At 38.3% G+C, this 277,198-nt stretch overlaps 2 protein-coding genes, 1 long non-coding RNA gene and 1 other non-coding gene across 11 annotated transcripts; 2 read left to right on the top strand and 2 right to left on the bottom strand.

The window, feature by feature from the left end:
- Nucleotides 1–61,733: 61,733 nt before the first annotated feature.
- LOC136401127 (uncharacterized) lies at nucleotides 61,734–149,296 on the bottom strand. 3 transcript variants are annotated; one of them, XR_010750474.1, is made up of 4 exons: nucleotides 149,254–149,296; nucleotides 88,205–88,371; nucleotides 65,450–65,694; nucleotides 61,734–61,961 (listed from the first exon to the last, which is right to left on the bottom strand). It is a non-coding gene; the product is annotated as an uncharacterized lncRNA (long non-coding RNA). The 3 variants fall into 3 exon arrangements; XR_010750475.1 differs by lacking the exon at nucleotides 88,205–88,371 and having other exon boundaries at nucleotides 149,254–149,289; XR_010750476.1 differs by lacking the exons at nucleotides 88,205–88,371; nucleotides 149,254–149,296 and adding an exon at nucleotides 67,109–67,236.
- On the top strand, nucleotides 118,741–118,848 carry LOC136401890 (U6 spliceosomal RNA). Its single transcript, XR_010750815.1, has one exon. It is a non-coding gene; the product is annotated as a U6 spliceosomal RNA (small nuclear RNA).
- Nucleotides 148,238–188,619, top strand: IL7 (interleukin 7). Of its 5 annotated transcripts, XR_010750473.1 has the most exons (7): nucleotides 149,032–149,600; nucleotides 152,888–153,011; nucleotides 179,634–179,714; nucleotides 180,783–180,914; nucleotides 185,030–185,083; nucleotides 187,574–187,969; nucleotides 188,089–188,619. XR_010750473.1 is itself a non-coding variant. In XM_066378843.1 (6 exons), the coding sequence occupies exons 1-6, from the start codon at nucleotides 148,829–148,831 to the stop codon at nucleotides 187,691–187,693; spliced, it is 531 nt and encodes a 176-aa protein (XP_066234940.1). In that variant the 5' UTR covers nucleotides 148,701–148,828; the 3' UTR covers nucleotides 187,694–188,619. The 5 variants fall into 5 exon arrangements, 4 of the variants coding, with proteins under 4 accessions (XP_066234939.1, XP_066234940.1, XP_066234938.1 ...); XM_066378843.1 differs by lacking the exon at nucleotides 149,032–149,600 and adding an exon at nucleotides 148,701–148,838 and having other exon boundaries at nucleotides 152,878–153,011; nucleotides 187,574–188,619; XM_066378841.1 differs by having other exon boundaries at nucleotides 187,574–188,619.
- Nucleotides 188,620–190,460: 1,841 nt separating this feature from the next.
- Nucleotides 190,461–233,335, bottom strand: ZC2HC1A (zinc finger C2HC-type containing 1A). 2 transcript variants are annotated; one of them, XR_010750472.1, is made up of 11 exons: nucleotides 233,209–233,335; nucleotides 226,431–226,504; nucleotides 223,880–223,996; nucleotides 216,642–216,783; nucleotides 214,438–214,586; nucleotides 210,300–210,399; nucleotides 209,598–209,688; nucleotides 198,086–198,193; nucleotides 195,329–195,649; nucleotides 191,923–192,026; nucleotides 190,461–190,799 (listed from the first exon to the last, which is right to left on the bottom strand). XR_010750472.1 is itself a non-coding variant. In XM_066378840.1 (9 exons), the coding sequence occupies exons 1-9, from the start codon at nucleotides 233,318–233,320 to the stop codon at nucleotides 195,484–195,486; spliced, it is 1,059 nt and encodes a 352-aa protein (XP_066234937.1). In that variant the 5' UTR covers nucleotides 233,321–233,335; the 3' UTR covers nucleotides 192,827–195,483. The 2 variants fall into 2 exon arrangements, 1 of the variants encoding a protein (XP_066234937.1); XM_066378840.1 differs by lacking the exons at nucleotides 190,461–190,799; nucleotides 191,923–192,026 and having other exon boundaries at nucleotides 192,827–195,649.
- Nucleotides 233,336–277,198: the final 43,863 nt, after the last annotated feature.

A 277,198-nucleotide genomic window follows, 5' to 3' on the forward strand; every position in this document is an offset into this window, starting at 1 on the left:
TAGATCTATACATGTATATACTACATTACTTTTGCAAAAAATGAATTACACCATACCCATTAACTTGAACTTTGCTTTAAAATTTTTACTTAAGGCTATATTATAGATGTCTCTCCAGTTTAGTATATCTGGGTATATTTAATTTTTTAGACCAATTTCATGTTAAATTAGTATTATTTTACCTATCAAAACTATGAAATCATAATATCTAAAGCTTGAAAAACATAATTGTTAGAATAGAAATACTTTTGCTTTATATTATTTATTAGAAATCTAAAATAATAATTCATTTACCAATATTTGATGTTCTTAACTAATTACTTGCAATATTTAACTGTACTTACTATTTAAAACATGTAAATGTCTACCAAATAATAAATTTTATTTCCTTTCATTGTTATTACAGAAAACACTAACAAAGTAAATGTTTGGATAAATCAAAGCCCATCTCTTGCAAATTTTATTTCTAAATTCTCAGTCATTTTTTAGCCCATCTCCCCTGTTGCTCATGTTTTAAGGAGTCTGCTGTGAGCTAAATAACACCGAAAGAAGAAAATGAATGAAAGACAGTGGCTGAATTATTTCACAGCACTAACCATAATAAGTCCTAGAAAATTTGCCATCTCCCCCTCAAATATTTTGGCCAATTATGCCATTTCTTTAGAGTTTTCCATTTAATAGCACTCCTGGAGAAATTACAAGGATAGAGTCTGAAAAATGGAAGTATCCTTTTATCTTTTCTGTCCTAGTTTCATAGCAGATGTTTTGAGCAAGCTTTGTTTTCTTCCCCAACAATTCATGAGGGAATAAAACCTCTTTTTCTCCCTCTCCCTGCAGACACAGTATTTGAAATGCTGTTTATCTCTTCAGCAAACCTTACATAAGCCCACGTGAGAAAGACATCTTCCCGGAACTGGCTGTTAACGTTCTTATGACCAGGGGTAGAGGAGAAGTGAAGCTTCCAGACAGTACTTCTATGGGGTAGAAATCTGCTTCATCTGTGCTCTAGCTGAGGAGAATGGTGCTTTAACCTTGGTTCATTCTTGTATTTTGTCTCCATGTGGAACAACATCCTTTGGATAAAGGTTCTGCTGAAGAAACTGGCCAACAGCTCGAGTCCAACTCATTCAGTGTTGATATCCCAATAGTGCACATTGATTATACTATATGTTGAAACGGGAGTATCTTTAAAAGAAAATCCAAATCCACCTCCACTGCATTTCACCTAGTGACAGATACATTTAAAATATGAAAGCCACTCTCAGCGGTAAGCATCTTTGTAATGTTGATTCTATAAATAATGTTGTTCACAAAATGATATACATCCTCCACTCACCTAGAAAGTGAAAACAGACCATTTTAGTGTAAAACTATTGAGTCGTACTCTGAAAAAAGATTCACATAACCTGTCAAAAGGCACAATCTATAAATTTCTTGCTCAACTTTAGACAATTATGAAAAGCAAATTTTCAGAAAGAAAATCTTCTACTCCAATCTGACTTCTCCACAAGAATCAGTATCTATTTGTGTATCAGAAAAAACTAAGTTATATAGCAGTGACTATCTCTCGAATCTCAGGGAATTAAAATAAAGGCTAATTTCTCACTTATATTACACTTTGGCAATGAATCAAGGTGGTTCTTAGATCTGAATTATCCTTATGCTAGCCTGCAGGGCCTGCTCTATGGAATATTGCTGGTACCGGGGCTGGACAGGTAAAGAGCTTGGAGCATCACATGTTAGCGATTAAGTGTGCCATCCAGGAACTTTCATGCATTATTTCTCCCTCACAGTTCATGGGCCAGAACTAATTACATGGCTCCATTGCACCATAGACCCTGGATTTCCAATGTTGGCAAGTTATTGAGTGCCTAGAAGGAAGATAGAAATATTTTTGCAAAATAGCGTTATGAATACTACTGTCCAATATGCTGTCCAAATACTTATTGCCTTCAGGAAAGAGATACCCTTTCCCCAGGAACTCAAATTCAGGCTCAGTATCAAGCCAAAACACTGCATCTTAGGGTGTGGCTTATTAGCCTCGTAGCTGGAGGGTGATGCACAGCAGTTTCTATATTGTCCGTTGAGTTCCTTCCCATCTGTAGACCAGTGGACTCAGGAGTTCTCTGCACTTCTCACCCCCCATATTCAGTGATGGTACAGGGGCAGAATAACTACAATCATTCTCAGAATTGCAGTCCAAGCTTATGGTTTATTGGGCAATACAACTCTCTATAAGACTTTGTAAACCTCTTACCTGTTTAAGTCAGCTGCATATGCAGTTACTTTCTAGTCACACTTTTCTGGATATATTGTTTTTCTTTGTTATTTCATCACCCCTCCCATTTTTCCTCCTTCCCCCATTTCCAGTCAGGTAAACTTCTCTGTTCATTTGTCCTCTGTGGCTGTCATAAGCACACCGCCATCCTGACCACTTGTCCCTTCAGGTCTGGGGATTACAGTGTGCTCCTGTTGCTAGACCTACACTTCCTCTTTGTTATTTATTGGTTTCTGTAAACCCTGCCACCACATAACAATCATCTTTTTATTTCACTTTTCTCAGTTATTCTGTTTACCTGTGTCATTTTTTTTCTTTTGAGATTCTGACTGATAGACTGCTCAGCTAATAGGGAGCTAGGATGTACAATCCCACCAATTACCCAGAAATTGGAGAGCTAGAAATATCTAAGGCAGGGGTTGGGAACCAATGGCTGGCGAGCCAGATGTGGCTCTTTTGATGGCTACATCTGGCTCGCAGACAAATCTTTAATTAAAAAAAAATAATAACATTAAAAATATAAAACATTCTCATGTATTACAATCTATTCATTTCCTACCGCTCATGTTCATGGTTTCAGGTGGCTGGAGCCAATCACAGCTGTCCTCCGGGACAATACCAAATTTTTATTGGATAATGTATAACATACACGGGTCATTGTATGGCTTTCATGGAATTATATTTTAAAATATGTGGCTCTCTCAGCCAAAAAGTTTTCTGAAGCCTGATCTAAGGACACTAACAGCCACTGGAATGTTCTCTTCATCAAAGCTTCAGTTATATTCAGGATGATTCTGTCAGTTTAAGGATATGTCTCTGCAATAGTGAGATTTATCAGACCATGCATAAGAATGAGTTCAGGACAGTTCTCCAATTCAATTGCCGGATAGATAGGGGAGCTCACATTTATGTCGGCAGCACCAGCAATCATCCTATCATCTCAGTGTTTGAAGTTTTGTAACTGAACCACGTCTTTAAAGCTCTATCCTTAATCACATCTACATAAATTCAACTGTATTAGAGCCCTGTTTCCTCTTTGACTTTGCTTGACTGCATTTCCAATTTATGTCTTTTAACTTGTCCTTCGGCAACCTAAAAATTCTCTCCTTATACATCCAACTTAAATTTCCAAGTGGAAGAATTTAATAATGAGTCACCATCGTTATTATTTCAACAGATTTTCCTGCAATATGTTCTCATTAGCTGCTTTTTGAAATATAGCCTGTTGTCTATGAGCTTTCTGACCTGCCCTGGTCCAATCAACTATGGCTCAGCGGGACATATGAAATCCAACATAGTCCTCTGTGGTTATAGAAGCACCTAAGACAGATGAGGATCTCTTTACAAGGGTCTATTGGCAGGTCATCCATACTGAGGCTTGTCCTAATGTAATAACTAAATCTCAGTTATAAACAGACACAAAGAAACAATACTGAGAGTCAGTTTCAGCTGGTATATTATATGGAATGAAATAAAATATAAGAACCAAACAACTAAAACACAGAGTTCTTTAAAGATTTTAAATGAAAATTAAAAAAGATAACAGAATGTGAAAACCAGAGGGCTATAATAGAGATTGTATTACTTAGACTAGTGGTTCCTTAAATTTGGCCCTGGAATCAGACATCATCATTCACTTCTAGAGAACCTGTTAGAAGTGCAAATTCTTGGTCCCCACGCTAAACTAATTGGATCAGAAACTCTAGGAATGTGGACCAGTGATCTGTGCTTAAATTCACCTTGTAGCTGTTTTCAAAGCACACTAAAATTGAGAACCTCTGCCCTAGTCCAGTGCTCCTTGAACTGTAATAAGCATGTGATCACATGGGCATCTTGCTGAATGCAGGCTCTGAGTCCACAGGTCTCGGATGGGACCCCAGTCACACTCTGTTTGTGTAACAAGCTCTGAGGCAATGCTAGTGCTGCTGACCCATGGGCCACACTTTGAATGTCAAGGCTCAATGGCCGGCTCTGTCAGAAGAGAACCCATTTTCTCCTCGTAGCCCTTGTTCAGAGTTAGTTAGTTCCTGGTATAATAGGGAACACCTGTGTGCAGAGGTATTCGCAGCAGAGAAAGGATTTGAAATACCTTCTCAAAGGAGCTTTTAGATCCAACCCAAAATGGTGTTCTGACTGAATTTGGCTAATCCAACAACCTCTCCAGATTCTCCAGAACCTCTTCACCAAGAAGCTCGCCTTGCTTACCGGTAAGCTGTCATCTCTTCCATAGAACCCCTACCTCTGAATCCCCTGGCATTCTCTGGCATTTGAATGCTCCTAACAGGTGAATACAGATTAGTGGGAGTAATATAGATTTCAACCAAAACCAAATAAAATCAGGACAAGCCAAGTATTTTCTTACTAAAACAGGAAAGTAGCTTGTACCCAAATGGCCAACTTAAGGAAGCTTTTGGATGGCCTCTTAACAATTCAACTAAAATGAAAGAAAAATGTGTACATCTGGAATATCTGTCAAGAAACAAAAATCAAGACTATCAGACAGGATAATTAATACTTCTGTATGTTTAAAATTTTTATTTTAAAATGATAACTTTTAAGCATTTAATACTTATGGTATTATTTCTATTTTTAATGATTTTATATATTAATTCATGTTAATTTTTCCATATTTTAATGGTTTCTGTTTCCAAGGCTATATCAGGTATAGACATTTTTGCATGTTATTGAAATATATAATCTTGGCACAATATATTGGTGAATAATAATAAATAACTATGCATTTATCATTATAACATTTTTTACACAAACCCCCTAAAATTTTTAGAAAAATCTCATCACAGAAAAATGATACATTATGTATTATTATGGTTTTTCATTATTATTTAAAAGCACACACATAAAATGTTACAAAAATACAGAATAATTTGTAATTATGAGAAATGCAGTTTCTCATTCTTAAATCCCATAGCTTGGCAATTTGAAAACAAGAGGGGTACAGGATTGTGCATCTTTTACAAGCATCCTGGTCATGCTGACATGTATGTTCCAAGTGAGCAACTCCGCAGACATGGCCTGAACCTGTGGAGCCAGTTGGAGTCTCAGGCATGTTACGGGTGGAGCTGGAAGGACAGGTTAGGGGTAGTGGGACTCTGGGGAGGACGGCTTCTTGGTTCCTGCTGACATCCCTAAATAACACCACGGAGATTGCAACTGAGTCAGATTGCTCCCATATGACATGAGGATACTGTTAGCTTTATCTATGGCTTATTCTGATAATTAATGTAATTGATATAGCAAAGCATCTTCTCAGAATCACACCCAGCAATTGGCAGACGACAACACCCTTGCTCCTTTCCCCATCCTGTCTACCTTATCCTTCCAGGAACCACACATTCTACAGAGTTCCACAGATATTTATAAACCACAGATGCAGGACATTAACATTTCTCAGTAAATCACCCTGGGCCTCTGAGACATCAACATAAGCCCGAGTGCTTACAGCAGGAATGGGGATGGGGGGTTAGCAGTGGTGTTCCCACTGGCTGCCATGAGGTCTGTGTCCAATAGAACGAGATCAAGATCGCCTGGGTTGCTTTGCATCTGCTAGAATTCAGCTCACACCTTTGCTGTCAGCAGAGATACTGCATTCTTTACACCAGATGCCAGAATGACCCCAGATTCCTGAAGTGATGGCTCTACAAGCCTGTGCTTTGAGAATTACAATCATAAACACAGAACAGCGCTCTCGTAAATACTAGTTTGGGACTCATGTTTGCTTTAAACTCTACATTAATTGACTTAACCAAGTGATCTATGTTTATGTAAAGTATAATTTCAATAGGACATTAAAAATGTTCCAAGGGGATGGATTAAATAACTAACTTTGCATGAAACATAGCACATCACAGAACATTTTCATCTCAAGGTCCTAGGTTTGTAAGTCAGTGTGTGAATTTTTCTCTATATAAATTATAGTAATGTAGGCAATGTAATGAAACTGTCAGTCAAATTGTATTAATTACTATATAAGAGAGGCAGTTAAAAGAAATAGATGATCTTATGAAAAGGACTAATGTATATTTCCACATCTAATCAGTTTGTTGGCCTGGCTCTTAGGACATTTCTTATCCCACAGGCCTGAGTCACCCTACATCATTACCTCCTGAAACCATACCTACTGAAAAGTACTCACCATATTTTATTCTGTGCATATATTTTATACTTAGCTCTGGTGATAGCTCTTTTTCCTGGAATAGGCTCCTACCTAAATTCTTTTAGGCAGTTTTGGGGAAGGTCAGAGGTTCTTCTTGAGTCTGTTGTGTCTTAGAAATGAAATGACCCTCATGCCAGAGAAACAGACTCATGGTGACACATTTTGCTTCTCCATGTGGGTCAGCTCATCCTCATATCTGAAGAGGGACTTTCAGGCCTTCCTTCACTAGTCCATGTTTTCTACACCAGGTGCCCCTGGGTCAGTGCAGTGTCCCTTAGCAAGTGTTAATGTCATCATCTCTGAGAAACTATAATTAAAATAAAGGCAAAATGGAAGGAGTTCCACGATGTGTCCCAAGTTAACGACGGCATTGAGTATTTTGACTTCTTCTGGACGCTCTGAACTGCCTGTACGACTATTCTGTTTTCAGAGTCCCTCCTGGCATCCAATCTGTGAGTTTCTCCTCAGATTTCACCGTGAACTTTAGTCATCATATTGCCTCCAGATCCGCCTTTTAGTGGACAAATAATCTGGTTCCAAGTCCTCTGCCTGTGGACTCCCCAAAAGACTCACCCTGTTGATCCTTTTCATGTTCTGATTCATCACTTTCCTTGTCAATTGTGGAGAAATGTAGTTATAACTAAAAATAGAACTAAGGTTATATTTGGTTAAAGACCAGTAGTACTCCCTACTATCTGGTTTGGGATCTTAAGGCAAACTTTAAAAAAAAAAAAAACATGCTCCCACATGGTAACTGGGATTTACATAAACACCTAGACCACCCAGAATTTTGTATCTTGTGATGACAGGACTGTGGAGCAATTTTCTTAAGAACAAATAGAGCCGCGAAGACCCAGGCTCACAGCCTCAGCTCTGTTCTCAAGCTGTTGTGTGTCTCTGGGCAATTGTTCCCCTTCTCTGGTCCTCAGTTCCCTCTCCTGCACAATGAGAGAATGGGTTCACTCTTTCCGTAAGACTTCTTCTTGCTCTCAAAGGCCTATTATTCTTCTGTTTAGAATTTATCAAGCAATTCTTATGTACTTGAGAAAGGCCTGTGGTAGTCAAGGAATGTCTTTTAACCTTCTCTTATATACTCATTTTGCAACATTCTATTTGGCTTTAAAATATGATAGCCATTTGGGATGTGGAGCAATCTTGATGAGAAAAGCCAATCAATGAGGTTTCAGCACCTGCCTTGTGTCCACATACCTTCTTATAATTACATTTGACCAGTTTTATGTGTATATATATATAATTAAGTGCTTTGTTATAGAAAAAGAAAGTTATAATATATTAAAGTTCTCAATTTGTTGAAGCACAGGTTCTAGTAAAAAATATATATTTATTGAAGTTCCTCTTTTTCCACTTATTTCTCTGAAGATATCAAATATTTTCCTTTCTATAAATCATTGGTTTTAATTTTCCAGAGACTCCTTGTTCCATTGAAAGCAACTAAAAATGATGGCTAAGATTTTTATTTTATTTTATAATTGAATTTGTTGGGGGTGACACTGGCCATAATCATTATATAGATTTCAGGTGCCCAATTCTACAGCTCCTCATGATGGCTAAGATTTTTAAAAACACAGATACATACGTAGGCTGACTAGAAGGTTACGGAGACTAGGAAGTCATGAAGCTGTAAGGGATGTGCATGTGTCCCAGCAGCCAGCATTCCCACTCCTACCAAACACACTCTCCTCAGGAGACATGGACGAGAGTGATTAGAGAACCACCACTTTCTTAATAGCAAGAAACCAGAAAAATATTTGTTGTATAGTTTTCCTTGACACCTGCACATAATATATGAACTAATTTTAAATATATTTAGGACTAAATAGAAACTAAACACAAAAGGAAAAGACATCTATATCTCTGGTTCACAACTCACTCCTCAACAAGCCTTTTGTGAGAATGTCTATAAAAGACTACATGAAACAAATGGCTTCTGAAACCAGGTACCCCATGTATGGCTTCCTGTGTGTTTATAAATCTCACATTTTGGCTAGAACGAAAATAATAGAAACAATTAACTTTCTCTTGCTACTCTGTTACGATTGAGTAGTGACTGATACAGTGTTCTTCTTTATGAGGAAAGCAGAGAGATGCTTTGCTTTACGCCTCACAAGTTGTCAGTAGGTTTTATTTTAATTAGAGGATTCTTGGGATAATAAAGGAATCAAAAGAGTATGGTGGACTATAATTAATATCTTGGCTTCTCTGAAGTTTGTTGCTATTTCTATTGTGCTTTGACAATTATTTTTTTCTATTTCTGCTTTTTATAAGATGTGTTCATTTCACCATTCTGCAAGAAAAATAGGGATAAAATTATATATAGTATATAGAAGAAAGGAAGGGGGAAAATCACCCAGCTGTGTGACCTTAGGCAAAATCACTATTTATGAAGGTTTCAATTCTTTACTGGTAAAATCAGAATGGTGAACATCAATTCTAAGATTTTTTGTCTGCGAGGATCATCTGTGGAGAGGGAAAAGGAGATCTCGTGCAGACACACACCATGCTCTACAATTAGGAATGTGCAGCCTGTGTTCTGTCAAAAGCGACTGAGAGCAGCAAATTGGTTTCAGCAGTGCCCAACGCCTTGCTGCTGTCTGAAGTGAACAACAGGAAACATTCTTCCAGATACTACGAGGAACGTGGAGGAGCTCTGCGGGTACGGATTCCTCTGGAAATAGAACCTCAATTAAAATTCTGTGCTCGTCTCTCTGAACCGTGCACAAGGTCCCAAAAATCAAAAAGGATGCTGAGAAACCTGCCACACTTTGGAATAGTCTGTGTGCTCCTCCTGCGTCAGTTTAGTTCGGCTCCTCTTGTCAGAGACACAGGTCACAGTCGCTTCTGGAGCATCTTCAGATGAGGAGCCCCCAGCCCCCGCCCTGGGGTGATGCTGAGTCACAGTCTCCCAGGGTGTGGCCCCGGCACAAGGATTGTTTTGGATGATTCCTGGGTGGAAACACATAAATAGAACTCATATTCCAGAAGTGGTGTGGACATAAAAAGGAGAAGCTATGATCACATCATTTTTAAATAAAAATTTTAAGACTTTATTTATTGATTTTAGAGAGGAGAGAGAGAGAGAGAGAGAGAGAGAGAGAGAGAGAGAGAGAGCAGGAAGCATCAACTCCCAATGTACCTTGACCCGGCAAGCCCAGGGTTTCAATCCAGTGACCTCAGTGTTCCAGGTTAATGCTTTATCCACTGCACCACCATAGGTCGGAACAACTATGCCATTTTTTTAAACAGTTTAAAGACTAGTACTCCCAAGGAGGAGCCCACAATTCATTATTGTCATTTGTTGGAAAGTTTTCATACTCACTATACAAAATAACACAGACTTCGTGATGTGGGGTGGGATTCCCAGTTGGTGCAAAGAGCAATGTGCCCCACCATTTAATACCTGTAATGAGCATCAGGCCTCAACACAGTCAACCCAAGCCTTTTTTTTATTTAAGGAAAATAAATAAATAAACCATTGGTGAAATGCAAACTCAAAGAATGCTTATATTATCTGGACATTAATAAGAATTCAGTTCTCTTGATCTGTTAATCTGTCTACCCAAGTCCAGGCACTGTGCTTGAAAGGTCTAATGTATTTGTTCTAGTCATCACGGCAAGTTAATTCCCCACTAAAAGCTGAAGAAATGGAAACTAACAGAGGTTAAAATACTTCCACAAGTTTTGAGACTAATAATTAGAAAAGCCAATTACTTACAACTGGGTCTGCTAGTGGTAAATGTTGCTGGATAGGGTGCCAATCCCGTCATTCCTGTTCCCTGGAATTAGGACAGTGGGAAGACATGTTCTCCTGATGCCACACTCTTCTGTCGATGCAGACAAGGAGGCTGTCACAGAGAGTATCTGGAAGAAAGGCTGTGTTCTGCGGTGGAGGTAGAACAGCTGTGGTTAGGCTTGCTTGCTTGTTTCCAGCAGCAAGCACGTTGCATGATTAGTGTGTGAGCACACGGCAGAAAGCCACCTGTGTGTATAGCCTATATCAGGCTACGGGTACTTGCCTTCTGGGTGCAGTTTTCCTGCCATTGTTGTGAGAATCCAATAACTGGGAATGGCCCAACACTTTTCGGCTCTGCAGTTCTTCTGTGGTCTGCCTGAATCCAGTGGAACCTGCCTAGCCTTGACTACTGGCATTACGGGTAGCCACCCCAAGAAGAAGAAGGTTCTGATAAACAAAGTATACAGAGAGACTTTCTACTTGCCCTATGCTGCGTGGGGAGGTGGAGTGGACTCCAAGTCAGTCTGTCTTTCCTGAAGGTGCTATTTGAATGTCGGCGCAGGTGGGACATGCCCACAGATATGAGCAGGTAGCAGCATGAGAACTGGGTACCAGGCTGTGGGTGAAAGGCAGGGCAGGGAGGCTCGGGAGCCCCTGGAGAGGCATAGCTGGTGGGATGTCTGTTAAAGGATCAGTCGAGAAGAGCCTGAGTCTGGGAGAGAGGTGTGACCATACTGGAGCCCATTTGGACAGAAGGGAAGAATAAATTTTCATTTATACATTCTTTTATACCTGTATTCAAGACCGTAAGTCACCAGCATTCATTGGTTTGTTTGCTAGTTTGTTTTTCTGCCAGAGTTTACCTTCTGCGACAGCATGGCTGGACCTGGAGAGCATTATGCTAAGTGTAATAAGACAGTCAGAGAAAGACAAGTACCATATGATCTCACTTTTATATGGAATCTAATGAACAAAGTCAACTGGCAAATAAAATAGAGACAGAGACATGGACACATGGAACAGACTGACAGCTGTCAGAGGGGGGGGGGGTGGAGGATTGGATGCAAGAAGATGAAAGGATTAAACAAAAATATATATTATATAGATATGTATTTATAGACACAAAATACACATAAATACCAACAACAGTGTGGCAATAGCCAGAGGGAAAGGGGGGTGGGGAGGTGGAGGTGGGCAGAGTAGAGGAGATACAGATGGAAAGAGACTTGACTTTGGGCGGTAGGTGCAGATGACGTTTTGTTGAGCTGTACACTTCAAATCCATGCGGTTTTGTGAACCAATATCATCCCAATAAACTCAATTTAAAAACTTAAAACAGAAAAAGATATTGGGATAGAGTTATTTCTGTCCTTTTAACAAACTACGGATCGGCTGACTGACTCAGTGTCATTGTTCCCGGAATCACTTTGAGGATCCTCATACGTGAGGGTGGATCTGTGGTGATCAGGGGCATTTAGCAGTGAAAGGGATTGGGTATAAACACCCTCAACTCACAAAGGAGGAAGCTCAGAACAGAGTGCATGATTTCCTGATGGTCCCACTAGGTTCTGGTAGCAGAGCTGTGCTTACAAGGCTGATGACTTTGACTCCAGGGGTCTTTCTACTTTCTTAGGGGGTTTCAACACATATTCCTCGAGCTTAGAAACAAGCAATGCAGGAACAAAATCCTTCCCGGGTTTGTTATGTTGCTGCCTCTGCTGAGGGTTGATTTTGTTGCCAGCAGCCAAGAGTTCCAGGTTCCCAAGGTGACACGCGCCTTCCTCAGTGGACTTGTCAGCCGCTGCTGGAAAGCTGGTGACGTCACATGCTTTTAGATGAGGACTGGAAAGCCACTGTCCTTTCTGGCATGAACCCTTCAGCTGATCGGAGCTTGGAAAGGATCCTTTCTTTGTAAGCCACGCAGTAAACTTTATACACCCAGACTTAACAGCACACTTGATGCATCTCAATGTCACCACCCACAAATGTCCCACTGAAAGACGTAGAGCAACAGAAGGTGTCAGTGCGATTCCCTGATCTGTTCCAACACCCTCACCCTCGGAAGGCTGCAACATTGACGGTCAACATTCTTCAGAGCTGGTGCTTTTTTGCAGAATAAAGTATCTACTATTAGAATCTATCATATGTTCATAATCACACTTAATGACGTTAAAGGTTTCATCTCTCTGAGACATTGGTCTCTTAAGACTGTTACATTTTGTTTTTTTTATTTTTTATTGTGGTAAGATATACATAACCTAAAATTCAGAATTTTAACTTGTTTAAGTATACAGTCCATTGACAGTAATACATTTTACATTGTGCAAATATCACCCCCATCCATTTCCAGAATTTTCTTGTCTTTCCTAAGTGAAACTCCATGTCCATTAAACATCAACTTTCCATTTTCCCCTCTCCTCAGCTTTTTTCAACCACAATTCCACTTTCTGTTTCTATAAATCTGATTATTCTAGGTCCTTCACCTAAGTAGAATCATACAAGATTTGTTCATGTTTTCAAGGTTAATCCATATTGCCACACACATCAGAATTTCCTTTTTAAGACTAAAAAATATTTTGTAGTATGTATATACCATAAATTGTTTACCCATTCATCTGTCAATAGACACATGGGTCATTTCTACCTTTTGATTATCTGAAATAATGTTGCTATAAACATGGGTATACAAATATCATAAGAGTAATTTTTATAGATCATCCATTTTGTGATTTAATGATATTTAACTTTAATCTCAAATGAATAAAGCCCTATACTAGTTTGTTATTACATAAACTTGGGCTAGTTAAACAGATTTGTAAAATTTCTTTGCCTTAATGTTAGCAAGTTCTCTTTTTTTAATAAAAAATTTTTAATTTAATTCTCTCTTCCTTTCATCTGGAAAGCCTCAGTTGGTTTGGGTTGGCTGTCTGTTACTGCTGTACATAACAGTCTTGAATGGAAGAGTCACACACTGACAAATATATTAAATATATTACACTCTTTACAATGTCCAAATGACTCATCCCATCAATATAAAATGACTAAGTTTTGCATTTCTAAGATGCAGTAGAAATATACCTACTCTAAATGTTCATAGTTCCACTTCAGGTAAAATCAAATTTACCACAAGATTATATGTAGAAACATTCTATTAGTTTTCTAATTTGCAAGGTTTCTTTACTCTTCCATTTTATTATGTCTCTTGGCTGCTCTCTACCCACCAAAGAAAGTAGAGTTGAAACTGTACTTCAAGGGCTGATGAATGCTACAGTTAGGAAAACTTAGTGCTGGACATGGCTTTAATAATACTTAGACCTATAAAAGAAAACAAGAGAGGTGTCCAGGAGCTGAAAAATTCTGTCCAGAGAGGCTTTCCCTGAAACTAAAAGTGACAACCAGAATTTTCAGAGTTACAGATAACATTTTGGCTACAGTGATGATATTCTAATATTAATGTAAAAATTTCAATATAACAAATCCATGCATTCAAACAAAATATTTTGTTAATGGTCGAACTGACCACTTATACAAATTGTTGGATGCCAACATCTCTAAATGCTTCCTCCTGACATGGCTGGTATGGCAGGGAATTTACTCATTGCTGAATGAATGTCCATGTGTTTTCCCACATTTCCCAGCCCTTGCAGGTAGGCAAGGTCACATGACTGGTTCCATCCAATGGGTTGTGAGTAGAAAAATGTGTCAATTTCAGGCCATTTCACATAAGAACTGGAAGGTGAAAATCATGCTTCGGGGTGACTGTATTTACTTAACGAAGCTGAAACTATGGTTTGAAGAATTCCCTTCCTGTATGAATGAGTCTGCATTAGAGTTGTTTCGAAGAGAGATCCACACAAGGTTTGAAACCAGAGGTCAAGTTGCCATCGGAAGGTCTTTGCTGTTAGATAGTGAAAGACTGATGGAGAAGGGCCAGTAGCTTCCAGCTTGTCCTTGCTCTCCAACCTCCATCTGTCCTTCCTGCCTGTTGAGAACAACGGCAAACTCAGGTCTGCACTCAGGTGCAGAGACAGCAGCTTTCTGCACACTTCTCCACCAGCAACTCTCCACAGCCCTACACTGGCAACTTCATACCCCTGGCTTGCCAAGTGCCCTGGCAAGCTCCAACTCGTCCACGAATGTCAATGCTCAAAGGAAAATCATTGGTGACTTTTCTCTGATTTTCCTAGCAATGGCATCACCCATAAACTGGGTTTTCTAGAAGATTGGGCAAAAAACAAGCCACCTGCGGGATGAGACGACAGACCATTCAGCTTCACATCTGAAGCACCCAGCAGCTTACACAGTGGGCACTGTGTGCAGAGTGATCAGTGAAATAAGTGAAAATATGGGCAATGGGCCCAGAGCCAAGACATATAGTTAATATAATGCCCTCAAAGCTGAGCAAGAGAGGAGCATTTTAAGACAATCACTCATAGAAATGGGGGCACCCCAACATTTGGAGAGCCGGTGTGTGCTCACACGAGCGTGGCCGTTGAGCAGAGCTGAGCATGAGGAGAGAGTTCTTTAGGAGTTTTCCCTGTCTCCTGTGGCTTGGGGGCATTCTTCTTGCTTGAAGATGGTTGAAGTCAGCAGCCAGTAAAAGTAGATTGGTAATGAACATGGTATAGTAAAGAAAATGAGTGCTGTACCTCAGTATGCCGAGGGCTCAGAAGAGGTCCTCAGAGATCCCCCTGGCACTGTATAATGAAAGAAAGGGGGTAGGACATAGTATCATCAAGGTGATCTCTAAACAAAGAAGTGGACCCCTGGAAGAGGAGGCTGAGGGTCTAAACTCCTGGGGAGGAGATGGAACTCTTCCTCCCTGAGACTGAGGGAAGAGGCAATATGTAATTGAGTCAGATATTAGATTGAAGTTTTAAATTGCACTGGCTAACCATTTAATAAGTGCATCTAATCGGGCATTTTTATATCAGATCTGAATGTTGTTAAGGAGCAGAAAAAAATACCAACAGAGTTTGATTAAAAATAATATTGGGCCTGACCAGGCAGTGGTGCAGTGAATAGAGCATCAAACTGGGACACAGAGGACCCAGGTTTGATACCCTGAGGTCACAAGCTTGAGCTCCAGTTCATCCAGCTTGATCACAGGCTCACCAGCTTGAGCGTGGGGTAGATGGCGTGAGCATGGGATAATAGACATGACCCCATGATTGCTGGCTTGAGCCCAAAGGTCACTGGCTTGAACCCAAGGTCTATGGCTTGAACAAGGGGTCACTTGCTCTGCTGTAGCCCCCAGTCAAGGCACATATGAGAAAGCAATCAATGAACAACTAAAGAACCGCAATGAAGAACTGATGCTTCTCAGCTCTCTCCCTTCCTGTCTGTCTGTACCTATCAGTCCCTCTCTCTGTCTTTGTCACAGAAAAATAAAATAAAATAATAATAATAATATTGGGGAAAGACATTTCATGTTAATGCTCTCCTGCTCAGTAAACTGGTTATCTTCCTCAGGACTGTCCAGAATTTCATACAGAGTCCTCATGCAACACTGTTACTATAGTTCAGAAGAGGAGGAGGCACTGCACAGCTCTGAAGCCGCATGGGGAAGCCCCAGGATCCGTCAGGAAGCAGATGGCCAGGGGGAAATCTGCGCAGAGCTTTTATTGTGATTTCTGCGAAAGATGAGGTGAGCTAGGCAGGCCTGGAATTGCCTCATCTGAATAATTTCAGCAGGCTCTGGGGTGGAGGGGGTATCTTTAGTTCTCTGGGAAATCCACACAGATTTGTAAATTAAACACCATGCTTTTAAATAGATGAGTCACAGAAGAAATTCTGGGAAATCCACACAGATTTGTAAATTAAACACCATGCTTTTAAATAAATGAGTCACAGAAGAAATTAGAAAATATTTTAAACTGAAGAAAAGTAAGAGTACAACATACCAAAATTTATGAGATGCAACTAAAGCAATTTTTAGAGGGAAATTTATAGGAATAAATACTTGCTTTAGAAGAGCTACAGTAAATAATTTAAATTCCTACTTTAATAAACTAGAAAAAGAAGAGCAAAATAAATTCAAAGCCAGCAAAAGGAATAATAAAGATTAAAACAATCATAAATAAAATTAAAAACACAAAAGGGATAAAAGAAAATGCACTTAAAAGCTATTTGTTGAAAAGGGCAATATAATGGACAAGTTGATTTAACAAACAAAAAAAAAGAAAATAATGCATATTTGTTATACCTCAGGAAGAGATTTATGCAAAATAAAAATGAGAGTAACAATATTTTGTGTTCTTTTGAACAATAATGTTGTAGTTGTAGGAAGTATAAATCTTATGTAATCAAATTTAACCAAATTTATAATTTGCCTTGGGCAAATAATTTAATAATCCTAATAAAATGCAATAATTTGACTAGTTTCCATGTAAACTCCTTTCCATTATAAATATTAATAATTTAACATCTCACTTGTAAAAACATATATTTAATATATTTTTAGTAGGCAGCTTTCTCAGTTTTTAAAATTTCACTAGCAAGGATTATGAGGCAAAGACATGATTTAGTTTTTCATTAAAAGGTCTTTTTAACTGTTTGAAACATACTTTCTAATTTTCACATTTTTTTTATTTAACTTGGACTATTTGCTTCTTTTTAATCCTGCACATTTTTCATGCTTGCATTGTGAAACTCCATTCACCAATTCTTAAGGGATAACATTTGTTTTTTATAAACAGTACACATGATTCTGGAGGGCTTTAGAAATATCCTGTTGTCCTTGGCTCTGGAGGTCGATGGTGACCAAGGTAATAAATCTTCTGCTTAGGTATCTGCCTCTCCAGAGAGGAAGGGGGATTAGGAAGAAGTAAATAATAAAGAATATTTGTGGAGTATTTTCTGAACTACTTCAAATCTAGCACAAGAAATTCCATAGATATTTGAACAGGTGTCATCCTTTGATGCTTAAGGGTTTATGAGAATAGACAGGGTCATACTGAGTGTGGTGAATAGCTCGGCGTGACTCTTCCTATTTACTGAGGTCTGTATTGTCATGGTGCCCCTAGTCATCCACTATGAGGAGAATGTATGAAGGTGATACGGTATGAGAATGAACCTGGGCTTCAAAGTCAAGGCCGCTTGAAGTTTGAATTAAGCTCAGCTACCTGCACAAAATGACCACTCTGCAGAGACAGATGCCTCACGAGAGATAGAAATACACACACAATTCCTTAAATGCATTTAAATTAAATATAATTTACATACAAAGTGCCTAACGCACACCAGACTCCCAAGAGATACTCGATAAACACTAATTCATTTCTTCTGCTCCTTCCCTGAAATAAGCAGATCGGGGTTCTAGATGAAATATTGGTTAACACTGATAATTTTCTAACTTGTTTTGAAATATAAATAGAGATAAGTTCATTGAAATAGATGTCATCCACCAGGGATATTTTAAATTTTCAAGGAAAAACTGAGAATATATAGTGCGAAAGGGTATGACCATGATCAACATCCCACATTACAAGATGCGGAAGGAAGAACCAATGAGATGGCAAATCCATCAGTCTTAGGTCTCACATCTATCTCTTGGAGAGTATTAGACAAGCACTTTTTAAAAGTATAGGCATTAGAGTCTCAAGTATGTTAAATCTCTCACACACATATAAACATGCACAGATTCATGTAAAAGTTCTGGAAAGACGTACATGAAAATATCAATTAGTGGAATATTAAGGTATTTTTTTTTATAAATTAACCACATTTAACAAAGTTTTTACACAGATAACTTTAATAATCAGAAAATATATGAAGATATCTTAGAAGTAGGTTTCCAATTTAAGGCTGCCCTTGATAGCTTTGATTCTTGGTAGCCTGTTATGATGAGGACTGAAAAATTGACCTAGGAAGAGAATGGGAAAGAGAAGACTACTATTCACAAAGTGACAGACAGCAATCCTACTTCTGGGAGCTTATCCTAAAAATCCCAAATATTAATTTGAAAGAACAGATAAACCTCTATGTCCATTGCAGTGTTATTTACAATAACCGAGATCTGGAAACAACAGCCCAAGGGCCCGTCAGTAGATGAGTGGATATAAAAGCCATGGTACATTTATACAATGCAATACTATGCACTCATAAAGAAGATGTGACAGCGTGGATGGACCTGGAGATTATTATGCTAAGTGAAATAAGCCAGTCAGAGAAAGACAAGTACCACATGATTTCACTCATACATGGAATCTAATGAACAAAATAGGAACAGACTCATACATAGAGGGCAGACTCACAGCTGTCAGGGAGGGGGTTGTTTGATGAAGGAGGTAGAGGAATAGAGCAAAAGAGACCAAAAAAAAGGAGAAAACTCATGGACACAGATAACAGTGTGGTGATTGCCAGGGCTGAGGGGTTGGGGAGGTAGAAGAGAGTATGGGGGATAAATGGTGATAGACAAAGACTTGGTTTGGTGGGGTAAACACACAATATGGTGTACAGAGATGTGTCGTAGAATTGTTCACCTGAAACCTATATAATTTTATTAACTAATATCACTGCAATAAATTCAATTAAAAATAATAGTGAAAAAGAAAGTGCAAGGATACATGAGAAGCCAGAGTTGGAGGTACAGTCGGGCTTAGTGTTGCAAACACCAAGTGGCAAACTCAGAAAGGCAGGGAGGTCCATCAAATTAGAGCATGAGACTGACTGTGGCCATTCAGCTCCTTAACCCTGAGTCCCACATGCCTCGAGAATAGGAAGTCCTGATACTTGAAAGTATAGCTGTGAAGGCAGAGTCACAGCGAAGCACAAGGGACAACGAAAGCTTGGGTTTGGGCTAAGCAACAGGGAATGTTTTGGAAGCCAAGAGGAGACTATTCAACAGTAGGATTCACAGAAGTCATGACAGCAATAATATTATGAAGGAAGTATTTATAAATTATCTATAGACTCAATATTTACATTTACAAATAATTGCAAAGGAAAAATTTAATCCATTTCTACACTTCAAAATAACTGATTTCTCCTTTTACTCTTTTGTGTGTGTGTATATATGTGTGCCAGAGTGCTTTCTATTTTTCCTTTTTTTTTTCCCCTCATTGCCAAAGATTTTAAACCTCAGTAATGAAATGTGAGGGCATCTGGTTTGTTTTCCATTCAGAATTGTTGGCTGATTTCTTGGGGTGATGTTTGCACAAGGAGGCGGTCACTATAGTTTCCTTAGTGTTTGGGGTTGTTGTTGGCCAGAGGCAGGAAGGGGCTGCTCTCCCAGAGACTGTGCTCCAGGTTGGATTTTTAAAGGTGGCTTTGCATCTCACAGGTGGGATCCTGGATGGGCTGCTCCTTTTATAATTACATCTAAGTATTGAGCTCACAGTAACTCCCTGCAGCCCAGGAGACTGCCGGCAGCTCTCAGTGTGAACCTGCACAATCCTGGCATGGGCATTGGAGGAGCTCGGTCCTTCTACTGACCAAACCAGGGACGTCTGGCTAAACCACATGGCTGAACCTACTTATAAAGTGGGTTCAGGAAGAAGAAATTGAATTAGAGGAAATAAAAGCTCATGCAAACCCCCAGTGCTATGATTTTATGTGGATCTCTGGGTATACACACAAGTAAGATGTATACATATATACTTTGCATGTTACCTTTACATCAGGAATCACTATTAACCTGCTGAGTTCAATGACCATGGAATTCAATGACCATGGAGAAATAGGCAATCAGGTACCAGTTTGTACTAACTCCAACACAATGATAACGATAAAAATATAATAGAATACCAATATAATTAGGCTTGGATTCTGTGAATCAATTTTTTTTAATTAAGCGATATAATAACAATAAACCACAAAGGTAGTCTGATGACATACTGTTAAAGAATACAATCCACCTAAGAGTGTATATAATCTAGCAGAAAATTTATAGAGTATTATAGGACTAATTTAGTCCTTGAAATAAAAATAGACAAGGTACTTACTTGTCTATAGAAAATTAACTTGGACTTTATAAATTGCATTGCACTTAAGACGAATCAGTAACTCTTTATTGATGTATAATTGATATAAAACATTACATTAGTTTTAGTTGTATAGCACAGTGAGAATTGCTTGGCATAGTTTTAATTTATAATTTCTTAGTGTTCTTGACAATTTGTAACAATGTTTAAACTTTTATTTTCAATCAAAGTAACTTGGGGTGCACCAGACAATCAGTGGAGCTTCATAAGTGCAGTTGGGTAAGTTACAGTCTTGATAACGATTAGAAACTTTTTGTTGATATTCTCTGGTGGAATCAAGGAGTACCAGGGTCTTTGAATTTATGAAATGTCCTGACATATTGTGAAAATAATATATGTATATTGAAAAAATATATATAAGAAAGACTTTAACATATAAAATGTCTTCTTGATTCCCAGTTCTAATCCCCAAAGATTTCATAAATTATGATATAAACATATTCATATATTTCCTTTATTTTTCATGCTCTTATTCTTGCTATCCTTGTATAACTTGCCTTGCTATTTTTATCTAACACCATTTTTTAAATTTTTTAACATTGGCCTACACTTTTTAGGGTCAACCATATTTATTGACTAATCACCAGAAACTGCAACTCTTTTAGAATTGTTTTTAGATAATGTTTTACTTAATTAATATTTAATTTGTGCTTGAAACTTAGGACAGCTTGTCACTAACTCCTCTTAATTTAGAACTCAAGACTAGATGCCCTTCAAATGAGCCAGCAACCAGGCAAGTACATTACTATTACTTTTTTAAGGAAAGTAATTCATAATATAAAATTACATTTTTATGTGATATTGACTGCCTTTTCCCTAGTCTTTAATAACACTTTCTTTTATAACACTGTCCTTCAGACCTGCACCCATGAGCTCCATGTGGCCCACCACCTAGTCACACAACCAGTGCATACGTCATTAGATTTTTTTGACAAATTTTTTTTATTATTCTAACCGCTATATTGTACACCTGAAACTAATATAAAATAACGTGGAGTGTCAACTGTAATTGAAATAAAAATTTAAAAACCTCCAAAAAACTGGGCAATCAGATTCAAGAAAATAGTTTTGACCAAAGTAGAATAACCAAGTTAAACCTATTTACCAAGGTTTTCATCATATAGAATATTTCTTTATAAAAAAATACAAAAATTAACCAAACCATTATGTCTTTTTTTTTTATTCTCTATAATTATCCTGGACTTCACTTTTTCTTTTAGGAGAAGGAATGTCAATGGTGTATTTTATTTATAATTTAGTTGGACTGTTTGCTAAATGTTTGCTATTACAGCAAAATATGAGTAATAGACCAAAAAATGCTGCCAACACTGTTTTGATATTTTTCCACTGCTGCTTATTGATATTAAAACAAAAAGGCTACAATGAGCATCCTTTTGTATCTAGGTGTCCCCCAGCCACATGTATGAGTATTTATGTAAGCTGCAATTTCTGGGTCAGTAGATGTTGTATATGTGTTTTCTTTTGGTAGATAATGCTAAACCCCTCCCCCCCCAAAAGATGAATTATTTTACATTTTACTCAATATTGGCAGTTGTTTTCCTATACAGTTGACAGAGACTAAGAAGGGGAAACCATCTAAGTTTAAACACTCTGAATGACATGGGGAAAGTGACCACAGACTCCTTTACCAAACTCTTGAATAATTAAATGAGATTTAGCTTTAATATTGGGCCCTGACATGTTGGCTTACTGGTAGAGCATCAGCCAGGTGTGTGGATGTCCTGGGTTTGATTCCCAGTCAGGGTACACAGAAGAAGTGCCCATCTGTTTCTTCACCCCTCCCCCTCTCACTTCTCTCTCTCTCTCTTTTTCTCTTCCCCTCCTACAGCCAAGGCTTGATTGTAGCCAGCTGGTCCTAGGCACTGAGGATGGCTCAATGGCCTCCACCTCAGGTGCTAAGAAGAGCTCAGTTGCAGAGCAACAGAGCAATACCCCAGATGGGCAGAGCATCACCCCTAGGGTCTTGCCAGGAAGATATCCATAGGGGCACATGTGGGAGTCCGTCTCTCTACCTCCCCTCCTCTCACTGAATAAAAAAAAAAGAAATCATAAAGACAAAGAAATTTGACCCAATGAAAGCACATTCCTCTTCATAGAGTGTATGGCAAATTTTGGGGAGCTTATTATGTTCAAAGGGTAGAATTGGCAGGCACTATAAATTAATTCAAAATAGAGTTGAGAAAAAAATAGGAATGATCTTAAATGGTTTCTGCAAGAAACTGGGTTCTACTTAATCTTTGAGGATGGATTCTGGGAAGATGATTTTGATATTTCTTAGTGTATCCTTCTACAGGTCTGTGTAGAAAACAGACTACTGGCCTGCACGCCTGACATTATTTTTAGATCTTTGTTTTTTTGAATGGTTAATTACACAATCCATCAGGACCACTGGAAAAACTTAAGTGATTTCACATTTGTCAAAGTCAATAACGTAAGATAAAAATATGACATTAAAATTCAAACTGTTGACACGGCTGGCCAATGAAAAACATCTTTAAAACTAATCCTTTACTGACTTGTTTATGGCCCAAATCCCTCACTAGTTGGTTTTTCCAAAACAAGTATGATGATTTTGAGACCAAGGAATTCCATTCTGCAAGCTGATGACACAGCTGTGAGTCCATGGAGGTCACTGTCTTCTGCTGTCTTCCCTTACACACAAGCCCCTTTCGCTTCAGCATGTGAGTTTCTTTCCATGTTCTGGGGGCCAGTTCAGCTAAGCTGTTATAACAATAGGTATCTGCTAAGCCCCAGCTCCTCAGCCCTCTTTCCTGTAGGATGGTGTATGGCCAGGGACCTCAGCCGCCGCCGCCATGGTGGCCATTCACATGCAGATTATCACTGAATTCTGGCAGACAGTAAAGAAACAGCGGAGTTGGAGGGTGGTGGGCCGTTCTCTTTATTGGTGTCTCACCAAGACAGGCAAGCCACAAGAAAAGTCAAGGGAAAAGCAGAAAACCTGCTTTTCCCATGGAGGACAAAGGATCAGGGAAGAGAGAAAGAAGAAATCCTCCTGCCCCTCTCGGTGGTGGGGGCAGAATCTCCCTTCCAGTAAACATTAGCAAGACAATGGTCGCTCCCAAGCAGGAAGGCAACCTGCAACCTCACAGACCACTATATCACTATATCTGGTGTGCCCAGCCCCCAATGCAAACTATAAGCAAGCAAACATATACATCATATTTACAAACTTATTTGACCAACAGATGGAAAGCTTGGGTCTTCAAAGACATATTCAAGAATAACATTATAGCCCTATTACTCTTTTCTCCTAGGATTTAGAACCTGATAGTGCTAATCAGCCAGTGGCAATCTCCAGAGTGTATACTCCTAATGCCAAAGAGGAGGATGAAAAAAAAAAAAAAAAAAAAGAAGGCACTTGCATTGACCTGAAAATGAAGACTGCTTTTTAAAGAGCATGTAGAAAACATGTTGGTTTTCTCCAGGGTAGCAGCCATCAACAAATTGTGGAGCATGATAAGTTTTCCATTCCAAACAAGAAAAGGCAGGGAGCCAATATGAGATGAAGAAAAGAGCAGATTCTTTTTTGTCTTACCTAGTAGGTCATATTACTCCTGATAACTTTTGGTGGATGGGAAAAAAAACTTGCACATTTCTGTGTGTCTTGTGCCACATAAAAATCTATAAAACTGAAATCCCAGAAACTTACATGCTGAAAAGACAACAGAATGGGTCTGAGAGCTAATGGAAGAATAACACCTTAGAAAAGATATATTCCCCTGGCCAGTTGGCTTAGCCGTAGAGCGTAGGCCCAACATGTGGAAATCCCAGGTTCGATTCCCGGCCAGGGCACACAGGAGAAGCGACCATCTGCTTCTCCACTCCTCCCCCTCTTCCTTCTATCTCTCTCTCTCTCTTCTTCTCCCACAGTCATGGCTCGAATGGTTCAAGCAAGTTGGCCCAGGCACTGAGGATCGCTCCGTGGCGTCCTCTCAGGCACTAAATACCTCGGTTGCTGAGCAACAGAGCAATGAATGCCCCAGTCGGGTAGAACATGCCCTGTAGGGTGCTTGTCCAGTAGATCCTGGTCAGGGCGCACGTGGGCGTGTGTCTCTCTGCCTTCCTGCTTCTCACTTAAAAATAAATAAACAAATGAAAGAAAGAAAGAAAGAAAGAAAGAAAGAAAGAAAGAAAGAAAGAAAGAAAGAAAGAAAGAAAGAAAGAAAGAAAAGATATATTCAAGGCTGAGCCACAATCAATCTTCCCTCCAAAAAAAGTGGCTACACATTGATTGCTTCTGGATTAAATCCAAGCCAAATATTTGTTGATGGTGTTGAATTTTGCTTCTGCTGTTTTTGTTGCTTTTTAGTGACATATTATAAGATGGTTGAACTCAAATGTGTTTATATTGAAAATATATTTTTAATGTCTTTGTCCCTCGCCACTTCAGACATTTGGTTTGTAAATCTTTCTCTAAAGTATATCGGCTTCTGTTGCTGATCCCACAGGTGTCATCCCATGGTCACGAGGTTCCGCAGCGATGCTAAGGAACCTGAGCCTTTGTTTATACCTGGCCTTTACATGTATCCTCCTGTGAACCTGAAACCATGAGTGTAGGCTTGAGAATGACACTGAAAACAGTGCTCTCAGCGACAAACAACCCCTGGCAATCATTCTTGAGCCTTTCCAGTATGCTTCCTCAAGTCCTCTGACTGTTTCTTTTTTTTCTAAATCATTTTTTAACAATTACAGTTGACATATATTATTATATTAGTTTCAGGCATACACCTCAGTGATTAGACATTACATAACTTACTAAGAGATCATCCCGATTAATCTTGTGCCCATCTGACACCATACATAGTTATTACAATATTATTGACACTGTTCCCTGTGCTGTACTTCATGTACATCCCCGGGACTATTCTGTTACTACCAACTTGTGCTTCTTAATCCCTTTTACCTTTTTCACCCATTCCCCCAAAGCCTCTCTTTTCTTGCCCTTGAATCATTCTATCCCCAATGGTTACTTCCCTTCTGCCTACAAGAAATTACATCTTTCCTGGTCCTTAAAACCGGAAAATTCTTCCTCAACCATATAACCTTCACTTCATTCCTTTCTTTTTAAGCCAGTACCTCATTCCATCTCTCCCTTTTCCTGAACAATTTGAAAGAATGGTTTTCCCCCCAACTCTCACTCATGACTATTTCTCAGAACTTTACTTATTGGAAGCTCACGTCACTGGAGCCATTCTCCTGAAACTGCTTTCCCAATGATCAGCAAGGATTACAAAATCCAGGGGACTTTCTTAGAAAAGAACTGCTTCTTTGCCACTTTGAAACTACTTATGGCTGCTTTTTATTCAAATCTTCCTTCCGTTCTGTGACACTGTTATGTCCAGATTTATTCTATGCTCTGGTCATTTCTGGCTCATCGTTGGACTCCCTAATTATAAGTGTTTCCAAAGTTTTATTTTTGGCTCTTTCCTTCTCTTTTTCTACCTCCTGCCTTTAATAATCTCATTCCAACCACTGTAAATTTTGAAATTGCCTAATATGAGCTGTGGTGAACACATGATGCAAGAATATAGAGTATAGTAGATAAGGTCTGGAAGAAGAGAGGCAACATTTTCCTTATGTGGAGATCATGTGATTGTGCCCATGGAAGGTCCAAGTGACTTTGCAGATAAACTATTAGACTAAGAGGGTCCAGGAACATTGCTGAACCCACAGCCAATACATAGAAGTCAATATGGTTTTAATACCCTCAGAAAATAGTTAAAAGTATACTAAATACAGTAATAAAGTAACTACAGTAATAAAGCAATAACAACAGCAGAATATAATATTCCTAAGGAAATTCAACAGAAACATGAAAGATCCTTAAAGACATTTTTAAAAAAACAATAAATGGAGTGATAATATTGTCTTAATGAATGAGAACTGTATTACCAGAACATAGCACAGTTGTTCACAATTTATTTTCTAAGAAAATTCAATTTAAATAAAAATGCAACACAGTTTATCAGGAAACTTAAGCTGATTCTTAAGTCTAGGAGGGACTATTAAAGGCCAAGAACAGACAAGATTATATCAAAGAAAGGAGGAATGAAGAATGAAGGAACACTTGCCCCAGAATTAATGTAACACTACAGCAATTTAAAGAGTATAATATTGTTACAAGAGTAGACTACTTGACTAACAGGAGGAAGCAGAGATACTGAAACAGATGTATACATATACAGAAATTTGGCATGTGGCAGCAATATATTGTACTGGCAGAATTAAATATTTGTATTAAAAGTACATCTGTTAAGCATTATATATAAATATAAATAAGCTATACCTATACACCATTTTTATTTTTTAAGGTGAAGACCTGAGACAAATATGGTAAGAATTAACAAAATTTTCAACCCATGTAATAGATATGTAACTATCTATTATATACTGTTTACAACTTTACATGTTTAAAATATTCACAATCAAAAAACATCATAATAATGTATTTTAACCTCTTAGTTATTGGGGTATTTTTTTTACTGAGTGAGAGGTAGGGAAGCAGAGATAGACTCCCACATGTGCCCTGACCCGGATCCACCAGGCAAACACCCTACTGGGTGATGCTCTGACCATATGGGGCCGCTGTTTCATTGCTTGGCAACTGGGCTATTTTAGCACCCGAGGCGAGGCCATAGAGTCATCCTCAGTGCCCAGGGCCAACTTGCTCAAACTTAGCCAAGGCTGTGGGGGGGGGGGGGGGAGAGAGAGAGAGAGAGAAAGAGAGAGAGAGAGAGAGAAGGGGGAGTGGTAGAGAAGGAGATGGTTACTTCTCCTGTGTGCCCTGACTCGGAATTGAACCTGGGACTTCCACATGCCAGGCCGATGCTCTAAGGCTGAGCCAACTGGCCAGGGCTTTTTGGGTATTTTTTTAAATGGTGATAGGACAAAGTGTGGAATCATTAAAGGTTAATACTTTTTAAAAAAAAAAACACAGAGTTACTTAATAAAATAGAAGAAAATTATCCAGACATTTTCTTACAAATATGTTCCTATAAAATTATTTTAAAACACACTATTTTTTAAGCACTGAGGAATCTTGAGTAAAAATTATACATTCAGTATGGTATTAACAGTGAAGGTCAGAACTTAGTCACTAATTTGAGTAATATACTTTACTTAAGAACCAGAACTCTAGATCTTTCCCATGTCTTGGTTGATTGACTTCCTTCATCCTCTGATATTTGTTATTTGACACATGGATTTATGCTTGTACATGACATTTGTTTTGTATTTGTAATTAAACCAATGCACTTAGTTGTTCAAGAAAATTTTATAAGCCAAAAATCTAGTAGTTTTATGTTCCTTTTTCAGCAGCATATTCAAAAGAATACAAATCATCAATAGCTATTTTTTTCTTCAAATTTAATAACTTAATAACTTAGTTATTAACTATTCTCACTCTTAACAGAGAAAAACAAGAAGCATTAAAGATATTCCTACGTCCAGTTCTAAATTCTCCTCTGAAGTCCACACTACAGTGGTTATCAAATGGGTGTTTGTATGGCCAGGGGCTGCCGCCATCGTAACCAACACATGCAGGTTCACATTAGATTCAGGCAGATGGTAAAGAAACAGCAGAGCCAAAAAGTGGTGGGCCATTGCTTTATTCTAGCCTCGCACTGGCAGGCGAGTAAAACACACACAGAGGAAAAACACTTCCCTTTCACTCAGAGCTCACAAAGTTACTGACACATCCAGTTTTTCCTAGAATCAAAGGCCCCCACCAGTCTCAGTCACCTCTGGTTCCCCATCTGCACACTTCCCTTCTCCTCTCTGCACAAACTGGCTTCTCCTTCAGCACACTGCCATCTTGGCTTTCTTCTTCCTTCACCTTCTTCCTTCTCACCTTTTAAATCTTTATTGTCGTGAAGACCTCTCCACCAGCCAAAATTAGCATAACAATATCCCTTCCCAAGCAGGAAGGTAATCTACAAATTGCAATCAACTGCCCTGCTCTGAGGGCAAGCACACATGTAGCTGCCCAGTGAGATTTTTAACAATAAAAGTGAGCAAACTCAAAAAACACAAATTTTATAAACTCATTTGTCCAACAATGTCTTAACCTCAAAAAAGCCCAAACTTTTCACAGTTGCCCCCCACTGCACCAGACCTATTCTTTCCTGAATTTTCTATATCTCCATAAATCATGTCTTTACCCATCCAAGAGTCCACCCATAGCAATTGTCTTTAATTTTTCTTTTTCTCTTACCCCAGTAACAAAACAATCAGTACATTGTGACAGCTCTACCATTCAATTATATCCTGACTGCATCCACTTTTTTTTCCATGTCCATTGCTGGCTTGTTTGCTCCAAGCACTGTCATCTTTGACAAGGACATCCCAACAGGATGACAAATGACCTCCCTCTCACCCTTCTTTATTCGTTTCTCATACAAGAGACAGAGTGATTTTTTTTCTTAAATGTGAACTACATCAAATAAATGGATTTGCATTCTAAATGAAATGTAAAAACCTTTTCTTGGCCAAACTTTCCACCCTCTCTACTTTGTACCCCTTTCCCTTACCTATTCACTAAATGACAAAAAGTGTTTTCGGAAAGGGTGAAGAACAGAAAGAATTCTGCTGGAAGCATGACTCAGGGAGCATTGTGCTCCAGGAGGTGGCTCCATCTCTGGACCCAGACAATGTACCTTTTACATACATACCTATAGAGCCTTTCTTTTAGGTAATTTGGGGGTTGAAGTTCAGAAAACATGGGCTGGCCTGGGGGTTCCAGGCTTCTTGTGGAGACAAAGAAAAACTAGAAAAAAGAACCTCCTGAGATCACCACAGATGGTCCCAAATCAGCTCATGAGAATGAGGCTGTGAATGTTGCAAGAGGGAGGATGGGGAGGCCTCCCCAGGAACACGTATGCACCTGACTGCTATTGATCATGTTCGGTCCACTTGAGTTGGTGAACATGTTTTTTGATGCTTGCAGTTGAGTGGTCTTATTCCAAGTAGAATTCTTTCATTTAGAGAAATGTTTAAGTATATATCCTAATATTTTGATATGACACATAAAATTTCATAAGGCTGACTTTTATTAATACTCTCTTGCCTACTGATAGAACTATACCTATGTTCAACAACTCTGTTCTTTGACACACTTTTCTACTTTGTATAACATATCTCCCTAATTCAAGTTTTCTGCTTGCCTACACAGAACTTGGTTCCCAGTTGATTATAGCAAAGACTATTTTTATGCTCTAGTCGAGAGTATTCTGACCTACATAAATATATCCTAGATCCCCGAGTTGATGCAGGAAATGAGGTGGCTTAGTTAATTTAGTAAAATTGATGTCAGATGACAGGACAAAGAAAACATTGTTGGCCCCACTGGGAACCACGTGATGCCAAACCCGATGACAGAACCAGCAACAGTGGTGATCAAGGGCTATTCAGGAAGACAAGACTGTAATTATCTCATTGTCACTGAAAATCATGTTGTTTATCACTGCTCCATACAACTGCCAATGATGAGTGAATAATACCATCTTACATACATATGCATGGAGCCTCTCTTCTACGAATCTTAACTAGGGGACACATTATTTTTATCGCTCATCAAAACAGATTTTAAAAAAGAAAACTACAGCCCTGGCTGGTTGGTTCAGCAGTAGAGCATCAGCCTGGCTTGTGGAAGTCCCAGGTTCGATTCCCGGCCGGGGCACAACAGGAGAAGTGCCCATCTGCTTCTCTAACCCTCACCCTCTCCTTTCTTTCTGTCTCTCTCTTCCCCTCCTGCAGCCAAAGCTCCATGGAAGCAAAGTTGGCCCAGGTGCTGAGGATGGCTCCATAGCCTCCACTACAGGTGCTAGAATGGCTCCAGTTGCAGCAGAGCAATGCCCCAGATGGGCTGAGCATCGCCCCCTGGTGGGCATGCTGGGTGTATACCAGTCGGGCGCATGAAGGAGTCTGTCTGCTGCCCCCCACTTCTCACTTCGGAAAAATACAAAAGAAAAACAACCTACAATAAAAGGAGCAAAACAATGAATGGCAGATATGCTGAGAATGAGGTGTAGCACTGAGATGGCAGACAAGGGTGATTTCGGGAAATGTGGAGATTCGAAACAGCCTTGTCATCTCCACCACAGCCTTGCCATCCTGTCTCTGGGAACCCTAGGCCTTCCCCAGCAGTGCCTTCTTCATGCCTTGAGACCTAACACATGGAGTATCCCATTGCTCCTTGTTTTGTTTTTTGTTTTTTATAGAGACAGAGAGTCAGAGAGAGGGATAGACAGGGACAGACAGACAGGAACAGAGAGATAAGAAGCATCAATCACTAGTTTTTCATTGCGCGTTGCAACACCTTAGTTGTTCATTGATTGCTTTCTCATTATGTGCCTTGACCGCGGGCCTTCAGCAGACAGAATAACCCTTGCTCAAGCCAGCAACCTTGGGCTCAAGCTGGTGAGCTTTTGCTCAAACCAGATGAGCCCACGTTCAAGCTGCCGACCTCGGGGTCTTGAACCTGGGTCTTCCGCATCCCAGTCCGATGCTCTATCCACTGTGCCACCATCTGGTCTGGACCCATTGCTCCTGTAATAGCAATCTTCATAACCAGGTCCTAACATCAGTTCTCAGCTTATTTCCTTCCTTGGAAGACAAGGAATTTACTCAAAGGTACCAGCAGGATGTATCACTTTCCACTTATACGCTGAGCTAGAATCTCACTGCCTATAGTTCCTCTTTGTCTTGTGTTAGCTCCATAGGGCACTTATAAAAAGCCAAATACATACACAAATTGAATAATTATTGTTGTTTCTCTAACGCCTAAACTACTCAGTCATTTGATCTTTCTTTGACTTATCAGCCATCCCTATTATTTCCAGCTGCCACCAGTGATAATCTGATCATTTGCGAGGACAGTTCATGGCATAGATTAGCACCCCCACCTTCCAGCAAGAAGGTTCTCCATACACCTGAGATACATGATCAACACCAATCCAGCCTCTAACTTTGAGGGTCGGCTTCCTAGAGCCACACCTGCCACCAATTACTTTATCACAGGTCCCAAAAGATATGGCTCTGTTGGAAACCTGAGTATCATTTTATAAATTATCTTGTGGACAGAATTATGGGCAGGATTGAGTCAATATACCAAGGATGTGTGCAGAACCTCAGGGCCAATAAAAAGAGAGGCGTGTTTTCACCAAATTGCCTGGTAGGAACTAGGAAAAAAGCCAGGGTGAAAATACCCATATCGCTTTCCTTATACCTTTCTCATCTCCTGTTAGCAACTCTCACTGGCCCGTATATGAGGAGGCTCGTTGATGTATCCATGTTGGGCAGCCTTCCACAGTTCACAGCAGTCTGGGCTACACGTAATACAACAAGCCATTCAATAATTCATAACACTTGCATCTCAGTGTTCAGAAATGTGTGAAGTTGGTGGTATTTCAGATCAATAACTCCTGATGACAAAAAATATTGTCACTTGAACCAAATTCATTTTTGTATGTGCCACAGGCAAAATCTGAAAAAAAAAAATTAGATAAGCTAAATATGTATGAAAAACAGAATATTATAATCCAAGATTTTAAGCATAACTAAATACAGGATGGCTAGGACATAAGGATGGAAAGCTAGAAAATATGTTTCAAATTGCTAACATTAGTGTTTTCTAAAACTAATATTATTTCCTCTTCTTGTCTTAGTTCCTTTTTACCTGGGAAATGGCAGATGAACAGAAGCTTGAGCTCCGATCAGTCTGGCATTCATTGCCAGAGAGATGGCTTGGAAAGCCCTCTGTCCAGCACTGAAAGAACTTGGAGTCAAGGGGAAATCAAAACCTTTTCTCCTACTTTGTGGAACGTTTAGTTCAGGCACAACCTCTCCCGCCAGGAGAAGGAAGGCCCTTCCCCAGGCTCACATGTCAGGATAGCTCAGATGACATTGCTTCCAGATGCCTCTCTGATCATGGGAGGACGTTTGCTATAAAATCTTTTTCGTAATCCGGGCTCCTTCCTCGATGCAAAATTCTTTCAAATTATTAGTCATACAAGATGGACTCGATTTAATATGTCCAATAATCAAAGGGATCTGATGAAACAGATTTTAATTGATCCTCTGAGTGAAAACTAATACAGTTTCTTTAATAAATTGGCAATGTCACACAGCTGAGTGACACAGCAGGGAGCAAAACCCAGGTTCAAACTGCAGCCGCAGACCCCCTGTGCCACCTCTCCTGCAAGAAGGATGGCTGCGCATTGGTCAGTGTCAAGAACAAGCCAGCATCCTTCTTTTCAATCCCTGCAGCAAACCAGGTCGACGTACTTAGTTTGGGAAGGTTTGATCTCATTCAGAAGAGTTGATGTCGACCTTCCCAGCTATCACCTCCAAGTGAAACTCTTGCTAAAATGTACATCATTTCACTGTGACAAAACAAGTAGTTCAACTTGTATTTTAGTCCTGTTGCAAACAAATAATTAACAGACAAAAGGAATTTATCTTTTCAACTGATTTGTTATGAGGCCACGCTGACAGAGTGAAAAATAAAAGGGATAAATGCAGTTAAAAAGCAGAAGGCTGTCAGTTCTGATTTACGGATAAATCAAGAGCGACTAGAATCAACATAGAACACAATGCTCACTCATTTACCAAGATATGTTTATCGTATCTCATGTGTCATTGGAAGAGCTGAAAGAAAGCTCTTAACACATCACTGCTGATTAATTGGTGATGTACATGAACTGAAACATTCCCAAGGTAAAGAAATGACTTAGTGATGTTGTCACCGGTAAGACAATAATAAAGGAATATTCTATTAAACACTAAATCTCTCTTTGTTTCCTGCATAGCTGTGCTGGCAACCTATAGAAATATTGGCAGGGATGCATTCGGGGTGACCCTAGAATCTATGTAAACACAATTAATTAAATATAAAAAAAGAAATATTGGCAGGGAGTATGCAATGTTTAGAGACGTAAGTGCAGCCCTGCTGAGAAGTATCCTGATTTCATTACTTGGGTTTCTTTCAGAACAAAATGATGCTGTCAGGTAATAGAGAAAGATCTAATTTCTTGGGCCTCAGAAAGCATGGAGGCAGTGTGTGTGAGTGTGTGTACAGGGGGAGATGGTTCAAAGCCAGGGATTGACTTGTGCTCCTGAGTGTAATAATGGAAAGGTGTTAATGGAATTGATGTTTAAAAAACATTGATTCTCATAGAGCAAATAATCCTTTTTATTTTCCAAAGGCAGCAGTGCAGAGAGGAGAAAACTGGCCTGTGGTGACGCAGCGGTCAGAGGCTATATTGTGACTCCTCTGTGGGTGCCACAGAATACATCAGAGGTAAATTGCTGGGAGGTATACTTACTGATGGCCCTGCTGAGCTGCAAATACATCACGTGGCTGGGACTGCAGCTGCGGCCTCTAAGGCAGCATCTGTTCAGCGTGGGATGGAGAACCAAGGTCCAGTAAGTGGAGGCTTCCCCTCTCGATGGAAGGCAGCAATGCCGCAGTGAGCAAGGAGAACACATCATTCTCACGCTTCTGTAAAAAAAAAAAAAAAAAGTATTTGCCTATAAAGGTCAATCATGGCTAAAGTATATTGATTTCTAAATTTCTAGCAGGTATTCAATAGGGTCTAACCTTTTTACCTCACTCATTCCTATACCACACACACATACGCCTCCTTTTTAGGTTCATGATTGTCACCTGTTGCCATCTATGCCAACCTCTATGCCAGACATAGGTGTTTTAATTATATACAAAAGCAATAAATGTAATGGGTGATGGTTAACCTCCCAAAGACCTATTAGTCTACTCAGTTGTAACAGCTGGGAGGAAATTTAAAGAGTTCCAATAAATCACCCAAAGGGAAATAGCAACTGCTAATAGAAGGAGAATTTCAGATAAAAAAAGAAAGAATATTTGATGGAAAACATTTTTAGCATTATAAGTATCCAGCTATAATTTCCTTAAACCTTACCCTAGCTCCTACCCCTCTCTAGTCATCTCCATACAGTAGTATTTTTCTAAACTGCAAGCTTGAATTGGCTTTTCCTAAATTTGAGTTTTATTCTGTAGGGTTTTCATAATGTCTTCTTGACTCAGTCTTGACCTTAAGGTAATATTTATTAATAAGATCCAATGCTTAGTATCACGTTTTCACGTGGGCTGTTCTATGCAAGTTTGTGCACACACTTGCCACACACGTGTAACCTGAGAGTACACAACAAGGCAGAACTGTAGCATGGATTTCAGATATTCACAGGCTTAGCATCCTAGGGTTTCATTCACAAATACAAACTTCAGAGGACTATGAGACTTTGTGATTTTTACTGTAATTGAGACTATTATATATATATATTATATATATATATTATATATATATACATACATACATTTTTTAAGCTGTTTGGCAAGAGACTGTAGGTCATGAGTCAGCTCACTTAATCGTCAAATATCCTGTTAATATTGTGTGTACTTCAGATTAGAAATATGAAGTTACATTGAGGTTAAATGACTTATTCAGGGACAACAAACAATGAATGAATGTGCTCGTTGGTCTCGTGACCATGCCTAGCAAATTACTGAAATTATAAATGTTCTTCCATAATCAGTTTAAAGGTCAAGTCCTTCTTCTTAAGAATTTTCCAGACTTGTCCTGCACACCAGGAAACAAAAGTTTCACTTGTTGAGGGTTTAATTGCTTAATGCAGAGGAAAATGATACTTTTACATGTTTCACAAATTTTGAAATCTGTACAACTTGGAGCTATCACCAATTTTTATAGTTAAATGTTTCTAGTGAACACTGCAAGTTATCTGTTTTGCAGATAGAATCCGTGTCTTGAAACATTTCCTTAACTGGCTTCTTTTCTCTCATTCTCTCTCTGAAATTCCACAGTATGGCGCTGGCAAAGTGCCTGAGGGCCCCCAGCGATGTTTCTGACGACTCCCTGCCTGTGGGTCTCTGAGTGGCACCAACCAGGACCGTGTGGAGCTGGACGAGAGATTATGTGCTGGTGGGTAGGAAAGCCCCTGGTCTGGTGCCCCAGAGGCACAGGTAGACCCTCCCCGTGGTCAGCAGAGAGGAGACCATGCATATTGCTCGCAGTCAGCCACACAAAAAAAACAGCCCCATTTTCCTACCTATAAAGAAGGCACTGGGAGTGTGGTGGTTGGGGGGAGGGGGGAGGGAAGGCAGAAGAGGGGGAGGGGAGGGGGAGGGGCACAAAGAAAACTAGATAGAAGATGACGGAGGACAATCTGACTTTGGGTGATGGGTATGCAACATAATTGAATGACAAGATTACCTGGACATGTTTTCTTTGAATATATGTGCCCTGATTTATTGATGTCACCCCATTAAAATTAATAATTATTTATTAAAAAAAAAAAAAGAAGCCACCACCCTGACCCATGACTGTAAGGGAACAGACATCTATAATAAACAACAAAATAAAGTTTCTTTAAGGTACTCCTTTATTTAAACAGGAAAATCAAGCTGGAAAAACAAGAGCTGTTAGTTTCCATTGAAGCAGAACTAACAGAAGAAATGGGCACAGTCTCCAGGCAGGAAGTAACGAGGGGCCCAAGGAGAGAGAATGGGAGCTGCGGTCAGACTTCCCGGAATGAATGAATATGCTTTCTGCTTTTGAAAAAGTTAAATTTTAAAAATGAAAAAGAAAGATGTGTGCTAATTAGCTTTTTTAGGGCTCTTGAGGAGTGAGAGAAAGAGACATGTCACAACAAAAAGTTCCACGGAACTGGAATTTATGAGTGAGAGGACATGAGGCAGCATGCAGACAGACCCAGGACAGCCAGCACGCACAGCATGTAGGGGCCCCAAAGGGCGGCGGAGTGCTAGGGAAGGAATATTAGACAGAAATTTAGGGGAAAAAAGAAAGCTACCCTGAACTGTAGCATCTTCAGATCAAAAGCATTCACCACGCCATGGGCAGTATTAGTGAACACACACATGTCTACATACAAATACACACCTAGACATATCATGACAACATTTCTTTTTTTTTTTAATTTTTATTTTATTTATTCATTTTAGAGAGGAGAGAGGGAGACAGAGAGAGGGGGGGAGAGAGACAGGGGGGAGGAGCTGGAAGCATCAACTCCCATATGTGCCCTGACCAGGCAAGCCCAGGGTTTTGAACCGGCGACCTCAGCATTTCCAGGTCGATGCTTTATCCACTGCGCCACCACAGGCCAGGCATGACAACATTTCTGAATGCAAGAAGAGAAAATTTTCGCAATTTTCAAAGAGAAAATTCTGGAAGAAACATGGAAGATACACTTTACAACCACTTTTCAATAAAATTAAGTCTAAATTAATAATGGTAGAATGGGGTTTTGGAAAACATATTTTTTTAATTATTGAAACAGAAAGATATAATTTAACAGAGAGTCTCATAATGGCACAAAATGAAATATTCCGAGTTGTTTTAACTGAGGATTTGGAAGGAAGTAGGAAACATATATTTTCTGAAGGTGTCATCTGTGTGTGTGGAGTAAAGATGAGAGAGCAAGTAAACACGTTGGGAAAAGAGTTCAGGTATACTTAACATTACTGCTGTATTAGAAAAATATGTTTAATTTGATTGTTAAAGACTGGAAGATAATAAATCAGAATCAAATCCTACAATTAATCAGGGTAAAAGGGAAGAAAGAGAAACTAGCCCAAAACAGTAAGAATAAAGTAAGATTAAAAGAGGAAAACAGTAACATAAAAATGTTAAATTAAAATCAAATTTAAAGAATAAAATCAATATTTTGTTACCAAAATAAACATGCAAATGCATGGAAAGTAAATGAACAGTTTAACCTAAGACTATGAAAATAAAAAAAGTAAAATGGAACTAACGATAATAAATACTGAAGTATTAAAAAACAAAGTAGAAACAAATGAAATATTGAAAGACTAATATGAGCAAAATTTAGTTCTTTAAAGACTGAGGAAATAGATAATCTGAAGGAAATAAGAAATCTTAAGAAAGAAATATTAAGGAATAGATCTGTAGACAAGGCAGTGATTAAAAAAATTTACAAGACAATTTGACACACAACATAATAGGAACATATTCAAACAGGGCTTCCTGATGCCACCTTTGGCAATGACAGACACGCTGTCTTTGCACTGTTCCATATCATAGTTACTAGTCTTATGTGGCTGTGAAACATTTGAAATGTGCTTTTTGTAAGATCAAGGAACTAATTTTTCTTCATTTTTAATTACCTTACATTTAAATACTCACAAATAGTCAGTGACTTATGGAGTATGGGGGAGCACAGAAGAAATGATGATTAACCCCAAATATAACACACACAAAAATCTGAGTAGACCAACATTCTCACAGAAGATCAAACGATTGAGCGTCTGCTGATTTAAAAGGCAACAAGCCTTAACACCAGACTTCTTTCTACCTGACCTTTAAAGATCAGATAATTCCTGTTATTGCAACCATTTCAGGGGTTTTTAAATAAATAGTATTAATAATTTCTCTAAGTCATTGGTTATAATTGGGAAAATTTTGAAACCACAGTTTGACAAAGATAATTTGAAAAACAAAACTGTAGGCCAGTTTTGCTAATACGGTGGTTTTCAACATCTGGTCCATGACCGGTGCCGATCTGCAAAGACTTAACCACCCTGATGTTGGATGAAGATTAGGGAACCACTGCACTAATACATACTAATGCAAAACTCTAAATATTAGTAAATCAAGTTCAGTAGTATATTAAATAATTCATAACTAAGTTTTCTACTAAAATTACTGGTGTGGTTCAACAGCAGAAAATCTGTCAGCAAGATTCACTGCACCATTAAAGAGTATAAAATATGTGATTATAGCAATAGATACTGAGAAAGCATATGACATATGCAAACTCTTTCCTAATAAAAAAACTCTAATTTAAAAAAGAAAATTACTTAGACCTGTTAAAGCTTAGCCAAAGTCAATAGCAAATAACACAAATGGTGAAATATTGTAACCATTTCCATTAGATCATGAAAAGGAAAAAAATTATTCTTCAGGACTGTTAATTCAAAACTGTTACTCTTTCTAGACAAAGCTTCAACACAATGAACTTAAATAATACTACAGATCTACCAAAGAAAGCTGAATAATTCTTATTTGCAAATGAATGAACAACCTACATATTTTTTTAAACTAAAATGTTACAATACAATCTAGGAAAATTTTTATGTAAATTTAGCATGCAAGAAATATCAAGAGGGCAAGGACTCCACAATCCTCAAAATAATCAAAGAACAAATCTACCCTCCAAAATTAAAATATTTCACTTGTCAGAAAATGACATAAAATTATATACCAATGATTTAGAAAAAAATTACAGCCTGACCTGTGATGGCTCAGTGGATAAAGCGTCGACCTGGAAACGCTGAGGTTACCAGTTCAAAACCCTGGGCTTGCCTGGTCAAGGCACATATGGGAGTTGATGCTTTCTGTCTCTCTCTCTCCCCCCTCTCTATAATGAATAAATAAAATCTTTAAAAAAATTTTGTGTAGAAAAAAATTACAACTATGAGGATATGTATTATACTTTACAAATCTTAGAAAAGAAAAAGATAAGCAATCCAATAGAATAAGAATTTAACAAACTATTTACAAGACGGGGATTAAAATGAAAAATGTCTCTTCTGGGTATCTACATGAAAAACCCAAAAACATTTATTTGTAAAGACATATGTACTCTTATGTTCATTGCAGCATTATTCATGGTGGTCAAGACATGGAAACAACCAAAGTGTACCTAGATAGACAATTGTATAAAGAAGATGTGGTACATATATACTGGAATACTACTCAGACATAAGGAAAGATGGAATACTGCCATTTGCGACTACATGAATAGACTTTGAGACCCTCATGCTAAGTGAAATAAGTCAGACAGAAAAAGCTAAGAACCATATAATCTTACTCATATGTGGGATAAAAAACTGAAACTCATAGACACAGAAAACAGCATGGTGGTTACCAGAGGAGGGGGAGATGAGGGGTTAGTAAAGGGTAAAGGAAGCTACATAGATGGTGACAGAAGATGATTTGACTTTGGGTGGTGGGCATGCAAAGCAATATACAGATGATATGTTGTAGAATTGTACACTTGAAGCCTATATAATCTTATTAACCAATGTCACCCCAATACACTTAATAAAAAATTTAAAAAATAAATTAAAAAGTGAAATAAATAATAGCACAAAAAGTGGAAAGTGAGCAAATAAAAGGATGTTTGATTACACAAGTGGTCAGAAATATGCAAATTATAACTACAGAGGGATACCATTTTTTTAAAAACACTAAACAGGCTTATAGTTTTTAAAATATCAAATAGTAACATTCAATTTTGGTAGAATGCTAATTGCTACAGTTTTAGAGAATTAATATGGCAAAATTTATTAAAACAAAAATACTATGACTTATGCTCCTGGAAGGCTGCTTTGAGAAAGAATTACCCCACAGAAATAAAATGTATATACTCAGCATTGGCTTTAGTGGTATAAACCTATGGGATACAGGAATTTTCCTGTATTGATGAGAACACTATGAAATGTGATGTGACTGTTTAAAAGAATGTGTTTGTACTATGCCCGTTGTTCTGATTGGATGTATGTGTGTATTGTTCAATGGAAAAATCAAATTGTAAATTTAAGTTTATAATATAATTCAGTTTTTTATCAGAAATAAATCCTACATGTGTTCATATGTTTCTGGGAACATAAATAAAGGTGGAGTAAGGCATAACTTTTAGGCTGTGTGTTTGTTGCTGTTGGATATTTTCCCCATTTAAAACTTTCCTTTATATATATATATATATATATTAATTTTTAAAAGGAAAAAATCATATTGGGCAAACTAGCATTACAGAGATATACTGTACAAAGATAAAGCTGACTGTTGCCCCCACCCCATTTCTCTGCTCCTTCCCTCTAACGTCACATTGTTATGGTAACAAACGCTAACAGCCTAGTGTGTGTCCTTCTGCCTCCGTGTCCTCAAGTAGTAGACAAATATGAATATATATAAGCATATCACAGACATAATTGCTTGCTTATTCCTACTGCAATAGAATCCTGCTGCACATACTACTTGTGACTTGCCTTTTTCAACTAAGCAATCTATTAGGGATATTCCCGATATGCAAACTATATACAAATGATATCTAAGAGTGAGCATTTGTGTGTGTGTGTGTGTGTGTGTGTGTGTATTTCTTCTCCACTCCCCTGTAGTCACTCTCACCCACACAGTTTTACTTGAGTGGATATATCACAACTGTGGGATGATTTTTTGTGGATGTTGATTTGGACTGATTTTGTGTTTGTGTTTTAAATTTTGTATTTCTACCTTTCACTCTTCCTTTTTCTCATAGGCCAGGCTATTAATAGTAGATACCTCAGATGAGTAGAAATTAAAGAATAGAAAAAGATTGTTATTTTAAAATACATATAGTGATTATTTCCTTGAAAGGAGCAGTTATCAGTTTTATAATTTCTGTGAGTGGTTTTCAAACTTTTGACACTTGGGAACCTGTGAAAATAGAATTATTTTGAGGACCACTAAGGCAGAAGTTACCCTGAGCAAAAGCAAATTCTAAGATCATTGTATCTCTATTCTTCATGCAACATCAGGGTGCTCAGTAACTCTTCTGCGGACTGGCATGAAACTCCTGGCAGAGCAGTCCACTGGCAGACTGGCAGCTGAAAATCACTGATTTGGATAATCTACTAGGAAAAAAAAGAAACTTAAGGGAAAATTAATTTATTTATTCTGTATACTAATATGTTATTCCAAGTTTTATTCCTATCATATTTCTGTTATGATACTCTATAAATATGAAGAATAATTGAATATTTAGAATGTGGGGGAAATCCATCCTTACCTGGACAGCAGGTGTAGGGATAGCATTTAACTCAAGGTAATGGGGAGCATTCAATAACCTAATATACTGAAGCACTTAGAACAGTACCCGGCACCTACTTAGTTCCATAGATGCATGTGCATTATTTGTTGTCGTTGTTTTGAACACAGGGTTGGCTGACATGCATTGGGCCAGTACCCTGACTCAGTAGCACCCTCTCCAGGACAGCCCTCACCAGCTCATGTCAGGAAATTCCTACACTGAACTCTCCTGGCTCAAGCGTCAGCCTAAGGCCAAGGTGAATGGTAGAAGATTCTGAGAAAGGCAACAGCGGATATTAACATGTGGAATCACATGAAACTTTGAAAATTTGAAGGCTACAATATTTAGAAAGTTGGACAGTCAGCTGTGACTCTTACAGCTGCCAGCTGGAAATCATGTCTGCCTCTGGAAATCATCCCACACCTTGTTCCTCATCCTAATTCCCTGTTTCTCATCTACCATGTATTAATATTTTAAGTTAAAATAGTTTCTAAAATAAAAGTTAATAACATCTTAGCCAGAAGCAAAAAAAAGCCTAATATGGGTAGAATATAGGAACTTAATTTGATATCTCATTGGCATATCTATTTTGGAGCTACTCAACTATTGGCCATTTGATTTCTTTTTCTTTCTATTTTTCTATTTCCTTTTTTCTTCTTTTCTTTTTTCTTTTTTCTTCTTTTTTTTTTAAAAGTAAGAGACAGGAACATCAAGCTGCTCCTGTATGTGCCCTAACCAGGGAATCAAACAAGCAACTTCTGTGCTCTGGGTGATGCTCCGAACAACCGAGCAATCTAGCCAGAGCTTAATTTTTTTTAATTTATTAATTGGTTTGTAGAGAGACAAGCAGAGAAAGTGAGAGAAAAGGGAGGGAGAAAGGAAGCATTCATTTGTTGTTCCACTCAGTTATGAATTCATTGGTTGCCTCCCGTGTGTGCCCTGACCTGGGATCAAACCTGCAATCTTGTTTCAGTATGACGCTCTTAACCAACTGAGCTCACCGGCCAGGGCATGTGATTTCCATTTGTTGATTTATTATTGTGGTTTATTTGGGGAGGGTCGAATTACATTTCAGATAGTTGCAGAATTGTATAGATCTCCTTGTAAGTGAAATATAGGATTAGGACAATTTTTTTTTTTTCTGCCAACCAACACCCTCTTCCAACTTGAAATTGAAATGATCTTTTCTCTTCCACACATTTTAGTCTCAATGTTTTAATTTTCTCTCTTATTGTCTGCTCCATTCTATCACCAACCCTCACTTTTTGCTGATGTACCTCATAGGACATTTACAATCAGAGCTTCCTATCTCAATTTCCTGACTCCTCACCAATCCATCCTGTATCAACATGAACAAGGTGCTTCCTTCCCTCAACGTGATTTGTCTTCTCTCTTAAATTCTGGAATCTCCAAGGGTTGGGGCCATGTTACATTCATATCAGTGTTTCTAGTTTTTAACCGTGTGCCCAATACACAGCAATTGTGCGGAGGGGGGCAGGATGGTATTGAATTTAAATTTGACTTTTAGGCTAAGACATTAAGTGCTGTCATTCAGCTAAATGTTTTTATTTTACAAAGATGAAATTCCAAGCTCTTGGGGGTATTATGAGCTTGTTTAGGAATCAGAGGCTTCCTTTGTTTTTGTCTGTTCAACCTTCTCAAATGTCTACAACAGGTGCCAGGAGGAAAAATCTAAATCTCTGTATGCTCATGTGTGAGTGCTTGAAAACCTGTTTCCCCAACTGTTAAGAGACAAAAGAATTCCCTGAAGAAGAAAGCATCATAAATATAATCTGATCTTAATTTTGGAAATAACAATTTTGATGAGTAATTTAGGTGAAAAGGCACAGTGTTACAAGTGAGTCATTTCTTCGGTAGGACAACAGGTGGCAGCAAAGGGGGATGATGATCTTGGCATCCCCACTTTTCACAGTAATTTTTAAACTAATTGCTTTTTTGCAAACCATTCTGAATCTTGTCTAAAAATTATCAGAATCTCTAAAACTTGGTATACAGTTTTGTTTAGTAATTATATTATAAGGCATTTAGCTTTTGAAATAGTGTGCCATGGACAAGTAGGCAGAGATGTGAATCTTTAAGAGCTCCTTAGAATGCTCCCTTAAAAAAAGAGTTGCTCTTTGGTAGATCTAAAAAGAAGAGAAATAAATCAATCGAACAGATGCTTGGCTTCCAAAAAGATGCTTGCAGAACCTCTTTCTTCCATTAGCCAAAATTTCTCTTCCTAATACGCAACCCGTCTATCACAGCGACATTTCAAAGTTTTTAAATCACCAACGTTATTGCATAGCTTTCTGTATACCTTTTTTGAAATTTAGAACTAAATTTTTTTTGCAAGAAATATTACATTTGAATAAAGAGCTTTTAAGCTTTGAAATAGCTACCAGAATTTATCTATTCTTGGAAAATGAAAAGAACTGTGACCATTATCCTAATCATTTCAAAGGTTAAGGTGTACCCTGACATGAATTACCTGGATAATTGACTCAATTTTAAATTTTACTGTTGTAATTGTAGCAGTGATGACAGCTCCTTCTTTTAGAGGAGTCATCTTCTCACTTGTCATCTTATTTGCACAGGGGACTAGAGGCAGAGAGAGAAAATAATGAACAATCAGCTCAAGGCGTGAAGAACTCCAGATGTTCCCAAACTGAGTACTGTTAACACACTACACATCTAGAGGTTAGAGTCAGGTTTGATATTGGTATGATTTTGAAAGTGTTTAAGATATTTAGGCCACTTGCAAGTGTAATTTTTTTATTCCTTTTTTTTTTTTTTTGTATTTTTCTGAAGCTGGAAACGGGGAGAGATAGTCAGACAGACTCCCACATGCACCCAACCGGGATCCACCTGGCACGCCCACCAGGGGGCGATGCTCTGCCCCTCCTGGGTGTTGCTCTGCCGCGACCAGAGCCACTCTAACACCTGGGGCAGAGGCCAAGGAGCCATCCCCAGCGCCCGGGCCATCTTGGCTGCGGGAGGGGAAAAGAGAGACAGAGAGGAAGGAGGGGGTGGGGGTGGAGAAGCAAATGGGCACTTCTCCTATGTGCCCTGGCCGGGAATCGAACCCAGGTCCCCCGCATGCCAGGCCGACACTCTACCGCTGAGCCAACCGGCCAGGGCGTAATTTTTTTATTCTTTAAAAGAGCTATTCTGTGCTTTTAGGAACATAACTTGCTGGTGACCTACAGATATTTTTCTTTTTTTTAACTAGAAGTGTGGAGGGGTAAAGTTTGCTGATAACAGAGGTAATTTCAAGAGGCGTTTAGATTCACCTGGCGTCTTAGATAAGCAACAGGAATTTTCGCCTCTCATGCCTAGTAATGACGTCTCCCCCTAGGCCCTCGTGTTCTCCTGTGTTTCCTTCCTTCTACTGTTCTACCTTACGCTCAGATCCCACATTCATACCAACTATGAACAACATAACAGGTCCAAAGCCTTCGGTTAAAGTTGTACTGAGTAAAGAGTCTGGTTCCTAACTGTCGAGTAGAGGGGGGCTTACAAGACATGGAGTGGGGGCAGAGTTGAGGGCAACGGACTCCAATCAGTCCCTGCACTTGCTTCTTCCTTTGTCTCCAGTACAAGTAGCTGAAGCCATTGCACCTCTGCCCATGGCCATGACATTGGTGTCTGAGGCGAGTAGCCTCTAGAGGACACCTGTGGCCAATACAATCAGGAATCAAAACAAGCAAACAAGCAAAAGCCAAGCTCACCAATACAGAGAATGGGTGGTGGGCAGTTAGACAGACATGAGCAGCACAAGGACAATCGGCCAGACACAGAAGGTCAGCAGGTAGAAAGCCCCAGGTGCCTAGCAACAGGCAAAACTAGGAAGACAAGGATCTCACCCCTAGGGTGACCTTTCCTCCACTAGCATATTGCTGGTCATAGAGGTTAGATTTCCTGATTTCATATCCCTGGTCACGTGGTTTGGACCCTCCCCTGGCCTTTCTCCCCCTGGCAGGTTGCTAGTCATGCAGGTTAGGCCCTCTTAGCAGGGGAGTGAATAAGGGGGCCAGAGAATAGCCCTTAAGCATTAACCTCTATGGATAACATCTAGGCCTCTGTTGTGTTTCAGCTCCAGGCCCTAAAAGCAGCAAAACCAGATAAGCAATACTATGGCTAACTTCAGGACCAGCTGCATTGACTAATGACCCTGCCCTGGCACTGACCAGTCAGTGGAGACCATGACCCTAAAAGGATACACCTGGAGAGCTGATGAATATTCTATTGAGATCCCTCCTGGTACCTCTCCTAAGACCTCCACCCTTAAATCACTTAGGATGGGGGACCCAGTGCACTCTCCCTCCTGGGTGCATGCTAACACCCTTCCCTTTCCCCTTCCCCCCTTCTTTCCCCACAGGCATGCATCCCCTAAACTCTAAGGGACCCAACTAGACTTGCTACGAGCAGAGCAGTGGGCAGTGGCAGCTCATCCCAGGGTAACCTTCTGAACCTGTGTCCTAGGCCCCCTTTTCTCTGACTTCCCAGGGAGCCAATGCAGCCCTGCCCAGACTGTTGCTTCTCCTGTCCTAGGCCCTTCCTTGTTTCACTGCCCCCGGCTTTAGTACACTTACTCTCAAAATCACCAGGACTTGGGTTGTGAGATTTTTACAACCCAAGTCAAGAACCCACACATTACTACTTGCTGGCCCTAGGCAGACATGAGGGCCAGGTCCCCTGTTCAGTGACAGTTAGCTGCATGGTGGTTGCCAGCAGTGGGGGATGGGAGTGGGTGAAATGGCTGATGGGGTTTAAAAAGCACAAACTTCCAGTTATAAAATAAACAAGGCATGGGATGGCGTACAGCATGGTGGCACTAGCTAATAATACTGTATTGTGTATTTGAAAGTTGTTAAGAGAGTAAGTCTTAAAACTTCTCATTATATGAACAACTAATTTTTGTAATTATGCATAAGGTGAAAGGTGGTAACTAGACTTATTTTGGAGATAATTTTGTAATACATACAAATATCAAGTCATTATGATGTACACCCAAAACTAATATAATATTACATGTCAACTATACCTCAATAAAATGTGTTTATAATTCTTTTGTAATGGTCTGAAGAGCAGAGGTTTCCATATGGAAATTGGAGCTTCTCCAATTAAGTAATCTTTTTTTTTTTTTTTTTTTGGTATTTTTTCTGAAGCTGGAAACGGGGAGGCAGTCAGACAGACTCCCGCATGCGCCCGACCAGGATCCACCTGGCATGCCCACCAGGGGGCGATGCTCTACCCATCCAGGGCGTCACTCTGTCGCGGCCAGAGCCACTCTAGCGCCTGGGGCAGAGGCCAAGGAGCCATCCCCAGCGCCCGGGCCATCTTTGCTCCAATGGAGCCTTGCTGCAGGAGGGGAAGAGAGAGACAGAGAGGAAGGAGAGGGGGAGGGGTGGAGAAGCAGATGGGCGCCTTTCCTGTGTGCCCTGGCCAGGAATTGAACCCGGGACTCCCACACACCAGGCCGATGCTCTACCACTAAGCCAACCAGCCAGGGCATTTTTTTTTTTAAGTAATCTTAAGAAACAAGGTCAGTGCCAACACTTAAGCCTTTGAAGACTTCCTGTCACAAAGAAAATACCTGGGCTGGTTTCAGAGCATTTATTTCCAGCACACAGCAATGGTTTACTCCCAAATGGAGGAAGCCCTAAAGTCAAAATGTGACTTAATAACAAGAGCAAGATAACAACATCAGTCGAAATAGTGGAAAGGCAATGGACACAAAGGTAAAAAGAAAGGAGAGTCATAATAAAGGAATTTTGTTTTTTGGAGCAGGAAGACTCACACACCAGGGCTGCCATGTTTAGTCAAAAACATGTGGAAACTATGTTCCTGGTCAGCTCACTCTTGGCAACTGAACAATATCTGTGAGTGTTGTGTTGATATCGGGTCCTCCTGACCACTGGGGCGTCCAAACAGGAAGAAAAGGAAGCATCTGAGTCAGGTTCCCAAAACGGGGCAGCGATGTGTATGTCCTCACTGTATTTGGTTATCTCTCAATAAAAATAAATCCGGTGCCACCTGGATCGCCACCAGGGCAGGTGATGACCTAGAGGTGGATTCATTCCACGCTCTGCTCCCTGTTAACTCTTGTGGGAAAGAAGAGCTGTGAGCGCACAATTATATCACTTAAAAAACAAGAGCAGAGAAAGCACGACGACATCCATTTTACCTCACAGAGTTAGGATGTGTCAGAGCACATTGAAATCTGTGAGTAAAGCACAGTGTGTGAGATAGAAATTAAATCATAGTATTGGGACATCTTTCAGTTTAGCTCAGTGCAATAAATTGGTCACATCCTCACACAGATCCAATCAATAACATGAAAACATAAATGCAAGGGTACAAGCCAATGTCTCCCCAATTGGCCACATAATAAAGGTATACATAATTGTGGACAGGGGTCCTCACTGGAAATATATATAATTCTTGATTTGGGGTACCAGATCACCTCCAACCTGCCCAAGTAGTTGAGATCTCCTAGAATTTCGGGATATGAAGAGGAAAATTTGTTTGACTCAAGGAGATGTAACTGTGATAATAATTTTAAAATATTATTGGATGTATATAAGATGACAGGTACTGGGTTAAGTTTTTCACGTGAATTATATAATTCTCACAAAACCCAGTGGGTAGACACCAAAGATCCACAGTTATAGACCAAAACCCTTGGGGAAAATTGAGTTTTGGAATTTCAAATGTTTTGGAGTCTAGGAAGGCAATATAATATATTATATAAACCATATATTTGGTAACTCACTAGACGGGTTTGGAGTAGGACACTGAAATCAGACAATATTTACAAATTAAAACATAAAAATATTTACACTAGCATAGAATAAAAGAAGACAAAAACAGGCACTGTTTTTGCCACAGAATATAATTATTTTATATCTTAAAAACACTTTTTTAGACATTTTTGGATTTTAAATTTGTGTATGAAGATTTTGGACCCAGAGTTTTCTCATTATTTATAGCTAACATTAGTATGGTATATTTGTCACAAATACTGAACAAATGTTGATATATAATTATTAACTAAAGTTCAAACTTCATTTATATTTTCTTAGTTTTAACGTAATACTTTTTCCTTTCCCCGGATATCACATTACATTTAGTTGTCATGTCTTCTTCGGCCCTATTGGGTATAGCAGTTCCTCATACTTTCCTTGAATTGATGACCTTGAGTTTTGAGGACTATTGCTCAGGTACCTTCTAGCACATTCCTCAGTTGGGATTCATCTGATGTATTTCTCAGTTAGACTGGGGTAACACAGATGTAAACAATTGTCATCATCACATCATGTATTGGGTATATACTATCAATAGAACCCATCACTGGTGAGTCTAACCTTGATTATCTGGCTGAAGGAGTGTTTGTTATGCTTCCCACCTTTCCCCCTTTCACCACTGTACTGTTTGGAAAGAAATCACGATAACAAAACCACATTTAAGGAGTAGGGAATTGTGTCCCACGTTACTGAAGAGTAGAGTAATATGAAAATTATTTGGAATGCTTCTGCCCAGGAGATTTCTCTCTTCTCTTCTACAGTGTGTCTGTAAAGTCATGGTGCACTTTTGACCGGTCACAGAAAATCAACAAAAGACAATAGAAATGTGAAATCTGCACCAAATAAAAGGAAAACCCTCCCAGTTTCTGTAGGATGATGTGGCAGCATGTGCACATGTGTAGATGATGACGTAACATCGTGTATACAGCGGAGCAGCCCATAGCCATGCCAGTCAAGATGTGGACGGTACAGAGGAAAGTTTAGTGTGTTCTGTGGCTCATTAAATTCAAATCTGTGACCAAAGTGCAATGTGAATATCGGTGCATTTATAACAAAGCGCCACCACATAGGAATAACATTATTTGGTGGGATAAGCAGTTGAAGGAAACCGGCAGTTTGGTGGAGAAACCCCGTTCTGGTAGGCCATTCGTCAGTGACGAGTCTGTAGAGGCCATACGGGATAGCTACCTAAGGAGCCCTAAAAAATCTGTGCATGAGCCCACATCAAACTGCACTGAATAGGTATGAAACTGGGAGAGTTTTCCTTTTATTTGGTGCAGATTTCACATTTTTATCCTCTTTTGTTGCTTTTCTGTGACCGGTCAAAAGTGCACCATAACTTTACGGACACACCGTATTTATTATTCTTGTACATGTATGGACTCATGGAAATTTTATACTTCAGGTTATAACTCAATATCTTTTTGCTTATTTTTGTTCAAATAATTTCAACTTTGAATATTGCGTTCTATCAGTACATTCATCTTATTCCTTGTTCCAGCCTTAGAATCAGCCATGCCTCAATAAATTCTGTTTCCTTTTATTGAAGAATGATATTAGGAACCAAGATCCGGGTGTTTGGTAAGCTCATTGCTACCAGAGGATTTTTGAGGGCCCTTATTTAATCTTTATCTTCGGGAAGAAAGAAGAAGTATCTAATTCTTAAGCCAGTGTTTCTCAGATGTTTTAAAGAAGAGAAATATCAAACCTACATGGAAAGCTGGTGACTCATCCCTAGGATTCTGCACATGATCCACATGCAATGCTGGTGTGGTCTCTTCTTCATACCTTGTTTTCCTTTGCAAAGTAAATATAAATATTAATGCAGTTATTTCATATCCTCTCAGGAGAGAGACAGAATTATGTATCTGGTAAGAAGTCGCTATTAAGAAACAAGGCAAGAGAAGCCTCTAATGACAGGACTAAAACAACACAAAGTAAGATATCGTAGGAGACCTAAAATACAACTTTTTGTGTGTGAGATTAAATAGTGTAGATTTAATGGTGGGATGCGGGGAGGAGGACTGAAGGGGCTTGAGGAGAGCATGCTGTTTCCTTTTCTGGCGAATTGAGTAGGAAATAGTTCCAGTGACTTAGCGTGTGACAAGCTCTTAGCTATTACCCAAATTAAAGTGAGTTTCTGGAGCATGGCATGTCTGTAAGCCTGACATTTGTAGAAATGACAGTCTGTCTGAGAAAAAGCTTTTAGCACATTCTCAGCGGTAGCTAAATGTGAAATGCACGACCTCACCCTGCTCTCCTGAATAATTTTTTATGGAGATCTGAGGGATAATTATATTATTTTTGAAGGTGAAGGAGAATTTTAGCTTGTCCTTAGCTTATTTTCATCAATGTTCCTTGTATTCTTATTCTACAAAGGAACTAGATTTAAAATTCACAGAAACGCACAACAATTAGGATACTACACAAAATCAGGATGTCATAGAGTACCAAAACAATACAATTCTGGTGTCATAGAGAGAAAATAACATTTAGGCAAAAGCAGATTTAAAGTATGGTATCTTTGTCATGATGTGGACAAAGTAGCTGACTTAATCTGTTAAAATCTTGTCCCTGGCCAGCAGTATGGTCCCAAGTTCCTTGCTCATGCTCAAACTAAATGTCCTCAAGATCTGGCCTGTCACAGAAGAGTGCACCACACCATTGAAATGCTAGGCCTTGGACTTGAGGCACTGAATTCTAATTTCTGTACTCTCAAGTAAGGGTAAGCCCCTTGACATATTCCAAGAGCCAGCACCAAAAAGCCCATCCGACTCAATGCTATTGAGATAAACAGTGGTATTATGCCCAGGTTGGGATCTTCTTACAGGTGTAAAAGAGTGAATCATAGACTGCCCAAATGGGAATGCATAGGATACACCAATCCTTCCAAGTGTACACTGAAAGATTAGTGGCATTGCATAGAATATAAATAACTCTGCTTACCAACCTGCTTTGCTGGAAGTTTTCAAAAACAACTCTTCTTTGCTCTCAAGTGACAGCACTGTTGATTTCAATCTAAGACTATTTGCTACATACTTTCTGAGTCACTATTAGAGACCTGGCTAAGTGCCCTTCACTCTGGAGATGTGGATTAAATATGGGATGATGCTGATGGCAGGTACTAAGTGGAGGCTCTTTCATTGCTCTGACTGCTACAAATTGGAGGGGAAAGTGATTTGAATACTATCAAAATTAATGGAATGCTATTTTCCTGTCAGCAGATCCAATTCCAGGGGTTTTTTTTTATAACAGTTCCAAGCCCATCTGCCTTGAGAGCTGTGTTATTACAGGTTGAGTCTGAATGGTGTGTTATTCGAGGCCAAGGCTCGTTTCATATCCATTTCTGCATGTCCATTGCCTTTCACGGTGTCTTGCTTGTACAGTTGTCTCACTTAACAATACTCAAACAAACCTGACTAGTTAAAAGCAAACACCAAGATCTGGATTGTCGTAATGGTGTGGTTTCCTAAGACAAGCACACTTTTAAGTGCTTTGCATTCTAATTTATTGAACTTCACAACAACCCTATGAGGTTCTACTAGCACCTTAATAGACATGGGTAAACTGAGGCATGGGGACATTAGGTAAACTGCTCAAAATACTACAGCCATCGAGTGAACAAGCCATGACTTGAAGTAGTGCAGCGCTGGATCTGAGCTGTGTTCTTAACCACCCCCACTATGCTACTGAAGGTGCAGATGAGCTTAAAGAAGAATGCAAACCTGCCCCCTCAAAATGTCTGGCGTTCTCAGCATCCAAGCAGTTGTTATCTCCTGATTGCTACAGCTTTTCACCAAGACGCACTGTATTGGTAATCAACTGAGATTTCCATAGGCTGTTATAAATTTTAAAGAAATCTTTCTTATAACAAATACTCAACTCTGAAAACTTTAAATGCCTCTAATAATGTGAGATAGACTTTACCTTTTAAAGATACTACTTTTAAGCAATGTTTCCACCTGTCTACTTGGAAATCCTAGTATTTGAGGAACATAAGTGAGTTAAATATTCAGAGATGTAATTAAATGCCTTTTTATGTCTTTATCTTATATCTCTAACATGCAACTCAATGTAATGGAAAGAACAATGCGTATTTCCATGATAAATCCAACCCTTGCCCAACACACAGCTTGCAGTCAGCTGTTCCTAGGAAGCCCTGCCCTAGGGGATGGCAGAAATTTGACATCCTACTCACCCTTCTCATTTTGAATTTCTACAGGAATTAATTAAATTCACTTGAAAATCTTTGCAGCATTTAAATCTCATTTCTGACTGAAGTGGTGTCTTTTGTTGTTATTAGTGTAATCTTTGCTTTGTGTAACAATCCAGCCAGTTAGAGCACTATTGCATTAATGTTTAAAAAGCATTGACCATGGTCTTGGTAGACATGCTTTCAATGACAACGTGTGGTATGTGTGACAGATGAATGGCTGAACTTCACTTGTGTCAGGTCCCTCCTTGATCCTGTGGGGATTCCCCCTATTCTTTCTGGAGCTGTTTGTTCATTGATGAATTGATTCCATGGGTCAACAGAGAGCCCCCCAGCAGATGCAGGTGGCAAGCACTGCTCCAGACACCGAGGAGCCCACACAAAAGGGACCACGCCTCCTCCTCCTCCTGGAAATCTCATGGATTAAATAAGAAAATGTAGGTAAAGCACCCCATGCCTGGTGCATACTAAACTCTGAAAATGCACTAGCTACTTTAATAACAGAGCATGTGCTCTTTGCTCACACAGGTTTGAAAGGATGAGTGAGCTTATTTTCAGCCCTCTGGCCCTGATCATCTCTAGGGAACCAGAGACTAACAACTACAGAAAAACAGGGAATGAAAGCCCAGCTTTGGGGATTGATTTTGCTTAGAGCTGTATGGCAAGCTTCATACAGGAAGGTATTTGATATTTCACATTTGAACAGAAGGTGAGGAAGCAGAAACTGAAAACTAGACACGAAAAGGAAGGGTGATCTGGGATCTGCGCCGAGGGTGAGTGGCAGGTTACAGGAAACCCACAGAGACACATGCCGTGCTCTGTGAGGTTCTCATGAAGCTTGGGGTGCACCCTGAGACACCTTTTCCCCCAACCTCAAACAGGGTGAGGGGCCGTGGTCGGCAGCTTCTACGCTGACCCCCATCAAGTGCATGTCGGTTTCCTTTCTCCTCCATAATTCTCAGCGACCCTTCTTTTATCTCAGCCACATACATACACACACTGGGCCCTGGGGGCTGAACATTCATTTGTTTTCTGCTGGTTCGTGCTGATTGTCCTAAGTAAATAATGTACAACCTTGTTTTCCGTCATTGGGGGGAAAGGGGTGTCACAGGAAAATTAAGCAATACGTGCTGTTTGGTGTCTCAAGTTTTAATCTACGATAAATCCATTCTTCACGTACCATCTGCCATAAGAAGAAAAACAAACGCAGAACGAGTACTCTGTGTTGACTTGAACACGCCTCCCGGCAGCCAGGTACACCAAAGGTCCTTGTGCCGCGCTTCCTGTGCCGGGGCTTCCCCTGACCTCTGCCCCCTCCTTTTCCTTCCCTGGCTTCCCACTTGTTCCACGTTTCCTTCTTTTACACTTTCCCCTTTAGTTTTGCAATTCTCCTTTCTGAGACAATTGCTGCGGAGGGTGGAAAGCAGTGTTCGCTGTGGTTTAAGCTGCTACTTCACTGTACGCTTGTTTCCCTGGTGGTCACAGAGCATGGCCAGGGTGAGGACCCAAGGAGAAGTCTGCTGCTCCTCCAGGCTGCTGGAGGTCAGCAGCTGTGCGGGGGAGACAGGGCTGCTTCATGCACCATGCACAACTGTCACCTGTAAGAAAGAGTAAAAGACATAAAATATTGAATTATCAGCTGGAGAACATGAACACTTGCTAATAAAATCATTTTTTTTCACAGTGTACACATCCCACATTCATAAATAGAATGATTATGCATGTTTTCGGAGCGAGAAGCAGTATTGCAAGCACTAATATTAAAATCTGGTAGATATATAGTTTTTAATGGTTTTTTAAAATAAAGCCTGATTCAAACTAGCCCTTTATCATCAAGTCTTGATTTTGGCTTTTGTATCTCCTGCCTATAATAACACTGTCCTACCATGTCCCCTACACAACCACCCCAGGGCACTTCATACAGTGTAACGAACAGGTGTGTCCTTTTGTTCTTTCTGCTTTATAATGTTAACCCCTGTGCCTGGCAGGCTTCCCAAGTCAGCCTTCCCTCTCAAAGCCATTTCCTCTTCCCACCCCTGAACACATACCAACACCTGCACGTACATACAGTTGCATGCAGGGCGCTACCAAGTGCTTAGTGATATTTACTGAGTAAATGAGTGAGTTAACAAAACAAGTGTATTAGGGATATATTGCTAAGTTGCTATCTGATGGAGCTGAGTTACAACTAACAGACACTGAGATTGACCATCCCAAATCTGTGGGCTAATCTGTTCCCTGGTAAGAATGGTAGCAGCAGGGGCCTGTTCTGTTCCCTCACACCAGGGCCCCCTCTCCCAAAATAACCTAGTTCCCCTGAGGCTCTGGCATTAACAGACGAGAGCTTTCTTTGTATAACTACTTTCTTCAATGAGAAATTATCCATCCCAAGTGTTCGGGAAAGCTATGTAGAACTGAAAATAGGTGGCTGAATCTAGCAGTTGGAGGTTATTGTTGGTTTCTGTGATAACAACTTTTGTTGTCATGAAGATAGTCACATTGTAAAAGGTTGAGAACAAAAGGTCATGCGCAGAGTGATTGATGATTTCTGTTTGAAGAAGTTGTGTTATAGACCAAAGAAAGCGACAGTCGGTTAACCGCCAGATAATTGAACAATTGTTCACCTTTTTCACTCTCTTTATCTAGAAACTCTATTCTGATGTCTAAATCCCACTCTTACTTGTCTAATAATCCTGATCTTTCATTCCTCAGCTTGTCCTTTGTACAATCTCTGTGTGTTAGGGATCCCAGATCAGACCCTTCTAATTTTGGGCCAAATAGTATCTCTTGGACATACACTTACATTCCTTTACTTATATGCAAATTGTAATTATGTCTTTGATTTTCATCTATTTTCTAGCCTCTAACTCCAAACTTCTAACTGTCTCCTATAAAAATAAACTTTGATATTGCACCACTCCAAATTAACACCCAGAACAAAATTTAAAATTGAATTTATTGAGGTGACACTGGTTAACATAATTATACAGGTTTCTGGTGCCCAATTCTACAACACATCTCTGTACAGTGTACTGTGTGTTCACCTCCAAAACAAGTCCATCACCATTTATCCCCCCTTCCCTTCTCCGTCTCTGCCCGCCCTGCAGTCACCACACTGCTGGCTGTGTCCATGAGTTTTTTTCTTTCCCTTTTTTGTCCTATTTTTTCTCATTTTCCCCACCCTCCTCATGCAGCACCCGCTGCCTCGACAATTGTCAGCCTGCTTTCTATGTATGAATGAGTCTGTCCTCATTTTGCTTGTTAGGTCATTTCGCAGAACAAAATTCTTAACACACCTGCCTCCACACACAGAACACCCTGCAGATACCTCTGTCGGAGAGGAAGTGAGTCCAGCATCAATAGCAAGGACTCCGGAGCCACACCCCTTTTGCAATGTGGCTATCTTCACTACAAGTTCTGTGACTTTGAACATTCTTCTGTTCTCAAATTGCAGTTTCAGATGACGATTACTAAGCATAAATGCCATGTTGGGGAGGACACTGAATTATTTCCCAACATAGGGACTTTTAAAAATGGCAAAACAAAAATAAGTCATGCTGAGGTTATTCTTTGTACTGGAATATGTGCCTAACTCCACACCCTTTACAATGCCTTTCTGTCCTTTACATAATTTTGTCTTTCATAATTAACACAGTTAGCTCTCTTTCATGGAAAAGGGGAGAAACACCTGCCTTCTCTGAGAAGCTAATTATCTGAATTAAGCCCATTGTTACTTTCCCCCCCAAAAAGAGGCATTATAGCTACATTCTCTCTTTAACAATTATAGACTGAGAAGACTCAATGTTTCCAGCTATCACCCTAACCCACTCCTTTCTCATTCCTTGGGAGAACCCAGGATTAGAATGAGGACCTATGGGGTCACAGTCCTGTGACTTTGGTTGTAGATTTAGTCCTCAAGATCATGATCTGCAAAAACCTTGCAGTTGAACCAAATAACTGGCTGAGTCTAAAATCCAATAGATATGCTGGTTCTTATTTTTAGACTTTATGGCGCTAAATGAAATAAATGAGCGTAATATTAGTTACATCTTTGGTGCCGTTTTGTGAAGCTTCACTAATAAGAATCACAATAACAATAAAATTTTATGGCTCCTTTTCTCAAAGGAAGTTGAAACGCTTTACCAACATTATTGTCTCATTAATCTCACATCTTTGAGAAATAGCGCAGCCTTGTGAGGATATAAGGGAATGAATCAGACAGACCGGTTCGGCAATGAGCAAATGAGGTCATGTGCATCAAGTGTGTGCCTGCGTGGTGAGCGTTCAACCCGTAGTTCTCTCTCTCCTTTCTGCACATCCACCAGCCATTTCTCCCCAGTGTTCGCTCCCTCCCCAGCTCCAGCAACACCTACCTCCTCCCTCCCTTCTTTTATAATAGTGAGAACTCAGACAGGTTTTTGGCGCTTTTATGTGTGTTTATTTTTTTCTTGTTGTTGTTAATCGGCCCCAAAGTATCCTGACCCTCTCAGAGAAGACATCATAAAAGCTTATCACCTTTAACAATCATGCCTGGGCCACGGAGTCCAGATCCACTTCATTCAAGTCTGGGAAGGGCAGGCTGAGTGATGGTTCTCTACCAGACTCATTCTTCTTCAGTTCAGAAGAGCCTTTCCAGTTCGAGGCATCATCCTGCCTACACTTTGGACACGTGGGTGAAACAGAAAATCGCTAAGTGGGGATGTTAGCGAACCCAAGCAGGTGTGCTTGAAGAAACGTGAGTCTGGAGTAAAGAAATGTTGATGGATCGGTAAGTGACTAACCCAGAAGACAGGCGACTTCATGGTGCCTCAAATCCATCTCGCTCACTGCACTAAGTTAGGAGGTTATCAGGATTTAGGGGGGCAGGTATGAGGAAGTGCTGCTGGGCAAGCGTTCCTTAGAGCACCTTGGAACTTGGCCATTTATGGTAAAGGGATCTTCCTGGACAGCGGACCCTTCACTTCTGATGAGGTTCCAGTGTTCAAGTTCCGGTTATGTCTGGTCCTTTGGTTTCGTGGGGGCGGGGCGAGACTGGTTCAGGTGCAGCTGGAGGTCACGTTTCTTTTGTGCATGCCCGGGCTGCATGACTTGCAGTTTTGGCCTGTGGTCTCTGAAAATCCACTCAGTAACTCATTAAATGGAACAGGACCCCTTGGAGCTGGTTCTGCGGTTACAGAGATAAGTCAAAAATTAACATGGGGTGCGACCTACAATTCAGGGAATTCAAGTTATAATTTACACGCTAGATGCTCTGTATGGATGTCCCTAAGGTTGCCCCAAACCTTTGACTACAGTCTTGTTGAAACACTGTAGCCTTATCCTGGGGCATTTTGGGAAGAACTGCACATCCCTGCTGGGCTCGGGATGTTAAGCCCTGAGCAGTACAACCCCTGAGGCCAACCTGGTGGTACCAGTGGTGAAAGAAGCAGAAATAATGACAAGATCCTCTCCATCTTCCAGGGCGGAATGAAATCAGATCTTTAAGAGTCAATTGACCTTTTGCCCACCCCTGACATCTTGGGTGAAGATCATCTTTCCCTTTCCAAAGGAGGAGACGTGAGGGTTTCATAACTGCAAAATGTGCAGTTTTGTCTTATAGAGGATAGTATAGCTCATAACATTTTTAAAATACCTGAAGATGAAGTAATTTATTCAAGATTCAGTCACATAGCAATCCTCAGGTTATGCCCAGAGCAACAGTTATTTAATGACGATGTTTATTCAGGTATGTATTTGGGCAGCCTGATAACCCAAGAAGGCTTGTGGCATACTAAACTTCATGACGGCTTAAAGAAATATAAACTATGGCTTTAGGAGGTGGCAGCAAATTTTTCTGAATCTTGGTAGAGATCCAGTCACTGGCTTGAACACCATCTTCATTTTCTCTAAGAATTGAGCAAAACTCTTTAACTCTATGAACACACACATACACACACACACACACACACACACACACACACACACAATGAAATTATAAGAAACAGTCTCAGAATCAGAATGAATGGGAGTGCAGTGAATAACCTTTTAGAAAAACAATGGATTTAGCAATGGGGACTAATTGGTAAGGCAGTCCTTTAAGAGGAAATTTGCATAGCTTGTCTCAAATAACCACAGGAAATATAGTAATAATGTACTATTACAAGGTTGTAGGTTATAAAGATGGAGGGGTAACAGAAAGCATGGTCGCATTTTTTTTAAAGGCTAGAGCCAAGCAGAACAATGTGAAATCAGGCAAAAGAAAAGCTGACGGCTTCTAACGCCATTTTCTCAACGGAAAGCTTATTACTGGAGAGTAGCATCTCCCCAGGGTTGCTAGAAGTGCCTCACGGCTCATGTCAGTTCACACCAAATACATAAAGCTGCCATAGGTGATGGACAGGGTGACCTGATGGGTCTCCTGTCTCTAATTTCTGTGATTTAAAGGTTCTGTGCTATTACCCAGCAAGAAGCACTGCTTTTTAGTGATCCCATTTTAGTGACACTACAGGTGTTTTCTCTGAGCTTCTGTGTTGGCGGGACTTTTTCTTTCTCCCTTCACCTGTGCAGACTCAAGATGAAAGCACTCAGCATGTCAGGAGTGGGCAGGGTGTGGAGGGGGGTTAAACAGGAGAAAGTGGTTGCTTACTTGGAAAAAAATTTAAGAGCAAGAGAAGCAGCAGGAGAGGTGAGAGATCATTACACACTAGCGATCTCAGCCTCTAAATGGAATACTGATTTATACACCACATCCTTGTAAGAAAAGCTGCATTGAATATAGAAAAACTGCACAGTCGTCTTCCTTTTGACAAGAGTAAAGCAAAAAAAAAAAAATGTACTAATTTACCCCCAGTTTATCGAAGTCCTCAGATTATAATTTTATTCTTGAAGAAATCACAGGGCAGTGACAATCTTTGGATGACACTCTGACATGTTCGAAGCATCTTGGGCATGTTCAAAGCCTTTTAATGACAATTCCTTTTGATGACAATACATGTGTGTCATGTATGTGATTGGTGTAAAGCTTTATCTTTTGGTCCATATGGTCTTAGATTCACAAGATGACGAACCTTCAGAAAGCAACCCTTGCTGGTTTTCAATAAAGGACAAGGTTTAGCCTGAATCTCTCCACCACCACCCCATTTTGTGTGCAATTGTGAATGTGACACATTGTCAACACAGAGCATATTATAAGAGCATATCACTGATGCAATACACTTCATCAGAATACAAAGCTGGCTGTTGGCAGTCAAACTGAAATAATGTTAAAGTAGATTTAATGTTTTTGGCTAGGGAAGAATAGCAAGGAGACATCACCAGTTACTAAGCAGGACACACTGTCCCTGAAGCATTGAGGCTCTGGGCTAATGAAAGCAGTTAGGAACACAGGGAGAAAGGAAAGAACAGTGCAGTATCTCCTCCTTTCAATTACCCCCCAATCCTGTTTTCTTTTCTTTCTTCTAATGCTCCCACACACTGTCTCAAGAGTATCGACCAACTTAGAAACCTGAATGTAGCAAAGCAACCACAGTTCCCAAGGAGCAGAAAGAGACAAAGCAATAGTGGTTGGACTGAGACTTGCAGAAGCCTTTGTTTTCCTCAGAACCTGCATGGAACATGAATGCTCCACTAAAGAACATGAGCTCCCTTGTCCCAGCTGCCCAAGCCTGTGTCCGCCTGTGCCGTTGCTGTAGTGCACGGCAGCTCTCAGCCGTGGACCTACCCACAGTCACATCCTTGTTTTCCTTATGTTTTATCTGTGAATGAATTTTTTGACACTGCTTTCCTGGCAGTTTTTATGTAACACCTTGTAGCACATACTATGAAATTCTGTAACTCATTAATATATGAACATCCAGAAAAAAAGAAAAAGAGAAAGAGATAGAGCAGAAGATCTTATATATAAATAGTAAAACTATAAATAAATAGAAAAATCAGCAAACATATTTATTTCTGACTCAGAATATGAAAACTGAAAGAAAGGGGCAAGGTCTAAATTGCTTTATATTATGTGCTCCCAAAGTTTAGCCCAGAGTCAGTGATTTACAAAAAATATGTTTGTTGAGTAAGAAAAATAAATGAATGAACTTGGTAAGAAACTTATCCCTGTTACTGTTACTGAGAGATCAAGCAAATATCTAAAGCTCTGAGTATAACCCAGGGTTCTATTTTTGAGACAATATCAAATTATTGTTGTCGCAATATACTTACCAATAGGCTGGAAGGCAATTACTTGGAAACTTCTTCCAATGAAAATCACAAGGTCTCACTTAATAGCCCATTTCTCCTATGTCCAGCTGTTAAATGTTTGATATATAAAAAGGGCTCATATATGTCCCTTAGAAATGTCCACACACATTGAGATTAGTTCTAGTACATGAGTCTAGTCAGAAAAAAATTAATTACTGTTAAAATTAGAAACAAGACAATGATATTATCTCTGCTATTATTTGACACCATATAAGAAATCTTAACCAATGCAATAAAAGAAGTAAAAGAAATGAGTGAATAAATAATTAAAAGGCGATACAAAATTGTCCTTAAAACATGCCAGTATTTTTTAAAAATTCCAGGCAAATTACTAGCATGCTACTCGAGCTAGTAAGGGAATTTAATAAGGCTGCTTGTGAAATAAAATAAATCACTTGTATCAGTATAAATCAATAATAAACACATTAAAAAATGCAGTTGACCAGAGGTTCCATTTACAATAGCTGTAAATCATTAACAGAGGCATAGCAGCCACTTTGCTTTGCCTGCAAAATAGACATCATCTCCTGTCTTCTGTGTTGATAAAGCTTTGATGATGCCAGACTCTCTCAAAGAAGGGGGGCACCATTCCCAGCTTAAGAGTAAATTCTAAAAGGACAAAGTCAATTGTTGATGTTTATCATTCTCTTCATTTATAATTGGTTTACAAAAACCAGTGACATTTGGACACTGATAGCTGCTCCTCAGAAAGATTTGCTGGGTCTTCAGATTTACACCAGCAATTTTATCAGTAGTTCTTTCCACTGTCTGGGTGGATGCCTGTGTGGCAGTGTGCAAGGACAAGGAGGGAAACAGGCCAGAGGACGAGAAAGAAGCATTAAGCACGACAGAGATGAGAGCTGAGTGGAATCTGGGTCTAGTAATTATGGAAACCACTGCATCGACAAATCCTTAAGAAAACTACTTTGGAAATCATGCAGCAACAGAAGATAACTTTTCTTTATTGTATAAGCTATTTAACCAATAAGAGAAGCAAAATACTCAGGCATACTTATCACAGTACGCCTAACCATTCAAGAATAAACGTCCAGAAGAAAAGAAAAAGAGAGAGACAGAGCAGGAGGTCTTACACATTAATAGTAAAACTATAAATAAACAAATAGAAAAACCAACAAAAGATACAAACAGAGAACTTATGGAAAAAGACAATAGAATATTCATGAACATACAAAAGCATACCCAACTCAGCAGAAATCAGGGTACTGCAGAATGAATGATGAGTATAATTTTCAACTCATCAGGCTGGCAAAGAAAACGGTCTGACAAAATTAAAGTCCCATTGATGATGGTGTGGATAATTCCAGTGTACGCTACTGGGAGCTGAGATATTGCTTAATTGTTCTGTTGCACTTCTTCTTCTTTTTTTTTTTTTTTTAATTCAGTGAGAGGAGGGGAAGAAGAAAGACTCCAGCATGCACCCTGACTGAGATCCACCTGGCAAGCCCACTAGAGGGTGATGCTCTGTCCATCTGGGCCATTGTTCCATTGCTCAGCAACTGAGCTCTTCTTAGTACCTGAGGTGGAGGCCACAGAGCCATCCTCAACACCTAGGACCAATTTACTCCAATCAAGGCATGGCTGCAAGAAGGGAAGAGAGAGAGAGGAGTGAGAAGGGGAATGGTGCTTCTCCTTTGTGCCCTGACAAGGAATCAAACCCAGGACATCCACATATTGGGTCAGTGCACTACCACTGAATCAACAAGCTAGGGTCTCTGTTGCTCTTCTTGTAACTAGCACAGTACCTGGCACACACTGGAAACTCAAGGAAAAAAAGATTGAATGTCTGAAAAGATTGAATTTACTGAATATCTATTTATCTATCTATCTATCTACACACATATATATTTAAATCTATTTTTTTCTTTTTCTATTTAGACAATTAAATTTAACAGTGTGACATTGGTCAACCAGAATACATAGATTTAGAGAAAACAAATATTGCAGAATTTCAGATTTGATAAATTTGTGTGTGACAATTATAGAATTTTGCTGTTTTATAATTTTAAAAAATATAAAGGCCTCATTATTCAAGAAAAGACTTGCTCTAAAAAATAAGTTGAGTCATAGAAAGGACCAGATAGCATAAGAATTGGTGAGAAAAGGTCAGATAAATACAGATATTTTTCTTAATTTCATTGGACAGAATAATCATTAGTTCTTTACTAAGAAGTGATTGAAAATTAATACCAGAACTTGATAGTAATTCTGGTCATTGTGAACAATCTGATCATATATGTGTTTGCATAAAAAAATAACAGTATAATATAAAATAAAATTATTCCAAAATTATGAATTTAATCATCCTCAATTAATTCTTTTCTGAATTAATACTGAAATTAATTTATAAGGTAAATAAAATTTTATTCCAAAATTATGGACTTAATCATCCTCAATTAATTTTTTTTCTGTTTTTATAGCACAACAGGTTAAAAAACTATCTAGATTACATTGATATTTACTAACAATTGAGTCAAGCTGAGTAACTATCTTTTTATAGAAAACTCTTTGAAACTTTCTGTACGCCTAATATATGCACATGGTCTCAATTTGACAACATGGATTTTCCATTTTTCCTCTTCTTATTCAACACAATGTACTAAGTCCTTGCTATTTAGTAGATACTCTAGGAAAACAACAAAAATTAATAATAATAATATTATCAATATTTTATTACATTATATAATAATTGATAGTATATATTTATTTTAACAAAAGTTAACATTTATATAGTACTTCTTATGTACAAAAACTGTGCTGAGAGTTTTACATACATTATTTTATTTCATTGTCACAACAACCCTATGAGGAAATAGAATAGATATGAGTAGAAAGGTACAGACAGGCTAAACAGCCTGCCCAAGATCACTCAGGGTCAGCTTCATGAGCATGTGACCTGTGCAGTTGCTTTGAAAGACCCCATATAGAGAGGATTTAATGTTCTACTCTTACTGCCTTAAAATTTTTAGTTGATTTTGAAGAAAGTTCTTTGCATTTTAATTTTTTATTGGGCCCTGCAAATATTGTAGCTGATCCTACTTGGATTTGAAAGTGTTGATATCTGGGGAATTTATCATTAGTCACTACTCCCTACTACTCTTTTGAGACAGACAGGAGATTATTCTTATATATATGTTAACCCATATCAACTGCGTATTATGTAGCAGGCACTGTTCTAAACATTGAGGATATAATGATAAGTAAGGTCAACAATGTCCTTGTAATCATGAGCCTTAATTTAGATATTAAAAAAATGAGTAACCTAAAAATGTAAGATTGTGATACCTGATCTCTAACGAGAATTAAACTGGAGTCATATGATTAAAAGTAACGGACTAAGGAAAGATGGCATTTAAAATAAGATCTAGGAAGACACTACTCATAAGACGGTCTGAAGGAAGCATGTTTCACTTAGTTTTATATTTGTTCTTTATTGTTCACCTTCAGGGGAAAAAAAGAGAAAATATTTCCTAGTCTAGAAAAGGGATTTTTGGTAAAGGATTGACCTCCTTATTTGACGTGCTTTTTAAAATTTTTGGTTCCTGCTTAATTTGTTTTTCAAAATGTAAATGGTATCCAAAGATCCATTGAAAAAAGCTTTGTGTCTTAGATTGAAATGTCAAAGAAATTTATCAGTGATGTATGTGTCTGTAAATTAAACTCAGTATGCCTAGTAAAGTCTGGCTATGATACTAATTAATTGCAATGAGAACAAGATAGAATTGATTAAAATATTGACTCCTCATATCAGGGCTGCTTTGTACTCTGCATAATGAGTGCCCCCTGGAATTGTACAACGTGGCATCACTGTCCTGAAGTTGACTTACAACCTCTGCTTTCTACAGTCAGTAGGAATATAAAATATTATAGTTTAGACCTTTTATTTTAATAACAAGGAGTCTAAGGACCAGTAAATATATTTAGATGGTCAAAGGCAATTTAGCCCTTCTGATTCTTGCCTGGTGATTTTTTTTTTTTAATTCCAGAAAGAAGAACCAATTAAAGATGAATCTTCAGGACACATTCTTGTTGAAAAGCAGGACCCTGGAGCAAGTCAAGATCATATGCAAGATGGTGAGATCTCCCAAAATTTAGCTCACATTCCACCAGACATATCCACTCTGCACTACATCCAGAAGCTAATCCCACCTCCACACACAGTCTCACAGGTACATTTCATTCAGGAAGAGCAGCCTTTAATACTACTATTTGAAATTTTAAAATTAGAACAGGACCCAATAATGAGATCATTGTATTCTTCATTATATCCCTAGAACATACTAAGTGTTTTTGAGTGCAATTGGCATTAAATTGCTCTTCACAAACATAAGAGAAAGATACTAATAATTATTAACATATCTTGCTGAAGTAATAACTGCATTAATGTATTTTTTTTTTTAAAAAAACTGCTCCTCTTTTATAATAGTGGTCAATTACTTGTAATTAGAATCTACTTTCTTCGCCTTACTGAAAATTATAAATAGCCTTGGAAATGTGAATAAACAAAAGGTGCAGTCAGAAATGTGAACACCCTTGTCTCTTAAGGACTTTGGGGGAAATTTTGCTCTTGGATTTCTAAGCACATTGCACTTCAAATTGTGTTCTCATTGATTTGAAAACTTACTGATGAGATTCTAAGATGGCGATGGAGTAGGCAGATGTTCCAACTGCCACCTCCCAGGACCAAACTGGATTACAACTTCAGAACAATCATCTTGAAAAATCAACTTTGGACTAAATGAAAAGGAGTCTATAACAAAGGTACACAGAAGAAGCCACACAGAAACTGGTAGGAAGGGCAGAGTCACGGAGGGGACTGGCATGTTCCCAGGAGCAAGGTGCATCTGAGGGTCTGGAAAGATTCTCACAGTGGGGAGGGTTGCCTGGAGAGTTATGGGTACTAAGGCCCAGGCTAGAGCCCCAGAGCCCCAGAGCCTAGAAGAGGCATCCACAAAGCATTTGGAGGTGAAAAGAGCTGGATTTCTGTCTGTAAGAAAGTGACAGAACTCTCCGAGACTCAGGCTTCATCTTAAAGGGCCCGCACAGTAAATCTCGTTCCAGTCACTTACCCAGGGCTCTGGTAGAGGGAGAGCTGAGAAGACTGGAGTCATGTGAGGAGAGTGTAAAGTTGGAGGTCCAGGAAGAGACACTGCTGGGGGACAGCCACTGGAACCCCTGTGCTGAGTCATTCTACAATACTGAAGTAGCCATCTTTCTTGGGTGGATCAATCTCTTCTGAGTGGCATTAGCCTGGAAAAAGCATCTGCTCCATCCTCTGGAGTCTCTCCTGCTCCAGTTAGGGTGACGGGTCAATCTGAGAGGCCAGAAAGCAAGGAGCGCATCAGTGACTCAGTTTTCTGGTGTTGAGACTGGAGCTACCCCTGCCCCCCGCCCAGACTCCTGAATCTAAGACTGGTGCTTCCAGCTCATGAGAGACTCAGTTGAAATTGTCCAGAACAGGGGTCTTCAAACTTTTTACACAGGGGGCCAGTTCACTGTCCCTCAGACTGTTGGAGGGCCGGACTATAAAAAAAACTATGAACAAATCCCTATGCACACTGCACATATCTTATTTTAAAGTAAAAAACCAAAACGGGAACAAATACAATATTTAAAATAAAGAACAAGTAAATTTAAATCAACAAACTGACCAGTATTTCAATGGGAACTATGGACCTGCTTTTGGCTAATGAGATGATCAATGTCCGGTTCTATATTTGTCACTGTTAGCCATAACAAGTGATACGACGCACTTCCAGAGCCGTGACACATACATCCCGCATTACCGGAAGTAGTACTGTATGTGAGCGACGCTGCACTTTGCCACATACAGTACTCCTGTGCTCCTCTCTCTGACCACCAATGAAAGAGGTGCCCCTTCCAGAAGTGTGGTGGGGGCCAGATAAATGACCTCAGGGGGCTGCATGTGGCCCACAGGCCGTAGTTTGGGGACCCCTGGTCCAGAGGGCAGACAGACCACACCTCTGAGTATCAGAAGCCACACCCACCAGACTCCTGAGGCCACACCTTGCTGAGGTCTGTGAAAAAAGTCTGGAGAGACTGACACCTGGGACTGAGGGGCAGAGCCACTCCCACCACCCTTCTTAATCACTGAATTGCCTCAGGCTCTAAACTCTAGCAGAGGTCTTTACAGCAGCTGAGCCCAACAAGCAGCCGTCAGACAGAGGCTGCAGGAGGGAGGACTCAGGGAACCTTGGCCTTTTAAGTGGACTTTCCCCTGGCCCAGAATGGGTAAAAGCCAGCCTAGGTATGCAACTCATATTTCCATGTGCACCTGGGCCCAGTAGAAGCAGACACAAACTCTGGATTGCTTGTAGCTCCAAGAAGGTTGCTGAGGGCCAGACACAGGCAATGTCTCCCACTGGTCTGCACTGGGTTCCTGCAAGAGAGGCTTAGGGCTGGCATATCTAGTGGCCAACTGTGGACAGCATCAATTTAGGACCTAACAACCCTTGCTAGAGTGGTATCCTAAGGAAGGGCTCCTCACACCTGGCCCAACAGAGGTGAGTTCTGCTCTCTGTGATCACCAGTACAGTGGCTCATGTGCATTGGATAGGGTGGAGCTTCACAGTCAGCTGGCCTGGGTGCTGGATATCCTGCCCTGCTGGGCTAGTCTACAAAGGGAGAAGGTAGATAGGCTTGGAGAATGAACATTCAACGTATGACTCAATATAAACCTATTGTTGGATATGGTCAAAGGGCTTAACCTCTTTCTTGGGAGACACACTCAGCCCCAGGAGAGGACTCTCTCAGTCTTCCTTCCTAAGACCAGGGTCTCATCAGCTGTAAGAACTGTGCAAAGAAGACTGTTGGCCCCACTCGAACTGAAACTGCTGTTCACCTTGTTGGGGAGAAACAAAATTTGAGTATCTAGCAATGGCTGAGGGATTAGGTCCTAGAGTAGGGGCCACAATCCCTGTACTGAGCTACTTCCCAAGAGACCCTTGAAGTAAGGGGTCCCACTAACATTGTATTCCTAACCTCAACTGCCCTAAACCAACAAGCGTGCAACCTGTAGAGGGGTTGGTTGGGTGAGACCAGTCTGAGCTCACATTACATTCTTTCTACAGAAGACTGTGGGAAGACCAGGCAGCTGCAAGAGGAGATGGAGCCATTGAAAAGTAGAGAAAAATCTTATGGAGCTTGTGGCTTTTGCAGAGCTGCTGTCAACTCTAAGCAGGAGGAAGCTGATTCTTATACACAGGTAGGCCCTTCCCATACTACCCAGGCTTAGAAAACGCAAACACAAACAGGAAGAAGAGCAGTAGGTACAGGCAAGGAGCCCACAGTGGGTTACAAACAATAGCTGATGCCAACTCAAGAAGAGTTATAACCAACACAACTGGTAGTGGGTGGCAGATAGCACCAACCCTAGACTCAGCTGGCTACATGAGCAGCATGCCCAAAGGAGGAGTCTATACACAGACAAAATGGGTAGACAAAGAAATGTGACCCAAATGAATCAACAAGAGAAATCCCCAGAAAAAGAACTAAATAAAATAGAAGTAACCAAACTACTTTGAGCAATAATGGATGTACATAATGAGCACCTAAATAAAAAAATAGCAAGCATCAAAAAGGACATTAAAATCATAAAAAAGAACCAGTCAGAAATGATAAATACAATATCAGAAATGAAGACTGGACTAGAAAGAATCAACAGCAAGATGGATGAAAGAGAGGATGGATCGAATCAGTGATTTAGAGGACAAGGTAAATGAAAGCACAGAAGTAGAGAGGCAAAATGAAAGGTGGCTCAAAAAGACTAAGGAAACTCTAAGAGACCTCTGTGACAAGAAGAGAAACAACATTCACAACATAGGGGTTCCTAAGGAGAAGAAAATGAATAAAGGATAGAGAACTTGTTTGAAGAAATTATAGCTGAGATTTTCCTTAAATTGATAAATCATAAGTCACACAAGTTCAAGAAGCACAGAGAGTTCCATTAAAGAAGAACTCCAAAAGGCCTATACCAAGACACATCATAATTAAAGTGCCAAAGTTAAGAGACAAAGAAAGAATACTAAAAGCTGCAAGAAAAAAGCAGTTAATTACCTACAGAAGAGCCCACATAAGAATGACATCTGACTTCTCAACAGAAACCCCTGAGACCAGAAGAGATTGTCAAGAAATATTTAAAGTGCTGCAAAACAAGAACCTAAAAACAAGACTACTTTATTCAGCAAGATTATCATTTAAAATTGAAAGAGAAATAAAAAGTTTCCCAGACAAAAAAAAGATTCAAGGAATTACTACCAAAACAGTACTGCAAAAAATGTTAAGGGGCCTGCTATATAAAGAGCAAAGAAAAACAAAAAGAAATCAAGAAAAATAGGAATGTAGATTTAAAGAATAAAATGGCAATAAATTAGTCATATGAATAATAAACTTAAATGTAAATAGATTAAATGTTCCAATCAAAAGAAGTTGGGTAGCTGTTCAAATAAGAAAACAGGACCCATACATATGCTGTCTGCAAGAAACTCACCTCAGAAATAAAGAAACACATAGACTGGAAGTGATGGGATAGAAATAAATATTTCATGCAAATTGAATTGAATAAAAAAGTTGGGGTAGCAGCACATATCTAAAAAACTAGACTTTAAAACAAAGACTATATAATAAGGGATAAAGAAGTTCACTACATAATGATAAATGGAGCAATCCAACAGGAGGATATAACCATTGTAAATATTTATGTGCCTAATATAGAAGTACCTAAATATATAAAGCAGATATTGATGGATATAAAGGATGAGATCAACAGCAATACTATAATAGTAGGGGATTTTAATATCCCACTAACATCAATGGATAGATCCTCCAGACACAAAATTAATCAAGAAAGAACAACCTTAAATGACATACTAGATCAACTGGATTTAATTGACATCTTCAGAACCTTTTAGCCCAAAGCAGCAGATTATACATTTTTTTCAAGTGCTTATGGTACATTCTCTAGGATAGACCACATGTTAGGACACAAAACAAGTCTCAAAAATTTAAGAAGATTGAAATCATATCAAATATCTTCTCTGAACTCAATGGCATGAAACTAGAAATCAACTACAATAAAAAAACTGGAAAACATTCAAACACTTGGAGACTAAAGAGCATGTTACTAAATAATGAATGAGTTAACAACGAGATCAAGGAAGAAATAAAAAAAAATTTTTGAAACAAATAAAATGAACATACAACTCAAAAATTATAGGACACAGCAAAAGCAGTCCTGAGAGGGAAGTTCATAGCATTATAGTCATACTTTAAGAAGCAAGAAAATGTTCAAATAAACAACTTAACCTTGCATCTAAAACAACTAGAAAAAAACAAGTAACGCCCAGAGGAAGTTGAAGGAAGGAAATAATAAAGATCAGAATGGAAATAAATAACACAAAGGCTAAAAAAAATACAAAAGATCAATGAAACCAAGAGCTGGTTCTTTCAAAAGGTAAACAAGATTGATAAACCTTTAACCAGATTCATCGAGAAAAGAAGAGAGAGGACTGAAATAAATAAAATTAGAAATAAGAGTGGGGAAGTAACAACTGACACTGCAGAAATACAAAGAATTATAAAAAAATACTATGAAGATTTATATGCCCCCAAATTGGACAACCTAGATAATATACATAAATTCCTAGAAGCATACAATCTTCCAAAACTGAATCTGAAAGAACCAGAAAAGCAAAAAAGACTGATTACAACAAATGAAATTTAAAAAGTTATGACAAAACTCCCAGCAAACAAAAGTCCTGGACTGGATGGCTTCACAAGGGAATTTTACCAAACATTCAAAATAGAACTAACACTTATCTTTCTCAAGCCATTTCAAAATATGCAAGAGGAAGGAAGACTTCCAAGTTCCTTTTATGAGGCAAGCATTATCCTCAATTAAAAATTAGGTAAAGACAATACAAAGAAAGAAAACTATAGACCAATATTGCTGTTGAACTTAGATGCTAAAATTCTCAACAAAATATTAGCAAACCATATCCAGCAATACATTAAAAAATTCATATATCATAATCAAGTGGGATTGATTTCAGGAAGGCAAGGTTGGTACAATATACACAAATCAATGTGATTCACCACATAAAAAAAAGAAAAGATAAAAGTCACATGCTTATATCAATAGATGCAGAAAAGCATTTGATAATATCCAGCACCCATTTATGATCAAAACTCTCTGCAAAGTAGGAATAAAAGAAACAGAAATTAACATAAAGAAGGCCATCTATGACAAACCTACAGCCAACATTATACTCAATGAGCAAAAGTTAAAAATAATCCCCTTAAGATCAGAAACCAGGCAGGGGTGCCCCTTTCACCACTTTTATTCAACATAGTTCTGGAAGTTGCAGCTACAGCAATCAGACAAGAAGAAGAAATAAAAGGCATCCAAAATAAAAAAGAAAAAGTAAAACTATCATTATTTATTGTTGACATAATACTGTACATATAAAGTCTCAGTCAAAAAAACTACTAGACTTGATCAATGAATTCAGCAAGGAGGCAAGATATAAAATTAATATTCAGAAATCAGGGGCATTATTATGCACCAACAATAAACTGTCTGAAAGAGAAATTAAGGAAACAATCCCCTTCACAATTGCAATAAAAAAAATAAAGTACCTAGAAGTAAATTCAGCCAAGGAGGTAAAAGACTTATTACTCAGAAAATTATTAAACATTGATAAAAGAAATCAAGCAAAATACAAACAAGTGGAAGCATATACCATGTTCATGGGTAGGAAGAATAAACATCATTAAAATGTCTATATTACCCAAAGCAATTTATAAATTCAATGCAATTCTTATCAAAATACCAATGGCATGTTTCAAAGATATAAAACAAATATTTCATAAATTTATATGGAACCAAAAAAGAACACAAATAGCCTCAGCAATCTTGAAAACGAAGAATAAAGTGGGAGGTATCACACTTCCTGATATCAAGTTTTACTACAAGGCCATTGTAATCAAAACAGCTTGGTACTGGCATAAGAACAGGCATATAGATCAATGGAACATAACAGAGAACCCAGAAATAAACTCACACCTTTCTGGTCAATTGATATTTGACAAGGATGTAAGGGTATACAATGGAGTAAAGATAGTCTCTTTAATAAATAATGTTGAGAAAATTGGACAAGTACATGCAAAAAAAAATGAAACTAGACCACCAAATTACACCATTCACAAAAATAAACTCAAAATGGATAAAAGACTTAAATGTAAGTTGTGAAACCATAAACATGCTGGAAGAAAACATAAGCAGTAAACTCTTTGAAAACTCCCATAGCAATATTTTTGCCAATGTATTTCCACAGCAAGTGAAATAAAGGACAAAATAATCAAATGAGACTATATCAGACTAAAAAGTTTTTGCACAGCAAAAGACAACATGAACAAAATAAAAAGACAACCCACACAATGGGAGAACATATTTTCCAGTAAGTCTGATAAGGGGTTAATAACCAAAATTTATAAAGGACTTCTAAAACTGAATGCCAAGAAGGTAAACAATCCAATTTAAAAATGGGGTAAAGAACTGAATAGACACTTCTCCGAAGAGGACATACAAATGACCAATAGGCATATGAAAAAATGTTCAACATCACTAATCATCAGAGAAATGCAAATTAAAACCACAATGAGATACCACCTCACACCTGTCAGAATGGTGCTCATTAACAAATCAACACACAATAAGTGCTGGCGAGGTTGTGAAGAGAAGGGAACCCTTCTGCACTGCTGGTGGGAATGCAGACTTGTGCAGCCACTGTGGAGAACAATATGGAGTCTCCTCAAAAAATTTAAAATGGGGTTGGAGAGAAGATGGCAGCGGAGTAGGCGGATGCACAGACGCCCAACTCTCAACACCAAACTGGAATATAAATCAATTTAGAAAAAATCAGCATGAAAAACCAACACTGAACTGCAAGAACAGCTCTCAAAAACCAAGGAGCAAAGAGGAAGCCACAATAATCCTGGTAAGGAGTGCCTGAATCTCCTCTGCTTACAGGAACGGAAGGAGGGGGGTGAGGCTGAGAGCCCAGAGAGGATTTCACAGAGAAAAAAGAGCAGAATCTACTGCTCACAGCCACTTACCTGGCGACCAGGGAGCAAGGTGGGTTGAAAAGACCAGCTTATCTCCCAAGTGGAAAAGACAGGGAGAGGGACAGACTGTGAGGGGCTAAGGTATGCAAGAAACGAAATAAAAAAGCTGACTCATTCGTGCTGGAGGCGGCCATAGCTGGGGGAGGGACTGAACCTTTCACAAAACAGAGCTGAAGTGCTTCCGGATCAGAGATCTCTGGTCATCTATCCAGCTCCAATCAGCACAACAAGACACAGCAGAAAACAAGAAGTGGGGAGGAGGGGCAGTAACTCAGGTCTCCATGGAGATCTGAGATACACCTCCCCCTACTGAAGCTGAGAAAAAACCCTGCCCCCAGTGAGATTAGTTGGTGGAAGAGACCTTCAGCGTCTCAGGTTACACCCACAGCATTCCTGGATACAGTTTCAAGGAAGCCCCCTGCTGAGATCAGTTAACAAGACTATCACCTGTTAAGAAAACAAACAAATCAAGACTTCAAAGCTGCCCAAATCCGAAAGTGGATTACAAATAATAGCTGATACCAACCCATGAAGACCTAAAAATAACACAACTGAAAACTGGAGGCAGACAACACCAAGCCTAGCCTCAACCAACTCTACAAATAAAAAAAAAAAAAAAGAAGAAGATGAGAAGACAAAGGAGTGCAATCCAAATGAAACCACAAGAGACACCTTCGAGAGATGAACTGAGTGATATGGAAATAATCAAACTTCCAGATGCGGAGTTCAAAATAATGATTGTAAGGATGCTTAGGGATCTTAGAACAACAATGGAGGGACAGTTTGAAAACCTAAATAAAGAAATAGCAAGTATAAAAAAGAATCAGTTGGAGACGACAAATACAATATCAGAAATAAAGACCACAATGGAAGGAATTAAAAACAGGATAGATAGAGCAGAGGATCGAATCAGCAAGTTAGAAGACAACTGGAATGAAGGCATGAAAGCAGAGAAGAAAAGAGAAAAAAGACTCAAAAAGTCAGAGGAAACTCTTAGAGAGCTCTGTGACAACATGAAGAGAAATAACATCCGCATCATAGGGGTTCCTGAAGAAGAAAAAGAACAAGGGATAGAGACTTTGTTCAATCATATCATAGCTGAAAACTTCCCTAAATTAATGCAAGAGAAACTCTCACAAATCCAAGAAGCACAGAGGACTCCATTAAAGAGAAACCCAAAGAAACCTACACAAAGACACATCATAATTAAAATACCAAAGCTAAGCGATAAAGAGAAAATATTAAAAGCTGCAAGAGAAAAAAAAGTTATCACCTACAAAGGAGCCCCCATAAGGATGACATCTGACTTCTCAACAGAAACACTTGAGGCCAGAAGGGAATGGCAAGAAATATTCAAAGTAATGCAGAACAAGAACCTACAACCAAGACTACTTTATCCAGCAAGGCTATCGTTTAAAATTGAAGGAGAAATAAAAAGCTTCCCAGACAAAAAACAACTCAAGGAATTCATTACAACCAAACCAATGCTGCAGGAAATATTAAGGGGCCTGGTGTAAACAGATAAAGTGGGAAAAGAATACAGAAAAAAAAAAAAAGAAAAGGAATACACCTTTAAAGAAGAAAATGGCAATAAACAACTACATATCAATAATAACCTTAAATGTAAATGGATTAAATGATCCAATCAAAAGACATAGGGTAGCTGCATGGATAAGAAAACAGGACCCATACATATGTTGTCTACAAGAGACACACCTTAGAACAAAAGACACACACAGATTGAAGGTGAAAGGATGGAAAAAAACGTTTCATGCAAACGGAAATGAAAAAAAAGCTGGGGTAGCAATACTTATATCAGACAAATTGGACTTTAAAACAAAGGATATAGTAAGAGATAAAGAAGGCCACTACATAATGATAAAGGGAGTAATCCAACAGGAAGATATAACTATTATAAATATCTATGCACCTAATATAGGAGCACCCAAATATATAAAACAGACTTTGATGGATTTAAAGGGCGAGATCAACAGCAATACTATAATAGTAGGGGATTTCAATACCCCACTAACATCACTAGATAGATCCTCAAGAAAGAAAATTAACAAAGAAACAGCAGATTTATTGGAAACACTAGATCAACTCGATTTAATAGATATCTTCAGAACCTTTCACCCTAAAGCAGCAGAATATACATTCTTTTCAAGTGCTCATGGTACATTCTCTAGGATAGACCACATGTTAGGGCACAAAAGGGCTCTCAACAAATTTAAGAAGACTGAAATCATATCAAGCACTTTCTCCGATCACAACGGCATAAAACTAGAAATGAATCACAGCAGAAAAGCTCAAAAATTCTCAAACACATGGAAACTAAATAGCAGGGTGTTAAATAATGAATGGATTAAGAATGAGATCAAAGAAGAAATAAAGAAATTCCTAGAAACGAATGACAATGAGCATTCAACAACTCAAAATTTATGGGACACAATGAAAGCAGTGCTGAGAGGGAAGTTCATAGCACTACAGGCACACTTTCAGAAGCTAGAAAAAGCTCAAATAAACAACTTAACCCTGCATCTAAAAGAATTAGAAAAAGAACAGCAAGTAAAGCCCAAATGTAGTAGAAGGAAGGAAATAATAAAGATCAGAGCAGAAATAAATGACATAGAGGCTAAAGAAACAATACAGAGGATCAATGAAACTAGGAGCTGGTTCTTTGAAAAGGTAAACAAGATTGATGAACCTTTAAGTAGACTCACCAAGAAAAAGAGAGAGAGGACTCAAATAAATAAAATTAGAAATAAGAGAGGAGAAATAACAACTGACACAACAGAAATACAAAATATTGTAAGAAAATACTATGAAGAACTGTATGCCAAAAAACTAGACAACCTAGATGAAATGGACAAATTCCTTGAAACATACAATCTTCCAAAAATCAATCTGGAAGAATCAGAAAACTTAAACAGACCGATTACACCAAAGGAGATCGAAACAGTTATCAAAAAACTCCCAACAAAGAAAAGTCCGGGGCCCGATGGCTTCACAATGGAATTCTACCAAATATTCAAAGAAGAACTAACTCCTATCCTTCTCAAACTATTTCAAAAAATACAAGAGGAAGGAAGACTTCCAAACTCCTTTTATGAGGCGAGCATAATTCTGATTCCAAAACCAGGCAAAGACAACACAAAGAAAGAAAATTATAGGCCAATATCTCTGATGAATATAGATGCTAAAATCCTCAACAAAATATTAGCAAACCGGATCCAACAATATATGGAAAAAATCATACACCATGATCAAGTGGGATTTATTCTGGGGAGGCAAGGCTGGTACAATATTCGTAAATCAATCAATGTGATTCATCACATAAACAAAAAGAAGGAGAAAAACCATATGATAATTTCAATAGATGCAGAAAAAGCATTTGATAAAATCCAGCACCCATTCATGATCAAAACTCTCAGCAAAGTGGGAATACAGGGAACATACCTCAACATGATAAAAGCCATCTATGAGAAACCCACAGCCAACATCATACTCAATGGGAAAAAATTAAAAGCAATACCCTTAAGATCAGGAACAAGGCAGGGGTGCCCCCTTTCACCACTCTTATTTAACATAGTCCTGGAAGTCCTAGCCACAGCAATCAGACAAGAAGAAGAAATAAAAGGCATTCAAGTTGGAAAAGAAGAAGTAAAACTATCATTATTTGCAGATGATATGATATTGTATATAGAACACCCTAAAGTCTCAGTCAAAAAACTACTGGACCTGATAAATAAATTCAGAAAAGTGGCAGGATATAAAATCAATACTCAGAAATCAGAAGCATTTTTATACACCAACAATGAACAGTCAGAAAGAGAAATTAAGGAAACAATCCCCTTCACAATTACAACCAAAAAAATAAAGTACCTAGGAGTAAACTTAACCAAGGAGACTAAAGACTTGTACTCGGAAAATTACAAAGCATTGATAAAAGAAATCAAGGAAGATACAAACAAGTGGAAACATATACCGTGCTCATGGTTAGGAAGAATAAACATCATTAAAATGTCTATATTACCCAAAGCAATTTATAAATTCAATGCAATACCAATTAAAATACCAATGACATACTTCAAAGATATAGAACACATATTCCAAAAATTTATATGGAACCAAAAAAGGACACGAATAGCCTCAGCAATCTTAAAAAAGAAGAATAAAGTGGGAGGTATCACACTTCCTGATATCAAGTTATACTACAAGGCCATTGTACTCAAAACAGCCTGGTACTGGCATAAGAACAGGCATATAGATCAATGGAACAGAACAGAGAATCCAGAAATAAACCCACAGTTCTATGGACAACTGATATTTGACAAAGGAGGTAAGGAAATACAATGGAGTAAAGACAGCCTCTTTAACAAATGGTGTTGGGAAAATTGGACAGCTACCTGCAAAAAAATGAAACTAGATCACCAGCTTATACCACTCACAAAAATAAACTCAAAATGGATAAAAGACTTGAATGTAGGCCGTGAAACCATAAGCATCTTAGAAGAAAACATAGGCAGTAAGCTCTCCGACATCTCTCGGAGCAATATATTTGCTGATTTATATCCACGGGGAAGTGAAATAAAAGACAGGATAAACAAATGGGACTATATCAAACTAAAAAGCTTTTGCACAGCTAAAGACAACAAGAACAGAATAAAAAGACAAACTACACAATGGGAGAACATATTTGACAATACGTCTGATAAGGGGTTAATAACCAAAATTTATAAAGAACTTGTAAAACTCAACACCAGGAAGACAAACAACCCAATCCAAAAATGGGCAAAAGAGATGAATAGACACTTCTCCAAAGAGGACATACAGATGGCCAATAGGCATATGAAAAAATGCTCAACATCACTAATCATTAGAGAAATGCAAATTAAAACCACAATGAGATATCACCTTACACCAGTCAGAATGGCGCTTATCAACAAAACAACACAGAATAAGTGCTGGCGAGGATGTGGAGAAAAGGGAACCCTCCTGCACTGCTGGTGGGAATGCAGACTGGTGCAGCCACTGTGGAAAACAGTATGGAGATTCCTCAAAAAACTGAAAATCGAACTGCCTTTTGACCCAGCTATCCCACTTTTAGGAATATACCCCAAGGACACCATAGAACGGCTCGAAAAGGAGAAATGCACCCACATGTTTGTGGCAGCATTGTTCACAATAGCGAAGATCTGGAAACAGCCCAAGTGTCCGTCAGAGGACGAGTGGATTAAAAAGCTTTGGTACATATATACTATGGAATACTACTCAGCCATAAGAAATGATGACATCGGATCATTTACAATAACATGGATGGACCTTGATAACATTATACGGAGTGAAATAAGTAAATCAGAAAAAAACTGAGATGAATCCATACATAGAAGGGACATAAAAATGAGACTCAGAGACATGAACAAGAATGTGATGGCAACAGGGCCGGGGGTTTGGGGGAGGGGGGATGGGGTGAAGAAGGAGAGAGGGGCTAGGGGAGGGGAGGGGCACAAAGAAAACCAGATAGAAGGTGACAGAAGACAATTTAACTTTGCGGGAGGGGTATACAGCACAATCAAATGTCAAAATAATCTAGAGATATTTTCTCTCAACATATGTACCCTGATTTATCAATGTCACTGCATTAAATTTAATAAAAATAAATAAATAAAGAAATAAAGTCTGATCTTCATCAGAAAAAAAAAAAAATTTAAAATGGAACTGCCTTTTGACCCAACTATCCCACCATTAGGAATATATTCTAAGAATATCAAATCACTGATTCAAAAGAAGAAATGCACCCCCATGTTAATTGCAGCATTGTTTACAATAGCCAAGACCTGGAAACAGCCCATGTGTCCATCAGTGGACAAGTGGATTCAAAAGCTGTGTTACATATACACAATGGAATACTATGTGGCTGTGAAAAAAAAAGGAAATCTTACCTTTTGCGAAGACATGGATGGACCTGGAGATCAGGACCTAGAGATTATTATGCTAAGTGAAATAAGCCAGGTAGAGAAAGACAAATATCATATGATCTCATTTATATGTGGAATCTAATGAACAAAGTGAATTGAGGAACAGAATAGAGGCAGAGGCAGGGTCACAGGGACCAGAGGGACAGCAGTCAGAGGGAAAGGGGATGAGGGGATGGGATCAGAGAAGGTGAAGGGATGAGTGAAATTATATATAGTAACACATAGATGTAGAAAACAGGACAACAAATCCCAGAGGAAAGGGAGGAGGTAGTTAGGGGTAGGAGGTAAAAGTGGTGTAAATAGGGACACAGTTATGAGGGGTGAGGGTGTTATATTTAGTGGGATACTTGAATCCATGTTAACACAAGAAATTAGAATTAATTTAAAACAAATCAAAAATAATTACATAATAAAAAAAGAAAACTTATTGGTTTTCCTTAGTGCTTTTTTTAGATATAGAAAATAATTTTCTTAAACTCAGTTAATTTTAAATGAAATCAATAAAATTTTTGTTTACAGAATGAGACATACCAAAAATAAAAAATAAAATAAGGACCCTTAGGAATGAGGAGAAGCAGAGCTGTCATAGTTTTCAGACCATAGTTTATGAAGAACCAGCCAGGGTTCCAGAGAGATCGGTCAAGAGCTGAATGGTTGTGAGGTGGTAATAGGAGTTAAGAAAAAATTGGAGGGTGGGGACAACCAGCCCCTCCTTCTATGAGAGTGCACTCTGCTTATTTGTTCTATTAGGATTCAAAGAGAAGTGTTTCTTATAAACAAAGTTTGATAACTAGAAATCCATTGAGCCGTACCTCTCTTAACTAAGTTTTTTTGTTGTCAGGAAGAGAAATAAACTTTAAACATTTTTAAGAACACACACAAACACACAAATAACAACAGAGAGGTGGAGTGGGGTGAGAGAAAGAAAAAGAAAGAATTTATTGAAAGTAGAGTATGTTCTCATAGAACCGTAAGGAGACCACTACAACCATGGATTGGGGTCAAAAAAGACCAGATACAGAAGAGCTGCCCAGAGCTCCCAAAGTCATGTGCCTCCAGTTCAATAATCCAGCCTATTCAGAGCAGCTGCTCTTGGCCCACCAATTGGAAATTCGCAGGAGAATATGCTTACCTTAGCTGAGTCACGTACCTGTTCTGAACAATGAACCAAGGGGGACTGTTCACTAGTCACCAGTGACTGCTAAGGGTTGACCTCCATAGCAGAGCAGGTCTCTTCTACGAAAGGTGGGTTTGCAGATACTCGACTTTTAATCCCCCACTATCTTACTAGTAATTGGGAGACCAGCATGCATGTGCATGGATATGCGGTCAAGTTCGTCATTACAGATTGCCCTGTGTTCCACCAACATTTTTATGTTGTAGTCCAGTACTTAAGAATGTGATCTTATGTGGATATAGGGTTTTTACATAAGTCATCAAGTTAAAATGAAGTCATTAAAAGAATAAATTTGGGCACAGATATGTACAGAAGGAAGAAGATGTGGAAGTGCAGAGAATGCCAGGTGAACATGAACACAGCTGCCTACAAGCCAAGGAGAGAGTCCTGGAACAGATCCTTCCTTCACAGAGTTCAGAAGAACCGAGCTGGTAACACCTTGATTTTGAATTCTTGGCAATTGATTTTTGTTGTTTAAGCCACCCAGTTTGTGGTACTTTAGCAGCCTTAACAAACAAATATAGTAATTTTAAGAGATAGTCTGTTTCTGCGGATTACAAAAATTCATCCCTCCTCCCAAGAAAAAGAGTTGAAGAGTCAGACCACTGAGATTACTGTGTGATTTCAGTAAGGCCACTGAACTTTTCTGGGTGCCTGTTCCTTCATCTTCAGAGAGGCCATGATGCCTCAACTACCTACAATTTAGTCATGAGGTGTTCAGGATAAATGAACACATTGTATTAGAGAGTTCTCTAAAGAATGTCAAGCAATCTGAGTGGAATACCTTTTTCTGCTATGAAAAAAAATAAACAAAATTGTATCTATTTTATTTCTAGCAGCTAATATGATTATATTAACCAGCTAATGGGAAAGCTTATAATAGAGTCATTTTAGGCATTATTACTATGACAACTGTACAATAAAAAGGTGAAAGAAAATAAGACATTCCCTTTAACGTTTCATCATTTTCTGCAGCTGTTATGATTGCTTTTCCCCTTATTTTTAAAAATCTTTCCATTTTACCTATGAGGAGTTGAGTAATATGGTGATTAATAAGAATCTTCATACTGTTTAAAGAACTTAGAAGGCTCTTGTTACACTGCTTTGTATCAAAATATAGCAAAAACACTTTCAATGTAGAAATGTCGCTTTACATTAACTCTAGCTTGAAGCCTCTTATGATGGCATTGCGAACGCCGCAGATTGGATTTCAGCCTCGGAAACCTGGTGGGTGTGCACACACATACACGTGCCCTTGCGGGTCCTGTTCTTGATTGATTTAACTGCTTGTCCTGACCTGCGACATGCTTTTACTGGTGTAATACTAGATCAGACGCCGTCTCATCTCCATGATGGATACAGATGTAATCACAGAGTCTGCTACCTTTAACGTTACAGAGCTTGGCTAAGAGATTTCTGTTGCTTTGTGGCAACTCCCTTAAAATCCACAGCAAGACTTCTTGAAAGCTGGCTTTCTACTATGTGCTTGCAAAGCTTCAGGTAAATTAAATGCAGTTTCACTGTCCATGCTTTGAGCTTAGCCAGATCCCAAGTAATGGACACATATGGCCTGGGCTGAGGAGATTTTTATTATAAACAAACCCACTGTGCTTTTTAAGTTGAAGCAGTAAAATACTTTAATTTAAAAACAAATTACAGGTCCAACATACATCCTTAGAATGATCTAATATTTTCTGGTTCTTTGCAAATAATAGATCTATTTAGTCAGGGGTCCCCAAACTACAGCCCTGAGGCCATTTATCCAGCCTCCGCCACACTTCCGGAAGGGGCATCTCTTTCACTGATGGTCAACGGATGCATCCTGTGTTCCAGGAGTACTGTATGTGGCGGCGCCGCAAAGTGTGGCGTTGCTCATGTATAGTACTACTTTCGGTGACGCCGGAGACAAGCTTCATGGCTCCGGAAGCGCATCATATCACTTGTTACCACTAGCAGTGACAAATATGGAACCGGACATTGACCATCTCATTAGCCAAAAGCAGGCCCATAGTTCCCATTGAAATAGTGGTCAGTTTGTTGACTTAAATTTACTTGTTCTTTATTTTAAATATTGTATTTGTTCTCATTTTGTTTTGTTTTTTACTTTAAAATAAGATTTGTGCAGTGTGCATAGGGATTTGTTCATAGTTGTTGTTGTTTTTTATAGTCCAGTCCTCCAACGGTCTGAGGGAAAGTGAACTGGCCCCCTGTATAAAAAGTTTGGGGACCCCTGCATTTAGTATTGAGTTCACTAGTGCCGTTTGAAAAATAATTTGTGCCCAGAATGACAAAAATAGCTCTTCATGTGTTTTCTCATTCTTCTTCTCTGTTAGATGATTGAACCAAATATCTCACAGCGACCCTGACAGACTTGAGGAAGCAGTGCTAGTCCTAATTCTGCTCAGACCCACAGCTGCTTGGGCCACAGTGCTAGAACATGTGCTAAAAACTTAACCCTTCATGTTACCTTATGTAAACAGGTGTATTGACATTCCCCATATCTATGCTTGCATTTACCAATTTTTTAAATATAAAACTAAAGCATAGATTAATTTCTGTTTTATATATCACATAGCATACCTAGATTACCTGATTCTCTATGGATCATTTCTAAACAGTATTTAACCAATCTTTGTACATCACAGCTCCATGCTCAAATGCTAGACTACTTTTTAAATTAGGACCCATTTGCCCTTGGTCTTTTTATATTAGGAAGCACAGAGTCATTTTATTTAGTTTTCCTTTCTTCAGAACTTCTTTATTCAAATCAATGTATAATTCCTTTTTATTTGACTTAAAAAAAACCCCAAAAACAACAACTGTTGATCCTTTCTGTTCTCAGTGTCTCCCGCACCATAACGAAGTCACCTTGTTTATTCCTCACCTGGATCAGCACGGGAGCAGCCTCACAGGCGCCCGCACTTCTGGACTTGTCTTCTCATGCATCTCTCCAATCAGTTCCGATCTCACCTCTCAATACCTACCAGGGTTGTTTTCTAAAATGAAAATATGGTCCTGGCTTTCTCTTCTCAAAGTGTTGTGGATTCACCAATGCCAAAGGAATACATTCCAGGCTCCTTGGCATGGTAGCCAATGCCTTTAAAATTCTGGCTCTTATCTTTTATCCTTATGCCCTTCGTTCAAACATACTACATTCCTGCTCTATCAGACACTTCACTGTGTCCTGGACATGTTCTTTCAAGCCTCCAAACTTTTGCTGATGCCATGTTATATATGCAATGCACAGTACGCTCACACACACACACTTGTTTTTTATATATTCCTCTGCAAATTGTTGCTTGCATAACACTGTTTTGGAGTTTTGTCTTTGTTAATACTCTGTTCATATTCAGTCTTGTATAGTCTTTCTTTTAATGACTATGACAATCTATTATCCCATTTCTCTGCTGGTAGACATTTGAGTTAGTCTAATATTACAAACAATGCTGCAAATAACAGTGGCATACATGCCTATATTTGCACGTTTGCATAATTTGGGAGGTTAGCAACCTAGTAGTAAAATATTGGAAAGGAGAATTCATACATTATTAATTTGACTCATACTGCCAAAAACATCATTGTAAAGATGGTTTCTATTTATATCATGTGCAATAATATCTATTTAGCATCATACTTATCTCCAGAAGGTATTATCAATCTTTATAACTTTTCCAATCTTAGGGTGGAAATGTCTTAATTTCTTGTTTTTTATCTTGATGTTTAATGAGTTTGACCTTTTTATATGTCTTTATTGGTCTATTATGTTTCTTTCTGTATAATTTACCTATTTATGTATCCTGCTGTCCCTGCTTGGCTTAAATGTCATAAACATCTTTCAAGGTCAAGCAAAATCTCTAGTTGTAATCAATTGTTTTTAACAACAAAATAAGATTTTAAAATGTGTGTTTCATAGCTTATTCAATTCTTGCCATGTTAACGGATATTCAGAATGGGTCTAGTATTCTGCTATCACTGCTTAGGTTGCAATAGACATCCTTGTATACAGATCCTTGCCAGGAGATGTTTATAGTGCTTCAGTAGAATTTTCTAAATGTGACGTTACTGGGTCAAAACACTGACACATTTGTATACGTTTTTCATTTTAATCAATACCAATAATTAACATTTCTCTAAAAATAGGTTGGCACATACACCCACCGGCAGTGTGAAAGTCTGCCAGGCAGCATCCTCGCCAGCCTTCCTATTACCAGTTCTGACCTAAGCACGCACGCCCTGGGGTCCGTATGCCTCAGTTCAAAGCTCACCCCCACCATTTATCAGCTCTGGGCTTCAGTTTTCTGCTGTGAAATGTTGATGATAGTACCAGTAGGTATTCCATGGGATTTGTGTCAAAATTATATAAAATATTTGGAAATATTTAAAACCACTCCTCATGTATAGAAACCCCTCCTAATTTTTAGTCGTTATTAATGTATGCCAATTGTACTGCTTAAGACATGGTACAGAATAGTGTGTTTCAATTTGCATTTTATTTTCTCTGGGGGCAGCTGAGTTAAAAGCATTCACAGGTTAAGTTTCTCCTTACAGAGTACTCATTTCAGTTTGCAATGATATATTTATTTCCATAATTCTTTTGATCAATGTTAAATTCACACACTAGATTCACACACTCCATGAGCAGTGGTATTGTGTCTTTTTTCTCTCCAGTGTATTCTTTGTGCTGAGAAAACTGTCCATAGCAGAGAGCAGCACAGTGGCATGGTGTTCTTATCTTCAGTTTTACAAACTTTCTACATATCATAGCTATTCAACCTTTGGGATTTTGTTTATGTTACAAATATTATTACTCTTCCTATGGCTCTTTATGGAATCAAATATCAGTCTGCCCATCATCGTTACTGCATTTCTTATCTTGTCCTTTGGCACAAGGTTATAAAAATATTATCCTGAATAGTTTTCTAACAACTTTTATAAAATTTTAACAAGTATGTCAAGAACATTTAGCAGCCCTGGCCGGTTGGCTCAGCGGTAGAGCGTCGGCCTAGCGTGCGGAGGACCCGGGTTCGATTCCCGGCCAGGGCACACAGGAGAAGCGCCCATTTGCTTCTCCACCCCTCTGCCGCGCTTTCCTCTCTGTCTCTCTCTTCCCCTCCCGCAGCCGAGGCTCCATTGGAGCAAAGATGGCCCGGGCGCTGGGGATGGCTCTGTGGCCTCTGCCCCAGGCACTAGAGTGGCTCTGGTCGCAACATGGTGACACCCAGGATGGGCAGAGCATCGCCCCCTGGTGGGCAGAGCATCGCCCCTGGTGGGCGTGCCGGGTGGATCCCGGTCGGGCGCATGCGGGAGTCTGTCTGACTGTCTCTCCCTGTTTCCAGCTTCAGAAAAATGCAAAAAAAAAAAAAAAAAAAAAAAAAAAAAAAAGAACATTTAGCAAATAAATCAATATTTCCCTACTAAATCATCTGTCATAAATGAAGTTTCCCACATACATTTGAGTTTAAATTTGGTCTTTACACTGAACCATTTATCTACCTGCCTACTCTCATGTCAATTTAAAATCCTGTTGAATTGCAATATATTGCTGTTACTAAATGTATGCACTGTTGTATGTACTGTGTAATGTAATAAATGGCATTTAGCATGTGTCCTTTGTATATTGTATGATCACTTGATTGTCTTCCTCACTAGATTGTGAGACCAGTAAGAACAAGGCATGTCTTCTTCTGCTAGCCCTGAAGCTCCACTGCTCAGTACTCTGCCTGGCACAGTATTGATACTTTAAATATATTTGATGAAAAATAATAATTAGATGAACATACAAAATTCTATCTAGATTCTACATGTCATACTGAATGTTAAAATCTTCACATTATTCCTTTACATGGAAAAAAATTAGCAACATAATTTCATGAAGCCATTTTGTGGTGTTACACATTGAGTGCTTGTTTGTTGTTGCTAATAGAAGCCCCCTATGCATGTGACTGATGCAAGCAGCAGCAACGTCATAATATACAGAGAAAACATAGCTCTGTGTCTAGGAAATTCTTCTTTTCAAAGATTCAAAATTCAGAGATACTAACATCCCCTTACTTTTGCTCCCAAATATTCTCCATCTCTTAAAGACTGCTTTTGTCTACAGATCCTATGACAACCTCTTCCTGGGAAAAGAGAAATTTGCTCTTTTTAGACAACCAATGCCCAAGTGCATTTTTTCTTTGATAATAAGAAGAATGCAAAGTGTACTTTAAAAAGAGGACCTTGGATAGAAGTATTTTGCATATTAGAAGCCTTTTCCCTAAGGAGATATGTTTATAGCATTTGTCTAGTCTAAAAACCTGAGGAGTTCCACTTTTTAGGAGAGAATACGTTACCTATGTGTGTTTTTTTTGTCATATTATCTCTGATCTTTTCTTTTTTTAATAACTGTCTTATATTGTGTAGGGATTCTGTGCATCAGACATTAGGAAAGGGCTCAGCGGAGATTCCTGTCTCTGTTTCATGATGTCTGGAACCTCCGCTGGGAAGACTTGAAGCCGGAGGGTGACTCGGTGGCTGCAGGCTGGAATCTTTTGAGGGCTTGTCCACTCATATGTCTGGGGGCTGATGCTGGCTGTCAGCTGATACCTCAGCTGGGGCTCTGTGATATATGAGGTCACTCCAAGTAACTATTTTTGCTCCTTTACAGGATGGTGACTGGGTTGCAAGAGCAAGTATCCTCAAAGCACAGGCAGAAACGCATGACACTTTCATGATGTAACCTCAGAGGCCAAACTGAGTCTCTTCTACTGTACTTTCTTATTTGAGAGAGTCACTGAAGTCCACCTGGATCCATGAGAGAAATAACAAGGTCACATTGTAAGAAGAACATGTGGGATGGGAGGTATTATTGTGGTCATTGCTGAAATACACAATATGTCATGCTATCACTACTTTGGTTTTGATATTTAAGATTTCACAAATTTTAAGTGTTTTACTATCTGTACATGAAAAAAATGAAATTATAATGCTATTTTGTGCATTTTATGTACACATTTTGAGCTATCTTTTTTCCCTCTAATGTTTTGGAGATCGATCCAGATGGATGCATGCACTATAGTTCTTTCATTTGAACTTCATAAAATATCCTTTTGTGTTTAAGAATGCCACAATTTATTTCTACTCCTGCTTCTCTGCTCTTTTAAAGTCCCCGCAAAAGTGCATTTTCAGCACTCTGCAGGGATGGCGTCAGCCTCAATGTGTGAGTTATAATTTGGTGGAATATGTTAACAGAAACAAAGAAATTAAAATAAAAATGGAATCAAGTTTAAGCTCAAAAGTCCAGGCAAAAGTTTAACATATATTTAATCCAGATGTGTATTTTTTTGCATTTTAATATGCAATCATTGTAATGGATAAAATAACAGTATGCTGAATGAATGAACAAATAGATGAATCAATCAATTATGTGATAATTAATCCAGCAGTCAGTGAATTCAAGCCCTCCCTTATCTGGAGTCAAAGTTTACAGCCTGGAGTATCACACTTCTTCCTGTGAGGACATAGGTGCCTGTCGTTGGGCTGCCTTCTGTCCCAGTTTCTGTCGGTGACAAACCTCTCCACCTTTCAACCTGCATCTGAAAGTCAGTCTGGCAAAGCACCAAAGGTTTAGGCCCCAGATTCAGACAACTAGTATTAAACACCTGCTCAGCTGCTTTCAAACTTCATGAGCCTGAGCAAGTTCTCTAAACTGGTGGTGACCTGATAGGTTTATTCTAGTAATGAAGTGACACTGTACACAAAGGGCTATCACATGATAGGTTTTTGATAGATAGGAGTTTGGATAGTTTTTGGATGGCATTTCCTTCATGACCTCCTCTTTACCATGCCCCTTCCCAGTAACAAAGGGAGATATTTCCCCAACGTGTTTGTACCTCATGTACATCATCTGGAGAATCTTTAAAAATCCAAGCCCCAGCACACATCCCAGAACAATTAATCAAATCACAGCCACGGGGTGGGGCAGAAGAATTTGTAATTTTCTAAGTTCCTTCAGTGATGACAATGTTCAGGCAGGAGTAGTATCCTCCTAATTTATCTGATAGTAAGAACCACCTGGAATATTTACTAAATAATTAAAAGAGCCTCTGCACCAGACCTAAGAATTTGAATCTTCAAGGCAGAGACACAGAGATCTTTATTGTTAATGTGTCAGAGGTAAACCTCATTCTTAGGAAAGACTGGAAACAAACTATTGGTGTATTGGATGGTCTGCTATAGTAGATTGTTTTGGTAACTTACAGGTTCTTCAATGAGGGATCATGTCTTTTTCAACTTTGTATTTCTTAACATAGTATTTAATATATTGAGTATGCAATGCATGTTCTGAGTTGAGCTGAATTAAAGAACATAAAAGTAGAATAATCCTGGCCCTGGATGGTGCTCAGTGGATAGACCATTGCCCCAGTGTATGAACATCCTGCGTTCAATTCCTGGTCAGGGCACACAGGAGAAGTGACAATCCACTTCTCACCCCTCCCTCTCCTCCTTCTCTCCCTCTTCCCCTCCTGTAGCCAGTGGCTTACTTGTTCAAGCGTGGCCCTGGGTGCTGAGGATAGCTCGGTTGGTCTGAACTGTCAGCCTCAGGTGTCAAAATAGCTCAGTACTGGAGCATTGGCCCCAGATGGTGTTGCCGGGTAGATCTTGGTCCAGGTGCAAGTGGGAGTCTGACTCACTATCTCCCTCCTCTTACCTGAAAATAAAGATTAAAAAAAAAGGTAAAGTAATTCTTATAAATTCATCTTCTAATTGAAGCATTTCTAATTTGTATTTAAAGGTGAACGCTAGGATCCAGAGTACAACCACAGCCTTGACATCTGCACAGTGTTGGCCATTAGCCTCCGCTTTGTCACCATCTAGTTTCAGGACCTTGGAAAGCCCCTTAGCCTGTCTGGGCCTCAGTTTTCTTGATTGTGTGAAATGTCTATTTGCACATGGATTAGATAAACTTCCACAGTTTGTTCTTATTGAATGCAAGCCGAGTCCAAATTTGATTAAGTATGAATGAAGAGGAACTGATGCTCTATTTCCAACTTTATATTGCTTCTCTTAATTATTCTCTCTGGAAATAATTCCATCACTCTTCAGTAGCCAGATATTCTTTCTCATTTTATGTTGCTCTTTTGTATCCACCGATGTCAGATGCTCAGAGCCTGGCTGCCCACCCTTCCCACAGAGGCGATACCCTCCATGCCTGCTCTTCCCCATCCGCACGGGCATCTATGCTTATTTTTAATTCTGCAGCTTCTCTCTTGCTGTCTGGTTTGTGAATTTCGTGTCTGTGTTATGTTTCCTGCCAGAATGTTCGCTTCTCGCCAGCCAGTCATTTTTCATCAATAGAGATACACAGTCATCACATTCCTCGGTAATCCTTCCACTGTAACAAGTGAAAATGTATTTTTTCTTTCTCTGTGGCTAATCCATCTCTTCTCATTTATCAGGGAATCTGGCCTTACGATTACGATGACCACATTAATAGATCAATGTTTCCAATGTTTCTCTCTCTCTCCCCCCCTTCCTCTCTCTAAAATTCATCAATAAAAAGAGAGAGAGAAAAAACAAATATAGACCTGTAAGACCTTGAACATGTATTTTAACCCATCAATGCAGAGATTTCCTTCTCTCTGGTTTTCCTACTCACCGATTATAACAGAATAATCTTCAGGAAAAATAGGATAATTAGCTTTTAGCTGAAAATTTATTTTTCTTGAATTACATGGAAGAAAAAACACAAATTGATATTGGAAAAAACTCGATCTCAAACACCTTAAATGATTGTAATTCCACACACATAAGGAGAAATCATAAGTGCTAATGAGTACAGTTTTTATAGTTAATTGATAACTAAAAGTATTCATGTTATCATTACCATTATTTTCAAAAAGAATGCATTAGTTTCTTAATGCATTAAAGAGAATTGAATATTTAACATTTAGGACAAAATGGATAATAATGAAAGTAATAATGACCAAAATGGCTAATATAAAAATATTTTTTAAAGAAAAATAATGTAGAACTAGAATAATGTTGTATATGTCATGAATATACTTTTGGTCAGAGCTGTCTTTAGGAAAATGGGATTGAAAAGGTTATCCAAAAAGAAGCTAAAATTTTATACCTACTATAAATCTAACATGGCCTTGGGGCCAACATCTGTTTCATCTCATCAACTGAGGGTCTAACTGGTAGGTACAGGTCAGAGGTCCATGATCATTTGGCAGCATTCAACTACCAGCAGTCACAATGAGTCACACAGCCTAGACATTTTCCCTATGCTCTAATAAATCAACAAATCTCTATTCAGTGCCAGTGGACACTGTAGAAGATAAGGTAGCAGTGAAGAAGAGAGAAGAATTACTGTCATTTCCATTTTTAAAAAGAATACTGAGAACTGATTATACAGAAATGGCTGTTGAAGATAGAGATAACTGGTCCATGATGCTGAGATAGGTATTTTTAATAAACCCAAGAACTTTAATACAGTTGAATCTTGTTCCCCCATCGATTGAGGGATGTTTTTTAGGGTCATCACTTTGAGCAGAATCACAATAGCCTCCATAATTGCTGTTGCTGAAAAACAATTTAGGAACACATTTTTTTTTTTGGTCAGAGAAATGCATCTTTCATATGGCAGGATTACTTGTTTGTGATGGGATCCAATTTATTTTATTGTCTTTGGTAATATATTGTTAGCATTTATGCATACACAGCAAAAAAGAAATTAAGAAAATTGAGTCTGGATCAAAAATGCCTCGGTTTAAATATAAACTCTACCAATTCTTCCCTGTAAGACCTTGAACATGCTACTTAACCCATCTGTGCAGAGATGTCCTTTTCTGTAACTTTGTACATCATTCACAGAGAGGTTGTGAGGAGTAAATAACAGGTGTGCAAATAGGTGTGTGTGCTATGGATGTGGTTATATTATATGCTAAGTGTTTGTAGTTATTAATATTAATAATAATTAGTGAATATTCTTCTCAATTAGTTTTTGGTAAGGAGTTTCCTCCACACTTATTTACTTTTCCCTTTGTAGATAATGCTTTTAACCATGCCAAGTATAGTCTCAAAATATTGTAAAATTAACAGAAAAATTTCAATAAAACTTTCGACATCATATTCTCAATATGATGACTAGTAATTAGTACACATTAATTCTTCCATATGCTTTTAGAATAAGTTTGGAATAGCTTTAAGTTTTTATATAAATTTAAGAGAAAATATTTATATGATATTTAATTTTCTTACATAAGTAGATAGATAGCCTGGGAAGATTCCAAGGTGGCGATGGGATAGATGGACATTCCACCTGCCACCTTCCAGGACCAAATTGGATTAAAAATTAATTTAAGAACAATCATCTTGAAAAATCAACTTTGGACTAAACGAAGCGGAGTCTATAACCAAGGATCACAGAAGAGGCCACACTGAGACTGGTAGGAAGGGCGGAGACATGGAAAGTGCTGCCCGCTCCTAAGAGCAAGCAGCAGCTGAGGGTCTGGAGGGACTCTCACTGCACGGAGGGTCACTCTGAAAGGGGTGGGTGCTCAGCCCCAGGCCAGGAGACTAGCCTAGAGCGCCAGAGCCTAGAAGAGGTGCCAACACAGCATTTGGCAGTGAAAAGAGCCAGGTTTCTTTCTGCAAGAAAGAGATGGAGCTTTCAGAGTTGCAGGCTTTGTCTTAAAGGGCCCACATAGAAAATCTCATTCAAAGTCACTTAGCTGGAACTCCGGTGGAGGGGGAGCTGAGAGGACTACATGGATGAGGAGAGTGTAAGTAGGAGGCCCAGGGAGAGACACTGTGAAGGACGGCCACCAGAACTGCTATGCTGAGTCATTCTCCAATACTGCAGTTGCCACCTTTCTTAGGCGAAGTGTCCCCTCTCAATGGCATCAGTCTGGGGAAAAGCAACTGCTCCACCCTCGGGAATCTCTCCTACCCTAGTCATGATGAAGGGTCATTCTAAGAGGCCAGAAAACAGAGGGCGTGTGTCAGTGACTCAGTTATCAGGTGCTGAGGCCGCAGCTTTCCCCCACATGTTCCCGACACTAAGACTGGTGCTTCCACATCACAGAAGACTCAGTAGAAACTATCCACACAGTGGGCAGACCAGCAGGCAGACAGGAAATTTAACCATTGTAAATATCTATGCACCTAATATAGGAGCACCTAAATATATAAAACAGATTCTGATGGACATAAAGGGTGAGATCAACAGCAATACTATAAATATAATAGTAGGGGATTTTAATACGCCACTAACATCAATGCATACATCCTCTAGACCAAGGGTCGGGAAACTTTTTGGCTGAGAGAGCAATGAACGCCACATATTTTAAAATGTAATTCCGTGAGAGTCATACAATGACCTGTGTACCTTACGCATTATCCAATAGAAATTTGGTGTTGTCCCGGAGGACAGCTGTGATTGGCTCCAGCAACCCGCAACCATGAACATGAGCAGTAGGAAATGAATGGGTTGTAATACATGAGAATGTTTTATATTTTTAATGTTATTTTTTTATTAAAGATTTGTCTGCAAGCCAGATGCAGCATCAAAAGAGCCACATCTGGCTCACGAGCCATAAGTTCCCAACCCTTGCTCTAGATAGAAAATTAACAAAGAAACAGAGGCTTAAATAACACACTAGATCAACTGGATTTAATATATCTCTTCAGAACTTTGCACACCAAAGCAGCAGAATATACATTCTTTTCAAGTGTTCATGGTACATTCCCTAGGATAGACCACATGTTAGGACACAAAACAAGTCTCAATAAATTTAAGAAGATTGAAATCATAACAAGTATCTTCTCTGATCACAATGGCATGAAACTAGAAATCAACTACAATAGAAAAACTGAAAAATATTCAAACACTTGGAGGCTAAATAGCATGTTATTAAATTACAAATGGGTTAACAATGAGGTCAAGGAAAAAATAAAAAATTTCTTTGAAACAAATGAAAATGAACATACAACAACTCAAAATTTCTGGTACATAGCAAAAGCAGTCCTGAGAGGAAACTTCATAGCATTACAGGCATACCTTAAGAAGCAAGAAAAAGCTCAAACAAACAACTTAACCTTGCATCTAAAAGAACTAGAAAAAGAACAACAAATGAAGCTCAGAGGAAGTAGAAGGAAAAAAATAATAAAGATCAGAGTGGAAATAATAAAAAAAAAATACAAAAGATCAATGAAACCAAAGGCTGGTTCTTTGAAAAGGTAAACAAGATTGACAAACCTTTAATGAGACTCATCAAGAAAAAAAGAGAGAAGACTGAAATAAATAAAATTAGAAGTGAAAGTGGGGAAGTAAAAACTGGCACCACAGAAATACAAGGATTGTAAGAAAATATTATGAAGATCTATTATGACAGAAAATTAGACAACCTAGATGAAATGGATAAATTCCTAGAAACACAATCTTCCAAAACTCAATCTGGAAAAATTAGAAAGCTTAAACAACCATTACAACAAATGAAATTGAAACAGTTATCAAAAAACTCCCAACAAACAAAAGTCCTGGACAGAATGGCTTCACAGGGGAATTATACCAAATGTTCAAAAAAGAACTAACACCTGTCCTTCTCAAGCTATTTCAAAAAATTCAAGAGGAGAGAAGACTTCTGAGCTCCTTTTATGAGGCAAGCATTATCCTCATTCAAAAACCAGAAAAAGAGACTACAAAGAAAGAAAACTATAGACCAGTAGTAAGTCAACCTGGTCCTTACCTCCCACTAGTGGGCATTCCAGCTTTCATGGTGGGTGGTAGCGGAGCAACCAAAGTATAAATAAAAAGATAGATTTAACTATAGTAAGTTGTTTTATAAAGATTTATTCTGCCAAACTTAGCAAAAATCCAACATAAAGTATTTGGTAAGTAATTATTATTATATGCTTTAACTTGCTGTAACTCTGCTTTATAAATTTTATAAAGTAAAGTTACTTCCCTACTTTATAAATCACCATTTCTGTGGAACCACTGGGTGGTTAGAAAATTTTACTACTAACAGAGATACAAAGTGGGTGGTAGGTATTAAAAGGTTGTCTACCCTGCTATAGACCAGTATCACTGATGAACTCAAATACTAAAATTCTCAACAAAATATTAACAAACTGGATCCAGCTATACATTTAAAAAGTCCTATATCATGATCAAGTGGGATTGATTTGAGGAAGGCAAGTCTGGTACAATATATGCAAATCAATCAATGTGATTCATCATATAAACAAAAGGAAAAATAAAAGTCACATGATTATATCAATAAATGCAGAAAAAGCATTTGATAAAATCCAGCACCAATTTATGATCAAAACTCTCTGCAAAGTGGGAATAAAAGGAACATTATTTAACATAATAAAGGCCTTCTATGACAAACCAACAACCAACATACTCAATTGGGAAAAATTAAAAATAATCTTCTTAAGATCAGGAAAAAGGAAGGGGTGCCCCCTTTCACCACTCTCATTCAACACAGTTCTGGAAGTCCCAGCTACAGCAATCAGACAAGAAGAAGAAATAAAAGGCATCCAAAATGAAAAATAAAACTATTATTGTTTACTGATGACATGATACTGTACATAGAAAACCCTAAAGTCTCAGTCAAAAAACTACTAGACTTGATCAGTGAATTCAGCAAGGAGGCAGGATATAAAATCAATATTCAGATACCAATGGCATTTTTTACACCAACAATAAACTGTCTGAAGGAGAAATTAAGGAAACAATCTTCTTCACTATTGCAACAAAAAAAATAAAGTACCTAGGAGTAAATTTAGCCGAGGAAGTAAAAGACTTGTACTTGGAAAATTATAAAATATTAATAAAAGAAATCAAGGAAGATACAAACAAATGGAAGCATATACCGTGTTCATGGATATGAAGAATAAACATTAAAATGTCTATATTTCCCAAAGCAATCTATAAATTTAATGCAATTTCTGTCAAAATACCAATGGCATATTTCAAAGATATAGAATAAATATTTCAAAAATTTATATGGAACCATAAAAGAACACGAATAGCCTAAGCAATCTTGAAAAATGAAGACTAAAAAGGGAGGTATCACACTTTCTGATATCAAGTTACACCACCAGGCCATTGTAATCAAAACAGCTAGGTACTGGCATAAGAACAGGCATACTGATCAATGGAACAGAACAGAGAACCCAGAAATAAACCCATGCCTTTTTGGGCAATTGATATTTGACAAAGGATGTAAGGGTATACAATGGAGTAAAGACAGTCTCTTTAATAAATGATGTTGAGAAAATTGGACAGGTATATGCAAAAAAATGAAACTAGACCACCAACTGACACCATTCACAAAAATAAACTCAAAATGAATAAAAGACTTAAATGTAAGTCGCGAAACCATAAACATTCTGGAGGAAAACGCAGGCAGTAAACTCTTTGATAACTCCCATAGCAATATTTTTGCTGATATATCTCCACAGGTAAGTGAAATAAAGGACAAAATAATCAAATGAGACTATATCATACTAAAAAGCTTTGCACACAAAAGACACCATGAACAAAATTAAAAAGACAACTCACACAATGGGAGAACATATTTTCCAATATGTCTGATAAGGGGTTAATAACCAAAATTTATAAAGGACTTCTAAAACTGAATGCCAAGAAGGTAAATAATCCAATTTTATTATAAAATGGGGTAAAGAAATGAATAGACACTTCTCTGAAGAGGACATACAAATGATCAATAGGAATATGAAAAAATGTTCAACATCACTAATCATCAGAGAAATGCAAATTAAAACCACAATGAGATACCACCTCACACCTGTCAGAATGGTGCTCATTAACAAATCAACACACAATAAGTGCTGGCTGGCGAGGGTGTGGAGAAAAGGGAACCCTCCTGCACTGCTGGTGGGAATGCAGACTTGTGCAGCCACTGTGGAGAACAGTATGGAGTCTCCTCAAAAAAATTAAAAATGGAACTGCCTTTTGACCCAACTATCCCACCATTAGGGATATATTCTAAGAATACCAAATCACTGATTCAAAAGAAGACATGCACCCCCATGTTTATTGCAGCTTTGTGTATAATAGCCAAGATCTGGATACAGCCCAAGTGTCCATCAGTGGACGAGTGGATTCAAAAGCTGTGTTACATATACACAATGGAATACTTCACAGCTGTGAAAAAGAAGGAAATCTTACCTTTTGTGATGGCATGGATGGACCTGGAGACTATTATGCTAAGTGAAATACACCAGGCAGAGAAAGACAAATATCATATGATCTCACTTATATGTGGAATCTAGTGAACAAAGTGAACTGAGGAACAGAATAGAGGTAGAGGCAGGGTCACAGGGACCAGAGGGAAAGCTGTCAGAGGGAAGGGGAATGAGGGGATGGAATCATAGAAGGTGAAGGGATTAGTGAAATTATATATACATAACACATAGATACAGATAACAGGACAGCAAATCCCAGAGGGAAGGGAGGAGGTAGTTAGGAGGTAAAAGTGGTGTAAATAGGGACACAGTTGTAAGGGGTGAGGGTGTTATATTTAGTGGGACACTTGAATCCATGTTAACACCATAAATTAGAAGTAATAGAAATTAGGCCATGGCTGGTTGGCTTATCGGTAGGGCCTCCACTCAGCATGTGGAAGTCCCAGGTTATTACCAGCAAGGGCACACAGGAGAAGCAACCATCTGCTTCTCTACCTTTCCCTCTCCTTTTTCTCTGTCTCTCTCTTCCCCTCTAGTAGCTGAGGCTCCATTGGAGCAAAGTTGGCCCTGGGTGCTGTGAATGGTTCCATGGCCTCCGTCTCAGGCACTAGAATGGCTCCAATTGCAGCGGATCAACGTCCCAGATCAGCTGAGCATCGACCCTGGTGTGTATGCTGGGTGGGTCTCTGTCGGGCACATGCGGGAGTCTGTCCTTCTCTTCCCCACCCTTCTTACTTCAGAAAAATACAAAAAATAATAATAATAAATAATAATTAAATTAAAAAGTAGATATACTTCTCTACATTTTTAAGCCACCTTTTAATGTTGCTCAGTAACATTTCATAGTTTAATTCTTATTGTTATTTATTGGTATTTTCTATTTTTCTATGATTTATTATGACTTGAATTATTTTTAAATCACATTTTTGAACAGGTTATTCTTGGTGTCTTAAGTTGGTTCTTTCAAAAGCAGATGCTGAGGTAAGAATTCCCATGCAAGTGATCTACCAGGAATGTGGAAGGAAAACTAGCAAGGGAGTGAGGGTAAGGAGGACAGAGAAGAAATAAGCCAGCAAGGATGCATCTCAGACTAAATCCTGCATAAGGAACCTTCAACTTGATTCCATGGGGAACTGTGATATGTTAGCTAAGATTCATGGCAAGGAAGCTGGGGTATTCATTTTCCACACAAGACAGTCAATGTTAAATGGACACGCCCAAGGAGTGTATATTTCCAGATACTTCTGAGTATTTGTTCAGGTAAAGAAGGAACCAATAGCCTAAAAGCAGCACTTTATGATACTGGGTGTATTGTCTTTCTTGGGCTTTTTAGTTAGCTAATAATGAATACATTAGATACCAAGGGGTTTTAGTTAGAACTTTACATAGCCTGCATTTTAATTTTTTGGTTCTTTGCTGTTTCTATTAACTTACAGCATTATTTTAATAAATGTTATAGTACCAACCTAAAATCATACCAATAGACCAAAGAAAAGTGCACAAATGCTGGCTTTTGGAAGCAAAAGCAGACTAAAGCCATGGCATGTAAAATTAATATATAAAGGACCTGAGAGGATGTTGACCTACTGACCAAAAATGTCCACTTTAGTCCTAGTCTGCCATTACGCATTAAGTTCACTCTATCCTGTAACACAGTCTTCAAAATGAGGGCTTGTCTAACCCAGTTGTCCATCTATAGAAGAGTGGATAAAAACATAGTGGTGCATATATACAATGGAATATTAGCCATAAAAATGAATAAAATCTTACCATTTGCAACAGCACGGATGGACCTAAAGGTGTGAAAGAAGTCAAACAGATAAAGACAAATACCGTATAATTTCAATTATATGTGAAATCTAAAGAACAAAATAAATGAACAAATAAAATAGGAACAGACTCACAGATTCTGAGAACAGACTGATGGTTGCTGAGGAGAGGGGTGTTTTAGGACTGGGTGAAAAAGGTGAAGGGATTAAGAAGTACACATTGAAAGTTACAAAGCAGTCATGGGGATGTAAAGTACAGCACAGGGAATATAGTCAATAATATTGTGATAACTATGTACGGTGCCAGGTGCGGACTGGAAATATCAGGAACACTTTGTAAAGAATGTGATTGTCTAACACTATGCTGTACATGTGAAATGAATACAAAATAATATTGAGTGTAAACTGTAACTGAAAAAGAATTAATGATGACTTCTCACAACTTCTCAAGGGAAAAAAAATAGAAAAGGATCCATATTTAGAACAGAAGCTGCAATTGGAGTGACCGCCGAATGAACTTTAAAATAGTGCAGTCATTTGCAAAAACTCACTGCATTTTCTGCAGGCCCACAGGACAAGGTAAATAGGAGAGTGAACAGCGTCGCCACCCTGCCTCTTCCGGTCTTCCATGGTGGCACTCACTTCTGCACTTCCCAGCAAGGAGGCAGTGCTGCTTCTAGCTTCATATCCTGGCAGGGAGGGGAAACTCAGTAGCTTCCACTTAGGTGCCCTACTCTATTAACTTTCTGAATTGCAGGGCCACTAGGGATTCTGCCCAATGACAAGTATGGCCATTCTGATTCCACATCTGGGAACTGGAGAAATAACCACAGATAGGTCCACAACCCTGTTAGACACTTGGTGATTCAAGGTTGGGACAAAACTTGATTTACTATTTGATTATTATAAATCCTGTGTTGATATTTTGGGTCTCCAAGAATTAGCATCAGTCCCACAAAGTTTAGATATTTCATTTTCTCCATTGTAGAATGTCCTAGTAGTTGGCCTCAGATCTCTTTTGACAAGGTTGGAGGAAGATAAATGGTAGATGCTTGTGGCAATGTTGAAGGACACCCAAAACTGTCCTTCACTTGAGACTCCTCTGTTTTCAAGCCATAGTACAAAGGTATAGTAATCAAAACAGTATGGTATTGGCAAATAAACAAACAAATAGATCAATGAAACAGAATAAGGTCTCGAATTAGGAAGAGAATATCACTCTTCATTGTAGTGACACAAAGCATGAATTTGGCCTACCACCTCAATGTTTTTCTTTTTCTTTTTTTTTTTTTTTTTTTTTGTATTTTTCCAAAGTGAGATGCAACGGGGGAGGCAGGCAGACAGACTTCTACATGCGCCCAACTATGATGCACCCAGCATGCCCACCAGGGGGTGATGCTCTGCCCATCTGGGGCATTGCTGTGCCACCACCGGAGCCATTCTAGCACCTGAGGCTGAGGCCATGGAGCCATCCTCAGCGCCCGGGCCAACTTTGTTCCCATGGAGCCTTGGCTGCAGGAGAGGAAGAGAGAGAGAGAGAGAAAGGAGAGGGGAAAGGGTAGAGAAGCAGATGGGTGCTTCTCCTGTATGCCCCAGCTGGGAATTGAACCTGGCCGTGTCAACACTCTGTCGCTGAGCCAACCGGTCAGGGCTAAATGTTTTTCTTGTTCTAAATCAAGTAATGTTTCACTAGGCTGCTCTTTTACTTTATTTTTAGGTACATGAGATCAATTACCCTGTGTTAAAGATCTTTGTAGATCAAAATTTTAATTTTAATGTAAAATACACTAACTCACTCTCTTAGTGTCTGGCTGTTAAATATTACATTACCATCAAGAGGAGCCCTACTCAGTGATGGTGTCTCCCAACATTATACCTGGTCTATAGAGGACATTTTCATATTTTAAGATTGTAAATGTTCTTCTCACCTGTGAAATTTCTCAATGACTTAGTGAAGGGTGTGCCCCTCTGCACCCTCTCAGAAAAAGTAGTGTAGGAAGGACTGGTTACACATGTCAAATTCCTTCCAACTTATTTATTTCCCTAACCACTTGGATTTTCCTCTTTACATAACACCAAGATGTTCTGGTATCTAACCATCACTGAGTTACCACTGAGTCAAGGTTTTACTCACACAAGCAGCTAAAATGTTAGGGCCCCTCCCACCTGCTATAATACATCACATTAAGGCTTGCTGGTAGTTGCATCCATATTTATGAATTTGGTAAAATTCATTCATCACATCTTGCAGTCTACTTTGGCATACAGCTACTCCCTCCCAGGTCACTGTGTGTATGAATCCTGGAGCCTGCTGTGAATTGACACTATTAGAAGATGCTCGAGGTGAATAGAGAGTGAGAAAGGCACCTCCCTTTAAGGCAACTCCATCAGTCAAGGTTATCATGGAACCTTGAATAAGAGAAGGCTAATTTTCCTCAAACACAGGAGGGAGGGCTGTTTCCACCAGCACAGATAGTTCAGAGTGTCCATAGGTCTAACGTTTCTAACACACCCAATTCTTTCCCAATATCCAATCCCAAATCTCAGAGTCCCTTCCTTGCCAGTCAATGCCCTGACTTTCACATAAGAGATTTGCTGAGGCTGTGAATTCATTTTCAGTGACCCATCCATTCAAAACATTTTTTTTTCTGATTTTTCAGAGGGGTTATCATGAAACTCATGAAAGGATAGATGATGTTTAGATTCACCATAGAAGTTTTCTGGTTCTCCAAATGTGATTTGACTGAGTCCCTGCATGGGAGTTTAAAGACCGTTTTCTTACTGCAAATCTTCCCTGCCCTGAGGAGCAGTCCAGCATGCCAGGGTCTGCTGTCTTCGCTGGAGCCAGGACAGGGAAACAGAGCAGCCACTCCAGCCTTCCAAACACTGGCTTCACTGGGTACTTCATCACCATCAACTGGAGATGATGAGGCTGTTAATCACGATGTCACCGAATGCCATGACTAATTTGGATCCCATTATTCTAGATTCGTTTTGGCCAGGGTCCCTGCACTGCATTCAAGGTTAGTTCAAAGAGAAAACTGAACCAACCCCTAAAAACAATTTAAATGTTTGAAAAGACAAACATGCTAGGACAATACATATGCAACACATTGAACTCTAAATGATTAATATCTAGACTATAGTTTTATTTATTTGATGATGAATATGAGAAAAAATAATTACAGAAGGAAAAGTTGGCAAAGGCATGTGAACAGTGAGCTGCCCTCAGGGAAATGGTCAATGGCACATGGTAACCTGTTGGGTACTTAATTCTCAAGAGTGGTTCTTTTATGTAATTCAACTTTTTTGTCTTAAAATGTAATTTGCTGATATTAATATAGTAATAGTAGTATTTTTGGTTAATAGCTTCCAAATAGCTTTTCCTTTTGTTATGTTTCTCTGTCCTCAAGTTGTTGGTTCTAAATTGCATATAGCTGATTTTATATATATATATATATATATATATATATATATATATATATATATATATATATATATATATATAATCTATTTATTTTCACTGGTGAGAACAATTCATTTATGTTTACTATGATTATTACCATATTTGGAACTCTTTCTATTATCTTAGTTTCTGCTTGCTGCTTTTTCTATTTTTATGATCTCTCTTTTTTTCCTTTTTGCTTCTTTCTTCTTATTTTTTAAATTTATTTGAATTCTCTCCTTTATTCTTTGAGAATTTATACCCTCTATTTTGTCCAATGGTTATTTAAAATTTTTTTAATACTGAACTTAAAAGTTAAAATTTTCTCTATGTAGTCTTTTCTTTTTCTTTCTTTTTTTATAAATAAATTTTTATTTTAATGGGGTGACATTAATAAATCAGGATACATATATTCAAAGAAAACATGTCCAGGTTATCTTGTCATTCAATTCTGTTGCATACCCATCACCCAAAGTCAGATTGTCCTCTGTCACCTTCTATCTAGTTTTCTTTGTACCCCTCCCCCAACCCTCCCCCTCTCCCTCCTTCCCTCTCCCCACCCCCCGTAACCACCACACTCTTGTCCATGTCTCTTAGTCTCATTTTTATGTCCTACCAATGTATAGAATCCTGCAGTTCTTGTTTTTTTTCTGATTTACTTACTTCACTCCGTATAATGTTATCAAGATCCCACCATTTTGTTGTAAGTGATCCGTTGTCATCATTTCTTACGGCTGAATAGTGTACCATGGTGTATATGTGCCACATCTTCTTTATCCACTCTTCTATTTTTTTTTTACAGTGATTAAAGCCTTTGAGCAAACTCTTGGCCAATACAGCAAGAATCCATAAAAGAGTAGTGTCCTTAACATGTTCACCAAGTCCGAGTTGGCCCCAACACCATGCCAAATCCCTGAAAGATGCAACCCAACCCTAGTTCAGTCTGTTATGAGCTGTCACAAGGAGCAGGAGTCCAGGAAAAGTTCACATCCAGGAAAAGTCCGCATGGCACTGGAATTGTCACAATTCTATACTTTGCAGCTCATGTCCAAGTCCCAATGACCACTGCTTCTAGCTGGTAATGATTCAGGTAGACTGGAAAAGCCATCTGCAGCATGTGTGGAGATGGAGCTTCTGTTCTCCTCTGCCTGGAGAGGTGAGACCAGGTTGCTTTTCCCTGGAGCTCTGCGACTGTGGCTTGGTAAAGAGAACCTTGGGATACACTAAGCTGGGTGGCAAAGGTAGATTCATAATAGAAGTTGGCAAAAGGGGGAAAGAGAACTCTAAATTAGGAGTAGGTCCCAGCCTGAAATATGAGTGGGGCATTGAGGTAGGAGGAATAAAGGAAACACTGTATATTAAACAAAGCAGCAGAAAATAGGACTATCAACACCCACAACAGAGATCTTTGAGGGAAGAATAAAAAACCTGACTATTCAGGCAAGACATAGTTAAGTAGCCCTTGTGCAAATGAGATCAGTTTACCCGCTTCTTGGAAGAAATACCCTAGGATCGTCCACAGTGTCGTAGATGGGGCCAACGGCCCTGGGCACCTTCAGCCTTCAGTGGCAAACCCCAGCATTCTGGGCAAGGTTAGGTCATAGGTGGCTGGAGCAGGGCTGGAAGAGACTGAACCCTCCTTTAGAGGAGCGAGGGGAAAGCCTACCTTCCTGTGTCCCTGTTTCCTCACAGCAGAGGCATGTAAGTCTGGCAGGCTTTAGCTCAATGACCTTCCTTTCCACTATTGAAGCAGGACCCAGATGGCATCCTATGAGACCCCTTTGGCGCATTGGAGCCTTTAAGGGCGTATCCTAAAAGCTGGTAGTTCCCCTGATCTCTATTGGGCTTTTTCTGCCTCTTGGTATCTTAAAGGCCATGCTCAGAAGATCTCGCTGAGGGGTTTGAGGATCCCCATCCGACTATATAAATCTTTTCCATATATCTGGAGCTATTTGGAAAAAGACAAAAAAGTGTTATTAGCTGGAACAAATAAGGAAGGTAGTAGTTTGCAGGAGAAAAAGATTTGGCATCTCCTGTTCATCAGCATTCAAAAGAAATTTAAAAAATTTTTAAGTAAAAAGCATGATATGGTAGAACCATAGGAGTTCCAGGATATGACTCCTCCCTTTTAAATTTTTTTAAATTGACCTTAAAATATTTGCTGGGTGCACTTTAATAATACCTTGACTTTAAAGATTATAAGAATGACAAAATACAGTAAATGCTTTTGCTCCATATGCAGGAGCATTTTTAGTTTAACCACTTTAGGAAATCCAAAAATAGAACAGTGCATACAGACAATGAGCTATAACATGCTTAGCAGCCTCTCCTGTTCTGACAGAGGTTACTATAAATCCAGAATATGTATCCACTGTAACGTGGACATAGGACTGTTTGCCAAATGAAGGTATATGAGTAACATCCATTTTCCAAAGTTGTCCTGGTAGGGGTCCTTGAGGGATAACTCCAAATGAAGGGGCAGATTGTAGGATAGGACCCCTTGGACAGGATTTCCCAATCTGCCGTGCTGCTCTCCGAGAAAGTTGAAACTGTTTACACAGGGCTGCAGCATTCTGGTGATGAATAGTATGAGACTGAATTGCTTGATCTGTCATGGTTGCTCTAAATAATTTTCTTTTGGGTAGTTTGATCAACAAGGGCATTCCTAGGCCCTGGCCGATTGGCTCAGCGGTAGAGCATTGGCCTGGTGTGCAGGAGTCCCAGGTTCGTTTCCCGGCCAGGGCACACAGGAGAAGCACCCATCTGCTTCTCCATCCCTCCCCCTCTCCTTCCTCTCTGTCTCTCTCCTCCCTTCCCGCAGCCAAGGCTCCATTGGAGCAAAGTTGGCCAGAGTGCTAAGGATGGCCCTGCGGCCTCTGCCTCAGGCGCTAGAATGGCTCTGGTTGCAACAGAGCAACACCCCAGATGGGCAGAGCATCGCCCCCTTGTGGGCATGCTGGGTGGATCCCAGTTGGGTGCATGCGGGGAGTCTGTCTGACTGCCTCCCCATTTCCAACTTCACAAAAATACAAAAAAAAAAAAAAAAAAAAAAAAAAAAAAGAAAGAAAAGAAAGAAAAGAAAAGAAAAGAAAAGAAAAAAAGAGAGGAAAAAAAAAGGGGCATTCCCTTGTGCTAAAGCTCCAGGGAGCATGGAGTGAGCTCAAGTATGTCCTATAAAACATGGAGCTCTATGTTGACATACAAATCTTTGAAGAAGGATGAACTGCTGAAATAGTTCATCAGCATTTGTCCCTAAGACAGCAATCTTTATAGTGGAAACACCATAAGTAAATATTTGCTGTCTGTATATAGATTAAAGGAGGAATATGGCAAATGCTGAAAAGCCATGATCATGGCATATAATTCTAGACTTTGAGCTGATTTTAAGTTGACAGTTTCAGTATAAGGTTGTCCATTGATTTGCAAGAGCGATTTGCCATTTAGTGGAAGTTTCCCAGAGCCATTGTTGTTGATCCTTTGAAAAAAGGAACAACAATAATTTTGAGGCTCAAAACCTATAAGCTGTAAGGGTCGCCTATGTCCCTTGATAATCCAGGAGGCAACAAGATCAAAATATGGAAATGTATTCCATGGGCTATTAGATGGTTCAATGTGCCCAAGCTGTAGCTGCTCTTGTACCAATTGAGCAGCTGCCCTAAGTTTCTCCTGAGAAAGGGGCCATTGTTCTACCCATACAGGATTATCTGATTTCCAAGTACCTGGGTCTGCACAATGCATGAAAACTAGAACTTTGTTGAGGGGATTTACTCTGCCCTATACCTTGTAATTCTGTGGCTGCTGCATGAGTGGGCCAGGAAGGAGGCCAATGTAGCTTAGCAATAACAGATACATCAGCTCCAGTATCTAAAAGTCCTTTAAATTTATGCTCATGTATTGTTAGTTCCATTTCAGGGCGTTCCTGACCTATTTTTTTTAAATCCAATTGGCAAAATCAAAGGAGCCAAATCACCAATTTGCTTGGGGCCCCTTTTGCAGGATGTGGCCTGAGAAGCAGAATTAGCATCCTTATACTATTCTTCTAACTGCCTGAATTAGCCGTGAGACACATTCTTTTTTTTTTGATTAATTTTGATGGGGTGACATTGATAAAATTGTCTTCCATCACCTTCTAACTGGTTTTCTTTGTGCCCCTCCCCTCCTCTAACCCCCTCCCTCTCCCCCCCCCCCCACCCTGTAACCCCAACACTGTTGTCCATGTCTCTGAGTCTCATTTTTATGTCCCACCTATGTATGGAATCATATAGTTCTTAGTTTTTTCTGATTTACTTATTTCACTCAGTATAATGTTATCAAGGTCCATCCATGTTGTTGTAAAAGATCCTATGTCATCATTTCTTATGGCTGAGTAGTATTCCATAGTATATATGTACCAAAGCTTTTTAATCCATTCTTTTTCAAACAACAAAAGGTGTTAGAACATTGAGTCTGACCAACTCCACCCTGTTTTTTCTGCTACCATTGTGCTGTGTTTTATTTGGTGTATTTATTTGAAAATATAAGCATTGCTTTTTGTACATTTAATGTTTTTTATGAATTGACCAAAATATCTAGCATGTGAATATCTTTTCTCTCATTTAATGTCACATTTCACCCTCTCTCTAGGACCTCTTTCTGAAGTTCCTATTAGTATTTGTTGGAGATGAACTCAGTTTTTATTTGTCCTAAGTTTTTTCACTCATGTTCCAGAAAGAGAACATAAATGACAGATTATTTTTACTCAGTCTTTTGAAAAAACCCTTCTACTCTCCTGGTTTCCATTGTTAAGAAATCATCTGTCTGTTTTATACAGGCGTACATTTATTTTTCTGTGGCTTTTTAAAGATCTCTACTTTGGTCATCTAAGAAACCATGATGCATTTATGTATTGATCTTATCTTCTTTTTATCCAGTCAACACTCATTTGTGCTTCTTGAATACAAGTATTCATGTCTTTAATCAATTATGAAAAATCTTAGGCTTTATCTCTCTAAGCAGATTCTCTCCTCCATATTCACAATTCTCTTCTAAAAAAGAGTCTTACCAGTTTGATTAATTTTTTCATGATAAAAGTATCGGTTTATATTTTTCATTACAAGTTTTTCTTGTAAAATGTTCTGTTTATCATGTATGCTTCTTTCTCATATTTTCTGTTATAGTCATTCTCATTTAGTGTGGCTAATTTCTTAGTGTGCCTCCATTTAAATTGTGAATTTATAGTCAGTGGGCTCTTTCTGTGGCATTTGCACCTGGCCTTGAATGAGGGTGCACCCCTCTTCAGGGGACATGTGCTTTTCTTACTCATGCTGTTCATTTGTCCTTTTTGTGTCATTATATCAATACTTGTCTCTTGCTATGCATGTTATATTTTGTTTTCTTGTGGATCAACTCCGGTTTATCTCTCAGTTGTGGTTCCCTAAACCACACGAGTTGGATAGATTTGAACTCCAGACCAATGTGGTTACACGCTCCGGGGGGAAAAGTCTTGTCTTTTGTTTGCTCGTCCACTGAAAGTACCCGCCCAAACAATAGTTTCTTTGTTTTCTACCTTGGTTCACAAGAAACTTTTCTTGGTTGTTGGGGTTTTTATTGTTTATTTTCTTTTATAGTTTATATCTACTCTTACCAATATTGAAGCCCTTCTGAGTCTCGGCTTTGTTCAAGAGCTTCCCTTTCACCGCCTTCTGCCCGGGTCTAGGGCCTGGTCTCCTGGGAAGGATCCCTGGTTTTCTGGAAATTATTCTGCAGGGGATTTATAGATTTCAGCACTGTTTCTCAATCAATTTTCTCTCTCTCTCTCTTTTTTTTTTTTCTTTTTTACCTCTAGGGATTCCCTTACATTATAGTGAATACATTAAAAGTTTTGTTATATTTTATCCACATGGAAATGTAATTGTAATGAAGCTTTTCCAGGTATGCATTATTACCAGAAATACAAGCCTTAAAACTTTCATTTTTAACTTCATCTTTGATTCAAGAGCTCCTTAGAGGGTTATTTTTAATTTCCAAATACTTGTGAGTATTGTTTAATTTTGAGATTTATGGCAGGGTTATTCTAGAATCTGACCTCTAAGTTTCCCCAACAGAGGAATTTATTGGAATGTCTAATGTGGTCCAGTGTATCATCAACTTGATAAATGTTGTAAGGCAAACAAAAAGAATCAAATATTTTTAAAAGAAGAAACATCAGTATCATTCTAATCATTAAATCTATTAATTCACATCTTCTATGTCCTTATTTATTTTATATCTAATCACTTGTCAAAAATTGAAAGCGGAAATAACATGTCCTCAACTACTGCACAGTTTTTACTTCCCTTTTTTTCTAGCTGTTGCTGCTCTGTATATGACAATACAATTCTATTGGATATCTAGATTTGGGTTCTATTATATGATATATTCAGCATGAATAATAAATTTTATCTTTCTTCCATTTACTGGTTTCAGTTTGGAATTATCTTTCAATGGATATTCGTGGTCCCACTCTTTTATTTAGTTGTTGTTTGTTCATCCTTCCATCTATCATTTATTTTTGCTTTATTATTTTGGGTTATCTTTTGTGAGTGATGCTCATTTAGAGATTTGTGGAGTGGCCAGATTTTCGTTTTTGCAAAAGAACAGTGAGTGAGTATAATCTTTACCAATATGGGTTGTCTATGGAATAGTTCGTCACATGCTCTGTTTATTTCGTGCTTTCTGTTTCCTTTTACTTTTCTTTCTCTAAATAGACTTGTTGTTGTTTTTTTGCTTAGTTTCTGCAGTGATTAAAAAGTTTCTCTGTTTTTATGTTTCTCCTATTTACTTAAAAATTAACATTTTTTTAAAAGAACATACTGTCATATGTGCATTTAACCTGTTCTACCTCAGTGCCGAAGGGCTACCACTGACTTCCTCCTGTGAAGGATGAGAGAGCAGCTCTCTTCACTTCCTCTTCTCCCGCCAGACCCACCCCACTGCCTCGTTCTAACCAAAGATAATTCAGATTCTTAGGCTACATTTGGTGTGAATACATGCTGTTGATCTATTTAAAAAATTATTTTATATTTATATATATTTTTACCGTTGTCAATTGAATTAATGTTCAAATACTTTCAGTGCTTACTGGCTGTCGTTTTATATCATAACTTCTTCATTTCTGTGATCTCTATTTTAATCTCTCATTCAACTGGGGAAAAAAAATTTTTTTTCAGAAGTGAGTACGGACAGTATATATTTTCTAAGAGTTTGCATATGAGAAAAGAACTTTCTGTTTTTGCCAAAGCACATGACCGACAATCTGGCTGAGTCTAGGCTTTTTCAGTGGCAACATTTTCCCTCAAAAAATTATTTCTGGGCCCTGGCCGGTTGGCTCAGCGGTAGAGCGTCGGCCTAGCGTGCGGAGGACCCGGGTTCGATTCCCGGCCAGGGCACACAGGAGAAGCGCCCATTTGCTTCTCCACCCCTCCGCCGCGCTTTCCTCTCTGTCTCTCTCTTCCCCTCCCGCAGCCAAGGCTCCATTGGAGCAAGGATGGCCCGGGCGCTGGGGATGGCTCCTTGGCCTCTGCCCCAGGCGCTAGAGTGGCTCTGGTCGCAGCATGGTGATGCCCAGGATGGGCAGAGCATCGCCCCCTGGTGGGCAGAGCATCGCCCCTCGTGGGCGTGCCGGGTGGATCCCGGTCGGGCGCATGCGGGAGTCTGTCTGACTGTCTCTCCCTGTTTCCAGCTTCAGAAAAATGAAAAGAAAAAAAAAAAAAAATTATTTCTACATTTCTACCTCTAGGCATTAAACAACAAAAGGAAAATTTTTGTCCTGATGGCTTTTGATATTGATCATTTAAGAAGATGTACGAGGTCCTTGGGGAAACAGTGGGGCTATGGGAACACTGCATAATTCAAGTAGGATCTTTGCTTCTCTGCCAGCTCTTCCCTATTGTCCTACAGGACATGGCGTGCCATCTACCACCCGCCACACTAGGGGAGGCATGACAACACTGCGGTCACCTATGTCAGGAGCCGTCCTCCATGCTGCCAACCCTGTGTCTGAACTGTGCATATCAGGATCAAACCCTGTGTCCTCTACTGATACTGGGGGAGCCCGAAACCATGTGTTCAGAAAAAAGAAGAGCAATTCACGTGGAATGGCCCTCATAGGCTACCAGGTTATTTTGTCACCATCTATCACTTCCTGATATACGTAACAAAAATGATTTAAGTTCCTCTTCCCATCCTTCCAAATGCCTCTGAACTTCAAATGTGGTGTTTGCTCTCTTGAAAAGAGATGTGTGACCCAGCCTCTGAAGGCCTGGTTCCACCAGCATGAAACGAAAGCTCTTTGGCATAAGCACAGATCATAGTACCTGTGGAATGATAATGGACCTGCTGTGCCTCTTCCCCGATGGCAATCTGGTTTCCATGCCATTTGCCTTTGTGAAGGGTGCTAAAGGAAATCAGCCTGTGACCACATAAATGTAGTCCCTGTGAGGTACTGGTAAGACAATCTTTGTTACATTATCCAGTAAGGCTGTCACCCATAGGTCCAACCTTAACCTAGGTTTTAAAACCTGCTTTCTCTGTAAGCAGAAACATTTTTAATCTCATTCTCAGGCTATATCCTAATTTCTAAAACCAGGCTTTTGTCTTGGTAACTGAGTTGTGCCCAAAGGATGTATCTTTTCAAGCAGGTCTCTGCTCTGCCTAATCCCAGGCCTCCCAGGGTTGACAGTGCTGTCCCTGAACTCCAGTCCTGTGATACAGTGCTGTGTTCTACCTGGCGCTAGATGACGGTCCTGACATAAGCTCTACCTACCAGTCGTCCCCAGCCCACTGCTCCCCAAGCATCTCTTAGTTATGGCTCTACATCTCAACAGAGCCTGCGCATTCCCTTCCAACCACCCACTTCCGGGACTCTTCACATTACTCAGCTGTGCCTGAGGCTCACTGAATGGGACAAAATGTAGGAGGGGAGTGCTTAGGGTACGTTCCAGGTTGTCTGGTACAAATTAAGATGGTGCCTACTCCACACCACATAATTTTCCTCTCGCACATTAATAAGTCACCTGTACTCTAACGTGTTTTTCATTTTTCCTCTGATTGTCCTCACAAAGGAAACCATAAATTGTCATTTCTCACAAAACAGAGAGAAATACACAAGAGTCACTGTTTGTTTTGCCAACATCTAGGTCAAACTGCATAGCCTTCTTACTTTCCCAATAACCCAAAATTTGTTATTAATATACCAGCAATGCTTCTCCTATTTAAGTCAAGAAACAGCTGTAAAACCCAGAGGGGAGGAAATTTTTTAGCACTTCTCTCTGATAATCCTTTTAAAGGTCAAATAAACTTCTAACACAGGCCTTCTGGGATGGACAAGGAAAAAGAGAACCGGTCATTAATTGGAAAATGTTGACCAGAACATTATAGTGCCATGAAAAAGTTATATGTGTGTTTATTTTATTTAAATAAATACCACTGTCAAGCACAGGTTTCTTTTCAATATATACTCATAAATTTACAAATGATAATCCATTTAGTCTTTGTAACAACATGATAAGTACTATTGTTAACCCCATTGCACAGATGAGAAAACTGAGGCACAGAGAAGCGGTGGTAGTCAACCTGGTCCCTACTGCCCACTAGTGGGTTTTCCAGCTTTCATGGTGGACGGTAGTGGAGCAACCAAAGTATAAATAAAAAGATAGATTTAACTATAGTAAGTTGTTTTATAAGTTTATTCTGCCAAACTTAGCGAAAAATCCGACATAAAGTATTTGGTAAGTAATTATTATTATATGCTTTAACTTGCTGTAACTCTGCTTTATAAATTTTATAAAGTAAAGTTGCCTCCTTACTATAAATCACCATTACTGTGGAAACGGTGGGCAGTTAGAAAATTTTACTACTAACAGAGATACAAAAGTGGGTGGTAGGTATAAAAAGGTTGGCTACCCCTGGAACGTGTCCAAGGTAACTCAGTAAGTGGTGAAGCAAATGTCAGAACTTGGCCGGCAGGCTCCGGTGTCCATGCTCATCCCCACCATGCCACCAATCAGGTTAGGACAGTGCAGGCAAGTCTACACAGAGCGGTCACTGGAGGAGACGGCCTTGCACAGAGCCTCCGGCAGATTTGAATTTTGCGTGGAGCTCCCCTCATTGAGAGTAACAGTGCTTTAGGCGCCTTTGCGCAGGTTTTTAGAAAGTACAGTAAAGAATGAAAACCAATGGCTGGCAAGGGAAAGAAAAATTAATATTCATGGGCCTCCCCCTCTGGGAAGGAAATTTTCCAAAACATATTATTCCCTTGGGGGATTGTAACATTTGAACGAAACACAGTCATAGAATTACAAAATTTGAAATTAAAGAGTAAAAAGAAGAACACTATCAAGAAGTATTTTTCTGCAGGACATTTTACATCCCCCGAGCTTTAAATCTTCATCTCATCCATCTCCCATGGTAATGAAGAGTTGTTTCTTTTTCAGTAAGTGAAATAAACTCTTTCTTATGGGGCATGTTATTAAAGGTAGCACCAAAAAACACGATTTAAAATTTATTCTTTTTTTTTTTTTTTTTTAATTTTCACACCTCCCTGCTTGTCTTTGGTGGTTTGTTTCTTTGAACACTTTCTCACTGGGCGTCTTGCCCGTGGTGGACTGAGGGGACAGCCACTGTATACACGTCTTAGAGCAAGTCACAGAAGGCATGTAAGGCGGACCCTGCTCTGGGCACAGAATCAGCTGGCTTTTTAAGGAGATAGGGCAGAGCCAGTGGAGCACTGGGGACGGGAAAGGGCACCCAGCATGGCCCATGCTCGCAGGGGCTAAACTATTGCAGGGCCTGATTGTAACATGTTTTCTGCTCACCTGGGCCAGCAGCTGTGAGCACACTGGCCCAGGAAATGACAGAGATGCCCAGGGCCTGTTGCTTCCTGTTGTCTGGGAGCCCAGAACATGGCTCCAACCTCTCAAGTCTGAGAGAAGGGGTCTTGGTAAACTTCTAGAAGACCACTATCAATCCATCTGTTAAATACCTGTTTGTTAGAGAATGACCACCATGCTTTGTGAAAAAAAATGTCAAATGGAGACTTTCTGTATTTAATATTTTACTTCATGGACAAATACATTTCAAATTGTCCACAGAGAGATATAGACCTACTTAAAATGCAGTTTTGCTAGCATCAAATAGAACAGTTTTGGTACAAAATGCTAACGCAGGCAGTGTGTTTGTTAGAAAGTGCTGGCATACTGAGGACACCTGCAGCAGCCTGGGACCGGACCAGGCGGGGTGAGGAGGGAGAGTGTGTCAGTGTGCAGATGCCACCCCAGCTCAGAGCCTATGCTATCCTTTTCCCTGGAGCCAACATTCTGATTATGGTGGCAAAACACCATTGACTTCCACCCAGAAGTGGGAATAAAAATACCTGATTTGGAGTCTGTGTTTTGGGAGAAGCAGGCCAGCTCGCAGCCTTGCGAAGCAAGGGCGAGTCCTGGCGGCACGCCCAGGTCTCACTCATTGGGCCCGCGGCCTCAGGTGATTTGCATAACCTCTGCGAGCAACAATTCCCACAGCCACAGAACAGGGCTGGCTGTGTGACCGTGACTTTGGGGGAAAACTGAGGGCTTTAAAGTCGGGCGTGGAGGCAATAGAGAAAAGCCGAGAGCTCCCAAGAACTGCCTTCCTCCTCCTCCCAAGAATTACCCTCGTAGAAGACACCTAGCAAGCCACAGACAAGTGTGATTCAGAGACTTGCTTATAACGTGCTTGGCGTTTGAAAGGGTGGCTTTCTGGGCGATCCAGGACTCCTCGTTACTGGAAAGAACCAGCGTGGAGGGGCTAGCTCTGCCTCTGGGGAAGGCTGGGTAATTTCCTTTCCCGTGCCACACCCACACCATGTTTATAGAAAAAATATTTGGAACACTAATTTGTCCCATGTGGAAAAAAACCCCATGGTTTATTATTAATAACTATTAATTAAGATGATGTGGCACCTGTAGTAGGACAAGGTTTTAGGCACTTTATGTACAAAGGACCCGATATGTAAACCCACGTACCATGACACACAGCTGAATGAGTTTTTGATTTTCAAACATAAAACATACAAGTCTGAGGCTTATTTATTTTATTCTTGCTGGGGTTTAGAATCCATAGATTAGGGGACTCCCTCTGGTGGCTGAATAAAATATTATTTTTATGTTAGTAATGCTAAACAAAAGAATAAAAGCTATATATAGATAGAATAACTTTCTGGAGAATATGAGAGTATTTTTTTATTTTTAAGATATGACATCCACCAGGGTATTGGTGACAATGATGGAGGAAGGGGAGGAGGAGGACGAGGACGAGGACGAGGAGAAAGACTCTACTCAACTCTGGCTTGCATTGATTACTACAATCACAGATGAAAACCATCATCAAAAACAAACAGAGAAGGCAAAGTAACCTACACGTTTCTTTAAAAAGCAGAAATTCAAACATGAACAAGATTCTAGAAAGCATTATAAAAATTGAAAAACACATACATTCTGGATTTCACAATCAGTACCCCGAATCCTAAAGTGCTTGAATATCAAGACATGCAGCATCTGCAACAATAAAGATGCTAATAGCATGTCCTTTGTTATTACCAATATGCTGTCTCAACAACTCTATTACTTTGTCCATTTTTTTTATGTGTATTCACCCGGAGCAGAACTGCAGTTGCCTTACTAGTAAAGTCATCATTTGAAAGTCTGTGGGATAGAAAGATTTAGTTCTTCCTCCTTCTTTCCTAGTTCTCTTAGGAGAACAGGACTTATTGTTCAGCCCTTCCTCCACCCCTCTCTTCTTTCCCCTGACTAATGATGGAGTATTTATCAGTTTCCTTCCAAAAGTGAAGACCCTCATTGTTTGGATCATGATGAAGCTAAAAATTCCCTGTGCTGAAGTTATAAGGAGCATCAGACGTTTCTGTGGTTGTACTTGTCAGTTGCATGTTCTCGGCTGATGACATAAATAGCACTACGCATGGTGCATGAGGGTTCTCTGGGAGTAGAGAGGAAGTCTTATGGTGATTCTTATTTCTGGAAAATCTTCCGAGAATGGAAAGGCCACCCAATCATTGCAGCCTTCACCAAAGTCTTTGTGCTTCTTTTTCCAAATGCTGTCCCAAGGGGCACCATAAAGAAAATAAGTCACATTCATCTCCTCAGGACCTGACTGAAACAAATTTTTACTATCAGTACTTTAAAAACAAATATATGTATATATATATATTTAGAGGGAAATGGTTTCAAATATAGAAAAATAAAACCATTTCTTCAGGTTGTTAAGACGTGCTTGAAGACTTTGAACATGATCAGAAATCATGTCACTCAAGGACCACCTGTTTGCTGCCCACTTCTGAGACCATATATACTTATGTAAGTGTATCTGTTTACATGTTCATCCTCAGGTGGCTCAGGTGGTTTCTAGGACAATCACAGCAATAGGGGAAAAAAGAACACTGCCTCCCCAGGTCCCATTACCTCAATTCCTCTTCCCCCAACGAGCCCCACTGGGTTATTAATAGGACAACGTCAGATAACTCTTAAGAGCAATTCATACGTTTAAGGACAGAGACCTGGAACCACCCCAGGAACAGAAATTTGGCAGACTGTAAAGCAGAGCCACAGCAGCAAGGATGCACACTCTAAATGGTGATTTTCATTCCTTCTCAGTTCCCTCCTGCAGTGTCATCGCCGCAAACATGTTGCCACAGACCACAGACACTTGTAGAGCAATGTTCCCGGGGCAGGGAAGGTCTATCCTGAGATCAGCTGGGTTCTGGGGATGCTTTGTACTATTACTGGGAATGAAGAAGGAGAAAAGGATGTTTATATTATATTATTGGAAATGAAGAAAGAGGAAGAGAAAGAGAAGGAAATGAAGAGGAAAGGAGGGGGGAGGAATCTTCAGTAATTCATATTTTATGTACAATTTTTTTTAACTGAATCTAAAAGACAGAGAAAGAAAGGGAGAAAGAGAAGTGAGGTTTGGAGCTGGGAGAATTCCAGAACATTCCAGGGCACACTTTGGGGAAAACTTCACAGTAGAATTTGTGTAAATGTAGAAACAAAGTGGACAATTAATAAGACAATTTCTACACACACACTATCCACATTCTTGCTCATGGTTTCCAATTCTTACATGACTTGCTAATGGCCTCTTGGTAGAAGTCACTAGACCTTAACCCTGGCTGCATATTATAATGACCTGAGGAGCTTTAAAATGAAAAACAATACCTGGGTCTCACACTCAGCAAGCTTGATAAGACTGTCCTGAGATGCCCAAAGGCTGATGTATGTAAAAGAATCCAGGTTGTCAAGTTGCCAACTCAAGATAGTCAAAGGACGCCTACTTCTCTCTGGGTTAAGGCTCCTTGGTTTACTTCCTAGCCTCCATCTCCTTTGCCCAGTGCCATGGCAGACATGCTACCATTTCCCTCCCTCGCTAAGAGCTGAATAAACAACAGTGCTGGCAAGAGAAATAAAGTTGAAGACAGGCAGGAAGGACCAGCTGCTCTTCTGCATTCATCACCTCAGACCACCATGGTCCGAGCCCTCAGGTGAACTTGCCTGTCATTTCCACATGCAACATCAGTTTTTTGGTCAGCCTTGAGTGTAAACAGAGTAAGCGGTATATTTCTTCACTCTGAAATCTTCTGGGGAGAGGCTACACTTATACAGTCCCCACCCTTCAACTGGACCAGGTCTCACCTTCAGGACACTTTGGAGGGCCCCACCATGACAGCTGGACTCAGTGCCTGCATGCTCAGTGAGGCCAGGGGCATGTGCCAGGGCCCCTCCTGGCGAGAGACCTGTCTCCTAAAGTTCTGACCCCACTCCTAGTCTGCCCTGTTCCTCTGCCATGTTTTTTTTTGGTGGCCCTCCAGGAATTGAACCTGTTCTTGGGCTCTGGGTCATGTGTTTGAGTCCTGGGACTACATGTAATTCTTGTCAGACCCTTTCCATGTGTGCTTGTCCCTGGTGACGAGGGACCTGCCCCCAAGGCTTGGCTCTTTAGAGAAGACACATGCCAACCACCTGGGCTCCAACTTTCCAACCGCAGATGAATCACACCTGACTTGCCCCACCCACAGGTTGGCATAGCTTGGCACACACCCCTCAGAGTGAGGGATGCGATGGGTGCTTCACCATCCAACTGCCCTCTACTACGCCAGTCTCAATGACAAGGTCAGTGTCCCAAACCCAGCCACGGCTCACTCTGCACCTTCCAACCAGACCTCAGCCGGCCTGATGGCTGTTACAGAGACCTACATCCTAGCATATAACTCTAAACAAGCTCCCACAAAAACATTGAGAGCACGTGTGAGAAGCACACTCTGTATATGGCACACCCCTGTGCATGCTGTATATTAACAACAGTCCCAGGGTCAGATCCATTATGTACTGAATAAGATCAGGGGGTTTTCCCCAGGTGCTTATTACCATGATGAGGTTGTTTCTAGAGACAAAATGCACTGAATTCTAAGGTGTCCACTGGCATGCAGACATCCGAACAGATAAACTACATATCAGTAGCACTTGGTAGACACAGGTCAAAGGTGCTTTGTTGGCAACATGTTTTCTAAAAGGAAGCTTGAAAAGCAAAACCTTGTCGTTTTTATTTATTTTTTGATATGTTTTCTGTATCCTAAAGAACATGTGCCAATCAAGATAAACAGGGGGTGATTCAGTGTGGAGAATCAGCACAAAAAGGTCTCTGGGCTTCGTGTTTCTGGTTCTGTCAGCAAGTGGGCATTCCTCAAAGAAATCGGCCCCAAAGGGTTGTGCCATGTCACTGTCATATATACTAGTGGCACTTGTTCTTGTTGCTCAATGCCCTTGGGTTAGTAGGAGGACAGAGCAAGCCTGCCCTGAATCGTAATATCTGGCATGTTGCAACTAAGCTGGAAAGTCAATGTGCTGTTTCCCTGTAAGTGCCAAGGTTGTCTTCTCCTCATGGGGTATGCGTGTCACATCTATTCTCTAGCCGGGTATGGATGCATTCTCACTGACCATTAGTTACGGTCAGCATGTAACTCCTCCCCTCTATGGGATTCCTTAGCCCACAAAAGAGAAATTGAAGGTGATAAAGGGATTGGATGTATTCTGTTAACATCTTATGCAAAAAAAATTTATCTTTAAAAGGCTCCTACATTACTCACAGCAAGCTTGCAGTAGCCAAACTCACGCCTTCACCCCATATTGTTCACAGGAAGATTTGCACAAGCTTCAGACTTTTCTCCCAAATCATGTTCTTGCCAAAGCTACTAAGTCCAGTTACTACCAAGTGACTCATTGCCTATGATGATGCCTCATGGGCATGGGATTAACTCCACATCTGGGCAACATCAGTCACTGCCTCCTGCACTCTTTATCAAAATGATGAAAGTCCATTCTTCCAAGGCACAGAACCTACTGTGTCCATTCCTGACCTTTATGCTACCCTCACATGCCACAGATGGATGACAATGGTATTGTTATAAGTATAACCTGAAATGCAGTCTGTTTTGTCTTTAAAAAGAAAATGATATAATACCACAAACTTGCAACTATTAGGAACTTGCAACATATTTCACAAGGAATCTTAGCACACTAGTGTGTTCAACAGTGTATTGTGGAAGCAGTCCCAGTGCTCATCAACAGACGGGTGGGTTAAAAAAAAAGCTGTGGTACATATATGCAATGGAATACTACGTGGCCATAAAAAAGAATAAAATCTTACCATTTGCAGCAGCATGGGTAGACCTAGGAGGTATTGTGCTAAGTGAAATAAGTAAAGCAGAGAAAGACAAATACCATATGATTTCATTTATACATGGAATCTAATATATAGAACAATATAAATGAACAAACAACACAGTAAGAGTATCATAGATGCACAGAACAGACTGATGGTTGCCAGATGGGAGGTGGTTGAGGGACCGACTGGCTGAAAATGGTGAAGGAACTGAGAAGTACAGACTGGTGGTTATAGCATAGTCTCGGGGATGTAAAGTGCAGCACGGGGAATATTGTCAATAATATTGTAATAACTACAAATAGTACCAGTGAGAACTGGAAATACCAGGGGGACCACTTAGTGAAGGTCACTATTGTCTAACCACTATGTTGTACACCTGAAACTAATACAACATAATATTGAACATAAACTGTAATTGAAAAAATTAAAAAGAAATGTTGGCTCATGGGTTTCAGTCCAGCAATAGGCTTTCATAACACTTGACACACAGTGCTTCCTCCAGTTCTCACGAGGTTCTGGGCAGTGGGCTATGGACACATTACCTCCCTCATTTTAGAAAGGGGAACTCTGGCATTTTCAGTGGTGAAAAGAGGGAGGGACGGGGCAAGGAGGGAGAGCGGGGAGGAATGTTTTCATAATTAAGTTCGCAAGGCCCACATTCTAAAGACTTTTCCCTTTCTTCCTAGCTTCTCCACCTGCAATTAGGAATGATGCTATTACACCAGTAGTTTACAGAGTCTGTTCTACAAATTCATTTCTCACTTATGAGGCCTTATAGAAAATAAGACATGCTGCGTGGAAATCAATCCTGGGTAACCCTGTGTATTACAGCTGTCTCACAGACCTACAATGCCCTTTTGTGTGTTCCAAGTGCCAAAAAGCCCTTCAAGTAAAGAATCATGTTTAAGTGCTCGCTTCGGCAGCACATATACTAAAAATTGGAACGATACAGAGAAGATTAGCATGGCCCCTGTGCAAGGATGACACGAAAATTCGTGAAGCGTTCCATATTTTTTTAGGGAAAAAAAAAAAAGAATCATGTTTAATTTTGTTCACTTGTGTTATTAATGTTTATGTGGTCACGGGAGCCTTTTCTCCTATAACTCCTATTAACATGATGTGGAACTGGGTACTGAGGAACACACTCTGAGAACTGCTACCTGAGATGTTAACTGTCTATTGGTTCAAATAAACAGGTGCCCTTTCAGTGTTTTACTCACTCATTGCTATTTGAAAGGGAAAAAAATGGGTAACATCTTATGAGAACCCCTTATAAAGACCTCCTCTTGGAAATTGACACATATAATAAAAAATAAATAAAAATGAGACAGAAAATATTTACCAGTTTCGAATCTAGTAGATGCTGCCAATGTTACATTTCCAATCTTTGGTAGGAATTACTACCAAATACAATACAGTTGAAGCAGGGTGAAGAAAAAAACATCAAAGATTGCTGGGCAACTTCCTTTCCTAAAAATGTGCAGTTTTCAGAGAAGTGACTAAAGCAAACTTGGGCAGTTCCTACTAATAGTGAGTAACTGAGCTGGAAGCACAGGGGGGTTTCGAGAACCCCAGACTTCTGTTCTGACTATCCTGCCCAAGACTAAGCAAATGCAGTAAACAGCTACTAGTTAGCCTTTTGTTATTGTTTCATGGTGCCAGTATTCTTACAAGGGACACATTTTCTCCAACAAGACAGTGAAGAAGGGATTCTTATAATCTAGAGCCTCTAGACACAAGAGCAAGCAATTTCCACAGAATGTGGTTATGTAACAAATGGAGAAAAGTAAATAAAGCAAAACACATGGCCTCACTATACTAAAAGCCTGGAGCCCTGTAACTTATTCCAACCTGACTTCTCACCTCTATCTTAATCTTCTTGGGCTATTATAAAAACATACCAGAAACCAGTGGCTTCAACAACACACATTTATTGAATATTTTTACACAGTCTGGAGGCTGGAAGTTCAAGATCAAGGTAGAGTGGGTGTCATGAATGCTCCCTTCCTGGCGGACACATCCAGTCCACAACAGCTGGCTAGCATAAGTAGAAAAGAACAGGTGCTTCTTCATACCCTCAATGAGGACACACGCAGAACTCCTCCCTCATCCCCCTAATCCTCCCGTGGGAATGCACACAACACACTGTGAAATAAGGTGCATTTCCTCAACACATATAGAGAGCAACATTTACAGAAAGAAAGCCACATGTTTTTTTCCTACCTGCCTGTGGGGGAAAAGAAAGGGAGGGTGCGCACCAAACCTGACAAGCTCAGAGGAGGCCTGCATGGTGGCCTTAGAAACCAAGAGACTGACAGTAACCACTGGCTGGTTTGAAATTAAAACTTTCTAACTAGCCTGGCCAGGCGATGGCACAGTGGATGGAGTGCGGCCTGAGATGCTGAGGACCCAGGTTCGAAACCCCAAGGTTGCTGGCTTGAGTCCGGGGATCATAGATAGACCCCATAGTCGCCGACTTGAGTCCAAAGGTTGCTGGCTTGAAACCCAAGGTCACTGGCTTGAGCAAGGGGATATTCACTCAGGTGGAGCCCCCTAGTGAAGGCACATATGAGAAAGCAATCAATGAACTAAGGAGTCACAATGAAGAATTGATGCTTCTCATCTCTCTCTCTCTTCCTATCTGTCTCTCTCTCTTTCTCTCATTACCTCTAAAACAACAACAACAAAAAAAAACTTTCTCACTAAAAGTTGTTCACAGTGGGTAGTCATGAAACAAAAGTCAATTTTTACCTTCATTGAACCTGGATGGCTGGTTATCGCTCTAGAAGACGAGGGACAATGGAAGCTCCCCTTGTAAGACATTCATTTGACTAGTGTTTGCTGAATGAAACCCAATGAAAAATAAAAAAACAAACAAATAAATAAAATAAGTGGCAAAACCGCCATTTTCTGGAGCATTTTCTCAATCCGTTGAGCTTTTGCTTCCCAGCAATTGTTGTTAGCTTGGCTCAAATAAACTGAGAAAAATTCTCTACAGGTTTGAATTTTTCTTATATTGACATACCTCAGGGTTACCATGACTGAATTTATGTTAAATCTTGAAAGATGAACTCAAATGGGAGTCAGGTAAGCAGAAGTGAGGACCATGGATAATCTAGCTATGCTATTCTGGGAACAATAGCAGTCCTGAAGTCTTTACGCAAAGATGAATAAAAGGAAAAAAAATTATTTAAAAAATACGACAGAGTCCTACAGTACTGTATTTGTCCTTATGTGACTGACTTACTTCACAGATCTGGTGTCCAACATTGCACCTATTGATAACAATACTGCTTTGTGCACTTAAAAATTTGTTAAGAAGGTAGATTTGATGTCGTGTCTTACCACAGTATTTTTTATTTGCTAGAATAAGAGAAATGAATCAAAAACTTATCTTTACTTTGCTATTAATTGTACTACCAAATAATTAGGGAGGAAAAGCATCTCCTTGTAAAATTATTCCAGCTATTGAGTAAAACAAAATGAGAGAATTTGAATGTGGACATTTTAGAGTTCCTAATGACTTAACATAACTAGGTATTGGACATCACTGGATGCTGACTTTAAAAAAATGTGGAAAACTGACACATTATGTGCTTTCTAATGAAAGAATACATCCACAGTTACCATCTTGCCAAAGGGAATCGGACCAGTGTCAAAACCAGCATGTGGAACCCATGGGCTATTTACAGGAAATGCTGAAGACCAAGAAATACTGTGAACTGTGGAAAACTCTATAGATTCCCACCCCCAGGTTTTTCAAAATATTCATTGTAATGGGGAGAAAGGGAAAGAGAGCATAGAGAAAAGACACTTCAAAGGAAGTGGGAGGCCCTCTTGGAAGATAAAATCATAAAGAAGCGATTCTTATCAAAGTCAGTATCATGGGTTCTTCTGGAGGGAGGAGCGCCACGATTAAGGTAAGAAAAGACACTATGTCTTGGGGTGTGATGCACAGCATGGTGACTCGAGTACTGTATTGTATGTATGAAAGTTGCTAAGAAAGTAGATCTTAAAGGTTCTCATCACAAGAAAAATATTTATACCTGTGTGTAGTGATGAATGTTAACTAACTTATGCTAGTGATGTTTTTCCAATAGATATATTTATTAAATTGTTATGTTGTATACCTATAACTAATATAATGATATATATCAATTATATCAATAAAAAATTAAAATTCAGCCAAAACAACAAAAGAATGGGAAAATGGAGGTGTTAGCTGCAAAACTACAAGACCCTGATTCTTGTCTTGAGGGAATTCAAGAGAAAAGTGCAGCAAGTAAAGGAAGGATTTATTGGCTGTGTGGAAATGCGCTCAGAGGGGACTGAGCGGGCAAAGACAAGAGGGCCTTGGGGCGCATTCAGGGGGTTATCCTAGGGGGTAGGCTGCCACTGCCCATTGCTTCCCTGGTTGCAAGTCTTGTGGAGTCCATTGGAGTTTAAGAGAAAGAGAGAGGCGAGGCAAATGTGTCTGAGGAAAAAGATAGGGGGAGGAGGGAAAAGGCGCCAGTGTGCTACCAGGAGGGAGAGTGCGCTCGGTCCTCCATCCTAAGGGCTTTTAAGGGTGGAGGTCTTAGGGGAGGTACCAGGGGAGGATCTCAAAAGACTGTTCATCAGCTCTCCAGATGTGGCTTTTTAGGGTCATGGTCTCCTCTGATTGGTCGGTGCCAGGGCAGGGTCATTAGTCAATGCAGCTGGTCCTGAAATTAGCCATAGTATTGCTTGTCTGGTTTTGCTGCTTTTAGGGCCTGGAGCTGAAACACAACAGAGGCCTAGATGTTATCCATAGAGGTTAATGCTTAAAGGCTATTCTCTGGCCCCCTTGTTAATGCCCCCACTGAGGGGGCCTAACCTACATGACTAGAAACATGCCAGGGAGGGAAGGTCAGGGGGGGCTCCCAACCGCATGGCCAGGGATATGAAATCAGTCTCTAAACTGCATGACCAGTAATAGGCTAGTGGAGGAAAGGTCATCCTGGGCGTGAGATCCTTGTCTTCCCACTTTTTCTTGTTGCTAGGCACCTGGGGCTTTCCGCTTGGTGGCTGCATCTGGCTTGTAGTCCTTGCTCTGCTCATGTCTGTCTAACTGCCTACCACAGAGAGGCTTCTTAGAGAGATAGTAAAGTTATATTTATTGATCTAAAATAAATAAAATTCTTCATTTTATTTCAGTTATGTAAAATAGAAAAGTTCTTGAGATACCTACAACAGAGTCTTTATAGCTAACAATCTTGTGATATGTGCTTAAAATTTGTTAAGAGGGTAGATCTCATGTTAAGTGTTTTTCACACAAAGTGAAATAATAATAATGATGATGAAGGGAGTAGGAGGAAATGTGGAGAGGTGATAGATATGTTTGATGGATGTGTCCTTGATGGTGGTGAGGTTTATGGGAATATGCGTATCCACAAGCTCACTGAGTTGTGTACATATGGGTGACTTTTTAAAAAAAAATTTATTCATTTTAGAGAGGAGATAGAGAGAGAGAAAGGGGGGAGGAGCATCAACTCCCATATGTGCCCTGACCAGACAAGTACAGGGTTTTGAATCAGCGACCTCAGTGTTCCAGGTCAAAGTTTTATCCACTGCACCATCACAAGTCACGCCATATGGGTGACTTTTTACATGCCAATCATACTTTAATGTGGTTGTTTTATAAAAAGATTATTCACTTTATAATAATTCATTGATATCTACATTTTTTTGTTTTCTTCATTTGCTTTTTATTTTAGAGCATAAGAGTTTAAAAACATGGCAAAAAGCACAGCATGCAAAACATAGATTAAGCATATTCTTTGAAAAAAATGATTCACTCCAGAAAAGAGAAGAAAATTTAAAAGGGGGACTGTATTGTCAAGAGAATGATAAATATATGAAATAATATAACTAGTGTTTACAGGTTCATCTCCTTCTTTTTACATTCCCAGGGAAGTTATTATGCTTATATAAATTATTTAAGCCTATAATTGTAAGTTTGAAAAGCAACATGAAAGACTTTTTCTGGAAATATAAGTAAACAAAAATATCTTGAGACAAATCAAGGACAAAATAAAGCACTGACCAAGCTGTTATTCAGTAAAGAAAGAATGTTTTACTCAGAATTATTTCCGATTGCCAGGAAGAGGTTACTTCTGTGAGCACAGAGAGGGAAGAAAAGCTTCGCTTTACTTTATGTTCAGTAATGTACCCCTGAACATTAAACCTCACCAGAAAACCGAAACCTGACCAAACTGCTAAAATAATCATACTGCAGACTCATTCCTAGAGAAATTTAACAAATTATTAAAATGTTAACATTTCTAACCCCTTGTTGTACTGAAACTCTACTATTATACAACCAACCGATGCTCATTCCCAGGATGAAAGAATGACTTAATGCTCGGAGGCTTGTTAGTATAATTTCTCTCTCAAAAAAAAAAAAAAAAATACTGAATCTATTTATATAGAGCAAAAGCATGAGTGAACTCTTTGGACACCTTTGACAATCCAATATGTAGTCACTGCCAGCCGTGATGGTTATGTCAAGTGCTGTGTCAAGACTGGGATAATGGGGTATAATGAGAATGCCCTTGGGAGAAGTCTGGAAGGTCCAAAACATAAGACTGGACATGTGGATAAAGACTCCATCTGGATACCCATGTGAGTGGAACCTCCCCCCTCCGTGGGCTATAAGAACTCAAAGCTCTGGCTACCTGACACTCAAGCTTGGTTGTACTGCAAGTCACTGCTTGGTATGCTTGGGCCACCTGGCTTGAGACCGACACCCGCCTCTCCACCTGTGACCAGGAAGGACTTCATGTCTAATGCTTACTCTGTTGGATTTTATCACATAAGCTCCCCTCTCCGTGTGTAACCTGCACATCACTCTCTTGGCTTGTTGGGGAGGTCTCCCCTAATAAACCTGGCATTGTGGAAAGATGCAAACGTGTGTAAGTGACTCTTTCCAGGGATACTCCCTTGCTCACAACATCCCTGGTCAATTCTCCATTTTCATTTTATTTGATCAACTGGAAGCCTTGACAATGATTTGTTACTTGGTGTTCAAGACATATTCTTGATTTTCTTCCTCCTCACTGGTTGTTCCTATCATTTCCTTTACACCCTCCCTCATCCCCTAGACCAGGGGTCTCAAACTCAACTCAGCATGTGGGCCGCAGAGGTCTACAGAAGGCAACTGTTACACAACACTTTTCAGTGTCACAAAACGACCAGAAACTGTAGTTCGCATCACAACTGCTGTTAACTAAGCTAATATCTAGCTAGGATGCTAGAGAAATGAAAAATACAAGTAGGCCCCTAGGCTTACTTAATTGTATCCAAAATATTTTGAACTTCGTGGATTAGTCTGCGGGCTGCACAAAATTGTTCGGCGGGCCGCATGCGGCCCACAGGCCGCGAGTTTGAGACCCCTGCCCTAGACCTTTAATCTCACCTCTAACTACTCCCACTGCATGGGTGATTTTATACTGATTTACGGCTTTCCATCACCCTGTCATAGGCAGCTCTCCCCTGAACTACACATTCATACATGAAAGAGGACACAATTTAGATACAGGTATATCCAAAACAGCCATTCTTCTCTCCCAAATGCTGCTCCCTTTCCCCAGCTCAGCCCATTGAGTTACCACCCATTCTGATGCTCAGATGAGAACCCTTGGACTTATTATGGTTCCTCTCTTTTCTTCATACCCCGCATTCAACCTGTTAACAGATTCTAATGACTAGTGCTCAGATTAAATATAGGATCTAACTGCTCCCCAACACCCTCACTACATTGTCACCATGGACTATCACCTGGTTTATTGCAACATCTTCCAAACTGGTTTTCCTGCTTTCACTCTTAACCAACTCCAGTCTCTGTGCTCAACAAGGCATCCAGATTGATCATTTAAAAATGTAAGTCATGCTCTGGCTAGTTGACTCAGTGGATAGAGCGTCAGCCCAGCATGCAGATGTCCTGGGTTCGATCTCCTGTCAAAACACACATGAGAACTGACCAACTTCTTCTCACCCTTTCTCTCTCCCTCTCCTATGTCTCACCCCTCTTACAGTCAGTGGCTTAGTCGGTCTGACTGTCGGCCTCAGGTGCTGAAGATACTACAGCAGATTTAAGCATCAGCCCCAGATGGGGGTTGTTGGATGAATCCCGGTTGGGGTGCATGTGGGAGTCTGTCTATCTCCTCTCCTCTCATTAAAAAAATGTAAGTCCGGGGGGCAGGGGGAGGGAAGGAGAGAAAGGGGGAGGGGGAGGGGCACAAAGAAAACTAGATAGAAGGTGACGGAGGACAATCTGACTTTGGGTGATGGGTATGCAACATAATTGAATGACAAGATAACCTGGACATGTTTTCTTTGAATATATGTACCCTGATTTATTGATGTCACCCCATTAAAATTAATAAAAATTTTAAAAAAAGATCTGTGCATTTCCATTTCATAGCCACTGAGTTACATGTGGCCCTTTAATGTAAATTAATACATGAAGATGAAATAAAAATTTAAAATTCAAAAAAAAAAATGTAAGTCCCATTATATCACTTTTCTATGTAAAACCCAGCCTACAAAATAAATAACTCTCCACTATAAAGCAGAAACCAGATTCTTCAAATTGCCTCTAAAGCCCTACATATTAGACCCAACTACAACCTTTGTGACCTCCTGTTGACCTGCTCCCTACCTTGATCCTTCTGCATCTGCCAGAGGATTCTCTAGTGTTTTTTGAAAGAAATTAAGAGCTCTGTACCTCAGGGCCTTTGCACATGTTGCTTTCACAGTATACATTCAGTCTGTTAACAAATCCTGATGGCTCGATCTTCAAATTAATTCTAGAATCTGATTTCTACTTTACACAATAATGTTCTCACAATTCTTTCCCCAGTATTCACATAGCTCACTCTGCTCAGACCTCACCTAACCAATGAGACCTACCCTCACTGCAACCACCAAGCCTCTGGGTAGTCCCCAACTCTTTTACTTGGCTTTATTTTTCTTCAAAGTACATATGACCTTCTTACACACCTTACAACTCAATTGTCTATTGCATTTTCTGACTGTCTCTCATACCAGAAGGGAACTCTGTAAAGGCAGATATTTGCTGTTCTGTTCACTGCTTTAGGCACAGTGTTCAGAACTAATAAATTACACAAGGGCTTGGAACTGACACTGAGGAAGTCTATAAACAATGAAGTAAGTGAATGAATGAATGAATCTCGTGTGGCTCATTACCATGACGAGGTTTACAATAAGAAGGCGTGCTTCCAGAGTACCTAATTATTAATATAAAAAATAATAACATCTTACATAGCTTCATACATTTCTTACTGTTTACATAAAGTCTTTATTTCTATATGTCTTTCTACTCTTATCGTTAGCAACACTGGTTTTTTAGAGAAACAAATACTTAATTGAAAGCTTAGAAAATCAACAAGATATTTCCAAATAGCTGAATCTTTGTTCACCCCCAAGCGTGGAGTGTGACATCCCGGGACTCAGGGGCTCTGGTTCCACTCTGCATATTCTCACACTGTTTGTTAACTGACTCCACTCTTTCCTTTCGCACTTATAGATGGTTGTAAGTTGATTGAATAAAACAGGGAGCTCAAGGTATCATAACTTGTCTGTCAGTCCACCTGTTCTGTGACCTCTGGTACACATAACCTGCCTGGCGGCACACTTGGAGGTGACAAGCAGAAATTGCACACAGATAATTTCCTATACAACAATGGAAGTATTTAGACTGCTGACTATAGGTAGACATGCTACAACTACATTTTTATCTTAAAAAATATCAGTTCGTGATAAAGTATGACAGTACTTTCTGATTTGTGAAGTATACAAACTTATCTTCAAAGATATCAAATTGGAGAAATGAGATCAGGCCACTTAAAAAAATTAATTTATGTTTTGAGGAATTTAGAAATGTGACCCTGCTGATAATTGGAAGACCTGTCTTTGAAGCATAAAAATATTATTATTGCATGAGAGTTTTTCCTGTCCCTTCCAGATGTTAAAATACAAAGGATTTAAAGGAACAGTAACTGATAAAACAAATGCCAATATTTTTTTAATTCTCTCTAAAATCAAACCAACAGACCAATTCTATGTAAAGTTCACATCATTTTGAGAAATCATAGTGGACAGTAGTATGTGAAGCTGGCACTGTAGGACCTGATGTTTCTGACTGTGACTGCCTGCTCTCTGTGTGGTTGGCTCTATGAAGGCACATCTTCGTTTTCCTAAGAGCATTGTAGCCAGGAATCACCAAAAAGCTTTTGAAAGGTGAATTAGGCTGAGACAGTGTGGGGAGTTCCACTCGTAAATGACAAAGACCTGCTACTAAACAGCTGACTGTGGACCTGGTAGATAAAGCTGACTCTGACCAGGCTGCATTTGTTGGGTCTCATCTCTCTCTCTCTCTCTCTTTCACACACACACACACCACCCTCATCTCATCACTATCATTCAGACATAGTTCTTATGGCTATTTGTAGAATCTCAGTTTTGTAGGCTTGTGTAGACCTCATGGTCCTCATCATGCATCTGAGGGAGGAGCCTCTATGTGTACTTGGCTGGAGAACTGAGTATGATTACATTCTCTTACAAATCTGAGAGCATGTAACTGAAAAATAGAATGAGTCGATGTTTCACTATCTGCACTGTACTTATCTGCAAGCACAGTGAAAGTCTCTATGATTGTAAATTATGAGATTGCTTGACTTAACTGCAATACAATCAAGTAAGTGTGTTCCCCACTGGCCTGGCACCACGCTTCCCAGTGCTACGTCTGTGCTCTAATGCCACGTAAGAGACTGAGTGACTGAGTGAGAAACAAAGCACCGGCAGAGAGCTGCTCCTGGTGCAGTCCTCCACTGCTCATGGCTCTGAATCAGGCCTTTCCCCGGTGACTGGGACCGCCTCTGCTTCCTGCCTGGCCCCCTTTGCCTGCTCTGTGTCCCTGGACTAGACAGACCTCCAGCAAAGGCTACGGGGCCAAGTCATTGGAGATGCACCGAGTGAACATTTCATGTCCTGAAGATGTGGCTGCTGGAACGAGCATGCCACCAGAATTGTCTTTTTTGTTTAGAAGAAAAAGTCAAGTCAGTTTTAAGATTCTTCACAAAGCTGTATCCCCACTTACCATCGTGCACCAACATAAATCACAGTAGATTAAAGAATTTCATGTTTTAAAAAATAGAAACTAATAAAACTAGATAAATAAGTGTAAGTAATAAAAAGGTACAAACTCCCAGTTATAAGATAAATCAGTCCTGGGGAAGTCATGTACAGCATGGTGACTAGAGGTAACAATATTATATTGTATATTTAAGAGTTGCTAAGAGAGTAAATCTTAAAAGTTCTCATCACAAGAAAAATTAATTTTTGTAATTATGTATGATGACACATGGTAACTAGACTTGCTGGAGTAATTATTTTGAAATATGTACATATATTAGTTCATTATCTTTTACACCTAAACAAATATAATGTTATACGTCAATTATATCTCCATCAAAATTGAGACAAATGAACCTATCAAATTTCATAAGGCCCTTTTCATTCTAAAATGGGGTAAAACAATTTTAAAAGATTTATAGATTACTCTTACATTAGAACTTTTGAATGTGAATATCCATCATAACATCAAAAGACAATTAATAAACTAGAAAAAATATTTCAGCAGGAATGACATAAAATGGGTTTTAATGTAGCCTAATATATAAAGTGTTCTAGAAATCAATATGAATAACCCAGTGGAAAAGTAAGCAAAAGACATGAAAAAGGATTTTACTAAAGAACTAAAGATCATAAATACCATAAATGCTCAATAAATATGTGAAAGTTCAAACTCACCAGCAATACTAAACCAATGGTGCAACAATGTTTTTTTGTTTGTTTGTTTGTTTGTTTTATGATAGCCTCAGTTATTCCTTGGCTCCATGTTAATCCCCAGATCTCAGTAACTTCGTACAGGACAACTAATGTCTCATTCATGTGACAAGTTTATCACAGATTGCAGGGTGCTCTGTTGCACACAGTCCCTGAGGGATCTCTCCTGAGGAAGTTATCCCATACGAACCCAGTGCCCCGCTTGGCCAGCAAAGTGAGAGAAGAGAGAGGAGAATCCCAGATAACCTTTCTCCTGCTGTGGCCCAGAAGTACCACGTGTTGCTCCTCACAATGGCCTTGATAGTACTAGTCATATGCCTGTCTAATTCCAGCATTTTTCTCTCAGCCAACCTATCAAATTGGCAAAGATCAAGAAAAAAGAAAGAAAGAAAGAAAGAAAGAAAGAAAGAAAGAAAGGAAGGAAGGAAGGAAGGAAGGAAGGAAGGAAGGAAGGAAGGAAGGAAAACTGTGTTGATCAAGAGATGTCTCGTTAGATGAGCAGTGTGGGCAAAGTTAGAGACGTGAAGCTGCGAAACATGTTCAGACTTTTGCAAAATATTTAACTGGCAGAGAAAGGTTGGTAAGAAATATGTTGGGATGTAAGGAGAGGCCACCAGATAAAGGTCCTCAAAGAGGCCCAGCTCTGAAGATAATGGTAACCACTGATGATTTTGATAGCAGAAAAGTCCTATGATCAAATGTGAGTTTGAAAATTTGCTCTGCCTGCTGTAAAAAAAAAAAAAAAGGAAGGATAAAAACTGGAGCCAGAGAAATCAAGAAGAGCACTATTGCAAGGAGTAATAAAAGTATTCATTCAAAGGAAGAATGTGCACTCCATAGCACGTTTGGGGGTGTCTATCACATTAACTGAGAATGGGGAGATCTTAGTCCCATGCCAATTTCATACAAAAACCTAAGCATGAGAAACCAAGTTAAGCAACCAAACTGCAAATCTTAAAGCCAATACAGCAGCTGGCATAAGAAGTTGCTAAACCCTTTCCCCAGCTGTTCATACCACCAAGATCTTATCCTTGTTGGTGGCTTTATTTGGATACTGTAATCTCCTTCCAGTTACTGCAGTGAGATGGGTTCCGACAAGCTGCAGCCTCCAGGAAACCAGCTGCCTTCAGTGGCATACCTTCTTTCTTTCCAAAACCCACACACTATGTCAGACCTTTTCCCACTTCACAAGGGAGGAACACTCTTGGTATCATCTTCTTGCAGACACCTTCCTTTCCCTTCTCTTTGTTTTACTCATTCTTTCTCTCGGGGGACTTACTTCAAAGCCCCTTTGATATTATTTGCTCCTCTCCTCTATCATTCCTCCAACTGCTCTACAATCCCACTTGAAGAGTGTCGATGGTAGGAGTTAAGAGCACAGAACAAAGCCAGACTGCCGGAATTCAGACACTAGTGCCATCATCTACTTACTCCACGATCTTGAGCTGGCTACTTAATTTTTAATTACTTAGAAATCTCGATTTCTTATAAAATGAAGATAATATTAATACCTAGCTGTGGGAAAAGTTGCAAAAGTGGTTTCAGTTTTTTACTGGACCCACACATGTAGCTGAGGAGACGAGATAAAGGGGGTTGAGGAGACGTCTGCATGCTGAAGAGTGGTTTCTATCCCTTATAAAAGATAGGAAGGATCTTTTTTGCTTTTAAGAAGAAATACAGACAATGAAACAAAGAAAGAGAAAAGACGCAAACAATGGAGATAATGCAGGTTAAAAAAATGGACATTTAGATATATATATATAATATATTTTTCTCTCTCAACATAAAAGAAAATATTGCAGTCACAAATCAAGAAGAGTATTCTGTACAGAAAAAGAAAAGAATCATAAAATAAAGTTAAAAAATGGGAATACTAATGAACCATTTACTGCTTTAAACTGAGACACCAAAAAGTCATACCCTCGTTGTAAAAAGGTGCTACTAGGTAACACACCCTTGCATAGACCTAGAGCCTGAATTTTCCTCATTTGGGTGGTCCAAGAAACCTTAAACCTTGAACTCAGTTAAGATGGTCCCAGACTGGAACAGCCTTAAGTTATCTGGCAAAAGCAAACAAAAGTCCTTTCTGGAAGGGGGTGTCTACCATTTTAGAGTTCCAATTATTCTTACAAATGAGGTTTCTAAAACAATGTCTAGCACACAATATGATGTGACTATAACCAGGCACACAAAGAAGACACCATGTGTAAGAAGAACAAGTAGAAACAACAGGAGCTAAAAACTTATAACTACCTGATATACTACCTTATTATAAATAAGTGAAAGTATAAAAAGACTATAAAACACACAGGCTTCTTTATTCAATAAAGAGTAAAAGCTCTTTGTTATGTTTATTCCTAGGTATTTTATTTTTTTGGTTGCAATCATGAAGGGGATTATTCTTTTGAGTTCATTCTCAAATGTTTCATTGTTGGAATATAGAAAGGCTATTGACTTCTGTATGTTAATTTTGTATCCTGCGACCTTACTGTATTGGCTTATTGTTTCTAGTAGTCTTTTTGTGGATTCTTTGGGGTTTTCGATGTATAGGATCATATCATCTGCAAAAAGTGATACCTTTATTTCTTCTTTTCGGATATGGATGCCTTTTATTTCTTTGTCTTGTCTGATTGCTCTGGCTAGAACCTCTAGTACCACATTAAATAAGAGTGGAGAGAGTGGACAACCCTGTCTTGTTCCTGATTTAAGGGGGAATGCCTTCAGTTTTGTGCCATTTAGTATGATGTTAGCTGATGGTTTTTCACATATGGCCTTTATCATGTTGAGATATTTTCCTTCTATACCCATTTTGTTGAGAGTCTTAAACATAAAATTGTGTTGTATTTTATCAAAAACCTTTTCTGCATCTATTGATAAGATCATGAAAACTATAAACCATTGTTAAGGGAAATCGAAAAAGATATTATGATTTCTTGGTTAGGTAGAATAAATATAATCAAGATGGCCATATTACCCAAAGCAATATACAAATTTAATGCAATTCCCATCAAAATTCCAATGACATTTTTTAAAGAAATGGAGCAAAAAATAATCAGATTTATATGGAACTATAAAAAGCCCCGAATAGCCAAAGCAATTCTAAAGAAAAAGAATGAAGCTGGGGGCATTACAATACCTGACTTCAAACTATATTATAGGGCCATGACAATCAAAACAGCATGGTATTGGCAGAAAAATAGACACTCAGACCCATGGAACAGAATAGAAAGCCCAGAAATAAAACCACATATATATAGTCAAATAATTTTTGATAAAGGGGCCAACAACACACAATGGAGAAAAGAAAGCCTCTTCAACAAGTGGTGCTGGGAAAACTGGAAAGCCACATGCAAAAGAATGAAACTGGACTACAGTTTGTCCCCTGTACTAAAATTAACTCAAAATGGATCAAAGATCTAAATATAAGTCCTGAAACAATAAAGTACATAGAAGAAGACATAGGTACTAAACTCATGGACCTGGGCTTTAAAGAGCATTTTATGAATTTGACTCCACAGGCAAGAGAAGTGAAAGCAAAAATTAATGAATGGGACTACATCAGACTAAGAAGTTTTTGCTCAGCAAGAGAAACTGATAACAAGATAAACAGACAGCCAACTAATTGGGAAATGATATATTTAAACACCTTCTCAGATAAGGGCCTAATATCCAAAATATACAAAGAACTCCTAAAACTCAACAACAAACAAACAAACAATCCAATAAAAAAAATGGGAAGAGGATATGAACAGACACTTCTCCCAGGAAGAAATACAAATGGCCAACAGATATATGAAAGGATGCTCATCTTCTTTAGTTATTAGAGAAATGCAAATCAAAACTGCAATGAGATACCACCTCACACCTGTTAGATTAGCTATTATTAACAAGACAGGTAATAGCAAATGTTGGAGAGGCTGTGGAGAAAAAGGAACCCTCATACACTGTTGGTAGGAATGTAAAGTAATACAACCATTATGGAAGAAAGTATGGTGGTTCTTCAAAAAACTGAAAATAGAAATACCTTATGACCCAGCAATCCCTCTACTGGGTATATACCCCAAAAACTCAGAAACATTGATACGTAAAGACACATGCAGCCCCATGTTCATTGCAGCATTGTTCACAGTGGCCAGGACATGGAAACAACCAAAAAGCCCATCAATAAATGACTGGATAAAGAAGATGTGGCACATATACACTATGGAATACTACTCAGCCATAAGAAATGATGACATCGGATCATTTATAGCAAAATGGTGGGATCTTGATAACATTATACGGAGTGAAATAAGTAAATCAGAAAAAAACAGGAACTGCATTATTCCATATGTAGATGGGACATAAAAGTGAGACCAAGAGACATTGATAAGAGTGTGGTGGTTACGGGGGGAGGGGGGAGAGGGAGAGGAAAGGGGGGAGGGGGAGGGGCACAAAGAGAACTAGATAGAAGGTGACAGAGGACAATCTGACTTTGGGTGATGGGTATGCAACATAATTGAAAGACAAGATAACCTGGACATGTTATCTTTGAATATATGTATCTTGATTTACTGATGTCACCCCATTAAAAAAATAAATAAATAAAATTATTTTTTAAAAAAAGAGTAAAAGCTCAAGCTTAAATATTTTTTCAGGGCACCACAAATTATCAAAGTGATGTAACACATTAAAAAAAAGAACCAAGTTAAAAATCAAGAACATAATAACTGTTGAAAATCTTTCTAAGGGATTTATCACTTGATTAGACATCATTAAAGAAAGAATTAGTAGCCATGGCCAGCTGGTTCAGTGGTAGAGCATCAGCCCGGCATGTGGAAGTCCAAGGTTCAATTCCCGGCCAGGGCACACAGGAGAAGCACCCATCTGCTTCTCCACCCCTCCCCCTCTCTTTTCTCTCTCTCTTTCTCTCTTCCCCTCCCACAGCCAAGGCTCCATTGGAGCAAAGTTGGCCTGGGTGCTGGGGATGGCTCTGTGGCCTCCACCTTAGGTGCTAGAATGGCTCCAGTTGCAACAGAGCAATGCCCCAGATGAGCAGAGCATCACCCCCTAGTGGGCTTGCCAGGTGGATACAGCCGCATGCAGGAGTCTGTCTCTCTGCCTCCCTGCTTCTCACTTCAGAAAAATTTTTTAAAAAATTAGTAAACTGGAAGAAAGACCAGAAGAAACTAAATAGTGTGGAGCACTGAAAGACAAAGTGATGAAAACTATTAAAAAAAAAAGGTCAGAGATTTTGAGGGTACAATTAAAAAAATGTAACGTTTCAAAAGTAGAAGACAGAATGTGGCAGAAGAGATCTTTGAAGAAGTAATAGCTGAAATTTTCTAGAACTGACAGAAGATACTAAACCACTGAATCAAGGAGTTTATGAATCTAAAGCATGATGAAAAGAAACCCACATTTAGACACACAAGGCAAAACCTTAAAAAAATTAATGACAGTAAGAAAAGTCTTGAGAGTCATAGAAAAATGGGCAGATTATTTCCCAAAAAGCAACATGTCCTGTGACCCAGAGACTGACTATACATGCCCGAGTAACTTTTACAGTGTGTATTCTGCATAAGTAAACCTTTAAACACAGACCTAAATTCTGCCTGTGTGTTAGGCCATTTCAATGTGGGATGGCTTTCAGTGTTTATAAATGCTTTCTGTTGCTAAATCAGTCTCACAATTCTTGAGTCTGGTGGTGCGCTGTAAATCATACAACATTTGTATCATTTGCTGCTTTCTGTGGCAGAAATAGTGTCACCAAGGCTGCCTTCCAGTGACCAAAAGGTCATCACTGATCACAGAGCTGAGAAGCATCACACACTTGGCTATATTCCTGATTACGTCTGCTCTTGTCAAGGTTAAATGCCTTTGATTCCTTAGTTATTTCCCTCGTGTATTCAATTTCTTGTAGAATATTCATTCATTCCATGGGTACTTATTAAGGGCCTAATATCTGCCAGTAAGTGTTCTAGGAACAAAGTGGATAAAAGGTATCTTTGTGGAGCTCATGGTATAGCAGAAAGAAAAAGGCAACGGACACACCAGTAAACACACAATCTGTCAAATGCTGATAAATGATATGGAGAAAAGTATATGGGGAAGAGGTGGAGGGATTACTGCTTTATATGGGGAAGCCTCACTGGGATAAGACCATGTGATATATGTCTTCTCTGCTCTCACTCTTCATCATAATGCTCTTGATAAATTAGAGAGGAAAACTTGAATTTATTAAAAGAAAGCTGAATACATGAAAACTTTTAGAAGACCTTATGTAGAGTATATGCACTATAAGGAGATATCATTGTAAAGAAGAGACTGCAAACCAAAAGTGCAAAAGAACTGAGCCAGCTTTCAAAAATTGGAAGGCTCTAGTAAAATGCATGCATTTTCAGCCTCGCCGGCAGGATCAGAGAAGCCAGCCTTGAGAAGCTGCATCTGTGTTCCTGCACGCAGGCCTCCTCTCTGCTCAGTCCCTGTGGCCCGCGGGCTGTCTGCACTCACCCAATGTTACCGACCCAGCTCCTACAGCCTTTTAAATATGTGACCTTGCCAAAATTAATAAATAATTAATTTTAAAAAAATTTTATCATTCTTTTGTGTGTGAATTGTTTTTTCACTGTTTTTAAAAATCAAACCCATGATCAAAACACAAAAACCTTTAAAATAATATACTAGGATCCCCTGAAACTACTCTATGAGGGATTTCTAAAATACATTTTGAAGAATGATAGCATGAATATAAAACAGGTGTGTAAAATAAGGTAAGTAACTTTGAAGGGAAAAAATAAACACTGGGAAATAAAATCTCCAGAGTGTTAATTACTGAATCAGTAATTAAGATATATAACATTATACAGATACTCATCTTGTTCAGTGTCTGTTTTAACATAAACCATAAATTTTAGACAACAGTTTTTTCTTGTGATTGCCCTTACCCTATCAGCATTACAAAAATAAAATAAAATTAAGAGGCATTTCATACTTTGAAAGCATTCAATATGTATAGAAAAATAGGAAGGAGTTTAACCAAATTAATGACAAATTGATACAAGTATCTTTTCATCAATGAATGTAACATGCAGGTTTTCAAATTATTGCTCATCCAATTCAGATAAAACATTTTTTAAATTCACAGTTCTAAAACACAAAATAAACTTAAAAACCAACACCTACACTGGTTTGTAAAACACATTTGATGGATTCAGTTTATGAAATATCACCTTCCATCTGCCAAGACATATACTTACCTACTTCTATTTACAATGCTGCCTAGAAACTACTGTTAGTCATCCTAAATATTCTATAACAAAATAATTCCCATAAATCAAATGGTACAAATAAAAACAACTGATTTTGGAGTAATTCCTGGAGATAGTGTCACCAACTTTAAATATGATAGTTGTCTGTTTTGGAAGGAATAGGAGGATAAAGTAACTAAAGTAGATCTTACAACTAAAATTATATTTTCAATCTAATAGAATATATGTAAATGGAACTATTTAAATAAGAGATGTTTGACATATGAAGCTATTTTATATTAAACTCAAATTCTCTTCTCCTTCACTCTGCTATTTTTTAATATCTATTTCTTAGCTGTAGAACACACACAAATACATGTATTTGGTTGGTATTAAATCCATCGGAAGGCAATTTTTAAAAAGAAAGTCCTGTTTCATTTTTATAGTGTTTTTCTATCCAAATTTTACGACATTAGAGGACACTGAATTGTCCTCATAGGTGTGCCCCTCATATTATATTTTTAACATAGCCAAATATTCTAGATATCACTTTTGATGCCAGATATACATGATGAAATCATAATAGTGGATTTGTTGTTCAAATCTATAACTAAATTAAATATTTCTAAAAGGCAGAATCTGTCTATATCTAGAATTTCCAAAGCTTGAGATATTCTAATTAATCCAAATCCTTGTTATCAGCTGATGAGTAAATACACCAGCATGACTACATGCACCTACCTCTAAGATGTCACTGGTTGTATGCTTACTGGCTGCTTGTGATATCCAGGGGTGTGACAAACACTGAGACTAGAACCGGAATCGAGACTGGTGTCTGTCCTCAGGAAACTATGGTAATGTAGTAGTGTAACGCATGCAATAGCAGAGTTAACCATCCATTCATTCAACAAACTTACTCAAACACCTAAGGCAAGCCAGCCTCAGTGCTGGGCTCAAAGATTCCACAAACAAAGACAAATCTATGCCTTTAAGGATTTCACAGTGTTGGGAGAAAAATCATTATAGTAATTACAATGTAACTGAGAAGCACTAGATAAAGAAAGAATCCAGTCCATACAAGTGACATCCCCCAGGAAATAAAACCGAAGCTTACCCTGAAGGACAGAGTGGACAGAGGCACTCCAGGCTAAAAAAAAAATCATGTACAGAGGTAGGAGAGCCTGAAGGTCTGAATGATTTGAGGTTTAGGATGCTGAGTCCAGAGTCTAAGTGACTGGATGGTAGGAAGGTGGGGCTTAATCAGGGAAAACTTGTATTTCATGCACAGGGTATATGGACACTGCCCTAGGAAATAGGAAGTCATTGAAAAACAGACAGTGACATAATCAGTGTTTTCAAAAACATCTTTTAGGGAGATCGTGTAGTTGAGGAGAGAGAGAGAGAACACAGACAGGCAGTAAGAATGGCGTGAAGAGAATGGTTAGTATCGAGTCAATGGTATCGAATAGAATTTAGTGATTAATTTTATCATTCCTAGGTTTCCTGCTTGGGGGAATAAAATGTACAATTAAAGTACTTCTTCTGGAAGGATATAGGTTGAGAAGAAAAGGTGAAAAGTATGGGTTTGTATAAGTTGAGTTTGAGATATCCTTAAGAAACTTAGATCAGGACGCACCAGAGCTTGTTGCATTAACAGGGCTGGAGTTTAAGGCCATGGAGGACGAGGCAGGAAATATAAAATGTGAATCGTGAGCATTAAGCTGTGGTTCAAATCATCCTAGCAGATGAGGTGACTCAGGAACGGGGTGTGGCATGGGGATGTCACAATAGACAGGCAGAGGAAGAGCATCCAGAACACGAGAAGGAAAGGCTTCAAATCTGCCAGACAAGAGTCAGGAGAATGACATCAGTGGACAAGTAGGAGGGAAATTTTAAGAAGGAAAAGTGTCCATTGCTCCTGGGATGCCCAGCACACTGAGTGGTGAAATGGACCAGAAGTGTTGTTACACGACTGCATCACACCAAGCGGCCAGCAAGAGAGAACTGGTGGGAAAAAATATAGGCCATTTGTATATAATGCAGCTATTTCAAAAATCACAAAAGGTTTCTATGTTTTTATATGGGGAAAACATTTTCCTATTGGGGGAAGGGGAAAAGGGTACACGAGGAAAGGGGTAGAGGTTTCCAGACAGCATGTCTGCAGTGAGCTTGTCTGTGTAGCTAGATGTAAAAAAAATAGCATTGGAAATAATGGAACTTATCATGTATTAAATTGGTAAAATAACCATAAACAGAAAAGATTGGTTTTAAGTGACTTTTGGATTTGTGATGGACTTTTTGGGATCAATTTTGAAAATTTGCATATCTGGTTACAAGTAAGAACTTACTGAAATATAAAGGTAGAGCCAAACAGCTAACAAAACATGCTGCAAAACAACACATATATTGTGATCTCATTTTGGCTAAAAATATATATTCACAGCTTATCAACCTTCACAAGTGCAATGGTTAGATGGAGTTTCAATTTTTAAAGTTTTGCTTTTCTCCATTTACTAGATGTTTATACCATACATGATCTGTTTTTATTATTTGGAAAAGGCAAGCATCTCTAACTAGTTCACTGGTGACCCAGGATGTGGGAGACAGGAGCCAGGGTGCCACAGGGCGAGGAGTGGCTAGGCGTGGATGCTGCTGGAAGTGTGTACTACTTAGAATGAGTCAGGCCCGTGAGAAAGCAATGAGAAAGGAGAGAAATGAACAGCAGTCCTTCTGGGCTCCGGGCAGGCATTCTCTGCCACAGAGTTTTGGCACTGGCTTTCCTGTCTCTAGCGATGCTTTCTTAAAGACAGCCATGTGACTCGCTCAGTCACCTGGTGTCAGTCTGATTCAGAGGCCTTCTTCACACTGAATCCTGTTCCAAATCACAACACTCTTTTCCACCCCATTACTTCACCCTGCACACACAGATCTCCTAACCTAACTGTACATTTTCCCATGTTTAATTTTTTATTGTTTATTGCCTATCTCCTTCACTGGCATGTAGACTCAACAAACAGAAATTATTTGTGTCTGCTTTGTACTCTAGTATACGTCTCCCAAGCACCTAGAACAGTGGGTGGGTACTTAGTGTCACTTGATAACTATAAGAATTAAAAGAAGGGTTATTTAGGATTGGGAGAGACTTGATCCTATTTATGTGTGGAAGAAAGATAAACCCAGTTAATGAACTTCAGGATGACAGAAGCAATCCTTATGAGTTTCCCTTTATATACTTCTACCGTGTACAGAGTGCACAAACAGTAGTGAGCAGATAAAAGCTGTCTGGATGTCTTACAGGGCAATGAAAGGGTCAGCTGGTCACCCCAATGTGTCCTTGCTCTTTGGCCTTTATTTTTAGTGATATAAAAGGCATCAAGAGGAAAAACAGCAACGTAAAATTTTGTCAGTGCTTTTTCAAGGAGAAGAAAACCCCGTTGCTTTGTAAGCAGTACATTTCAGAAACACACACTGGGCTGTTACTGAACAATCATGGAAAAGCAAAGGGCCAGTTAATTTTATTTACTGAAATGGTGTATAGAACAGGCTGCACCTACACAGTACAATAAAGTACCAGTGGGAACTGCCAGAGAAGTCTACTTGTAAAAACGGGTTTGCCACGGGGCTTAATTTATTTCCTTTTACAGTTTAATATTTAATAAAGATTCAGCCAGTGGTTAACAAAGAGAGAGAGAGAGAGAAGAAATTGTATTAAGTTAAATTCAGCTCAACAAAACAAATCTTTATTAAGGGCATCAAAAGGCCTAGAAAAAAACTAAAGCCATAAGGATGATAGCATTCTCAGTCAAGATGAACACAAAGCAACTGTAACAATAACGACAACAGAAAAGTAAGAGTTTGACTTATTCCTGTTCTCCCAGCACTTTTCTAGATTCCAGCTCCTGAGTTTGCTTTGAGCCTCTAATCTTTCTTGCCTGTTGACAGTGGTACTTGTAGTGCCTGAAAGTCCTCCATTTCGCTGTTTTGTTTGATTGTTTTGGGATTTACTTTTAAGTCCCTTATTGAAATCTGGATCTTAATCAAAAGTGTCTGAAAAAAACCCCTCTTGCCTCAGAGAATCATTCTTAAATGATCAATGCACCATTATACACAATGTTTGTTTTTGTCTTGGCCTTTGGGGGGGGGGGAGGATAGTCTCACTCATTGTATACCACTTATACCATGATTTTTTGTTTGTTTGTTTGTCTGTTTTTTTAAGTGAGAGGAGGGGAGATAGATAGACTCATAGAAAGACAGACTCTCATATGCATTCTGACCAGGATCCACCCAGCAACCCCTGTCTGGGGGCCAATGTTCTGCCCATCTGGGACCCATGCTCACAACTGAGCTATTTTTAGCACCTGAGGCAGAGGATCCATGGGGCCATCCTTAGCACCCAGGGCCAACACGCTGGAATGGATTGAGCCATGGCTGTGGGAAAAGAAGAGAGAGAAAGAAAGAAGGGGAAGAAAGGGGGGAGGAGAAGCAAATGGTCACTTCTTCTGTGTGCCCCAACCAGAAATTGAATCCAGGACTTCCACATGCCAGGTCCACTGAGTCAACTGACCAGACTTATACCATGTATTTAATGTTAAAATATATACACTGAAAAGGCTTAAAAATAAGCTTTACACTTACATAGGGACATATTTGTATTTAGTAAGCTGCAATTTTAGTTTATTTTAAAATACGAAAATTATAAAATGGATTATTTTGAAATTAGAATCAAAGGAGCCTAACTTTAAAAATCTGAATAAAAGTTCAGCGGTCTCAAGAATGGAAATAACACAGAATCTCACTTTGAAAGGACAGAAATAACAAGAAATAGAAACATTATACTTCACTGGTAAAAACAACATCTTACACAGGACCAGTGGTTTTCAAACAGTGTGTCTCAAGAATTTTTAAAACACTCAATACCTGACTATTTAGTTAGGGGCAGTGACATCTTTTCCCTTAGACTGTCAAATAAAAAAGTGACAACAACCAACACAACAATAGCTATCTAGTGTGAGTGAATCAAAATCATACCTATTTTCTTTTGGTAAAATCAGCAAAAAAAAAGTCTATATTTTTGTGTGCTGTATATTTTTAGACATTAGTTTACATGTGTCACGAGATGAACAAGGTTGAAAATCGCTGCCTAGGACTGATCATAAAAAATGTTTTGATCAGGAAAGAAAAAAAAACCCTAATGAAGAAGACAGGATTAGAAAACTTGTTAGTTAAACATTAGGGAGAATTGCCCACATAGTCAAAGAAACAAGGAAATCAAAAGCATGTGTCACTTTATTCTATTGTTTGAAGAAATCACAGGTACACCAAAGTTGGTATCCCTGTGTTCCAGTCTCTTGAAAACTCCCATTTTTGTGCTCTTCTCATTGAGGCATATTTGTCACTGCCACCTGCTATATAGCATTTTAGGCAAGCATGGTAATGGTAGATCCAGGCTTGCAGAATGCCAATGAATGGACACAGGATTGCCACAGAGCAGTGACTGACACCCTAAGAGCTCAGGGGAGTAAAAAATCATTTTAGATTACTGTTTATTGACTTTATTGCTGTGACAATACACCTAATCATTCCATGTCATGGACAAGTTAATGGATGATCTGAGAGTCCAATCACACTCCAAGGCAATGTCAACATGTAGGGAAAACCTGGCTAGCCTGTAGGAGAGGCAGATTGGGTTAGTTATCTAATAGAATCATAAATAGATTTTAATAGGTCACATAACCTTCCATATTAGAAAAGGTCCATATCTACTAGGTATGAGAATTTTGACCCACTTACCAGAACCTTAGGCATATCCAGGTCAGTCAGTAGTTGGTACTGTAACATTCTTGGATGTTATAACAAGTTTGCCCCAAGAACCAGTTCTCTGTGGAAACAAGTCAAGACCTGTGCATTCCAATTTCTGCCTTTTCCACAAGTCACACTTGGGTAGAATCTATATCTTGAATGGGACTCTGTTGACTTCAGAGAATTCCAAGTTAAATAAGACACTGCCACTGTTGCCCAAAAGCTCATAAGAACAACATCACATCATCACAATGTAAATGGATGTTATTCAGGGAATCATTCCAGAGACTTTAAGGTAATAAAGGACAATATTTTTCAAGTTTTTTCAAATAATTTGTATGAAGAAAACTGTCATAGGCATACTTGTGTCTAATTTGGCATCTATAAAGGTAGTGATTAAAGCATAATCACTCCAAAATTTAGTATATAGGTAGCTCAGGTAATTTAGCTCAGGCAAATGCATTCATTTCCATGGCTCAAGCTATAATCAATACGCTGACATAGACATTTCTAGCAGGGTTCCTGATATTTTGATTTGGCCCTTTTGAGCCAGCCTTTAAAAAAATTTTTATTTTCACTGTTACAATAAGTCTGATTGCCAATAACATATCTATTAATGTACAAAAGGATTGATAGAATGACGTAAACTACATAAGCTACAGTTGCTCCCTTTGAGGGCAATTTGCTCACAAAAACTAGGGGGTCAGGGACTGTGCTCCCGTACTTTCAGCCTTTTGTACAGTGCATTTTCACCAATGAAATAAAAGTTGGTTTTGCATCTCGTTTGCATAATCAAACAACTTTCTTTGACTTGTTTGCTTCCCTAATGTTCTTCTTGTTTAATAAAAAAAAATCAAATTCCTTTTTTTTATTGCTTCATATTCATTTTGAAATATCCCCTAATTTTTGTAAGCAGTATATTTCTCTTCCACTAGCCAATACTCAGTCCAGAAGTATACAAGAGAGTGTTTTAGGCAATATTGCAATAAAGAGCATAAAATTAGGCACCGGATTTATAATGGGTTCAGATCACTTAGAATTACAGAATTCAAGGACTGAAATGAAAGAGGAGAGAGAAATGCAGGAAGCATAAGAAAAAAATAAATAGATATCTTGGGTTTTTTGGTTCCATTCTTCCCTACTTCTTCAGAAGAGCAAAATTTTATCAGCGAATATGTAAATAAGCTCTCTTACATGACAATGGAAACTCCCATTATCCTGAGTGTGCCTTTCAAACCATTACCTAGGTCCTTTTATCTTTACCAGACATCTTTCAACAGCTGTCTCCCACTTGATTTGCTTCTTCACTAACATCCCACAAATGGGAACATTGCATCTACCTACATTGCTCTCCTCAAACTGTTGGCATGAGGAGCACAGACTATTTCTCCTCTGCCAAAGCCAGTGGACACGCTTTTTAGTCTATATCTTGTTCAATATTTTTGTCGCATTTTGGAAATAGTGACTGTATAATCTAATTTGAAATTCTATCCTGCTTTGCTTTCTGGGACATCCACGTCTGGCTCTCCCACTTTGCTGCCCACTTGGTCGTTGGGCACCCTTTCCTCCATCTACCTTTAGGGTTCCTGTCTCAAGGTTCCTCCCCGCATTAGCTCCCTGTCTCTTCCCTCTTCTAAGTTGCAGCTCAGGTAATTGCATTCATTTCCATGGCTCAAGTTGTAATCAATACGCTGACAGACATTTCTAGCAGGGTTTCTGATATTTTGATGTAGCCCTTTTGAGCCAGCCTTCAAATTTTTATTTTATTTTCACTGTTACAATGCTCAAACTGGCAGTCTCATCTTATCCCTGGGTTGCATCTTATTACATTAGGCATGCATTATTGTTGAACACTAGTCAACCATCCAGAAACAAATAGTATATATAATAATTAAAGAACTAGTTTCTAAAAAAAAAAAAAAAAAAACAGGAGAATTCCCAAATCCCTTTATGAAGCTAAAAAAATCTGACAAAAACAGCCTTAGCTCAGTTAAATATAATATGAAGAACAAACACATACCATTTGTAAATGTAGTTGCAAAATTCTAAGTTAAATATTAGTAACTTGAATTTAGCAGTATGGTAAATTTTTGGTTTATTTAGAACTGCAGCGAGAAAAAAAACATGACTATTGTAAATAGATGCCCAGTAGTTATTTTGATGAGATTTAAAATTCATCTTTATAGTCAGGCCTGGAAAACAAACAAATCTGATTTAAATGACAGAGTATTCATTATAGCTATTTTTCCACTGGATGGGTAAAGGAACCTTCTCTGGATACTAGTTTACCTAATATTTTCAAAGAGTCTATCTAGATGGCTTAAAATTCCAGGTTTGAAATACATCTCATCCTTTCCTTTTCATAATATTCTTTTTTTCTCTCTGAAATTACACATCATTTAACATCTGAGCTTCCCATCAGACTCTCTCTGATATCCACAATGTGTAGCTGTGTGTGCTGTGTCCACGAGCAGTTACAGAATTTGTGGGGTCCTGAGCAAAGCGAAAATGAGAGTGCCTTTGTCCAAAACTAATTAAGAATTTCAAGACAACGACAGCACAGCTTTAAATTAAGCAAGGAGCTTTTCTAAGCACAGGACTTCATGCGATTACACAGTACACATGCCCATAAAAATGTCTAATTTGTGTATATATGTGTGTGTGTGCTCGCAATATGTTGAATATAATGCCTGAAAAATTGTCATAGGAACTTCAGAAAGTATCTGTAGCAGAACAGCTAGCATTCAGATCTCAAACTATCAAGAATAATTAGAGTTGGGCAAAATCATTCAGATAATTCATTAAGAAAATATTTTCTGGTTATCATTAATTGACTATTTTGATTAAAGACTGTGGAACATTAAAAAAGACATTGATTAGCCTTTAACAATTCTCTCTTTAGGTTGGCTTTTCATAGAGTCTTATTTCAATTTTTTCTAGTGCATTGGATTAACCATTTGGAGAATCTTTTCTTTCCTCTTATGATTCATAAACTTTATGTTCTGTTTCCATGTTGACTTTTCTGCACAATTCACTGAAGTCATGAGTAAACATAATAGTAACCATGCCATTTCTCCAATCACAAACATCAGCTTATAAAAATTCACGAGACATTTTATTCTTGTCCATCTGCCTTAGGAAAAATAGTGTTCAGTTTACCAAAATATCAGCCATTAATTTAAGACTTTATTTTGGAATTTTATTTTGCAAATGGTATTAATTCTCTGATAGAAAGAAATATAACTCGATGTGGCGAGAGCGTGCGCCCACTTTCATACAACGACACAAATTCCCAACCCTTTTTGAGTACTTCTTGAAGTTGCTTCTTCACATTTGGGGTCGGAGTGAGGAATTTCCATCCTGGTTGGGGCTCTGGATAATTTCCCCTCATGTTTCCCCAAAGTTCACTTAGGCACAAGCCCTCCGGATACCAGGATTTTTTTGTTGTTGTTGTTGTTTTTGTTGTTGTTTTTAATTTTTAGAGAGGAGAGAGAATGAGAGAGAGAGAGAGAGAGAGAGAGAGAGAGAGAGAGAAGGGGGAGGGAGGAGCAGGAAGCATCAACTCCCATATATGTGCCTTGACCAGGCAAGCCCAGGGTTTTGAACCAGTGACCTCAGCGTTTCCAGGTCGACACTTTATCCACTGCGCCACCACAGGTCAGGCCGGGTGCCAGGTTTTATGGTGATTGCATAAAAAAGAAAGGCAAATTTCCTCTTGAGGAAGTTATTGACAGATGCTTTTTTATCTGTCCCTGAAAAGTAAAAAAATAAAAAAAGAGAGAAAAAGAGAAAAGAAAGAAATGTGCAGGCCATGTGCAATTTCTATACCTCAGTGATGCCATCAGGAGTTTTTAGTAAATAAATAACCAACGTAAGTCTGTTTAGGTAGAGAATTCCCTTTTAAAGTCCCTGCAGCCTCCTCCTGTGTCTCCACTGCTCACCTCCACTCCAGGTTCCAGTCACATGGGCTTTGCCCTCCCCTTCCCTCTGCTGTTCTCATTCATTCCTCTCCAGTCAGTCCTGTTTCCCTCTGCACTCATATCCCTTCTCTTTCCCACATGTTCCTGTGCACACCTTCTCACTCAGTTGCAAGGGTGCTCGTTCTGTTCCTGAGCAGTGCTGTGTGAACTTCTGAATGGTGTTAGATACTCTTCTTAGTAGAAAGAAGCTTGGCTGGGCTGGGGAGAGATCAGACCAGTGCGGCTGGAACCACAGACGGATGGAGGGGGCAGCAGAGTCTGGGTCACCAGGGTCTTAGACCTGGGACAAAGGGACATGCCCAAAGCATGGTCCCAGGGAGTGGCAAGTGTACATCAGATATCCTGCCGCCATGAGGAGAAGTAGTGATGGGCAGGAATGAAAGCTGGCCACCCATTACTACAGGGTGTTAACGGTTTGCCCAGAGGCCATGACCAGAGCACACAGACAGACGGGGGTTTATTGTCAGAGAGAACTGAGGACTTGCCTGTGGACTGGATGTGGGACCCGAGACCAGAGAAGGAGTCGGTGATCAGCTTCAGGCGTGAGCAACCCCGTCTCATTCTCTAATTCATTGTTATTCTCTTCCTCCCTTCCCGCTCTTCCTCTTCCTTCCCACCCGAATAGAATCTGCTGTGCTGTTCCTACCCCCTGCAAACTCCTCTTCAATCTCAATTTAGAATTCACCACCTCCAGATTCATTTCCGGAGGTCCTCACTCTCGCAGCAGAGACACACTCACATGACACATGACCTGGCCTCCTGCTGGCATCAATTTACATCATTTGTAAGGACTTCTAACACAGGCTTCCACACATGGACTCCAAAGCCAGAGTGGGGCGGGTTTGTGTACAAACTCCGGTACGACTAGTTAAGTGAACTCTGCCAAGTTACTTAAGGAAGTCTCAGTTCCCACAGCTGTGAAATGCAGATAAGAAAACTGTCTACCTCATTGAAAATGTTGCATGGGATGTGCAAAGTGCTCAGCACAATACCAGCACAGAGAAAATGGTAGATACGTCATAGCTGTTACTATGAGCACTGTCATTACTTGATACTACCCACCTTCATTTAAGCGGGGTTTCTGCAGAATATCAGAAACCAAACTTAAACGGAACATACCTAAATAATTCAGGCCTGGAGAAAAAAAATGAACTCCTAGTCAACCCTCAGTCAAAATGGATAGTGTGACTTCTTGGCCAACGCAGACAAATGTGCGAGTCAGTTATTTAACTACCCTCGTCAGACTTCACTTCCTCCACCCAATTTGGGCTTTGATTTCCACGTCCATCTGACACCACTTACCAGCGCAGGTAGACCCACAGTTTTATTTTTCCCTGAAGTCTCACCTGGGCAGGTGCAAGTTTAAAGAGAGCGGAAAACGACTGATGAGAGGGGTTGCAGGGGCTGAGGGCGTGGCCCTATCAATCCTTCCTACTCCCCTCCCCCCCCCCCTTTTTTTTACAAGATGACTTGGCATCACCCACCACACCTCCGGCAAGAGCTGCGACGCCCCTTCCGTCCGCTCGTAACAGCCCAGCTATAGCTCGACACTTTTGCTGCTTTCCTAGACACATTAACAACAGATGCTTTCCAGTCCCCGTGGCCTCGCTAACCGGGGCGGTTAGAGGTCATCGGGAAAGTGTCTCTCCTCGAACCGCTCCGATTCGGAAGGTCCGCTCGGTCCTCCTGCGGCGCCCTCCTCTGATCCTGGCCCAGGTCCGGGCAGCGCCGGCGGAGGACGCAGGTGCACGGGGGAGGGGGGCCGCTGAAGGCTCCGGGTGATGAACCCGAAGCTCGAACCTGCGAACCCAGCGCGAAGTAGAAACTGAAAGTACAGGGTGGCGGATCCTACGGAAGTTCTAGGAAAGGCAGAGCGCAGAACTGGGCCGTGGCGTGTGCCGCCCCCCCGCGCCCCCGCCCCGGGATGGATGAAGCCGCGGGCGCGGCGTGGGCCAGAGGAGCCAGCAGCAGAGGCGGCCGCGTGGCGCGACTCCCGGCACCCCGGCGCACACCCGCGTCCTGGCAGTGACCATGGGCTGGGAAAGCCCGCTCCTGCTGCAGCTGCGGTCATCATGACCACGCCCGCCTCCAGCAGACCATGTTCCATGGTAAGCGCTCCGCTATCGGCGCACAGGTTTGCGCGCCCGGCACGCGGTGGGCTCCGGGGCGTGCTTCCCGGGCCCCCGCCCAAGCGCGCCCGGGAACAGTCTGGCCTTGCTCTTTGGACCTGCCCAGGGCACTGGCTCTCCCACAGGCAGCCGGCAGCAGCGCCGGAGTCCCCTGGCCCAAAGCCACTGGCACCTGGGGCAGCTGAGCCTGGCAGGCTGCGAGAAGCCGTTCCCGACGCCCGCTTTCTGTCCGGGTACCGAGCGCCGCAGCCTCGGCGCCGCTCCGCGGGGGCAGCCGGCACATGGGTCTAGGAGGGAGTCAGGGGCTCTGTCCGCCGTCCCCAGCCACGCTGACCTCGGTCCCCCCTCGCGGAGCCACCCAGCCCGCGCCTGGTCGCGCCGGATTGCTACTCACGGCGTCGGGCAGCACCTGGGTCCTGCAGCTCCCGGCTCCCGGGAGAAGTGAAAGCGCGGCTCCCACGGGAGGCGCTTTTAAACCCTGAGGGGACAGGTCTCTGGAAAACCCCGTTTTCCTCCCTCGGCGAGGCTGGGAGTTTCTGAACGGGACTGAACCTTGTGCCTTATGCCGGGAACCGAGTCCTCGGGCTGGCACCGGGAGAGGCCGGTTTCGGGTTCCTGTTTCTTCCTATTTGGAGGTTCCTCGATGGTGACGGGATCACATCGGCACACGTCTAAATTCCAGACCCTTGCTCAGAACGAATCTATTGTCTTTGTGCGGAATACGGACTTCGGATGGACAAGGTTAGAGAGGGTCGAGCGGGGTTTCGCTGGCAGTCATGTGGCCAACGTAAAGCCCCCAAAAGTTTACTGGAAGAAGAAATGGGGCAAAGCAATGCGCGGGGGGAGGACGCGCTGAGAGAAACTGGAATGTTTCACAGTGAACGCTTCCCCAAGCACGAGGAGCCGGGTGGGCGAGGGGGCGGGAGCGGGGAACAGGTTGTTGGTCCGTTTGATACCTGGTCTGTGCGCGTTCCGGACTCCGCCGGGGGATCAGAAGAGACCTTTACCTCCTCGCAGGTATCAAAGGATCAAGAATTTACATAGCCCAGAGTTACTAGTTCAGTAACACGAGAAAGGGGCGGGGTTAGAATCCAGAAGGCGAGTATGGAAGAGGGTTTATAATGGGCGTCCTTCAGAAGTTGACTGGGGAGGGGGAAGTAGAAATTAGGCAAACCCCCGGGGCTCGTGCAGTGAGGACTTTCTAGATCGCTCCTGGTTCTGTCTTATCCTTGCATCACCTCTGACCCGACGCGGAAAGCGAAAACCAGAAAGGGAAGCTAGGGTGTGGTTATGAACAAGGAGCCTTTATTTCCTGAACTGTGTCTGTATTAATCATGTTAGAAATCTAAACTTCGAATAGTGGTTATAATAAGTGGTTATCTGCACTGAGTTTCAATAGATTTTGCTAAAAACTTAAGGATAAGATTCTTACTTTTACTTTATTTATTTATTTTGCTACTTCTTTCGGGAGTTGAAGTTATTGAGGACCTAATATGTGGTCCTCAATTGTGCTATCTCATCTAGAGAATTCAATCATAATTGAGGATCAAAAAATGGAAATATCCATAGTTGTAAAAAACAGGAAGCTGAAAGTGTTTAGAAAACCTAAACAGGATAACTGAGAATTACACACAGCACCACACCAATGTCTAAATATCTTAAAGAGAAATGGCAAAGGACTAAACACACGTCTTATTCACATGGGAGATGACCCCACCTCTGGTTTCACCTCTGACACATACCCTAGTGTAATAACAGCAAATAAGGAGTGTCTTTTTCTCCTGAGATAAGAGTGTAGGATGCGGTGTTTCAGGGCTTGGCCAGGAAGTGCCTTCATGAAGCTTCTGTGGAGGAAGGTGAGTTCGTGTGCACCCTCCTTGGCTGCACCACGCAGTCACGGTTTGAGAAAGCAGAGTAGCTTGGTGCCTAAAAGCTGAGTTTCTAGACTCCTCAACCTAACAAAGCTGGACCTTGCCTCTTACTAGACACATTACATATGGGAAGAAGGTTTCCCTGGGCTCCGGATTCTCCATTGCAGAAACATTAGTAACTGGTAGCATTTCCTTGGGAAATGGTTATGAAATATTATATGCAATGTTATAGGATGGTTTTAGAAATGTCTTTAAGTATTTATCATGGGATTTGCAGATACTTTATAGTCTAATCTGAATATTTTTGTGACTATTATTAGATTTATTTATCTAAGCATCATTGAATTCATTTTTGTAACCTTAGAAACCTGGTTTTTATACAACATTTGGTTGTTTTCTACTCTTCGTTAACATTTTCTTTAGTCACCATTTGCTTGTGCCAACTGATCATATTAAAGCCAAGTCTTGTGCATTCAGATGTCTTTCATTCTACCTTGAATGTCTTTTGACTATTTTTTTTAAATTCCCAGTGAAAATAGATCTATGTAATATTTATAATATACAGTCAATTAACACTTATTGGTCTTAAAAGCTGGTGAAAGATTGCATTTAATGGATTATAGACACTAATGTATTTATGTTCACTTTGACCCCATAACTTAAGTAGCTGAGGATTGAATGTATTATTTGGCTTAAATTAAAAACCAACAAGATTTTTTAGATAGCCATCATTTTGGTTTAACCAAATTCCCTACTGAAAACAAATTCTCCAGTTTCAATCCCTTCAGGAGATCTAAAGAGAATGCCACAAGCCCAAGCTTGCCTTGCATTATTCCTTATGGTTTATCTTTTCTGTGACCTAATGAAAAGGTCAGGGTTGGGGGAAGTGTGGGTGTCTACCTACAGTCTGAAACAAAACAAGAATCCTTTTCCCCATTTGTGACAGTGTTAAAAACAAGCTCAGACTAGTCTCTACTAATGTTACGTCCTAACTGGTGTGGAGAAAAGACTTCAATTACAGACCACAGTTCAGGTCTTTAAGGAGAGAGCTGGGAACCTCTGAGATATGGGCCCAAGCCTTGGGTGTGTCTTCAGCCTTATTCATGAGGTGATTTCAAATCTAAAATGTTACTGCATTTAGGTGGCCATAAGGATTGTGAGAATGAAAGAGCTTGAGAATTGGAAGGGACATGGAAGGATCACTTAGTTTAAAGTTTTCATTTTACAAATCAGGGAAGTGAAGCTTTAAATATGTCTGTCACCCAATCAGTCAACAACCCATCCTCATACCAAGACAAAAGCCACCTTCACGCTACAAAACTCTGTGAGCTGTATTGTCCTAGTCTATCTGGGACTAACTTATTTAACATTGATGGCAACAAAAGATAGTCTTTGCTGACAAGTCAAATTTTGTCTAGAATTTGAAACTAGTTGTCATACATACACACACACACACAAGACTGAATTTTACACCAAGCCATCATTCAAAAGCAGTGATAAAATACCTTTTAATGAGCAAACAGGCTGATGTGAATTTGGCAGCACTAATTACTAAATGTTGGGGTGAAGAGGAAACAACAGCTAGTGTTCTATATAGAAAATAAAATAACCTCCTTTATTGAGCCTAAAAGGTGATCCTCTAAACTAACATTTATGTATAATGGTAAAAATGCCTCATTTTCATTCTAGTGTTTAATTACTTTATTGTATTTTCCTGAAAACTCATTTCAAGTTATGTGCTACAGAATTTTTCTTTTATCATCTGCTCTTCCCAAACCTGTGTCACAGTTAGCTGCCTTTTCTTCTGGGGATGTTCAGTGTAAGTCAAAACTGGATAATCTGTAATTATACCCTACAGTGCTTCTCAGAAGCAAAGGGACTCTGATGGCATATTCACCCCTGTTCTGCACTTTCCAAAAGAGTAAATTCTCAATTAAAAAGTGAAAGAAACAAATACACTAAAGTTGTGTCTTACTTTAGTTGTTACTCTATATTGGATTTTATAGTTCTTCCCATCCTATCCAAAACCCAAGATGCACATTTTTCCATGATCAGAAATATGGGGTCAGGCCCATTAAAACACCACAATCAAATTAGATGATATGACTTATAACATTTAGCTTATTCTTACTTACTGTTGACTTTAGTTTCTTTTAGGTATATCTTTGGAATTCCTCCCCTGATCCTTGTTCTGTTGCCAGTAGCATCATCTGATTGTGAGATTGAAGGTAAAAGTGGTGAAGAGTATCAGCATATTATAATGGTCAACTTCAATAAGTTGGTATGTGCTTCTTTTGTTTTTCTCACATTTTAACCCACTGGGAAAATTTGATAGATACTGTCGCTATGCAGTTTGATATTCAAGATCCATGTATAAATCTTGAAAGTGAAATAACTAGAGAATAAAATTCAATGAGCTACTAACTATATATTTTCATAGCTGGCATCATTATGTATTTTAAAAATAATTCTTTTCTAGACCTTTGAACTCCCACAGCTATCCACCTCATCCCTACTGCCCTTCATTATCACATTTCTTGTAAGCATCATTCAAAAAACCTATCTGTAGTTCCTCACCTCCCATCAACACCTAGTCTCTGTAGAAGAAGCATTATACCAGGAGAGGGGAAAATAGCAGAATATAACATTAAAAAATTATCATGAAGAGATACATAGTTATTTTATTTTAGCTGAATATGTGTGCATGCATATATATTGTATATGTATTTTTATACATATGTATATATAATTTGCTCTGAGTAGTTAAGTTTTATATTTACTCTGGACAATTTTTTATAATAGATTTTATTTTTAGAGCAGTTAATTGATTTACAGAAAAGTTGAGCAGAAAGTAAAGAATTCCCAGATACCCACACACCCCTGGGAAGTTTCCTCTATTGTTAATATCTTGCATTGGTGTGATACATTTGTTACAATTGAGGAACCAATCTTGCTGCATTGTTATTACTTAAAGTCCATGGGTAATCTTAGGTTTCACTCTTTATGTAGTATGTTCTTAGGGTTTTGACAAATGCATAATGTCATGTGTCCACCACTACAGTGTCATACAGAATGGTTTCACTGCCCTTAAAAATCCCCTGTGCTCCACTCACTTAACCCTCCTGCCTTCCTCTTGAACTCATGGCAACCACGGATTGGTTTGTGGTCTCTGTAGTTGTGCCTTTCTGGAATGTCATGAGTTGGAGTCATGCAGTATGTAGCGCTTTTAGACTGCATTCTTTCACTTAGTAATGCGTAGTCGAGCTCCCCCCACCCCATGACTTACTGTGGCTTGGTACTTCATCTCTTCTTGTTGCTGAATAAAATTGCATTGAGTGGATGCTCCTCAGTTTGTTTTCCAGTCACTGACAGAGGGACATGTCTTGGTGGCTCCCAATTTTTGGCACTTATGAATAAAGCCTCTACAAACATTCTTGTGCAGGGTTTTGTGTGGATATACAAAGTGAATTTTCAACTCATTTGAATAAATACCTAAGAGAGAGACTACTGGATTATATCTGAAGACCACGTTGAGCTTTGACTAAAACTGCCAAATGGCCTTCCAGAGTGACTACACCCTTTTTTGTTTGTATCTTATGATTTTTTGACATTTTCTGCACTAACTGATGCTACTACAGTAATCTTTCTGAGTCAAGATAAAGTTTTTTAAAGTTAATTTTATGATCTGGGCAAGGATTTGACTACTTCTGCAACACTCATGTGAAACTGCAAAAACATCATATAAAGATGCATTGGCAACTCGAAAAAGAAGTTGACTCACCAGATTCACAGCACTCAGCACTCTTTCTGGAAATACAGAGGAGCTAATCTCATGGAAATGCACAGCAGCAACAGTGGTACTATTAAAACAGCATGGCTACTGGTCTTAAGGAGATGAATTCACAAAACATGGAAAAGTATTTATATGTGAACTACTAACCAATCCAAGTAACTAGTGCCATGATAATCTCAGGAAAGCTGTAAATAGGAGGTGATGCATTTGAGTGAAGGAGAGAAAGTCACGAAGAAGTATTCACATCATCATGACTGGTGGAGAAGATTGAAGTCACTCACTCAAGGTGTACAGGATGCTTTTCAGACATTACTGTGTTTAAATCTCAGGGAAACCATAATGATACCGATGCTTTGAAGTGCTTGTATATTCCAGGTGACAACTAATTTAACCACTTTAGATGTCCCTGTCAGGTAGATGAGGTACTCTCCTACGTTCATTTCTTAGAGGAAGACTGAGGCTCGGGGTGCCCAGTTTGTAAGTGTTAGAAGGATCTGAACCTCTCTTGGTAACTAGCACCCTCTCCTGCTTCCTGAAAGCAATCTCAATGTTAGTTTATTCACTCAGCAAACATTTACATAGAAAATGTTATGTGCCAGACTCCAAAGCCTTCGGTGTATTGGGGTGGTGGAGGATTGGGGATGAGGCAGTGATGAACCAGGTAGAGGCACTTCCTTTAAGAAGCTTACCTTTGGTGATGGTTAGGTCTTGAGGTGAAGAATTCAAGTTGCAGCTTGACAAGGAGTGGCTATCTACTCCTTGTCACCCTGTGGTTTCAAACAAACAGACGGGTTGTGAGCCAGATATAAAGTGTGTTGTAGGAAAATGTTAGCATGGCGCTAGGAGAGAGACTGCATTTGGAGTAACACATTGATCCCCAGACTTTTAGACAGTACAGATCTTTAGAAAAAGTTTTTGAACCTATACTTCCAATACACATTGAACATTTATTTACATATAGCATTTGAATAGTTTTTTCATATACATTAAAAAGGATATATACAAAAATGAAAATGTACCACAAAGAGACAAAAACTAAATTGTGAGAGAATTTCTACCCCCCCCCTTGCTGCAGTGGGTTGCTTATTATGGACTTCACTTTGCAGACCATGGACAAAGCAGAAGATGTGAGTGGACCTCTGCATTACATAAAACTGGGGGCGGTCTTGATGTAATAATAGTTAGACTTTATTCTAAACATAGCTAAAAGTCAACAGTAATTTGATTTTCAAAGTAACATTTAATTAAAATACAAATTTTTGAGCATTTGCTATGGGCAAGGTGGGTCATTAAAATAAGTAGTAGTCCATGTTATTCATAATCTACGGGGGTGATGGAGATACCTGTCACTAAAATACAAGATGACAGTAGTATATTACAAAACAGTTTCATACACATTTTGTTATCTCTGCTAAATATCTCTTGGAGGTGATGATGATGATGGTAATACTAATACTACCACCACAAACTCAGTGTTTGCTATCTGCACGTGCTGCTCTGAACACTTTCCATGTATTAATTTTATAGTTCTTACAACTCTATGTGATAATGGAACTGAGACTCAGATCACACAGATGGCAAATAGCAAAGCTCGAATTCAAATGCAAGCATACTGGTTCTAAAAAATGCCCTTACAAAGCAAAGCAGTTTATAGTGCCCCCCAGGCCCCTCTCCTCCCTTTTCTTAGGGAGAACATGGGTTAGGAAGTTGTGATGATAACGTAAGAAGGGGCCGAGGACCATTAAGATGGTGGTCAGACCGGTTGAATTGTAGGGTAAGGAGCCGGGGAGCTGAGCAGATATGAACACTGTTAGAGTCATCTAGATGAGAGCAATATGGTGGAATCTAGTTGTAGACATAAGAGAATAAGAAATGATGAGAACCATTACATAGAGTCCAAATAGGGTCCAAGGTTACAGTGACATTCTTTCTTTTTTCCTCAGTGGGAAAAGGAAGTTCAGAATAAATGATAAAAGCCCCCTTTTCATAACATCTGCCAAATATGGAAATTCAGATTCCTAGAATTGGAGTGGCTAAGTTAAATAGAATCAACATTTCAACCAAATTATTTTCCAGAAAAGACTGATCAATTTACAGTTCTTACAGCAATAAGGACTTGCCACTGAGTATTCCTATATTTGATAAAATTCATCAAGGCAATGGAAAAATGACTTTTTGTTCTGATTTACTTTTCTTTAATTTCTTTGACATTGCCTGTGTTTTATATTTATTCATCATTTAGATTTTTCTTTGTTTAATAATTTTGCATTCAGATAAAATTCAATCTACAATTAAATCTTTGGAGGGCACAATTAACTGGCTTCTCATATATTCATAAGATGTGCAGTTATCAGAACTGCTTACTTCCGGAACATCTGCATCACCTCACAGAGTGATGGAACCATCCGTAGTGACTTCCTCTTCCCCACTGCCAGACGCTGGCAGCCACTAATCTACTTTCTGTCTCTGAGGATCTGTCTTTTCCAGGCATTTCATATAAGTAAAATCATACAATATATAGGTTTTTTATTGGACTTCTTTCACATGGCATAATGTTTTTAAGGTTAACCATGTTATAGCATAAACGAATACCTCCTTTCTTCTTATAGATCAATAATACTCCACTCTATAGTTATACCACATTTTGTTTATGCATTCATCAGTTGATAGACATCTGAGTTGATCTCATTATGAGTAATGCAGCTTTGAACGTTGGTATACAAGCTCTTGTGCAATTCTCTTGGATATATGCCTACAAGTGAAATTGCTGGGTCCTATAGTGACTCTATGTTTACCTTTTTAAGAAATGCCAAACTATTTCCAAAGTGACCATGTCATTTTCCATTTCCACCAGCTATGTGTGAGCTTTGCAGTTTCTCCACATCCTTTCCAAAACCTGTTGGTCTGACTTTTTTACTCTGGTTATCCTAGTATGTGAGAAGTGATATCCCATTGTTTTTTTTGTTTTTTTTATTTCCCTAATGACTAATGATCAAGCATCTTTTCATTATTGACAATTATTATTATTGGCCATTTGCGTATGTTCTTTAAAGAATCATTTCTTCAAAGACTCTGCTCATTTTAAAATTGTATTTCTTTTTTGTTCAATTGTGAGATTTTTTTTTTATTCTGGATACTAGACCTTTATGAGATATGCAATTTGTAAATATGCTCTCCCATCTTGTGGCTATCTTCTTACTTCCTTGAAGCACAATTGTGTTTGTATTCTGATAAAGTACAGTCTTTTTATTCTTTTTTGTTGGTGGTGGTGATGATGGTCATGCTTTTGGTACCATATCCAAAGTCACAAAGATATACTTATTTTTTTTTTCTAAGTGAATTATAATTTAAGGTCATATTAGGTCTTTTATCCACTTTCAGTTAATTTTTGTATATGGTATAAGGTGGGGGACAAATTTTATTTTCCCCCCCTGCTGGTCCTGCACCTTTCAGTGAAATAACTGTTTTCCCCATGAATTGTATGGTGACTTTGTTAAACAGTAATTCAACCCAAATGTATGGGTTTATTTCTGGACTTTCAGTTCCATCCCATTATCTCTATGTGTGACCTACTGTTAGTCCTATGCTGTCTTGATCACTGTAGCTCAGTAGTTAGTTTTAATATTGAAAATGTGAGTCCTCCAACTATGTTTTTTTTATATTGTCAAGATTGTTCTGGCTCTCAAAGGTCCTCATCATTTACATTAAGTCAGTTATTAATTTTATTCCATGGGTCATTTATACTTTTTAAGGGATTCTGTTTAAAAGCTTTAGAATTTAATTGCCATGAAAAATTTCTGGTGTTTCTATGCCTCTGTGCACCAATTTAACCACAGAACTCCGCACTATTATGAGCATGGCCAAGGTAGGGCATGGACAGAAGCAATGTTTGTGGAGAGGGGGGTGATGAGCTTAAAGGTACCTTTGCCTTTATAGCCCTCAAGATCCTTTGTCATTCTCCTATTGGCTTTTATTGATATTCCTATTATTAAGTAAAATCTCATTATTCATTAAGTATAATTTTATGACCGTCATATTTGTTAAAAACATTTTCCAGTTTATCATTTACTTTTTTATCTTGCTTTTGATATACATACACTTCTGTGTATTTTTTCCTTTGGGACTTAATTTGCTAATATTTTGTTGAGGACTTTTGCATCTATGTTCACGGGACATACTGGCTTGTAGTTTTCTTCTCTTGTAATGTCTTTACCTGGTTTTGGTATAAGGTAATGCTGACCTCAAAGAATGAGTTAAGAAGTATTTCATTTGCTTTCATCTTTTGAAAGCAATTGTAGATATTTGGTCTAATTTATTCCTTAAGTGTTTGGTAGAATTCATCAGCAAACTCATCAAGGCTTGGTGCTTTCTGTTTTGAAAGGTTATTAATTATTGATTCTATTTCCTTAATCGACATAGGCCAATTCAGATCATCTGTTTCTTCCTGAATGAATTTTGATTACACATGATTCTTGACTCTTAAAATTCATGTAGACTTTCTCAAAAGCAGCAGAACAGGGTTGGGGGGTGGCCCTCCCAAGGAGAGGATAGGAAACCAATTAGCATGGTGTGGTTGCATTGTAGGATGCAAGATAAGAACCGAATCCTCAGAGGAAGCTTGGACCATTCAGTGCTGTGCCACCATACAAAGGAGTCTGACTAATCACTAAACACTAGGAAGTCATTGAGGAGCTGGGGGTGGGGGAACACACTCAATGTAAGTGCTATAAGAATACAAATCTTTGTCCTTTGTGTTCACTGTTGTACTGGCAAGGACCAGAACTCTCAATAAATATTTGATGAATGAATGAGAAATGAAATAACACCATCAGATTTTTATCTTACATCTTTTTTCTGGTTACCATGTAGATAATTTGTGGGGTAGGATGGAAAGGTAAGAGAGAGTGGGAAACAACTTCAGTAATTTAGGTGAAAATTAATGATGGGTATAAACCAAGGTAGTGATTCACAAGTTATAGTACTTCAGAATGACCTAAAAGGCTTGTTAAGATGTAAGTTGCATGGCCCCACCCCCTGAGTTTCTTATTTTTGAGGCATTTTGGTGATCTAGGATGCCCCTGGATAATTTTATGTATTATCACCCTGATTTGGAAAGCATTATGAACTCAAAGAAAAAATTAGACTAGTTCCCTGATTTTAGTCTGATACCTAAATTCTGCTGCACTGGATCTGCAAAACCATCTATTTATACTCTTTGGGTATTAGCTGAGATGGGTTTGTTTGTTTGTTTTTTAGTAATTAGCTCAACCACAGTAACAATATAGAAAAACTGAACCATAGATTCAGTTATTTTATTACTATTATTATTATTATTATTATTATTATTATTATTTTGTAATAGAGACAGAGAAAGAGGGACAGATAGGGACAGACAGGAAGGGAGAGAGATGAGAAGCATCAATTCTTCGTTGCGGCTACTTAGTTGTTCATTGATTGTATTCTCATATATGCCTTGACCAGGGAGCTCCAGCAGAGCGAGTGACCCCTTGCTTAAGCCAGTGACCTTGCACTCAAGCCAGTGATCTTTGGCTTCAAGCCAGTGACCTTTGGGTTCAAGCCAGCGACAATAGGGTTATGTCTATGATCCATGCTCAACCAATGACCCCATGCTGAAGCTGGTGAGCCCATGCTCAAGCCAGATGAGCTCATGGTCAAGCTGGTGATCTTGGTGTTTCAAATCTGGGTCTTCTGCATCCCAGTCCTACATTCTATCCACTACGCCACTACCAGGGCAGGCTTGTCTGTGATTCTTAATTCTGTATTCCTAGTATACTTACCTGAGGTTTTGTCTTCTTTCCCCATACTGGTCTATAAGTAACTCAAGTACAGCTTAAGTACAGCTTATGGTTGGTTCATCTTTGTATCTCAGAGAATGCTCAGCCCATACCTTGCACCTAATTAGTAGTCCATATAAATAAAAATATGAATTAAAATAATATACAATAAATAATATATAATAAGTATATAGAAATTATAAATCAACACCTAAGTTAGTGAGAACTGCAGAACTTATTTCAGATAGACTAGTAAGCCTTTCTCTAGAACGTCTGTATCTTTGGAAATATGTTATGAATCACATGTCAGGTGATTTTTTGATATTTACTATGAACCACTTTTGAATATTATACATTATTTATGCATGAAAAATTATTTTGCTGGTACATGACTCATCTGACTGAATTATACAACTTTTAGTCATCAGAATTGAAGCTGGTTAAATTATAAAGATGGCTACAGAAGGCCAAATACTTTCTAGGAATGACTCAGTCTAATACATGTTCACGAAGGGCTGTCCTTGTTATAAGTTACGAAATTTAGTATCTAATGACTAATAGGTTATAACTGGCTTTTACAATTTTGACTATATTTAACTCTGTATCTATCTAGAGGCCCTTAGATATTCAACTTCTCTGTTTGCCTAGACAGCTCTCAAATTTGCACAGGTATACACAATGTACACCTCTTCCATGAACTTTAGAACTGTTTAATTCAACTATCAGTTATAAATCTCTACACAGCCCTGGCAGGTTTGCTCATTGGTAGAGCGTTGGCCCAGTGTGTGGATGTCTCAAATTCAATTTCCAGTCTGAGCACACAGAAGCGACCATCTGATTCTCTACGTCTTCCTCTCACGCTTCTCTCTCTCTTCCCATCCTGCAGCCATGGCTTGACTGGTTTGAGCCCATTGCCTGGGCACTGAGGATGGCTCCTTGGAGCCTCCACTTCAGGCACTAAAAATAGCTCAGTCGTGAGCAAGGCTCCAGATGGGCAGAGCATTGGTCCCAGATGGGGGTTGTCAGGTGGATCTCAGTCAGTGAGCATGCAGGAGTCTGTCTATCTCCCCTCCTCTCATTTGGAAAAGAAGAAAAGAAGAAAAAAAAAGATAAATCTCTACCCAGATGTACTGTGGCACATAATGTACAATAGAGAACCAATTATCATCACTTTTATCCTGTTCCTGCTTCTACATCCTCTGTCTTGGGTAACAGCATTTGGATTTGTTCAGTCATTCAACCCTGAAAGCTTGGAATCATCCTTCACACCCTCATCCTTTCATATCAATCATCACCAAATCTGATAGGCTAGTATAGCTCTGTGACACCTGAATAAGCCATCCACCCTATTGATTTCCACTGCTATAGTCTTAGTTCAGGTGGCCTTCAAATATCACTGGGACAGCTTCCACAGCCTTCAGTAGGCCCCTGGTTGATCTTATTACCTCCAGTGTACATCTGTTCTCTCTACTGGCATTCAAGTTATCTTTTCAAAATTCAAAGCCAATATTCTTTCTCCTTTTTAAATATTTCTTAGTACTTTAAAGTCTCTTCATTTTAAGAACAAGTTAATGATGTACCCTCTTACCATTCTTGTTCAACATCATTTGGGTAATCTTAGCTGATCTAGTAATAAAAGAAAAGGAAATAAAATACAGTGTGTCCGTAAAGTCATGGTGTACTTTTGACCAGTCACAGGAAAGCAACAAAAGACAATAGAAATGTGAAATCTGCACCAAATAAAAGGAAAACCCTCCCAGTTTCTGTAGGATGATGTGGCAGCATGTGCGCATGTGCAGATGATGACGTAACACTGTGTATACAGCGGAGCAGCCCACAGCCATGCCAGTCAAGATGTGGACAATACAGAGAAAAGTTCAGTGCGTTCTGTGGCTCGCTAAATTCAAATCCATGACCAAAGTGCAACGTGAATATCGGCGCATTTATAACAAAGCACCATCATATAGGAATAACATTACTTGGTGGGATAAGCAGTTGAAGGAAACTGGCAGTTTGGTGGAGAAACCCCGTTCTGGTAGGCCATCAGTCAGTGATGAGTCTGTAGAGGCCATACGGGATAACTACCTAAGGAGCCCTAAAAAATCTGTGCATGAACCCACATTGAACTGCACTAAATAGGTTTGAAACTAGGAGAGTTTTCCTTTTATTTGGTGCAGATTTCACATTTCTATCGTCTTTTGTTGCTTTCCTGTAACCGGTCAAAAGTGCAAAATGACTTTACAGACACACTGTATATACAAATGAAACAGAATGATTTTTGTGTACAGATGACATCATTATCTTTATAGAAAATATAAAAAAATCAACAAAAGAACTCCTGGACCTAATAAGCAATTACAGCAAAGTTGCAGGATACAAGTGTAATATACACAAGACAATTGTTTTACTATATACCAGTAATGAACAATTGGCATTTGAAATTAAAAAAACATCATTTATATTAGCATCAAAAAAGAGAAATACCCAGGTTGAACTATTAAAAAATATGTAAAATATTATGAGAAAACCTATAAAACCCTGATAAAAGAAATCAGTGAAAAACTAAATAGAGTGATACTCCATGTTCATGGATAAGAAGACTCAATATTGTTAAGATGTCAATTCTTTCCAACTTGATCAATGTAATTCCAATGAAAATAAATAAGTAAATGAAAATCCAGCAAGTCGTTCTATGGATATCAACAACCTGATTCTAAAGTTTATATGGAATGTTAAGAGATCCACAATAGCCAGCTCATTATTGAAAAGGAAAACGGAGAGTACTGACATGACTCAAACTCAAGACTTATTATAAAACTAAGGTAATTAAAATAGACAAATCAATAGAACAGAATAGAGAATCAAAAATAAACCAAAATTAATAAAGTGAACTGATCTTTGACAAAGGATCAAAGCCAAGTCAATGGAGAATAATTTTTCAACAAATAATGTTGGGATAGCTGAACATCCACATGCACAAAAACAGACCTTTAACCTTTCATAAAAATGGACTCAAAATGGATCCTAGACCTAAACACAAAACTATAAAACTTATAGAAAACAGCATAGTGAGAAAAAATGTAGGTAACCTTGGATTTGGTGGCAGCTTTTTAGATAGAACACCCAGTAGTATAATCCATGAAAGAAAAAAATGAGGTTGGACTTCATCAAAATTAAAACTCTGTTACAAGAATGAAAAGACAAGCTACAGAATAAGGAGACATATTTGCAAAATATATATCTGGCAGAGATATATCTTTGTCAGATGTTTGAATTGCTTTCAAACATCCAAGGAACTGTTAAAACTCAACAATAACAAAAGAAACAATCCAATTTTAAAATGGGCAAAATACTTGAAAATATTCAGTGGAATATAACCAGTGATAAAAAGAAATGAGCTACTGTGTTGCAAAGGAGATGGAGGTATCCTAATGCATATGGTATGAAAGAATCCAGTCTTAAAGGGCTACACATTGCATGGTTCCAACTACATGACCTCCTGGAAATTACAAAACTATGGAGACATTAAAAAGATCAGTAGTTGTGAGGGGTTGGGGAGGGAGTGAAAGAGCATAGTGTAATTTTAGACCAGTGAGATTATCTGTATGACACTGTAATGGTGAATATGTGACATACATTTATCAAAACCCAGAGAACTGTAGAACAGAGTGAACCCCAATGTAAACTCTGAACTTCAGTTATTAATAGTGTAACGATATTGATTCATGAATTATAACAAAGGTACCGCACAATAATGCTAGACAATAATAGAGGGTAACAATCTTGATTCGTGAATTATAACCACACATTAATGCAAGACACTCATAATACGGGAGACTGTAGATGGTGAGGAGGGGATACATGTGAACTCTCTGTTCTTTTTTTCTGGTTTTTCTGTTAACCTACAAGTATTTTTTAAAATGAAGTCTATTTTAAAAAACAAAATCAAATAAGGAATTAATGAAAAAATAAAAGAAGACCAGCAGTATATATGTTAAGACAACATAAATTCTCCAAACCCAATGTCCCTCGGTATGCACAACTAGTTGCTAGGGAGGAAATAATTACATTTCCATAGATAGTTTCCTAGGAATAATCACATAAGAACCCAACCTCTTATTATTTAAATTTCCTTGATACTAGATTCTTTATGAAAAACTAAATTGATTCTGGCTGCTATCCCTGACGGGGACTTCATCACGGGAGAAATGAATCACCTGGACTCCACACCAGTCTCAAAACATTCGTTGGGGAAAGTTCACTGTAGAAAAGTAAGGACTGGCATCACTTTCAAATCTGAGTCCTCTGCCATTGCAAATCTCCCTGGTGACAATGTTGGGCATATAAGTCTGAATTAAATAATTATACTTTTGGTACTGGAAACCTATGCATGGTTGGAGCTTGTCCAGATATCTGGACCAACAAGAACATCAGACTAGGTTGCATGGGTTTTCTGTGTTGATACCTCATAGTTTCAACAGAAATCAAAAACAAAGAAAAAGTATAAGCCAAAAGCTGTGGATGGATCAAATAGTCCTTTTTTCTCTACGTGGCAAATGGAAGGAAACATCATCTATTTGCCCTGATTAAATCTATATTCTCACACAATTCAGATCTGGTTCTCTCAATTTGCTGAGGCATTCATACTTGTTTTGAAAAACTGCAGTGATCCCATTACAACAAAGAAATGATAATGTCAATTCTGACTTTGTAATGGGCTTTAACAGACTGTGTGGGATGACAGATAACACTAGAATCTAAAGAGACATGCATCACTGTTGTTCATGATTTAAAATGTACTGCTGGGGTAAGAGAACAGATGGAAGCACATTAAAATGAGCTAAAACCTCACAAAAGTCTGAAATAGGAAATCAAACAAAGAAAAAGACACTTCTTTTTGCAAAAAAAAAAAAAAAAAAGTCATTGAAAACTGTCCGTCTAAGTTTTATTGCAGGATGCATAAAAAGGTAAATCTTAGCCAGGTAACCAATCAAGATGTTGTGGATTTCATAGAACACAGTGATAAATATGTGTGCTTCAGGTGTTTTCAATTAATGGTAATTGTTTATGGAGGTTATTAAATTCAGTGACCATCACCAGTATTGAGAACTATGAGTTTAGAAATGCCGTTTATAGAGATAAAAGGTTTCTGTACAGATGTTTTAATTTGACTATAATTTATAATGAACATGTTTATGTCATAACCCAAAGGACCCTATGTGAACATTTAGCCAGAATGTACCCCTTGCTTAGCTATGTGACATTGAATAAATTACTTAACCGTATTATGCTTTAGTTTCCTTTTTTTCTAAAAATGGGCATAAAATTAGGGCCCACACTTCATTGGGATATTATAAGGATTAAATGAATTAATATATGCAAAGTTCATGAAATGATGCCTAGAACTTAGCATTCAAGAAGTGATGGGTCTTAAAATATTTTTCACGTTGGAAATAATATGTCTGCAATAATACCTTCTCAATTTTCTATTTCACATCCTTGAAAACAAAAGCAAATAAAAACCTATGCTATTTTTGAACGTCCACAAATTGCTTGATTTATGAGTGAAATTTTTAAAAAATCTGAACATATACAATATGATTTTGCGTTTATAGAACTTAGAAGAAGCATACCATCAATAACTGTGGTTTCCATATTTTTATCTGTGAATTATTTTCCAATTAGTCCTACACTGAACTCCCACGTGGCCTCCAGCCCTGACTGCTCTGCCTCTTAGGTCCATGTCTAACTGCCCCTGGGAAAATCACTGCTCAAATACATCATACTCATTTCACAGGCAAGGAGAGTCAAGGAAAGGCTCCATCATAGCAGCACAATGCTACAGGAAGGTCTTCTGGTCTGGAAATGCTTGGGTCAGAATCCCAGCTTTGTCCCTTTGGCTTTGAGACTTTGGACAAGTCAGTTAACTGTTGAAGGGCCTTAGAATTCATAATGCGTCAACATAGACTTTTGGCTTGCATTATCCTGGAGGCCCTTTCCTGCTAAAAAGTTATTTACTTTCAATAGTGGAAATGTTAGGATGCACTTATCCACATCTCTGTCTCAGTGTTCTTTCCATTGCACAGATGCAGAGTTAGAGTCTGTTTAGAATAAACACAGAATGGCTGCTCTGTATGAACCTTCTACATAACTATCATAACCACATTCCCATGCACCCAGAGTAAATAAGATACGCATCACTCTTTCAACTGTGGCATTACACTGACTGAAGGTGGACATGTTGCCAGGTTCCTAAGTTTTAGTGTCTGTATTTGACATGAACTTTGATATTTAGGAAAATCTCCCAATTGCGGAATCATGTATTTCTGGTATACCATATTTTATCCCGAAGCGTACATAACCACATCTTGATGAACACAAATAAAAAACCAAGTTGTGTATAAAGGGTGTGTTGATGAAACTGGGAAGGCCTCCTATGAATAGAAAATATATATTCACCTCCATAAAAAGCCCTGCAATGCATACGGAACTATATAAAAGATGAAGAATGGGATTAGCAACTAAGATTTATTCCTTACCCTATGTGGTGTCCTCCTTTGTTCTAGAGTCATAACACTATAACTGTTTCTAATGCCTTGTGCTGATTGATTTTTCTTAAATTGAACTTCATCAAGTAAATTCTATAGAGGTAGTTTCACAAGTGGAAACAAACACTCATAAGTTTTCTTTTCTAACTCTTCTGCATAAAAAGCATTTGGGGGGCACTTTTATAACATTATTTTGAAATACCATATTTTATAATATAGTCATTTTCAATGTTATTTCTAGACTGGTGTTCTTCCGGAGTGTTCTCTAGAGTGGATGACTATCAGTTTTAATTGGTAAAGCATTCAACATTCTATTTCTGCTATCATTCATGTCCTATGAAGACATGCAATATAAAACATGCTATTTTATGAGTGTAAGTTAAAATCAGAAGCAAAGTGACAATAAATTTCACTAGAACTGCTTTATTGGGGCTGTTTTTGGTCCTAGGAAGGACTGGGGAATTAGCAAAATCACACTTTGGTAACCTCAGTGTTCTGATGAACAAATTTATAGTTGTGAATCATTAGTACTACATAATCTCCTTAGAATTTTAGCATAAAACTTAGTAGGAAACATGTCTTGGCTAGTAAATTACTGTATTTAATGTCTCTTGTTTCTTGAATGTTAGAGCATAATTAATATATATTTATCATCATAAAAAAGAATGAATGCTAATGCCAGAAGCTTTTCTCTACTGTCTCTCCCCCCACCCCCTTGTTCACCTGCAAAGATGGGCAGTCGATGAAGAGAAGGCAAGAATGTCAGGTTTGCTAAGGATGTGTTGTCTTCGTCTTTGCAAACCTATGGTATCTTCTCCACCAAACCTGTCCACCGAGAATGAATTCTCAGTCACAGAGAAATCCAACAGAGCAAGCAGAGTTGAGGGCCCAAATATTTGTATGAAAGTTTTGTGTTTTCTTTCTCCTAATTATTTTTGGTGGAAAATTTAGAACACGATTATACATTTGGAGTGGATTAACTGAACATTTGTCTCACAGTGACTATTCCAAAATAAGGACACCTGCTTGCCTAACAAGGTGTCTCCAGGTTAGAGTTAGTTCCTTTGTTCAGCTGGGCTTGCCCCCGTTGTCCATTTCCAGACAGAAATCTAGACAGCCTCCCTTCTGATGTTCCTATGTTTCTTGCATGCTCTTTCACCTCCTCACATTATATTTCTCCACAATTGACGTGTACTCGCCACCTAATGTGATTCTCCAGGCAATGGAGATAAGCATTACGTCCACTCTGCCGGGAACACTTCCCCAGCACGTAGTGATCATCATAGGCAGAGTTGAGATCATGCCACATCCCCAGCCAGCACCTGCCATAGCTCAGCACCCACTGTCTGCTGGTTCAGGACAGATACCTTCCCTGGGCATGGGGAAGCATCGGCTGCTCTTAGCCCCCATTTCTAGCCTATACCACTCTGCATTGCCTCTGACCCTCCCTGCCTCACAACCCAACTAGACTACCGTTTCCCAAGGGAGCCCCACACTTTTGTGCCTCCCATATCTTTCCCTCTTCTTCTCTCATTTTGGAACTTGCCTTTTCCCCTGTCTTTCTCCCCAAACACTCACATGTTCACTTGTAAGCACCCTGCAATATCCAGCTCAGGTTGTACTTAGTTCCTAAGACTAGTCAAAAGTAATCTTTATTTTATAGCATTTTATTTTTATTATTAAGGCAGGTACCCATCTATTTTATGAGTAAAATATGAATGTGCACACAAAAACATTTTCTAAGTAGACACATAGTGAATAAGCAAAGGATTGTAAAAAAGGATTGTAAACTACGTTATGTGAAGGGGGTTCAAGATTTAGAAAAAATAAATAAATTTTCCTGTTTTTCTTTTGTCCAGAACTTACAACCTCAACCAATCTATTAAATGTTGCTGATTAAAAAAAAATTTTTTTTAAATCAAGTTCACATTATGGAGATGGCAAACTTGGTGTAGTAGAAAGAGCATGGGCTTTGTAACCGATCAAACCAAACCATTTTGTATGCTAGCTAGTTTTCCTGCTTTGCCAGTCTGCTCTGTCTGGGATTATGGGGTGTGATGGTGTGGTGACTGTTGTTGTGTAGGGTACTATTTGCACTGCCAGTCATTCTAGGAAGAGGACATTCCTGGGATAATGTGACAGTGTTTTTGTTTGTTTGTTTAAAGGAGGAGAAACTTTCTCTTCTATTTGGAGCTGGAAATAAATTGCAGCAAAAATCTCAGGAGAGGAATTGCTTTAATGTTCAAGGTGAACTTCCTTTCACCATGGGAAAGTTGAGCAGGGGCAAGCCAGGTTTTCATTGGTTAGAAGTAGCTCATCAGAATGGGGACGATTTTCAGAGCAGCCAGAATCCAGTGTATCAGTTATGAAATTCTCCAGGCTCTAGAAGGTATGTTACTTAGTACACTTTTGCTCACAAGTAGCAGAAAACTGAAAGTTAAATGCACTTAAACATTAAAGAGATTACATTACTTGCTGGCTTACATAACTGAGAAGCCCAGCAGTCAAGTGCTTTCAGCAGTGGCTTAATCAGAACTTCCGGTTCTTTTCTTTATACAGTAATTTTTTCACTCGCATTTCTCCAAGGGTCACTTGGCTTCATGCTGTGGCTTGCCAGTAGCAGCTAGAGTTTCTTGCTCCTTTCAAATACAGAGGAATGACTATTGTCTTGCCTGTAACTAATAAGCCAAGGTTCTAGCTAAACTCCGATTGGATTACCTATGACACAATCCTTGGAACACCAAGGCTATGATGGCCTTTGACCTTGGCTGTCTCTGCCAACTGTGCTGGCAGGAAGATGGGATGATCCTTAATTGAATTAGTATCTAAATGTTAGACTAATCAGAGCCACACTTGGAGGTGGGAGTGGAAGAGTGCTGTAAAATAGTGGCGAGGGGAGAATAGGCAAGATGCAAAGAACTCCCCAGTGTCCTTCACCCTCCCTGTGATTGGAGTTCTAATGCCCAGAAAAAGTGTTTTGCACTTAACAAGGGCTATGATCCCTCTCCACAACAGTGGGGGCATCAGTGGCTGTCTCTAGAGAAACAGCTTTACCCAGGAAACTGGTGCTTTCATGAAGGTCATCAGCCCTGGAGACAGATTTTGATAGCAAGTCAAGCAGACCAAGTGGAAGAACTTTAGTTTATTAAAGAACACGCATTCAAGAATATCTTGGGGGAATTTCAGAAATAAAAAGCTACTTTGGGAGGAGTTCAACTCCATCAGGTAAGGAAGTGAAAGTCTGTAACAGCGATTTTTCAACGGGTGTGCCATAAGAATTTTTAAAACATGCGATACCTGACTATTTAATCAGGGTAACTGACCTCTTTTCCCTTAGACCAGGGGTAGCCAACCTTTTTATACCTACCGCCCACTTTTGTATCTCTGTTAGTAGTAAAATTTCTAACCACCCACTGGTTCCACAGTAATGGTGATTTATAAAGTAGAGAAGTAACTATACTTTATAAAATTTATAAAGCAGAGTTACAGCAAGTTAAAGCATATAATAATAATTACCAAGTACTTTATGTTGGATTTTTGCTAAGTTTGGCAGAATAAATCTTCATAAAACAACTTACTATAGTTAAATCTATCTTTTTATTTATACTTTGGTTGCTCCGCTACCGCCCACCATGAAAGCTGGAACACCCACTAGTGGGTGGTAGGGACCAGGTTGACTACAACTGACTTAGACTGTCAAATGAAAAAAAAAAAAAAAAGACAATAGGCAACACAACAATAGCTATCTGGTATGAATGCTTTCATTTGAAGCACAAATATATATAGGTTATATAATAGAGTTGCATCTTATTGGTCACATTGCATAATACAGTTACATCTGATTGGTTAATTTTTGGTACCAGAAATCCTTATATAAAAGTATAGGCACTTGATATATATATTTTAGAGAGAGGAGACAGGTAGGAAGAGGGGGTGGGGAGAAGAGAAATGAGAAGCATCAACTAATCATTTTTTAAAATTATTATTATTGATTGCTTCTTATGACACCTGATTCTTTAAAAAGTTACTTTGGAGGAAAGTAATTACTATTATTATTATTTGTAAATCAACCAAAATAATACCTTTTTTTTTTTTTTTTGTCAGATTGGCAATAAACATTTTTTGGTGTGCTGCAGAAACTAATTTTAGTAATTAGTTTATGTGTGCCATTTGATGAAAAAGGTTGAAAATCTCTGGCTTACAATACTGTGTGTATAAGAAAGAAGAGTGACTTTATACTGTAATCATCATGGATGCACATGTCGTCTCCCAGAAAGAGAGCAAAGACTGTTTATAACTATACAACTATAAATATTATCTTTTTATCTATCTACCTATCATCTTTCCTTTCTACCTCTCTTGCTCTCCCTCTGTCTCTCTCCCTCTCTCTCAAACACATACACACATATCCATACTTATTGGTCTGGTATTTGTGCCTATACACAAGAGAAGGTAATTCATACCATAGACAGAGTCCAAAGAGGTAATCTATGAGCAACACTGATTCTGAAGAAAAAAATAACAAATGAAACAGAAGCCAAAGTTCCAAAATTAAAAGGAGATATATTTTTGTATTTAAAACAAAGTTTGTTGATTCTGAGTCAATAATAATAACAATAAATGAACATTAGGATATACCAAGAAGAAATGTTTCCAGCAAGCATCCTTCCTGGAAGAATCAGAAGGAAGGATTTCCAAAAAAGGAAAATGAAATTGGGTTCCAGTTTTTCACCAGTTTTATTTACCTCTAATAGACCAATCTCTACTGAGGTTTGTGAGGACAAGAGCCTGAGTCCGAAATCCTAGCCCTAGGCAAATCCCACTGAATGTGCAAGGAAAATAAAGATGCGCAGAGCTCAGGAAGGGTACAGATTCCTTACCTCAAACAGTAATGAAAACCTGACTCTGATTTTAGTCCAGCTGCACAAAATATTAATAAGTAAGCGGTGATTAAAGTGATTATTAAATAGTGAACTTTTTAGTGATGTCTCGAAAGTTATTGCAAATATAGGAATAAAACAACAACATGCTTCACTGAAAATCTAATAATATACAGTGCACATGGTTACAACAGAAGGACTGAAGGTAAAAGAGATGGCAAATCCCTCTTCTTACATCAAAAGGACCAATAGATGTGTTTACGATTTATTTATATTGAGAGAGAATATAATTATACTCTTTGGAAAACACTTCTGAAAGAATTTTCTTTTATATACTAAAATTTATTTGCCAAAATTACAAATCAAATGAAAAGGAACAGACAGATGTTATAATGAATACGAGACAAATACAAATTATTTTAAACTATGAAATGAAGTAAGACTAACTATACAATATGTGTTATATGAGAGAGGCACCTGAAAATAAAACAAAGTTTTTAAAAATTCCTAATATAAAATGTACAAACTGATAATTAAGAGACAGATAACCTAAAAAAATTCATAAGAGCAGGCTATTCATATAAAAGAAATGCAAATTGTCAACACAAAATGATGCTCATCCTCTAGTAGTTATGGAAATGCAAGGCTAAACAATAATGAGGCACAAATTGTCATAGGTGAGATTGGTAAAAATATGAAGGTTGATGACATTGGGTGCAGGTGTGGATGTGAAAAAATAGACTCCCTTATTTGCTGGTGAAAGTGTGAATCATGTTAAAAAGTAAATATACAATTTTCTTCAGCAAATCTCAATTATGGGGACCGAATCTAAGAAAATACATGCATTAATATAAAAAGAGGTTATATACATGTATACACATACATACACACAGACACACACTCTTATTTTGGTGTAGTATGTCTTCACTGAATGTCAACGATAGGTTCTAAATGTATCAACAAGAGTTAAGTTCGTAGCACACCTCATCAATGTTATAATGAAACAACATTATTTGAGGACCTGTTGTCTAGGTAAAGTAACCTCTGCTTGGAGTGCTACCATTAAAAAATATTTAAATTCCTAAGAAATCATTTACTGTGGCTGCGAGGCTAATCACTAATGTAGTAATAAGTGTTAGCATGTTAACCTGTTGATTCCTTGCTTGTCTATGTCAACAACCTTAGGAAGCAAATCTTAAAAAAGAGTTTAATTTGCAAACTTTGTTTTCAAAGAGATAGGTGTGTGTGTGTGTATAATATATAAATAATATGTGATATGATATATATTATAGTATGAATATGCATAGTGTTACTACATATAATGTAAATTACATATATAATATATACTATATTATATTATATATTATAGTAGAATTACACACATATATACCTTATATACATATATATGGATATACATATGGATATGGATAGTGCTATTATAATTACTGTAATCAGGGGGAAAACATGTATGTGTTTTGAAGTTTTGATTTTAATGAAGTCTAGCTTATCAATTACTTCTTTTATAAATCGTGACTTTGAGATTTTATTTAGAAAGCTATCACTCTATTCAAGGTCATATAGATTTTTCTCCTGTGTTATCTTCTAGAAGCCTTATTGTTTTGTGTTTTAGATTTAGGACTGTGATCCAGTTTAAGTTATTTTTTATGATGCATGTAAGGTCTGTGCTTAGATTTATTGTTTTGCACATGGATGTCCAGTTGTATCAGCACCATTTATTAAAGGGACTAACTCTGTTCCATTGTATTGTCTTTGCTTCTTTGTCAAAAATCAGTTGACTGAATTTATGTGGATTTATTTCTGAGTTTCTCTTCTGTTCTATTATTGATTTGTCTATTCTTTTGCCATTCTCACACAATCATTTTATTTTATTTTATTGTGACAGAGAGACAGAGAGAGGGACAGATAAGGACAGACAAACAGGAAGGGAGAGAGATGAGAAGCATCAGTTCTTTATTGTGGCACCTTAGTTGTTCATTGATTGCTTTCTCATATGTGCCTTGACCGGGGGCTCCAGCAGACTGAGTGACCCCTTGCTTAAGCCAGCAACCTTGGGCTCAAGCTGGTGAGCCTCGCCCAAACCAGATGAACTCGTGCTCAAGCTGGTGTCCTAGAGTTTTCAAACATGGGTCCTCCACATCCCAGTCCAATGCTCTATCCACTGTGCCACCACCTGGTCAGGCCACACAATCTTGATTACTATAGTTTTATAGTAAGTCTTGAATTGAATAGTGTCAGTCCTCTGACTTATCTTCTCTTTCAATATTGAGTTGGCTCTTTTGCCTCTCCACGTAAATTTTAGAATCAGTTTGTTGATATTCACAAAATAAATAACTTGGCTGGGATTTTTATTGAGAGAGTGGTAAATCTCTACATCAATTTGGGAGAACTTGATCACATTGTGTCTTCTTATCCATGAGCATGGAATATCTACTTATTTAGTTTTCCTTTGATCTTTCATCAGAGCTTTATAGTTTTCCTCATAAAGATCACATACATATTTTGCTAGATTTATACCTAAGTATTTTCATTTTATGGAGGGTGCTACTGTAAATTATGTTCTGTGTTTAAGTTTAAATTCCAGCTGTTTGTTGCTGGTTTATATATATATATAGTAAAACAATTAACTTTTGTCTACTAACCTGTATATTGCACCCTTGCTATAATTATTTATTAGTTTCATTCAGTAGGTTTGTAATTTATTTTTTTCTTTTGGATTGTGTACATAGTTGATCATGTTATGTAGTAAAAAAAAAGTTTTATTTAACCCTCCCTCACATATTTCCTTTTCCTTTCCTCTCCTCCCCTCCCCTCTTCCCCTCCTCTCTATTCCTCTCCCCTCTTTTCCCTCCCTTCCCCTCCTTTCCCCTCTCCTCCCCTCTCTTCATTTCCCTTCCCCTCCCCTCCCCTCCTTTCCCATCCCCTTCCCTTATTGAATCAGCCAGGACTTCCAATATGGTGTTGAAAAGCAATGGTGAAAGGCACATCTTTGCCTTGTTCTTGATCTTAGGAAGGCATTTAAAGCAGTGGTCGTCAACCTGGTCCCTACCGCCCACTAGTGGGTGTTCCAGCTTTAATGGTGGGTGGTAGCAGAGCAATTAAAGTATAAATAAAAAGATAGATTTAACTAAAAAAAAAAAGAAGATAGATTTAACTATAGTAAGTTGTTTTATAAAGATTTATTCTGCCAAACAGCGAAAATCCGACATAAAGTACTTGGTAAGTAATTATTATTATATGCTTTAACTTGCTGTAACTCTGCTTTATAAATTTTATAAAGTAAAAAAAAAATTTATAAAATAAAGTTACTTCCCTACTTATAAATCACCATTACTGTGGAACCGGTGGGCGGTTAGAAAATTTTACTACTAACAGAGATACAAAAGTGGGCAGTAGGTATAAAAAGGTTGACTACCTCTGATTTAAAGGATAATTTCTCAGGGTTCAGAATTCTAGGTTGGTGGTTTCTCTCTTAACACTTTAAACAGGTCCCTTTGTTCTCTCCTTGCTTGTGTGTGTTCTGAGGAGCAGCTGGATGGATTTCTCTGCTCCTGTGTAAGTTAGGGGTGGCCCCATAGTTTTTTCATGACTTTTTTTCTTAATCTTTGATTTTCTAAAGTTTAAATATGCCTAAGTATGTAGCATTTGGGGTATTTATCTTGCTTGGTGGTCATTGAGCTTTTTGGTTCTGTGGTTTGGTGTGTGGCATCAATTTGGAAAAAATTCTCAATCATTATTGCTTCAAAATTGCTTCTGCTCTGTTCTTCCTTCTCCTTCTAATATGCCAGTTTGCATGCATTATACACTTTGTGGGTGTCCACAGTTCATGATGGTTCTCTTTTGTCTTTTTTGCCCAGGTTTGTTTTTCTTTTCTTTTCAGTTTTGGAAGTTCCCATTATCACATCCTCAAGCTCAGAGATTCTTTCCTCAGCCATGTCTAGTCTAATGAGGAGTCCATTATTCTATTACAGTGTTTTTATTTATAACCTGTAGTATTTCTTTATGATTTTCTTAGAATTCCCTCCTTTCCACTATGTTATCTATTTTTTTAAAATCCTCAATCTGATAATTCCAAGATCTGTGTCACATCTATTTCTGGTTCTGATAAATGCTGTCTCTTCCAATTGTGATTTTTATTTATTTATTTTTATTTTTATTTTTATTTTGCCTTTTAGCATGCTCTGTAATTTTTGCTGAAATGTGGACAGGATGTACTGGGTAAAAAGAAGTATGGATAACAGGCTTTTTGTAACATAGTGGTTGGTAGGTGTGGGGAGAGAGAAGCATTTTATGGTCCCACGATTAGGCCACAGTCCTTCGATGAGCCTGTGCTCCGGGGCTGTGAACTTTACCAGTGCTTCTCAATCCTTCCCACCCTGAGGTGGGACAGAACGGCTGGAGCGACCCCCAGATAGGTTATTGGGATAAAACCCCAGTGGGTTAGGTTCTGGTTAACTAGTCTCTCCTGAGGGCAGGCCTTGGTAAGCACATGGTGCCCTGGCATATTGCAGAATGGCCCCTTTCCCCTCCCTCTGCCAGGAGCATAAAGGGTTTTTTTATTTTATTTGTTTCAGATATTCACTGCGAGGAACTCATAGAACTCTTATAGGTAGAGCTCGGAAAAGTGTGCTCCCCAATCCTGATGACTGTCTTCTGAGAGTGTTGAGCTCGCAGACTTATCAACTCTGAGCCCCCAGCAATTCATCAGTTACAGTCGCAGTTCCCAGCCCCCAGCGCTGTTTCCCACAGAGGTTTCTGCTCCTATAGATTGTGATTATCGTATCCACCAGTGTCTCTCTCCAATATTTGGGGCAGCAGTCTGCCTTGTGACTGCAGAGTGTTAGGGGAGTTCCTGATTCTTCAGTCTGTTCAACTTTTACCTGTTGTGATGGAGCGGGAACTCCGAAGGCCCTTACCTGCCAGACTGGAAACTGGAAGCCGTCCAATCAACTCTCTTTTCATACTGATATATCTTTGGTTTATATAGTATTTAATTAAGTGATGTATAAATAAGTATGAGTTAGTGTTCAGGAATTGACTTAGTAAATATGTGACTCAAATAATAAGCATGAAAATACATGAGTGTATTAGAAACTAGATGACTAATTGAGAGTGTTTGGTGTGCTGTGGGCATTAGTCAATATGTTTTGACAGAAGGAATAGAGAACTCATCAACCCAGCAAGTTAGTTCAATGGAGATCAATTAAGAGAGCTTCTACATATGTTCACATGGCTGAGCAGCAATCTAATCTAATGTAGCATCCTTTCAAAACAAAACAAAATACAACCGTAAAATCAAAACGGAAACCCTATGTATCAATACTACTAAAATAAATAAACAAATGAACACATAAATAATGAAGTAAATACATAAGGAAAATGAGGAATTCAGATCACAGATTAACTATCCATAAAAGCAGTAAATATGTCAAAAATTTCTTCTTAACACTAAGAAGCCAAATTAAAAGGAGTTAAAAATGATATACTACTAGGTGAAAGACAGAATAAAAATAAGAGTGAGCTCTCTAGATTTTGAGGGGGAAATGGAGAATAAAATAAAAACCCAGAAATGAGTACCCCATTAGAACAAAGTGTATATAAGGCAGGATGGAGAAAAGCCACATGAAATAAAATTTTAAAAATATCAAAGGCTATTTATCAAAACTAAAATATCAAAACTATATAAAAGAAAAAGTGATAAAAGCCACTGTATACACAAATTAGTGTTTCTGAAAAAGAGACCGTTACAAGAGAAAAAATCTCAAAGAATAAAATTACTGAAATAAAAGAAAATGTCCCAAAAGGACCCATATTTTAGGAACAGTTGATATGTTTTCTACTGGAAGGATTGCAGTTCAGAGTCAATGTGATCTTGGCTTTTCTCTCATTTTCTGTATTAATAATAGATATGAAGAAATCTTCAAATATGTCAAGGTGTCTATAAGAAACTATTATTGGTAAAGTAATTCTACTATTTGCTAGATCAAAAGATGGCTATAGAAGCTTCTTTCCAACTGCATGATCCTATAAATTTTAGTCGGTGTTATCCTTATAGGGCTTAAATGAAAACAATTTCAGAAAACAAATGTAACTGTCCAGTTAGTTATACACTTAACGTTTAATTTATTCAAAAACTGTACTAAAGTCAACTTAGTCAATAATAATTGTGACTTCTAGAGAAGTCAGTCTTTCCAGTGAATAGCAACATCTTTATATACTGTAGCAAATATCTGGCAAAAGAAGCAACTGGTATAACATTACCTTTCTGTATCTGCCTGAAGTGAGTTTTATGAAATACCAGGAGCAGTGGCTTCACCAATATGGCTTTTCAAATATTAAGGTGTCATGCAGTTTGTTAAAATGCCCCAAGAGACTGGTACTAATTCTCTGACATGTTTTCATACAATATTTTTAGTAAATTGGAAAATATCAGAGATTAGCCATATATTTCTTTCTTTATTTTCTTTTTTAGAAGGCCAGCATAGCAAAATAAATAAATAAAAAGAAGAAGAATACATGTTTAATCAAAGAGAAATGTATCTGATTTTTTTCTTTTTCTTGGGGTTAAATGGAAGTCAACAACAACAAAAAATGACTTAATAGACAAATATTCACTCGCCACTGCCTTTTCAGGAACATGGGGAGAGTTATAAAGACTTTATCTGGTTGCACTAGAGATATCTGCAGTATGACTGGTGGTTGGCACTAACAAATGTGTTTACAAAAACATACTTTCCCAAAGATAAAAGTAATGTAAAATGTCCAGGGCATACAGCATCTGCCCTTTATATCAATGGCACAGGAAACTGGGACTCTGTTTTCTTATCTTTGTTTCCCCATAGAGCTTGGTACAGGACCTTGCACATTTGCTCGTAGTAAGCGTTGAATGGTTAAGTGAATGACTACATGTTCAGACACTAATTCTTGTACATAAAACAGATAGTATATATTCATTTAGGATCAGGATGAACCCAGAAACCACCTATGGGTTTCACAGGTGACAAGAGTAATACACTTTCTGAGACACAGAAGAAGATTAGAAGCCCATGACTAAATTCTCCCATTACTCTTACTTCTTATCCTGTTTGGGTTTTTTTTTTTTTTTGTGACAACGGACAGGCTAAGACTGAAGTCCTGGATGCTCTGGTAGCACGGGCTTGCTGGTCTGCCCGATGGACCTAGTCCAACCCTGTGAATCAAAGAACCTGAATCCCTGGGAAATTCTTCTTCCTATATCCACTAAGTGCTTGATTCAGGCCATCCCCACCTTCAGTACTATATCCCATAGAAAGGAAACATGAGAATGTGTCAGTCTGCCTTCCCACTCCTCTGTTATAACACACACACATACATTCAATGCCATTGTTACTTAGAAAATTTCTACTTCACACATCCCAGACTGCTGCAGAATGGGTTTCTCCTTTATTCTCATTGTCCAGAGGTTTTCCCTTTGTTATAATGTAAATTCTCTTTGTTACTGTTTGATGGTGGCAGGAAATGGGACCAAATAACCTCTTAAATGCATTTCACCTTCAAGATCTCAAAATTTATTTTCTGCATACAGTATAACTATACAGTAGAACTTCTGCAATAGGCACTTCTATTTTTCCAGTGAGCCAGATTCTTTCAGTGATTTTTGGGATTAAACAATGGAGTCTGGAGGGAGCTGTGGCTGAGGCTTTGAGTGTATACTTGGTTATTCTTCAGCGACAGAAAACTATTCTTCACGCCTCCTCACCTAAGCCACGCTCAAGCTGTTTTCCTCAAAATGTACCTTTAACCACCAAGTGTTATAACATTATTTTCATAATTATGACATATGAGAAAAGTCCCCAGTTTAATCATTGAATTTTATATTGTTTATTACAGGAAAAGATAAGAGAAAATGCTAGCAATTGCCCGAATAATGAACATAACTTTTTTAAAAAGCACTCATGTGATGATGATAAGGTAATGATAATTATTTGGAGTTTCTGTCATTCTAAGTTTTCATAGGCGCTTATATTTTTTTCTATGTGTTAGATAATTATATTGATTATATTATCCTTTGGTTCTAACCAGACAATTCCACCCATCTATTAAGTCATACATACTATGGTCTTCTTTTACACTTTTGTTTTACAAACAGCCTGGTGCTTATGTGATAAACATTGCTTTTATTTTAGCATTTCATTTTTCACTTGTACCATGCTAGAAGAACTGCAAGTTCAAAGTCACATATCTCTTACTTCTGAAATCTTTATACAGTAAAACACTTGTTAGAGTGATTGCTTGCGCACACACAAACATAACTCGTGGGCATAATTTAGTTGTAGGCATTTAGAAATTTCTTCTTTCAATATTTGCTAATGTTCACACCACTGCCACTTCTGGATGGTGTAATAATACACTTTACGAAACTTTCAATAAAACATGGGTGATTTCTTTCCACAAAAATCAGTGCGGTATTCATTAGTCTTTTTTTTTTTAACTCATAAGACCTGAGTTAATTTAACCTCATGGCATTTAATCGCATACACTCATAAACTCATTTTTTAAAAATTTCTATAATTACACTAAATGTCTGAAAAACTTGTTTTAGGCAACTATGACCCTTTATTTTTTCCTGTTACCATCTCTTCATCCACAGCTCACAAAGGGCAAACACAGTAAGAAAAGCCACACATACCTGTCATTGTTGCTTCCAGAAGACTTCTCCCTTGGTTATCTTGCTGAAAATGATATAAACTCATTAGGTGCTCACCCACAAGTGATAAGGTGACCCATATATAACAGAGAAAGAGAATTTAAAAAGTCAGCTAATCATTAAGCTCAGTTCTGGGCCCGTCAGGCTGTCACCTAGGAGCTCACCAGTTCGTCTAGTTACTTGTCAGTCATGTGATTAACTGGAACAGAAGGCTGGGTGGAGGTTGGGCATTATTTAGCAATGGGGTTCTGGCTTTAGGATTTTTAGGAAAGCTTATCACTTCTTAATATTTTATTTGAACCACAGCCCTTCTGATTTTTTTTCTGTAATAGGAAGCTATGTTTTTAAAAACTGCTGCTCGCAAGTTGAAGCTATTTTTTGATATGAATATCCATGATGAAAGCAAGCTCCCCTTAAAAGTAATTTCATATGGCACATTACAACTGTTGACCTGCACCAGGAAGGTAAGCTGAGGATCGTTTGGATATTATTCTCTAATGCTCCATTATCATAGAATTCTAAGTGCTTATTATAACTTAAAGTTGAAACACATTCACTCACCTCTGGAAGAGTAAAATCTCAGTTTGGAAGGTACCTCTTCATCTCTTCTCAGAGCAAATCAATAGTTCTTTAAAGAGGGGTAAAAATGAATGCACACTTCATTGTCCTAGCAACTTTCACGGAGGCTAGTATAAAAAGTTGGGTGGAGAAAGATAAATTTTTACCTCTAAAACTTATTAATAATATTACTCCATATATGTATAAATTTATAAAAACTCATAGCTAATAAAACAGGTAATAAATATATTTAACAAATATCTCTCTATGTTAACACTGGGCATATATATGCCTAACAGTTTTCTATTTTTTTGCTTCAATAATTTTGATAAGCATAGAGCTAATTTTTCCTTACTTCTCTGCTAATGGTTGTGAAGCAACAAGACAAAATTTGGAACATATGATCTTGAAACTAGACAAGTTTCTTCATCTATAAGACTGAGGAAAAATATAGTATCTACATTGTAAGATAGTAAAGGCTTAAATGGCATAGATCATATAAGGTGCTTAGTATCAAAAAGTTTCAAAAAATGGTGTATTGTTATTATTACTATTACCCCCCATCTAGGAATTTTACTGGCTACCCCACAAAGCCATAGAAGCTAAAACAGTCAGACTGTGTTTGAGCCCTACTGATAGTGATGATAAAGATGATGAAAGCTGAACCAGTTCCTGTGTCAGACGTCACCTGCAGGACACAGACCACTCTCCTCAGTGTCCTGGATTTGCCAGGCTTATTTCCCATTCTGTCCCCTCACTTATGTTAGGCCCTTAGGTGAATTTCTACTGTTCTCTTTTCTATAATCTGGTCTCTGTTGTTCTCTACATCCTTCAAGGCTAAGCTCAAGATTCATGAAGACTTCATAGTCCAGCCTACTAGCTCTTAATCCTTATTCATAGTGATTTCCAACTACTGTCTAATGCAAGAGTGACCAATAGGTTCATGTTGCTATGCATCCAATTGCTTAGTAGTAGCTGTTGGAAAAACTGTGTTGAGTATAAGCCTCAAGTAAGGGCTCAACTGAAAAACTGCAGAACAAACTGTGATATCATCTCCTGACCTAGGAAGGGGTAATGGTTGGATAAGCTATATATTCACAGTTCCTTTTATCATGCATTGAGTTTTGCATAGATCACCAGGTTCCAAAATCAACTGTCAAAAAAGAAAACACAAATAATTTCTTCTTGAAATTAAATAAAATTATGTTACAAAACAACCAAACCTGCTGCAGTCTACCTTTTTCTTAAAATAATAAGGTGAGTTGTTAAAGATAGTTTGCCACCTTGAATTTTCTTTGAGAGGCATGTCTGCTGCAGGCATTTACTATCGTTTACTTTGTTTTGCTTCTGATGGGGAAAGCATAATAAAATTTATGGTCAGGATTTAACAATTTAATGATAACTTTAATTTTTGATTAGGATTCTAGATTGTTCTCTGTTTCTATACCCTTTCTCCTATATTAGTTTTTCATACCCCATACCACACACAGTGTTGGGTATAACTGCAAAGTTATGGGTCCAGGGTTTTCAAAAGACTAACCTGTCTTGCTTCTCCCTTTCCCCTCATGCAGGCATACCTCAGAAACATTGCAGGCGTGCTCCAGACCACCACAGTAAAGCGAATAACTGCAGTATAGCGAGTCACAAAATTTTGTTTTTTGGTTTCCTAGTGCAAATAAAAGCTATATTGATGCTATGCTGTAGTCTACGAAGTGTGCAATAGCATTATGCATAAACATTTAAAGTACAGTTTATTGCTAAAAACTGCTAACCATCACCTGAGCTTTCAGTGAGTTGTAATCGTTTTGCTGGGGAGGGTCCTGCCTCATGTTGGTGGCTGCTGCTCAGGGTGTGGTTACTGAAGGCTGGGGTGGCTGTGGCACTTTCTTAAAATATGACAACAGTGAAGTCTGTCACATCATGGACTTTTCCTTCCATGAATGATTCCTCTGTTGCATGTGATGTGATTTGATAGCATTTATTCACAGTGGAACTTCTTTCAAAAGTGGAGTTAGTCCTCTCAAATCTTGCTTTATCAACTAAGTTTATGTCATATTCTAAACCCTTTGTTGTCATTTCAACACTCTTCACAGCATCCTCCCCAAGAGCTAGTTCCATTATTTATCCATATGAAGCATCTCATCATGAGTTTGTAGCAATTCAATCACATGTTCAGGCTCCACTTCTAATTCTAGTTTTCTTGCTATTTCCACATCTGCAGTTACTTCCTCCACTGAAGTCTGGAACCCTCAGTCATCCATGAGGGTTGGAGTCAACTTCTTCTAAGCTCCCATTAATGTTGATATTTTGACCTCTTCCCGTGAATAGGAAATGTTCTTACTGGCATCTAGAATGGTGAATCCTTTCCAGATTTTCAATATATTTTGCCCAGTTCCATCAGAAGAATCACTATCCATGCCATTATAGCCTTTTGACGTGCATTTCTTACATAGTAAGACTTCCAAGTTGAAATTACTCCTTGTTCCATGTACTGCAGAATAGACGTTGTTAACAGGTATAAAAACAAGAGTAATCTCATTGTTTAGCTCTGTCAGAGCTCGTGGGTGACCAAGTGCATTGTCAGTGAGCGGTAATATTTCAAAAGGAATCTTTTTCTGAGGAGTAAGTCTCAACAATGGGCTAAAGATAGTCAGCAAACCATGCTGTAAACAGATACGCCATCATCTAGGCTCTGTTGTCCATGTGGAGACCACAGGGAACATAGGCTGAGCATAATTCTTACAGGCCCTAGAATTTTCAGAATGGAAATTAAGCATTGGCTTCAATTTAAAGTTACCCACTGTCCTTTGAAGCTCTGAAGCCAGGCATTGACTTCTCTGGCTATGAAAGTCCTACATGGCATCTTCTTCCAATATATGGCTATTTCATCTACATTGACAATCTGTTGTTTAGTATGTAGTCACCTTCATTAATTGTCTGCACTAGATCTCTCTGGGTAATCTGCTCTGCTTCTCCCTCAGCACCTGCTGCTTCACCTGGTGCTTTCATGTTATGGAGACGCTTCTTTCCTTAAACCTCATGAATCAGCCTCTGCCAGCTTCAGACTTTCTTCTGTGGCCTCCTCGCAGCTCTCAGGCTTCAGAGAAATGAAGAGTTAGGGCATGGCTCATGATTAGGCTTTGGTTTAGGGAATGTTGTGGCTGGTTTATTCTATCTAGACCACTAACCTTTCTCCAGATCAGCAAAAAGGCTGTTGTGCTTTCTTATCATTCGAGTATTCACAAAGGAGCACTTTTAATTTCCTTCAAGGATGTTTCCTTTGCTTTCACAACTTGTTTAACTTCAGTGTAAGGGCCCTAGCTTTCAACCTACCTTGGCTTTCAACATGTCTTCCTCACTAAGCTCAATCATTTCTACTTTTCGACTTAAAGTGAGAGATGGTCAACTCTTCCTTTTACTCAGACACTTTAAGCCATTATAGGGTTATTAGTTGGCCTAAATCAGTATTATTGTGTCTTAGGAAAGAGGGGAGGCCTAAGGAAAGGGAGTGAGACAGAGGAATGGCTGGTCTGGAGCAGTCAGACACTCCCAACATTTATTAAATTCACCCTCCAAACAGTTAAATTCACCATCTTCTCTGGGTGCAGTTCATGATGCCCCAAAGCAATTGCAATGGTAACATCAAAGATCATTGGTCACAGATCTTCATAACAAATAGAATGATAATGAAAAAGTCTGAAATATTGAGAGAATTACCAAAATGTGATATGAAGCGAACTAATGTTGGAAAAATGGCACCGATAGACTTGCTCAATGCAGGGTTGCCACAAACCTTCAATTTGTCAAAAACAGTGATCTGGAAAGCACAATAAAATGAGGTATGCCTGTGTTCTATTTCCAAATGAAACTAGGATTCTGCCATACTAACAAGTAATTTAAAGTAGATGCTAAAAAACGATCAGATGCATTGATAGGAATATATGAAAATTAGGAATTACATTAGTGGGAGAAGTGATAAAGAATTAATATTGAATGTTGTAAATGTAACTTTGATTTTAAGGACAAAGAAAAAAAGCAACCACCTCCAAGTGAAGCCCAACCTACTAAGAATTTGGTAAGAATAACTGTATAATTTTCTTTGTTAGTTTTTTACTTAATCCCTTAATATTTCTCTTTGAATATTCCTTTTTCTGGTTGGTTTTGAAAATATTCATTATAATGTTAATAAAAGGAGTAATAAGGTACCTCCTGGAAACTGGATCCTTTAAACTGTTTTTTTTTTTAACCCACCATTTTAAAATAAAAGAAGCTAAGGGAAATATCAGAACAAAATTGAAACATTACCTGATAACAGGCAAAAGACACGAACAAACAATATAGGATAAAGTAAACTAGAAAACAAGCACATGAAGAAAAAAAGCCATCCTAGTTCATTAGTAAAGAAATACAAATAAATAATGAGAACCCATTGTATATCTACTTTACTAGTATAGGGTATACAAAATATGCTTATGTATGTATGTGAATATTCTATATTTACATATCATATTTATATGATTTATATTAAATACTTATACTAGTAAATATTGTACAATATCATACAGCAATAAAAATATTATGAACAACTCAGATTAATTAAATGTGATTAAACATTAAAATGATTTAAACATTAACTAGGAAAGGACATGTAAAAATGAACACACCAGTCATAAGTGTGATGGATTCTTCTTTCATGTTTCCGTTATTATTATAATGTCATTTGACCAATAGATACATGGGAACATGCAAAGCCTTTACTCCCCTGAGAGAACCCCAGGACTTAGGAGACCTAGGTCAACCTGAAGCAGCCGAGTTGCAATGAACACATGAGAAACATAAACACATTGAGTGCTTCTAGCTAAAAACACCTGCGTGGTGGACACACAGTGTACACTCAGCTCATGTATCCTCGACATGGGCTTTTGAAACCTGTATAATCTTACTAACCAACGTCATCCCAATACATTTAATTAAAAAAAAAAAGAAGGACCTGAGAACAATGACAAAAAAGAAAATTTGGAAAGAAAAATAAAAAAGAGAGCTAACATCTATGTTCTCAGGATTACAGATATAAAATCATGGTTCTTTCTTTTTGTCTTTTTCATGAATGTTCAATCTTGATCTTGGAGGAAAAGTCATGAAATTTGCACATCTGTGTATTTCAAATTTGCTTAGTCACATACAACTGAATTAGAACTTTTAAAATATATCTTGGCACCTTCATTGAAAAGTCTATGAGAAATTTTCCTTCATATTTATCTTTGATATCTGTTGTCTAGTCTTTTCAATGGATTACTTAAAGGTTATGTGTTAATGTTACTAAATACATACCTAACAGAGATCCTAATCTGTGATGCCACTGAAAATGGGCCAGCTGAGCTTATGACCCAGTCACTGTGATTCCACTTAACGTTGTGACTGCAGCAGCTCCTTTTGCCCTCTTGGCAGCCCAATTTCCTCATCTGCAGATGGAGGCAAAATCAGCCATTTTGCAAAGTTATGTACATAAAATGGAGTAATGTATGTGAGGCACTGAACCAACACCTGACTAGGACCACCGCCTGATCATTGGTTGTCACCTCAGGGAAGAATTCCCGGGCCCTGTAGTGACTCCACTCCCCAGGGGCTCACAGGAGTCTTGCTGAGTATAAGCAAGGCTACTCTCCTGTGTATCTCTTCCATATGAGGTATCTCTCTTCACTTTCTGTAGGTTGTACAGGTAACATTTTTTTGTGTTTCTGTGACAGAGACAGAGAGGGACAGATAGGGACAGATAAGGACAGACAGACAGGAAGGGAGAGAGATAAGAAGCATCAATTCTTCATTGCGTCACCTTAGTTGTTCATTGATTGCTTTCTCATATGTGCCTTGACCGGGGGCTAAAGAAGACCAAATAACCCCTTGCTCAAGCCAGCAACCTTGGGTTCAAGCTGGTGATCTGCACTCAAACAGATGAGCCTGCACTCAAGCCAGTGACCTCAGGGTTTCAAACCTGGGTCCTCCGTGTCTCAGTCCAATGCTCTATCCACTGCACCACCATCTGGTCAGGCCAGGTAACACTTTTTAAGATTTTCACCAGGAAGTAAAAATTAGTTCATGAGGCAGGTGTCCTCTGTACTCTAGTGATGACCAGACTGTTGGGGTGGACCTTAGAGCACAAGGTTGAAGAGATAGATCCTTAGTGATTATCTTTGCCAAAATCATCAGCATATTTTCACCATTAAATATTACTTCTACTAAAAAATATTTTCCATATTAAAAACCTTAATTGAATAATTTACAAATATTTATCTCACAAAAGTTTAAATACTGCTCTTGTCCTACTGTTGTCACCACTTGACATAGCTCTTTAATAAATTCTACATCCTAAACCACAATTTGAATTTTCTACATATCGTCACAACTAGAGTTAGAAATCATTTAAAAAATATCATACAAAATTCTCCTTTTCTATGACACCCAATTTTCAGTAGCGCCTAAGATGAATGGAATTAAAGACTGAGTATGTGAAAATGTGTATTTTTATAAAAATGTGAACTTAAAATTTTTTTATGTATTTCTATAGGGAGAGAAAAAATCTTTAAAGGAACAGAAAAAACTGGATGACATATGTTTCCTAGTGACGCTACTAGACAAGATACAAACTTGTTGGAATAAAATTTTGAGAGGCCCAGAAGAACACTGAAAAACATGGCGTGACAATATAAAAACACAAGAGCTTCAGTTGCGTCAAGAATCAATGCACTCATGCAATTTTTCAGGGTGGAATGCCTCCTGGAAGTTACTGAACGCATCCTGGTAAAATGGGTTAGAACAATTGAGAACTGCATACTCTGTTACTAGAAGACAACATAAACAATAGAAACAGAATGCTGCAATCAACAAACTATTTTATATGTATGTGGACATATATCAGCTGGTGTTAATTTTGTGCTGAGTTTTTTAAGACGATCCATATAAGGTATTAGCTGCCGTAATACTTTTTCTAGACCTGTTAAAAATTTTCAGAAGAAGATATGTAAAATCTGTGACATATGTAAAGGTTACAAGGGTTGACAATTAACTTTGCTTTATTAACAGAATAACTTTATGGCCTGCTAGGCATCGGTATACTGCAGTGAGCGGGGAAACGGTCATCCTCTGTGCTGGAAACGTTTCTGAGTTGACAGTGAGATACGGATAATGCCCAGGCGACCAAGAGTCATATGTTAAAGCAGCAGCATAAAGGAGGCCAAGATGCTTAAGAGATTTCAAGGCATGTGATTAACCATGAATGTACAGCACACTGCCTCCAGTGAATAACACAGCAAATGTTTCAAAATAAAATAAAGAATAATTTCACAAAATAGAAAGTCACCTGTCCTAGGGATACTGAACCATAGTACCGAGTCTCCTCTGTCATTTATGTGTAATAAAACTTGTCTAAATGAGTTTGCAATTTGGGAAGTATATTTTTAAGAGAATAATATATGTTTGCCTTTTAATTAATGGAATGTGTATATTTAATTTTGACACTATATCTGTATATAAAATATTTTCATACAGTATTACAAACAAATTGCTTACTTTGGATAACATTTCTCCTTTGATAATAAATCATCTATGTATTAACACTGTCAGATTTATTTAATCTCAACATGATTCTCCCTGCCCCCCCCCCTCAAGTTTTATTGGGAAATAATAGACATATCTCATTGTGTAAGGGTTTTATTTTTTTTTTTACTTTTCCGAAGTTAGAAGCAGGGAAGCAGTCAGACAGACTCCTGCATTCGCTGGACCAGGGTCCACTTGGCATGCCCACCAGGGGGCGATGCTCTGCCCATCTGGGGCATTGTTCTATTGCAGCCAGAGCCATTTTAGCATCTGAGACAGAGGCCATGGAGCCATCCTCAGCACCCAGGCCAACTTTGCTCCAGTGGAGCCTTGGCTGCTGGAAGGGAAGAGAGAGACAGAGAGAAAGGAGAGAGGAGAAGCAGATGGGCTTCTCCTGTGTGTCCTGGCAGGTAATTAAACCAGGACTTCTACATGCTGGACTGATGCTCTACTGCTGAGCCAACTGGCCAGGGCTCATTGTATAAATTTTAAGGCATATGGCATGATGATTTGATATGCGTATGTTGGGAAATTATTAACACAGTGGGTTTAGCTAACATTCATCTTCTCATATAATGAAAAAAGGAAAAATATTTTCTCCTTATGAGAACTTACAGGATTTACTCTTAACAACTTTCCTGTGCAGCACACAGTGGTGTTGGCTGTATTTCTGTTTTACATCACATACCTAGTGCTTAGTTATCTTATAACTAGAAGTTTATACTGTTTGATCACCTGCCTCCAATTCCCTCCTTCTCTCTGGTAACCAGTCTGATCTCTTTTTCTATGAGCTTTTATTTTTATATTCCACATATTAGATCATACAGTATTTGTCTTCCTGATTTACTTCACTTAACATAATGTCTTCAAAGTCCATCCATGTTATCACAAATGGTAGGATTTCCTCACTTTTTATGGCTGAATAATATTCTATTGTGTATATATATGTATGTATATATATATCTATATAGGTATACCATAACCAGAGGCGGATTTAACAGTGGGTGCACCGGGTGCGTGCTCTGGGCCCTGACTTCTGAAGGGCTCTGCAAAACCCCAACTTTACACTTTTTTTCTAATGTAAGGGGCCCAACATTTTCTTCTGTGCCCGGGGCCTCAACTGACCTTAATCCGTCTCTGACCATAACTTCATCCATTCCTCCATCAACAGACACTTCGAGTGTTTCCATGCCTTGGCTATTGTGAATAATGCTATGAATATAGGCGTGCGTTTATCTTTTTGACTTACTGTTTTTGTTTCCTATGGATATATTCCTAGAAGTAGAATTGCTGGTTGATATGGTAGTCCTTTTCTTAATTTTATGGCAGTCCTGTTTTCCTAGTGGCTGAATCAAATTATAGTCCCACCAGCAGTGCGTGAGGGTTCCCTTTCCTCTGCACTCTCACCAGTATTTGTTACTTGTCTTTTTGGTGATGGCCATGCTAACAGGCATCAGGTGATATCTCATTGTGGTTTAAATGTGCATTTCCCTGATGACTAGTGACCCAAGACAATTTTTTAATACAAGATTTTTAATACTGCCCCACTATTTGATCTCTTTCACTGAATATATAACCTTTGACACCTTATTACCAACAATGTACACAAGACCAAGAATAGTATCATTAAAGGTGTTCTGCATAAAGATTTTCCCATATTTAAGATCCTTTTCTCAAGAAGTACATATTATAAATAAAATTACTAGGTTATGAGGCATGAGTATTTTAAAGGCTTTTAAATTGAATTTAGTGAACTTTTTATTTAAAGAAAAAGTATAATCCATTTTTATTTCCATTATCACTAGATGAGGCCTTTCATCTCCATGCCCGGTGGCAGTTTTCAGCTTTACTGTAATTTAAGATTGCTGATTTGATGAATAAAATCAGCATTTCACTGTTGAGTAGACTCAGCACCCCTGGCAACCTCTTGCTATCCTCAGCCTTATTGCTGCACATTCAAGACCCAGGAGAAACCGAAGTGCTAGAGTGAAGAGGGAAAAGGGCTGGAGTGAAGAGGCATGTGAGGTTAGGCGGAATGGACGGGGCTGTCAGTAACGTGGCCATCAGGACAATTGAAGTCGTCCACACTCTACAACTCGGGGGAACCCACCGCACACGTCCCTCCACGGCCACTTGCCTTTTCCCGCTGTAAGGTCGTGCAGGTCACGCTCAACGTGCCCCAGGTTTCCTCCTGAGCCCTGGGATAGGAGGGGAAGGAAGCAGAAAATAGGGAACGGTCAGCAGCTCCATTTTCAACACTTCTGCCACCTTTTGTTGACGCCTTTATAAAGAAGAGTTCTATTAAAATAAATCTTCCCTTTCATCCTGTATTGTAATCAGCTTCTCCAAATAAATTGTATCTTTAGGGAAGAAACTAAATTACATCTTATTTCTCTTACTTCTTAACACTTCAGAGAATGAAGACCATATAAAGCATATTTTAAATGTTTATAAATATAAAGCTTTGGAGATGTCACACTCTCATGTCAATGTTAAGTGAGGCTAGATGACTGGGAGAAAAGCCTTATTTTAAAGATTGTAACTGTTGTTCAACTAAGATAGAATGTTGAAGCAATAGAACAGGGAGTATTTGGTAATGTGCATGAGTAATATGTTAGAGATGTATAATTGCTAACAAAAAATAAGAGAGAAATACTAAATATTTCCTTTTGTTCACTGATTGATTTTTACAAAGGCAGGAAAGGAGAGAAAGGGAAGCATTCATTTGTTGTCCCACTTAGTTGTGTGCTAACTGGTCACTTCCCCTATGTGCCTTGACCAGGGATGGAACCCGCAAACTTGGTGTTTCAGGGCGAACATTTAGATCTGACTGATCTAAATGGCCAGGGCCAATATTAAGTATTTCTATCAGTTATAAGCACACTGGTACCCAAAATGAGCTTGACTAGGTTTCTAAGAAATCAACATAATGGATTATAAACTATAAACGAAACAAAAAAGCCTACCTCTTATATATCTCTAATTTGATGTTCACATTCATATTCCCCCTACCCCCTCTCCCCCCCCCCCCAAAAAAAAATCCATTCCTATTATGCTGAGGAGCCTATAAAATAATCAGGGGCTGGTAATACTATCCCAAAACACCCCCTAGTGGCACAGAAAAGCAGTTCACATATACAGTTTTACACAAGCAAAACTGTAATCAATGAGTATCCTGACAGTAACACTTAACTGAAAAAAATGTAAATGTGATTAAAAATGAATGTGACAATCACTTAACTTTGTCTTAATGATTCTCCACTGCTCCCTCAATAATCAGTTGGAAAAATCAATCTTTCTTAGTACTAAAAATATACTTACGATATAAAACACCTGTACACGGGTTCTCTTTGTAGCTGCGTGCCTCTGCTGTTATGTTCTCATTCTCTGAGCTCCTGCTCATGGTAACACTGTTCACTTTCAGCCTAGGGAAAAGTGAGTACAAATAAAGCATGTCTAATCTGATATTATCACTAGAGGGTAACTCTTGTTTAAAATTTTAAACATGATCTCTAAATCATTAAGTATTCATTACAAATGAATAGTTTTTGCCATTAAATTGTTACCTAATTAGAAACACCCATCAAGTTTCTTATCAACCCTGAGTTCACTAATGTTTTCCGTTTTGTTTTTAAGAGAGGGGCAGGGAGAGAGACCGGAACATCAAGCTACTTCTGTATGTTCTGATCGTGGAATCGAACTGGCAACCTCTGTGCTCCAGAATGCACTCCAATGGAGCTATCTGGCCAGGGCTTAATATATATATTTTTAGACAGAGAAGAAGGGATAAGGAACATGGAAAGGAAGCATTCATTTGTGTTGCTGTGTGTGCCCAGACCCGGGATCCAACCCTCAACCTTGTCCTTTTGGGATGACACTTTTAACCAACTGAGCTAACTGGCCAGGGCCCAATAATTTTCCAATTGCTTAATCTTATTCGCTATGAAGAGAATGTTTTCTATGCCTTAAGAATATGTGAAAAAAAAACATTTATTTATAACATTTTGAGGTAAAAGCAACTACTTAAATAAAATAGTAATAATTTCTTTGAGAGCTGATGGTACAAAAAGACTGCCAATGAAAAGTTACTCTCATTAAAAAAAAAGAGGAAAAGCTGTCTTTTGACTTGAAACATTTTCTTTATATTTCAGTATGTTCCTGTCTTTATATCTGTCTCTGGGTAAAAGACATCAGTGAAAACCAACTAGCAATTTTTTGCCTTATGTCTTTATTGAAGGTTCAAAAATGAAAACTTATTTGTAATAAAAAACATACAGTGAACAGGAGACAATAGTCATGAAAATCTTATTTTTTTCAAGCTAATAACTTTCAGAATAATATGTAAGCGATTTTTACATTTTAATTTTAGCTTACAACCTTTAAAATTCTACCACACTGGCAAATACTTGCGAAAATAAATAAAAGTAAATGATGAATTGATATAGGAAAATTTAACTATTGCAGAACAAATCAATGTGAGAATGATATATGCAAGTAATATAAAAAATGCATTCAAATACATTGTCATAACACACTTCATAATTCATGAATATATTCCACCTACTGTTTATAAGTATCTCTGTGCTCTGGGGTTGAATATCTTATGAATTTATTTTCCATGTAGTACATTATAATATTTACTTGCTACTATAAAATTCAGTGCAAAACAAACGTGTACTACTTTATTTGGGCTCATTTATCTATTTTTTCCTTGGGCAGACAAAAAATTATGTAGTTCCATGTGATTTCACTCATATGTGGAATCTAGTGAACAAAACAAATAAAATTGAAACCGATTCAGAGATAGAGAAAACAGACTGACAGCTGTCAGAGGGGAAGGGGGTTGCGAGGCTGGGTGAAAAAGGTGAAGGGGTTACGCACACACAAAGGAAGAAATGTCATAGACGCAAACACCATGGTGATTCTGAGTGGGTAAGGGGGGTGGGGGATAAATAAGAGGACATGGGGGGATAAATGGTGATGGGAGGAGACTTGACTTGTGGTGAACACGATACAATATACAGATGATGGATTATAGAACTATACATCTGCAACCTATATAATTTTATTAACCAATGTCACCCTAATAAATTGAATTAAAAAACACCTGAAAGAAAACAGAGCTCAGTTCTAGATAAAACAAAAGTTCAAGTTCTTCATATGATTTATAACAATCAGGACAGATGAACATAAATTACTGAAGCGGAAATCTAATTGTTTGTTATCCTCTTATTCTAGCAGATGGACTCTTTCTTTGTTGACCAATATGATTAAATAAAGAAAACCAGAAACAAATGAATAAAACATCAGGACAGAATGTAAGTAAGATGACAATTCCTAATACATTAAGTTCATCTATCCCTTGCCTGAATGAAAAACAAAAAGCAAAAAACAATGAATAAAATTATAAAATATAAGCATAAATGACTTTCAAAAAAATTATAATCCACAAATTTCTATACTGATCCTTATAGTTGAACAGAATCATAAAAAAAGGAGCTAGAAATTGCCTATAAAATATTTGTGTGTACCTTTATAATACAATCAAAATTGTTAGATTTGATTGAACAGAATACTTCTGAATCACTGGACATGGCTACACAAGCAAAGAGATTTACTACTAAATGCTATGTTAGAGAGTGACAATGATTCAATGCTGTGTTTTAGCCAAAGTTAGAGTATAATTAAATTCTTGTGAATGTTTAATTACATAAGTCAGGTGTACATTAAAGCAGTGCATTTTCACTGGCTTTTTCTTGTGATGTGAATGGTGTTTCAACATGAAAAACTAAAAGAAAATATAAGTAGGAAAAATTAGGTATTCTCTTAACCTACTCATAACTACATCTAATTAAACTTCAAAGGACTAAAATTTGAATACTTTTACTTGCATGCTTTCCACTAATAATTATTTACCAAAACTTTGTATTTATTAGGTAAGGTGGTATGTTTTAAAATCCATCAAAGTAATTTCTTCTACATTCAGGTACACAGAAATAAACATGAACGATTTTAAAAAAAATTCTTGCATCTAATAGTAAATACATTTTCGATTTTGCAGAAATAAAGTAGTAAATTAAAACTACTTGTTAGATGTGAGGTTATGAAAAAGAAGAATGCAAAATTTGAAGATGCAATTGGAAGTGAAAAGAATATACTTTCAACTACCACACGCAGGTCAAACATTCAGTTAGAGCCACAATAAGATACATTGGTATTTTCAGCCTTGTTTCTCTGAAAAGAAAATTGCATAATTATATTTTTAGAGAATGAGTAAAAATATTTAAATTATATCATGAATCATACACCAAGTAAAGTGTTAACACAGAAGTTATTTTTCTTTTAAAAAATATTTATAAAATTAATTGCTGAAGAGCACTACAGAGAAATGACCTGACCTAACTAATTGTAACTAAAAATAATCTCTTCAGTTTAAAAATTATAAGCATCCCATCCTACTATCTAAAAATAGGCACCAATAATAAAATGTTTATTCTGAATTTCTGTTCAATGTAATGATCATCTAAAGATTGAAGGGCTAAGCACTAGAGTGTGAGGGTTTGTGGAAGTACACTTAATGTGTTCTAACAGTGAAAGAAGAGTAATACCTACAATAATGATTCCACTGAAATTATTTTCTGACAGATATGCGAATATTTCCTTGAATGGCAAAGTTTGGGGAATCAGGTATTTATTATATACAGCATATGTATACATATATACACACCCATGCACACATATTATGTGGCCAAAGGATTATGCTCCAAAAATTGCTGAAAAAAGTGTCACAATTTTCACACAAAATAACTAGAGGAAGTGCACTAGCTGGAAGCAGCAAATCATAAAATTCCAGACTTCGCTCTTTTCCATTTGGGATACTGTTCACAGAATCATTCTTCGAATGCCACATTCACAGCAGAACTTGGCCCATTCTACAGGGTATTTAGTCCCACACTCATGGCAGAACTTTGGTAAGTGTGCAGGTGAAGTTCCTTCTAGGCTCTTAATGTTTCCACCGTTGAGTGAAGACAGACAGTCACCATCTGACCTGGAGAAGTACAGAAAAAAGTTCTCAGTTGTTTCAACCTCTGGAAAGCTCGGAAATTGCTTATGCAGCACGACTACAAGCTTGCTGCTTCCCATGTTCATGTTCTTCCAGTTCAGATAACACTGAAATTTAAATGTTGTCTTGGCATCGTATTTGTCCCTAAGTAATGTCTTAAATCTATCTCTTTTTCAGTGTCTAATTTATCATTTAAACCAGGGGTCTCAAACTCACGGCCCGCGGGCCTCATGCGGCCCGCCGAACAATTTTGTGCGGCCCGCAGACTAATCCACGGGCTTACTTAATTTTATCCAAAATATTTTGAACTTTGTGGATTAGTCTGCGGGCTGCACAAAATTGTTCGGCGGGCCGCATACGGCCCGCAGGCCGTGAGTTTGAGACCCCTGATTTAAACTATCTTTTGAATCTCTATTTTTTTCCCTTATGTTGAGTTCTGTTTGGTTCTTCTGTACAGATGAAATCTTTCAGTGACAGTATATTGTCATTGTTAATGATTTCAATTTCCTCCCTACTTCTTTACATGCTTCAAGCAGACTCATTTTAGGCATCAATGTTTGATTGTCTCATTATCTTTAGTAATGGGCGCTTGTGGGTTTTGTTGTTGTGCTCGCTGGTAATTGGCTGCTAGCTTCTTTGTATAGTTTGGAACTGCCTTGTGTGTCCTGTCAGTCTGGACTGTGAACTCACGTCTGCTTACCTGTGAGCACCAGAAAGCTTGGGAAAGTGCATTTCATACCAGATAATTTGCTTTTCCTTTTACAAGCTCTAAGGAAGCTACTAAAGCAAACAATGTTCTTTTACTGTTAGGAATTTCTTAGAATGTGCAGATATTGCTCGTTCAAACCCTAAACTCATGTGAAGGTAAGCCTATAGTTACGAAAAAGCAGAAGGAACTCTCCATTTCTGAGCCATGGTGAGACTGACAAGTTTCCTTGGGGCCTTCTCTTCCTGGTTAGTGAAATGCATTTTTCCTACTTAATCTATCCTCTCACTGAGAGATAACCCTGAGTAGCAAAGAAAAGGGTTAACAAAACTTCCTCCTTCTCTACAGACACATCTGATCTTGGGAAAACTTCCTGATAGCTTAATGAAAATCTCATAAAGGTGGACGGAATGCCAGTGGTGTCCCAGCCACAGTGCTTACACGTCGTCCACTGACACTGGACCGATCATCGGCTCAAGACAACCTGGACGCTAGAGATGAGCCTGGTACAGGAGATACTGTTCCCGGGGGGACACGGAGTTTCTAAGTGAACTGTGCCTACACCCACGTGTGAGACCTTGTTCACGCCTGAGCTGTCACTTGGGAACTAGCTCCATGACTGCTGCAAGGGTTCCCACGAGAGAGAAACACATGAAGCTGCCTTGCTGTCGTTCCATGTTTCCTATAATCGATTCTAATGCCAAGTGTAACACACTGTCCCGTACGTAGTTCTGCCTGAGCCCAAGATGCCCCGGGTGGGTATTCCGGGAGAACCGGCTAGAGAAGAGGCACGCAGGGAGGGGGCGGAAGGCGACTTTACCGCCCCACTTTGTGCAGGTCCAAGAAATCAGCTCCTCCTACCTATGTACCTACCACGGGAATCCAGCCTCTAAGTAATGACCATCAGTCAAAGCCTCAGTGGCGCTAGTGTCACAGTTAGTTCACCAATCTGACCTCTATCTTCCTTCATACTTTTGTCTCTTACTTTTCTGAGAGATAAGCACCTTACTCTTATGGTACCTTTATGCACCTTGCCTTAAAACTTTCTGGAACATTTTGTAGAATAACTTCACTCCATTTTTCACAGTTACCTTCTAATTCTCATTTTTTCCTTTTTCTATTATTCTTTCATTTTAAAATAAGTATTGTACTTCACTGTATATCATGAATCTATGGCTCTTGCCTTAACACTTTCTGAATAAGTTGGGATGTATGTAAAACTTATCTATACTTGGGATAATTCAGTATATGCTTAAAACCAGAGTGCATGTCAAAGTTATACAAATACTGTGACAGGTTAGAAAGGGCAGAACATGAGTAATCACAGCCTCAGTGGGGAGTTTAGCTGTATTACAGCATTGCTGAAAATGACAATAGGGGTGGTTTAAAGAGTCTGTTACACAACTTGGAGAGGTAGAAACGACCATGTTGCAGTTACAAATGAAGACATAAGAAACAAAAATCAATCCAGTGGAACCAAACAAACTGTCCTTGAGTATTTACTACAGTAATTCTAACTAAAAAGTATAGGACAATATTATTTATGTCCAAACTATTTCTTTAGTGTACAAGTTAAATAAATGCCAAATTAAATACAGAAAGAAAAGTTCAGATTTTCTACCAAAGCATGATGCATTATTTTTGTATATGGTCCTTAGAAAACTACATATGGTCATTTTTATTTTGGTTATTAAAATGTCAGAACTTGAACATACCTGGCTATGTAGCTTTCACCATATGTTTTTCTTTTGCTCATATGGACCCCTGAGGCAGGATTTCGTGCCAAACTAGGTGGGGTGGAATTTCGAGGTTTGATGTTAGTTCTAGAGAGAAAGAGGTAGATTGTAAAAATGTTGAATAATAATCATTCATTTCTCAAATTATTATTTGCATGATTAAAAAAATAACAGAAGCTGTAGAGAGATAAAAGATTAAAATCCAAATAATTAATTTAAAACTGAAACCAATAGTAGTTAACACTAAAGATGAACCAAAGCATTTTGCATTTACTAACATTATCTTGATGGTATATGAAATCAATTAAAACATGGATATATGCTTTACATTAAATGTTTAAGTTAATCATTCTAAAAACCTCAAGTTTTTTGAAAGTTTAAAATCAACAGTTCCCTCAAAATAAAGATGTGGTTTGTTAAATGCCTAAAAATAACTGTTAAATAATATGTTCAGCACATGAAATGTGGTAAAAAATAATTAGCTAACCACTTTGAACATTAGCTAGCCACTTTAAAGAATATTTATTTATTTATGGAAGTGTGTTGTCTGAAACATCAACTCAAGTAAATAAGTTAATAAAAATTTCCCTTTAAAGACTTAATTTCACTCACTACACAATCAGGGCTAACCTGCTTTCTCAGTAGTCGGAAGGTTTGGGTTGGGACATCACTGATCCAGTCTGAGACTTCATGAGTCAAAAGAAAACTAGCAAGTTGTATGACAGTTAATGGTGAGAGTACAGGCTCTGAGATGCAAAAGAATCTGTATTCTAACCCCACCTGCTACTGAGCAGCTTTGTGATAGTGGTGAATCTGAGAGCAAGTTCCCTCATTTATCAAATGTAGCCATCCTCACTTATTTTATAGGAAGTGACAGATATAAACTGTAATTTATGTGAACATTTAGTAACGCTGCTGCTGATAATACTATTATTATTACTCTGGCTATTATTACTACTACATTTCACATTCATATAATAGTGCTTACTATATTTAGTATAGCTACATTTCTAATTGCCTTCATATATAAACTTGTTTAACCCTCATAATAATCCTATAAAGTTGGTAGAATCAATAACTCTATTTTACAAATATGGCAACTGAGGCAAAAAGTGGTTAAGTGACTTACCAAGGTGACAGCCAGTATGTTGCTGAACCAGTGGTTAGATATTCAAAAAATATTAGTTCCCTCCCCTCTTTAGAGATTTATTCAAATCTTTACATTTTGGAGATAACCAATGTTATGCTCAATAAATTTCCTTTGGATCAAAAATTCTTAAACGTTGGCAAAAATTCTTGTCTTATATGGCAAAGTTGGAAGGAATTTCCTAAAATTTCAAATAGTGACCTTATAATAATGTAGGTAATACAATATTTACTATTTTTCAAATATCACTATACACCGGATATGTAATATTGTTTAATCCTCACTAACATCTCTGAAGATATTATTCCCATTTTAAAGTTGAAGAAACTCATATTCAAGAAATGAACTAATGTGCAAAGCTATTACATGGCCAGAGTACTCGAACTTGAATTTAGGTGGGTCATATTAGAAATCTTATGTGTAATATGCAATACTGTCATTCAAAGAGAGGCCACTTTAAATAGTTAAAGTATTTCTATACTTTGCCAAACATCGCCTTTCACCCCAGAGCGTGGACGAGGCCGGGGGGCCTCCAGCGGCCATCACCTAGGAGGCGTATCTACTCTGTGGGTAGAGAGCCCTCTGGGATGCTGCAGGGCCGCGACTGCGCCTTTTTAGGAATTCAATCTCTAAAAAATCATTGCCAATGAGTGGCAATTCCTCTAGTCAAAGTTGTAAGAAAAACAGGAAGGACATTTTTTATTTACTTTTTGGTTCTAACATCAAGTCTTGTTAGAAATCTTATCTCTTTCAAAAAAAAAAAAAAAGAAAAAAAAGCCCTATCACTTTTATATAATATATACATGAGATATACAGATAGTACCAATATACCCATGCATACACACACACACAATTTACCATATCAATAATTTAAAGTTGTTTAATTTAAAATAAAAATGTTAGAAAAAAGTAAGATTATAAAACAATAGCTGCCATTATTAAGTGCTAATCACATTTTTTTTTTTTTCTGAAGCTGGAAACAGGGAGAGACAGTCAGACAGACTCCCGCATGCGCCCGACCGGGATCCACCTGGCACGCCCACCAGGGGGCGATGCTCTGCTGCGACCAGAGCCACTCTAGCGCCTGGGGCAGAGGCCAAGGAGCCATCCCCAGCGCCCGGGCCATCTTTGCTCCAATGGAGCCTTGGCTGCGGGAGGGGAAGAGAGAGACAGAGAGGAAGGAGGGGGGGGGGTGGAGAAGCAAATGGGCGCTTCTCCTATGTGCCCTGGCCGGGAATCGAACCCGGGTCCCCCGCACGCCAGGCCGACGCTCTACCGCTGAGCCAACCGGCCAGGGCCTAATCACGTATTTTTAGTAACAGCTTCTAAAAGGCAGAACCTGAATGTTAAAAATCATTATTAGAGATTGGGAAGAACTGTTTTGGTCTAATCTGCCCACTCTGCATAGTTCAAGCAGTAATGAAAGGCTGGAGTTAGAATTACACTTAATCTAGCTGACCACTAGTTTGTGGTTCTTTGAGATCTGCTTCAAAACCTACAGATGGCAGGAGTAGTTCAAAGAAGATGGCTCAGGGCACACAACTTCCTCCCAGGATTTATCCTTCACTACTTAAAAATAACTCATAGTTGCTGGCTGCTAATATCTTCAAGACTCCTCCCATCTTTATTTTATTGTAAATCTAGTTAAATTTATTACTTTTAATACATGGCTAAGAGACTGTTGTATAGTAGACCTTGGTTTAAGAGTTACCCAAGTAAACTCTAATAATATATTTTTCAACTTTAATAAGTTGAAAAGGCCCTAATTTCTTCATTTTAAAATGGGATGCTAGACTTGTACTGGAGCCCACACTAGGAAACCTGGAAGACCTATGTGGAAGAGTTCCAAAATGACTTTCCTCCCCTGTTTTAGGTGGAATTTATAACCATTAACAAAAAAACCAAGGCTCCCCATATTAAATGTCTTCTAACATAATTTTTTCTTCCTTTTTTATAACAAGATTATCTAGCAATATATAATATAAATAATATAATATTCCTTATACTTTTTTCAAAAATATTACCCCTAAATAAGAACTTCTTAAAAATAACAATTATTGAAAGTGACTGCTATTTCAGCCCTCTAAAAATTAAAATTTAATGGAATAAAATGTATGCTCTAAAATTAGTTTTAGGACAATAGAAATGGTCAGCAAAAATCCAAGTGTTTTAAGTCCTAGAAAATTATTTAGCATTTCTTGCCTTAAAAATTATTAAAATAAGATTCTTAAGTATAGGAATGTACAAGTTTATAGTATTCCAGTATATAAAGCTTTTAAGGAAATATCTAAGAAAAGATGAACCAAACTGGGTTACAAATACTTACTTGTAAATGGGTAATAACTCATGTCTTTTGATGGCACTGTCTGATTTTGTGTCACTGTCATACAACCTTTGCACATGTCTTCCAGTTCGAAGTGGAGGGCCTAACTTGTCCATCTTACTATTAAAATATATAAAGGTGTACCCATAAGGAGATTGCTATGTTTGTTCTTCACATCATTTTTTTAAAAAGATATTATTCTGGTTCATCAGAAATCACCCCCCAAGTTCTTAATTATCTTTTTTAAAATGCCTTCATTAAATATGTTAAATATCATTTGTAAAATGTTTGAGATTAAATTTGGTTTATTTGTGAAAAATTACTGGAAAAGTTACCAGTTTGGAATTCAAACCAACAAATCAAAATTTTCTTGACTTGTTTAATAATTATCAAAACATTATTGTTTCAACTGCTATCTTAACAAAATGTATCAATGTATCTGGATTTGGAATAAGGAATAAAGATTTTATTTTCTTTCTCAGAAAAAAAGTTACAAAAATTAAAATTTAGAAGGGTAAGAACTAATGTCCAAAAGAATCTTCACAACAGTTCATATACTGTCCATTATTAGATGTAAAAATTCTGACTATGCAGGCCACCTTGCCAGTTTTGAAGTAAAGCCACACATGTGCATAGCAGGACAATGAAATCAATGAAGACACTGAAGAGAGCAGCTGGTTCAAGTGAAGTTTGTGAAGCTAGATGTGACCTGAAAGTTGTCATTCCAGTAAGTAAGACAGCTCTGTCGCTGCCTCTCAGGGAGCTCCTAAACAATCTCATTTTTCCTTTCCTGAATTCATAGAATCTTCTCTTTTTTTCTTTTTATTATTTTATTTTAATTTATTATTTCCCCTGTATTTTAAAATTCCAAATATAAAACAAGAAATCAACTACTGTATTTTTCGCTCCATAAGATGCACTTTTCCCCTCAAAAGTGGAGGGGAAAATGCCCGTGCGTCTTATGGAGCAAAAATTACGGTATTTTAGTAAATATTTTAACACATCATTTGGTTTAGAATCTTTTTTTCTTATTTTCTTCCTTAAAACCCTAGGTGTGTCTTATGGTCAGGTGCATCTTATGGAGCGAAAAATACGGTAATAAAAATACGGTAATGTTTTTATATCTTTACCCAATTTTACTTTCTAAAAGAGAATGACTCTTTTAAAAAGAGAAGTACAAAAAAGATCCTATTTGAACGACACATCTGGTGACTGTAAAGAATCACATGTAACAATGTGACGTGGCCATGCCGAAAGTATTATATAAAGGCTCTCCATCTAGACTGCAGGAGGATTGCTGGTTTGTGGTATTCCATTGTTTTACATCAACCAAATAATGAATTATATATACTATCAACCAATATTCATTCATAGCAGGAGTACTAGAAAAATTAAATTATGAAATTAGGAGAACTACCTTCAATGTCTACTGATTAACTCCCCGTGGCTTGTTAACTTTAAAAGTACAGGCAGGTAGCCTCCTGGTTTTAAATGAGATAAGTTCTGTAGGTTTGTTCTTATGTTGAATTTGTACATAAGTTGGAATTACCTATTAAATGCAACTTAGACAGATGTTTGTCTTAACATAGTATTTATGTTTACCTTTCTGTACATATGAATACTTAAATATTTTCAGGCCTGCATAACATGTCTCGTTCATAACCCGGGACTGCCTATATACTCTTTTAAGACATGCCCATCTGCTCGTTCATGCTTCCGTGTCTCACTGACTACCCACCTGGGGCCCCTGCTATGTGTCAGGCACTGTGGTACATTCTGGGGATATACTGTGTTAGATGAGAGACTGAGTGCTTGTTCCTATGGAGGTTTGTGTCTAAAAAGAATCTGTTCATTTTTCTAGATTATAAGGGCCTCTGAGGAGGGACATATTTCTTCCATTGCTTTGTTCTTTTAGTATCCCTATACATAGCAGGTATCTTGTTGTAAGGTTGGTATTAATGCTTTGCAGGTGGTGATAATTACATTTCTTAAAATATTTCAGTTTTAAAACATGCCCTCATTAAACATATATTAAATACAATTTTTAAAATGTTTGAGATTAAATTTGATGGTTTATTTGTGAAAGATTACTGGAAAAGTTACTGGTTTGGAATTTAAACTAACAAATCAATTTTCTTAAATTGTTTAACAATTATCAAAACATTATTGTTCCAACTGCTATCATAACAAAATGTATCTGGATTTGGAATAAGGAACAAAAAATTTTAATTTCTTTCTCAGAAAAAAAAGTTAAAAAATTTAAATTTAGAAAAATGTAAACTATACCTTAAGACAGAGTCCTTAATATAAGAACTACTCAGATCTTACATATGATATAACAAAGTTCGACTACAGGAAGGAGATGTGTACATATATATATTCCACACATGAGAGGACTGCCAGTATTTTCAGATTTGAAAACCTAATTGAAAGGCAGGTTCCAATGATTTATCATGCCATACACCTGTGCCTTAAATTCAACTCAATTAGCCCTGGCCAGTTGGCTCAGTGGTAGAGCGTCGGCCTGGCATGCAGAGGTCCCGGGTTCGATTCCTGGTCAGGGCACTCAGGAGTAGCGCCCACCTGCTTCTCCACCTCTCCCCCTCTCCCCCTCTCCTTCCTCTCTGTCTCTCTCTTCCCCTCCCGCAGCGAGGCTCCATTGGAGCAAAGATGGCCCGGGCGCTGGGGATGGCTCCTTGGCCTCTGCCCCAGACGCTAGAGTGGCTCTGGTCGCAACAGAGCGACGCCCCAGAGGGGCAGAGCATCGCCCCCTGGTGGGCGTACCGGGTGGATCCCAGTCGGGCGCATGCGGGAGTCTGTCTGACTGTCTCTCCCCGTTTCCAGCTTCAGAAAAAGACAAAAACAAAAAAATTCAACTCAATTGATCTACTTACTTATCTACATGTGTGCGTATACTCATGTAGAAAAGGCCATGTTCCTTAATAAAAACAAGTGTTAGCAGGATATGGCCCTTAGGCCATAATTTAAAAATATCATTTGCTCTAAAATACTAAAATTTCATATATGAGAGAATGCCAGCATTTAAAGCTTTTGAAAATCTAAATAAAAGGCAAATTTCAGAATAATCTAAAATATTTTTTACCATACATTAAGTATATGGACAATATCACTATAGTACCTGTATCCCCAACAAAAATATGATACATGACTTTTGTCAAGCTAACACACTACTATAGATGAGAAATGTTCTATTATGACCAAGACTTTTAATTTAAAATGACTACCTATAGCTGCATGTAACTGCCATGACATGAACAGTATATCTAGGAAGCAATTACACTTTGGGCAAGCTTTCAAAATATTCATAGTTGAATGAGCATTTTTAGAAATATTTGGCAATGATAACCAATCTCTAATTTGAAATAAACTTAATCTACAAGAGGTCCTTGTTTACTATTGATACCATGAAAATGAATTCTCTTTCAAAATAGGCCACTCAGTTTTGTAAATAGCAAGCATAATAGATTGAGATGTGCTTAAAAGATGACTTCGGAAATAACATTGGAAAAAATGTCACCAGGTTGTATTCTGTTTCCTTAGAGTTCTACATTGTTATACTGTTTTGAGGCATTCAAACTTCTGAAATGTGTCCTACTTTTGATCCTAAATTTATTAACTTATACAGATACTTCGGTATATAATTCCATGGCAAAGTTATCTTTCTAACCCAACAGTTCAAACACTGTTGTCCACATAAGTCAAACTCTGTAATTCTAGGCTGTTTTAGGCATTTCTAGGTCAATGAAAAAGAGAGAAGTTCCTAAAAACTAGGCATTTATTTCTTACTGTTGTTAATATATGAAAAACCAAATTCAATTTTGGAATTAAGAAAGGTTCCTGACATACATTCTGTTTCTGCAGAGAAAACTTCTGCTCTTCACAGTATAACTGAGCAGAAGTAAAACTTTGAAATCTGACATTTTAGCTATTAAAAATTACCAACCGAAACACCCATGTAAGCTGGTAATTAACCACTAAGATAACACAATCTCAAGGCATGACTGTGAACTCTGCGACAGAATTCAAATGTGGCAATGTTTATTTAAAAGCTCTGTTTCATAATACTTCTAAAATTTCCTAGAATTAAAGATAATCATCTTTTAGAATAAGGGGAAGATTCCCTGGGTGTATGCTTTACTTAAAGAGACTGTTGTAACCCGTTGATCCACAAGTTGTCTAGAAGTTACTTAGCAAATGTGAGAATTTTTCCAAATACAAAGACAAATTTTTCTGTGGTATGATTCCAACATATACTGAATATTACAGATGACTGGTATGCATGATTAAAGCTGAACACAATAAAGATTGTGTATATACAGGCTTGATACAATTCCAAATCACTGAAATTCTTTTCACTAATATTAGAAGATGCTCAATTTCTTGAACATTTTCGCTAACCAGATATCTCAATTCCTTGACTCTATCCTGAATCACCTGTGCCAATAGAAACAACAGTTGCTGTACAAATGTTATGTGAATATTCCATCAGCACCAGGACCATGATTCTGTGGTGTGCCAAGAGGCTGATAAATGAGGAATTTATTAATTCATTACTTTTTTCATTTACTTGTCAAAATTTATTGTGTGCTTATATGCCAAGTATCATACATTTTGTAGTTACATCTGTGAACAAGGCAGACACACAGAGTTTATAATCTACAAGGGAAACAGCAAACAGATCATTACCTCAGTACTTCTAAGAAAGGAATGGAGTCTGCCACTACATAGACAGCCGTGAATGGCTCTGTTTAATATGGTAATAGAGTAAGGTTCCAGTTAATAATATATTAGCCAGAAGCAAACACTGCAGCTCTCTGCCCAGTATCTAAAAACACTCCTTTAACATGTAAGGATCATACATAAATGGACAATGGGGTTTGAACAGTTATGTTTGATAGTTTAATATGCTGTGTGAGAACCAGAAATTTTAACTCTTCATCGTATTATAAGTAGTACATAACATAAAATTACGTGCTCATAATCAATGCTTGTTAGTAAAAAGAAATTCTCTCTAAAGTATCATGTTGGTCAGATTTCCTAAGGTCAGTTGTCAAGGTCTAAGCAGAGTCACAGATGTTGTCAGAGTGAGACAGAGAAACAAAATATGCCCAAAGTCAAAGTCACAAAACTATGGAGTGGCAAAGTAGGGCCCCAAAGTCCAGTTTTCTAACTCAAAGTCAGTGCCCCTTTTGATTACGCCAGCCACTTCACATGCCAACGATCCAATTCTCAGCAGGACAGGGGGATACTGAAAAATATCAGTTTTTATTTCATAATCAACTGCAAATGGATAAATATCACAATAAACACTATAATGTGGAAGATAATTCTTTGTGACATTATTAGAAAGGCTTTGTAAGTTAAAACAAATGTAGGTAGCTCTGTCTATATTTTACTTATTAAAGTCAAACCAATGGAGAAGCAAGAAAAAAAATCAAATCAGTTTTTAGCACTGGAAGATAAGAACCTTTTATTTTCAACCACCTGTTCTACTACTAATGACCTCTCTCTTTCTTAAGGATAGTCTGTCTCTTTTTGGAAGCACAACAAAAAGAAAACAATACTTAACTAATCAGATCTTGTTAGTTGATTACTTTTCCTTTTCTACAAAAGAAATTAAGTTCCTTTCAGTTCTTGCACTTTCTATACGGTACAAATTAGGAAACAAAAGGCAATTTCTCTCATTTGATATATACCCTTATATATATTCCTTATATAAAAACTAGTAATAACCTATATCTGAAAGTAATGTGTGCTATAGTTCCTGTATCAACTTTATTGGTATTTCTAAAGATAAGCCCTCATTCTAATGGTCACATAGTAATCCTTAGCTTTCTGACAGCAAAATTGAAGACAAAGTGAGTTTCTACTGGAATATAGGGCCTTCTATTAGGATTTCCAGTGTTAACAATAAGTTTCTTACATTAACATAATTGCTGAAAGCTTAATTATGCTACTTTATTGAAAGCCATGTATTTAAAACTGTAGAAAAATAAGTACTTAGTAAATAAAAGAAAAAGAATCATCCACTATTACTATTTCAGCACATTTGGTCTTTTCTTGTCTTTTTTTTTTTTTTGTATTTTTCTGAAGCTGGAAATGGGGAGAGACAGTCAGACAGACTCCCGCATGCGCCGGACCGGTATCCACCCAGCACGCCAACCAGGGGCGACGCTCTGCCCACCAGGGGGCGATGCTCTGCCCCTCCGGGGCGTCGCTCTGCCGCGACCAGAGCCACTCTAGCGCCTGGGGCAGAGGCCAAGGAGCCATCCCCAGCGCCCGGGCCATCTTTGCTCCAATGGAGCCTTGGCTGCGGGAGGGGAAGAGAGAGACAGAGAGGAAGGGGGGGGGGTGGAGAAGCAAATGGGCGCTTCTCCTGTGTGCCCTGGCCAGGAATCGAACCCGGGTCCCCCGCACGCCAGGCCGACGCTCTACCGCTGAGCCAACCGGCCAGGGCCTCTTGTCTTTTCTAGTTTCTATCATAGTAAGCATGGAGTTTGTATACTAATTTTACTTGTGTTATAGCAGAATCATTTTCTTAAAAATTATATATATTTTTTATGGCAGAATCATCTTAAAAATTATCTATGCTTTTTATGGTTGCATCATATCCCTTTGTAGATTTTCAACATTTGCTCTTCAGACAAAGCTAGACATATTTATATTTTTTTCTTTTTCTTTTTGTGACAGAGACAGAGAGAGGGACAGATAGGGACAGACAGACAGGAAGGGAGAGCTGAGAAGTATCAATTCTTCGTTGTGGCACCTTATCTGTTCATTGATTGCCCTCCCACATGTGCCCTGATAGGGGAGGGGAGGTTACAGCTGACTGAGTGACCCCTTGCTCAAGCCAGCGACCTTGGGCTCAAGCTGGTGAGCTTTGCTCAAACCAGATGAGCTGGCGCTCAAGCTGGCAACCTCAGGGTTTCGAACTTGGGTCCTCTGTGTCCCAGTCCAATGCCATATCCACTGCGCCACTGCCTGGTCAGGCTATATTTTTTTACATTATACATTTTATATATATATACACATATATTTTTTTTGACCAAGACAGAGAAAGAATCAGAGAGAGGGACAGCCAGGGACAGCCAGACAGGAAGGGAGAGAAATGAGAAGCATCAATTCTTCGTTGCAGCTCTCTGTTGCAGCTCCTTAGTTGTTCATTGATTGCTTTCTCATATGTGCATTGACTGGGGGCTACAGCAGAGTGAGTGACTCCTTGCTCAAGCTAGCAACCTTGTGCCAAAGCCAGCGACCCTGGGCTTCAAACCAGCAACCTTTGGGCTCAAGCCAGTGACTTGGGGTCATGTCTATGATCCCACGCTCAAGCCAGAGACCCCACACTCAAGCTGGTGAGCCCATGCTCAAGCTAGATGACCCAGCACTGAAGCCGGCAATCTTAGGGTTTCGAACCTAGGTCCTCCACATCCCAGTCTGACGCTCTATCTACTGAGCCACCGCCTAGTCAGGCTATATTTTTTTTACATTATAGTAAAAACAAATGAAAAGAGACCAATGTTTAGAGCTAAAGAGATGTTGATTTGTATCCTCATTCTAACTCTTAACAGCTATGTGGCTTTGAGCAAATTACCCTGCTTCTCTGACCTCTCATCATAGGCTAGTGGGGTGGTTGGGGTGGTTTTAATAAAAATATATGTAAAATGTCTAGCACAGTGCCTGATACATAATGCTTAATAAATTGTACTTACTATAAAAATCATCTATATTTAAAATAATTTCCTTAGCTACATTCCTATCCCAGAGTAAAATTATTTAATCAAAAATAGAAATGTTTTAAGACTCCTGAAAAATGCTATCAGATTTTCTTTCAATTTGGTTATAGTTGTGAGTGTGGTTCTGACCAGCAATATTAAAAGAAATAACTTTAGAAAGAAAATTAAGGTTAATGAAAAAAAACCCAATTATCTAAACAAAATCATACCTTAGTATTATTCACACATCTATAGCTCACTAGTAACTTAATTTCACTGTAGACTCACCCTGTATGAGGGGCTTTATGTGAGGGAGATAAGGGCTGAAGTCTGTTTCCCAAAGAGCTGTTGATTGAAGACACTTTACCTGAAGGCACACCTTATAATAAAAAAGTATTAGTTTTAATGACACTCTGGAAAAAAAATCACATAAAACAGCATCTGACAAGGGAAACAATAGTTTACTGGCAATAAATCTAAGTAAGTTGTCAACTAAGAATTATTTTAAAAAACAAGATTTTTAGGGAACAACATATAGTATCTTTCATTTCTAATTTCTACATTCCTTTCTTATAATCTACATATAAATAAAGATACACTTCAGTAGTCAATATTTTCTTCAGACCATTAAACATTTGTCTGTTAAGGACAACTGTCAAGTTCAGAGTGGTTTCCTTCATAGGCAGAAATGAGGGGGAAATGGTCAAAGAATCAAAGAATAGAACTGATCAACTATTCTGAACAAGTGCTGTATCATTAACAACATCAAAGATACACATTAAAGATTAAAAAATGATTTATACAATATCTAAAGTAGATGCAATTGAAAGTTACTTTATTTTCATCCAGAAATAATTACTTAACCTCTCTATCACCTGCTAATTACAAACTATTTTAATAATCCAAACTAGAACACTATCTTCATTTCCTTTTCTATTAACACTGTTAATAACGAAGGAAGAAGACGAGTTATTTCATGGACCTCCTCACCGACAGCAATCTTGCTAGTGCCACTTGGCTGCGGTAGTCGTGAAGATCCGGACGATAAGGTCCCAGGAGAATTCGACTTTTTAAGAGCAGGTGGCTTATACTAAAAATATGAAAATAAAAACATTTTATCAACATTTATGAATCTCAATTGTAAACTAGTATTTCAAAATAGTATTTTATTCCCTTCAATGAGCACTCTTTTTATTAGCTAATGTTGTCCAACGTGAGAAAGTATAGATTAAAAGGTGTCACCTCAGAGAGAGGTTTCCTGAAATATGTTCCTTCTCAAAACTGGTGTACTAAAAGTTTGGCTCAGATGTCCCACTGCTAAAATAGACAAAGAGGAAGTTTTCCAGTTCATAGGGTGGGGGAAAGGGTATAGTGAAAAATACTTCCTCAAAGTTAGATTTTAAACACAAGCAAATATTCACAGTAAAACTTAAGACACTAAATAACACTGACTCACAGTGCGGCTGTAAAGATCAGGACTTCACATGTTCCCAGGTGTGGTTTTGTACATCATACGCATAATCCAGCCCTATTTCCTGACAAAAATTCCTAAGATTAGTTTCACAAGAGCTGCCTTAGCCATCCCCAGTGAAGCAACCTAGACAGTCTGGTGTCACTGTCCTAAGCAGTCCATGTCAGGTGACCAGGCTACAGGCTAAGAAGACAGGGTACATGAGCTTATCTCATTTTATTCTTGCTCCACTGTCTAAAGGGGTATCACTGTTAACTTCATTTCACTACCTCTTGTGTGCCAAATTGTGCTCACTTACTATATACAAATATATCTTATCACCGCTCTGATACAAATGAGCTTGCTCAAGGTTATACCCCACCTTAACAGAACGGATATGAAGACTCGGGCTACCTTATTTCTAGCCCAAATGCCACACTACAAAGTTTCTGTGATTGCATGTGTATGTGAGATTTAGCTAATGCATTATTTAGTTTGCTTAGAACTTTATGGGAAACTGAGTTTTAAAACTGATTTTCAAAAATCAAGTCATATTGTATAACCAATAATTAGTAGTAGCACTCCTATTAAAACCCTGCTGCTTGACCTGTGGTGGCGCAGTGAATAAAACATCGACCTGGAAATGCTGAGGACGCTGGTTAGAAACCCTGGGCTTGCCTGGTCAAGGCACATATGGGAGTTGATGCTTCCTGCTCCTCCCTCCCCCCCTTCTCTCTCTATCCCCCCCCCCTTTCTAAAATGAATAAATAAAATTAAAATTTAAATAAATAAATAAATAAATAAAACCCTGCTAACTACACATTTTAAAGTCAAACATTATAACTCTGAAATTCAGTATGTGACCTTTAAAAAAATAAATCTTGATAAAAGGGTCTTGATAAAAGACTGTGGAGATAAGCACATATAAAGACAGTTTCTTTAAAAACATGAGGTGTTTATGGTTTAAAAGGGCATCTATTGTATATCTGTCACTTCATTAGGAAAGATTTTAAAATGAACAACATGGAAAACAAGACCTAACGAAGACTTGTCAAAATATCAGACATGTCTACTAAAAATAGGGCCCATAAAACTGAATTAACCCTTTTAGTAGTCAGTTTTTTGTTAACACTTTGAGTGAGGACGTACATGAATGTTCATACTACTCAAAGGGTTAAGAAACAGAATTGGTAACCCACTCATACTCTGGTAACTATTAAAAAAGAGCAAAGTGACCAGACTAAATGAAGGGTGACGTAGCACACAGCGAGAGGTCACGTCTCTGGGTGGGGCGCAGGCAGGAAGAACCCTTGGGAGCAGTCACTATTGGGGACTATGTACATGTTAGAATTTATTAACTTTTTGGCTTACAGATAAAAAAAGGCAGAATATTCCTCTTAAAAGGAGCTTTGTTTCTTCCATTCTATATCAGGCCTCCTACTTTATGGTCAGGTTTTCTGAGGTACCTAGAACCTAGCCCAACCTTATCTATCTCCTATAATATTTCCCATTACTTTCAACAAGAACTAGTCAGGTTGGTTTCCTTTCTGACTCCTCATACTACTCTGAATGCCTCTTGTTTAAAACATATTCACCCGCCTCTCAGTACCGTGCTGTCCCCTGCCCTAGATAATCTGACTCCTTCCTCCCCGAGCTGTGCTTATCTGTCCTACAACATCTCACTGAATTCCATCACAATTATACAGGCTTTCAGAGGGCTCTAGCTGTCGACCACTTTGTACAAGTTCATTCAGAAGAACAAAAGAATCTTATTTTAATCTAATTATAGTCAATATATATTTCTTCATTATTTGTTAGGTGCTGATTATTTCATATGGTTTTGGCAGATCACAAATCTAAATCTCCTTAGTAAAATATTTATATTTACAAAGACTTTTTATTGAAATTGGAGGACATTTTATTTCTTATAAAATGGCAGAAGGCACTATTTGAACTGACCCTTCAACTCAGTACTAAAGATGCTCAGGACTGATAATACTGAGTGCTGGTGAAAATACAGTTGCTAAATATGACAGGGACACATGTAAGTATCTTTAGGCAATGTACTGTATTTAGTTTATTAATAGAGCCCCAGTACTTGCTACAGTGTCTGATTCAAAGACAGTCCTCAAAAAAAACCTCTTGAACGAATAGTGATAAGAAAATATGAGGACATACTGAAATGAACATATATGACTGGGCACGGAATCAGCACTGGTATAACTTAGGTGGGAAAATCAACGACTTGGATTTTACATTTATCAATCATTTGAAACCAAGTTATTGAAATATATACATTTTATTGTATTTCCTTTGCTCTATTGGTTATTTTATTCTTGAAACAAAACAAAACATTGTATTACTGTTTACTTAAAAAAAGTGTTGTTTCCCCTGGCTGGTTGGCTCAGTGGTAGAGCATCAGCCTGACGTGCAGAAGTCCCGGGTTTGATTCCCGGCCAGGGCACACAGGAGAAGCGCCCATCTGCTTCTCCACCCCTCCCCCTCTCCTTCCTCTCTGTCTCTCTCTTCCCCTCCCTCAGCGAGGCTCCATTGGAGCAAAGATGGTCCGGGCGCTGGGGATGGCTCCTTGGCCTCTGCCCCAGGCGCTAGAGTGGCTCTGGTCGTGACAGAGCGACGTCCCAGAGGGGTAGAGCATCGCCCCCTGGTGGGCAGAGCGTCGCCCCCTGGTGGGCGTGCCGGGTGGATCCTGGTCGGGTGCATGCGAGAGTCTGTCTGTCTATCCCCGTTTCCAGCTTCAGAAAAATACAAAAAAAAAAAAAAAAGTGTTGTTTCACATCTGTTCTGGAAATTAATCAAGAGGAATCACTCACTGTTCTTTCCTCACAATGATGATGATAATGATGTGCTCTATTTCCAGTAACATTAACAAAAACTCAATGAAAGAAATCTCTCAAGGAGGCCCCATTGTAATGGAGTCTTTTGATGCAGTATTTTAGTCATAAGTAACAAGAGAAATGGATTTACTTACCGTCTGTTAGATTTACAGTACTGAAGAATTGTTTACAAATGAAAGCTTTGTAAAAAATAAAATTTGCTTGGACATATAATAATGTTTTTGTGTAAAAAGATGCTTAAAGAAAAACAACAGTACTGTAAAACTCAATTTCATGTAACAAGATCCTCATATGCTTAACAGTGTGCTAAGTGCTTGCACATAGTGTCCCATTGCTTCTCACAATACTCATGTTGGTACCACTTCATAATGAAGGACAAAGGCCAGAGCAGCAGTGTAGATGTGACCCTATATTCATTCCCTCAGCTGCATCACTCACTCAGACACAACATGGAAACATTCAGTACCACAGAGTTTTCAAACAAGGATTTCACTGTGGGTTCCTCACGCCTCTATCACCACTGGTTTCCTCTGCGTGTTTCACCTATTTTTTACTTTTTAAACTTTTTTCCCTAATATCTCTTTAAAATCTTTGTATTTTCAAGTCTCTACTAACTCAAGTCCATTTCAAATTGATTAACTATAATTTGGTTTTCAATTAGCCATTCAAGTTTCTGACTAAATCCCTGAACATATATACATATACACATTTTAGCAGGTGAGAAAACTGCACTTAAATATTCTGTATAGCATAAATACAAAACAACAAACTAGAAAAAGTCATTTTCTCATTTATGTGTATGAATGATTAAGTGGCATTTTACCTGTGTCCGAGAAGGCCCTTTCCCTTTGGCATCAGTTAGAAATTTGCCTTTATTACTAATTCGTGCTGCCTGCTCTTTACAGAAATTTATATGTCTGTCCGCAGCATTTTCATTAAATCTCCTCTGGCAGTATGGGCACTGAATATAATCTAGAGGGGAAAAAAGGAAACAAATTAATAACAAAATACTTGATATGGGATATAAAAATTGTAAGTTTATATGAAGACATAAGCATAAAATCATTTGATAAACAAAATCTCTCCTTTCCTTATAACCACCTAACTTGACTTATCCAAGCTTAGTAAAGATGTTTAAGCAAAAAGTCTGCTAGTTTATGATGAGCTCTATTGTTCTCCAAGCTTAGAATCGAATTTGAGGGGAAAAAGAAGATAAATCCTCAATACAAAAAATAAGTAGAGAAAAGATGTTATTTCTTTTTGCCTCTATAATGCCACATTTTCATTATAGTTACATACTTTTATATGGTAGGCTACTTAAGCAGCAATAACATATTACATTCAAAATATATTTTAATACTTGCGATCATCTGTTAAAATCTTTTATTTCAATTAGAGGAGATTGTCATAAAATAGTTTGACAGACTTTATACAGTTTATTTTCTTTTAGAGATGTCAACAGATGAAGGAAAAACAATATACCTTGTTAACATAATTAATTCAAATTTAAGAGTAAATATTTCCATGATAAAATATTCTAAAATGCAATGTATATTGTAAATAAAATTTTTAAAAATTAAATCTCCAAGTTATCCCAAACCAAACCAAATTTTGTAGCACTGTAAAAGATCTAAACTGAGACTCTGAGAAGACATGAATATAAAAATTTAGCAGTATCAAAAAAAATCTCAATTTATTTCAACAGGATTACTTTTGAGAGGAGTTTACCCTTTAAAATTTATATTCATCTGAAGCTCAGAAATTTGTCGTGCTAATTAGTTAGTAGGTCTAAAATTTCTAATAACAAAGTGTTCTGTCAGGATTAAGAGATTTAAATATTTCTGAAGCCCAAATCATGCCAAAGATCTGGCACTCTCACTCTCTGTTATATAAACATAAAAGATATATATAGTTAGATTGAATAAGATGTAATATATAAATACCTCCAAAACAAAGAGAAAATTCAACTTCATGGAGAAAATTCAACTTCATGGAGAAAATTATGGGCGAATCAGAAGAAACCTGAACCCAGCTGGGCCATCCCAGGAACACTCATAGCACTGAAGTTAATTACTCTATAAAAGAGGCTGGCAAACTAGGGCCCTGGGCCAAATCCACACTGCCTGCTGCCTGGTTTTGATAAAGTTTTATTAGAACACAGCCACACCCATTGACATATTATCTGTGGCTGATTTCTTGTAACACTGGTAACAGAGCTCAGTAGTTGCAGAAGAGAGCCTGTGGCCTGCAAAGCCTAAGACATTTATTATCTGGCCCTTACAGAAATAGTTTATCACCTTTTCTACAATATAGTGTTAAAAATGATCATACCTAGTTTTCTAAAGAAATTTCTCTTTACTAGAAAATAATCCCAATCTAAAAATTAACACTATTTCCATGCAGTTATAGCTTGTTATATTACAGTAACTACTCTAGTAATCAAGGTCAAAATGTCAAATGTGCTATTACTTTAAACCTTTTAGTATCTTAATATCTCAAACAGGGTTGCTAGCATCCTGCCTTGCTTTTGTTAACAATAACAAGAAGAAAATAATACATAAATTTAGGGCTTAAATTAGGTATATCAGTTTATATGGCAATTCCTCATATAAATTATAGCATTTTTGAAGCAATATTATCATTTTTTTCTTCCCAGATGAGAAGATTCCAAAGAACAGGGCAAGAAAACTGTCTGGATATTACTGAATAACATTTCAATTCACAGCGAACATGGTTAAAATGTTTTCTGGAATATTAACATTTAATAGTTTCTACAATACTTTTAAAAATGATATTATAATGCTTTGTTTAAAATACTCAGATAAAAAGATAATGCATTTCAACACTGATGTGTCTTAATAAGCCTAAATATTTATTATCACCATTATTTTGTAGCAAAGTTTTTAAAGATTATGCTTCATCAGGTTCCATTATTATGAATTAAGTTTAATAACTTAAAATTTATAAAATGTCTATATCAGTGTTTTCTCCCCACATGAGCATGACTGTTCACAACGCCCCATCTACCAGGATCGTAAGAAGGTGGAGGAGGAGGCGGGAGCTTGCCCCCCTCTTTCAGAGCCTGGTCAAGGCCTTTAGCTGCTCTTATAGTGGCAATGAATTCTTCATGTTTTCTTCTCCAGTTCGATGGTTTCTTTGGTGGTTCAGGCTAGTAAAAAAAGAAAAGTTTAGTTTTAAAAAACTTGTTTTTACAATATATTGAGATAAAAACTGAGAAAATGCCATATTACTTTAAATGTTTTCTTATCAGGAGTCCTTAAGTGATTTCCTTTCCAAATTTATAATTACAAAATAAAATTTGTGCATTTATAGTCTATGTAAAATTTTAAAATGCAATTTTAAGATGGTAATTGTGATAGATATGGCTAAACTGACATCTTCTGGTGTCATTTGCATTTGTGCTTTCACTAAGAGTGTATCTCCGTTTTCCCAGCTTCTCCAAGTATGTTATCACGCTTCTGGGTTATAACTGATTAGAGGTAAAAGAGAGCTCTCTCTAAGGCTTTAACTAGCCTTTTTCTCTTATAATGAATGAGATTGAGCATCTTTTCTTGGGGTGGAGGGTACATGATGCATGTGCAAATCGGAGTACACTTGAAACCTGTGTGGTTTTGCAAACCAATGTCATCACAATGAATTCAATTAAAGAAAAAAAGAAGCATTCCTATTGCCTTTTCTGTGAAATGTTTATACTCCTGGTCAACTTATCTGTTAGGTTGTGGGAGACTGCAAGCTGGCAAAGCCCTCCCAGTTTAAGGCTTAAGCTAAAGCTAAGTTCTTTCCCCACACCTCCTTATTGGCTATGAAGCTGAGTGTTTCTCCTTGTCCCATCCCCCCACCTCACCTGCTTGATTAGGTTGCTAGAGGCAATTTACATGCCCTTCGTCTCACCCTTTGTTCTGATGTTGGCTGATTTCAGTTATGCAGGATGAAGGGTTTTCTGCACTTGGGAGAATTCTTGGGTTGCCTTAGAAATGTGACTTTGTATGGGAAACTTCCTTATTTGCATATGGCTTTGCACTATATAATAAAGCAGACCCGGGGCTTTGCTTTTGCTCTGGCTTGCCATCAGCTTGCAGAGGCCTCCGGATCCCATCCTTTTTCTCTCTGAGTGTACTTCTTCATTCCACACCATTCTAACTCAGGACCTGGGCAATTACTAGCCGCACTGGTCCGCAGTAGTTAGGTTATTGGTCACTTTTTTTTCTTAAACAATTTCCAGTAACTCTTGAGAGAAGACCAGCCCCAATCCTCCCTAACAATTGTTTGTCTTTTGACCTTGTTTAAGGGTCTTCTGATATGAAGATTCATTTTCAAATGTAGTTCAATTTACAAATCTTTTATCATCTCTGGATTTGCAGTCACAGTTAGCAATGCCAAATTTCATGCCAAAGTAAAATGGAAATCTTCCTGTTTCTACCCAGAACTTTCACTGAGAAGTTTTTAAATCTCTTAATCACTTGTAATTGATCCTGATGGGCAGTGTGACATATGGCTTTCCCTTTATTTCTTTGTTAAACATAGCTATTCAGCTGTCTCATTATCCTTTAAGGCCTTTTCTCCCCACTGAACTGGGATAATACTTTTACTGTATTTTCTTTTGTATTTGGGCTTATTTCTGAATGTTCTCCTTTGTTCCATTGTTGTGACTACCCTTGTATCAGTATCTGTATTTTAAATATTGAGACTTTATAATAATATTTATTTATAACCATATTTATTCTATGGTCAGGGAGCCTACTTTATTCTGCTTTTTTCATAATCTTTTCTGATTATTCTTGCATGTATATTTTTGCACATGAACTTTAAGATTAGTTTAACATTTTTTAAATGACTAGTTCAGCTGTAAACATTAAACATTACATTAATAAACAACTTAAGAAACTTAAAATATCTTTATTATACTAAGTCTACCTATCCAAGAATACAATATATATTTCCTTTTGAAGAAGTGTTCATTTGTCTTTCAGTAGTATTTTCAAGTATTCTTTGCGGAAGTTTAATACCTTTATTATCATAAGTTTATTCCTAAATATTTTATATTTGGTGGTGTTCTTTTATAAAGAGTCTTTTCTTCATTTTTGTTATAAATTGTTAAAAATATGACATATAAAACCTAGTAATTTCCGTGTGTTCTCTTTTTTTTGTGTGTGAGAGACAGAGACGGACAGATAGTGACAGACGGGAAGGGAGATATGAGAAGCATCAATTCTTCATTGTGACACTTTAGTTGTTCATAGATTACTTTCTCATATTGTCTTGACTTGGGGGACTCAGCTGAACCTTGACCCCTTGCTCAAGCTAGTGACTCTGGGTTCAAGCCAGCAACCTTTGGGCTCAATCCAGTGACCATGTCTATGATCCCACACTCAAGCCGGTGACCTCGGGGTTTCAAACCTGGGTCCTCAGCGTACCAGGTCAATGCTCTAATCACTGCGCCACAGCCTAGTCAGGCATAATTTATGTGTATTCACTGACTTCTCTTACTATTGGTTGTAATTTATTGTTGATTGATTCTTTTGGGTTTTCATCACTTAATAATGGCAGTTTTATCCCCTTTTCCAATCCTCATACATCTATATTATTTTTATTATCTAACTATTGCCTAGTACTTACCATATTGATTCGAGCTTAATCTCTTTTTTTTTTTCTTTAAACAGAGACAGAGAGAGGGATAGATAGGGACAGACAGACAGGAATGGAAAGAGATGAAAAGCATCAATCATCAGTTTTTTGTTGCAACACCTTAGTTGTTCATTGATTGCTTTCTTATATATGCCTTGACCGTGGGGCTACAGCAGACCGAGTAACCTCTTGCTCGAGCCAGCGACCTTGGGTCCAAGCTGGTGAGCTCTGCTCAAACCAGATGAGCCCACGCTCAAGCTGGCGACCTCAGGGTCTCGAACCTGGGTCCTCCACATCCCAGTCCGACGCTCTATCCACTGCGCCATCGCCTGGTCAGGCTCGAGCTTAATCTTGTTCCTAACTTTAATGGAATTACTTCTAAGTATCTTTCCACTAAATATGATGCTGGCTCTTGTGCTAGAAGAGATTTATTTTGTCATATTGTTGAAATATTCAACTATTTGTTTTTATTTTTTAAATCAAGAATATAGGTTGAATTGACAAAGTCAAAAGATGGTTCTTTAAAAACACTAATAAGGCAAGACTAGTCAAAAAGAGAGAGAAAGAACACAAATTATCAAGAATAGAAAACAGTATAGGACCCAGTTTGTACAAACATGAGAAAAAAAACATTACAAAGAAACTTTATATTAATAATTTTTTTAAATAGGGACAGAAAGAGAGTCAGAGAGAGGGATAGATAGGGACAGACAGACAGGAACGGAGAGAGATGAGAAGCATCAATCATCAGCTTTTCGTTGCAACACCTTAGTTCAGGGGTCCCCAAACTATGGCCCACGGGCCGCATGCGACCCCCTGAGGCCATTTATCTGGCCCCTGCCACACTTCCGTAAGGGGCACCTCTTTCATTGGTGGTCAGTGAGATGCATCCTGTGCTTCTGGAGGCGCTGCAAAGCGTGGCATCCCTCATGTACAGTACTACTTCCAGTGATGCTCGATGCACGCGTCACGGCTCCGGAAGCGCGTCATATCACTTGTATCGGCTAGCAGTGACAAATATGGAACCGGACATTGACCATCTCATTAGTCAAAAGCAGGCCCATAGTTCCCATTGAAATACTGGTCAGTTTGTTGATTTAAATTTACTTATTCTTTATTTTAAATACTGTATTTGTTCCCATTTTTTTTTTTTTTACTTTAAAATAAGATATGTGCAGTGTGCATAGGGCTTTGTTCATAATTTTTTTTTATAGTCTGGCCCTCTAACGGTCTGAGGAACAGTGAACTGGCCCCGTGTGTAAAAAGTTTGGGGACCCCTGCCTTAGTTGTTCATTGATTGCTTTCTCATATGTGCCTTGACCGGCAGGCCTTCAGCAGACCGAGTTAACACCTTACTTGGGTCCAAGCTGGTGAGCTTTTTGCTCAAACCAGATGAGCCCACGCTCAAGGTGGCGACCTCGGGGTCTCAAACCTGGGTCCTCTGCATCCCAGTCTGACACTCTATCCACTGCGCCACCGCCTGGTCAGGCAATAAATTTTATAATTAAGATAAAATGAACAATATCCTTAGTAAACACTATAAAATATCAGAAGAAATAGAAAATCACAAGTCTTATATATTTTTTAAATGAATCTATTACTTAAAAAAAAAAACAGAGAACTCCTGGCCTACATGCCATTCCTGTTGATTTCTTGCAGACATTTAAGAAAAAAAATAGCATCAGTCTTTTAAAAACTATTTTTTTTAAAAAAAGAACAAACAAAATAACCACTTTCCTACTCATCTTACTGGAGCAAAACTTATAGACCACTTCTCTCGTGAATACAGATACAAAAATCTTAACTAACTATAAGCACATTTCCAACTTTGAGGTGATTGAAGTTTCTTTGTAGTGCAATGTCTGATCACAACATTCACCCACTCCACAATGAGAATTACTCACCTACTGGTCAGTCTTGCTGCCCTCTTTTCTTTTTTTCTAGAGTATCTGTATCAATGCTGAGCTAATGTTTTTTTTTATTACTCATCATTGAATGAATTAGGTTTTCTAGGTGCAGCTATTTACAAGAGGTTTTAGGGAGAAGGAGAGGCCCACAGTAGCCTTCCAGTCTATACAACCAATAGCTCTCTTCTCTGCTGCATCAGATACAGATGCAAATAAGGCCTCTGGTGTGATCAGACTACCCTTTTGCTTCTCTAAAACAATACGGGTCAGGAGGGTGACGGCACCAGCCACACTCCCTCAATCAAGACACAGCCCTGCATGCGCAGGCTCCGCACCCTGAGGAAGGGTGCCTCCTTTTGCCAGTGCTCTCTGAGAGCCTCTGCCACTGCTGGTCTTCTCAGCTCTCGACCTCTTCTCTCTGCTTCCTCCCTCCTAGCACCAGTCCATTCCCACTGGACTCATTCCGGCTCCTGGCTAGCCAATTTCTGCAGCTCATTGCAGTTCCTGCCCTGGCTGCAGTAAACGAGGGACATGGACATCCTGATAAGACCCCGCATCAAGGAACTATCTGAACTGAGGACACCCTTCACCTGTAAGATGCAAGTATTCAGATTTGGGGCAACTGGCCCCCCAGCAACCTCTTGTGCTTCCTTTACGGGGAGCTCCTCCTGGCTCTCAGTTGCTTTGGGCAGCTCTTCCATTTTGGGGTCTGTGGATTTTGTCTGCCTTTACTCTGCAAAAATGGAGTAGTCTGGATTTGCTTTGCTCTACTTTGCTTGTGAATTTGATATAAAGATACTGAGAACTACACTACGATGTTCAAAATCATCTACCACACCGCTTCTCAAACTTTAATATGCATATGATTTACTCAAAGATTGGGTAAAAATGTAGACTCTAATTGAATATGTCTGGATGGGACCTGAGACTGTGTTTCTAACAAGTTCCAAATAGTGCTGACATTATTGCTCTCTAGACACCATTTAAGTAGCAAGAATATAAACTACATAATGTAAATCAATGGCTTTTACTTATTTTTTTTCTGAAGGTGAATTTTTTAAGTATATAAACCCACAGGAAAGGCACAGGATAACATTTACTAAGAGATTGCCATGGTGCTCTTATGTAATCCCTACAATAGCCCACAAGATAGATGCTACAACTCCTAGCACCACTTTACAGATACACAGAAGTATGGGTAACACAACATGGTAAGGGCCAGGGTGGAGATCAGGCAGTCTGACTCTGGAGACCGTTATTATACCCACTATGTTATACTGCTCCCGAAGGTTTCAGCAGGTTATCTTCTAAACTAATTAAAGCTAACACAATTATATATCTGGCAGGTGACAAGAAAAACTTCAAATAATGGTTTATCTTATTCAAACTTTACCAATTCCTTTAGATAAACAGATAAAAATATAAAAATGAACATCAGCCTGACCAGGTGGTGGCACAGTGGGTAGAGCGTTGGACTGGGACACAGAAGACCCAGGTTCAAAACCTCGAGGTTGCTGGCTTGAGTGTGGGCTCATCTGGTTTGAGCAAAGCTCACCAGCTTGAACCCAAGGTCACTGGCCTGAGCAAGGGGTCACTTGGTCTGCTGTAGCCCCTCATCAAAACACATGTAGGAAAGCAATCAATGAACAACTAAGGTGCCACAATGAAGAATTGATGCTTCTCACCTCTTTCCCTTCCTGTCTGTCTGTCCCTATCTCTCCCTCTTTGTTTCTCTTTCTGTCTCCGTCACACACACACACACACAAAAAAAAAAATCTAATTTTTCTATTACAAAATGGTTTTATTAGTAAGATTAATTGCCCCATAGGGAAATGGTTTCTTCTACCACTGGGAGAAGTTATTACCAATGAAAGCAGGGTTTTGTTTCAAAAACCTATTCAATGAGATACTCAAATTTTAACTATTTCTACCTGTCCCGTGGTGGCACACTGGATAAAGCATTGACCTGGAATGCTGAGGTTGCTGGTTCAAAACCCCGGGCTTGCCCAGTCAAGGCACATATGACAAGCAACCAATGAAAACTAAAGTGAAACAACTATGAGTTGATGTTTCTCACTTCTCCACCCATTCATTCCCTCTGTAAAATCAATAAACAAAATCATTAAAACTTTGTCAGACAAGATACATACCTGACTTATTCTTAGTAATATAATGCTCTGTATTAAAGCAACATTATCATAGGGTGTTTATTGCTATGATTACAAGAAAGAAAGAAAGCTGACAATGGCTGTGTGTGGACAGTTGAACAATTGATAAAACTTCCCTTCATAGAGCATAATAAGATCACAGATACTGACCATCAATCAATCAGGATCATCAATATCTGTCATGCAAGATGTCTATAAATAATACATAATAACTTTACTTTGGCCTATAGGGATTGCATTACTGGTAAGAGAGGCTTTAACATACTTTGGCTATAGCTGAGGTAATCAGCAATGACTTAAAAGGAACAGGTGAAGGGGACTTTGAATCATTTCCAGCCTATAAACTCCAGTTCAGGTTGGAGACAGTAGTCTGGCTTCTCCTTTGAGGAAGTCTAAAATAAGTAAGTGTGTGATCATTAGCAAATTGAGAACATGGCACAAAATTCTGGTTATTCTTCAATCCTAGTATAACAGAAAATTATAATTTTTTCACTAGATATATACACAGCAGCAAGGTTCACACCATTCAAAAGTTATACGTTACCCTAGGTTTAAGAGGTTTTACTGTTGGAATATCAGTTCCTTCAGCTCTTTGTCTGCTCGAATCGAAAGTCTTCCGTTTCTTAGTGGCAGTTTTCTGGCAAATGGGTCCATGTTTTTTCTGTTAAGATGAAGAAATGCAATGTTATCCTTTTCAATTCTACAGAAGAGAAGACTTTAAATTGTCATTTCAGACCAGTTTAAAGATGAAATAAACAATAAATAATAATACATAAGACATAACTTGCTTTGACTAAAATTGTTAAAACGTATATACAAAGAATGCTATTAGTTATTTTTCTCACAACAAGAAACGTATACTTTTTCAAAATTTTATTGACTTATTTAATATTCTCCTAGTTTCACACTACGAAGAATAGGCTAATGTTACCACGTCAAAGCTATCTGAGTGAGGAGAAAGGTATTTTCATCATTAAACACCTCAAATAAATACTAAAAATAGTATATGGAGAATGCATTTAGTTTACGATTACAAAAGTTAATAAAACAGAAGTAGTTTGGGTTATTAAAGTAACAAAATAGGACAAAAATGGTCAGATTTATGTCTTTGCGTCCTTTCCTCCACCATCATCCTTTTGCTCCCTTTGGGAACTCAAGGTTTCTACCACTCTTTCAAGGATTTTTCTTGAGCTATCTAGTGTTCCACTCTCACAGGTATTTTTCTTAATATGGTTGCCAACTCATTCATTTAATCATCCACATATTTATTCATTTTAAGAACACTATAACGTAAATTCTCTTAGATGACCTCCAGTTGACCTACTGGATAAATAATCCTTCTTCCTCCACTAAATAAAAGATGCTGATTGATGACATCAGTGTACTAAATGCACTTTGTGTGTGTGTGTGTGTGTGTTTTTCTGAAGCTGGAAACGGGGAGAGACAGTCAGACAGACTCCCGCATGCGCCCAACTGGTATCCACCCAGCACGCCCACCAGGGGGCGACGCTCTGCCCCTCCGGGGCGTCGCTCTGTTGCGACCAGAGCCACTCTAGCGCCTGGGGCAGAGGCCAAGGAGCCATCCCCAGCGCCCGGGCCATCTCTGCTCCAATGGAGCCTCGCTGCAGGAGGGGAAGAGAGAGAGAGGAAGGAGAGGGGGAGGGGTGGAGAGGCAGATGGGCGCCTCTCCTGTGTGCCCTGGCCGGGATTCGAACCCAGGACTTCCGCACGCCAGGCCGACGCTCTACCACTGAGACAACCGGCCAGGGCCTAAATGCACTTTTTTCTTTTGCATTTTGATAAACACTAACTGAACAATTTGGAACTGTTAAATGTAACCCGGGACAAGAGGAAACCTCCAAACTGGTTGGTTCAGTGTCATGGACCTCTCATATTTTTCAATACACAATTAGTAATCAATGGTTTTACAGTCTTGTTTTCATTTTGACAAATAAACGCTTGTAATTATAGCTATTAGAATAAAATATTTTAAATATTAAAAAGGGAGGCTAGCAGGTGACTTTCTAGTCAACGTCTATTCTCATACTGAGTTGTCTATGTCAAAAGTATGTAATGTTTGTCTCTAAAGCTGCGGTTTTATACAAGTTGTAGTTGTTAGTCATTATGTTATGTAATTAAAACCATTAGGTAAATAAATGAGGACAAAAAAGAACATTTTTTCTATAAAAACTCAGCTGAATGCTTTAAAAATGATTTGAAAAATTGTGAATTGATTTTTACAAGTCACTGAATTAAGTGTGGGAAAGCTGTTTTTAAGAATTAAGAAAAGAGTTGTCATTTAAGAGGAGTTTATAGTCAGACTGACATTTATGGATCACTGTCTCCCTTTGGTTTAAAGAAACAAACTGGAAATATTAGGAGGATGAAATATGCCACATAAACTCTAAGCAGTGGATCTATATTCAAAGAAAAGTCCTTACATAAATATTAACAGAAGTACATTTATATTTGAAGGTACAAAATATAAGGTACATGGACATTTTTTCCTTGTCTATTTAGATGACCATTTTATATTAAAATCAGTTAAAATTGCTTTTATTTGTATATACTAATTTTCTAAAACTATCTAAAGAATGCATAGAATACTTCAGGTGCACCTGTAATTGATAATTTTTCTTTGGACTATTTCAAACATACATAACTACTGAGAAAATAGTGTAAGGAACTCCCTTTTACCTATTGGCCTGCTTCAACAATTACATTTTAGCAATCTGTTCCATCTATCTCAGCTTCTTCCTGAAGTACTTCAAAGCATATTTCAGACACAATATCATTCTGTACCTTTAAATACATTATTATGCATTTCTAAGAGTTTTATGGTTTGTTTTTGGTAATATCCCCACAAAGAGAGGAACACTGATGCTCATTTTAATATTAAGAGATGTTTTGAAGACCAACTGAACTCTGAAGGGAAGCAACCATTATGGAAAAGACACAGATGGAACCTACAATCTTAAACAAAGAACACTAGCCCGTATCTGTCCTAATTATTCCAGAGGTTCTTTCCATGAAAGTTGTCCAAAAGTATTAACAATTACTGCTCAATCACACCCCAAAGGAAGAAGGGTACTCACTAATGCCATGGGAAAAAATGTTCTTCCACAAATCTTGCAAGGTAGTAAGTCTGCAACTTTGACACTTCCATTTTCTAAAACAGAAAAGAATTTAGTCAATAAACTCTATGTTCAAATTGAGAAACTTCCAAGTTTTAATATCTTCTCTTAACTTTATATGTGTTGTTAGTTCTTGTAAACAATGGGCACAAGAGTTGAGTTTATTAGTAGTCAACAGGTCAAACCAAATACAGCAGTTAAGATTTAGAGATGACCAGACTGATATGTTGGAAGTATCTGATTTACTTTTAACCAATTTATCATATTCTCTTAATTTATGAGATATCTCTATTGTAAATTATGAACCTTTAAAAAAGAAATTTATATGAAGGTTAATATTATGTTATTAACCTTCAAAGCATTAAGAAATAACATTAGGGATTAGTGAGGTGGCTTCCTGAGATAATCTGGGATAAAAAGAATTTTGTTCTGTTTAACACTATATAATAGGAAGTAATAAGATGTATAAGGAAAAGATCTCCTAGTTACTATGCAAACGTACTTTATACATATTATATTAAAATTCAATGGTCTAGCAAGTTGAGATTTTTCTGACCTTATGGGCACAAATTCATTAAACAAGATAGAACTATCTGCAACTTATATTCAATCAAAAATTAATATATTAATCAAGCACTTTTATGCAACAAATTTTGTTATGAAAATGATAATTAAAACTACATTCTCTGAGAGTCTATATAATTGAGTCAAATTGTCATTTTATTATGACAAAAAGTACTACCTGTAATTTTCTAAAAATGATTCTTGAACCTTTCATCTTTACCATATTTTCTGCTGAAAATTTCACTAGTTGTTATAATTCTTTTATCATATGACAAATAGAAAACATTTTCTTTTAAGAAGTAATATAAATAAACTCATGAATGAGGTACAATTATGACTTCATATAATTTGTTCCAAGGCATTTAGTGAGTTCACAGAAAACTATTTAGGAGACTGAAAAAGGCATTGGTGGGAATACAGTCAAACAGTAACAGAAGCACTATTCTGTTCTCTCATTCTTCTAATACTCTGCTGCCCTATTTCAGTAGGAGATAGCAACTATTTGCCACCTCAGATGGAGGCAATGTCTGTGGTGGCTTACGTGGTGGACACTACAAAAGTAAAGCTAAGATTTTCCTGATGTGTCCTTCTCCAATACCAGAGGCTAAGTTAATTAGGGAGAGCAACTCCATTTATCTGAGCACTTACTGCCAGTTGCTGGGTGAAAGACATTAGGTATATTCAAATAACTGTCTTCACAGTGATGGTCAAAGGGCTGCCACATGCTGCATCATCTATTAAGCTTATTTATAGCTTTCATGTATCCCTCTAAATTCTAAGCAATGATTTAAAAATTCATCAACCCAAAATGTTACAAAGCATCACATATTTACTTGCTTCAAAGTACATTTCAGTTTCTCCTTGTTAAACAAAGCTAGAAAACTACAATTTAATTGAATTAAACTTCTCGGATTAATTCCTACAAATTATCAAACTGGTTCAAATGGTCTTTAAAGGAGAAAAAAAAGCATTAACACTAAAGGGTATAAAAAAGAGGTATAGTATTAAAGAAAAATTTAAGTTATATAATAAATTTTATAAGCTATAATATAAATATAATAAAGATAAAAATTTGTAATTTCCTTATTTTAGTTGGTCATAGAGCATAGCCTTATATGACTAATCATACCTCAGTTTAATGAGGATATAACATCTGCTCCATCTACCTTAAAATTTAAGAGGATCAACTAAGATGTTACCTATAAAAATGCTTCACAATTAATGAAATAAAAAAATACTACTCTCCAGGGCATGCAGGCAAACTCCACTAATCTCTCTGGAGCAGCAAAAGCTAGCAAACTGTGCAGTGTATGAAAATTAAATAGAGAGATGCTATGCCAGAGGGGTTATAGCAGAGAGCAAACACTGTGGGAAGAAGCATTCAAACTAATAGACAGAACCAAGTATATAAAATACTCTCAAAAAGTCAATCTCGCCTTATAAATTCATCCTGCACACATTATTCATTCTGCTATGAGTTGCTGTATTTAGAAACTCTAAAACTTCCATGATGAGGCTTGAAATAGTATCTTTATATGATACATTATATAGATGATATGAAATAATATGCTGTTAATCTAAAATAGTTGTGACATTGTAGACTGTACAAATTTAAAAAATAGGAGAGACCATTTTCAAGAGGAAAGAAACTCTGGACATTGAGAACAGTGCTGGTCTCTGTGCCATGTCTGTTTCCTCACCATCTGAACCCAACCTGTAAAACTCACCAAGCGTTCTTTCTGAAGCACGTCATCTGTTACATCAACTTTCTCCCTACAACCCTTTTGAAAAATCACATTACTTCCAGTTCAATAAACTTGAGTATCTCACAGGACTTCCTGTTTTAAGCTCATCCTAGATTTCAACATTCCCACTTAACTAATGAACACAAAGCCTTCACCCTCCATTCTACTTCAGGTTAACAAACCAGGGTCCTCCTCTGGACCCTCAAAATCCTCAAGCTCCCTCACCAATCACAGACTTATACCTTCTACCTAGCCCTAAATCTCTTTCTTGATTTCAGAGTGACTTGAATGTTCTTGATAACCTGACCCTGGCTGCACTTCCCTTTCTACCTAGTCTGAACCTCACTAGTCATCTCTATTACTTTGACCAATCACCCTTATCCCTTGCTTCATGGTAAAATGTTTGGAAGATTCTAGATGAAACAAATGGGTTTTCTTAGAACAGAACTTTTTCAATCTTAAGAACAAATAAACAACAAACAAAAGTAGAAAAGAGAGATTAAGAGATTCAGTGTGCAGTTGTTTCCCTAAAAGAAATTCTTTCTGCTCCCCACCCCTGACCCTCATCCCTCTCAGAGATATTGAGGACCAATGTCCCAAGTAGCACATTTTTAGAAATGCAATTACTAGCTCCTCTATACTACCTCTCATTCACTCCCTATCTAACCTGCAGGCAAGCTTTATTTAGTTTAATGACTGTTAGATTAAACTTTATTTAGTTTAATGACTGTATTAAAACAGATCCACTTCTTGATTGAACAAGTACAGACTTACTGAGCATCTATGAGATGGGAACTGTTCTAGGAGGTAAGCAAATACTGATCAGGAAAACAAAGACCCAGATCTCATGAAGTTTCTATTCTTCTAATAGGAAAACTATCAGTAAGAACAATTAAACATATAAAATGTCAGGTGGCAATAAGCACAATGTAGAAAATAGAGCAAAGTAAGGGGAGAGAGCAGTCACAGTACTACGTGTATGTGTGTTTGGGAAGCGGGTAGGATCAGGGTGAGAAGACATTAGAGACCTTAAAATTCATCTACTACTGTCAAATTCAAAGGCCTCTTTTAAATCCTCACACTACTGGACTTTTCTATGCATTAGTGCTGATCAGTCCCTTCCACCTTTAAAGTCAAAGTCCTTTCTCTCTTGGCTTCAATGTTTGCCTTTCCTTAAGCCCAAGTTTTTCAGATCTCAAACTAAGCAGGGGTTGACCTCGTTAGTACTTAGATCTCTAGGAATACCAAGGGTCACAAGTTTCTTTCTGGCACATGATAAATATTAGTTCCCACTGCCCCTTCTGGATAATGTTTAAACCTCTTTAAATATACCTTACCTCGACCCCCATCCCACAGACACACACACACTTCAATTTCCCTTCCTGCTCAAACCTAGAGCATCTGTTTTGCCCAAGTTTCTTTTCTCATTTTGTTAAATACAGCTTTCCTGGGTGAATGCACCCATTTGCTATCATTTTTCTATGCTGATTACTACTAAACTAAAAATTCCAGAGAAGTACTTCCAAGTACCCATGAGACTTTCCACCAGCTCTCCCAAGTACTGCACAAACAGAACATTTTGAAAGCCAAATTCATTACCTCATTTTCCAAACTTGGCCTTCCTCTTGGTTAAAGATATTAATATTACCTCTCAGTTCAAGTTGCTTTATGTTTGACTCCTTTTCCCACTCACATCCAACAGTCATATCTCATCTTTTCAGCTCAGAAATGTCTTCTAATCTCTCCTCCCTTTTTAATTCCTGCTTTTTCCTTAGTTCAAATACTCACCACATGTGAATTTCCAGCCTCTCCCTTCTCTGACTATCCAGCTTCCATACTTATCTAGTGAGACTGCCCCCAATCCCTTCCAAGAACTCTATGTTTTATCTATACCGAACCACTTTTCAGCTCCTAATGCACTTGTGATTTTATCCATTCAATGAACAAGTCCTAAAGGGCCCTATGTACTAAGCCTTCACTAAATGCTTTATAGATGTTACATCATTTAATAATTAATATACTTCAAGCAGATAGGTATTTAATAGCTCCATTTTTTTTTATAGATAAAGAAACTAGAGTTCAGATTAACTGTACAACCTATAGAGCTAAAAAGAAACAAAGCAAGGATCCAAACACAGTCCGCTCCAAAACATTGTTTTTAAAGCATCTGACTCATACCAAAAAACAGTGAATGCTAGATACACTAATAAAGATGAAAATTTATTCAGTAAACTATTACGGTTGTTTTTTTTTTTTAGAAACAAAGCAAAACAAAAAGAAACCCTAATGGGACAGGGTGGCAGTCTTCCACGAGATCAAGGCCTACACTGGAGAAGAGCAATCAGACTTCTCATCAGGTTTTAGAGGCAGTACACTGAGATCCACTAACTTCAACAGTCCAGGAGGACTGTTGCTAATAACTTCTTATCAAGTGTTATGAAAAGAATGGCAATGCATATATATGGAAAAAATCTGTGTAGGGCTCACCATTTCTGTTTTACAGCTTTATGAGAGACTGGGAACTCTCCCATACCTAGAACTACCTCTAGTGGCCTTAGATATACCTATAGGTCACTAGATTCAGGGGAAAAGAAATGAAAGGCTTTGCTCTAATTACCTATACAATGCAAAAGTATTCAGATAAAGTTTATAGAAAATCATGAGAAATCGTTGGTTTTGAAATACAGTGTTCATTCAGCCTCATAGGTCATTTCTTGACAATCTAGGAAACAAAGGTCCAGGAAAACCAAAAATAATGTAAGTGGCATAGGACGCACATACAAATAAAGTTATAAGAAAGAATACAATAATAGAATTTTTTCAGGGATCCACATATTTTTACAATCAAGATTAGCCTAGTAACTGTTTTCAACTAGAAGCATGGATCTAATACCAAACTGTCTTGCAGACTTTCCACAAATACAGCTATATAATGTCTCTTAGATAACTTCATGGTGGTAGATTTTAACTTCCAATAGGGCACAAAATTATCTATCATTGTGCCTGCGTTTATGAAATGAAGACAGAGATGAATTACTGAATGGTAACCTTAAGACTCAAAGTTTTGATCTTTGAAGAGTGACCTCACAAGGTATTATAATACTCTTGTGAGAATTCCAGATAGAATATCCTAGTATGCTATAACACTATTTTAAAGTTCATTTTTAAAAAAGCTTCCTTCAAGAGTCTTCTAAACAGAAGTATCTTGAAAGTAAGGAGTACTATCACTATAATACTTATTTCATAGAAACTTGGTCTGCCAAAAATGAATTAAGTAAGCAAAAACAAGAAATTCATTAGTTCTAATATACCACAGCTACCCACAAATAGACATTTATCAGGAGTCTTTATTTTCATCCTCGAGGTATTTTGAGAACTTCACCTAGGAGTAAAGGCATGAAATATTATCATGTTCTTTATTACATTTGCTTTTTGGTAAGCTTAGGTCACTGCAGTTACTACTTTTCCCTTAATAACACAATCTGAAATAATATATTCGTTAATATGCAATAATGCCTAAAGGCCCAATGCCTCCGCTTATCCTTAATTCCACCTGAATCTTATTAGGAGGGGGTAAAGAGCTACATCCAGACAACGGGGTCTTTCAATGCCGCGGGCTTATTCTTCATCGGAATGCTTTAAGGACAATTTGAAAATGAATCTTGAAATTGTTGTTGCTGATGCTAATTGGGCATGTTTTTTCCCTTTGTTGTTTTTAGGCGAATGCTATATTACAGAAGATAACATGGGTAAAGAGAATAGAGAAAAAAGAGAAATAACTGGGAACAAAGCAAAATCTGGAGTCATGGTTACAGCACAAAGATAAACTCAAAGAGGAGGAATCAATGCTGGCTCTTCCTTACAGAGTCGTGAATAAACCCTTAAATCCTTCTGTTCATCTATTGTCCCGGCTCTAAAGCTGGCCAGAGACACTTCGCTGGAAGATGCTCTTGGCAGCCTTCCTACAGAAGATGCTGCAAAAAAGGAAAAACGGTTACCTAGGAAAACTGGCCAAGGAAAGTGTCAGAAGCTGGAGGCTGACACACCCCAAGGCCTCAGCAAACGCTGAAGGTGGGAAAGCTGTAGACGTTCACGAAGGGCTCGCTTTGCAAAAAAAAATAAATAATAATAAATGAATAAATAAATAAAATCTGGCAGAAAATGGTCGGAAGAGACTTGCAGGGGTCTGCTAGGGGTGATAAGGCTCCGAGCGGGGAATCCCTGCTGAAGACTGTCCGAGGCCGGAGCTCGGGGGTCACTAGCCTCACGGCGTCGGGGGCTGTCGGACTCCCGCCAGCCCGGGCCTCCGGAGGCACCGCGGGGTCCGCCTCTCCGAACCTGTCCTCGCCTTCCCTGTACCAGCGGCCATGGCCCCGCAACTGCTCCGGGCCCCCTCCAGCCACCTGGCTCGCATCCTTCCATCCCCTCACCTTCCAGTTCCTCCATCGCGCCGTCGCCTCGGGCTCCTGAACACTCGGGGAGCGCCCGCCACCGCCCAGCTCTGGCTGTAGCAACGCAGCCGCACCTCCCACCTGCTAACATCCCGGGCTCCCATTGGCCAGAGATGGGGCGGGGCTTAGGCGGGGCGGGCCTTCGGCGAGGCGGGGCCTCAGGAGGTGCGCCGCCTGCTGCGGCTGCCGCGCTTGTTCCCGGCTGTAGGCTCCCTGGCGCTTGGACAGTAAGCCGAAGCCCTTCGTGGGGCTTCCCCCGCCCGAGTGCTCCTTTGTTCCACGCCAGCCGTGTTCCGCTCACCGCTTATCCTCCCGTTCAGACTCTCTCAGCAGGGCACGGGCTCCCCGTCGCCCGGCCCTCAAGCAGTCCTTGAAGTTCTGTTCCTGGCCGCCCCTCTCCGAGGTCTGTGCACGGACCAGCGAACCAGACACACGTCCTGCACGCGGCACACTCTCCCATTTTCCGCCTTCGGGCACGTGGCTCGACCTGCCAGCATTCCCTAGACGGCCTCTCCCACAGCTGTCTGAACCGAGCCACCTCCTCCAGGTATCACACTTTTCGTCCGGCAAGCGGAACTGAGAGTGTGGGGAGCCCTTGAAAACGGCGTCCTCACCTGCATCGACTCTCAGCCCTCCCTGTCCCTCCACTTTATCGCCCTTGAGCTTAGGTGTGACCGCCTGCGGGCCTCCCCACTCAGGCGGTCACATCCCCACTAAATTAAAGGGAGAATTGTTCTACAACCTGACTGAATGAGGCCTATTTCTGTCGGCCATACCACACGGGGAATGAAGGTGTGGACCCCAGAATGGCTGTATCTGATGAGGTGGACTCTTCATGGGTAACTGAGCCCAATCAGCATGATCAGAATTTAGCAGTCATTGTTTGCAGAGGACTTGCAGCAGGCTTCCTTTTTGGGAAAAGGCGCAGGTTCAGTCTGCACGTGGGATCCTCATTCTCATCTTGACTGACCAAAGTGGCTCCATAATGACCAATCAGGATGTGTGGTTCTGGGTCATTGGCACAGTGCTAGTTGGCCCAATCAAAATGCAAATATGAACATTTGCACAAAAGTGAACCAATCAGGGTCAGGGAGGGCACTTCTTTTTATATAAGTGCCTCTGAGTCTGGTAGTCCACTTTCTGGGGTGCCCACTTTCTGGGTTTTCCTTCTGAAGATTAGTTTCCCAGGAAAGCTGTCAAACTGCATTTCGTGCGTGGAGGCTGTGTTTCTCCAGTTTGCAAATTGTTCATCTAAAAGGAGAATAAAGTTGCTTCTTTTATTGCATGCCAGATTAAGGATACCACTTGACATTGGCTCAGTGGCAGCAGCCCTTTTTGACAAAGGTGACTTCAAAATTAGCTAAAACCTTGTTTAGCAGGTTAACACCTTTCTCCAGAGCTAAGTTGCTTTGAAAATTGATGTGGCAGCAATAAAAAACCATATTGTTAACTTTAGCATATCTACTGTCAAGTTATCAGTTTTAATGTAATTTTTTAAACAAATCTTACATTGATATCTTACAAACAGTATATATCTTACAGCAGCCTTTACAAAGCAAGAGGCCTATTTTTCATTCAAATGAAAGTGTTAGAAACACACACTTGAGGGGGATATCAACCCTGATTAGGAAGATGTTTTAAGTGCATTTGAATGTGGTATAGTCCCTCTTTTACATGCAGTCACTTAAGGGAAACTTCAACCATCCCTGTCTGGACACCCCTCATCCCCTGCCCCCACCTGGTTCGGCTCTGGTTCTTCTGCTCCTCTAGCCCTAGTTGGCCAAAAAGACACAATGATGCTTGCTACTAAACGTCCCGCCTCCCCTTGTCCCTGGACTGAGTGTGGAAAGGCTCTTTTTTCTCAGTGCTGCTAAGACAAAATTAGAATTGGGGCAAGGACAACTAAAAAAAAAAAAAAAATTAAGGGGGAAAAATGCAAACAGAAGAAAACGCAAAAATAAAGAGGCAATTTACTTTACAAATTACAAGTTCTTAAACATTAGACATGTTTTAGGTCATTTTCATGTATTTATTTAATTTTTAAAATTTCTGTAAATGATATAATTTTCATTTTTCAAAATTAAAGTGTTTATTTTCTAGATGCATCAGAGATTACATTTATTTTCACCAATATTTTTACTACTAGTGAATGGTAGTTTAGATTCAAACTCTGTCTTATGACGGTTTCATGGGATTCCTCGCCTCTTTCCTCACCTTGCCTTCTAGCTGCCTCAAATGTAAAGCCAAATGATCAGAATGTTGTTTAAGGAATAGTTGGGTAGTCATCACTGTTGTGCATCTTAATTCTCTAAACCACGCCTGCTAATCTCCCCTACAGGGATTGGGCTCTTAGCACTTTTATACTATAGCTCCCGTGGCTTCTGCAGCTTTTCTCTGGTCCTCACCCCTGGGTGAAGAGAACAGTTTCTTATCTCCCGTCCTAGGTTCCTTCCTCAGCCTCTTGTGTGCTTGGACTGAGTCTCTTTGGTGTTTGTGCTCTCTTCTGATTTTTACTTCCTCTCTGATTCATTCCATTTTTCTGATGTATTCATTCAACAGATTCTTGTTGATTACTTATAATATTTTAGGCCCCTTTCATTACTAGCCAGTTGATGAATGAAACTCAATTTATTCTCTTATGTTCAAAGCTCTTTTCTGTTCATATTCTTTTTAGCTGCCAAATTATCTTTTTAACATATGATAACATTTATATATGAATATATATTAGAGATCTTCCCACCTCCTCGTACAAAAAATGAAAGCAAAGGTTCAGAGATGTTTACTGATTCAACCCAGATCCCAAGATGAGCAAGTAGCTGAAATAGATATTGTCCCCTTTTCTTAGTACGTTCTTATCCCAGTTCTTTCCACTTTGCACTTATTCATCCCTAGAGCCAATCCACGGCTTTTCTGCATCTTCCCAATGCTGAGCAAGCTACATATATCTTCTGTTTCAGAGCTCCAACCTCCCATTTTCTTTATGCAAATATCTATTTCCCTTTCAGAGACAACCTTTGGCTCTCATTCAAATTGTAGAGCACAGCTAAATGAGATTTTGAATTTCAGTGAAACTCTATTGGAAGTTTATCATTCTATCAGAGGAGCCACTCTATAGGGTGGCTCTTCCTTCCACAGCCTACAGAGGAATAGCCTGCCACAATTTAGTATATAAAAATGAATTCATACATTTAATAATCATAAAAAAATGATAAGTTTCATCAAAAATAAAAGAAGTATGTTTCCTTTAAAAGTGGGAAGAAGAGGCCTGACTTGTGGTGGCGCAGTGGATAAAGCATCGACCTGGAACACTGAGGTCACTTGTTTAAAACCCTAGGCTTGCCCGGTCAAGGCACATATGGGAGTTGATGCTTCCTGCTCCTCCCTTCTCTCTCTATCTCTCTCCTCTCTAAAATGAATAAATAAAGTCTTTAAAAAAATAAATAAAAGTAGGAAGAAGGGACTATTTAACAGTGTTCTAGAATGAGAAAGCACATTCTGAGTTGGCTGTTATTAGCTTTATTTTGTAAATTGAAGTAAAAACAAAATTCCTCAAGTGTTTCAGGAAAATTTGGTCATAGTCCTGGGCAAGAAAACACCAAGAGAAGGAATAATAGAGGCACCGAAAGCGAAGTTTATGTCCTTCACTGATTGGAGGGCTACTCCATTTACAGTGTGATAGTGATTTTCCTCTTTCTTCCTCCTCTAGTTCCAAAAGGAACTTCAATTCCAGAAGGAACCTCCATTAACCCCTCACTTTCAAAATTAATCCCCAGCTCCAAAGGAATAAATTTTTTCAACCTTCAGTTATGATTCCATCTACCCATATCTTGCCACCACAATTCCAAATCTCAACAGAAAACCTATGAATACAAATACTTATTGAGATACTCCTATGGATGCAACAATGTTCTAAGCACAATAGGAAGCTCCAGAGAAATCCCTCTGGTCCCTAGGAATTAAGAGCAAGTAGTGAAAACCCTAGGAGAAGATAATACATAGCAATAGAGAATGATATATTCAATATGTTATTAAGACAACAAGTAATTTCTTTCAGGAAGACATTTATATGAGTGTGACAATTTAAAAGCTTTTATAGAGATGTAGAATTTAAACTGTGTCTTGAAGGGAACCATTGGGTAGGTATAGATCGCTGAGGATGAGAGAGTGATGGCCTAAAATCTCCTTAAGAAAATAATTTAAGCCTGATAAGGTCTGGGATGGTCAGTAAAGAAATTAGGAGAGTATTAATATATATTTTTGTTCATGTTGTAACATTTCTTTTCTGTTTAAGTTACAAAGTACAGGCATAGTTACATAATTTGTATGTTTTTAATCTCAGGTACAGTGTTGTTGAGTTAATAATACTTCCTAGCATATATCACATACATGATCTGTCTATGCAAACACATTGCTTTTTTTTTTTTTACTTAATTTTTTTTCTTTCATTCTTAATTTAAATCTATTTATCAGCCTCCTTTCTACAAGCACCATTATATTGCATTTAAGCTCACAGATATCTCTGAATATATGTGGTTCCTTGAAACATATATGGTACTGTTCTATATACACATCTGTTTTTAATTTCTATACATGACATCTTACTATATAGCCTTCATTCAGTTTGTAATTCTTAAATAAATATTGATTTAGAAATTCACCAATACTGCTGTATGTCACACTAGTTTATTGCTTCTGAGTGCTGGACAGTATTTTCCTGTGTGCATCCACCACTTTTAATCTACCTGTTTCTTCAGTGATGGGCACCCAGTTGCCTCTGACCTGCTACCACAATGAACACCTTTGTGCCTGTCCCCTTATGAACCTGGACTCAAGTTTCTCTGGGATGCATCCCTGGAATGGATTACTGGATCGCATTCATTGCCAGTAAGTATGCCCAGATCATCGTCTACAGTGGCCGTGCTAGTGCATACTCCCCGCGCAGTGGGCAAGCATGCCCATCTTCCCAGAGCTCCCTAAGATGGTTTACCTCTAACTTTTGCCAATCTGTTGACAGTCAAGACTTGGGAATTCAGATTTGGTTTTCAATGAATAGCCTAGTTTTATTCATATATTTATATTGGGATTCTCTTTTTATGGATTTGTAAATTCTTTGTATATTCTAGATGTAACCTCTTGCTAATTTTGGTTATTGAAATATTTCTTAGGGTTTGTCAAATAGATGATAACTTTGTTTATGATGCTTTTCATTGAATAGAAATCCTTAACTGTAATTCTATTAAGTCCAGCAATATATTTTCCTTAAAAATTGTGCATTTTTATTACAGTTTTCTTCACCTCCAGATTATGAGCATATTTGCTTGCACATTTTTTCTATTACTGCAGCTGAAGCTGATCCTAGGAAAACAGAGGCAATTTAGATACAAACCGGAAAACATAATAAAAAAACATTTTTCTTTTATGTTATGGGGTAACTCTAAAACTTCAAGTAGAAATCAATGTCCAGAACTTGGCCTTATTGAGGAAGGATGAATGTTTTCAGGTGCTTCTCCCTCCTGGAGGAAGAGAAGCAGAAAAAAAAATGTGAAGAATCTTCCTCCTCCCCCTCTTGTTAGTAATCATAGTAGCTTCCCATGGTCTTTAAGAGTTTTCTTTAAAATGTTGTGAAGTAGGCCCTGGCTGGTTTGCTCAGTGGTAGAGCGTCGGCCTGGCATGCAGGAGTCCTGGGTTCGATTCCCGGCCAGGGCACACAGGAGAAGCACCCATCTGCTTCTCCACCCCTCCCCCTCTCCTTCCTCTCTGTCTCTCTCTTCCCCTCCCGCAGCCAGGGCTCCATTGGAGCAAAGTTGGTCCGGGCGCTGAGGATGGCTCCATGGCTTCTTCCTCAGGTGCTAGAATGGCTCTGGTTGCAACATAGCAACGACCCAGATGGGCAGAGCATCACCCCCTGGTGGGCATGCCAGGTGGATTTTGATCAGGCGCATGCTGGAGTCTGTCTGACTGCCTCCCCGTTTCCAGCTTCAGAAAAATACAAAAAATAAATAAATTAATTAATTAAATAAAATGTTATGAAGTAGTACAAATAAGTATTATGTAATGATGATGATGTCATGGTATTTATACTAAGGACAAAGAAGGAAAATTCTCCCATAATGAATGTCTTGGCACTTCTTTATAATTTTAAAAGCTTTATGGCTCTGTTTCTAAAAACCATTAATTATTAAATACTATCCTTTCTGCAGTAACATTTTAATGGAAATGGCTAGATGAGAATTTGCCCCATGAACACATGCTAAATACTAATATAATTGATTACTAGGTTTTTCTTTAAGAACAAATAGGAAAAAGTGAAAAACCAAAGCTCTCATTTCCATTGTAGAAACACATGTATTTAGAACTATCTGCCATTAAATATACAAATGCCCAACTTTTTTAAACCTGTTTTTCTAGAAAAGTTCATTGTTTGTAGTTTTACACTGAAAATATAAAATTTTACTTACTGCCTTCTTACTTAGAATGTATTCAAAAATGATTTAATTTGGAGTATTACCTATCTAGTCTTAATATATGAATCTAGTAATTGCTTGCTTGCTGTTTCCAACAAACAGAGTTGTGTAGGCCTGTGTACATTTATTATTTCTTAGCAGCTAACAGATAGTCAACAAAACAGAAATGAGTCCCCTCTGGCTCTGTTTTCAAACATAATAAAATTTATGTTTTCACAAGAAAGAGAAATTATAGATAATAAAATATTAGTATTCATAAAACTTAATTTACATATTATTCAAGAAACACCTGTTATCAGAGAATTTCCATACTATAAAAGACTATAGTGCATGTCAATCTGCCTTTTTGAACGTTCAGAAAGTTCTTACCACCTTTGTTATTATTATTGACATCAATGACCCTTTGTATTCACTGATGTTATTGACTGAATTAATAACAGGTGGTCACTGCCCTTCACCAGTCACCTTTGCTGGAAGGTGCACCCAGCCCAACTAATGAGAATGTCAGTAGATAACCCACAGCTCCTCCTTTCTAAGGAATTGTCCTTCTTATAAAAAGAACCACCATGCCTGAGAGGCTATGGCCCTCATCATCCTGAGGGCAGCCCACGGCCAGTGGATGACTGACTCAGGTAAAACAGGCTAGCCTTTGACTCAAGATGGGCTGAGGCCAGTCTTCGTATAAGATCACATCTTTGCTTACCTTTCTTCTTCTCTACTGTCCTAACCTGCTTCTCTCACTCAGAGGAGCCATCTCTAAAAATCACTTTCAGAAGAAACCCCTCTCCCATCTCTGCCTCTAGGGAACCTGACCTAAACACTCTAACAGATGGATAGTAGTACCAATTTAATGACCTCATGCCATTATTAAAAGGTACTCCATCCTATGCCAGCTGTACTTGAGTTGATAATAACTATATTGGTTATCAACTATATATTCAGTACTTTTGATAATTCCCTGCATTTTCATAGGGCATTGTCGGTTTTGAGAAGCTTAGTTTAATACTTAGTAAATGATGTTCAGTACATATTTGCTAAATGACTGAATAGATGTGAGTGAATGGTGTGGTCTTCAAACAGTTCTTTTAAGTATGCAGAGAGGGTTTATATACACATGATGGTTATGATTAATGTTACTGTGCACACTGTTTTCCATATAGTCTCATGTGGTCATTTGGCTAAACCAAGAACTACAACTCAGAACTTCCACTGGCCCTTTGCTCTTTAGGCAGTTGGGTCTCTTGACTTGCAATTTTTTGCATAGTTCAGCTGTAGACATTCTAAGCATAAAAGCCTGTGACCTCAAGGAACTTTTAGTGAATTAAGCAAGAACATGTAAAGAATATAATAATACATGACAAGTAGCAACTAACTAGCATTATTAAGGGGCAAATGAAGCTATGGGAAATAAGTACTAAATATCCACAATAGAGAGATTATTAGAGACCAGGTTTCCAGGGCAAGATTAATAGAGGACTGGGTACGAATAATGGAAGGCCTACAGAGGTTTACAATCTAGATGGGGTAATAGACATAAAAAATACTAGGAATGCATGTCACACACAATGTACACAATGCTAGAATGAAGAGTTCAGGTCAAAAGAAGCAGAGGAGTTACAGGGGGAAAATGTCCACATAGTTTGGCATTGGAAAAGTTTCTCGTAGAAAATGAATTTTCTATTTGTTCTTTGAGAATTTATAGGATTGTGACAGGTGTTGAATTTATAGGATTGTGACAGGTGTTTTGGACAGGGGCTTGATCATAGGAGGAACCAAGGTAAAAAAAAAGCAGGAATAATAATGGCAAGTTCTGGGGACAGTGAAGATTTGTTGAAGACAGAAAGTTAATTTTACAAGTATTTATTGAGCATTTATTATATGTGAAAAGTTTAAATTAGGCCCAGATTACAGAGGGTTATGAATGGGAGGCTTTCCAATTAAAATGTGTTTTATAGACAATGAAGGATTTTCAGCCTTGATGATTTGGGGCAGAGTGAAACACTTTAAAAATATAATTTGAGAGAACTGTTTGGTAGAGACAGTGAGCAGGGTAATCTTTAAGAAGGACATGAAATGACCCAAACCTAACATGATGATGGTCTGACCTATTGTTGGTAACAGATTTGGTCAATTGAGAATTTGGCTTTATAATACAGTAGGTCCTCAAATAATGTTTTTATTGAATGTTTCATTATAATATTGATGAGAAAACAAAATCAGACTTCCTGTCTGTGTGGAGTTTGCATGTCCTCTTGTCTGCACGGGTTTTTTCCAGGTGCTCTGGTTTTCTTTTATGTCCCAAGGTGAACTGGGATGTTTGCATTGTCCCAATCTGTGTGAGTGTAGGTGTGTGTGAGTAGCCCTGTGATGGATGGAAGGGTATCCTGTCCAGCATGGGGTCTTACCTTGTGCCCTGAGCTCTTGGGACAGGTTCTGGCTGCTGGTGACCCCAAACTGGAATAAGCGGGTTGGAAAGAATTACCTTTATTGTTTTTATTAGTTTTACTGACTTGTAGGGATGTGGGTTTCAAATGGAATGAAATTTAGTATTGTGTTTTCCAAGTAGGGGGAAACAAAGCAGAAGACAGACTAATATGGTAAAATTTAATGTATTTTATTAATCCTAGGACACTAAAAATCTATAGGTTGATAAAATTAGATATGAATCCATTATTATGAAAATAATAGGACTTAGAAAAACTAAAGAAAGAATTGAATCAAATAATGTTTATAGCTATTTTTTTCCTAGGGAAAGAAATGTTGAATTTATTTTTTTAAAAATAGTCACCATAACTATTTTTATTATATTATAATAATTAAGAACAGTACAGTTTATGGCAAAAAATATTATAAATTTCAGATTACTTCATAGCTCATACTCTTAAAAACATTTAAAAGTTAATTTTAATTTAAAAAGTGGTCATTTTTAAATTGAATTTATTGGGGTGACACTGGTTAACAAAAGTACATGGATTTTAGGTGCTCAATTAAACAGTACATCACCTGGACACTGTATTGTGTGTTCACCACCCTAAGTCAAGTCTCCATTCATCACCATTTATCTTTCCTTTAGCCTCCTCCACCTCCTCCTACTCTCCCCTGAACCCCTGGCAAATATAAAGTTTGATATGACCACCATTCCTAGGTTAGCATAAGAAAATGATGGAAAATGACTGGATCACACTGCACATGTCCCACAAACAGGTATATTATTTAATTTGAGTGACTATTCACACTTAGGAATTTTAGTCTTTGTTTTAATTGAGTCACACTGCATAGGAATTTAGAAACTAACTTTTATAGGTTATCAAAACCTTTATACCTGACCAGATAGGTGATGGGGCAGTGGATAGATCGTTGGCCTGGGATGCTGAGGAACCAGGTTCAAAACCCCAAGGCACTAGATTTACCTCACATTTACCAGTTGGAGCATGGGGTCGCAGGCTTGAGTATGGTATCATAGGCATGACACAGTGGTTCCTGGCTTGGGCCCATAGGTCTCTGGCTTGAAGCCTAATGTCTCTAGTTTGAAGCCTCAGTCACTGGCTTGAGCCCACGGTTGCTGGTTTGAGCAAAGGGTCTTTGGCTCAGCTGGATCCCCCCCCCCCAGTCAAGGCACATATAAGAAAGCAATCAATGAATAACTAAGGTGCCCAAATACGAGTTGAGGCTTCTCATTTCTCTCCCTTCCTGTCTCTCTGTATGTCTGTCTTTCTCATGAAAAAACATAAACAAATAAACAAACAAAAAAACCTTTGCCTGACCTGTGGTGGCGCAGTGGATAAAGCGTTGACCTGGAAATGCTGAGGTCGCCGGTTCGAAACCCTGGGCTTGCCTGGTCAAGGCACATATGGGAGTTGATGCTTCTAGCTCTTCCCCACCTTCTCTCTGTCTCTCTCTCCTCTCTCTCTCTCTCTCTCCCTTTCTTTCTCCTCTCTAAAATGAATTAAAAATAAAATAAAACAACAACAACAACAAAAAAAACCCTTTGCCACTATGGCACAATTTTGTTTTAATAGATAAAAAAATCTTGTGAGGCACGTTAAGTTGCAGTTTATACAAGTTCATCTCATTTGTATTCCAGTGATTTTTTTTCTTCTAGCAGTTTTTTCTAAATAATATATACACATTCAGGTTTTTTTTAGGCAATAAAAACTGTCATTTACATTTATCAAGAGCTCTATTAGAAAAGCCAAACCTGACAGTGGTTTACAAACAACAGCTGATGCCAACCCAAGAAGACCTAGAAATAACACAACTGAAAAATGAGGCAGACAACACCAAACCTAGACTCAACCAGCCCTACAAACAACACACCCAAACACACAGCCATAATGAGAAGACAGAGAAGTACAATCCAAATGAAACCACAAGAGAAATCTCCAGAAAAGGAACTGAGTGATATGGAAGTAACCAAACTGCCAGATGCAGAGTTTAGAATAATGATTGTCACGATGCTTAGGGATCTTAGAACAACAATGGATGGTCATTATGAACACCTAAATAAAGAGATAGCAAGTATTAAAAAAGACATTGAAATATTAAAAAAGAATCAGTAGGAGGTGACAAATACAGTATCTGAAATGAAGACCACAATGGAAGGAATTAAAAGCAGGATGGATGCAGCTGAGGATCGAATCAGTGAGTTGGAGGACAAGATAAACAAAGGCATGGAAGCAGAGCAGAAAAAAGAAAAGAGACTCAAAAAGTATGGGGAAACTCTGAGAGAGCTCTGTGACAACATGAAGAGTAATAACATCTGCATCACAGGGGTTCCTGAAGAAGAAGAGAAAGAACAAGGGATAGAAACTTTATACAATAAAATCATAGCTGACAACTTCCCTAAATTGATGCAAGGAAGGGTCTCACAAGTTCAAGAAGCACAGAGAACTCCATTAAAGAGAAATCCAAAGAGACCTACACCAAAACACATCATAATTAAAATACCAAAGCTAAGCGATAAAGAGAAAATATTAGAAGCTGCTAGAGAAAAGAAGGCTATCACCTACAAAGGAGCCCCCATAAGGATGACATCAGACCTCTCAACAGAAACACTTGAAGCCAGAAGGGAATGGCAAGAAATATTCAAAGTAATGCAGAACAAGAACCTACAACCAAGACTACTTTATCCAGCAACACTATCATTTAAAATTGAAGGAGAAATAAAAAGCTGCCCAGACAAAAACAAAAACTCAAGGAATTCATTACAACCAAACCAATGCTGCAGGAAATGTTAAGGGGCCTGTTGTAAACAGATCAGTGTGGGAAAAGAATATAGCAAAAGAGGAATACAGCTTTAAAGAATAAAATGGCAATAAACAACTACATATCAATAATAACCTTAAATGTAAATGGATTAAATGATCCAATCAAAAGACATAGGGTAGCTGCTTGGATAAAAAAACAGGACCCGTACATATGCTGTCTACAAGAGATACACCTCAAAACAGAAGATGCACATAGACTGAAGGTAAAAGGATGGAAAAAAAAATATTTCATGCAAATGGAAATGAAAAAAAAGCTGGGGTAGCAATACTTATATCAGACAAAATGGACTTGAAAACAAAAACTATAGTAAGAGATAAAGAAGGTCACTACATAATGATAAAGGGAGCAATCCAACAGGAAGATATAACCATCATAAATATCTACACACCTAATATAGGAGCACCTAAATATATAAAGCAGACTTTGATGGATATAAAGGGAGAGATCAACAGCAATACTATAATAGTAGGAGATTTCAATACCCTACTAACATCACTAGATAGATCCTCAAGAAAGAAAATTAACAAAGAAACAGCAGACTTAAAGGACACACTAGATCAACTTGATTTTTTATTTATTTTTTATTTTTTATTTATTCATTTTAGAGAGGAGAGGGAGAGACAGAGAAAGAGAGAGAGAGAGAGAGAGAGAGAGAGAGAACAGGGGAGGAGCTGGAAGCATCAACTCCCATATGTGCCTTGACCAGGCAAGCCCAGGGTTTCGAACGAGCGACCTCAGCATTTCCAGGTTGACATTTTATCCACTGTGCCACCACAGGTCAGGCAGATCAACTTGATTTAATAGATATCTTTAGAACCTTTCACCCTAAGGCAGCAGAATATACATTCTTTTCAAGTGCTCATGCTAAATTCTCTAAGATAGACCACATGTTGGGTCACAAAAGCAGTCTCAAAAAATTTAAGAAGATTGAAATCATATCAAGCATTCTCCGATCACAATGGCATGAAACTAAAAACCAACCACAACAGAAAAATGGAAAAATACTCAAACTCATGAAAACTAAATAGCATGTTATTAAGTAATGAATGGGTTAACAATGAAATCAAAGAAGAAATAAAAAAATCCTAGAAACAAATGATAATGAGCAAACAACAACTCAAAATTTATGAGACACAGAAAAAGCAGTCCTGAGAGGGAAGTTCATAGCACTACAGGCATTCCTTAAGAAGCTTGAAAAAGCTCAAGTAAACAACCTAACCCTTTATCTAAAAGAACTAGAAAAAGAACAGCAAGTAAGGCCCAGAGGTAGTAGAAGGAAGGAAATAATAAAGATCAGAGTGGAAATAAATGACATAGAAGCTTAAGAAACAATACAGAGGATCAATGAAACCAAGAGCTGGTTCTTTGAAAGGGTAAACAAGATCAACGAACCTTTAACAAGACTCACCAAGAAAAGAAGAGAGAGGATTCAAATAAATAAAATTAGAAATGAGAGTGGAGAAATAACAACTGACACAACAGAAATACAAAATATTGTAAGAAAATACTACGAAGAACTGTATGCCAAATAATTAAACAACCTAGATGAAATGGACAAATTCCTTGAAACATATAATCTTCCAAAAATCAATCTGGAAGAATCAGAAAAATTAAACAGACCGATTACAACAAAAGAGATTGAAACAGTTATCAAAAAGCTCCCAAAAAACAAAACTCCTGGGCCCGATGGCTTCTCTGGTGAATTCTACCAAATATTCAAAGAAGAAGATAACTCCTTATTTTCTCAAGCTATTTCAGAAAATTCAGGAAGAAGGAACACTTCCAATTTCCTTTAATGAGGTGAGCATAATTCTGATTCCAAAACCCGGCAAAGACAACACGAAGAAAGAAAATTATAAGCTAAAGAAAATTATTAGCAAACGAGATCCAGCAATACATGAAAAAAATCATACATCATGATCAAGTGGGATTTACTCTGGGGAGGCAACAATGGTACAACATTCGTAAATCAATTAATGCGATTCACATAAACAAAGGAAGGAGAAAAACCACAAGAAGGAGAAATAAAAGGCATCCAAATTGGAAAAGAAGAAGTAAAACTATCATTATTTGCCGATGACATGATACTGTACATAGAAAACCTTAAAGTCTCAGTCAAAAAACTACTGGACCTAATAAACGAGTTCAGCAAGGTGGCAGGATATAAAATTAATACACAGAAATCAGAGGCATTTTTATACACAAACAATGAACTGTCAGAAAGAGAAATTAAGGAAACAATCCCCTTCACTATTGCAACAACAAAAAATAAAGTACCTAGGAGTAAAGTTAATCAAGGAGGTTAAAGATTTGTACTCAGAAAATTATAAAACATTGATAAAAGAAATCAAGGAAGACACAGACAAGTGGAAGCATATACTGTGCTCATGATTAGGAAGAATAAACATCATTAAAATGTCTATATTACCTAAAGCAATTTATAAATTCAATGTAATCCCAATTAAAATACCAATGACGTACTTCAAAGATATAGAACACATATTCCAAAAATTTATATGGAACCAAAAAAGAACACGAATAGCCTCAGCAATCTTGAAAAAGAAGAATAAAGTGGGAGATATCACACTTCCTGATATCAAGTTATACTACAAGGCCATTGTATTCCAAACAGCTTGGTACTGGCATAAGAACAGGCATATAGATCAATGAAACAGAACAGAGAACCCAGAAATGAACCCACATCTTTATGGAAATTGATATTTGACAAAGGAGGTAAGTGCATACAGGGGAGTAAAGACAGTCTCTTTAACTAATGGTGTTGGGAAAACTGGACAGCCACCTGCAAAAAAATGAAACTAGACCACCAACTTACACCATGCACAAAAATAAACTCAAAATAGATAAAGGACTTAAATGTAAATTGTGAAACCATAAGTATCCTAGAAGAAAATTTAGGCAGTAAGCTCACCAACATCTATTGCAGCAATATCTTTGCTGATTTATCTCCACAGGCAAATGAAATAAAAGACAGGGTAAACAAATGGGTCTATATCAAAGTAAAAAGGTTTTGCACAGCTAAAGACAATATGAACAAAATAAAAAGATAAACCACACAATGGGAGAACATATTTGACAATACATCTGATAAGGGATTAATAACCAAAATTTATAAAGATTTTGTAAAACTCAACACCAGGAAGACAAACAATCCAATCAAAAATGGGCACAAGAAATGAATAGACACTTATCTAAAGAGGACATACAGATCGCCAATAGACAAATGAAAAAATGTTCAGGATCACTAATCATTAGGGAAATTCAAATTAAAACCACAATGAGATACTACCTCACACCAGTTAGAATGGCGCTCATTAACAAAACAGCACAGAATAAGTGCTGGTGAGGATGTGGAGAAAAGGGAACCCTTCTGCACTGCTGGTGGGAATGCAGACTGGTGCAGCACTGTGGAAAACAGTATGGAGATTTTTCAAAAAATTAGAAATGGAACTGCCCTTTGACCTTGCCATCCCACTTATAGGAATATATCCCAAGGACACCATATCACTGACTGAAAAAAAGAAATACACCCCCATGTTCAATAGCAAAGATCTGGAAACAGCCCAAGTGTCCATCAGTGGACAAGTGGAATAATAAACTGTGGTACATATATACAATGGAATACTATGGGGCCATGAACAAGAAGGAAATATTACCTTTTGCAACAATATGGAGGGACCTGGAAACTATTGTGTTGAGTGAAATAAGGCAGGCAGAGAAAGAAAAATATCATATGACCTCACTCATTTGAAGAATCCATGGAATAATGAGAACTGAGGAATGGAATTGAGACAGAGGAGGGATCAAAGGGACCAGAGGGAAAGGGGATGATAGGTTGGGATAAACCTGAAGGGAAGGGGGGATGGCACTGTAGGGAGGGGGGCAAGGGAGATGTTAAGGGAAATGGGGGGGAGGGGAGATGCATTTGGGGTGACCCTAAAATCTATGTAAACACAATTAATTAAATTTAAAAAAAAGAAAAAAAAAGTACTTTCTTGATAATTATGTATTGATTTTTAAAATCCTATCAGTTACTATAATACTGAATATATATTGAATAACTTCTGTGTTAATCTCGGATATCATGAAATCTGCTTTGATAAATTGAACAGCAGACAACTGACAGCTGCCAACTCCTTTCTAAAGACATATTCACATCACTTCTTAAAAGACAGTCATAACTAGATTAATATTTACTTTAGTTTAATAGTTTTAAGTGCCTTTTGGGGGTGATGCTAGGTTATTTAGTTGAATTTAGGGGAAAAAAAGTTATTACCTGCAGAAATGTCTTCAGAGGTCTCTTCCACCATAGAGCTAAATGAGTTACATAATGTTTTGTCTAAAAGTTTTCAGTTCTACTGTCTTGTGTTTTCATGTTGGGAAATACATTTGTATTTTTCCTTTGAGTGCCAATTTCTTACTAATACTGTTTCTTAATGTAACATGTTTATCTGGAATGTATTTTAACTACAGTTTTTTTGTATAATGTGAACTGAGACATGCACATTTTGAATTCACTTTTGTTCCCAAATTGTCTTTACTATTTCCCAATCCCTCATTTACTCAAGACAGTGATTCTATCTGGCTACTTGCTTGACATCAGCTTCCAATGTAGCTTTGTACTGATGTTAATTAAGAAGCTAGCCAAAAATTTCAGTGACCATTTCTGGGTAATATTTTCTAGCTGGTTGTATTTTCTTACAGAGGTGTCTGAGTGTTTGAAAAATCATCTTGTTCATTAAGTGATAGGAGTTGATATAATAAAAAAGAAGTGGGAACAACAACAAATAAACTATTGATACACCAATCCACTGGAATACTACTCAACAATATAAAAAACAAGTACTGACCCACTCAACAACATGACTGAATTTCAAAGGCATTATATTGAGTGAAAGAGGGTAGTCTCAAATTATTACATTCTATATTATTTTATTTATATGACATAAACAAGGCAAGCCTACAGGGACAGAGAATGTATTAGTGGCTGCTAGGGAGTAAGGGTGTGAGGGAGAGAGTAAATGACCATATAGGGATGGCACAGGGAGTGTTTTGTGGTGACAGGAATGTTCTGTGTCCTGATTGTTACACTGGTTACATGAACCTACATGTGTTAAAAATCTAAAGAATTGTACACATGTGCACATGCGTGCACACATACACACATTTGACTGCATATAAATTTTTAAAAACTTACCAAAATGCAAATTTGTGATTTCTTTATTTTCTACCTTAATTAGAAAAGCAATAACTAGGAAGTAGGGAAAGATTAGGTCGAAGATGAACTTCTTTCTTCACACAGTACAGCATACCTAGTTGGTTGAGTTCCATTTGACAACATGATGGAATTAAGAATGCATTTTTTTTCCAATGGTTTTAGTAGATCTGAAGAAGAAACAAAACCGTGTGAGTAACATCTACTCAATAAAATTTTTTCTCTAGTAGTTACAATTGGGGCCTCTTGGTACATATGTGTTTCCATTGTAATTCAAATATTATAACAATATTGGTAACACCTTTCTTTATAAAGGCAAGGTTTCTCTTAGTTTGGCCCTTCACTTTAAAAAAATGTTTTCCAAGAGGTTAAACATTAGCAATCCATTTTCTTTTGGATTTCAGTAATTCTAATGCAAGTTCTGTCACTAACTAGCCATGTTTTTTTTTTTTTTTTTCTGAAGCTGGAAACGGGGAGAGACAGTCAGACAGACTCCCGCATGCGCCCGACCGGGATCCACCCGGCACGCCCACCAGGGGCAACGCTCTGCCCACCAGGGGGCGATGCTCTGCCCCTCTGGGGCATCGCTCTGCCACGACCAGAGCCACTCTAGCGCCTGGGGCAGAGGCTAAGGAGCCATCCCCAGCGCCCAGGCCATCTTTGCTCCAATGGAGCCTTGGCTGCGGGAGGGGAAGAGAGAGACAGAGAGGAAGGAGGGGGGGGGGTGGAGAAGCAAATGGGCGCTTCTCCTATGTGCCCTGGCCGGGAATCGAACCCGGGTCCCCCGCACACTAGGCCGACGCTCTACCGCTGAGCCAACCGGCCAGGGCCTACTAACTAGCCATGTAATCTTTGAGTAAAACAATGAACATATCTGCCGTTAGTTTCTTCTTTCATAAAACAGGATTTTATACTAACTCTAGAACCCTTTCCATATGAAAATATTAACATTTTGTGATTCTTCTAGCATTTTGTAGCCTTTTATGGAAGGAACAGCTCTGGGAAGGGTTTGCTCCAACCCACATCATCTTATTAAAGGCTCACCTATAAATTGACTGGTTTATTGCTAGTCAGTATAAAGCCAGTCTCAAGTATAACGAGTAATACCTTGACTCTGACCCAACTGTTCCAGTAGGGCAGATTATGTACTTAAAAAGGCTGTTTTGATTAAATGCCAAGTGTCTGGACAAGGACAGATCTACTTTAGAATAATAATCTTACCTCCGATCTCCTATCTCCAGTGACTTCTGGCGATTTTATTGGTTTTAGTTTCTCCATCTGTAAACTGTTTAAAAGGTTATTGTACAGATTAAATTAAATAACACATAGACTTACCTAATAGAATGCCTGGCACATAATAATGTATGCACTATTATTAGATTTATGTAAATTCCAATTTCTGGGGGGTTTTTTTGTTGTTTTTTTCTTGAAATGAATCAAGGATTCAGAATAGTCCTCCTTATTTTCAGTATAGGAGTGGCAAGCATCGCAGGAAAGGTATCAGGAACCACATGTACGTGTAGTGTACCCTGCCTCTACATTTGACGGAAGAGGGGACAAATGAACTTGTTAGCAGTGTGATGAAACTGTAAGAGATAATAGGAGGAGAAACCGACCCTTTAAACTGTGAAACTTCAGCCACACTTCATCTGTTTTGTAACACAGTGGACATGAAACCAAAACCAAAGCAAGTCTAGGAGCACTTTGGGAAACTTAACCATCACTGGTACTTTAATTAGGCCACTTTTATCCAACTACAAAATTTTGCGTACTCAGTGCGCACAGTTCTTACATAAGTCTTCAGTTTTCTGGCTCTCATTATTCATGTATTCTTTCTTGGTGTCTATGATGGTTTAAAAGGCAGTCCTTCTGCATTAATTTCCTGCAGCTGTAAAAAATGACCACAAACTGGATGGGTCACAGCAACAGAAATTTAATTTCCTCCCCTCTCGCCCTCTGGTCTCCCTTCCATTCCCATCAACTGCTTGAGCTCATTTTTATCTCAGGAGATAGAGACCATGATTTTACATTTTATTTCAGTGTCTGATTGAATCCAACATAATGCTGAGCTCTATTCTGTTTTATGATTTACAAAAGCTTTTGTTGAATTAAACATCTAAAATCCTCGAAATGGGATGTTTTGAGGCACCTGAGAGAGAATTTGAAAGTGAGGAGAGGAGGGGATGGTATGTAACACTACTCTGGGACACAGTGGTGAGAGGACTGTGAAGATGACGTATTGTGTCCAAACCATTCGTCAAGATGGAGAGCTTCTCATGTGATAATATTTTTATGTTTATTGAGTGGGTGCTCCGTGCTTAATGCATCATACACAGTATCTCAGCTAATTTCCTGAACAATCTCATGAGAGAGGAACTACTTTTTTTTCTAGCTGTGGCTTAGAGAGGTTAACTCATTTTCTCAAGGTCGCACAATTACCAAATGACAGAACCTAATTTCAAAATTCAAAATAAGTACTTGACTCAAGAAGTACATTCTGTCTGGAAAATAAGAGGATGCATTGACTTGTTTATTTGTGATAGCCTGCTTCACGGTCCAAAGGCTGGGAGAATGGACAGGTAACTGCTTTTAAAATTACTTCTCTCGGTAACACAAATAGATGTGGAAAAATCTATGGAGAAAAGACTTAACATATTGGAAGCCTTGGAGCTAAATGACAGAGAATTTAAAATAGAAATCTTAAAAATACTCAGAGATATACAAGAAAACATGGAAAGGCAATATAGGGAGATCAGAAAACAACTCAATGAACACAAAGAATATATTACCAAGGAAATTGAAACTATAAAAACAAATCAAACAGAAATGAAAAACTCAATTCACGAGCTGAAAAACGAGGTAACAAGCTTAGCTAGCAGAACAACCCAGATTGAAGATAGGATTAGTGAAATAGAAGACAAACAACTTGAGGCACAACAGAGAGAAGAAGAAAGAGACTCAAAAATAATAAAAAACGAGAAAGCCCTACAGGAATTATCTGACTCCATCAGAAAGAATAACATAAGAATAATAGGTATATCAGAGGGAGAAGAGAAAGAAAATGGAATGGAGAATATACTCAAACAAATAATAGACGAGAACTTCCCAAGCCTGTGGAAAGAACTAAAGCCTCAAGTTCAAGAAGCAAACAGAACACCGAGTTTTCTTAACCCCAACAAACCCACTCCAAGGCACATCATAATAAAGATGACACAAACCAATGACAAAGAAAAAATTCTCAAGGCAGCCAGGGAAAAGAAGAGTACAACATATAAAGGAAGGCCTATTAGATTATCATCAGATTTCTCAGCAGAAACTCTACAAGCTAGAAGAGAGTGGACCCCAATATTTAAGGCCCTGAAAGAGAGGAACTTTCAGCCAAGAATACTATACCCATCAAAGCTATCCTTCAAGTATGAAGGAGATATAAAAACATTCACAAATACAGAAAAGATGAGAGAATTTATCACGAGAAAGCCCCCACTCCAGGAAATACTAAAGGGGGTTTTCCAACCAGATTCAAAGAACAAAAGAAAACAACACCACAAGTAACAGCTCCACCAAGAACACAATAAAACCAAACTTAAACTGTGACAACAAAGGAAAAAAAAAGGGGGGGAGAGAATGGAGATTAACAGTAGCAAAGGACGATGAAGTGCAGAAATACTTATAAGATAGGGTACTACAATGAATATGGTAGGTACCCTTTTCATTACTTAATGGTAACCACCCTTGAAAAAACCACCACAAAAACACATGACTTAAAAAAGGTAGCAACAGAGGAAAGAAGTATGGAACACAAACAAACAGAAACAAATGATAGAAAAACAAAAGAGAAGAATCAAACTAGATACAAAACTAACAGAAAGCAATTTATAAAATGGTAGTAGGGAACCCACAAGTGTCAATAATTACACTAAATGTAAATGGATTAAACTTACCAATAAAAAGACACAGAGTAGCAGAATGGATTAAAAAAGAAAATCCAACTATATGCTGCCTACAAGAAACACATCTAAGCAACAAGGATAAAAACAAATTCAAAGTGAAAGGCTGGAAAACAATACTCCAAGCAAACAACACCCAAAAAAAAGCAGGTGTAGCAATACTCATATCTGATAATGCTGACTACAAGACAGAAAAAGTACTCAGAGACAAAAATGGTCACTTCATAATGATTAAGGGGACACTGAATCAAGAAGACATAACAATCCTTAATATATATGCACCAAACCAAGGAGCACCAAAATATATAAGACAGCTACTTATTGACCTTAAAACAAAAACTAACAAAAATACAATCATACTTGGAGACCTCAATACTCCGCTGACGGCTCTAGATCGGTCATCCAAACAGAGAATCAATAAAGATATAGTGGCCTTGAACGAAATACTAGAACACCTGGATATGATAGACATCTACAGGACACTTCATCCCAAAGCGACAGAGTATACATATTTCTCTAGTGTACATGGAACATTCTCAAGAATTGACCATATGTTGGGCCACAAAGACAATATCAGCAAATTTAGAAAAATTGAAATTGTACCAAGCATATTTTCTGATCATAAAGCCTTGAAACTAGAATTCAACGGCAAAAAAGAGGGGGAAAAACCCACAAAAATGTGGAAACTAAACAACATACTTCTAAAAAATGAATGGGTCAAAGAAGAAATAAGCGCAGAGATCAAAAGATACATACAGACAAATGAAAATGAAAATACGACATATCAGAATCTCTGGGATGCAGCAAAAGCAGTAATAAGAGGAAAGTTCATATCACTTCAGGCCTATATGAACAAACAAGAGAGAGCCGAAGTAAACCACTTAACTTCACACCTTAAGGAACTAGAAAAAGAAGAACAAAGACAACCCAAAACCAGCCGAAGAAAGGAGATAATAAAAATCAGAGCAGAAATAAATGAAATAGAGAACAGAAAAACTATAGAAAAAATCAATAAAACAAGGAGCTGGTTCTTTGAAAAGGTCAACAAAATTGACAAACCCTTGGCAAGACTCACCAAGGAAAAAAGGCACAGGACTCAAATAAATAAAATCCAAAATGAAAGAGGAGAGATCACCACAGACATCATAGATATACAAAGAATTATTGTAGAATACTATGAAAAATTATATGCCACCAAATACAACAATCTAGAAGAAATGGATAAATTCCTAGAACAATACAACCTTCCTAGACTGAGTCATGAAGAAGCAGAAAGCCTAAACAGACCAATCAGCAGGGAGGAAATAGAAAAAACTATTAAAAACCTCCCCAAAAATAAAAGTCCAGGCCCAGACGGTTATACTAGTGAATTCTATCAAACATTCAAAGAAGACCTGGTTCCTATTCTACTCAAAGTCTTCCAAAAAATTGAAGAAGAAGCAATACTTCCGAACACATTTTATGAGGCCAACATAACCCTCATACCAAAACCTGGCAAGGATGGCACAAAGAAAGAAAACTACAGACCAATATCTCTAATGAATACAGATGCTAAAATTCTAAACAAAATACTGGCAAACCGAATACAACAACATATTAAAAAAATAATACATCATGATCAAGTGGGATTCATCCCAGAATCTCAAGGATGGTTCAACATACGCAAAACGGTTAACGTAATACACCATATCAACAAAACAAAGAACAAAAACCACATGATCTTATCAATAGATGCAGAAAAGGCTTTTGATAAAATACAACACAATTTTATGTTTAAGACTCTCAACAAAATGGGTATAGAAGGAAAATATCTCAACATGATAAAGGCCATATATGATAAACCATCAGCTAACATCATATTAAATGGCACTAAACTGAAGGCTTTCCCCCTTAAATCAGGAACAAGACAGGGTTGTCCACTCTCTCCACTCTTATTTAACGTGGTGCTAGAAGTTCTGGCCAGAGCAATCAGACAAGACAAAGAAATAAAAGGCATCCATATTGGAAAAGAAGAAGTAAAGGTATCACTTTTTGCTGATGATATGATCCTATACATCGAAAACCCGAAGGACTCCACAAAAAGATTATTAGAAACAATAAACCAATATAGTAAGGTCGCAGGATACAAAATTAACATACAGAAGTCCATAGCCTTTCTCTATGCCAACAATGAAATATTAGAAAACGAACTCAAAAAAATAATCCCCTTCACGATTGCAACAAAAAAAATAAAATACCTAGGAATAAACATAACAAAGAATGTAAAGGACCTATATAATGAAAATTACAAAGCATTGTTAAGGGAAATCGAAAAAGATACAATGAGATGGAAAAATATTCCTTGCTCTTGGATAGGAAGAATAAATATAATCAAAATGGCCATATTACCCAAAGCAATATACAAATTTAATGCAATTCCCATCAAAATTCCTATGAGATTTTTTAAAGAAATGGAACAAAAAATCATCAGATTTATATGGAACTATAAAAAACCCCGAATAGCCAAAACAATCCTAAGGAAAAAGAATGAAGCTGGGGGCATTACAATACCTGACTTTAAACTATATTATAGGGCCACAATAATCAAAACAGCATGGTATTGGCAGAAAAATAGACACTCAGACCAATGGAACAGAATAGAAAGCCCAGAAATAAAACCACATATATATGGTCAAATAATCTTTGATAAAGGGGCCAACAACACACAATGGAGAAAAGAAAGCCTCTTCAACAAATGGTGTTGGGAAAACTGGAAAGCCACATGCAAAAGAATGAAACTCGACTACAGCCTGTCCCCCTGTACTAAAATTAATTCAAAATGGATCAAAGACCTAAATATAAGACCTGAAACAATAAAGTACATAGAAGAAGACATAGGTACTAAACTCATGGACCTGGGTTTTAAAGAACATTTTATGAACTTGACTCCAATGGCAAGAGAAGTGAAGGCAAAGATAAATGAATGGGACTACATCAGAATAAAAAGTTTTTGCTCAGCAAGAGAAACTGATATAAAAATAAACAGACAGCCAACTAAATGGGAAATGATATTTTCAAACAACAGCTCAGATAAGGGCCTAATTTCCAAAATTTACAAAGAACTCATAAAACTCAACAACAAACAAACAAACAATCCAATAAAAAAATGGGAAGAAGACATGAATAGACACTTCTCCCAGGAAGAGATACAAATGGCCAACAGATATATGAAAAAATGCTCAGCTTCATTAGTTATTAGGGAAATGCAAATCAAAACTACAATGAGATACCACCTCACACCTGTTGGATTAGCTATGATCAACAAGACGGGTAATAGCAAATGTTGGAGAGGCTGTGGAGAAAAAGGAACCCTCATTCACTGTTGGTGGGACTGTAAGGTAGTACAACCATTATGGAGGAAAGTATGGTGGTTCCTCAAAAAACTGCAAATAGAACTACCTTATGACCCAGCAATCCCTCTACTGGGTATATACCCCCAAAACTCAGAAACATTGATACGTGAAGACACATGTAGCCCCATGTTCATTGCAGCACTGTTCACAGTGGCCAAGACATGGAAACAACCAAAAAGCCCTTCAATAGAAGACTGGATAAAGAAGATGTGGCACATATACACTATGGAATACTACTCAGCCATAAGAAACGATGACATCAGATCATTTACAGCAAAATGATGGGATCTTGATAACATTATAAGGAGTGAAATAAGTAAATCAGAAAAAAACAAGAACTACATGATTCCATACATTGGTGGAACATAAAAATGAGACTAAGAGACATGGACAAGAGTGTGGTGGTTACCAGGGGTGGGGGGAGGGAGGACAGGGGGAGAGTTAGGGGGAGGGGGAGGGGCACAGAGAACTAGATAGAGGGTGGCGAAGGACAATCTGACTTTGGGCGAGGGGTATGCAACATAATTTAATGACAAAATAACCTAGACATGTTTTCTTTGAATATATGTACCCTGATTTATTAATGTCATCCCATTACCATTAATAAAAATTTATTTAAAAAAAATAAAATAAAATAAAATTACTTCTCTCTGCTGTCATTGATTTAAATAATAACTATTCGTCTATTTTTGTTAATCAAATACTATTTATTACAGACTTGCTTATTGTTTCAGAAATGTCTAGGTAGATATGTTCATTGGTATTTTTTCAAATTTCTTGTTAAGCTCAGACCTTTGAAAGTTAAAACTATAAAATGCTTCTTTTAAAATAAGTACTATTATAGTTTTTCTATTTGTGAAAATTAATATAGATATATTTTAACATTTCTCAAGATAAACCAGGAAAAAACAGAATAAAACAAAATTTATTTTGTATGCCAACCAATTGATTACTTTTCTCAAAATAGACTTACCCTTTATTGTGGTTTATTTTCTTCATGTTAATGTATAATTTTTCAAATGCTAAGAAAGGCTCCTAAAACCCATTGTTTTAGATTACTTATTTTATTTTCAAACTTGCAGTTAATTTATATAATATATAACCCCAGAGGGAATTAAAAAAAATCACTTCTGCCTGAATAAACAATTCATATTTCACATTTGACCTTTATTTAGATTTTGAGGATTGTAACTGTTTAATCAAATGCTTTAAGAGTAAACAAAATAATAGGAGTTAGAGATATTTAAACTTTTTTGTGACTAATTTATATTAGATTCAGTTTTGTTCAAACATTTCCAGTAACTTGGGAAAATCATCAGGAATGTCAAGGAATTAAGTTATAGTAAAACATCTATGCAATGTTAATATCATTATATTAGTAACCAGAGCAAGATAAGAAAAGGAAATGATGCTTGGTCACCCCCTAGTGGTTTTCCATTAGGAATTAATGAGGAGAAGCTGAATAGTATGGAAACCACAAAACATTTTGTGTAGTTACATGTAGATGTAAACTGTATGTAAATAATGTATGTGTGAAATGGATACAGTTATCAGGGATGTTTGATTACATTAAATCTGTATCATATTCTAAGATGTCAGTAAATCACTGTAGAAATCAAGAATAAGAACTTAAAAAGAATTTTTCAAAAAGTAATTTAAATTTTCCTTTTGGAAGATAACACATTTAGCAGCTGCTCATTGAAATGGCATAATCTTGCTCTAAACTTACAATTATTAGAAGGTTTATTTTAATATTCTTATTAATAATTAATGTATTAGAAATTATCTGTTTCTATTTTAGTAATGTAGCCAGAGCTGACAGTGTCATTATTTACCAGATCTGCTAATTTTGCATGCTGTTTTCTTATGAATAAATAGTTTCTAATGTCATTTTATACCTGTATAATTTTTTTTATTATTAAGTGAGAGGTGGGGAGGCAGAAACAGACTCCCACATGCGCCCCAACTGGATCCACCTGGCAAGTCCCCTACCAGGTGATGCTCTGCCCATCTAGGGCTGCTGCTCCATTGTTCGGGAACAGAGCTATTTTAGCACCTTAGGTGAGGCCATGGAGTCGTTCTCAGTGCCTGGGACCAACTTGCTCAAAGCATTTGAGCCATGGCTGCAGGAAGAGAAGAGAGAGAAAGAGAGAGAGAGAGCTAGAGAGGGGGATGGGGTAGAGAAGCACATGGTCACTTCTCCTGTGTGCCCTGACTGGGAATTGAACCTGGAACTTCCACACACCTGGCTGACACTCTACATCTGGCCAACCGACCAGGAACAATAGCATTTGAATTTCACACATTTTTCATTTCACATGTTTCTGATCAAGATATAAAAACATGGCTAAATAAATTTTTGGTTTTGCAAATGAAGTATAAATAATAGGTTAGAACATGAATGTACTTATTATAAGTATCATTACTATTGTATCTTCTAAGATGCGATGTTTACATTTATCTGTCACTTTATAATTTCTGGTAAGCAGTTATGGTTGGCACTTAAGAGAAAAGTTTAATTCTTGAATCCTGTTTTGGTTCTTTACCAGTATGATTTGAAACAAACACTATAGCTCTTTATGTCTGTGTAACAGAAAAATGTATCTCTAGTGAGAGGCAGATATAATAAAGGTCTGGTACTTTCTACTTAAATGCTCAAAATGCAATATTTTTCCTTAAAGTATTTCTATCTATATTAACTCGAGCTCAGGATTTTGTTTTTTGTTTTGTTTTGTTTTCTTTAAAGAAAAGCAGTTCCTTTGAATTATTTAATATTTTGATCTTTATTTTTAACTAGTATTATTTAGTTTATGCCCACAAGAAATTATAAAAAATATATATAAATTTGACAACTTTTTATTCTGCTGTGATTTAGTTCCCAAGGTCTCTAAAAATACTCTGTTGTTTCAAAATCTGAGAACTTTCTGTGAAATGGAGATTTCATTTAAAAAAAAAAAAACGTTGGAAGGAAGAGTAGAGTGTTGCAGATATTAGGACAGGGAGGTAAAAATAGTATGTAACTTTTGCCAACATTTGTAATAAAAGGAGGAAGTGGGAAGTGACTTAGGTTCTATTGTTAGAGCATTATTCTATCCAATATTGCTTATTTTAGAGCAAGAAAATTTGAGCCTGGTGACAACAAGAACATAGATCTTAAAATTGTGTTTCTATACTCTGTGTTTGCTATAGAAATGTCGTGGTGGTACAGAGTTGTTTAAGATGTGTGACCTTAAACTTTACATATGCCTTGTTCTCAGGGCTATGTGAGAGTTATCAATGACAACATTGTGTGGAGTTCTCAGAGCTCTATGTATTCCCATTTTTGATGGCCTGTAGGACATTGCGTCTTGAAAATCTCATCATGATCCTAAACAGTAAAATTAAATGCATTTAAGTTTCCCAGAGTCTTTCTCCAGTACCTCCCCAACTTCTCTCAGTAATTAGTACTGTTCTTCAGGGCTGCAAGCCATAGTTGACTTTTTTCTTTTTTTTTCTTGTGATAACATTATTTTGAAAATAAGTTAAAAACTGTGAAGGGTTTTGATTGTGTATTTAAAAGTCCCACTTGACATAAACTTGCTTCTATAATAAGACTGTTTGGATCAGAATACATGTCAAGCTAATCTGTATATGAGATTGCTGTTAAGGGGATAGTTCAAGTTTCTAAGTGGTTAATGTGAATTAGTAGGAAATACTACTGTAACTAGCAGTAAAATTCATACTGGGAAAGGAAAGTTGTTTTTTTTTTTCTACATGGGTAGTCAAAGTTACTGTTTTAAAATCTAAAAAGAAAAATTCTGATGAACATTTTCATAATCCCTTACTCCTGACACACAGAGGAAAGCCAGGAGGTGGCACATTTCAGTTTTAGTATAAGATGACAGACTCAGTGTTTTCTCTCCCTGCTGAAGTTTTCTCTCTCTCAGGCATACAGACCATTTAAGCACGGCCCTGAGAATACTTTTAGGAACTTTCATTCATATTAGAAAACTTGAGGGAATTTGGGAGAGTTCAATACAGAGAAGCCTAAGCAACAGAAGGAACACAAAGGCAAAGTGACACATGGTGTCACTTATAGGAGATTAGAAGGACTGTTTGGCATTAGTAATGCCAAATTGCATTTAATTGCTTATTTTTAAACATTTTGCTCCATTTATAATATCTTTGTATAAAAATAGCTACCTTTTGTTTTTGTCATTATTCACAAGATCTTTAGGTAAATGTGGTCCTTATTGCTCCATCTTGGTCAAAAGTGAGGTCTATATTAACAATATGAATTTTAAAAAAATATGTAACAAAATTTAGGGACCAATGTCATGAATAGAGATTTATTGATCTAGATTTAGAATGAGGTAATAGAGAGGCCCTTATTATTTGTTTAATGTTCAGTCAATGCACATGAATGTTCTTTGTAGTATCTGGACTTCATATGTTCTTGTTCATGTTACCAAATCATCTCATCATATTCCTTTTGCTAAACATATCACTCTTGGTTAATATCATAACTCTCATTACAACGAAGAGGTAGTTGTTAGTTCCATGCCAAAACTCTTTGGAGTCTGTCTTAAAAAATTATTTTCTTGCCATTGTTTTATTCAAATACCGTTTTTGAAAGTCTGCTGCATCATTGCCTATGTAGCTGCATCATCTATCATGCAACCTGTGTCTGAATGTTGTCTTACAGCACCTCTCCCACAGTGTCACTGTGCTTCATCCATCATGTTACAAATCCATGGCATAATCAGACTGTACAGGAGAGTGTCAGCCACCTTTATTTTCTGTTCCTGTTATAGTTACTGTGTTTAACTTCATAACAAATACTAAGCATTGTGTCTTCTCTTGAATGCTTTAGACTGAACTCACTGCTTTCTTAGAATATGATCTCTTTCAATATGGACCCCAACTCTGCCTTTCATTTCCACCACCGGTGATGGATATGTTCAGATTGACAAGAACACTCTCATTTTTGCACTGTCCCCCTGCCAAAGGCTCATTCTTCTTCTGTCAGGGATTAAGAATAAGCATGATGTCATACATTGACCAGAGACAAGAGAGGAAAATAAAACTAGTAGAAATTTTTTTACTTCAGTCCATATGTTATAGTGAAAAATATATGTATAAACCTGAAAGCAATAGAAACAACTGAACGCTATTAGCTTTTATTTTATTTTTAAATTACAGTTTACACTCAATATTATTTTGTATTATTTTCAGGTATATAGCATAGTGGTTCATATACTTTACAAAATATTCTCTCCAATACTTTCAGTACCCATCTGGCACCATACATAATTATTACAATATTATTGACTGTATTCCCTGTGCTGTACTTTATATCCCATGACTCTTCTGTGACTACCAGTTTGTACTATTCAATCCATGTATACTTTTTCACCAGTTCTCCAACTCCCCTTCCCTTTGGCAACCATCAGTCTTTTCTGTGTTTATGAGTCTTTTTCAATTTTGCTTGTTCATTTATTTTTTTTTTTAGTAAATTTTTTTTCTCTTTTTTATTTTTTATTTTTAATTTTTATTTATTTATTCATTTTAGAAAGGAGAGAGAGAGGGAGAGAAGAGAAAGACAGAGAGAGAGAAGGGGGAGGAGCAGGAAGCATCAATTCCCATATGTGCCTTGACCAGGCAAGCCCAGGGTTTCGAACCAGCGACCTCAGCATTTCCAGGTCGACGCTTTATCCACTGCGCCACCACAGGCCAGGCCTTGTTCATTTATTTTTGAACCCTATTAGCTCTTATTTGAGAGGTAGCTACTCTTCTTGTCTTACTGAATACAATTAGGTTAGTAAATAGTAAACATGGCATGCATATGTATATCTCTATATACATATACATACATGCACACACATATGGTAGGCCTACATTAAGAATTTTTTTTCCAGCAGAGAGAATACAAAATGAGATCATAGAGTTGCTGTGCTCAGAGGAACTGACAGTTTGGGGGATGGATGTGTGCACAATGCACATAGGAATAAGCACGTGCTAACAGTGGGAGAGGAGGAAGAAATGAGGGCTTGGGTGGGGTGTCTTTTTCCTGATAATGCTTTCAATTGTCAAAGCAAGATATATCTACTACAAAATATTCATGCATAAGAAGTAGACTGTGAACTGGCTATCATGTTATTGCTCTGTTGTGGCATGGCTAAGTGTCCTCTGTGGATCCCTTGATAAAGGGCCCACATCTGCTATAGAGACATGGTGGAGAGATTGAGTTGAAGAAATGATAACAGCTGTTACTGAATATAAATGTGCTGCATATGCCGCTGCTGTACCAAGGGTAGGAATGGCCTTTTACTTTCTGTAGTGCATGTGAAAGAATATTTCTGACAGAATGAACTAAATGAAACATTCAGTAGGTCATTCATTGTTGATAGCTTTGGAAAAGAGATTTTTTTTTAATACATCATAATCTTCTAGATTCAATACTCCTGGCTGCTATGAGGACCAGGTAGAGAGTTAACACAGGTTGATTTTTCTCCTGCCTCCTGACTTTTAACATATTTTCTTTTGTTTGTAACACACTTATTACTTTAAATTGTCTTTGATATTTCATATTAGCCTAATTTTATCTGCATAGTGTTAAGGGCTATGAAAAAGTATACACCCCATAATTTGTTTAATGACCCACAGTACATGACTCTCTTTATGGTAATTTTATAGCCCACAAAACTTGCAAAATATTTATTCTGTGACAATTTCAGAGCAAAGTGACAGGGGACATTCAGCCACATTTGAAACCAAAATAACTGCCTCAGACCTTTAATATTATTTTATCCCGTCTCCAGGATAGCAAGTCTTTCGAGGCAATTGTAGATATGAGTTTATTTCCATCCCCTGTGGTTTTGTAATAGAAGCTTCACTACTAAACATAGATTATTCTCAGTCATAAGTTTTTTCGTTATTTCTTATGAAATAGCTGTGGTCACTCTCAACCAAAGTTAGGAAAGAATAATTTGTTATTCTTTAAATTTAGCTGCTGTATAACCCCCCCTCCCCACCCAAATAGACTCTCATAATAGGCAAACTGGGACACCAAAGGCCCATGTGGTTGGTGTCTTGCTTAACAGACAAAGACAACTGCAAACAGCCAGGAGACAAATTTACATTCCGTTAAGAATAGTAGGAAGTATTTTGGTTCCCAGCAGCCTAGCACCACTTGTGGTTTGTTGGGAACACCAGACAAGTCAGCTCAAGCCTGTGGATTTTTTTTTTTTTTTCGGTGCATGGAAACAATGCCCCTCTGTTCTTTTTAACCCTGGAATGCTGACATGTGCAATACTTGAGAATTCAGACCATTGTATCAGCCATTGGAGTCAGCCAGAGTTCACTTTGGCGCTTAGAAGAAGAAACGATTTCAGTAGTGCAGCCGTGTTCATTCACATTAGCCAAAGGCATATAATCATGTTCAGAAATGTGAGACTTTCTGGATTTGTTGCTCCTGGGGTGGCATAAGTCCAGTGTGGTAAGTGAGAAACGATGGCTGGTGAGCTGTGAGATTTCCCAAACTTTGCAGAAGTGGCAGATGAGAGCCATCAAGACATATGGTTCTTTGAATTAAATTTATAGGATGTAGCTCAAGAAACACTCTCTTATATTGAAATTATAAAATGAATCTTAGATTAAATGTCTTCACACATTTCACTAGTTCATCACAAATTTGAACCTTTCCTAGTCTGTGGCTTTGGGTGTGATTTGATCTTTTAAGCACTCATGGGTTTAATTTCTGTTGGCTACTGTGAGCACAGGATGCGGCTCAGTGAAAAGTCAAGTGGAAAATGAAGGCATAATTGGCAGCTAAGAGGTTTGAGTCAGTGGTAGTCACAAGTAGAACTGGGCACTCTCCTGAATTTTATTATGGAAGAAGTTGTTTAAACATTGGAGTCAGAGGCAGTTGGAGGTCATAGTGGTCCCTTGAATTCCACGAATCTATTTTGTTCTATATGTTCGGCTGGTTTATAGCTGTGGTTGTTTTGTTTTATTCATATCACTTGTTTATGTCTGACTTATTTCTCAGGCTGGGTTTTCCAGGAAACAGATGCTATTAATGTCTTGAGAAAATTCATTTTTTTCTGACCACTTATTAACCTTAGTAGTGGTTTATTCTATTGGCCTATATATACGGGATGTTGCCCAATGTTTTCAACTATGATGTTAGATAAAAATGCAGCAACATTTATGGTGATTTCTTATGTTGATCTTTTTTCAGTGATGAGAGTTCAAAGACAATTCTTACTCTGGGAAGGCATTTTTAAATAAATGAGAATTGAGTAATATGGTTCAAGTGTGTTGCATGTTGGATACTTAATTTCACACACAGTCAAAGCTTTGAGGTCAATAGTAGTGATGTTTCAGTGAGGCTGTGAAGCTGCTTCACCTAGGAGTCTTATTTGCAAGGAGGCCTATATCGGCTATTGAGTCATAATTCATTCTTATTTATGTTTTGTGACTTGTGAAACACCAGTATTCTTTAGAGTTTGAAATGGGCTTTTTAGTTTTTCAAAACCAGGCCCCGTGTAACCAAAGTCTGAACATTGGAATCTCTCAACATCAGGGAGGAGATGTTTCACTTCTCTGCTGAGATATGTTCGTGGTCTGACAGAAGGACGCCCAGCACCTCTCTCACGTGACTTGTTTAGGCTAACTGATTGGTAAATGTGGGTTTTGGAAAATTTAATGAAACTCTTGTCAGACTTGGCATATTTTATAACAGACCAATCACACATTTACACACACACACATTACACATACATATATATGTATATCCAAAAAATTCTAATAATATATTAGCAAATATAATCTATCATCATATTAAAAAATAATGTCATGATGAACTGGGATTTGTTATAGGGAAGTGGGGGAGATGCAGTATTAAAAAACAAATTCTAGCAAATGTGTCATGATAATGTATGATGTTGATAACTGAGGAGACCATGGGAAAGTTGTGCATGTGAGCTCTCTGTATTACCTGCTCAGTTAATACACACACCTAAGACTGTTCTAAATAATGCTTATTAATTAAAATAAGAGCTGCAGGAGATCTATCATTAATTATAGTGTATGGACTCATTATGAACCCAGATTCAAATCAGCTGACTTATAGGGACATTGTAAAACTATCATAAACTGAAACTTGACACTTGATAATAAGGCATTATTCTTTTTATTTAGTTGTGATAATGCTGCTGTGATAATGTATAAAACAGTCTTTATCTTTTGGAGATGTAAACTGAAATAGTCAGAGGTACAATGGTATGATGTCTGGGCCTTCCTCACAATAACGCGGTTGGGTTGGGGATTGTGGATGTCTAGATGAGACAAGATTCCCTAAGACCTGTTAATGACTAGAACGGAGTTTATTATACTTTTTTTTTACTTGGCATATGTGTACGAATTTCTATTAATAAATGTTTAAAGTTAAAATTCATATTATAGAGCTGTCATGAAGAAATGAATGTTCATCCTTGGTAATCAAATATATTGTTTCTTCTCATCAACTCATTTCTAAAACTGTTTAAGATGGCATTCTTCAATGATAATACAACCCTTTTATATTCTCAAAAGAATAGTAATAAATTCTGATACAGTTTAACAAAAAAAATTGATATACAAGTATGTTCAGGGATTTTGGATCAGGTAACTTTTCTATCATGTTTATTACTTATGTTAAAATAATAGCCATTTAATTATCTTCCTTCAGATCAACTTTAATCAAAAGAATGTGGCAAAATATGTGGAATAAATTATAAATATTTTCCATATCACTTTTGCAATTAAATCCAATGATTCAATCAAAAGTGATTTAAATACCAATTCACCTAAAAATTTCAAAATCACAGGTTTTTATAAATTAATCTTAGCAGCTAAGCTTCTCTGTTGAAACATGTCCCTTCTGTTTAAAAGTTATTCTGTACCATACAGTTTTTAAGTATTTAAGTTAGATATTTATTAGTGACAGTTTATGTAACTGTTATTTCTACTGAGACAACACTTCAAACATTGACTCAGATTTTGATAAGCCTTAGTCTTAAAAGTCCCCTTGGTAAATTATTATTTTGACAAAGTTTCCGGTGTTTGTAGCAGCATATAGTTTTAATAAGCAATGCTTTGTTGCTATCAAGGCATGTTGATACTTCCCGAAAGGTTTCATTCCATTGCTAAGTAAAGGCACTTAAACAAACAAAGAAGAGTATATTTCTTTGGCCGTGTCTGACTGACACAGAGACATGAAGAGAATATGTATGAAGAATATTCTATTTGGCTTAAGGTAATAACAGCAAATTGTACTGTACCTTAAGACTTTGGGGCTTCAGAGATGATATTTGTTGTAAATGTATTAGAATTCCCAGGCAAACATTTTAGTTTTAATAAAGTTGATTTCTGAGGACTCTGCGGAGATTATTGCATATATTTATGGCTCACAGACCGATTGAGTGAAAAGGGCAGTGTTGTGTCCCACAGTGACCTTGGAAGACACTCATGTTGGTTGCCACTGCTGACTTTCCTTCCTGGTGCCAAGCCAGCCTCCCATTGCTTCTCACAGTGAGCAGCTTTCTAAACAAAAATCAAGAACAAACTCTGTTGTGTTGTAAGAGACATAGGGTATTTTGTTGTTTTAGAACTGTATATGGCCACCAGGAGGCAGGTATCTATTACTTATTATTTATGGATATTTATAGAAACGCAGGCTAGAAAATAGAGATATAGAAACATAGAAAACTAAGAAGGGATATTTTTATTTTTCACTTGAGATATATGAAAGACTGACATCATTATTATTAAATGACTTGGTTGTCCTTTCGGATTGAGAAATGTGCTTTTTATTTAACACAGAAACATTTATTCAGGAAAAATTATAGTAAATATCTTATTGACCAGAATATTTATTATATAGAATTTAATATTAAGAGAAAAATGCTTTTTTTTACTATAATTGGTATGAATATTTTTAAAAGTTAGCTTTTCTGGTTGAATAAATGGGTTGATAAGCACTGTGACCCCTGTAGTTGCTAGTTGAGATTATGAGGACTTGAGTACCATTTTAAAATATATATCAATAAAATACCACTTCTTTAGTATATATGAACAACACATGAGTGTTATGTTAATCATATAATTAATATTGTATGCTAGTAGTCAATACTTAATTAAAGATGGCTTTCATGATGTATCTAACTAGCGGAAGAGCAGTGATTTCCTTCATCTAAAAACTGGGATAATAGGACGAGCCTATGGATAAAGGGAGAATTTCTGGAGAGTATATCCTCTCCATCTATAGGATCTTGTGAATAATGGGGAGGCCTGGAGGTTCTGGACTGATGGTAACTAGATTAAAAATGAGAAAGCTTCTTTTAGTTAGCCAAGCAACCTGTTCTCTCTCTCTGATTTTCCTCCCTTTGGCCTCCTTGGTGTTTCTTAGACTCTTTGCTGGGCCTCAGTTTTACTAAGGGGAAGAAGAGAATGAGATTTTGTGTACACTTGAATCAGAAAACTAAAAAAGAATAGCTCTCAGAGGTGCCAGTAAAAGGTGATAGGAAATCAATGTCATTAAATGACTGAGCCTGTCCAAAATCTTCCCTGTTCTTCCAGGGCCAATCCTGACGGCTTTGATTCATTACGAGAACTTATATCCCCTTCTATCTTCTGGGATTGCGAACGTGCAAAGGTAACAGTTGTAAGGAGAAGTTTGAGATGAACTTAAATTTACTCTAAGACAGTCCTGAAGCAGTTTCACTCCTCATTTCACTCCTTAAAATTTGGCTTTTGTACAGTAGACTAGAGGAAATGCTCTGAGTAGATCGTTTGGTAGGATCCAACTTGTTAGGTTTTACTAGTTTGTGAGCATCACATGGTTGGAGATCACCCCTATGGTTTAACGAGTGTATAGTTCACATCCTAAAAGTATCTGATGTGTAGAAAGAACTCATTAATCTTTGATAATAAGTGAATGGATAAAACTTCTGTGTTGCTTGGAGGCACTACTAATTAAGAGGTAAGAGCCATTTGATTATACTCTTGAGTTACCTGAGACTATAAACACACATTTCATATAACAACGCAACAGCCACAATAATGTTACCAGCCAGTATTTATGCCTAGTGCCAGGCAATGTTCTTAGTGATTTATGTGTACTAACTAAACTCAACCTTTTAACATTCTCTTACCTACTATTATTCAGTATTCCTAGTATATACTGTCATTTCCTCTTACAGGTAAGAAACTGGAACCCAGAGTGGTTAAGTAAATGTGGCAAAATCATCCATTTAGTAGTAAGATATATGGGTTTTGAGCTCATGCTGTTAAAATCCATCTCTCCTAAATATGTTTTCCAATGTTTTCTAAAATTACCAGTCATTTAGAGCTCCTTGAATGGACAGATGAAAAATAAACGTGCCCCTCTCTCTGGTATTTGGGGGACTTGTGAAAGTTCCAACTTCTGGTGGTGGGGACTGTTGATGTCACTGAGTATTCTCTACCCCCTCTACCATAGCCATGCATGACTTAATAGAAGTCTCTAGTGATCGAGGTGAAAATTCCTCTTGTCACCTGTGTTATTTATGTATTCTTCCCCTTTACTTTCCCTTGTGTCCTTCTTCCTCCCCTGTATCTAGGGGTTATTTCCATACTTCCTGTGGACTTCATATTGATTTTAGAAGCAAGGCTATGGGATTCCTTTCCTTTTTATTTCTCTCCCACATAAAGGTAAGTTGTGGCTCAGTAGAGTGCAGAAAGTTGCAGGCTGAGAGACTGAGGGAGAAACAGGGAGTTCAAGGGATGGAGAATGGAAAGAAATTGAGTGGGTATTCTTGAGGTTTATAAATCATGAGGCGACTGAATGGAGAGAAGTAGTGAGGGGAGGGATGTGGAGAGACACAATGGATGTGGAGGCGCTTGAGTGGGACATGAGGAATGAGGTGGTGGGCCAAGAAGGATGGAGTCAGGGACGAGATGGCTGTGTTAGGATGTTGTCACATTGAACCAAGAAGAAGAGAACACATGGCCATGCTTTCCTTTTCCCAAATGCAAGTGCTGTCTTTGCAAAGTCAGACTCCTTCAGATACTCTTGTATGGGTGAAAGTACAACAAGACATTGTTCTGAGAGCAGGGGGAAATAAAGAAAACACTGTGAAGTAATTGTAATACCAACAAAGAACAGGCCAAATATTGCTGGGTATTGGGTACATGGAGAAGTTCTTTACTCATTGGGACTCAATGTAGCACAAGGCTCATGGATTCAGTCCATCTTTCTATTGGTCAGGTTGACCAAAGTTAGAAAATGTCTTGATTGATGATTTTTTTTTTCCCTACTGTAAGTCAATGAGGATACATCAGTTGAAGTCATTGATTTGGATTTTCTTAGAAATGTATTTTAAATCACAGGAATGTAAAGGTATTTTAAATCTGAGGAAGGTAAAGGACCAATGGGAAGAACAAATGCTGTTTCTACAGAATTGAATGGGTGGGATCTTAGTATCAGTGCAGTAATGGGGAGGCTGAAGCAGAAGGTCGGGGAGTGCAGTACCAGGGAAATGATGTGAGCCTGGGAGTTCCAGTGAAGCCTCTTCAGCAGGAAATTGCAATCTGTCTTACTGGCTTTGCAAGGTTGTTATTTGATCTGTTGATCTTGAAGGAGGTACAACACAGGTGAGAAAATAGGTAAATATTGAGGGAAAGGGGGAGAAGACCTAGTTCCTTGGACTATGCAGTGAAGAAGGGTTGAATGAGACAGAGCCAGTGTGGTGGCCCAGGGCTGACTGTAGTCGTACCTGCATGGAGCAGGGGATACAGGAGTTCTAAGGACTTGTGTTTTTTCGGGTAGAGACCCACTGGCAGATGATGGATTGGCATATGTTTGTTATTTCTGGGACTACAAATTGACCTAAGAAACTTGAGAACAGAACTCTGCAGAAGAGCATTAACTTATTAGGTGTCAGTTCTGGGCAGAACACCAGGGTCTGCCCTATAAGAACAGATGGGGAGTCACCACTTTACCATCAGCCCTGGGTGGAGGATGGTGACCAGAAGAGAACTTGGCGGGAGTTTCTAGGTGTCGAGATGTTCTGACTCAACCTCTGGATGCTGATTACCTGAATATGTATGCATGTGGTGAAAATCTGTAACATTGTACACTTATGTGCACTTTTTCATATTTATTGTACTTTAACAAAATTTAAGAATGACTAGTGCTTGGACCTCATTCTATAATAAAGTCAAAGTCTGTAGAAATGGGACCCAGTTCTTAAGAGTACATTTAAAAAGCTTTCCAGATGACTGTGACGGGCAGCTTGAGTTGAGAGTCTGAGAAAGAACCATACACCACCTGCATACTCTACCCCATTTCCTAAAAGTGAACCATATCTCTGCTTAATACATGGTAACCCTGTGCAATGTGGGAACCGGAGTACCTGAAATGTAGCTTGTCCAAATTATGAAGTATGTATAAAATAAACTCTACATTTTGAAAAATTAATACTAGCCCTAAATGTTTCAGGTTTTTGTTGATTATATATTAAATAGCAATGTTTTGAGTACACTCTGGGTTGTTTTACTGCTTTCCTTTTATTCCAGTGTGACTACTAGAAAATGTCAAGTTGCATGTTTGGCTTGTATCTTGGTTTTATTGAACAACTCTGTTGTAGTTGACAGAGATGGGAATTGTCACCTGAGAAGGTGGACATTGGTTTCAGGCCGGACTTTGTAATGTAAAAACTGCACGGTCTTGGCAAGCCCTTGAGGTCTCACAGCCTTGGGTTGTTCACTTATAAGGAGAAAAGTATACTCAGATTACAGAGTAATTGTGATAACTGGAGATAGTCTACTCAGGCACCCGAATCAGGTTCAGAACCTGACAATTATTATTACCTCAGGAAAGATCAAGGAGTCTTCTACCCTTTCCTATGGAGCTATGTGGAAAGACACAGACTTCTTATGCATATGCCATGTGTTGTCAGCAGAGACACAGAGTGCCTTTAAGGACTGAGGAGTGGGCCAGGCCCGAGTGCAACACGTGGGTAAAGGACAGAGGCAAGCAGGGTACCCTCCTTCTGCCTGGCTGCGCATCTCTGCTGCTTTTCCCTTTCCCTCTGACACTGGCCGTTCTCAGCTGCTGGATTCTTAACCTTGCATTATGTCACTGTGTCTCCTTTCATCTCAAAGCCCTTGGCCTGTCTTCCAAAGCAGATCTCTCACTTTCAGACTTATTTCACTTCTATGTTGGGCCCCTTGGCAGGGACCTCATGTATGTCAGGGTCTTTGTGCTCTCCCCGATGCCCACACTCTGCCCCTGTGAGTGATCTCTCGGAGCTGGGCTGCCCGCTGCTGCTGCTGGGGTCAGGCATAGCCCTGAGTCCTCTGTGACCCTCATCAGCTTCTGGGGCTTCCCGGTCCTCCTTCAGGTCTCAGGTTTCTCCTCCCCCACCTGCCCCAGTGTCTCTCCTTGGCCTTGGTGCTCACATACTGTGTGTGATCCTGCCAACTTGGGTTATTTGAAAAATATATGACCCCATGTGTTTCTACCCATGTACCTCCCTTATGTCAGTTTTTTCTATGCAGAATGTCTAAACCCTCTTTCTTCTATAAAATAAACATTTCAAGAAATGATTCCAGTGTGCCCTTCTCCATGTCTTTCTTGTTGTGTGACATTTCTCTCCTGGAGTCTGCAGGCCATGTGTTCATGTTCATCTGTTATTGCTTATTGTATTCTGACATTTTTCATATCTATGGATGTACTTGTCTTACCATTACTAATCAATTAGTATACTCTAATGAACCTTAAGGTCTCATGTGGTCCTATCTTTATAGGGAGCCACATTCATAAAGTCTTATCTCAAAACCAGAAATAATTGAAAAGTATTCCCAATACTTGCATATATCTCTTTAAGAAGGTTTTGTTCACAACCTGTAAGAATACTCTTTTCTCTCCTTCTCAATTTTCTTTAACTATTTTCACTGAAATCTCTTACTTATCAATCCTCCAAGACTTTCTTTTCAAAACCTCAGTTTCATTGCTTTTCGAATCCTCCAATGTTTAGCCCCTCATTATGCAAATTTACTTAAACGTGAGCTTGGGGAAAATTTATTTTGTCTGCTTGAACGATTACTTGGTTTTTCCTTAACAAAGAACAACTCTGTAGTGATTCTGCATGAAAAAATATTTTCCTCTTCTTATTCTGACTGTGTCTAGATCTGTTGTGCCAGTTTTGTGAAACAGTGGCCTGGGAATCAGCTGAGTAAAAAGTAAATTCTCCTCAGACACTCGAATTGAATAAAAATTCCTTATAAAGAGGGATTGGAGGGGAGAGGCTGGGAATACTGACAGGGAAAACCCTGGTCAATGTCATATATTTCAGTTTCTATTGGTCAAAGATTTTGTGGGTTTTTAAAAAAAATTTCATTCTTTTTGCACTTAACCCTGATACTTAAACTAACTAAATGATCATTAAATATTTCTTAAATACATTTAATGGTTTACTGGACTTTATTTAGGACCATTTGGGAAGGCAGGTTCTGTTTAATTTCTCACTCTCTAGCTATGACTCTTTTTACAGAAGTTTCTGCTCTTAGAATTCATGGTTATATATTATTTTATGGATTCCAAAGAACGTGTGGGATGAAAGAAAACTTAAAAAATCCGACAGGACAGCCATAATAGTCACAGTGTCCTACTCAAATGAAATGTGTAAAATGAATCCTGACAGCCAGAGTGCTAATATGCGTTCTATAAGGAGTAACCCACATCGTTCCCTTGGCTATTCTTATTTCTGTTTCAGAGTCACGATATACATAATACTCCTTTAGTCCTATTAAATCTCCAGTGTTATTTCAATGACTACTATTTTTCTGTGTTTTCCTAATAATACAATATTCAGGGAAAAGGCTTTCAGAAACTACACCTATATGTCAGTGTCCTTTTTTCTTTATTTAGTATCGAGAAATATGTCTCTTAGTTGTCCCTTTATATTAATTTTTCCTTTTGTTCCTGTGGGTTCCTGCTATATTGAAGTTTATCATATTCTATCAGAACATAGGCTACAGAAGTATATTAGAGTCTGTTTCTGTAAAGTCATCTTCTTAGTAACTCCGTTGTCTTATTCAAGGACTACAGAAGTGCCCCCAGAATCTTCCTCTCTCACTAATGCGTTCCTTAGGTTAGGAGAGTAAGATACCACCTCCTTATTATTTTGCTATTCTAAATTCTAGTAAACTGAAGGAAATTTGCACCACAGAATGCTAAGACATATCTTTAACCAGGTTTACATTGATTTATGTACTTGTGCACTATTCTATTAGACAGCTCGTTTATGTAAGTCGTGTCAAAATCTGTGTGTATGTGCAGATGTGCAGCATATAGTTTGAGAATCAAATTCGAAAATAATGACTCTGTTGCATAAATTAGAAAAAAGTGATGGAAATCAGGTTAGCCTTTGTTGCAATATTATACAGCCTTCATTGTTTTCAACTATTGTATTTTCTCCTAATCAATTTGTGTGTAAATTCAGTCTCAGCTAAATTGTGAGATATAGGAGGGCAGGCATTCATTTCCAAATATCTGTTGAGTAGTAATAGACAACAAGGATACAAAGATGAGTAAAAGTGGACTGCTTCCCTCTAAAAGCTTACATTCTCATTGGAGAGATACAGAAGCTAGCAAACAGCTGTGATCTAGTGAGATACATCTGCAGATCAAGTGTTAGGGGAACAAGAAGTACTAAACAGCTAATTTCTTGGAGTGGGTCTTAGGAGTGAGAATACAATTCAGAAAGGCTCCAAAAAGAAAGGAAAAATGGGACATAGCCTAAAAAGATTAATGTGGTGGTTTGCCAACAAGCACGAAAAAGAAAAACTCAGGAAAAGGAAAATAGCTAACACAGAACAAAAAGTTATATAAAAATAAATTATAGCACTTATAACAAAAAGTTTGTCTGGCTAAATTGAAGGGTTTTTTCAATTAGAGGAGTGACATCATTAGACTCAGGCAGTAGACAGGTACAGCTGGCTGCAGGATGGACGGAAGGAGTGCCAGAGGAGGCAGGGCCTGGGGCACAGGCCACGGCGTTGCATTAGCCAAGTGATGATTTAAAAGGTTGAATTGCAGACAAAAAGAAGTGGGCCATTACAGGAAGCACTTCAGTATTAGAATTGATGGACTGGAAAAATATTGGAGGAAGACTTAAGAAAACTATGAGTGTTTTGATTTAAGGTTGCTGGGAAAGCTGTGCTGCCATTCAGTGAGATTTGTGGCATACAACAAAACGCAGGTTTGGAAATGACATTGTATACTGGAGTTAGTGTTGGAATGTTTAATTTTAAGGTGATTTGGGGAAATTCATGTTGATCGATCTAGGTGGGCCAGGGATCAGGCATGAGCTTTGGGTAGGAGATGAAGGTACGGGATTGATCATGCATGTTTGGCAGCTGATGGAGCTGGAGGGCAAGAGCTCATCTGAAGAGTGGGATTGGAGACTAAGAATAAGGATGGAATCCCAGGGGACCACAGTTAGCGTAGTGGGTGGGGTGTAGAAAAGGAAGACCTAGTTAAGGGGAATGAGGAATTGCCAGACAGAAAGGAACAAATCATCTTAAAAAAAAAAAGATCTGGAGAAAAAAATAGGAAGGTGAGTGAAGTATCTCAAAAAAGATTCCATGGTGAACAGAATTATATGCCATAAGGTAGGCTAATACAATCTATATTATCTAGCTATTATATTTGGCCATTGGGATTGATATATTTGTATAGGTCACAGTCAGAGAACTGGAGTGGGATTGAGGTAAAAAAAATTGAGTAGTTTTACTTGTATGGCTGCTGTTGAGAGAAACAATACGTCGCTAGTGGTCATGCCTGAGTTTAATAGAACACAGAACTCACAAAGACCACAAGAGAGCCGTGCCCATCTCTGGATGTCCGGGGTCCAGGTGAGAGCCTACATACATGGCAGCAACCCCCATGAAGACGTGAGCACTGCAGGATCTGAGGATGTAGCCAACTACCATGGAGAAATGATTAGAGAGAAGGGACACCCCCACACTTGATGGGAAGTGTGGACTCGAAGGAGAAAATTGACCTTTTCTTAGGATATGTAGACAAGAGGCTTTATTATTAAGCTATATGCTGCCACACTGATATGAGTTAAAGTGATACAATCATTAAATTTGATTTCAGGTGAAGCTTGAGTCCCATGTAAATAACATCATCACTTTTTAATTTCCACATTGGCCAGGGCATCAGTGACAATTACTGAGAGTCTGGAAGCTACCAAAGATGTTGTTTGCAATGAGAAAAATTTAAATGAAAGTCAAAATGCAAAAAATATAATAACTAAGGGGGAGAAGCATGAAGATAGAATTGATTGATTACTATTTTGAGAAGCGTAAGTGGTGAAGGAAGGAGGGGAACTTGAGACCTTGAGCATATTTGTGGAAAAGGGTAAAGTCAGTGAAAAGAAAAGGATAATTAATAGAACTCCTGTTATTGTCAGAAAGAAAATGATTTTAAAACCTTAGATGAAAGGATAATTCTTAGGAAGTGGGAAGCACCCCCTGTTAATGAATTATAGTCAAATAGCTTTGTTAGTCTGACTTAACAATGAGATTTGGCCAGGTTCCCAAATCCCCATATACTGGACCAGACAGATGCAAAAAATATGCAAGAGAAGA

The sequence above is a fragment of the Saccopteryx leptura genome, chromosome 3, assembly GCF_036850995.1.
Source record: "Saccopteryx leptura isolate mSacLep1 chromosome 3, mSacLep1_pri_phased_curated, whole genome shotgun sequence".
NCBI classification, from domain to species: Eukaryota; Metazoa; Chordata; class Mammalia; order Chiroptera; family Emballonuridae; genus Saccopteryx; species Saccopteryx leptura.

Excerpts from the sequence above, each read along its gene's own strand:
- IL7 (XM_066378841.1), top strand. The coding sequence starts at position 149,422 with ATGCCGGGAACCGAGTCCTCGGGCTGGCACCGGGAGAGGCCGGTTTCG. Across the intron at positions 180,915-185,029 it reads TGTTGACCTGCACCAGGAAG|GACAAAGAAAAAAAGCAACC; the intron begins GTAAGCTGAGGA and ends TTTGATTTTAAG. Across the intron at positions 185,084-187,573 it reads CCCAACCTACTAAGAATTTG|GGAGAGAAAAAATCTTTAAA; the intron begins GTAAGAATAACT and ends GTATTTCTATAG.
- ZC2HC1A (XM_066378840.1), bottom strand. The coding sequence starts at position 233,320 with ATGTTAGCAGGTGGGAGGTGCGGCTGCGTTGCTACAGCCAGAGCTGGG. Across the intron at positions 216,784-223,879 it reads TAAAACCTCTTAAACCTAGG|CCTGAACCACCAAAGAAACC; the intron begins GTAACGTATAAC and ends TTTTTTTACTAG. Across the intron at positions 209,689-210,299 it reads CACTAGCAAGATTGCTGTCG|GTGTGCCTTCAGGTAAAGTG; the intron begins GTGAGGAGGTCC and ends TTTTATTATAAG.